Source organism: Argopecten irradians, chromosome 1 (assembly GCF_041381155.1).
Source record: "Argopecten irradians isolate NY chromosome 1, Ai_NY, whole genome shotgun sequence".
Lineage (NCBI taxonomy): Eukaryota > Metazoa > Mollusca > Bivalvia > Pectinida > Pectinidae > Argopecten > Argopecten irradians.
In genome coordinates, this window is record NC_091134.1 from 25,665,976 (window position 1) to 25,954,333 (window position 288,358).

The 288,358-nt window shown below is 34.3% G+C and overlaps 15 protein-coding genes across 18 annotated transcripts; 4 read left to right on the forward strand and 11 right to left on the reverse strand.

Moving 5' to 3' along the window:
- Positions 1-6,980: 6,980 nt before the first annotated feature.
- Positions 6,981-16,758, reverse strand: LOC138321951 (inactive C-alpha-formylglycine-generating enzyme 2-like). The gene is given in 9 exon segments (XM_069266001.1): positions 6,981-8,108; positions 8,852-9,014; positions 9,505-9,589; positions 10,295-10,318; positions 10,320-10,351; positions 12,709-12,859; positions 13,256-13,412; positions 13,761-13,926; positions 16,593-16,758. Coding segments are annotated over 9 exon segments (999 nt in total). The 5' UTR covers positions 16,696-16,758; the 3' UTR covers positions 6,981-7,990.
- Positions 16,759-22,173: 5,415 nt separating this feature from the next.
- Positions 22,174-33,617, forward strand: LOC138321960 (TAR DNA-binding protein 43-like). The gene is made up of 4 exons (XM_069266012.1): positions 22,174-22,559; positions 24,289-24,467; positions 25,656-25,796; positions 27,259-33,617. Exons 1-4 carry the CDS (start codon positions 22,322-22,324, stop codon positions 28,057-28,059), a joined length of 1,359 nt encoding a protein of 452 aa, XP_069122113.1. The 5' UTR covers positions 22,174-22,321; the 3' UTR covers positions 28,060-33,617.
- Positions 33,618-50,245: 16,628 nt separating this feature from the next.
- LOC138321967 (basic proline-rich protein-like) lies at positions 50,246-53,451 on the forward strand. Its single transcript, XM_069266024.1, is given in 5 exon segments — positions 50,246-50,447; positions 52,394-52,508; positions 52,510-52,628; positions 52,631-53,041; positions 53,262-53,451. Coding segments are annotated over 4 exon segments (714 nt in total). The 5' UTR covers positions 50,246-50,377; the 3' UTR covers position 53,041; positions 53,262-53,451.
- A 6,882-nt stretch (positions 53,452-60,333) lies between these two features.
- Positions 60,334-78,674, reverse strand: LOC138308204 (uncharacterized). Its single transcript, XM_069249171.1, has 14 exons — positions 78,403-78,674; positions 77,297-77,483; positions 76,683-77,121; positions 76,280-76,447; positions 75,653-75,840; positions 75,095-75,254; positions 74,268-74,379; positions 73,315-73,471; positions 73,014-73,143; positions 72,315-72,483; positions 69,837-70,030; positions 67,636-69,154; positions 61,320-61,544; positions 60,334-60,512 (listed from the first exon to the last, which is right to left on the reverse strand). The coding sequence occupies exons 1-12, from the start codon at positions 78,429-78,431 to the stop codon at positions 68,907-68,909; spliced, it is 2,181 nt and encodes a 726-aa protein (XP_069105272.1). The 5' UTR covers positions 78,432-78,674; the 3' UTR covers positions 60,334-60,512; positions 61,320-61,544; positions 67,636-68,906.
- Positions 78,675-82,284: 3,610 nt separating this feature from the next.
- On the reverse strand, positions 82,285-90,541 carry LOC138321974 (uncharacterized). 2 transcript variants are annotated; one of them, XM_069266033.1, is made up of 2 exons: positions 90,372-90,541; positions 82,285-86,272 (listed from the first exon to the last, which is right to left on the reverse strand). In XM_069266033.1, exon 2 carries the CDS (start codon positions 86,233-86,235, stop codon positions 84,586-84,588), a length of 1,650 nt encoding a protein of 549 aa, XP_069122134.1. In that variant the 5' UTR covers positions 86,236-86,272; positions 90,372-90,541; the 3' UTR covers positions 82,285-84,585. The 2 variants fall into 2 exon arrangements, with proteins under 2 accessions (XP_069122134.1, XP_069122142.1); XM_069266041.1 differs by lacking the exon at positions 90,372-90,541 and adding an exon at positions 87,820-88,079.
- Positions 90,542-95,774: 5,233 nt separating this feature from the next.
- LOC138321987 (14-3-3 protein beta/alpha-like) lies at positions 95,775-98,413 on the reverse strand. The gene has a single exon (XM_069266052.1). The coding sequence runs from the start codon at positions 97,959-97,961 to the stop codon at positions 97,104-97,106; it is 858 nt and encodes a 285-aa protein (XP_069122153.1). The 5' UTR covers positions 97,962-98,413; the 3' UTR covers positions 95,775-97,103.
- Positions 98,414-102,075: 3,662 nt separating this feature from the next.
- LOC138322013 (phosphatidylinositol N-acetylglucosaminyltransferase subunit A-like) lies at positions 102,076-120,154 on the forward strand. Of its 2 annotated transcripts, none has more exons than XM_069266074.1 (13): positions 102,076-102,454; positions 103,798-103,918; positions 104,673-104,829; positions 105,717-105,839; positions 106,885-107,060; positions 107,193-107,308; positions 107,744-107,851; positions 108,372-108,478; positions 110,340-110,422; positions 110,827-110,912; positions 111,030-111,213; positions 111,766-111,865; positions 115,537-120,154. In XM_069266074.1, the coding sequence occupies exons 2-13, from the start codon at positions 103,902-103,904 to the stop codon at positions 115,633-115,635; spliced, it is 1,356 nt and encodes a 451-aa protein (XP_069122175.1). In that variant the 5' UTR covers positions 102,076-102,454; positions 103,798-103,901; the 3' UTR covers positions 115,636-120,154. The 2 variants fall into 2 exon arrangements, with proteins under 2 accessions (XP_069122175.1, XP_069122181.1); XM_069266080.1 differs by lacking the exon at positions 102,076-102,454 and adding an exon at positions 102,471-102,648.
- A 126-nt stretch (positions 120,155-120,280) lies between these two features.
- LOC138321997 (protein dachsous-like) lies at positions 120,281-146,995 on the reverse strand. Of its 2 annotated transcripts, none has more exons than XM_069266060.1 (25): positions 146,821-146,995; positions 141,123-141,688; positions 140,257-140,385; positions 139,627-139,695; positions 137,067-138,367; positions 136,692-136,811; positions 136,029-136,163; positions 134,144-135,604; positions 133,805-133,991; positions 133,194-133,294; positions 131,877-132,038; positions 131,273-131,369; positions 130,374-130,673; positions 129,979-130,121; positions 129,284-129,410; positions 128,799-128,909; positions 128,223-128,440; positions 127,361-127,537; positions 126,715-126,826; positions 124,589-124,713; positions 124,157-124,290; positions 123,134-123,313; positions 122,332-122,440; positions 121,639-121,679; positions 120,281-121,210 (listed from the first exon to the last, which is right to left on the reverse strand). In XM_069266060.1, the coding sequence occupies exons 5-25, from the start codon at positions 138,333-138,335 to the stop codon at positions 121,111-121,113; spliced, it is 5,409 nt and encodes a 1,802-aa protein (XP_069122161.1). In that variant the 5' UTR covers positions 138,336-138,367; positions 139,627-139,695; positions 140,257-140,385; positions 141,123-141,688; positions 146,821-146,995; the 3' UTR covers positions 120,281-121,110. The 2 variants fall into 2 exon arrangements, with proteins under 2 accessions (XP_069122161.1, XP_069122166.1); XM_069266065.1 differs by having other exon boundaries at positions 141,123-141,693.
- Positions 146,996-156,311: 9,316 nt separating this feature from the next.
- LOC138322027 (protein RCC2 homolog) lies at positions 156,312-177,062 on the reverse strand. The gene is made up of 11 exons (XM_069266086.1): positions 176,781-177,062; positions 175,879-175,969; positions 175,281-175,421; positions 170,686-170,817; positions 167,043-167,131; positions 164,932-165,046; positions 163,330-163,496; positions 162,732-162,912; positions 162,302-162,407; positions 160,882-160,954; positions 156,312-160,540 (listed from the first exon to the last, which is right to left on the reverse strand). The coding sequence occupies exons 1-11, from the start codon at positions 176,937-176,939 to the stop codon at positions 160,367-160,369; spliced, it is 1,428 nt and encodes a 475-aa protein (XP_069122187.1). The 5' UTR covers positions 176,940-177,062; the 3' UTR covers positions 156,312-160,366.
- A 2,392-nt stretch (positions 177,063-179,454) lies between these two features.
- LOC138322044 (uncharacterized) lies at positions 179,455-182,243 on the forward strand. The gene is made up of 2 exons (XM_069266102.1): positions 179,455-179,923; positions 180,303-182,243. The coding sequence occupies exons 1-2, from the start codon at positions 179,516-179,518 to the stop codon at positions 180,387-180,389; spliced, it is 495 nt and encodes a 164-aa protein (XP_069122203.1). The 5' UTR covers positions 179,455-179,515; the 3' UTR covers positions 180,390-182,243.
- Positions 182,244-184,865: 2,622 nt separating this feature from the next.
- LOC138322037 (growth hormone-inducible transmembrane protein-like) lies at positions 184,866-192,530 on the reverse strand. Its single transcript, XM_069266096.1, has 8 exons — positions 192,374-192,530; positions 189,152-189,381; positions 188,535-188,646; positions 188,062-188,203; positions 187,441-187,639; positions 187,101-187,199; positions 186,530-186,701; positions 184,866-185,507 (listed from the first exon to the last, which is right to left on the reverse strand). The coding sequence occupies exons 2-8, from the start codon at positions 189,354-189,356 to the stop codon at positions 185,426-185,428; spliced, it is 1,011 nt and encodes a 336-aa protein (XP_069122197.1). The 5' UTR covers positions 189,357-189,381; positions 192,374-192,530; the 3' UTR covers positions 184,866-185,425.
- Positions 192,531-199,394: 6,864 nt separating this feature from the next.
- LOC138310177 (monocarboxylate transporter 12-like) lies at positions 199,395-205,870 on the reverse strand. The gene is made up of 6 exons (XM_069251301.1): positions 205,587-205,870; positions 205,059-205,202; positions 203,056-203,478; positions 201,135-201,404; positions 200,582-200,707; positions 199,395-199,651 (listed from the first exon to the last, which is right to left on the reverse strand). Exons 1-6 carry the CDS (start codon positions 205,810-205,812, stop codon positions 199,413-199,415), a joined length of 1,428 nt encoding a protein of 475 aa, XP_069107402.1. The 5' UTR covers positions 205,813-205,870; the 3' UTR covers positions 199,395-199,412.
- Positions 205,871-208,955: 3,085 nt separating this feature from the next.
- Positions 208,956-214,981, reverse strand: LOC138320006 (uncharacterized). The gene is made up of 6 exons (XM_069263135.1): positions 214,802-214,981; positions 214,121-214,267; positions 213,425-213,575; positions 212,935-213,117; positions 212,224-212,409; positions 208,956-211,888 (listed from the first exon to the last, which is right to left on the reverse strand). Exons 1-6 carry the CDS (start codon positions 214,979-214,981, stop codon positions 211,695-211,697), a joined length of 1,041 nt encoding a protein of 346 aa, XP_069119236.1. The 3' UTR covers positions 208,956-211,694.
- A 24,186-nt stretch (positions 214,982-239,167) lies between these two features.
- LOC138322053 (uncharacterized) lies at positions 239,168-252,363 on the reverse strand. Its single transcript, XM_069266110.1, has 12 exons — positions 252,243-252,363; positions 249,510-250,004; positions 249,134-249,267; positions 248,247-248,310; positions 246,839-247,083; positions 246,284-246,467; positions 244,837-244,999; positions 244,075-244,223; positions 243,844-243,938; positions 242,745-242,942; positions 241,997-242,063; positions 239,168-241,444 (listed from the first exon to the last, which is right to left on the reverse strand). Exons 2-12 carry the CDS (start codon positions 249,925-249,927, stop codon positions 239,340-239,342), a joined length of 3,822 nt encoding a protein of 1,273 aa, XP_069122211.1. The 5' UTR covers positions 249,928-250,004; positions 252,243-252,363; the 3' UTR covers positions 239,168-239,339.
- A 16,506-nt stretch (positions 252,364-268,869) lies between these two features.
- On the reverse strand, positions 268,870-271,340 carry LOC138320124 (uncharacterized). The gene is made up of 3 exons (XM_069263210.1): positions 270,736-271,340; positions 269,837-269,976; positions 268,870-268,883 (listed from the first exon to the last, which is right to left on the reverse strand). The coding sequence occupies exons 1-3, from the start codon at positions 271,338-271,340 to the stop codon at positions 268,870-268,872; spliced, it is 759 nt and encodes a 252-aa protein (XP_069119311.1).
- Between the last annotated feature and the right edge of the window lie 17,018 nt (positions 271,341-288,358).

Sequence of the window (288,358 nt, forward strand, 5' to 3'; positions counted from 1 at the left end):
TCACATGTGACAGCTCTGCCACATACATGAAAGGTTTTTAATCTGTCAGTTATTGGGTTTGTGCATTACCTTTTTTGTTTGTTTGTTTGTTTGATTAAATGAACGTCCTATTAATAGCTAGGTTCACGAAAGGACAGCCTCCCATGCATGCGGTGTAGCTACACATGTACATGTACGTGTATTAACGCAAACATGGCGATTGTGTACATTGTTCATGTAGAACTTAAAACACCTCGAAATTAAAGTATTCAAGTTAGGTATAGGTAACAACCAGTCAAATGAAAAAAGACCTCCGAAACGGCCCGTGTGCATAGAAGATTGAGCCCAGGATATAATTTTAACCCGGTCGCTGATTGGCTGGGTAATTATGAATTTCAAAATTTAAAATGTTTTCTGATTTCATTTTGAATCACATGACCGTGAAATTAGTCATTTTCTGTGTCTGAGATCATGCTCTTTAACATCCAATTCAAAACATTTCTTTTTGAAATTTCATAAATTACGGTAAAATTTACGTTAAAAAGTGAACGAAATGCCATATTCAGAGGGCTATATTTCCGCCATTTTCAAATTCATTACTTTGAAATTAAAACGCTGTACAGAGAATGTGCCAATGTCGATATTTACAAAAATTCAACACCTTACAATAAATGATAAAGGCGCTACGGGCTCAGAAATTACTTTAAAAAAATAGAAAATGGAACAAATTGACATAATTGGAGAGCTATATTTCCGCTATTTTTTTCTATATAGCCCCTTTAAAATCCATACCTTTTGAAGACAAATGTTCATACAACATGGGTATGAAAAATCAACACTGTACATACAGGTTTAAAGGCGCTGAAACACCTATCGCAAGGACAAATATAAACTAAAATTTCGGTTTTTGATGTCCTATATCTCCTCCATTTTGAATCATATGACCTTGAAACAAGTCATTTTATGTGTCTGAGAGCATGCTCTTTCACATTCAACTCAAAACATTTCTCTTTGAAATTTCATAAATTACGGTAAAATTTACGTTAAAAAATGCAATATTCGGAGAGCTATTTTTCCGCCATTTTCAAATTTAAGACTTTGAAATTACACGCCTGTACAGACAATATGCCAAAGTCTACATTTACGAAAAACCAACACCTTTCATTAAATGATTAAGGTCATACCAGATCACAAATTACGGAAAAAATTAAGGAAATGGAACAAATTGCCATATTTGGAGAGCTATATTTCCGCCATTTTTCTGTATAACCCCTTGAAATAAATAAGTTTTGAAAACATAAGTTTATACAACACAGGTACGAAAAATCAACACTGTACATACAGGTTTAAAGGCGCTGAAACGTCTCAGTCAAGGTCAAATAAAAACTAAAATTTTGATTTTTGATGTCCTATATCTCCGCCATTTTGAATCATACGACCTTGAAATTGGTCATTTTATGTGCCTGAGAGTATGCTGTCAAATGCGCCATTTAAAACTTTTCTATGACAAATTTTATTTTTGACATTTGCTTGACCCCGTCGAAACTCTTGACCTTGACATAATCTCTGATAACATGGCATGGGAAAAGCACGCGCAATGTCAGGATCTGTCTGAATAACTAAACGTGGACGATGTACAGTGTAAAGTGATGAAGTTATGCGCGTTAAAAGTTCGTTAAAAAAGCAGTTTTTTTACGTCTGTGACCTTTAACTTGAATGTTATCGTACAAAATCGAACGTACTTTTCAACCTCATATACGTACATAACGTGTCCAAATTTGGGTGTCGTACCTTCTTCCGTTCGTGAGAAAAAGTGTTAAGAAGGGTTGTGGAAATAATAAGAATAATAATAAGAAGAACAAGAAGAAGAAGAAGAAAGAAGAAGAAGAAGAAGAAGAAACAGAACAAAAACAAAAGGGATTTCTATCCTGAATGAAATTGCAAAAGAAGATATTGTTGTCGCGACTTTTAAATTTGTAAGTGAGCTTAGTTACTACGTTTATTCGGGTGCAATCTGCCTGTGACTTTAATCAAGTGTTTAGGAATTCTAGAGCAAATTTTTGTTATAACGAATCATTTCTCCTGGTTCCATGGGATTCGTTATAATAAACTTTTACTGTACAACTATATGTAAAATATGCTTTTTTACTGCTTGGTGTTAAGCATAAATACACATTTGGCTTTTGTAGATATGCCTTATATAATCAATTGTCAAAAATGGCTACATCGTGCATTTTTAGACAAGAGACCCCAATGGGCCTTAACGGTCATCTGACCATTAATTCAATATATAGTAGAAATGAAATCGTAGTAAGTTGTAGGTTTAATGATTTTATTAGCTTTTTTGACCCATGTAACCTTGAATGAAGGTGAAGATCACTTATTTGAAAAAACAAATGTTAGCCCTTCATCCCAACATGTTACAAGCCTTATATCAGTAACCTGGGCCTTATGGTTATTGAGAAGAAGTCGTTTGAATAAAAAGTTTTCGGTGGACAACGGCGGGCGATGCATGATGACTATAGGTCATCCTGACCTTTCGGGTCAAATTACCTAAAAAAAAAAACAAGCAAATTCGTGCAATTTTTATCGTCCGCTTTTTTTAAGCAAAGCCCCATAGTTTGCCGAGCGAACTCATCCGAGCCCTTGGTACATTTAACCATATGACCAAATTACCAAAAAATCGCTAAAGATTTGTGGCAATCTTTGTACGGAAACAAAGCGTTACAGACAGATAGACAGATGCGGTACTGGTGTTGTGTAGCTTGGCATATTGTCATATAGTCGCCAAGGTTTGTTTGTTTGTTTGCTTGCTTATTTTAACGTCCTATTAACAACCAGCCAATGTAAGGACGGCCTTCCATGCATTTTGTTTAATTTGTTGCGTTGATGAATTGCGTGGTACGTGTTTTGGGAGACTGTGGTATTTTCGTGTTGTGTCGTCTTGTATAATGAAGCTGTTGCCCTTATTATAGTGCTGTATCGCTGAAGCATGCCGCTGAAGCATGCCGCTGAAGACACTAAGCAACACATCTCACCCGGTCATATTATACTGACAACGGGCGAATCAGTCGCTTCACTCCCTGTTTGCTGAGTGCTAAGCAAGAGCAAAAATAACCACTATTATAAACTTTGGTGTGTCTAGGCCAGGGGACAGAAACCCAGAGCCTTCCTTACACTGGCGAACGCTCAACTCAAGGCCAAAAGTGAGGCGGTGCCTAGGGAGGCATTAGGAAACATAAAGTCAGTTAGGAAGAAGAGAAAAGACAAGATCCTTAATTTAGTCGCCTTTTACGATCATGCAATAGGGGCAGCAGGCACTATTTCAATGCCCTGCCTACAGGGTCAAGATAGACAGACAAATAGCCGTACGGACAGACGTTTCGGTGAAAGCAGGCATTACAAAATGTGTTATAGTGCAAATATTTACCTTATGTGACCACGAAATAACTTCATATAAAACAATAATTCGTTAAAACAATTTCGTTAACCATTTTTTAAAGAAGTCTAAATAATGAGGAGCCTGAATAGTGATGTGCTATATATATTTATGAATAGTACAGGTACATTTGGAATACTTCGTGAACTTCAGCTTGCAGTTTGACTGATAGCGATAGGAGAAAAACGTATTCTCCCTAATTTAGTCGCCTTTAACAAATCGGCCGACTTCTTTCTGCTGTGCGGTCATCAATATTATTCAGCTATTTTCTCTGCAATAATCAGATAATTAATATTGACATAGAATGACCTCGACCAAGACTGACACTGATAAAATGAAAGTTTAGAAGTTTTTTTCGTGTGCAGAACGGTTAATATTGTACCTCCATTAGCGTGATACTAATATAGACATTATATAGTAATATGCTGTTTTTTTTGTATATTGATGCCTAAAAGCGAATTTTCAATTATGCTACAAATTGAATTCGTAGCATATTTTGCAATTTAGGCGGTTAGACATTTATAATGTAAATATCAAATATTGATATGGGTAAACGTGTTCGGAAGGCATACAAACGATAACAAATGATCTGTTGATTATTTGTACTCGTTTCCTTTAATAAAGTCTCGTCATAAAAGAAGTGACAAATGTGATTTGGTTCGATTTCTATCAGTTATGTTTTAGAGGAAATATATGAAATGTAAAACAAGATTAAATTTTTTGCCTTCCGAACATGTTTGTAACTATTATAAGTTTTCTTCAAATATTGCAAAGGTGTAACTGCTTTTGGACTTTCGTACATAATTGCAAAAATGGCGGTTGGATAATGCCATAATATCAGGCAAGCAATGATCTGAAAGAAATGACATACACTGTATCCTTTTTTAAATAGAATGACTTTTATTAAGATACACAATTGAAAACAGGAACATTGAACATATATTTAAAAAAGTTCATTCAGCTAAAACAGAAAATATAGTATATGCCTATACTTTGCGATCTAAATTGGCCATGGGCTAGGAGGGTCCCACATGCCACCCCCCCCCCCCCCAAACCTCCGAACCAATATTTTTCTGTGAGCAAATTTTTCATATTTGGCTTGACGCCAGCAAAAATGTTTCCCAACAGCAAACTATTATTTCTAATAAGTTTTTTGACCACTTATCAATCAGTTTTAAGCAACCAAAAACAACAAAAAACCCAATGTTAACATCGTTATAAGTTCCGATTATGACGTCATCAAGATTGGCCACCATCTCGAATTTCACTGAATAAAATGGAAAAATAGTCATAAACATTGACATTTTTCGACTGAAGTAGACAAATGAGGTATCAAAATGACCCAGAATAGAACATCAAATACACGTTCAGGACCAAATAATCCAATATATGTAGTAATTTGAAACGCAGGAAATGGAAAATACGATTTTAAGCTCAAAAATGGTAAATTTTTCAGCATTTTTTTTTTTCATATTTGGCTTGACGCAGCAATATTGTTTCCAAACAACAAATTATTATTCGTAATCAATTATTTGACATCTTATCAATCAGTTAAAACAACAACAACAAAAAATATATAGGAAATGCAAAAGAGAATTGTTATACCATCATTTATTTGGTTTACAAAACCATCATTTATTTGGTTTACAAAACATCACCGGATGCGGCATATGAATTGTTGTTTTTTTCCAAACCACAGACCACTACAGTAGTTTCCTGGTCTGTCCTGGAGGAATTCCTGAATATTTATTTGGCTTTTCTCGATATTATTTCTTTATTCAAATGTATATTTCAAATTTGGCTGAATATCTATGTATGGTCTTCCTCTTATTAATACCATTGTCATGATTCGATAAATTTTTGAAGTCTAGAAGCCTCTCATAAATAAAATTACTACAGCAAATATGCAACTAATCAGCTATAGGGTCATCATAATTATTAATTCGTGTAAATTCCATGGGACACTTTTCAGATACGTGGTGTGGTCTTTTAGAATGAGCTACACATCCTTTGTTTATTTTCCTGATGTATAACGTTATGGAAAATATTAGATGGTTACTACGTTTGTCACAAATTTCTTTCAATAGTTCTTAAAGATACTCATTTTCATGTGTTGCGCTGCTTTCTCGCCTGAGTGTCGTCTTTCGAATTTCGATGTCCTGATGTGACATTACATTACACGGGTTACAATCGTGGTCTTCTTACTTGTCAACCGTCCATGATTTAATATCAGTTCAGGGGATGTTGCTCTCTCCTAGTTTAGAGACATATATATGATGTTTCATGAAATGTCAAAAAACAAGATGAAGCAATTTTTTGCCTCAGTCCGAAGGGTCATAGATGTTTGTTTCACTCTTTGCCATGTCTTTGAATGCACTGTGCAGAAGAACGTTTTACTGTGAGAGTCTTAATGTTCTCTTTTCCAATTTCAAATGGGTAAAATTGCAAATGGTCTCATTAATGAACTGTATGGTATCATCCTGTGCCACTTTATGGTTGCTTTTGAATAGACTTTGGAGCTATGCGTAAGGAGAACTTATTTCCACCATTGGAAAGAATTGCAAAACCGGAGAAGTCTGGAAACAGATTGGCGAGAAAGACAGTTGAACATGTTGTTCCCTTGATAATGCCATGGATGGATCATATGACAGGCTTGAACAACATCAGCTGCAAGCAATGATCTGAATTGGATAAAGATTTAAATGACATGCCGACACTGTAACTTTTTAAATAGAATGACTGCATTATTAAGATCAAAGACACAAAACAATTAACGGCACACACAAGAGCTTAACAGGATAGGCGTTGTGCTGTAATTATTATTGAACATATGATTTAACAATAAGCATTTCATTACTGATTGATAGGAGTTTAAATAACTAACGATTTACTAAAACATATTTGCTGAATCAATTTGAGTATATTTTTTTTTGCGTACTATACATATATTGATTATTTGCGATCTAAACCTACATTTGTCTACATCAGTTTAAAACTTATCACGTGTCTATGGTCTATTTTGGCATTTTTTTTGAAAAAATTCGAGGGTGGGAGGCCATCTTGATGACGTAACTATCGGAACCTTATACACATTGGGTTTTGGTTTAGTTTTTGTTTGCTTTTAAACTGATTGATAGGGGTCAAAAATCTTATTAGAAATAATAGTTTGCTGTTGGGAAACTTTTTTGCTGCGTCATGCCAAAAATGAAAAATTTGCTGAAAAATCACCATTTTTGAGCTTAATATCAATTATTTTCATTTCTTGCGTAGAAATCACTACATATATTGGATGTTTTGGTCCTGATATGTGTTTGTTGTTCTATTGTGGTCATTTTGATACCTCATTTGTATACTTCGGTTGAAAAATGTCAATGTTATGACTATTTTTCAATTTTTAGTCAAATTCGAGATGGCGGCCATCTTGATGACGTCATAACCGGAAGTTCATCCCAACTTATGCAATGTTAACTTTTTGATTTGTGATCAGTGGATCATAAGGGTTCAGAAAAATATTGGTTCGGAGGTTTGGGGGGGGGGGGGTGCATGTGGGACCCTCCTAATGGAAATAATTATATGATATGTCATATACACATGACAACAATAATAAATAATGGTTGAGATTCCAAAAGGAATTCAATATAACATAATAGAAATGAACCATAAAATAGAATAACTACACTTTGTCTATTCATAATATACATTGAAGTAATTTTTTTCTGTGTGATATTACCGTGAGAAATTCAGGATCATGTTGTCTTGATTTTAGTGGAAAACAATAACTAAAATTTATTGTATTTGAATTTTACAAATATGCCTGTGCATGTTTACTTACATGTATTAACGTCTGTCACTCACTGAACAGAAAAACAAACATGTGGACTGAATATTTTATAAACCTGCATATTATTCATAGAAGCATCTCTTTCATACTGTTCATTTTCACGTCAGCTTTACAAAAATCTCACATTTGAAAAGATACCAATTTTGTGCCCATACATTGTAGCATAATGACGATAAGGCAACATTTTCAAAAACATTTGTTTTAATGATGATAATAATGGTGAAAAATAATATCTTGAATTATTTTTAAAAAAAACCATAGAAAAGAAAGAAATAAAGAAAAGAAACGACGGTCATTCCGTAAAGAGAAATGAATTGACCATGCGAATTAACAATATTTTCTCCTGATCGATGTATACTTTTTTTATATTTAATCAGTTATCTATTGGTTTTCAGTTCCATGATTACCTTCGAAAATAAAAAGATTCATGTATAACTTTGTTTGTCTATGTTTACTTTTCAAAATTTCGGGGGGAAAAATCCCAGAAATTCTGAAAACACAAACACGACTGAAAGAGTATCTCAGTCATGTCTCCTACGTCAACTATTTTGTGACGCTATAATTAATTCTTCGTGCTTAAAAAATATATTAAATGTAGATTATGGTAATTTTACACATAGGAGATTTGACTATTTCACTTTTTCACAAAGCTGCATTGATAGATATTTTAAAAAGAGTGATATGAATAACACCTTCATATAATAATATTATACTAAAGTTAAATAAGAGCATCAGAGTTCATCTCTCCGTCGTCGCTTCTTCCGTCCTTTTTCAAATTTCTCGTGCGGTATTGGGAGCACACATCTGAACCCTACGTTATGAGCGGTGTAGTCTGGCGGTTGACCCATCCTGGAACATTCAAAAGTGAAATTATAATTTACAATTTAGTATTTACAATAAATACTGGGTATCAGTCCTGGTGTGTTTTAGTAGTAATGTATTACCGCATTATATTTTATTTATACAATAAGCATGCCTTATTTTTTTAGGGTAGATTATGAGGTTATGTTAAGATTATGAGGTTATGTTAAAAAAACCAACAACATTAATGTTTAAAAGCGCATTACGGTTTCAGGTCGGTATTCATTTATTTAAAAATGAATAACTTCACCTTAAGCCATGAATATACATGTTGTTGTCAAAGTTGTATGTTGATATTTTTATGATGAATAACATATTGAAAGCTCTTCTTGGTTCGTGCGTATGACAATTACGACACATATAACTTTTAATTTTTAATTTATGTTTCGGAAACGCAGTAACCCTTTCAATTTTTAACAGACCATTTTGGAAAAATGATCACTCTGGTTGATATTTGGAAAATAGGCTTCCTGTGTTTTGTAACGGAATATAATTCACAAGTATATTTGACTTCATGTTTTGCACTTGAATTATCATTCGGTGACTTTTGTATAGTTTATATCAGCTGTAAGTCTTTTAAAGTTACCTTTAATGACACAGTCAGTCTGGTGCTAGGATGGGTTTTTGGTTTTTAAGGATTCCTATGTAACTGAACAAATCGTCCACAGGATGGGTATATGGGCTGAAGTGAAGTTAGAGAAGTAACTCTGATGGATCAGTATGCGACATACCTTTGTGCCGTTCGGATGATATGATTAGCCTCACCGTCCACGGTGTCTAGATAAGAGCCACCTTTGAGGACATACATCTCCTCCTGTAGTCTGCGGTCCACTAGTCTCTCATAGTACCTCGTCGTTGTCCATTCCCATACGTTCCCCAACACATCGTACATACCTTACCACAAGTTTGATGCAATTTATTATTTTATATACATGGTATCCCTATAAATGTGCTACACTTATATCTTATACGTGCCACCCAAACGTAGTTTGGGAATTTACTGATATTACGGAATTATCTTAAACTTTCGCATTATGAAATAATAAAAAATACAAATGATTATATATATGTCTGGGCTGTGTTTCTTCACGAAAATATTTCATCATTCAACTGGTTAAAATAGATTCTTTTAAATCTTTCAAACTATAGGTTCTCCAATTTATTTGTAACTGAACGAAAATAGTAATTCGTCTGACCGTATAGAGAAATAAATACCATTAGTCAGCAGTGGAGCATCTTAATTAAGCCCTTCATAATGCAAAAATAAACTGTAAGATTTAATGTGCTTTAAAACAACGCAGATATCATTACTATGTAAATCAATATCAAACCAATTGCAATACATTAACAGAATGCAATATTTACATGGTAAATGGACACTCACTGTAATTATTCTGTGGTTCAAAGGCATCCACAGGAGATAGTCCTTTCCAGCCATCCCTGTGGCTGGTACTGTCAGGGAAAGGGCCCTGTAATTACAAATGGGTGTGTTCACATAAATGATCACAACATATCAAGCACTATAAATACGGCACCTACAACATTAACGTATAATTCTTCTATAATTAGGTGTCTTATTATAGTTCGTCATATTTAAGTACTGTGTTATTTTAAGTTTTCTTTCATACCTACCCGTGTAATACTGGCTGGTCTAGGGCAATACACTCATGTCGCCTGAGGCTGTATTGCATGGCTACCCATGCAATAAAGCCTCGTGACGTCACGGCGTCAACAAAATCTCTATTTCCTCGGTAAAATTTTAACATTTTTTTCACAAAATTGACTGGTTTTACTATAAAAGATGCAAGCAACGGAATTTGTGTTGAAAATATCACGTAATTTTTCATGTATGGAAATTGACTTCCAGTCGTGGATTTCTTTGAATTTATTTCAAAATGGCGGGATATTATAGTTGTAAATTTGCAGTAAAACGTCGTGGTATGAAAGAAAAAATACTCTTTCATAAGTGGATTTGAAGGATAGGGATATTCTACCCTCGGGATCACAAAATGTTGCAAAACCCTCGGCAAGCCTCGGGTTTTACTACATTTTGTGACCCTCGGGTAGAATAGCCCTATCCTTCATATCCACAAATGAAAGAGTCTTATAATCCATCACGTAAGATACAAGACAAACATTATAATTCTATCTGCCGAGTTACCAACATTACCTACCTGCCAAATGTTGGCACGATTTTTTCTTGTATGCCTCTCCCCAAGGATATGTAAGACCTTAAACAAAAACGAAATTAATCTTTACCCAATAATATATATCATAGACAAAGATTAACGCAAAGCCAAAGTATACTATAAACTTAAAAACTGAAATTTATGTTGGTTAGTTGGTTAGATTAACCTTTACGTGATATTTTGGGACAATGCAGTATGTGCATGATATGCCTCTTTGTTGTTTCTTTAATTATTTTTACGTCCTTTTAACAGCCAGGGTCATGTAAGGACGGCCTCCCATGTATGCAGTATGTAGCGTGTGTGAAATGTGTGTTTTAGGAGACTGAGGTATGTTTGTGTTGTGTCTTCTTCTTGTTTAGTGGAACCGTTGCCCGTTTTATAGTGCTACAATAATGTATATAACTGAAGCATGCCGCCGAAGACACAAACCAACACATCCCACCCGGTCACATTATACTGACAACGGGCGAACCAGTCGCCCCACTCCCTGTATGCTGAGCGCTAAGCAGGAACGGAAACTACCACTTTTATAGACTTAGGTGTGTCTCGGCCAGGGGACAGAACCCAGAGCCTTCCTCACAGGGGCGAACGCTCAACTCAAGGCCAAAAGGGAGGGTTCCCAAGGGAGAAGGGAGGTATTAGGAAACATAAAGTCAGGTAGGAAGAACAGAAAAGATAATATCCTAAATCTAGTCGCCTTTTACGATCATGCAATAGGGGCAGCAGGTACAATTCTAACGCCCTACCTACAGGGCCAAGATAGACAGACAGATGGCCGGACGGACAGACGTTTCGGTGAAAGCAGGCAATACCCTACCCTTCATAGCTAGTGTTATCCCACTGAAGTATGCCGTCATAGACCCGGAACAAGCATACACCACCCGGTCACATACAGGTATTATATACTGACAACGGGAAACCAGTCGTCCTACTCCCCTTTGTTGATCGCTAAGCAGAAGCAAAACTGATGTATAGACTATGGTAAGTCTCGGTAAGAGGACAGTACTCAGAGCCTATTTTACTGTGGCGAACGCTCAACTCATGATCAAATGTGAGACGGCGATCAAGGGAGACGTTCGAAGAAAGTCCATTAGAAAGAATAATTAAAAATCCCTTTAGTCGCCTTTTACGATCATGCAATTAGCTACAGCAAGTACAGCTTTAACGCTCTACCTGCAGTGCGAAGAGATTATGTAAATAGGAAATTTGATGTTTTTTTTATTTGTAACATTCAAAACATAAGTTACTCTTGTGGAATAAATTACATATCTAACAAAGGTGTATAAGCTCTATTTATAGATACAGGTAATGTATATAGATTTTCGTCGATGAAGAAAAGGACGCATGCCCCTGAGGTAAAAATGGTTGAAGTGGTGTTATTTTAAAATGTACTGTACCATCTGAACAAGGAAATAACAAATATTACATGAATAATATATAACTTAATTATTATTTATTATCAACATATTAATGAAAAGCATCTTGTAAAATCACAAGTGTAGCAGAAAATTATGTACAATGATTCCTTAGCAGGACACAGCAATATAATCGAGGACACCAATCTCACCGGACATACATGGCAATAATGATAATTGCAACGTTGTAAAATACCACCAAGTTAGCAGAACGTTCCATGCTTGCCTGTCAAAACCTTGACAAACCTGGACAAAATTGGCACAAAACGTGCAGCCATTACGCCTGCATCAACCGTGCTAAAACGTGGAAAAAAAACGCACACAGACCGGTCACAAAACTTGAAATCAACCGTGAGATTCCCAGGGAACTGAGCTTATAAACCGGGTCCCCCACGGACGCATCTCGGTAAGAGGACAGTACTCAGAGCCTATTTTACTGTGGCGAACGCTCAACTCATGATCAAATGTGAGACGGCGATCAAAGGAGACGTTCGAAGAAAGTCCATTAGAAAGAATAATTAAAAATCCCTTTAGTCGCCTTTTACGATCATGCAATTAGCTACAGCAAGTACAGCTTTAACGCTCTACCTGCAGTGCGAAGAGATTATGTAAATAGGAAATTTGATGTTTTTTTTTTATTTGTAACATTCAAAACATAAGTTACTCTTGTGGAATAAATTACATATCTAACAACGGTGTATAAGCTCTATTTATAGATACAGGTAATGTATATAGATTTTCGTCGATGAAGAAAAGGACGCATGCCCCTGAGGTAAAAATGGTTGAAGTGGTGTTATTTTAAAATGTACTGTACCATCTGAACAAGGAAATAACAAATATTACATGAATAATATATAACTTAATTATTATTTATTATCAACATATTAATGAAAAGCATCTTGTAAAATCACAAGTGTAGCAGAAAATTATGTACAATGATTTCTTAGCAGGACACAGCAATATAATCGAGGACACCAATCTCACCGTTAGCTCCGCCCCTAGCTGCATACTCCCATTCGCGTTCTGTAGGCAGACGTTTGCCCTCGTTCTGACAAAATGTTGCCGCGTCGTTCATGTTGACGTGGACTACCGGCCTATCAAGAGTGTGTTTTATGGTGGAATCGGGTCCTTCAGGCTGATGAAAGAATGAAACACCTACAATTAGTTCTGATGGAGACAACTTTGTTCAAAAGCTTTATTCACATTTCAAAATAATTTCATCATGTATTATTAATACAACTATTCACTGTCATATGAATCTGCATCAACAGAAAAAAAAACAATTCTCGTTATCATTCATTTACCATCGCTGTTGGAAATCACAGTGATACTGAAATAACTATGTATTGTATTAAAACAATGCAACGCATGAGATTGGTGAACAACTGCAGCCATAGATTCAGCAACATAGAAATTCTCAATTTTTATTCTCAGACATCAAAACTGTAAGTTTTATTACAAGTTCGCTCTTAATACGCATATTTGAGATTTTTTTTACATTTAAACATACTGTATAAAACTCAATATATACCTTCCGCCATGTTGCGCCATGCACAGCCACCCACCACGGGTCTCGTGAAGGAGTACTTTTGGCCAAGGTCTCGTTACTGATGAAATCCCGAAATACCCAACTCCATCCTCTAATCTCACTTCCGGTGAAATGACGCGTTCGCTTTTGTCGGAATTTCCTGGTACAAAAAACAATTAAATGTACAACATTTAAAACAATGGTACATATTTAAGGATAATAACTGGTTATTATCATGTTTTCCCAGTCAGTCCTTTTTACAACTGTGTGAGAACATATTTAGTTTTACACCAAGAAAGAAAGTTACTGTCAAATAAGTATTGAATTAAATTTATTGCATTATAAAACTTCTGGTATCGATGCAATTAATGTAGTACCGTATAATCACATGTAATTTCATAATTTTCAATTGTCCGTACCGTTAATCATAGACAAAGTTTAGGTAGCCATAATCTGTTCTGGTTTTGATACAAATGCACATAGACATTTGGCATTATGATATACTCACCAGAACCTTGCGTTAGTGACGGGGAAGCGGTCGATGATGAATGAGTTCACGTTGATCTTATGGGGAGGGTATTCACCACTGTCAGAGCGAGGATCGTTGATCCCCATCATAAATTTCCCACCATTAACTGTCTTTACCAGATTTAAATATTCATACTTGTCTACTTCTGTTGAAACAAAATGGATAATTCCGGAATGTAACATTGCATATTCACAAGTAATTTATTGCTTGAAACGAGGTTTGAAAAAATAAAGGGAAAAGAATATTTATATTCCTGTCTATTTGTGAAAATATTAATCTTGAAGCAGATGCTTTACTGGTGTTGTGTAGCTTGGCATATTGTCATATAGTCGCCAAGGTTTGTTTGTTTGTTTGATTCAATTAACGTCCTATTAACAGCCAGTGTCACGTAAGGACGGCCTCCCATGCATGCTGTTTAATTTGTTGCGTGGATGAATTGTGTGGTGCGAGTTTTGGGAGACTGTGGTATGTTCGTGTTGTGTCTTCTTGTATAGTGGAACTCTTGCCCTTTTTATAGCGCTATATCACAGAAGCATTCCGCCGAAGACACCAAGAATCACGCCCAACCCGGTCACATTATACTGACAACGGGCGAACCAGTCATCCTACTCCCTTAATGCTGAGCGCTAAGCTGGAGCAGAAACTACCATTTTTATAGACTTTGATGTGTCTCGGCCATGGGGACCGAACCCAGACTACCTCACAGGGGCGAGCGCTCAAGCGAGGCGCCTGAAATCAAGGGAGACGTTAGGCAGAACACAGTTAGCTCAGAAGAAGAGAAAAGGTAAGATCCTAAATTTAGTCGCCTTTTACGATCATGCAGCAGGTATATAATTCTAACGCCCGGATATGCATACGCGTAATGTTTCACTGGAAAATATTTAAAACCAGTTCTCCTTTTCTGCATTCAAAAACCAATTATTTGTAGATTTATTTCAATTGTTCAGTGTTATGTTAAAGCTGAACATATGTAATATATATATCTATATCTTTCACTTGTTTTGATATTGGTATAAGTACACTGTGCCGAACTGGTCTCTACGGGATAAGATTTAGAGTATGGCATAGCTAACAAAACGAACAGTTCAGTTGTAACGGTGTGTTCAATACATGTCACAACACAAGACAAACCACGTATCACGTATATAATGTCCAGAAAATATCTCCTAATTGTCTCGTGTCTCTATATCAGTGCTTTGATGGAGTTAAACGGTAGTGATGTTATCACTTGTTAATGCAGCATGGTTGTTGAGACATAACCTAATTAGCTGCTTGAGAGTAATAGCAAATATATGGTGGAAGTGTAGCTCTATTACATGTAATATCTCAATGAACAGTTCTCTATATAAACTTCTTTTTGTCAATAAAACAAATCACACCAACAAAATTTTGTTGGTGTTGAAAATGTGATCGAAATTGTTTCATTTTTCCTTAGGAGCGTGCATTTTGCATTTTTGCTATTTTTTTTTAATTTACAAGCAGCTCAACAAAGTATGCATCGGCTGTAAGACCTAAATGGTTAGCCATGATTCATACGAACATTTGGTTTGCTTGTTTGCTTGATTAATTAACGTCCTATTAACAGCTATGGTCATGTAAGGACGGCCTCCCATGTATGCGGTGTGTTGCGTGTATGTATAGTGCGAGGTGCGTGTTTCGGGAGACTGTGGTATATTCATGTTGTGTCTTCTTGTATAGTGGAACTGTTGCCCATTTTATAGTGCTATATCACTGAAGCATGCCGCCGAAGACACCAAGCAACACACCCCACCCGGTCACATTATACGAACATTTAGTAAAATATTGCAATATTGATGATAAAAGACATTGCACAAGAGAAGTTGTTCATAGCCATTCATATTATTCTAGAAGTGGACCATATAATCACTGATAAAAAAGAGTGTCAATGTCTGAAGCTTTTCATCCCACACTGCTGATACCGCGGGTATTGACATGAGAGTTCACAAGTCTCGATCAGCTGTTACAGCGAGGATGTCAAGCAAATCCCAACGGGACAATCTTTTCTATTACTTCGTATAGATTGTTCTCAATTATTGACTTTACTAGTCTGCTTAGTTACCATAACAACCGAGTTAAGCTTTGGGGAAAAGAATGAAAACCTATATCGTGAGACTATGATAAATTAATTTCAGCATAAATATAACGCGCGCTATGTTCGTGGTATGAATTTGGATATAATCTTGTGAAGTTTAGAACGACAACACATGACTTGAGGGATGTTATAGCAATAATAGTACCCAGATCATTAATCTTCGGACATATAAGACAGAACATATCCGTTCTGATCACAGCTAATTAATAGTGTTGGGCAGTCAAAAGTCACAGAGTAAATCATCGAGGGTTAATGAGTACATTGTATGATTTATACTAGAGGATAGGTGGCTGGAAGTAGTTGTTATCACAGGGGGCCAAAATAATGAAAATGGATATTGTCATACATTTTTTTGTATTCTTTATTACTTTGAACCATACGATTCATCAGAAAAGGTGCATGATTATATATACAGTGCAACAAAACTAATTTACAATAACATAGATATATCAAACAGTATTTATTCTTTGTTTCATTGTCATAACGATACATTTTCAGAAATAAGTTAATTCTTTATTAATTATGATACTATGTTTTGATAAGGCAGTTTGTAATATCTGAATAATTGTTGTATTTAATTACAGACGTAACGTATAGTTATATAACGTGTATTGTATTTGAAGGATATCTTATACTTGGTACTTGTACATATACAAACTGAGATCACTCCAAACTATAATGTAAACGGGAATACATACGTTCATCTATACCGGTAATTAATTCCAATCCAGCTGTAAGATGCGGTAAATAAAGATAAATTAAAAACTTTAAGCATATACTCCTCCATTGCCGCCGGTCCATTTTCACTATGTAGTAATTCAGATTGGAAGGTGACGAAAGCAGTTTCTATAGGGCATGCGCAGATATCTGCACAGCTGTTGCATTTGTCGAGTTGGAGATGAGCACGTGTTTTAATCGATTTGATTTGTCGTGGTATTCTGTGACAAAAATAGAGGTTTAAATCTTAATAGTGATCTTTGATAATCAATATGTAGACGTTGACTGTCTAACATCTGTGTACGCCCCGCCTTTCATCATTTAACAGCACACTGAAGTGCAAACTATTCCATTTCCGTGAGTAGTTATTCTTTCGTTGGTATACATGCAAGACAATAAACGTCGGCTTCCGCTCAGTAATACTTTTTTAAAGAGTCAATATCATCTGATACATTTTAAGTAGTTAACAAGTCATCTGACTGCACATACATGTAGTCTGAAAGGGATTGGGTTGTGTGGAAGTTGGGACGGGGGTCACTTGCTCGCGGCCTCACTTTTATGAGTAGATGGAATGCAAACGCAGTCTCCTCGCGTTTCCTCGTCTAATAATTAACATATATGTAATTATAATTAACACATACTTCTGACATTTATTGAAAATGTATATGCATTCTTTCTTATCTTCTGCATTGTTTAAAAGATTTATATACACGATTTATAACTTTATTACGCCTTTTACAATACGGAAACACTGTTTAAAATGAAGTAGAAAGAGAATTTAGAAAATATTAAGCAGACGAAAGTAATAATATACGGCCATAACTCTAATTTAAAAGATAGGATAAGCGTAAATGATACTCTTTCATTTTAATGTCGCAAGGAGAATATCTTATTATTTGAAAAAATAATCAGGCATAATTTGGTGGTTTGACTTTTACGTACCCAGTCTAAGTATTAGGCCCTGGGCAAGGAGGGTCCCACATGCACTCCCCCCCCCCCCCCAAACCTCCGAACCAATATTTTTCTTAACCCTTATGACCCACTGATCACAAATCAAAATGTTAACATTGCATAAGTTGGGATGAACTTCCGGTTATGACGTCATCAAGATGGCCGCCATCTCGAATTTCACTAAAAATGAAAAATAGTCATAACATTGACATTTTTCAACCGAAGTAGACAAATGAGGTATCACAATGACCACAATAGAACAATAAAAACATATCAGGACCACATAATCCAATATATGTAGTGATTTTTTGGCAAGAAGTGAAAAAATAGGATTTTAAGCTCAAAAATGGTAATTTTTTCATATTTTGCTTGACGCAGCAAAAATGTTTTCCAACAGCAAACTATTATTTCTAATTAGTTTTTTGTCCACTTATAAATCAGTTTAAACAAAAACAACAAAAAAAACCAATGTTAACATTGCATAAGTTCCGGTAATGACGTCATTAAGATGGCCGCCATCACGAATTTCACTAAAAAAATGAAAAATATTTATATTGGTTAAATATATTGGTTCGGAGGTTTGGGGGGGTGCATGTGGGACCCTCCTGGCCCATGGCCTATATGTTTTTCGGTCGGGTACTAGTGGACAACTGCCACAGTGAGTCACTCGCACAAAATATATGTGCATTTAAGAGGTTTCCAATTATTTCGTGTCTATAAATGCATATTGATATCATTTTTACATATAAAAATAACCAATGATACCGATTTTACCGCTCACAGGAAGTCAATTTCATAATCTGTAGCCTAGCTGCTGTACATTTTCCTTTGAAAAGACCGCCATATGAAACGCTAATAATAAGTGACTGAGTTTTAAATCTTATGTTGCCTAGTAGGTAATTATAAAGCTGACCCAACAACATGCATACCAATGTGTAGATAACTTTTAGGTCATCTGACCCGAAGGGTCAGGTTAACCTATTGTTATCATGCACCGTCCGTCGTCGTGCGCTGTCCACCGTTCGCCGTCCGCCGTGCGTAAACTTTTCATTCAAACAATTTCTTTAAAAAAACAACGAAAGGCCCATGGTACTTATATTTGGCATGTAGCATGCTGGGATGAAGGGCTACCAAGTTTGTTTAAATGAATGACCTTCATTTAAGGTCACAGGGATCAAATAGGCTAAAGTCCTTTAAACAACTTCTTGTGATTAACTAAGAGGCCTACAGACTTGATATTGGGCCCCTGACATGCTGGAATGAAGTCCTACAAAGTTTGTTCAAATGTATTACCTTCATTCAAGGTCACAGGGGTCAAATAGGCCAAAATCTTCAAATGACTTCTTCTCAAGAGCCAAAAGGCCCAGGATATTCATATTTAGCCTGCAGCATGCTTTGATGAAGGGATATCAAGTGTATTCAAATTAACGACCTTGGCTGTCATTCAAGGTTACAGGGGTCAAATAGTTTAAATCTATAAAAGACTTCTTGAGAATAACTAGGAGGCCTTAAGACCTGATATTGGGCCCGTGACATGATGGGATGAAGGACTACCAAGTTTGTTCAAATGAATGACCTAATATTTCATTCAAGGTCACTGGGGTCAAAAAGGCTAAAATCTTTGAACAGCTTCTTCTCAAGAACCAGAAGGCCCAGTGTACTGATATTGGGCCTGCAGCATGCTGGGATGAAGGGCAACCAAGTTTGCTCAAATGAATTACCTTGACCTTCATTTAAAGTCACATGGGTCAGATAGGCTTAAATCCTTTAAACCAATTCTTATGAATAACTAAGAGGCATAGAGATCTGATATTGGGCCCCTGATGCTGGGATGAAGGGCTATCAAGTTTTTTTCAAATGAATGACCTTGATTTTCGTTCAAGGTCACAGGGGTCAAATAGGCTAAAATCTTTAAACGACTTCATCTCAAGAATCAGGAGGCCCAGGGTACTGATATTGGGCCTGTAGCATGCTGGGATGAAGGGCTCCCAAGATTGTTCAAATAAATGGCCTTGACTTCATTTCAAGGTCACATGGGTCAAATAGGCTAAAATCTTTAAACGACTTCTTCTCAAGAACCAGAAGGCCCAGGGCTCTCATATTGGGCCAGCAACATACTGGGAGGAAAGGCTACCAAGTTTGTTCAAATGAATGACTTTGACCTTCATTCAAGGTTACAGGGGTCAAATAGTTTAAATCTTTAAAAGACTTCTTGAGAATAACTAGGAGGCCTAAAGACCTGATATTGGGCCCGTGACATGATGGGATGAAGGACTACCAAGTTTGTTCAAATGAATGACCTAGAATTTCATTCAAGGTCACAGGGGTCAAAAAGGCTAAAATCTTTAAACGACTTCTTCTCAAGAACCAGAAGGCCCAGGGTACTGATATTGGGCCTGCACAGCATGCTGGGATGAAGGGCAACCAAGTTTGCTCAAATGAATTACCTTGACCTTCATTTAAAGTCACATGGGTCAGATAGGCTTAAATCCTTTAAAACAATTCTTATGAATAACTAAGAGGCATAGAGACCTGATATTGGGCCCCTGATGCTGGGATGAAGGGCTATCAATTTTTTTTTCAAATGAATGACCTTGATTTTCGTTCAAGGTCACAGGGGTCAAATAGGCTAAAATCTTTAAACGACTTCATCTCAAGAATCAGGAGGCCCAGGGTACTGATATTGGGCCTGTAGCATGCTGGGATGAAGGGCTCCCAAGATTGTTCAAATAAATGGCCTTGACTTCATTTCAAGGTCACATGGGTCAAATAGGCTAAAATCTTTAAACGACTTCTTCTCAAGAACCAGAAGGCCCAGGGCTCTCATATTGGGCCAGCAACATACTGGGAGGAAAGGCTACCAAGTTTGTTCAAATGAATGACTTTGACCTTCATTCAAGGTCACAGGGGTCAAATAGGCTTAAATCTTTTAATGACTTCTTCTCATGAACTGAAAGGCCCAGGATATTCATATTGGACCTGCAGCATGCTTTGATGAAGGGCTACCAAGTTTGTTCAAATTAATGACATTTGCTGTCATTCAAGGTCACAGGGGTCATATAGGTTAAAATCTTTAAACGACGTTTTGAGAATAACTAGGAGGCCTAGAGACCTGATATTGGGCCAGTGACATGCTGGGATGAAGAGCTACTAAGTTTGTTCAAATGAATTACCTTGGCTGTCATCCAAGGGCACAGGGGTCAAATAAGCTAAAATCTTGAAACAACTTTATGTGGATAACTAAGAGGCCTAGAGACCTGATATTTGGCTTGTGACATGCTGGGATGAAGGGCTACCATATTTGTTTGAAAAAATGACCTTGATCTTCATTCAGATCACAGGGGTCAGAATGACTAAAATCTTTAAACGACTATGTTGTATTGTGCCAATAGTCAGATGACCTTTAAGACCCATTCAACAATTTTACTTTTCTTCATTAGTTGTAATATGCACCAATTGTAGCTCTAAGGACGACATCATTATCAATCTTTTGATCTATGGTACTGCAGCTAAACTTTCATATACAATAAACCATTTGCTCACATGCATAACATACACTGTACATAATGTATACATGCATATCCATATAGACCGATCCGATCATAAACTTGCCCGTGGAAGAAAATTAAAGCTTCCGTAATCATTTTGACTGATGCAATGGACAGTGGTTTCCTCCTTTCAGTTTCAAACAATTTGATCGACGAATTGACTTTTGGTATTCTAATTTCCCCATTCATTTAATCAGAAACGTAAATTAGATATGTATAATATGTTACTGATTGAATTGTCATGTTATAACCCCAAATTTTGAAGAATCTTGCTATGTAAATAATTTATCAAACATCTATTTTGTATTTATTATGGCCGCGAAAAAATATTTGCTTACAATAGATTCCCTTTGCACTTCAAGATACATATTATAATTGGTATTGACGCAAAATAAAAATTACACAAAACCCAAGAAAATGCAAAAAATAAACTATGTGTGAGAAAATATCAAGAGCGCAAAGATAATTATGCGGGGATAACGTTGTTGTTTGTGTGTGTGTTTTGTTGATTTTCGTAAAAAATATTTGTTTTTATTCAGTTCCATTTTTTGTTTCAATTAACGGATGTGAACACAACAAAAATGTTTTATTCCCAATTTCTGTGGCAAGCAAATTAAAACAGAAAAAATAATTTAATACTATAATTAATGGATATTGATACATAAATATAGTGTTTTTCAACTTTGGTTTGCCACATTGTTGATTTCTTTTCAGTTATAAATATAAAATTACAAGCTCAATTATTGCAAACAGGAGGAAATTGATGTAAAGGTTGCTATTATGGTATTTTTCAGTGGAGAGTGCGTTTGTAATGTTACATTTTGTAGTTAGACATTACTTTTGCCCAATCTGTTTGCTATTTGCGGCAAAAATATGTGCTTAAACTAAACATAATAAATACTTAAATGATAATAATTAATATTTTTTGTTTTGAAAGTTTATGTCATAATAATTATCCTTTTGAATTAATCCTTGAATTAAAATGAGAAATAGCTGGTGTTGAAACCTACTGGTCCAGGGGAGGTAACTGCAGTCACTAAAACGTTTAAAATAGGTCAGCCGCAAGATGGCGTATCCATCGCAGAAATTGTCAACAGAAGCAGCCATCTTGGAACGCCGCGCACTTCATTTTGGGACTACGGCGGGATTCTCAAATTTGAGGACAGTTTTGAACGATTTCATCTAGAATGTGTATGTAGTCCACAAGCAGAATGAGCCAGTATATCCAGGTAACCGAAGATGAAGGCGACGATCCCATGGAGGTTCCAAGCGAAGACGATGGAACTCTTCTGCTGTCAACACTGGCTGCTCAGTTCCCAGGGGCTTGTGGATTGAAATACAGAAATCCAGATTCTGGTGCTTTCAGAGGAATAAGATTATCTGATGGGCGTCTCTATCCACCCGACGGAAAATGGGGAAACAGGATGTTTATTGCAGTGTTCCCTAAAAGTAAGTTTACTCTGTTTACAAGGGTGAGATCCGAGTGTTCTTGATGACGCTTTGGTTTTTTGCTGGAGCAGACGCCTTGGAATTTCTCTCCGTTTTCAGTATTTCTCTTTTGTAAACATCAACATTACCATTGCATTATGATTCTTGAAGATATTAAGAATATGTTTGCATAGACTTAATCATTTCAAAAGGTTTAATTGGCCTGAATAACACATCTTTGTTTAGCTAAAGTGAAACTGACAGTGAAATAAGTTTGACAGCTAGGGGCGATAACTCTAATCTTTAGGATGAAAAAGTTCACTTGCAATCGACATAAGGAAGAATTATAATCGAATCGTGTATTTGGGAAACCTATAAATGATATTTCGTCCTCGAATTTTTAGATTCATTAAGGATATTAATTCCAATGTAATTTACTTTGTTAATTAAAACTCGTTCATACTTCATAGTATATTCACCATGCCAATGTAAACTTGTGTGTATATTTATTTGTTTACTGAATTCATTTAGCAATATTGCGCAAATGTTTATCTTCACATTTGTACAATATTGTAAGATGACAAGACGAATGTATGTTAAGAAGCCCTTTTCTTCTTTTCAAATAATGTCTGTCTAACAGTAAAGGTTATTTAGTGTTGTTTTTTTTTTAATTTATTTTATCAGTAATTGTTGTGAATATGAATTAAATATATGTTATTGTCTATTTGTACGTTTTCTCTAGTTAACTCAGATAAGATAAGCAAATTCATCTGTAATTGCTTAAACTTTAGAAAGTATTTTGCTGGAATAATATTTTGAAACTAGTTGATTTTTGCCGGTTATATATATATATATAAATTGAAACCTAGCTACATTGTACATGAATAAAAATCTTTGGTGTTCTTACATAATCAAAGAGTCTTCACGGCTTCATGAATATGGACCACATGTATACTTGATCTTTACTGTTTACTTTAAATCATATCCAAAGTATATGTGTATCTATATATATATCCTCAAAGACCTCAACTATAAACAAAAAGTAATTAATTTGATTTGGTTCCTCAAATTTTAAAAGTCATTTATTTAATACATAATTTAAAAGCTGTTGATCATGATGGATATGGTATCCCAAGGACATATAAATCTCACTTATATATCCTTAAGTATCCTTGTTAAGAAACAAGTTCATGTTTGGTCATCTTCTGCCAAAAATTATTTTAATTATTATTTAATCACATGGATTCTATTAGATAGAACAGAATAGTTAAACTTGATAGCTAGCCTATTTACATTTAAAATAATTATAATTATTATATGTATATTATATTCAGGGCTTAATTCAAGGTCACAATTACACTGCAGGTTAAGAAATAGCCCAGGTCCGATGGGCCAAGAACATTAAACTATGCTCTTGGACAAATGAAAATTGGTATAAACTTGCCCGGTTTTAATGTTAATTTTGGGTAAAACAGGCTTGAAATCTTAAATTCAGGCAAGTGGTTTTCAAAATAAGTTTCTTGCCCTGCAATGAGGTCTGTACATATATGACAAATTTGGTGGTTTGGCCATAAGATGACTGTGTTAGCTATAGTATCATGATCAACACCTGGATGAAGTGTGATCAATTAGAAGTCATAAATATTACAGCCATACATTCATGCAGTGACTTTTATGATTTGTTGAAATAATCTAAGGAATTACCATTTATTATAATTTATTCGTCATCTCTTGACATTTTTTTTTATAGCTGGAAATGAAAGTAAGAAAGTGCGAGAAGAAAATCCGGTTATTGATAACACCATGATCAGACGGAAACATGAAAAATCAAAATGCAGCGACCTCATAGTGCTTGGTTTACCGTGGAAGAGTACGGAAGAAGACCTTAGAAAATATTTCTCAACTATTGGTGATCTACTAATGGTTCAGGTACAGAAATTTAAAGCATATGTGATATCTTCCTTATGAGCACTACATATAAATTCCGCCACACATTTACGTCACACATGTATATATATGTGGCACACTTTACAGTCATCACTGCTTATATTGTAGCGCTCTGCCGAACATCATGGCTACATTTTGGTAGATCCGGCCTTCGGCAGCTGCCACTTGCCAAAGCCACTTGTCGAAGGTTTAATTGCGCTCCATTTGGCTGCTAAATAATTGTCATTGTCCCATTACTGTTCATATCATATTATGTAATCATGTTTGTTTTGGGTGTCTTGACAAAGGGGCAGATCGCCTCGAAAATTCGACAATTTTTTTGTCCACACGTACAGTTGAAATTACCTCTTTGTCCCATATATTTGTATATTCTATCCCATCTTTGCATATTACGTACAGTGTTGCATCCTTTGCGGATAGGTATTAAATGTGATGTCATTATATACATTGTGAGGAAAACTTGCTTCATTTTCTCAGAATAGTGCATATATATGCTTTGAAAATTGACGTCACAATATAATATACTACTGGCTAGCTACTGGTAACTATTGATGGTAACTCAGTAATATGCAAATACAGAATATAAGATAGGTGTTTTGCCATGTGAATTCAAATGAGTTTTGTGTTTTTAAAATATGGTATAGAATATATACTGTATAAAATTAATACCTGACCCAGTCTGTGATTTTAACTTTTTTCACTGGTAGTCATATGGACTAGTAAACCCCAAAATTTTACTACTGTGACTATTTAAGCACTAGTCCAAATGAAATATACAGCCGTTTTGCTTAAGCACTTCAGTCATGATAAGTTTACGATTTTTAACAAATATTACAGCCTGAATGTGTTCATGAACACAAACTTTCACATAATGATACATCCATACTAATTTGATATAATTACCAGAATTTTATAATGTAATTTATTACATGTAAGTATCTTGATTTTTTAGGTATCAAAAGTTCAAATTCTGTATTATTTCAAAATTAAGGACAGGTTTTCTCTGGCCCTTGATCTTGACACATACCAATGTTTTATATCTGCGTACATAATTTGATCATTTAGTTATTTCTATTCATTTTCTTTGTGCCATAGTTTTAGAGGAAAAGTATGAAATTAAAACAATGAACATTTATCTAATTGTATAACTTAAGAATGACTTTTTTGCAGGTAAAAAAGGATACTAAAACTGGCCAGTCAAAAGGATTTGGGTTTATACGGTTTGCAGATTATGAATCACAGCTGAAATGTATGTCATCACGGCACTTGATCGAGGGAAGGTGGTGTGATGTCAGGATACCGAACTCAAAGGTAAAAATGTGTGCAGACATTGTTAATAGAAAAATCTTCTGTCAAGATAATCGTTGTAACAAGCAAATTATTGGTTTGTTTGCCTTCTGATGTATACACCACCAAGATTTCAAAAATGAGGAAATGGTATGTAGAGTTACCTCCCTTTGCATTGGTTGACTTTATATTGGTTTTCTTAAGTATGTTTTGTATATGAAAAGAAAACTAATTAATTATGAAAGAGTAAAACTAAATAACTACACTTTAAGATTTCTTATCATTGAGTTTTGATTTGTGCTAGTGTAAAATAAGTTAATTTCTGTCAAATCTTATCCATAAAAATCATGCAAATATTTTCTATAAAACTCAATTTAATAGTTATTACATGGCTGTAATACTTTAGATCGAATTAATGATGAAAAGTCTCTGTATGCACATAACTGTATACAGGTACATTCAATTGTTTATAAAGTTATTGCAGTCTAGATTTCTGTTCTATTTGGTTCATTTTAAAAATAGAATTTAAAGTGAAAGTGAAAGTACACTTTGTACTTTTTCTTCTAGGAACTGTATATCTCTTTCAAAAAACAGGTCTAATATATAAGTAGTCTAAAAATACTCTACGTCTAGGTAATGTATATATGTCTTTCAAAAAATAGAAGTGGTCTAAAAATATTTTGGTTACTAATTATGAACCTATTCCCAAACTGATTTTGAAGATTTTTTACCAATTATAATGGTTGATTTACAAAATGTAGCAACTTTAATTTGATTGTATATAATAGTTAATTATAACTTGAAGATAGACAGTACAAATTTTCTTATTTGTATTAAACATGGATTTTGCTGTATTGGAAATCTTACACCGGAGTTTATTTCTTAACCAACTCTTTATAAGTACTTTGAACCTTAGAGTGTATGGTTCTATTTATCACACAAATTTATGACCCATCCATGGCCAGAGTCCCACTTTCTTCTACAGAAAACATGGTTTGTGATATTCAATGTTCTCATTAAAAGCCGGTTGCCAGCAAAAACAGCTGCCTATTTCCTTGTTTATAACCAGCTATTTTTGTCAGAAATAAATATTTGCCACCACAAGGGCCTATAGCCCCCAACCACGGGCACCTATTATTAATTTTCAACCATCTATTAAAACACTTGGCGAGAACCCTGGTGATCATGACTACTATAGCATTATTATTTTGTCTTGCTATTTTTTATGACATGATATAGTACAGCTGGTCAGTTGTACTGTGTCAAGAAAACTACTTTTATTTTTCCAAGAGACAATCAAGTGTTAAAATCATTAACATGCACGTAAATAGTTTAGGAGTGAAATGTATGCAGGAACTTGTAAAATCAAAATTTTGTTTTTATACAAATTATTTATTGAATTTACTTGACATTCGTTCTTATAAAAACATTTGATTTTGTGTCAGTATTTCAATTTGGTTTAAAGGTAATAACTTTAAAATTCCAGGAAGGAGCACAAAATGTTATGAACAGAAAGGTGTTTGTGGGAAGATGCACTGATGATATGACAGCTGAAGACTTGCGACAGTATTTTGGAAAGTATGGAGAAGTGGTTGATGTGTTTATCCCAAAACCATTTAGAGCGTTTGCGTTTGTAACTTTTGCCGACTCGGATGTCTCCCAGGGTTTGTGTGGCGAGGACCACATAATCAAGGGAGCCAGTGTACACATCAGTAGTGCTGCCCCAAAGAACTACGACCGACAGAACGACAAAAAGGCGATGGCCCCAGGACACCCTGGGTATGGACAGGGATATGCACATCACAGCTCCTGGAGTCAGGGAGGAAGGAGTAACACTCAGGCCATGGCTAACCAGGGCAGCGCCATGGGGCATGGGAATATGCCTAACAACCTCAGTCTGGGCCCGATTCAGATCAGCCCTGCTATGCTGGCGGCAGCCCAGGCCATGCTGAGTGGGCAGGGTGGATGGGGCCCCATAGGTTTGGTAAGCCAGGGCAATAATACTGGCACTGGTATAGGAACCGGTGTTGGAGTCAACGTTGGTGGTGCCTCTACCCCAAACGCCCAGCCTACAGTGGAAACCTCAAGCCAAGCTAGTGCTCAGAGCTTTGGAAGCATCGGGAGCAACAGCCAGGCGACAGCGGTTGCAGCTCCAGTCCCCACAGGAAGCAATAGTTTCCTGGGGTGGGGCAGCTCCCACTCCCAGGGCAGTGAACCAGGCAGCAGTCCCGGGGTGGGGGGATGGGGTACGCCTCAGAGTGGTAAGACAGGGGCTACATGGAACTAACTGGACAATTGGAGACAAAAATGAAATGCATGTGGCAGAGGCATCTGGAGTTAATTGCTGTGAGCAAGTCTTGTTTGTGTGAAAGTCTAAACAAAAACATTGTACATGATGTGTATTGTATTATTGTGTAAAGAATGTTGATATAGAATAAGGAAATCAAGATGTGACTGTCTTTGTATGAATTATTTAAGCCACAAGGATTACCAAATAACCCAACTTCTCTCCAACTTCTGGTTTCTGATGAAGATTACTTGTTGATAGTTTGTTTTTGATTCTTTCAATAAGATTTTTCTTGAAAGTGATTAAAGTAGTTTCATATGTAGTACTTTTGTCAATTAAAACAAACATGTTTTAGAATTAGAAGAATTTGGTTGAAGCACTTCCACAGAGAAACGAGTACCTTGAATATAATTTGTTTATGTTTGAATTATGCCTAATAATTTCAAGCACAAGGAGAAACAATGAATCTAATTCTTTGCTCTGTCCAAAAGAAAAGATAATTGTGTTAGGTATTGATGATTCTAAGTGTGGATTTGTTCTATTACGGCATGCTTTATTACTGGTACCTCCTTATGTATTGGTTACTCACATTCTTCCTGTGTATACTGCTGTTCCAAGATATCTCAGATTATTACTCTTGAAATCACCATTTGTTTGTTTTTATTTTTGTTAATATTTGTAATCAAATACCTGTATTAGATATAACAGGTGAAATCTGTTATGTAGAGAGAGATTTGTTAAATGTACTATTTGTGTTAAGAACGTTTTATTCTGCTCATTAATGCATGCTTAAAAGGATATTCAAGATCGTTATCCCTTCATGCTTTTTGGAATGAATTTATGAATAAAAATAAAGTTTATAAATACGTGTAATATCTTATAAATACAAATTAGTGGATAATTGATTTTTATTTATGTTAATTTATTTTACTTTTTTTAGGAAAACATTGATTTTAAGAACAGTTTTTAAAACTGGATTATATAAATGAAAACTATATCAAGGGACTTTTTAGGAGTAACAGTGAAATTTTCTTTTTAATCAAGATGTAGGAAAAACAACACATTTTAACATTCAAACACCTGAAACAGAAAGTAACTTTAATCAATTTTTATTTAAATTGGTTATAAATCGTTGTCAGAAATGAATTTTCAAAATCTTACAAATCTGTAATAGTTCAATTTAATGTATGAAGTATACAGTTTTTACGGGGAAACGTTTTTTTAGTTTGACAAATTGAAATTTTCAATTAGCTTGAATCCCCTCAACTAACATTTAGATGAAATATCGAAATTTGAGAAAATTTTCTGTGTTGTGAATTACAACATAGATTAATGATATATATACATATTGATATCACAGGCTAGGGTTGTTCATCCAGAGTGCTGTGGTGGTACTTACATCTTGTACATCCCTTCACATGAGTAACATTTTAATGTGTAACATTCATCAACATTTTAACTTTTAGTGTGGCATATAAATTAGCTTGATTTCAATGAACATTTTGATTTTAACAATGGTTTGCATCTTGTTTACACAATTTTTCAGATTTCAAAAAAGAATAGAGGAAATAATATTCATCAGTAGAAAAACTATTTGGGATGTTTTATCATTTAAGAATCAATGTGCTTTTTGTATTCAGAAATGACTACTTGATGCATAATATCATAAAGTATAGCAATGGGGATATGGAGTTTTTTTAATATGTTACAAAGGAAAAGTTGACGATTCTGCTTGTGATAGTTTTTTAATTTTTTTTTGTGATTAGAAGACCATGTCATCTTATATTACAGAAGAAAAAGAGAAAAGAAAAATGTTGAATGGGCAAAAGATTGATATACATCCTTGTGGATACCTGTGAAAGGGAAATACATGTTTTGTAAAAATGTAGATAGTTTAGAAGTTAACTGATTGATTGACTGTCAAGCCTGAAGATCAAGCGATATTTGCAGGAATGTGTAAAATTACTGATTGGTCGTTACAAATCAACTTTTACTGCCAGTATGGAATCGTCATGGAAATTGTGTATTTAAGTTGTTTACTTGTGAGGAAAATATGAAAATGAGCAGATGACAAAACTAAAACATTTTGATGTTTGAATTTTATATACAGAATATAATATAGCATGTAAAAATCACCTTTTTATCAGTATTTTTTAAATGTCTGACAATGAATTTTGATACGATAGCTTGTGTTTGGTCATGAAAAAAAAATTAAAAATATTTTATTTTTTTAACATCATTTTGGGACATCTAATTAAATGGTCAAATGTTTGGTTTTAAAGGGTTTTTTAATTGCTTTCAAGTGAAAATTGTTTGTCAGTGCTTCAGCACTTTGTATATGAATTCAATGAAAATTATGAATGCAGAATATCTTACTTCAATTTTGAAATGATAAAGAATTATTCCCAATTTAACTTCAATTTGAGACATGAATATAACTTTGCAATTTTTAATTAGCTGTTAAGACAGCAATAGAAGTACCTTGGTATTGATTTTTTAAATCTCTTTTGGGAAATATATTTCTTAGAATAATATATATAATATTGTCACAAGCTCTGTTTGCAAAAACAAGAACAATTGACCGTTACTGGATGCAGTACCGCAGAGTCCCATAATGGTTGCTGCTGAAGTTACCTGTGTGACCCAGGTGTGACTCATTGTGAGGTCACATTAATGACCATGGTTTGTGTGTGACCTCATTCATTTGCATACATGTAAATATACAATCTGATGGAACCATTTCATATTCAGTCTTCTTCAACCAAGATTCTTGTACAAATGTTGGAAAGTCAACCAGAAGTTTGTCAAGGCATGGAATTGATTAAACGAGTGCAAGTTTTATTTAATTTGTTTTGGATCAGATGTTGGAAATGTAATTGATGGGTATCTGATTTTTTAAACAATCCTGAAATTATGGAAGTATTTAATATTGTTGTTTTACTTGAAAATCATATTGAAATTGTAAATTGAATGACCCTTATAATTATGAACCACGATATAAACACAATGTGGAGTGAAAGACACGGCTTTAGAAATGGAAGTTGACTTGAGATGTAAAATTGATACAAGACCATTTCTTGTTGAGAAAGACTATTTCACAACCTGCTTTTATATTAAGTGTGAATTTGTGGTAGATGTAGTTTGCATAAAGGATATTTGACTGGTGTGTAGAAAGGTTAATTGGAGACTTAATTGTCTCCCCTGTACATGTTTTGTGACTATACTAAAAGTGGAGGTATAAGTTGTGTCTGGAATCTATATATATAGACTTTGTATATATGTACAACCTAGCTATACTAATTAGGTGTGTAATTGTATACCCATCACTCCATATACACAGCTAGATGTGTGTTTGATCTGTGCTCTCAGAGTGTATGTGCGTATGTGTCAAACCAAACTCTCAATAACTGGTTATTTTTGCAAGTAGATGTACAAAAGTTTAAATAATTTAAATGTAAAAAACACGGAATATTTATAAGTGAAAATTAGTATTATGAGACAGAAGATATGTAACAGTAATTTTTGGCAAAATGTTAATGAAAATAACCAGTTATAAGGTTTATATATCTATCTATATATATTATATATTATATTTTAAATGTTGACTTGGTCTTCTCTACTCCTTATTCCTATTCAAAATTTGTGACTTGACACATTTTTCCCTACTTGTTTGTTGCAATTAAAGGAATGCATAATCTATAACTAAATGGAATCAATACTATCAATAGTAATATAGAAAATAACACCCCAAGCAATGTTAAATAATATAAAGGTCACTTGAAAATGCTGATTAATGACCGTAGTACTATCAGAGGTTATTGTCAGTTTCACCAGTTGTAGTCTACACAAGCAAATTTGAACATTTTGATTGAAAAAGGATTATGATAAGGCACAGAAAAAGAGTATGAAAAGTTATTTTTTTAATTCATTTATTCCTTATTTCTTTCTTTGAAATGTCAGCATTACCTTGAAAAGCAATGCTGTGAAAGTTACGTTAGATTTGTCTTATAATAGAGTTTTCACATTGTTTTAGAAGTTGATGATTTGTTTTGAATGTAAGTGCACGATTGTTTATAACTATCAATAAGATCTTGTATTTTGTACAAAGGTTACAAGGCATTGATTGTGCTTTATGAATCTGTGGTTTGCTTTCTAGCTTGTTTCACTTCCTAAAATTCTTACTTTCTTCATTTCTTCCTTCTTTTCTCCTATTAGAATGAATACTTAGGACTTTTTCACCTCAGGAGCTAATTCAACACAAGTTAACAAAACAAATGGCAAGATATAATTTAATATCATATTTATTAGTGAGAGATTAGCAAGGCAGCTGTGACTGAGTATGGAAGACACTGGAACATTTCTAAGGAATTATGTCTATAATGAGAAGAGTAAAGCTTGTTTAAGTAAATGCCAATAATTTTCACCTTTAAATGATGTATAGATGTTATATTATACCATTTTGATGAATGCTGAATGTAAAAGGCTATTGAAAGATGACGTTATACAGTAATAATAAGAAATCTAAATTACCAAGTCAGCAAAATTGTTAATTATAACAAGAGATATAGTAACATGTAGATAAGATTCCTATTACTCTCGATGTATTATTACATTATTGATAAACAAACAAAAAAATAACAAACACCTTCACCTTGACATAAAACTTTTAAGGTATCGAATTATAATAAATATTATATGTCTTCTTTCAAACTCTATAAGTAGATCATGGCCCATATTTACAAGTTGCTAACTATAGGTTGTAGATCGTTTGTCACTCTCTGGTATTAAGGCTTTTTGACACCACTAAACTTGACAACACCTATCGCAAGGAGACAAACAACAAAGAGGGATAACTTCATAATAAAGAATCTAAATCAGAATCATCTGAACACTGCATTCGAATATATTGAGTTACTTCCCTTGATGAACTCATGATGTCCTAGCAACCTATTGGGCTGATAATGTGTTGTTCTTGCAAATTCTGTTTTTCTGTATCTTTCAGTTTCACATCTTTCTTTTCATCTGTTTTTGTGTTATAGTATTTTGGTAAAATAGGAAAACATATTTATTAAATAGAAATTAACATTTGCAGTAATTTGCAGTGTGCAATCAGCACAGTTAGTTATACTTATTTGTTAGTCCTATATAGATCGTCAGTTTTAATATGCATGTTTTTTATCACTGATGCAACAACCAATTGTTTTGAATTCCTACTAACATATGATACCATGGTTTTAACCTATAGCCAGCTAACTGATCTGTATATAGGTGATTAAATCTGGCTTCTGATAAAACATACTGGGTGAACTGTTTTTAAATCTTTTATAATTTCACGGAGTAAATGATATGACACTTAAAGACTTAAAGCAAATTTTTAAATTTTTGAAGAATTTTTACTAAGCCAATAAATTATTTATTGTGTATTACTAGGAAACTGATGGAAGACGTAGCTAATTTATTTACCAAAGTATGCATGTGGAATGAATTTGATGATGCATAAAAGTTTTCATCTATTATACCAAGCTTCAGAATTGATGAATAAAATTAGATAAAACAAAGCTACAAGGTTTGTCTTTATTTGATCCATGTTATTTTGAATAAACGAAAATGGAGAAAAAAACGAAAATGAGTACAGGTGTAAAGTGAATTAATGGAATTAAACTGTTCCAGACAGATAATTGCATTGTTTACATCCTTATGGGGCGGGGATTTAAAAATTGCACAAGTGACATTTTGGCTATTCAGATAACAGAAACGGTCAAAAATCATCAACCATAATGTACCATGGCAATCCCTGGGTCGAACATTGAATTCATGCTCCAATATCATAAATTCATGGATCTTTTAATGATCTAAATTTACATAATAATCAAATAATTACTAGCAGTAAATAGATTTACCAGAATAGGTAAAGAGCACGAACACAAATTAAAACTGACAGACAACCAAAAGCAAGACCTATCACCACATAAAAATTATGATGCTCTGATGTATTGAACAGGAGTGGTCTCCCTTAATTCTAGTAATGATGGTTACCCCTGGAATATCGTATCATAATCTGATTATAAAAGCGCACTTGTACCTTTGATCATCAGTTGTAATATATATAGCCACGCCCCGTGTCTACAAACGCACGTGTACCTTTGTCGGAGCAAACATTGCAGCATACACAGTACAAAATGCAAAATGGTTGACAACTGGCGATCCGCCAATAAGGAATTACATTTTTCCTAAAATCTAATTTTAGGTGTAGCGTAAACTTAATTATATGCTTTCCTTTTCATATGCAATGCTTAAAAGACATCAAACGATCTCAGTAATTGAAATATTTTCTTCTTTTAAAACATGCAAAAAGAGTTTCAAAATTTTCCTCAAAATTTAGTATTTTCCTTGGGTAAAGGATGATTCTAATTACCCTCTCCCCTTCTTTTTATTTTTTTTCTGTTCTGTTGTATTTGACTGTAATATTGCATTAAAAGCTTTATGATAATGAACTTTGTAATGTCCACAATTATAATATTAAATATACATAATAAAAATAACAATTACCAACTGTGCTGTAGTTCAGCAACTCGCACATCAGCTCAATACTGTGACCAGGATTCGAATCTGTTGTTGCCGCCACAACAACGCAAGACACTTAGGAATCAATGACGCGCCATGTTTAGGAACGAGGGACGGGAAAAAAGAGTATGCAAGAAAAAGTATCGACCTACTGTCTATATATCAGATCTATCAGGTTTTGACTGCAACATAGAGTAAGAGCTATTAGTAGAAACAACATTCTTACTTCTCCATGATAACTTTGTATGACTCCAATGTTAGAATCACTATACAGCTATATCGTCCGTCTATGACCGTGAAATTATGTAAGGAGTTCCATACATTTATTTCGAGCCGTTTATTTCTATGTATTTATTTGTTTGGCCCATAAGGGCTCATCAGTAATGTTTCGGTTACCGTTCATGTACTACTAATACTTTTCAGCATCTGTAGCAATGGTATAGGGACACCTAGACCAAATCATCTGTCTCAAAACTTCAAAAATGGTTATTTTTAAGAGACATTTGATCAGTTCTGGAAGGAACACCACGTAACTGTTATGTCATATTACAACCTTACAATCATGGCCACAAGCATTTTGTTTAAAGATGATATGAAGGAGGTCTTGGCGATTCCTGGATACACAGTATAGTAACACAGCTGTCGTATATCATTTCTGTATAGCAAATGCGAGTGCTTACAACGGTGTAGTCGTTCTAGAAAAGGCAATATTTCAAAACAAATTTTGTTTAAAAATAGCATAGATGGAGTAAAATTAACGTTAATGTTCCATGCAATATGTTTAACTAATTTTTCATAGAAGGCAACACTTTAAAAAGTGTCAAGCGTTATTTACTGTCACGATGTTTTTCCATCTATGCACATTATTTCGTTTGGTCTATTCAGTTTAAAATATATGGAATTCTTTGCACTGTCATACTCCCATTAATCCAGTTGTTACATTGGACAACAGCATTGACCGTTTACACTCATTCATCTTGTTACTTTTTAAAAATTATCTCAAAAACATCTGTGTTGTAGATTTCCAAATATTTTCAAATGACGCAGGTAAAGAAATTAAAATTTTGCTTGAAGGTGATACGGGTTACATGATTTAATGTTTGCGTCATAGGTGGCCACTAGGATTGCAACGAGAGGGATTAATCCATCCTCAAATACTCTTGTATGTACAATTATTGTCGTTATATTGACCTCAAAATTATGTCAAAGTTAACCTAAGAATATTTCAGAGAGAGAAAAAACGGACTACCCATGGATGTTGTAAAATCTTACATAAAGCGCTTTCTTTTGGTGTTCATAAAAATAATAAATAACGCGATCTCTTATTACACACAAGTTGCTTCGGATTTTTTTATCAATAATCCAGGGTTTGATATAACAATATGGTAACCAAGGATTTGTCGAGGATTGGATAAAGTTGTGGAGTAGATTGATGTTATACATCCTATCAGAGATGGTAACAACATTTACTACACTGCTGTTCTTTCCCCTCCCGTTTCTTTCATTCAACACATTATACCTTCATATTTAGCTGGTTGAAAACAATAAGTACTACATGCACAGGTTATCTCTGCTCTGTTTTGGTCGGTATAACTGACAGATAACTCAACAACGTTATATTTATTTGTTGATAAGAGCATTTATTAACTAAATGTCAATACTAGATAAGAATTGTGTTTCATAGTATTCCTAAACTTAACATGTTGGAACTCTCTTCCTCTAAAGTAAAGGAAATCGGTCATTACAAAAACTTAAAACTAACTTGCATAATCCTTTTAAAAAATCTCTGTATCTTATCTTTCTAAAAGCAAGTATGGCCAGATCATACATGTCATGTTCAAAATGGAATGGGATTCATTTGATAACTTTCTTTACTCGAAAGGCAATGTTAAAATTTCTCTTTGCTAATGTGGATGATTATCGAATGACATTACACCTACCACAATGTTATTATACGGTAAGGTTTACGCTGATGATTTTAACTCTAAGAATTTCCTTTTTTATGCCATCCAAACCATTAATACACAAAGCTTGTTACAATTACAGCTCTATATAGAGATTATGATGTTTGATACTCAATATGCCACATTAGATATCAATTCGTGTATCTTGTTTGTTGTATGCTTCAGATAGATTGTAAAGTTACACATGGTCCGTGGAATGGAGGTTTAGGATTGGATGTACATTTCGTTTTGGTACAATGTTGATTTCAAGGACGCTAGACCAGGACTTATATCCACGATGTACATTTTGGGTCAGTACATACAGACGGCATGCCAATTGACGGATCGCCAGCTGTTAATCAAACCACGTGTGATTCTGTATTTTGTATTTTGTATGCTATATATATATATATAGCTACGATGTGTGCTCCGACATTGAATAGAAACACGTGCGTTAGTGAGCACGAGGCGTGGCTATATTACACCTGACGATCGGTCAATCAACATAGGGTCCTTAATGATGCACTCTAAAAAGAATAACGACACTGAAATATTCTCACGCTTTAGGATTTTGTTATAGTTATTTGCATTATTATAAAAGGATATATACAAAATATATTTTCCATACATCATATATGTCAATTAGAAAATACTAGTATAGTGCTGGCCTTCTTCTATCAATTAATGTTTATTTGACAATAAAATATTCTGAAATGAAATACTGTACTAAGTATATGAATCGAATAATGTTTAAGAAAATCGGTATACTTATGTGTTGCTACTTATTATCGACGCAACTAGTATATCATTAAAACAAATGAATTCAATCAGAAAAGTAGGACTTACAATTTAAGTTTAAGGTCTCATATCACATGTGATTAAAACAAAATAGGAACGGGGAGGGAAGGGACCTTCAACTAAAATTCTCTCAAGTGTAACTATTGTGGTATTGAGTCAATAAAGCAGTGAATATCTCTGATAATTCTGCAATTTCTCCTGATAATTTCCATGACCTAAATTTTGAATGTAGATCAAGATTAATCAAATTTATATTCTCTATTAATAATTATCTATCATGCTTTTGTATCTATTACGTTACTTCATTATATACCGGCCAATAAGTGACTGTCCACATATTCATCTGAGGTTCAATGCAAGCTCGTAAGTTTGTATCCACTTGCATTCATACCACCTTTAACGCAATCAAAACACTGTTCAATCCTTTCAATACATTTCTTGTATACAATACCGTCGTCCAAATCCGACCATACAGTCGTGGTCACGTTGGATGAATGATCTATTAACACAACTTGAGCTTTTATTGACAATAAGATGTACCTTTGGTAGTTTTATTAGCAATATCTAGTTCTCATTCACATAAGAATCATTAATATTGATGTTCATATAGTCCATAAGCATGTGTACACATGTATTTTATTATTCCCCAATGACTTTCTATATAAATATACATGCAGGTAATAGTACTTTGAATGACAACAAAACCTAATGTAAATTGTAGCTCCATACTTATCTAGGTTAGCTATGATTCGTTATATCTAGGTTAGCTATGATTCGTTATATCTAGGTTAGCTATGATTCGTTATATCTAGGTTAGCTATGATTCGTTATATCTAGGTTAGCTATGATTCGTTATATCTAGGTTAGCTATGATTCGTTATATCTAGGTTAGCTATGATTCGTTATATCTAGGTTAGCTATGATTCGTTATATCTAGGTTAGCTATGATTCGTTATATCTAGGTTAGCTATGATTCGTTATATCTAGGTTAGCTATGATTCGTTATATCAAGGTTAGCTATGATTCGTTATTCGGCTGTATGGTTTAGTCTGTTTCCCCCATTATACCAATAATTACAATTTCTTATTATAGTCTAATATTCCTTACCTCATACCATTATGAACTAGTCCTTAACTCGTTGAACCAAACAACATTTGTGGATATCGGTACAAAATACCAACATTTCTTTTGCGATATGCTTGATTATAATTTGTTTTAGGGGATTATCTACAATTCCCGTAATATTTACCAATGACTTGTTACCTTAACGTATTATGGTAAATAATGCATTAATGCGGTTGTTAACGTATGATTGATATAGTTATTTATTAGAACTATTGATTGAAAAACATATATACCGGTTTAAATTCCAGTATAACACCCATTACGTGATCGACTCGTTTATGAAGCTGAATCCTAAATATACAATTGAGTATTCTTTCGTGTCATGCCTGAATATGGTATGCTATTTCAACACTGATGCTGATGAGCTTATACATAATGTACCACAAAGTTCTTATTAGAAAAACGCGTAAATATTCGTAAATCAAAATGACAGATACAATAAGTCAGGCCGATTTTTGGCCGGAGTTGTGCATAAAAAATGTCAAAAAGGTGTTCATGGTATTACTCACTGACAATGGCCGCACACCTAGACAGCTAAAACTTATGGCAAATGTTCAACTAGCTTTTGTTTTCGGATGTACATTGTCTTCCTGACTACAGCGTAGTTTTTATTATTTATTGTAAGTACCGTTTTACATCCTTATTTTAGGTAATTTATTTTTACCAGACACAAAATAGCTCTCAGCAAAACCACCAAACAAGGTCCCTACTGATGACTTTTTTGTATGCTTCTCTTTTTTTCCTAGATATTTTTATAAAGAGATACCCACGAATCTAATTATGTGACACTCCGTAGCCAGTAGGCTTACACGATAGTGAGAAGGCGTCCGACATTGTTATATTACACAGGCGTCGTTCTTTATAATAGTTACTGTTAAACTTTAGCAGATTTATTTGTGCATTACTTTTATTATTACGGAAGCCAAATAGAAAAAAAATATTTTAAAAAAAATTGAGTAGAACAAAAAACGACTATGCACAATAGTTCATTATTTCGATTTTAAAATGTGTTAGTGATTTGTTTTTATTGCACGATTGTAGGTTGATCATTTTGCCTTATTCAGCTTCCGTTTTTAATATGAACGTTTCGGCACCACTACAGACAACAAGAAAAGCAACAAATCATTTTTGTTGATTCTTATGTTAGTCTCTGTGACAGTTGTCTCGTCCTGTCAAAAATTAATATTATGTCGCATGATTTTGGTTCACAATTATTTATTTTGTAAAATATTTAGGAAAAATAATGTGATATGATTTTGGATTTAAAAAGTCGATGGTTGTCCAGAAACGAACAAGAACAGTAACTTAGTGTCATAACAAAATAGAATAAAGACAGTAATATTTCAAATTTAATCCCATATTCCGGCCGTTATTCACAACAAAATAGCTCTCATTTAAGTGTCAATGTCATTATTTGTTTTATTTTCATTTTGTTTGCAAATTGTATGAATCTGCGTAAACTACCTTATACTAGTGAATGAATTACGTCTAAACACATGATTACATTAATTTACCAGATATCATTTTTCCAAAATTAATACTTAACGTCATTGTCAATACTTCGACGTCAAGACAACATAGATTTTTCACGTCAAAAACTATTTTTATCATAGATCTAGAGGTATCGAAAAAAGAAAAATCAGAAATCGAAAAGCCATAATTAGTCTGGAAAAAAAACAGAGAAAAAAAACTTCGCCAATTTGTGTTTTGCAGTATTACTCGAGTTTGTTACGATATTGCCGCCCAAAGCAACATCAAGTAATAGACTAACTAGGAATCAATGATACTTCAACTATTAAGGTATGTATTAAGGTATGAAAGATTAAAAATATTATTACCTTCCCAACGGTATCTCCAAAATGACTACGTATATCAGCAAAATCAAATAAGAAAACATCGATATATCATCATCAAACGTTTGTCTAAAAAGGTGAAAGCATGAATTAACAAATGAAATATTGTGAATCATTTTAATGTCTGATAATATGTCAGTTGAAGGTCAAACATAAACAAGCTGTCATGCTATTTACATGCATATCAACTGATAAACCATTATAGTCAAGCTTTCATCGAAATGGTTATATATGTCCCGGACATGTACCAAGACTATAAATAAATGCGGAACAGTAAATAAATACTAGATTCATGACTTTTATTACATATTCAGAGCCTATAGCGAGATATCTTGTTATTTTGCCACATGCTATTCACTAGAGCGTGTCAATAAATGTATGTGATACTTGTTTATCCATGATATCATACACATATCTCTTGAGACTGTATATGGTTATACACGCAATACAAACGTGATATATGATTATCACACCATAAGAAAACTATTCACGTCTCGTCAACAAAATATCTTTCCTTCAAATTTGAATAAAACACGAATTTCATAAAATGTTTGCTTTATAGTTTTGCTCTTTCGTCGGATGTCATTACCACACATGTATACTGGATTTGAAGCTTTTATAACAATTTATAACAAAACAGTAATGACGATTTGTTGTTGTTTTTTTTTGTTTTTTTTTGTGTTTTTTTCTCCTTTTTTAACAATCGAAGTGTTATATTGTGGGATATAGAAATATGACCTAGAAATGCAAAGGAAGGAAACTTTCTACCGCTAAATCACAAAATAGGGGAAACTATCGGCGACACTTTTGGGGGTTTCCCAATTAGTTGATCATGTCATGGTCATTTTTATAGGGAAAATGCTGGAAAAAATCGTTAATGTACATTATATTTTCGGCGAAATTCAATAGAGGCAGACGTCACAATTTCGATCTTTGTGGTATACCCATAGAGAAAAACAAATGTGCAAAAAAGCAGGATTCGATTCAATTTTCAATACAAACATTACTGCAGTTTTCACATGACCACTATAATGCTAAGTACCAGATGTGTTAATGAATAGAAATGAGACATTTTAAAATAAAAATAATTGAAGATGAAATGCTATAAGTTATAGTTAATGATCTAATAACAATATAACTTCTCTAAGTCGTTTGATAATCTAATAACAATATAACTTCTCTAAGTCGTTTGATAATGAGAAAACAAATTGGCATGAATCGACAAGAATCATATTTAGGTTTCATTGATTTGTGCGATATTATATAATAATGAGTTAATGATATACAATTAAACATATTTCATGAAAGTAGATATATCTGGTATTTTTTGTGGGAATTAGAGCTTAGAGATTACAAACTTGCAGTTAAGAAATATTCTCATATTTGCAGCAATTATGGCTATTGTGTATACTTGTTGTGTTAGCGTTGCAGATTAATGTGGTTTTTATAGATGATTAAGGGATAATTAAGAATACGAGTTAAACCTGCCAGACGAATTAATTGTTTAGACACGCCAATGATTTGTCCAGCTCTAGGGGTAAACAGTACCCCTCCCACTCAATTACTTGTTTGACCAATGGAAAGAGTTTTATACTGTATCCATTAGAATGTTTTAGAAAATTGTGTCAGATTTCGGATCACAGTAGTGACCGTCTCATGTAAAATACTGTAGTAATTTGGACAACGTATCGTTACCATACTGGATGATTAATTTTACCTATACTGTACTAGAGGAATTTTGTGTGTAATGTATATTCTTGAACTTATGTGTCGTGAATAATTCCTTGATAATAGGAAAGACTGTGCTAAATTACATGAAAGACAAAAATCAGCAACAGAATTTCGCTGTTCTTTCCTCAGTGTCATTCGCCCTGTGACACTTACTTCCTTAACCAGGTATCTATAATATGATACCAGCTCAGAATTAAACAATAATTATAGTTCAAAACATTCTTTATAAATTAACTTGATCAACCATTGACCACCAATTACAGAATGAAACAAAATTAATTCGAAGTTTAAAATGTTGCTTTACAAGTTTTATATCTTTCCTTGCCATGGTATTTCTATAGATCATTATCTACAAACCACATTGCGATGTGTTATCACGTTCTTTGATTGACAGAGTCCAGCCAGACATATATGTAGATATATTTAATGACCTGATTGCGGACCTTCGCCTCACACACTGTGTACTCTCTAACCTATCGTTAATTGGTAATTAGTGTCACACATACTATATGAACAACTCTCGGTCAAGGCAAGGTTAGTCTTGTATCGGAACAGGCCAAACAACATGTTTTTGTTGTGGTGATACATATTTTGTATATCCATGTTAAGGTAACCGAACTCGCTGCATTTAATCGTATCTAAGCGCGTTCAAAACTATGTAATCTTATCTATTGCAATAGTACCCTAGGCGAAAAAATCTTCTGTTTGTCTTCCCAATAAGAGCATTGCATCAATACCAGTGTGTAAGGTACAGAGGTATTGCCTACATTGAAGTTCTTGATTCCGTGCCTTATAGTCACAGAATAGACCGCCTACGCGTCCTGGTACTTTATTGCGTGGCGTCACGGTGATTGGAGAACGGGTATTTTTTGGCTGAGTAATTAATTGATCGCATTTTTACTGGTATTATATCGAACTTTGATAGAAGAATTTACTATAACTATATTAGAGACTGTATGAATAGGAAATCGCATCCTTGGAACGTTTGTAGTTTGTATTTCTTTTTTAAAGTCATGCAATAATTAAATTCAAACTAGACTTTTAAAACTAGTGTGAGTAATTTAAATATTTCCAAGTATTATTTTGTGCATTATCAATATACGCTTTATATCATGACTACAATCAGGGCCAACAACGCTTCCTTTATTGAAGTTTGAAAGAAAAGACAACATATCATTTATTTACCTGAGGGTTGATAGGCTGTTTGAAAGAACACATATCTACAGGAATATATAATATGACATAAAATGAAATGTTTACAACAATTTATGTAAAACTCCTGGTTGTATTAGCATGCAAACTTATTGAACATACACATCACTAAAGTCCATTAAATTATGAAATTCGTACCAAATATTGTATTATAGGGAAAGTTGTTCATCAATGTAGTAAGACTACGGTATCAACTATAGTTTTAATATGAAAAAACACATGTTTTAATACTCCACTTACTAAGTGAGGCAAATATAAATGTCTACTTTTATAAAGTCTACCCTATATTTTGTTAATTGGATATAGTTAATTATTTCATTGTGCATTTACATTTTTAAACGAGTGTAGTCTCTATACAATCATAGCTGGCGAAATGAAGTTAGAAACACAAAGAAGTAAATTTGCACTTAGATATGAAGTTTGTGGCAGTACGTTAACCTTAGGTACTGAGTTTGATTGATTTATAGTTACTGTTCCCCTACTAAGATTCATTCAACCTATATCGAAATTGCATTTAATGGTACTTCAAATGTTCCATACATTTAATTCAATGCTACATTTATTATTTAGTGAAGCAACGTAAAGACTGTCTATCAATCAAAATGATAATTTATCTGTATATACAATAACAGTTAAATGGCATAGCTGTTGATAAAAACAAAAATGTGAAATAATAATATGAAGAAGTACATGTATCAATTATATTGTAAGCTGTGGCTATAACGGGCGGTTATTTACCTACAAAAATAAATGACAAATTATTTTTAGAAAAACACGATACTCGGTCACCATTTATGGATTATTTTTTCATATAAAACATCTTTATATTGTGTAAACGTAGGTATGTATAGCGTTCTTATATAGCATAATAAATTCTTAAGCATACGACAATACCTGTTAACATAATTCATTGTCCCGGATGGCCGCCAGACATTCTACGTAGGTCTGTTATAAGCTTATTTTTGGAAGATTGACAATAAAAATAGAATAGGGGCATAACAATGAGACATAAGGCGCAATGTTTCCACAATAAAGATAATTAGTAAACATTCATTAAATAACCTCGGACAGTAGGCAAGACTAAAATGCTCATACAATGTACTATGCTTATTGCATGTCGTAAAAGGCGACTGATGTGCTACTTTTCTCTTATACAGTTATTTTTATTTTATTTTTAAGATATTTGTATAGGCATTCTTTATACCTGCCCCACTCTTAAGATGTTGAAAAAATGGCCGACCATTGCGAAATAAAGCATTTCTTTGGTTTGGTTTACATTTGTGTAACGGCGTATTGACAGAAGGAGTCTTTTAGGAGCATATGCCATTCTATCGCTGAAGGTCGATCGAGATTCTAAGGTTTACAGATTGACAATTTCTTATTTGCTAAATGAGTTCGGTTTACTTTAATGCATATAGGGTGATCGACCAACTGTCTGTACCTGAAATGTAAATTGCGAGCTCGCGGTCAAGGTTATATTGTTATTCTCTATTTGCACGTTACAGAGTTATCTGCCCTTGCGGGCAGGTATTGCTTGTGATGTAATCAGTTTTCGAACTAACGTTATAATTTTAATATGAGTTTCGCTCAAGAATAATGGCTTCATTTTAGATACCTACCTACGAGGCGCCAAATGGGACACTTGTGATTTTGTACTCGAAATCAAATGTAGTGTAGACAAAAATGAATTTCGTTCAACAAAAATGAGTTCATATTAACAAAATTTATAACATATCACAAAAATAAGCTTTGTTATACCAACAATCAGTGGTTGAAAGTCATGACGAAATTCAATTTTTAAACAAAATTCAATTTTGTGATTCTGTCGTAACAAAATTACTTTCGTCTTACAAAAAATTTTTTTATTATAATAACTCTTTTCCGTAATGACAAAAATAAATTTTGTTAAAAAAATATCTTTCAGTAGACAAAAATCTTTTTTTTTCTTACAAATTTCATTTTTGTGGACAGAATTCAATTTCGTCTCGATAGAATTCATTTTCATCAGTTAAGTATGCAAATGAGTCCATGTTTGACCTTTACTTGTAAGCTGCTAACCGATTGGTTGAAACGCTTACAGTTCGCTCATTCTTTGGCGAAGGGTAACCAGACTTTACACAAAATTGATTTTGATTACAAAAAGATCCCAAAAGTCCCAATCGGCGCCCCGTACTACCCATAAGGGAAGAAAGTCTATAATATGCAAAGATCGCGGCACCACAATGTGATATTGTATTATTTAAATTGAATATCAGGTATGATACATTAAACCCATAAATAGTTTAAAGTCGCGAATATCTCATTTAAATTTAACTTCATATTGAAAATGTTTAAATGAAAATTTAAAGTAATGTTTTTGAATAAATTGCGCGGTCTCCTGTACTTAATTTCTACCCTGTCTTTAAACTTAGTAATTTTTAATTGGTTGTCAAAACCTTCATATTGATAAAAAACTTCAAAGAACATGAAAACAAATAGAGCGTATTGTATAAATGACTTCCTGTGTATGTGCTGTTTTAAGTCAGATATATTTATAACCAGTGTCGAGAATACACAGTATACATTCAATCACTGTTGCAGTTTCCCGGTTGCTTTTCATTTGTACATCAGACTATAGACTGGAGCGGTTGTTAAAAACATCCTGCTAATTATTTCTTCAGGATGACTGATGTTAAATTCCCTTTCTGTTAATGATGTAATATATCACTTACGGTATGTTTTAGTGTACAATTTCAGAGTAATTAAAAATGTAATTATGTTTCTGTCATGGTGCCTTGTTGTTGAACATAAATTGTTTACGCATGAATATAATTACACAATTAGTAAAACTTCCAATTACATCACAACCACGAACGTTTTATATTCTAGATTCTGTATACTGTTAGTTTCTCTCGGCTTACTTTATAATAAAATCTCTGCTTAGATATCAGTTTTGTTATTGAGGGCTGTTTAAGGAATAAAAATATATGAAAAAGTATCATTTAATTAAGTATTCATAATATAAGACATTTTCTTTAAAATTTACTGCTTGAAATTTTACCCAAGACATAAATTTGATACATCATCCTCGAAAAATATTTCAAGCGAAGAAAAAAATCATGGTGGAGAGTTTCCTCCACTCTTAGTCCTTACATGGTTCTAGAAGAAATAAGTTTACAGTTTTAAGGTAAAACTTAACCTTACTATGTGAAAATCCCAAAGTGATCAAATTATATACCGATTTCGTTATTCTGAGGCTGTTTCTGTTTTGAGTGACCGATCTAGTCTGAAATACCTCTCCATCCGCATTAATTGATACTATAGCTTTCTTGATCAATAAGCAAAGCCACTTAAGAGAATATTGTAAAACAGCTCAAAAGCGAGGCTATAAATGTGAAGACTAGAACACTACGTGATCCGTGTAGAAAAAAAGTAATTGCGGATTGACATCATAAAACATCTACTTTGTCCGTACTGCACTACTCTGGTGCCAATCAGTGGGGCGGTTACCATGTTGTTAGGGTCCAGAAATCAGTTACGTTAGACAGGTACGTAGAGTTTGATTTTCCTGTGTATCACGATCCTACTGTATTTCACGTCCTGAGTGTCACGTCGAACACCTCGGCTGATACATTATAGTTTATTATGTGTTTAAATGTGTAAGGACGTGCAACTAAAACTTGATTCTGGTCGGCGACGAAACAAACTTGTAGCACAATGTAGTGTGTAGTGTGAATTCATTGATTTCATTATGAAGACATGAACGGCAAAGCCTATGTTGAGAAACGAGATTTAAGTGATATATTTTGGACTTACATATTATAAGTTAATGCACCGATTGTGCCGAGCTCTTTAAACAAGAATAATACAAGAAGATATATTTTAAACAATTGGGATGCGTTTAGAATGTCTTAATCCGTTGCGTTCATCGCCTCTTTATTGTACAATATAATAGTGAGACTTATTTATCATCTTCCGCAAGGAAAGTAACTATTATATCACATTAGAACATTCCGTAATTGTTCCATCAAAATGTTATAATGACGTCATGTAGTTGTGATATGACATTTGTTTTTTTATTGTATTCTATCACGTCCGTAGAGTATGTGTAATCAGTATTCTGTCACTTCCGTAGAATATGTGTAATCAGTATTCTGTCACTTCCGTAGAATATGTGTAATCAGTATTCTGTCACTTCCGTAGAATATGTGTAATCAGTATTCTGTCACTTCCGTTGCTAATGGGTGGTCAGTATTCTGTCACTTCCGTAGAATATGTATAATCAGTATTCTGTCACTTCCGTAGAATATGTGTAATCAGTATTCTGTCACTTCCATAGAATATGTGTAATCAGTATTCTGTCACTTCCGTTGCTAATATGGGTGGTCAGTATTCTGTCCATTTCGTTACTAATGGATATAAGTATTCTGTCACTCTCGTAGCTACTTGTGCAGCCAATATGTATTCAGTATTATATTACTTGTGTAGCCAATGTGTATTCAGTATTCTATAACTTGTGTAGCCAATGTATCTACCACTTGTGTGCCGATGTGTTTTCAGTTTTCTATCACTTGTGTGCCGATGTGTTTTCAGTATTCTATCACTTGTGTGCCGATGTTTTTTTTAAATTTTTTTTTCTATCACTTGTGTGCCGATGTGTTTTCAGTATTCTATCACTTGTGTGCCGATGTGTTTTCAGTTTTCTGATTACTTTCGTTGCTAATTGGTAGTCAGTGTTCTGTAACTTCTATAGAATAGCCAGTATTCTGTCGCTTCTGTAGAATAGTCTGTATTCTGTCACTTCTGTAGAATAATCAGTATTTTGTCACTTCTGTAGAATATTCTGCATTCTGTCACCTATGTAGAATAGTCAGTATTTTGTCCCTTCTGTCGAATAGTCAGTATTTTATCACTTCTGTAGAATAGTCGGTATTTTATCACTTCTGTAGAATAGTCAGTATTTTGTCACTTCTGTAGAATAGTCAGTATTTTGTCACTTCTGTCGAATAGTCAGTATTTTGTCACTTCTGTCGAATAGTCAGTATTCTGTCACTTCTATAGAGTAGTCAGTATGCTGTGAAGTATTTATCAACATTCGAATCAGAAAGTTTATATATTAGCCGTTAATTGAAGCTTTTGAAGAAATGAATGAGTCAGAGATATAATGAAATTAATTTTCTTCTTTCCTTGAACGACTATATATTATCAGATGCATCAATCTTATCGTTCGTTTCTTGGTTGAGTAGAAAATAAAAATCTCAAATGTTCATATAAAACTTTGATGCTGTATTCGCAAAACTAAAACAAACCTGGTTTTGTTTTTAATTTTATTTCAGTTTGAGTTTATTTGGATTAAGACATTATACTTGGAGTATGTCCAACATCACGATTTATGATAATGTCAAACTTAATGAAACCCCTAAACAAAATGCCTATACGAAGAACATCTTGAAATACAGTAGTAATTTTCCTTTTGCATGCAAGGCAGATGCACACAATCATATCTTTTTCACTAACGTTATGCTGTGGAATTTGAAAATGATTCATGATGCTGAAGAAGCAGACTAATTTGTTGTGTATTGTGATTACTGTCAGGAGAGACCTTCTATTACTGCACATCAGTGTCAGGAGAAACGGTTCGCCTTAGGTGAGAATGTCATGTAACAGCGGAAATGTGACATCAAGATATTCTCACCTCACCTAAAGACCCCAGTGGGACGCTGTGCCAGATGCATTCTGTCAACATGCTCCTTAAAATAAGACTTCCTCCTGGGGAGAAAAGTACAGATAGCATAGTAGATTATTTTAAAGACGCATTTAAAAAATAATAACGATGAAATAACAATGAACGTACTTAACATTTTATTTGTGCATGTATGTGGTATGTCCAAAGTTTATTCATTTGTGTTCATTTCAGTGATTAAACGCAAACTTTTTTCTGTCATGTTACTTGAATGATCACACGAGAACGAGACAAGGGCGCTTTAAAATTCACTACTACAATACAGGTTTGTTGCATTCTTCGAAAGAGGTTAAGTATTCAAATAATGTCAAATGATAACCGAGAGACAGTACTGATGGCACTAAGTCATATAAAGCTGATACCGCAATATATCGACACACTCTTGCAAAACTCATAATGCTAGTTAAATTAACGTTGATGATAACAAAACACAGAAATCTCTCTGACGACACATTTAAACACGACAAGAATAGGTAAAAACAGTTTAATTTTCTTAATGTTTTTTATTGTTTAACATATAACAACCTGTTCGCATACACAATTTAAACCGTATTTGTTTTAATATCAGTTTGACATACATATCGTTAATGATATGTACTAATTAATGAACATTTATAAAGTGGTCATTTCACTGATAGTAATAGAATTCAGTTTTTTCTATATAGTTATTAAAAAAGTTTTTTTTATTCATTTACAAATTTGAAACCAATTGATAGAGAAAGAGATAAATACATGAGGCAATAGAATATCATTTTGTATGAATTGATGCTGAGACTTTATTTTTGCAATCCAAACAAAAATGCAAATACCCGATATCGGTTTTAAGATGTGAGTAATATTTTATGATGTTTTTAAAATATATCCCTATTAATGAGTTGATAAGATAAATAGAAAACCTATAGAATTTTGGTTTGATTTTTTTATTGGAGTACAGAGGTGGTAGAGTATCGGGAAAATCTATCAACTAAATATTGTTATTTCTCATATTAATCAATTAATATCTCACAGAAAAATATGACTCTGAATGCCAAGATAGCTTGGATTCTACTATATATTAAGCTGTCTCGGTATCAAACAATAAATTGGCTATAGCGTAAATACGAAGGCGTAACTAAATATAAGATGAGTATATAAATATACATGCTGACCATGTGACGAAGCAATGGGGATATAAATGACAGCGTTAAATAGCCCAGGTTTATCACTGGCGAGCAAAGATTGATATCCTTAAGGTGACATTTATAGCGAGGGTTCTATATAAAACCAATACGCAGGTATTTCTCCTCACATTTTGGAGCTTTCGGGTGGACTGAAAGGCCATTTGTAGAGAAGTAGTTTTTTTTCGGCTTGAACACAGAGAACGCCACAACATGCTGGGGAAGTCTGTCCTACTGTTAGGATTACTGCTGGGAGTATGCACTGCACAGTTCAGATTTAGAGGTATGTTTCATTATTGCTTGCCATTTTGATTTCGGGAAAAAACAGAATTTAAAAAAAGTGAAACTTAAATATCATGTTGGTGCCACTTTGTTACAACGGATAACAGTTTTCAGTTGTTTTTTGTTTTTATTTATTTTTTGTTTTTATTATTTTTTTTTTTTTTTGTTTGTTGTTATTTTGTTTTTTTTTTTTTTTTTTTTTGCTTTTTTTATGTTAATTTTGAAAGATTCTAGATAACCTTTTTGTATTAGTTTCTTTACATTTTTTCTTTTTTTTTTCTTATTTTTTCTCTTTACATATTGTACATATTTGTCCAGATTTGAGTAAAGACATAATTTCTGGATTTGCTAAAAAGACATTTCAATATAAAAAAGGTATTGCTACGACAAAAGAACATAGTGAACATTTATCTATTGACAGCGGAACGTTATGTTATGTAATCACAGTCTTTCATTGCAATCATATATTCATAAGTGTCTATCAGAAATGACGATATTACATGTACATGTACCTCATGTTTTTCATTATTTTTTTCGTCACAAATGTTGTTTCTTGCTACGATATGAGGAAAATTGATTTCTGAATATGTTATTGTGCATAAATTAGTTTCAATGAGGATAGGCCAACATTCTCTAAAACTCTCTCCCTAAGAATAATTCGTTAAAGGATAGTCTAATACATGTAGAATATATATACGCCTGGAGGTAATTCAAAACCTTATCCAATATAAGAGGGTGTATAAACGAAAACAATGAAAACTTGATGACATACAACTGAATCACTTTAAATATTGTTTTTAATGTTTTTATTTGTTTTATTAGCTTTTCTTCCGCTTTGTTTTTGCATTGATATAGATAACTATGTGCCAAATTATCAGTGTCAGCTCTTTGCTACTCGTTAAATCTTGGTAAGTAGAATTATGCATGCTAAGTACTGACAGTAAACAGGAGTATATTAATCAAATGTTATACAATCAGTATTACTTCATTATTTTTACTTCTACAAGAGTAAGGTTTTTTTTCTATCTCATTATTATTTTCATCATTTTTTCTAGACGATCGGAATTTATAAGAATATAACACAAACGAAAATTGTATCTGAGCGGTAAAGTTGAAATTAAAACTATTCAAGGCAAATTACTTACTTCTTAACTAAAATATTTTTTTTCAAAAATGATCAAAACAATAAGAAGTTACTACAAAATTATACCGTTTCAAAACTTGAATGACGTGCGTGAATGAATCTGCTTTTATTTACATTGTGACACAACTAATCATTTATCTATAATTTCATTGTTACAACAAACTGAAATTGAACATATTTAGTAAATATGTAATTAACCTATAGCAAGCAAAATGTTCAAATATGTTATGTCAAATCACATTTCGAACGACTAGGATCAAATCTTATCTTTAAAACCCCAAAGCTTGTTGAGATCCAACAGTTTCCGAAGAGCAGTCAAGTATGAAAATAAAACTTGGGAAATGAGGCATGGCCTTGGTCACGGCGTCAATGTTGATGACGGATGTTCGCTAAGGTTGTCAAACAGCATATTGCTGTGTGAACTGAACGTAGATAGAGTAAAAATAGCCAGGTCATCGACTAGATGAATGACTGAATGGTCACTACTGTCAGAAAGAGGTCAAAAAATCATCGCACTTGTCATCTAATGCGTGTCCACTGGCTCGTCAATGTCTTGGATGTCCTCTAGCTAACATATTGATGTTTACCCCTTGATACTTAACCTACCATTCCTATCATAAAGTATAGTCTCTGCTCATATTTATATGGTTTCCTAGTTTATCATCTCCAAATATCATGGAAAATTCCACGATTTTTTTTGTATCAAAACAATAATGATTACAAAAGAAGTATATATACACATATATTTTTTTATTTTCAGTTCTGATATATGATAACTGATGTAACGAAATTATCTTTAACAGGTGCACCAAAACCGCCACCTCCGGGTGCGCCACCTGCTGGTGGGCCACCACCACCAGGTGCTCCACCTGCTGCAAGAGGTCCACCACCACCAGCTGCGCCACCTGCCGGAGGACCACCACCACCACCAGCTGCGCCACCAGCCGGAGGACCACCGCCACCACCAGCTGCCCCACCCGCCGGAGGACCACCACCACCAGCTGCCCCACCCGCCAGAGGACCACCACCACCAGCTGCCCCACCGGCCGGAGGACCACCACCACCAGCTGCACCAGCTGCCGCAAGACCACCACCACCACCAGCTGCACCAGCTGCCGCAGGACCACCACCACCTGCTGCTCCACCAGCTGCCCCAGTTCCCGCCGCTCTGGCACCATACACCATCCCTTCTGCTCCTCAACCTGTTGCCCCAGCTGCTCCCGCTCCAGCTGCCCCAGCTCCTGCACCTGTCGATCCATTCGCTCAGTACTGGTACGCACCTACTCCATACAACCCATACTACCAGCCGTTCTATCAACCACCACCACCACCACCAAGCCAATACTACTCATCATGCTCATGTGATTATGTAGATGATTGTCCCAAGGGAACCGTGGATCAAGGACAATGTGCTGACGGATCAAATTACTGCTGCGAATTGGAGAGTTAAGGTATTTCTCTTTTGCTGCATTATAAGTTGAAACTGAATGAAGAAATATCAATTAGATAATTTTAAATGTAAATGTTAAGGGTCTCACGACTATGTAATTGATGGCAATCTATTTTATAAACCCCTTTTCAACATCGAACAATGAGAACATTAATGTATATCAAATGGCACAAGATAATATTTTGTTTTTATTCTTTCACATGCATGTTTGTTTCCCTTAGGTGCTGATGCCTGATGCCTGTACACATAACGTTTGTTTTTTTTCGTTTTGTTGACGCCTTGTATTCGATGACGTCATGCCAGTCTTACGTTCCATTGTTAACGTAAGAATACTACAAGTTTAAAATCTTCATCAGCCTGGTTTAAAAGGTCTGTTGCGGAGATGTTTGTTAATAAAATCATTTTCAACAGTGTGCTTTTCATATCCATTTTTTTTATTTTATTCTTGTTTAGGGATATATGTGTGTTTTATGTTTTCACGAATGTGATAAAAGTAACAGCTTGTTATACCGTGCGGTATGAAGAGATACTGTATATAACACCTCACGATTCGTTAATTATTATTTTACAAAATTGAGAACATTTATACATTCATTATTGTAGAGTTGATAGGTTAGTTATGTAATACGTCCTATCAGCGTCATTTAAAGGGATACGAACCTAAATAAACCATGAAAATTTGATTAAAATACCTATTTATAACGTTTAGGATACCTCATTTAATGAAATATATCCGTTTATTTGGAAATAACTCAAATAAAAATAATTATAATAGAAATTCCAATTTTCTTTATTTTGAACCGGCCCCGTTGAGTTTTGTTGACCGAATGCGATAAAAAATAGTAGAATTGAATTTTAACCACCTCCCACAATGGAGAAGTAGGCAAATATAAATGGATCGCTGCAAGACAGCAGCAACTTCCCTCTTTAAACTTGCGTTATGTACATGTGGAATTAAGTCAAGAACCTCTCTTCGTGGTGCCCCGACGAATGAAACTCTCATTTGACTTTTGATCTATATCACTTATACGGTAAACATATTTTTATACCGATTATTAATAAATATGCCTTATACTTCATATGTCAACGATCGTAAATTAGAAAAGCTTCTACGAATGTTGATAAGAATGTTACTTGAAGTGTCAGCAACTTTGTCGTTCATTATAGCCTCGCTTTCGACCAGCTTTTCGTTTTGTATTCCAAAATAAAAGAATATGACGGTACATTCTTAAATACTTTGGGTTGGTATTCACCACGTTTTCCAGTCGGTTTAGATAACCAATCATTGTAATAAAATCTTGAAAAACATCTGAAAATAATATCTAAGCATACAGAACAACTTAATTTGGGTTATTGTCCATTTAAGGGTAGCTTCGAAGTGAGTGTTTTTGGAGCTGCTGTGTATTGGTGATTACACTCCTAGTGATAATGAAACATTATAGTGCTATCTCGCTGAAGTATGCTGATAGAGAATGATGATAAATCACTTAAGTAGTTTTTCTATTTGATAATAAAATACATAATTACATCTCCTGTAACGAGATGTAATTATGATCCTGATCTGAAACAAACTGAACTTCAAATGAAAAGGGTTTCAATGGTCAATGACGCAGGCAGGAATCGTCAGCAAAGAACTTCATTTTATAATCTATCAAAACAGGTCCAATGGCAGCAATATTAAACGCATTTTTTCAGACTGTAATTGTGGTTGGTATTCTATGATAACATAAACACTTTCCTGAAACTGAAATAAGGGTAAAGAAGGACAACTCGTCTTTGGAACATCTAGAGTAATGTCTCTCGGGCAAACACTGAATGTTTCCAGCAAAGAGTACTTTGTTTAATTATTACTTAGAGAAAAACAAAAATGTATACACAATCAAAAATTGATAAAATAAGTCTTTAAATCATAACAACGACAATTTGTGTTTTTTATTCCAGAGACTAACAATGAGAGCTAATTAATCGTTAAATGACTTCTTGTACATCTGTTCTGAACTAACTGAAGACCGAAACATTACTTATCCTTCACAAAACAATAGCAGATAGGGTCAATCGCTGTGTAGCAAATAGTTACTTTGTTAAAAACCATATCAATTGCAGAAAAAAATAGATTTGTCATAGAAAATCGAACAAAACACATTTAAATGATGTTATGTCAAAATGACAACAAACACCATTTTTTGAAAATAAATTAACTGCTTACTTTTTTGTCGTGTATAATTGTCTAGTAACATCGGTATCACTTTAAATGGACATCTCTTGGGAAAAGGTTATTCTATATTTCATGAGCATATAGTTAAACATAGTTTTACCCAAAATAAACATTTCAACACAAGAAACAAGAGCAGGATACCTTCTTTCCAATTACACGGTACAATGTGTATGATAAACCACGTGTCGGTGTAGAATAGGCCAGAGAAAACACAGCTATTGAGGACCGAACAGCCGATTGCCCGAGATAGGGCGTTTATTCTGACCTATTCTACATCAAAAAGTGGTTATCAAACTTAAAAAAATTCCCACCCCCTTTTGAACCCCAGCTAGTATTGCAACAATTCAACTATCCAACTGTTGGATAGTTGAATAGAACTTCATTGGTTACACATGTAAATCATGTTTATTCTATGGTCTAATAAATACATACAGGTAAGGTTCATATATAGGTACACATATAGGTACACATATAGGTACACGTACATTCCATTTGCCATATCATAGTTTCATGGGCATCGAATCAGAATAGATTTAACATGCAGTTATACTATTATAGTGATAATCAATCATTAGTTACACACAATGATTCCAAAAAGTTTCTGTGAAATTTATTTTTTTCTTGTGGATATCAAATGAAGATTTTAACATCGAAATACCTTGTTTTCAGTGATATTTATAATGAGGGAATCAAAGGAGTTAAAGTGTTCTTAGAATACAAATCATGATTGGGAACGAAACACACATTTAAAGAAGAGTTGCAAAAGATAACTGTAAAATTGGATATAATTCGACACCTTTATTATTCACTTATGGAGAGGACAGACCCCGATTTCTCGAAACAAACTTAAGTCAAAAACTGACTTAAGTCATAAATTTTCATATAAATTACATAAGGAGAAAATCTTAAGTTTTGACTTTAGTCTGCACTTTTGTTTCGAGAAATCGGGGCCAGGTGTCATGCAAACATAAAGGAAACTGTTCAGGATACTAAGACCTGGATTATTCAAAATGGAAATCGAACGTGACTTCATATAGAAATCATTGATACTAAAAAAAACATTTTGGATAAGTACTAAGTGTTCTTTGTGCTTAAACAATCATTTAGAACACATGCATGGTACGAAGAGATAGTTATAAACAAAAATTTCTTTTCCTTTTTTATTTATTTTTTTTTATTTGCAAAAGTTATTTTTGGGGTTCATAACACACTTTTCTAACACACTATCTATACGTACATGTATTGTATATTTTACTTATATGATATGGCTACCTCAGTAAAATGGACCTTTGTTTCATGGTCTTTTGCTGTTGTCAATGCTTAAAAATCATGTATATTTATCACTAGATTGGAACTGTTGGATATTTGACTATCCAACGGTAATACTGTTGGTTAGTAACCTATCCAACTGACCATCATTGGATTGTGAAACTGTACATCTGTTGTACACTGTGGATGACGTCACAGAAATTTTTTAAATTGAGAATAACATATAATTGTAGGTGATGTGAAGCGATAGAAGATGAATGAAATCACTGGCAGGAACAATAAATTGCTAGTAAACATCAAGAAATAGTTATCTTTCTTGATGACATATATCTCTTCAGGGTTCTTCGCTAGAGATAGAAGAAGAATGTATCATCAAATCGCTAGGGATAGAAGAAGAATATATCATCAATTCGGTCTGGTTGAATGGAGTGTGATCATAGCCGAACCAGTTCGTGATGTCATCAGTCAAGCGTTTGTTTTCCTCTGGGAAGTTGTTGCATCCACCATGGCGGAACTAGGTATAACTTCGGTAATAAAAGACGTATATCAAATCAAACCAAACTGAATCTAATGATATATGTATAATTCAATGGGGTATTTATTATTGTTATGTGTATTTTCAGTTGAGTCCCTTCTGCTTGCATTGGTAGGAAAAGTCTTTGTTACGTGATAGCACGTTTATAAATTATGCTGTGCAAAAAATACTGAATTGTTGACCCACACGAAGACATCCACTAATCAAAACCTAATATTAATGGAATAACATATGTAATCAGCGTGCAAAACATATCCAATTATTTGAAATAATCTTTTCTAAAAACAAAAATAATAACACTATAAAAACATAATTATCACAGTGTGCTAATTATTTACAGTGTGCATAAACTCTTTTTTCTTTTTACTCCGATGAAATCCAATAAAAGCCAGAGAGTCTGTTCTTCATATATATTATTAGCTTTCTGAAATAAGACACATCTTACAATGTTCACTAAATACCGTGACGAATGACTTGATACTATGTATCCTACAATGTATGTCTACTGCTAAATATTTAACGCCGTTAGTTACTGAATCGGATTCATTTCAGAGTCGAAATATCGTTCATGATTTGATCTGTATTTTCTAATATAATAATTTTATTTATTGTAGTTAATATCATACAGATATTTCTCCTCGAATCTTACTTTAATATCCATCGTTTTTAGTGGCAATTATTGGCAGATATTCTGCCCCACTGCATATTTGTAGGCGACTAAATTTGGGAACTTATCTTTTCTGTTCTTTCTTATGTCTCTCTTGACATCAGCTGACTTTTGACCTAAAAATTAAGTGCTCATCCCTGATGTGAGGAAGGCTCTGGGTTCTGTTCAATAAAGATGCGGTTTGTGCTAATATGGGCAACTGGTTTAATCGTTGTGACCAAGTGTGGTATGCTGTTAACGTTTTTAGGCGACGTTCGCCCATGCTACACAAACGAATTTCTTACATGAACTGTTCATAGGACGTTAAGCCCATACAAACAGCAAGCTAACCAATTGCTCTTGCTCATTTACCTCTTAAGATTTATGATACGTGCCATGGTGAATGCATCTTCAGAACTATTCCTAGAAGTCATTGTTGCGGTATAAATAATGTGATGGGATTTTTCAGTTATATCAAATATCAAAATTATATGTTAAAGGTTTAGTTACTATAGGCAAATAACAAGTACTTTATTTCTATCTTATTTTTAGGATTCGGAATAAATGGTGTTGCTATATATGTTGATAACACATGCAGTAGTTTGTAAATACCTTCACGAGCATGCTAAAATATTAAGTTTGCAAAAACAATAAAGCCTTAAAGATGGCCTATGTTGTCTATGAATTTTAAGTTGTGTTCAGTTTGAAATGTATGACTGTTTCATAATATTTTCTGGTACCATACATTAATCAATGTTCGACTCAAAATATCTATCTTTCTTGAAACTTTTATGCTGAAACTTAAAGTGAACAGTCGGGCAAGGATGGCTAAAGTCGGTAAAAATGGTGTGAATGTATCCAGTATAATTTCTTATGAAATGGAAAAATAAAATCTCTCGTCAAAATCTGTCTGCGTACGAAGAAATTAATTTAAAGTATGGGAAAAACGTCCTCCCGGCTCACTATGTCCGTGGTTACATTTCCACACAGCCTCGCTTTCAATGCTTTCAACTTTTCTTTACTTTAATGGTCAGAACTGGGAAACTAAGCAGAACTTGACCGTCGTATTAATATGTGAGAACTTTTGGAAGGCCAATGAACGCATTTAGACTGGTTTTCTTTGCCCGACTATTCACTTTAAGATATGTGGGTTTTTTTTAATTGTATAACTTGACTATACACGTTAGATTGATTTACGCCTTGTACAAAATAGAAACTAGAAGTGCACAAAAACTGCTGAAACGAATACGGGTAATTTACTGCAATGTTTTAGCTGTCACGATGAATAATGAAATTATGCAGATTCATATTCGTTATTCAGAGGAGAAGTAGAAAGTGGTCATGAGGTAAAGTTTTGTGTATGTAGAAGTTGTTTTATATAGTTTTTACCATAGATCATTTTGCGTCTTTGAATCCAGCCAAGGTTTTGTGGGAATAATAACCACATTTACCATACATAAGGCACAAGAATATTGATAACATGCCTCAATTCATCTTTTAACTTCTTCTTTTTAAATTACTGAGTTCTGAGATAAGCTCATATTGTTAATGTGGATTGTTGGTGTGATTATTTTTTGAAGTTAAAATATTCTCGCTTGGGGCCGGTTGCTGTAGTTTTTGTACGTCTCAATCGTTCATCTCCGGCAGTATAGAACTTGATTTCAGGATATTCAAATATTTCCATTTCTTGTTTTCTTCAACGGAAGAAAAAACGGTATGAATTAATACAAAATATGATGCTGGTAATTGAATTAATCAAAATATGTATCCATGGTGGTCATTGAATCGCAGTCCAAGTTTACATTTCGGTTAGTTGAAGCTCTGACTATAAATGCCGTTGACTTCCCTGTCACTGACAATGTCCGTTTATAGCCTCACCATTGACACAGATTGTAAATGATTGCTAATTAACAGTTGTTGATGAGGTAATTAGCAAAGGACTATGCGACTACATTTTAGCGGAATTGATGATTCAGGAAACAGGTCTTTGTCATAGCAATAATCATTTGAATACGTCTGAAATCTGCTACTCATGTCAAATTATAAAAAAAAACCAATTTTAACCATGACGCCAAAACGTTAAATATAAATCCACATGCCTTATGCATATGTTATATAAACGTATGGCGATATTGGTGTAATAATGATTTATTGGTAACCACACACAGAACCATTATGGAAAGGATCTATACATAGACATGCACATTTACTTGCAATCAGATCTCTCAGAATAACGCCCCTTTGTTTCACTCGTGGCTGACGTATGACACTAAGGGAAGCAACTCTGATAGATCAGAATGTTACACTTGCCACCTAATATTTCACGGGACCAAGGTATACACCCGTAGACATGGTATATGTTTAGTATGTTGTAAACATTTCATGGTAAAATTTATCATCATTGGTCCAAATGGTGAAACGTGTTTCTAAAAGCTTACAGCTTGTAACAATTATGAAACCAGGTTCCCATGAGAAACGATGTTGCCTCAATGAACTGGATCTATCATCGGCGAAATTCAAAGTACAAAAAAAACCCGATGAACTCGAAAACATAAGGCATAACACTATAAAAACATTTAGGTGGTCCCATCCAGGACATGTGATGTGCAATATCATTACAACATAAAATTGCTTTCATTATACCTTTATTCAATATAAATATTATGAATTGTGTAACGCAAGAAAGCTTGCCCTATGTATACAGAGATCAGTATAGTCGTCTCTCGATACATTCCTCTACCTCCAAATGACAGTCAGTGCCGCCTCTTATTCATTCCTTCATATTTTGCCACCAGAAAGGTTTGTATCTGTCAAAATAAAAATAAATGAAAGATTAATACAAAGTAAAGCAATATAATTATTTTCACTGTATTAAATTAATCAATCAACCATTTTCATTTTTATTTAAACACATAAGATAAAACTTAAATAAAACCTATGACTTCATTGAAATAAAAAAAAAGACGATGGCGAAACAAAGGTGAAATTATTGTGTCACACATGAGAGAAGTAAATAAATAGATATAATACATATACATGGGACATTTAATTCTTTTTTTTATTTAAGTGTAACCAAATGCCCAAGCTAAGTCGCTTCTTTTCAACATATCCATAACCTTCACTGATTTGCTACGGATCTCGTAAACTTGACCTTAGAAATAAATCATGGTACAGTTGAATTTGCCAATACAATACAGAATACCTTACCTCTTCCATTTTAAACTTAACATGACTCAAATTGGCTCAACCTCTTTTTATCAAAATTAATGAGACTTCTGGGCGAAAGCATTTACAGATATTTCGTACGTGAAGATGTGTAATATAATTGGATATGTTTTTCTCTCAATTCAATACTGCCTTGTGACACATGCATAGATAACTGACATGCAATCGCGGTTTTTTTCCCGAACCTATTTCATAAAAGTGGAAAGCATAGCAATGCAACTGCAATAAAACGTGGCAGTATGAGATGGGAGAAAGTACTCTTTTATATATGGTTATGAAGAATAAGGATATTCAATCCTTGGGATCACATATAACATTTTTTGGCCCGCGGGTAGGATATCCTTATCCTTCATATCCACATATGAAAGAGTCTTATAATATATACGCACCATAGCTACATCACTATCCCCACTTGTATTCAAGACTGTTTGGTTCTTCTGTGGTTGGGTACATAGAAGTAGGGAACAACTGAGGGAAGGGGAAGAAGAAAATCCTGATCGGTGGGCAACATCTTTTCTCGTCCGCATCACAATTGCCCTGGTTGTCTGATATATTCCAGGTAGATGGACATTTTTCGTCCTGGTTAAAACAATCACATCCTTGATAAGGGGCGCCTGGAAAAAGAAAAATGATTTACTTAAATCCTCAATAAATAAGTAACAATATGACAAAATATAATATAATAAATTTGAAGTGAGTCATAATTACAAATAAAGTTACTCCAACCTTACGGACAAATATATAAGTGTTAATTTAACAAACATATATGTTGGGTTTTTTTTTCTAAAGCTATTAACAATTTTGAAAACAAAACAATACAAAAATACGAAAACAATATAAAACAAACCCTAAACTAACCTAAAAATGGGATGAGATATTTCGTATTGTGTATATTAACATCGAACTTTTGCCGCTATGCTATGGTTTTGTGACTACCATTTTCAATGCTATACAGTATTGTTTTCATATTTACAAAACAAAAAATAATCAAAACATTTTTATTTGGACAGATGGTCCCACGGACTGCAATTTTAATGTTTCAATCATATCTGTAAAACATTTATTTCTTGTTGCCTGTAGTGTATACTCATTGGTTATTCTGAAAATTCATAATGTTCAACAATCGAAAATAGTCCTCTCTACGATGTATCATTGTTAAAGAATAGGTGTACCATATTTGTTTTATTTAGATTAAGAAGCCATTATTTTTAATAACTTCTATGCTTATTTAATGCGGTATAAACAGATTCTGTCATACATAATCATGCATTACATTTGAATGATAATGAGACATTCATTGTACGTACTAATTGACTAGATGACTACAAAGAATACCATTAAAATCAATTTATATATCATAATTATGACATTCAACATTCTCTTGTAACAGTATTATGTGCACATATGTAAGATAGAAAACAACGTTTCTTTATTTGTTTAATTAATTAACGTCCTATTAACAGCTAAGGTCATGTGACAACGGCTTCCGATGTATGCGGCGTGTAGTGTGTATGTTTTGGGAGACTGCGGTATTTTTGTGTTGTGTCGTCTTGTATAGTGCTATATCACTGAAGCATGCTGCCGAAGACACCAAGCAACACATCCCGTCCGGTCACATTGTACTGACAACGGGCGAACCAGTCGTCCTACTCCCTGTATGCTGAGCACTAAGCAGGAGCAGAAACTACCACTTTTATAGACTTTGTCGAGTCTCGGCCACACGACTGAAGCCAGAGCCTACTTACAGGAGTGGGCGCTCAACAGAAGGCTAAAAGTGAGGTGGTTTCAAGTGAGACGCTAGAAAAAATCAAATAAGTTAGGAAGAAGCAAAACGATTAGATCCTAAATTTAATCGACTTTTACGACCATGCAATAGGGGCAGCATGTACAATTCTTACGCCCTACGCCCTACGCCCTTCCTGCAGGGCAGTTAGAAAACAACGTACGTACGCAATACATAATATACCTGTATTTGATGTGATGTACAGCAACGTAGAAAAGGTACAAACACATTTTGTATTTTGAAATTCATTAACATTTTATATATTGATATTCATTTGTTATAATATACAAAACTATTACATTTTTCTATATCACAATAACCTGATTTTGGTAATGGATTGCTTCATTATTTTCATTTTTATGAATAAATTATACAAAAACCATGGCCTCAAAATATCAGAAAAGATTAACTGGTTACGGAGTCGGTGGGTCCCACAAAAAATGAGACAAGAATAATTTGAGAGATGGCTCATTTCTGCAGTTTGCCTACGTAAGGCTTGGAACCCCACATAAATGTTTATCATGAAATTGATTAGTTTCTGTCTTGCCCTTGCCTCTTATGTAATTTCTTACTCGTTGTTAATATGAAAATTCATAATGCAAGTCGCTGCTTCATGGAAAATTTTCTTTGGAATTATTCGTAATGATATTGTCGACAATGTAGTATAAGTATTACAGAATTAAATAGTTTTTTTACCTCAAAACAAAAAGCAAGACATTTTCTTCATCAAAAAGGAAACTGCATATGTGTTCAATAGATTTGACATACATTTGTAAAAATTATAATTTTGCTATTAAAACTTGAAAGTTAATTTCACATGCATAACGCCTATCCATCAATAACAAAACTCGGTCAGTTCGTGTGTTTTCATTTATTTTATGTGAGGTAAAAATAACGTCTTATTAACAGCCATGGTTATTTAAGGACAGTCCCCTGTCTGTATATGCAGTGTGTTGCGTGTGTGAAGTGTATGCGTGTTTAAGGAGACTTTGGTATATATGTTCCTCTCCTGACTCTTTGTAATAGTGAGCCCCCTTTTTAAGTGCTGCCTCACTGACGCATGGCGCCAAAGGCACAGAACAAGCACACCTCAATATGCCCCGCTTATCCAAGGAAAGGAATGAGATCTACTCAAATGAGAATTAATGAATATGAAAAATTATAAAAGACGGCTGTGATTTTGTAAAAATATTAATCTCTAATTTACCTTATTTTGTAACACTACATAAGTACATTTGATTCAAACTAGTCTCATTGCTCTGTGATGTGACTGTTGTTGTCGATGTTACATCTTGTTCTATCTCTATAGTTAATTTGATTAGTCTTCCTACTTTTCTAATCATGTGCTGTCAATTCTTGTCCTGTCTAGTCTTGTCCTGTCTAGTCTTGTCCTGTCTGTCCTTGTTCTGTCTGTCCTTGTTCTGTCTAATCTTGTCCTGTCTATGCTTGTCCTGTCTAATCTTGTCCTGTCTGTCCTCTGTTCTGTCTGTCTTGCTGTCTATTCTTGTCTATTCTTTTCTATCTATTCTTTTCTTGTCTATTCTTGTCCTGTCTATTTTTGTCCTGTGTATTCTTGTCCTGTCTGATCTAGTCCTGTCTGATCTAGTCCTGTCTAATCTTGTCCTCTCTATTCTTGTCCTGTTTATCCTTGAATACAATGTTGGAAATACAGTGTACAATGTTTAGATAAGTTGACATTCATACATTTAATGCACTTACACATACATGTATCTAAAAGTCAATCTTATTTTTATCTTTGATTTTAATTTTTTTCTGATTTTAATATATATAAATAATGTATATTTTTGTTTTGAGACAAAAATATTCACCAGATCCTATACATATTCATCCTGGATATATATATCATAAACATTAGGTTTTTTATTTACTTATACACATTTTACACAGAATTATATCTGATGACGAAGATTCCTTGAGACATTGTTGAAATGCTAATTCTCGATGTAAACATCAGTTCAGACGTGTGTCACTCATTATGTGACATTACAAGACACGTGGACAAGAGACGTAATCTGTCACCTGGAGTAACACAAGGAAATTAAGTAGGACATTAACAGTCCCAACATCGCCTCACTGTTTTACTTACACATCTAGCCAATCGTAATGCATTAACTTTACATTTTCGCTAATTTAATATGGCTTAATTATTCACTGCATTTGCTTATATTCGGTAAATGTCATTGTACGTTATAAAAAACACGTCTGTTAAATTAAACATTAAACAAGGCCTTTGATAACCAAAGTTGCGTCATTTTGGATTGAAACCTTATTTTTTCATAATTTAACTTCGTGAACTATTGAATGCGCCATTCTTCTTTTAAGCTGCAATGACTTGTAAGATTTATTGTCAATCAACGCGATCGTTTCCATTTTATGATATAATTTCCCGTTAAAACTAGTGATATTTTGCATGCGTATATTAGTCTTCTGTACACTTCAGAATAATTAAGTACATAAAAAGTAGGTATGTATCTTGGCTAACTGGCATTACTGTAGACTCATAATTTGTCGTGTAACATGTAAATCCTGGAAAATATGCGAACAACTGTTCGTTTCAGGATAAACGACCAGAAGGTTTGTTTACCTGACTAAGCAAATGGCAGTTGTAAATTATATCACGTAAATAAGCATATATGGGGGGGGGGGGGGGGGTTCAAATTGATTTAAAGCACTTGTTATGAATGTTGTAACGAAATCTGAGAAGGGAGAAGATTGCTGATAAAACAAATATAAAATTTATGATTTTGAGTTTTTTTTTTCACAAATTCGCATGTTCTGCATTAAATATACTGGGTCAAAACTAATAAAAAATGTTATTTTTGCCTCATGTTCAGTGTTCCTTAAAGAGACATTTGCCCTACTATTATTGTTGTGTGATATATTCTGCAACTGCCATTTACACGCAAAGGTCCTACATGACCATAGCTGTTAATAGGACGTTAAAGGTGCTCCACCGCCGACAGATCATAAATGATATTCATCATTTGAACAATAATTGGTGTTTAATCGTGTATATATATATGTCAAATTAACTCAAGAAATAATGTTAAAAAAAAATCATTTTGCCTTTGGTACATGCGCAATCAGTACTTCATTCCATATAGGATATAATGCCACGGATTTTTTTCGGGATGCAATTAATTATTTTTCATACTTTTGATTTGAAGTAAAATTGGAAGCTCAGACTTTTCAATGGTGGTAACGGTGTAAAGTAGGTATTTTTTGTAATCTTGGAAAATACTAAATCGTCTGCTCCTGTTTTAGATAGTGAAAAAATATCATTTGTCAGCGGTGGAGCATCTTTAATTAATCAAACAAACCAAGGTAAAACAAATGCTCATTGTGTATGTTCAAATCATATCAATACACGCCGTTATTACTTGCTTCAGACAGTAGAATGACATGATTATTTATTTACGGAATATGTTCCGAACCTGCTGGATGTATTCGCATATTCTGTCAAGATTTACAAACTTACACAAAAAATACGAGTCATGAAAAATTAAAAAATTACTTTAATAGGTAAGTTATCAAATATACAAATGTTTTTGTCAAGTGAATCTATGAAGTGATAAATAGGTATGCACAATATAACTAGAATAAACGGAATATGCTACTTCAATTAATTCACGCTTACAATACGGTTACAATATGAATCTATATCAAAAACTGTTATTTTAAAAATCACTTAAAAGCTGATTTGAACATATTTTAGCGACTAAAGTGTTCATTAAAATTCTAAGAACATTCCAGTATCAAATTTAGTTTTTTAAAAATATTTTCAATAGATGCATATATATTCAAAAGTATGGGATATACTTTTGATGTTTAAAATGGATCTAATTTTCTTAATTTAAACAATTTACTTTTCAAATGCAATGGCATCTTAGATGTCATACTGTCTTGATATATCGCCTTTACGATCATATATCAGAGTAGAACGAATATACGTACCCGGCCTACTGTACCTTTCGGCCGGGTACGGATTGGTTCCTATGTGTCGTAGTGGAGCACTGCCTCCGAAAATCACTCGGGCATAGTTTTTCATACTTTTTTGTAGGTTTCCGATTATTTTATGCGTATACATGCATTTACTTATTATTTTTGTCCAAAACAAACATAACTTCCATTATTAATATCTACCGTACAGCTTACAAGACGTCAAATTCACAATTTGTCGACTCGCCGTATAAATTCCCTTCAGAAAGATCTTCATAATATTATGTAATATGTAAAAAAAATGATGCCTCGATGAGAATTTGATATTTTATGTGGTTCAGTTTTATTGCCTAGTAGGTAAGCGATATCAAACAAGTACGATAAAATGCAAACAAACGTTTTATAATGGTTTGCATAATCATTAATTTGCTCCATTAGCGGTAATAGGCACCAATTGTAGCTCTAAAGACAACACCATTTTCTGTCTATAAGTCTTTTGAGCTACAATATTGTAGCTAATATCAGAGGAAATTGTTTTTTTTCTTCTATATTTTGATTGTATAAACATTGTACACGAATTGTAACATAATGGAAATAAGCTGTTTGAATTCATGTCGTATTCGTGTCGTATTCAGATATCTAATAACATACTGCATATTGATGTAGTTTGATACAGAATTAAGTGACAAACACAATTAGACAAATATTTATATATTTACAAATGTCCGTACAGGTATATATTTTAGCTATGAACAAAATTATAAACTAAAGAAAAAAGCAATACATGTTTAATTTATAATAAATGTTATTAAAGTTAATATTATATCATGAAATAAGTGAAAGACACAATTTACTATATATTCCATGTAATAAGTAAAAGACAAAATTATGTAAAAATATGATATATTATTTTTTAAGTAAATTAACAGATCATATTTACATGTCATATAGTATAACACTACCTTCTATGGTATAGATGAGCACCACCAGCAGCAGAGCGGACACAAAGACCGACAGGACTGACGCCATTCTGCGAGCGTGGTCACCACGACAGATTGTTTAACAATGGCGCCTAGGACACGAGCAGGCACTTTATATCCATATAATGATTAATTATAATGGGTATAATTAATAAGTAACATAAGTGACACGCTACAAACCTCAGTGATGTTAATTAAAATTAATTACAAACGAAACACTTATAACTGTAGCTTTTGTTAAATACTACATGCTTCTTCTTGTCAATAATAGCATTGTCATCGGCGTCAAATTATGTCCGGACGCACAAGTATGATTTACGTATTTTTCTTACAACAAATCCAGGTGATTTGTTGTTACTTAATAAGATCTAGACACATAATAATATGTATGTGGTGGGTGAAACCATACAATTCGCTTGACCTCGACTTATGTCTAATCACAAAGTTACAACACGTGCTCGATGTAATGGACTTTGGTCTTTATATATCTATCATGTTTTAAGGTGTAAATAAACTTGTCTCTGCAAAAAAGTAAACAATGCGGAAGTTTGATGATGTTTGTAGAAAATGGATTTTTAAGTGGGAGATTAACTTGCAATACAAGTCATACAATTTGCTAATTACTTCCTGATTTTGCTTCTATTTCTGTACAAACATGTATTTTTTCAGATTTATAATAACTAATGGATTGTTAAAAAACAAAATTGCAATTCAGATTCATACAACGTGCATTTAATATAACTTCAAACATCCTGACATAGTAAACATATTTAGCTGCTTAACTTCGTTTATAAAACGTTGATAATATGGGTAGCTCTTGCCTCTAACATTGACAATTAACACTTCACCATCGCCATTTTTTCTTGTTTTCATGTCATATAAAGAAATCGTCATTGCACTCAATCTACTGTAATATCATTATAGTTTCATATGTGTAGATATTTATTTTCATTGATATAAATCGGACATGCAATGATAATGAATCACAAATATATAAAAGTAATTATTCAAGAATGTATATTAATGATTTTAACCATAGTAATGGATTTTGAGAAACTTTTGGTGAATTGCATATTTTCTATTGTGCTTTGTAGGGAGGTAATGTAAAACTGTCGAATTATAACTAACACCACGTAAAATAAAAGATAATTGAAACTTTATATAACTGATAAAACGAGTTTGATGGCAGTCACAATCCAAATCCAGAACAGAATCTAGTACAATGTATAATCATTACTAAGTAATCCCCTTCGTTATTTCATTAAAACGAGCACACACAAACTGGAAATCAACAAAATGAGACATGAAGATTTTCTGATGGCGGATGAATCCACGAAATCGCCAGTAACGAGTTGTTTTGATGTGGTAGTAGGGGCAGTAGTTGTTTTTGTGGCTGTTGCTGTTGTTGTTGTTGTTGTAGGTGTGGTACTAGTCGTAGTTGTCTCCCCTGTCGTCTGTCCTGTCGGTTGTGGATTAGCCAGAATATGAAAATAGTACAGGCCTGCAAACACCAAATGATTCGCAAATAACTACAAAATAGTACTTACAGTGTGGAAGGACGTTTCTAAACGAGTATTGTTCGCATTACGTGTATTATGAAAATCGTAACCTTATATTTATTATATCCTTTATGACAGTGTTATTTCAATCGATGTCCATAATTATTAATTATATCTCCGTCTTGCCGTTGTTTAAATGTTACGTATTTTTCCCTGTATTATACAACATGGTTTAAGACTATCAATTATATATTTGATTTTTATATGTTTATTCCTTGAAAGACATTCGTCCACTTAACGAATATGATTACAAAAGTCTTCAAATATGCCTGAATGATGAAACAATGAAGTTGCTTTTCAAAAAAAAAAAAAAAAAAAACATTCGCATTGAGGCTATCAAAGTCCATATCATCTAATACAAACCTTTTGAACTTGTCTCATTAAGGAAATTTAAGTCTAATCATCATCATAATATAAGTGTAAAGACATAAAAATCTTACTGTGGTATTGTTTGTAAGACGCAGTTCAATGAATATCATCAGAATCATATCAAAGTCATCAATATTGTTTCAAATAATAAACGTATCCTTCTATCAAGACATCGGAAATCTAACTATTATGATACAAATGACATTTATAAGTTATATGTAAAGGTTCATTGAATATGCTTATTATACAATATACCTGCCACGGCTGACTGGAAGCCAGCGTTGTAGTCACACGTGACTTCGTTCTTGACATAGTCGGTTCGCCTGTCCTCGTATTCGTCGTTGTTCCCCGGACCCCCCACAAGTGCACCCAGTAGTATGTGATGATTAGGTTGGCTTAGATCATTGTAGAAATCCCAGCCACATGGCTGTGACGATAGTGGACAGGAACTGTGTATGACAAAACCGTATACACCTTTGATTTTCGGGAGGAATTATTTTTTGCTCACTCAAGAAATGAGAAAATTTTACGAAAATTGTAGATTGCGAACACTTTCTGTATTAGATAGAGAAGGTCATTGGCATGGACAGCTGTTATTGAATAGGATTTTATTTGGGCATGATGCTACATTAGATCGCGAGACATTGTTATGAATGAATAGCATCCATGACCAGACGAAAATTTTGAGATGTAATTTTTTCTTTATTAATCTACTGAAAACCATAAGGTTTGAGGACTTAAGCTGTGAAAACCAATCAAATGGACAGACAAGCATGTATGATGCGTTATAAATGCTAGTTATAACATATAATTTATGCACAGTAAAGTTCTTGTTTTTAGTGTGTTATGTACACATGTTTGGATGGAAACATAAATCACTTGACAATTACTTATAATAATGTGAAATGAAATTGTAGACAACAATTCGGCTTCATGTCATGTGTACTGCACTGTAGTTATAATTATAACGATTTTGGTAGCATTCCTATTTGTTCTTTTAAATTTAAAACCTATGCATTGTAAGTATTGTAATTCTGGAAATGTTGGTATCTTTTGATATAATAACATATTAAATACAACACATACAACTTAAAGTTGTTACAAGAATATGTGAAAACTAACAGCATGGTAAAACTATTTATTTCATTATTAATATTCAAGCACTTATTTTTTTCCTTTCAACTGGGTAATCACTAATCGCATAAACATCATAAAAGGCTTCTTAGTGGTGTATTGTTTTAGAGAAACGTCTGGAACGCGACATTAAGGAATCAGTAGAAAATATTAATGAGTAGGTACTTGTTTATGATGTTATACATTACCTTTATAAAGAACCTTTACCGTGCGAGACAGTGAACCGCATGCATCAAAACCTCAATTACATATCTAATGTAATAATTCGAAATAGTTTCTTAGCTTGTTTTGAAGATATTAAACTTAATGTTGCATTCAAGTCGTTTAACGTCTATGATTTTCTTGAATATACATATCTTACTTAGTAATACTACGACATATCAATTAAAGCCAATAAAGTTATTGAATCATTTGAAGATGACTCGAACGCTAGAAAACGTTATCATTTTACCTCGTTGGTTATTAATTTTTATATTTTACTATCTATCACAGTTGGTTTTTTTGGCCGAATCTACAGCCGAACTTCGGCTGTTTCCCCTAGCCAAAAAATGCCTTATTTTCCCAATTTTGAAGTCAAATTTCCCAATAAAAACTGATCAAATTCAATGACATTTGTGTTGATGATTTGAACCAGATTTTCATTCCTAAAATGTGTAAATATAGACTAGTCTACATTACTTTAAACAAAACATTTGGGATCAGAAACAATTTTTATTTCACAAAATGAAAACAAAATCGAAATGAGCATAACTACATGTAGGTCGCTAGGTGCACCTTCAGTTCAGAGACGTTTTACAGACATCCAAGCTAAAAAAACAATAGTTAACTGCTTTTAAGTAATACAACAATGTTTCCAGAGTTAATATACATTATTAGTCGTCTAATTATTATTTTTTCGACATAAGCAAGGAGTTTTTCTTGTGTAAAAACGATCTCTGTTCAAGGTAGGAAGTAGCACTTGGAATCTAATAATGGAGCCGGAATCCGGTTTCCGGAATTCAGGAATTTAAAAAAAAAATGATAGAGAAACAAAAAAAAAGTTTTAAAAATACAAATAGTGTTTCAAATTAATTGTTTTATTTTTCTTCTAATAATAGAAGGAAAACATCTTGTGAAATAGAATTAGAAATGTTTATTAGATAATTCTAAAGTTTTTGATTTTCAATTTTCTAATAAGTACAGTACTGCGGTAAGAAAAAATGGTATTTTTTGGGGGGCAAGTGGAATTTAATTTTGGGTAATTGCAAGTGAATTATTGGGCTCTACTTGCCCGGGGCAAGTGATTTTGAATTTTTTTTACACTTTTTCCCAATTTCTTCCAAATTCCGAGTTATTTTCCCAATGGAAAAGGCATGGGCTGTTGAAAATTGTAAGTGAAAAAAACACTGTATCAGTGCACAATGTATTTTATTTGAACATATCTATGACGTACTACCAATGGATAATTCGGTAATCTCTTGTAACAGTATATAATATTGTGAGCCCCGAATTGATCATCGTGTCTTGCACTAGTGTAACAGGTTTATTCATACCCCAGTAACAATTTCGTAACTAATTTTTCCTCACACTACCAGTGTTTGTAATTTGTGAATCCTTTACCTGCTCGCGTGATGTGGATTACGCGGGAAGTCGTTACCGAATCCAATGACGTAGCTGAACTCGTCATTATTGCCACCAATCATGTAGTGGATTTGTGACTCCGCCCACGTCCGGTATTTGTCGTCAAGTCCGTGGTGTACCGCCAACAGTGCAACAAGGGCTGTGTTAGCTAAAATATAGGACCAAATTATATTAGTTAATTAAAGGAATCAATTATTTTAAAACACAAACGAATCTGAAACAGCTGTTTTCAATTTGTCTTCAAATAACAGACTTCTAGAAGCTGATTAATGGAATTTCATACGAGCTGATATGAAATATTAAATTGGTACAAATAATTAATATGTCCTCATATCCAAATCTCGCTTAGAAGCTTAGAAATTCATATTTCAACAATTATTTTTTCCTTTTTTATACTAAATCTACCTTTCTGGTTGCTTGATTCTTTTTCCATGTCAAATCAGAGAAGATCTGATATCACTGTTTCATTTTATTTCATCGTGTTAAGAAAATAATTTGTTTACAAATTATTTGAGAACTCGTGGTTTTTTGTCATATCTCTATCCATGAAAATAAAAATAACGTTCTTGTTTCAGTATGTGACATACCTGTGTGTGTACCTTAGAGACCTCTAATGGTCCCTCCAAGCCAGGGCCTTAGGTGTGTATTGAAGCCTTTGACATACCTGTGTACCTTAGGATCCCCATTGATCCCTCCAAGCCAGGCCCTGAGATGTGTATTGAAGTCCGTTCCCAGGCTGCCAGGATTCCAGAAAATTAACAAGATCTGATCGGTATACTTGTTGGTTTGTGAGTTCGTAAAGCAGGAGCTAAAAGAGATATCGGATGTCGGATGTATGATATGTTTCAATGACATTGCATCAAAATAAAATCAGTATCATTTGTATTTTTGTATCTTTGTTATTCAAAAACAATGTTACAAAATACTGTTTGGCGTGAAACGACGATGATCAAATTGAGGTTTGAGACGACTTCCATACCTGGACCGCTGGGGTCTTGGAGTCCCAGGATAGTGCCCACGGTGTGCCTGATAAAGAATTATAGTACAGTTGGGCGTCCAGGAGGTACGTTGACATCTGTGTTGCCTTGTACAACCAGGCAGCCGCCAAAGCTAGTTCATCATTGTATCCACTGGACCTGGTATTTAAACATTACGGAGTTGTCTCCCTTATTAATTTAGCTTTCGTATCAATTTATATATGCCTTTTACAATTTACACAAAATGCCCTTCATTACACTTGGGTTTCGTTAGTGATGCAGGGCCTATAAGATTTTACTGAATCACTGAGTCTAATTAAGATTCACTAATGACGTATATTGTTCGAAATACATTGTGTGAGGCGATTATAATCAAACCAAAGACTATGTTGTTGAGGACATAATTTAAGATATAGTATTTTACAATGATCTGATCGCATTGCTTAATTGGCGATGACGTTTTAAATGAGAGAGGTGCTAAAGGGAATGCTTCATCCTTTCATACATGATCATTACCTTACACCCAATCTTGAATCTCAGTAAATCATTAACGACGGTATCATCGACACCATTCTACACTGTGTCAGTCTGCATTGTACAACTAAGGAGTGGAACAAAGCTACAACTGCTATTCAGTTATCAACTAATGATCCTCTTACACATATATCTGTCAAAGCAAACTTTTACGACTGCAATCGCAGCTACTACGGACAAAATTAAATAAAGATTATTAAAACGTATTCTCTTGAAAGGAAAGGCTTAATTTATGAAAACTCTTTATGAAACATCCATCAATGAACTAGAAATCTTCAGGATCACCATCACTATTTCTACTTGCAGAGTACAAAAGCATGGAGCTCCATTTTCAGAAATTTGTCAAATTATGGTAAATGAAGTAATAATAGAGAGGGATTCAATCTGAACTGATGTCTGCATTGTTTAGATAATGCCTTACCCGTAAAATTCATTTATCTCTGGAAACGAGTCGGAGTATTTTCCGGTGTGCAGTTTGGCAAATGTATATAAACTCCTGGCTTTGTTTAATAACATATCAGAATACGTTGGATCTGTGAAAGAATATTTGAAATTGTTTATTAAGAAGTGTTAACGTTTCAATTCAGCTTTAAAGGGACAATTCACTCAGGCTAATTCTTTTACATAAACAAGAAGCAAAATATAGCATAAATGTATTGTTCTACATTTCTTATGAAACATATAACGTAAAAAATTGATAAATTCCACGACATTGTTAAGTATTTTAATTAATATCGTTGAAATATCAAATCGTTGATCAATACGATTAAGCAGGTACAATATGGACGTATACCCATACCCGAGTCAAAGTAACGCGCGTTAAACAAATAAACTACATAACCACTGAGAAGGTGATAAAATAATTTTTAGGCAAGACAATTCACCTAATAAGGTAAACACACTACTGTCAGAGCGTTTTGAGCAGTTCTAGACAAAAGTTGCCTTACTCTACGCGCAAGGGACAGGGTTCGGCATACAAGAAGTTCGACCACAATGTGTAATGGCGGACAGCGAGCGAGTTTGAACACCTACACACATGTCACAACCACGGACTTTTCATGCATATCACAGTAAAACCGACTGATCTAATTTTCATTAGAACTGGGTTTTTTTTCGATATATGTACAAACTTTAATGTTCTCTTAGACTGAATTGTCCCTTTAATACAACAACAAAACAATGTTGAAAAAGCAAATTAGATACGAAAAGATCGAAGTAGGATCGTATTTTGATATAACATAGCTGTACCTCTGGTTTTAAATGCAATGGAACCGGCGGCCATCGCTGCGGCAGTCTCCCCAGCTACGTCACTTCCGGGTCTGCTTGTGGTCAACTTAAGTGCAGGTCTAGCCATAGTCATATTTTCCGGTTGTCCCCAATACGCATGATCGGCAGCTCCATTACCGACCTATATTTGATTAATCAGAAAGAAGACAGTAAACATTTATTTAATTCTGAAGGCACCTATTTTGGATAAAAGCATGCATGTAATTTACGTTAAAACCATTATAATATTGGTTTTTTATACAACAACAAAACTCATGATCTCGATTAGCACACAATATTACCTCGACAACCAATTACTAGATATTTGATTAAAGATCCTAATAACATTGAAGTTGAACAAATGTTATAAACGACTGGAAAAGTTACAATATTGATGATACATTTCCCTATTTGGTTGTTTGTGTAATTAATTACCAAAGCATTCGAATAAAACTGTAGAAGATTTCAAATAGGTTCTGCCATTCTGAGAAGACCGAGCAATTGCTTCTCTCCTGCTTTTGATATATGGACCATAAGTACCTGTGTGTAATAAGCATTGTTAGTATCATCCCAACATTTAACGAAGTAATCCAGCGGCCATTTGATACAATCATACATTTCGTCAAGCTGACCAGCCGATGAATATGCGTCGGGCCATGTGATCAGTCCCCATGTTAGCAATGTAACAGACCCAGCCATGGGAAAGTTAAACTTGACGTAATCTCCAGCTGAATACAATAGAACGAATATTTAGAAAATAAGGTTTAGTATACAACCACTTTAAGATACCTGCTTATATTACTAGAATGTTTAAAGAATTATAATGAATATAACTAATAAAATAATACTACACCTTAATGTTTTCCATCTCTTGTTCTGATTGTGTTACTTTGTCGTGAGGGTACCACAATACAGACAATAAAATTGTTCAAACTGGCGCTTCTTGAAATAGAGATATACACACGCACATTTCAACTTATTTCTAAAGCTAGTTGATCTGTCAATAAACAAAGCTAGGATTCTTTTACTGTCTTGTGTCTTGTGATGACCTTGATTCAAAACAAATATTGACATTGAAACAAAATTCATGACATTTTCATTCAAAGCTATACTACCATTATTTCAACACATTGCTTATGTATTTCCTGAAATGCAAATGACACTCACCGTCGTAAAAGCCGCCTGTGAGGTCCCTCCCGTTATCGCCCAGATCAGTTAGGGCGGAGTCTTTCCTGTATGGTATTGGGTTGTCTTCGGGCAGATCACCGGAACGCTGGGCGGCGTAGAAAAGGATGGACAGGCGTAACAGTTCGCCGTAGTCATAAGGTGGAGCCACTGAAAATGGCAAAAATAATTGTGTATGGGATAGATATATTTTCTTCCCTTACTTTATGACAAAAATAGTTGCTTCAAAGGTTCAATGACTACAAAACTAAAATTAATTAAACATTTCTAATCCACTTCAGTTTTACGTTTCAGAGAATTACTTTCTTTTTCTTTTTATTTCAACATAGACCTCGACAAATGATTACACATCACATTCAGGTTCACAATTGTAATTTTGACTTACCACCTGGTGCAGTCTGGGTTGTAGGTATTGATTTGGTGGTAGGTGATGTAGTTGTAATTGCTGACTTGGTTGTAGGTGACGGGGTTGACGAGGTAGCCTTGGTTGTTGGCGCCGGTGTTGTGGACGTGACTTTTGTTGTAGGTGCTACTGTTACAGATGGCGTCGTTGTAGCTCTGTTGGATGCGGTTGTCGTTGTTGTTGATGACGTAGTTATTATCGTGGATGGTTGTTGTGGCGCCGGAGTTGTACCTCCCGCTTGGTTTACATCAATCTTATTTCCATTGACGTCCGAACAGGCCCCGCTTGGCTTTTCATTGGTCGGAATATCAAATTGAAATACCATATCCAGTGGCGACTGGTGTGTGTCATACGGGTATTTCGTTTTGACATAGTACCATAATCCACTAGGCTCCTTATTTACCTCATCAGCTATCCACAACTTGGAATGAAAGTATGATTATATAAATACAATTATTTTTCCACAATGACTAAAACTTGTTTGTACTTTTTTGAATACGCCCGAATTGAATAAAAATATCCTTATGCATGGTTTCATTTATCATACGGTCATGGTGGACAAAAAAATCGAAATGTAAAAAAGCACTAGTACGTACCACAAAATTACTGGTCGGTCGGTCAATAGAGATATAAACATAGAAGGATGTCAGGTACTCTGTTATTGTCAGTGCACATTTCGCTTCAACTCTGAAGTGGTCACCCACGGGCCATGGGTTGTTGACGACCATTTCTACCGCCCGACTTCCGCTCAGTAACGTTAGGATACAACAACAAAAGATGCATCTATTAATAAAAGAAAACAAAGAATGAACAATCAATGTTTTATTAAGGATGAGAAAATAAATTAACTATATTTAACTTTAATATTTCTAACGTTCTGCCGACAGATAAGATATTTTGAGAACGGTTTCCCATTTTTGCATATAATTAGATTATATTTCGAAGTTATTCCAGATGCCCTCTTGTTACAGCGCTGACTGTATAGTACTTACTCAATGTATACACTGATGAAGACACCGCAGCGATATTTAAAGGACGTCATTTGTCTTTATTTAGCACCTTGGTATGCTTAGTGTGTGTCTCCTAGTAATGGTGGAGACTCTAACCCATTTTATAGTACTATTTTACTGAATCATTAAGAGGTAGGATATTACAGGACTACCGCTTTCTGTAGAAATAATATTTCCCTAGTTTCTTAATTCAAAGTTGATAACAAACATGAACTTATTCGTTAAAATCATCTGAGTTAAAACAGCTGAAATAAAAACAATTTACACGGAAAAGGAAAAGGGCCCACTCGAATTTCCGTTTAGGTACATAGTGTATTTTGCTTTATTTTTATATCGCTGTCTATAGTACTGGTAGATACTGTGGATAATTCTAACGTTCTAATATACATAGATAATTATGCATATACACGCACACTATGAAAAAATAATTTACAAGAACTGCAAAAAGAATAAAATAGCATTATAAGCTATCACACTAGCATCTTATATGTAACAGAAAATATTCGGTCTAAAATTACTAAAGCTTCAGGGTCACACCAAAACTCAGTCATAGATTTTGCTGAGTCAATCAAAAATGACGTAAATTTATATAACGTCATCTATGAATTGTTAATTCTAAACCTGAGAATGTTGATATTTTTATTTTGAAGCCTGGGTTAGCTAATATGTTTGTAAATTGATATTTTACTTACCGTACCGTGTTAGTGGAGTGCAGTCTCATCCTCTACGTTCTCGTCTCTATCTGACCTGACAGTATCCTGCAAAGTGTTTCATAAACTGTGTATATTGTCATATATCTATAACGCCTAGTGAAGGGTGGGTGAACATAGGTACAAATGTAAAGGTCTGTTAGCTTTACGGTACGAATTGAAGTGGGATTAATATTATAGAAGTTCGTATATGATTTAAACACAAACTTAATCGTCAAGCTGTCTGATACTGATCATGCATTGACTGTGAATAATAAATATTTATCATGAAGTTCTTTTACAAATGAACTAGTTGAAATTAGTTACGAAATATTACCATGAAGTTGATCATGCTGCGAAAATGCCAAGGTCGACGAACTGCTTACATCACTTAAAAAATATAATCGCGAAATTGATAATTGGCGTCATCTGTGAATTAAACCGTGAACTATTGTCGCACAAAAGTGACACGTTATTTACTTAGAGAAATAGAGCAAGTATACTATATATAGAATATAAAGCCATGTCTTAAACATATAATCTTTTTTTCAAACTTCGTCTATGGACAGAGGTCAGAGAACATTGAACATTGGATATCCGATCTGATCTGATACCAACGTAAGTCAGATCACAGGTGTAAATTCTTTTCACAGTATGTAATCCCTGTCATCGTTAGTACGAGGCCCTAGTAGCTGCATGGTCGATCCATGTTATACATAGAAATAATGTTTATCGTACTGAGTAGGCCATTACGAGTGGTCAGACATGGTAAGCTATCTGTGTCAAAGCCATAATCCTGATATATACTATCGCATGTATGGTAAAAGTGGGCTCGCGAAATTATGTCCCTATATCGAAATAACCAATACAGTTTAAAAATCAAAATCGGTATACTGGCCGAGGTGGAGCGTCCATCTGATATGTTTCAATGCAAAAGTACTGGGTAATACAAATGGATATCACATTGAGACAAAGAGCATCTTCCGTGTTGTTTTCTGTTGTCATGCTGCAATCTTCTCTATCTTTGTATCATGGCCTGATGATTTCAATTTCTACACGGTTTTGTCAGTTGGCGTTAGCGTGACAACTGTTGATAAATGCTTCACACAAAATGTTCATTTAACTTTCATTTGCGAAAGATTTTAATTGCCTACATGTTACTTTCTTATACAACATTAAGTAAGAAAGGTTACTTTATTCGTCATTCTAAATAACGAATAACTGCGAACCATTATTTGTTAGTACATAAATTAATTTATGTATAATTGCTCTCTTGTTTCGTGGTAGTACGAAAAGACGTTGGAGTTAAATTTGCAGTTGAAGTAATACATTTGGTTTGAACTACATTGTAAAACGATAATTGACAACAGTTGCTGTAGCCAGCTGATAACCTGTGAATAACGTTATATTGTAAATCCAAATTCTTTCACTGATAAGGTAGGTACTGGTATGTTAAACCGCCCAACGGTCCGACCTATGAGGAAAGTTGAACTGAGGTTAGCGTATGTCCATGCTGAAACGTTTCAGTCCAGAGTGAGTGGGACGAGTGGTTTGCTCGTTTTCAGTATAATGAGTCTTAAAAGTTTACTTTCGGAGGCTGCAGTATCCTCAGATTGTATCGCTCTGCAATAGTAGACTATATAGAGGATATCCCTTGGTTTTTTATGAATATTCGTTATGTCATCTCGTGAGGTGGAAACTTTGATATTTATCAAAAGTGCGAGAAGACCATCACTTTCCTCAATACAATTTTAACATTTTTTTAAAGAATTTAAGCTGGATTTATTTTTAAAAATACAAACAACGGGATTTGCGTTGAAGATATCACGCAAGTTTCATGTATTTTTTATATATATATATATATTTTTAATTCATTTATAAATGGTAATGAAATTGCAATAAAACGTCGCGATATGAGAGAAAAATGCTCTTTCATATGTGGATATGAAGGATAGGGACAAATTACCCTCGGGATCACAAAATAACCATCGGCAAGCCTCGGGTTTTACTACATTTTGTGACCAACCCTCAGGTAGTATATCCCTATCCTTCATGTCCACATATGAAAGAGTCTTATAATATTTCACTGCATAAATGTAATAATTGTCCATGTGAATTGGTGATTGTGATTACTGATAGTGATCATCATAGCGAGGCATAAGACCACAACAGTCTTTAATATGTTGAAGTAGGTATTGTTTGTGATCTCACAAGGTGGTAAAACATCTGGTATTCATAAGGATTACCATATTCCATGGCCCTTTTTGTAGAACATCCATATCGTTTATACCTGTATTTAAAAGCGTGAAAGATAAATGTCAGGTTTGTGTTTAATGTGTTCAACATTGTCTCCAAAAGCATACGATAACCACAATAGCAGTGCACGTGAGGCTGGAACTAAATGACACAATGCTCACATATATTCATGTATATAGAAACCAAATTTATTTGCTATTGCTTTTACTAAAGAATGTGCTGTAAGAATGATCTCGATAGTACAGTATGTGGTTGAAAAGTCTATAAATAGTAAAGCCTTATGAAAATAGAAAGGTTTTTAAGTTGGTTTCTCAGGTTGATTAAGTCTTTTAATGATCTATAAAATGTAATGACGTAGTAAACTGGACCATTTAACACGACCATTAACGGTGGTAGACTTTGAGAGACAAAACGAGCAGAGACTTTATCATTGGTTGACGTATACAATTCGCAATTTCACTCCCACCTTAGATTATTTTAAGTGTTCATTTTTGGTCAGTGTATCTGGTAAATTGCCTACAAGTCGCACTTCCATGCAATGTGTTTGTATTTATGATATGATAAGAATTCGTGTAATTGTGTGCACAAAATATACTAAAATTATGACGTACACTGCATGCGGTCTTCAACATTCAAATTACGATAGTTTTAAACTATATTTTTTGTATATTTTTATCTATTATTAGAAAATGCTTGACACATATGGTTTATTGCGTGGTTAAACTGAAGTTTTTACAACCGCTATCTCCAGGTCGAAACACTGAAGACTATCATGGCATTTAAAAATAGTCGATGCTTGTTTTCATCCACCTACACAACGAGACAGTAAGTTAATAACCTTATCTGTTTAAATGACGTTACAGCCAACAAACGTATTGTGCTCTCGTGCATCCACAGGTGCCCTTGATGGCATCTGAATAGATGGAACATTGTCTCAATTATACCTATTCACATATGGAAAGTTATTCTTAGCTATGAAACGTGATAAAAGAATTTCAAATTTATCCAATAGAAGGATGTAAATTTCAGAGAGTTTCCTTCAACCCTTTTTTCTGAAACAGATTTTTGAAAGCGGAAGTTTTTTCTATTGCAGAGAAATTAAAAGATCATCCACGTCTTCTTTTTGGGCTATTGTTATCAAAGGTTTTTTTTAACAAACCATGTAATTTTATAGGAATTTTATCCATATGGCGACCCTATAAACAACTAATCCGAGAAATATTTCCTGGCAATGTTCTCTGATATGCATGAATGTTTGCAGAACTTTTTTATAGGGAGATTAAAACAGTCTTTTATATTTGCTTAAAATAGCAATGCATATGTTATCTCTATCGTTTAATTTTGAAAATGAAATCGGTATTTTTGTCTTTTGCCAGACTTAACGTTACGTGTTCAAAAGTACTTTCTGAAACAGTTTGCTTATAAAGAAAGAAATTAAGCTTAATATAATGCAAATGTAAAAATATGGAGTCAGTGTGCTTGCTTGTCCCATTTGGATATTTGTTTGTTTATAGTTTCTTACAATTTTTCAGTTAAAAATTCCGAGTGCTCATATAACAATTCAGTGTTAAAATAGAATAACAAAAAGTTTCCAATTTAAAACTAGATATTTTAATCACAGTGAAGATACAATACAAAATCACGTCATAATGTATAGAGAATACTGTAAAAACAACCCTGTTTCAATGGTGACTAGTTTATCGTTTTCATTTCAGCCCCTTTTTCACAGTGATTTAATTAAGCATTGATGTTATTATTTTTTAACTTCATAGGAGTATGAAAGTTACACGGATTCTCACAAAAGTTTGCAAACAAAATTAATTATTTAATCATGTACTTCATAAGTAAACCAATAGTGAAATCACTTCATCAAAAGCAGAAAAAAACACGTTTTCAAAATGCTCGCCAAATGGAAAATTTCTGATTTTAACAGTAATATTTGGCGCATCCTATATAGCAAAGAGCAACAATTATTGACAAATCTTGAAATCTCAAGAACTCTTTAATTTTGGGAAAAAATTCCTAAGCAATGGAGTGTATGATGAGTACTTGTTTAGTCTACAGGAGTGACGTCCCTTTGATTGTTCACATGCATCTTACTTTATACGTTGATATATTTAACGACAAATTTGCGAGTGTTTTCATGCCTAGTTTTAACAAAATCTAAATATTGAAAGAAGGGAACTCCATGGCGATTTATTTCACTATTATGTTGCTAATTAATTCGGTTGTTTTCATACATGTAGTCATTTAAAATAACTACGAATAATAACCACTTATTTTATTTTATAGATTATAGTTGATCTCTTTAAAGATTAATTATCATTTATTTTGTAATCTAATCTTTATTTGCGGAAGATATCGAACCGCATATTATCTAAATACCGACACAATATCAACAACGTTGTTCAATCTCGAAAACTGAAAATCTACAACTTAAACATTCAATTTGGCAAATATAAAACAGAATACAGATTATAAAACGATACGTCGTATTAATAATTTAAAGATGTTTTGAAAGACAAGCGTAAAAAAACAAGCGTTCCAGCATTATTGACAACATCTACTGTACAAATTCATTTATCCTTGTGATACTGAAAACCATAATGGAATTATAATTAGATCAATAAATTATAGATACTTGCCGGTGAAAAGGTTTAGGTAAATGTTTATCCCGTAAAGGTCAGAGGGTGAAATCTGTCTAGGTAGGGGTCGAGAAATTTCGTAAGCTTTATTGGTGACAACACAGTGAAAATCGAACTTAAAGATGCTCCACCGCTGACAAATGGTATTTTTCACTATCAAAAACAGGAGGAGACGATTTAGTATTGTTCTTCAGTTGCAAAAGTGACTTACTTTACACCATTACCACCGTTAAAAATGTTGAGCTTTTTATTTTGATTCAAGTTAAAAATATGAAAAATAATATATTGCATCCCGAAAAAATTCCGTGGAACTATATCCTATATGGAATGAAGTACTGATTGCGCATGCACCAAAGTCGAAATAAGTTATTTTATATTATTTTTTTGTTTTAATTATATATAATTTGTATATATACAAGATTAAATACCAATTATTGTTCAAATGAAGACTATCATTTATGCTCTGTCGGCGGTGGAGCATCTTTAAAACTAATGCACAGCAACAATGTCGATCAAGAACGAAACAAAACCTGCATAATGTATAATACTTGGAACGTAGTCATTATCAAGCACAATTTCAAATCATGCCATTCTTTATATAATCTATGAAATTTAACTTGCCCTAACAGCCTAATGCTGAATACCACATACACACTGCAGCAAAGTGTTATAACTACATGTATATCATCATTGCTTGATGACGTAATCATTCAATAAGGCACCTTCAGTTATTTGACTGACATAGCGGTGCTTGCATTGTTGCATCAAAAGCTTTAAATATTAAGAACACTGTTTCTCTTGTAATTATAACATTTCCCTATAAACCCACCGATTATTTGAAATCTCTAGTGCCGTAGTTTTTTTACGTTTTAGACAATTATCTGCAAACATCATTTGGCACAATATCAATACGAATATGCTCGTTTTATGGAAAATATCAAACAAAATCGTTAAAGTCATCAGCTTTCCAGGGGGTTGGTATAAATGTATGACTCAACGTGGTCTATATATACTCAGAATGATATCCTTCGATTTTAGGCTTATTGAATGTTATTATTTTATTCTCTAGCGGGTCAAACTTTTGCCATTAATGAGCGGATATTCCAATTTCTGAAAATGATTTTGTCGCATTCTAGCTTCAGACGGATACATTCAGCCAGGTCTTATTATTTCAGTGGTAAATGTTTTATGACTGAACCGCTAAGAATGGCCTCTAACAAAAAAGACTTAGCAACTCAATATGACAAACACAACTTAAAAATACATTTTGTTAAGTACATAAATGTTAGTGACTATAATATTTAATGAGTTTGAGTCCCCACTTTCCTGATCCGAACAACACATATAACCATAATACATCATCTTTCTGAATGCCTATTGGCCCTTGTCCGCCTTTGTTTGTGTGAAGTGTTTTAATATACGTTCCTTTTCCATTTATTAGTTCTATCGTATTTCTGTTAATGTCAGCGATAACAATGTTCCCCTTACTATCGTAGATTAATGTGTAAGGGTCAAATGTTAATGGTGTATCCCTGACTTGTTTCCCCTTCCCCTGGGCAAGTATCCCCTCCCCTCGGTAAAGAACTAGGGGCTGAAGTATTGGACTAAATATGATGATGTGACGTCGGTAGTCTTCCGGATGACTGCCGTCTCCACTGATAAGCTTGCTACTTACTACAGCAATGTTACCTGTCACACCACATTGTGTGATGGACTGGGTTACTCCCGTACCTGATCTCTCTACCATTGCTGTGTATAACACATGACCGTCTGTTGTGTACACCACCACCTTGTATCCCTCTGTACCCCACGTACCCACCACCACGTGACCATCACGTGTCATACAAATACTGGCCGGACCATCTTCAGTAACGAAACTTTTGATTGGTGTAGATAATGAGGGCACGTGATAGACAGCCTTTTCCTCCATACAACAGAACCATAACATACCTGTCGTTGGGTCTACGCTGATATCTGTTAAGTCATTTTTGTGATTTATCTCCTCCACAAGTTCAAATTTATTGGTGAAAATTGACTTCTTGGGCCGTATAAGTTTTGCAGTATTTGTATGAATATTACAAACCCATGCATGTTGGGCAGATTTTGGGCAGATTGACGTGATGCCATATTTGTAAGTGAATTGCGAGACGGAGATCGGGTTATCAAGAATTTTGAACGGCACAGACATTGGATATTGTGATCCAGAATTACGGTCTATGTTTGGCTGAATCTCTATCCCCTCTAATGCCCTGATAAATTCAGCAGAGAACTTCATGTTGCCCATGGCCGCTTTAAGATGAGTTTGTCTGTCTTTTTCCGGAGTAAACTCTGTTATGTCGACATGTGGAGAGAGTGGAGAATTAAAGTCCATTTCCCGGATCTCCATCACTGAGTCATACATCATCACGACAGATCCTTTCTGGAGAGTATGTTTATACTCGGATGAAAGTTCCTTCAACTTATTCAACCTCTCCTCTAGATTTCTTGTATGCGTCTGAAGGAGGTGTGATGTCGCCATTTCCATCTGCTTGCATGTTGCCTTGTAACTCTCTGCTACTCTCTCCAATTCCATCTGACACTGAACTCTCTGTTTTTCAATATTTTCATAAATATTCGTGTATATAGGAAGACTAGTGGAAAGTTTTTGTTGGGTTGATAAGATTTCTTGATTAAGCTTGGGAATTCGCTCGTTTTCCGTTTGGTTAACAAACTGTTGAAGTGTGGCTTTCTGGTCCTGTTTTATGTGCGTTAGTTCCCGGAAGCTGTCAATGTGTGCCTTGTGCTCTGTGATAGAACATGTTATACAGATGAGTATTCCACAATCTTGACACAGAAGAACGACGTCGTTATCTTTGTGGCTAGGGCATCTCGAATTTCCCTTGGTTCTGATTGGGTACTGCTGATGGCGGAATGACCTCCCGACGTTGGTTCCCATGATACCATGGAGTTAGTTTGATCAACTGGTGAAGATGCTATATAAAACACAAAAATTAGAAACAGGAAATAATTTCCATTATTATATATATATATTATAAAATAAAAAAAAAACATGAAAAGAGACTAATTGAATTGTCAAGTTCTTATGTTATAACTATCAAAATATAGAACACATTCTATCGTCAATAATTTGAGTTACCTCAGTCAACTGCATCCTCGGTACTCCAGTGGTTACTTTCATTGTCGTTATATTGACCCCTGGACTATTTCATAGCAAATTGATGGCAGTTCAGGAAAGAAAAACTGACCAGTCACATACTTACAGAGACTGTCTGTGAAGATTACAGAGAGAGCGACGCCCAACTTCAAAGTCACACAAACAATCACTTTGCACCGTTATTCGGTTCTTTTAATGTACTTCGAATGACCAAACTACCTGCTCATCAATTTCAACACAAGCCTTCATGTTTTTATGACATAGTCCATGGGTGGCTATAGGAACAGTGATAGTAACCTCTGGAGTATCGAGGATGACACTGCCATTATATGAATGAATATTCCACTCATAGATTTGTATGTGGTTGTGTCTATGAATTTTGTCGGGTTTTATTCACCAATAACATTTCATATGATATGGCCAAAGCTAACAAGAAGTTAAAATAAACGATACAGTTGAAGTGATGGCAAGCTGATTTAGCAACTGGTATTTTAAGCAATGTATGATACAAGTTAGAATTCGTAGTCCATTTCTTTATTCATTTATTTTTATCAAACCTCTGTTGTCAAATATATGACTTTTAGATAATCTTTTCTGCAATTGTTCCATTAAATGCATGTATGATAAAAGTAAGAATTCGTAGTCCATTTATGATTATTATCATATCATCAAAGTTCCTTTTTCCAATATATGCGCACAATTCCGTCCATAACATGATTTATTTTACTTAGTATAAGAAATGTGGGTTTTTTCAGAAAATACGAGATTTGAAAAATTATTTTAAAAATCGGGATATTTACTATAAAACAGATAGAAAATATCCCGATTTTTTAATAATTTTTGCAAATCTCGTATTTTCTGAAAAAAAAATCACACAACTGTCAAATATATTCATCAGTCCATCCACCAAATACAAAAATGTATGACAACATTCATTTACATTGAGTTGGCCCCCTGTGAAAATTAATGCATCCCTACTCAACTAGTACCACATTGATACCACATTGGCTGAGCAGCAATTTCCCCTCGGTCCTGGAATATCAACTATTCTCATCATCACAGAGGATGAACTAGAGCAGAACTAAAAGCCTTTGAGTAGACACAAGGAAGAAACAAGATAAGTTACATCCCTAATTAAGTTATATTTTCCTACCATACAATGATCCACAATTCTTGAGCTCTACTTGCTGTGTCAGTAAGCATGCTGTATGTAGGTTACGTGTTCGCACACTTCTAAATAAGTCTTCTTCAACATGATAAAAGCATTGCTTATTCATTTTTAATATTGCGTTTGAAATGTGAGATGCTTTTTATGATCGGATAGAATGTTTACAATATACATTCCAGTGGTGTTTTAATACATACCATGGTACACATATCCTGCTATTGCACATTCGTACGTAAACAAGGAAGTAAACCTATATATTCCGTCAATCTAGTATTTAGAATTTTGTTTTGCGCTATACATGTTATGGCACTTACATGATAATGTCAAAAAGGATTCAATATGTAAGTCGAATCTGGTCAAACAAACACCCCTTGTACCCGCTATAGACACTAGTAAACATACTGACATTGTTGTTTGGTGACAGAAATAATATCTGAACCCTGTGTTATTTTTTTTTCTGAAGTGTACATTTTTCGCATTTTGTTAAAGTTTACATGCTACCCAACAATTTATGAGTCAACAGCAATACCTAACGTAAGCCCCGATGCATACACACTTTTTATCATCATGGTTATATGTACTTATGCCTAAGAAGTGTCATATAGTCATACAAAATATCACCTGATAACCAAGTGTCTTTGAATATTGAATGTACAGGTATCTCCGATTTCCCCTTATATTTTATACCCTACACATCCTCAAACGACCTTTGCTCTAACTGACTATATTCTTCTTATCGTTTTCCTTGACATCGCCTCACTTTTGGCCTAGAGTTGGTCATGAACGTTCGCCTTCGTCCCTTTGAGGAAGGCTTTAGGTTCTATTTCCTGGCCAGGACACGTCATAATCTATATAAACGGTGGTTTCTGATCCTAATTTACGTTCAGCATGAAAGGAGTGTATCCGTCGTCAATGTAGTGTGACCGGGTGGGGTGTGATTGTACCGTGTCTCTGTTGGTATGCTTTAGTAGGATAATACTAAACATCGGGCAGGAGTTTCACAATCGTAAAGAGACGCAACGCAAAACATACCACAGCCTCCCAAATCAGACGTTTACGAGCAAAACATTGTATAACATGAAGTTTATCCTTAGTGACCTTTGTTGCTAATGGGAAGTTTAAACATTTTAACCAACCAGCCATCCAGAAAATGTTATCTAGATTTGATATGGTTTAATGTTAACGTGGAACAGCAAATTTCATTGATACTTCATCTAGTTACCATGGTACCGACTGTGGCTTGGAAGACATCTATGGCCAAGTAGATATTTTTTCTCTCATTGGAACTTTCTCACGATGACAAAAAGTGTATGCAAAATATTATACCACGATCCAAATGATGCCACAAAGTACTACTATAACATGAAGAGATGGTTTAAGGATGTATTCTTCTGGGGTTCCAGTCCCGTTGAAGTCTCGTTTCGACAAAGATCAAAGAAGTTATGAGATTTTCAAATACAATTTATCAATATCTGTTGCAAGTTGCCAGTTGCAAATTTTGTCAAAAAAATTACAGTTCTAACTTAAGCAGATTTTTTTTATACGGGGATTTTAAGAAATGGCCCATTTGGCGGCCATTTTGAAATTGTGTCTTTTTTCGCTTTGAGTAGAGCCAAAGTTTTACCATTTTTTACTGAAATTGCTTTTACTTAAATCATCACTGCACCAGCATTTTTAGCTGTATCGAGCTAATTTTTACTGTAAATCTTTACTTGGTTCATGTGAATTAAAATATTCAGCATTAATGTGTGAAATGATTCACTTTTTTCACTTTATTTTTACATTTAATGGTAATTTGAATACTTTTTATTTTTTTTACTCTAAAATACTGAAAAATAACATATATTCGAGTGGGGCAAAAAAGTAAGCACACGGACGCCCCATTTTTCTGCCTGATTTTGAAAGAACAACCCTTTCCCTATTGATATGCTAAATATAAACAAAACTATTATACCAGAACTTTTTCTATAAAGGGTTAGATTTGGCAAAAATGGCTGAAAATGGTGCATGCTGTAGCTCAAAACTAAGGAGTAGGGGTACATATGTTGTTATTCTGAGAAAAATATTAGTCTTATTAATCAAAACTGGTATATTTTAAAAGAAGACTACTGGAAAGTAAATTCTACAAACATTTATACATATCAAATAGCTCATTAGGAAATTAAGGCTTTAATCTCTTATGTATTTGGTCAAAACGGGGAAATTCCAATAAAATCCAATATTTTGTCACCTAGGTATCTTTGAGTGACAGTAGCTCAAAAACGAATGTTTTTTCTTTCATTTTCTTTCATGGTATGAACTCCTCTTTCCAAAAATCTATATGAGAAAAAATGTTTAATACAAGAAAATTTTGACTTCTCAGAGGAGTGCATCCTTAAACCAACATGTTTTAAGCGAATTTTCATCGACCTTGTGATTGACTCAGCACATTTTCTGTCCTTTATTTGTAGAACAAGTTTGTGCGCTACGTACAACTGTGACGAGACTTTGCCAGTTACCTCACCAGCAAGCCATAATAGGCATTACTGGTTACGATATTTACTAGCACTCGTTCCACATCATCCGAATTCGGACTAAGATATATAATTAAGCTAGTGGCAATCCCGTTTAATCCTGCTAAATCCAGATGCATACGCTGTTGTTTGAACCTCATTGAAATTACTGATGATATTCAGTAAAATGCATTAAAATATTTTTGCTGTCAGTAATTTACAGGCTATTTTATCCAAATAGTTGAAATTATACTAACCTCGTTCTTCTGTTTAGATGGTCCTGGCAAGTTTGCAAACAGACGTGCATCTTGGAGACAAGGAAGTAGCAATGCGACGCCCGGGAGTGGGGAGGGGGGAACTGAGGTGTAGAGGTCTGACAAACGTAATTGTGTCTATGTACCTGAAATATAGCGTGATCATCGACTGGAACTGTTTTAACCGGTAACGAGTGTACATGGAAAGACCTATCAACTTGAAAGCCGATATTGTCTATGTCGATCACGTCTCAGTGAGGAGTACATGCAACTTAGCTAGTGGACAATTTGTGAAAAAATATATGCCGTGTTATTCAAAGGATGTTAAACTAAGCCTAGTCCTATATTATGGTAACACTTCATTTGTTACAAAACCAAGCTTCGTGTATATTTTAGTGTCGTTTTTAAAAGGCATACAGAATTGGAAAAAATTGTGAGATAATTTGAATGATATATCATCATCGAAATCCCTAACGAAGATTTATTTTACTTCTGAGCTCTGGAGAATCTGTTTGTAAATAGTGTCTTGTAACAGGACATATATGTCTTGATGTTGATATTAGTCTTTATGTGATTGTATTTTATGTTGTTCTATGTACATATCAACATATGCCACTTCAATAGACGTTATATCACTTAGTGATTACTCGATCTGTTTTCAAATCATTTTTTTTCAGACTTAAACCAAAAAGGTTCTGTAATAACATAATCACCTTCCCGAAATGACGTCACAATATCAAGTATTATTGAAATATACTTATGCATTTTTTTAATTGAGACCAGACATCTATGCAATATACGTTTATTAAAAAAACACCATTTTGGTCTAGACTTTTAAAACGACTTCTAATGAATATAAAAGAGTACTAATCTTTCAACAAATTTTATTTCAAACAAGAGGCCAAAGGGTCTAACATGTAGGAAATTAATTAGATATAGTGTCATGGTAGCCAACTTCGATTTGGGATCAACCAGAGATGTAACAACACTTTGTCGGGACCATGAAGGATCATTTCATGCAAGTTTCAGCCTAATCGCACCGGTAGAACTTGAGAAGAAGTTCAAAATGTGTTTTCAAGATGGCGGCTTTGGCGGCCATCTTGGATTTCGGATCGACCCGAAAAGTAACAACACTTTGTCGGGACCATGTCAGGATCATTTCATGCAAGTTTCAGCCTAATCGCACCGGTGGAACTTGAGAAGAAGTTCAAAATGTGTTTTCAAGATGGCGGCTTTGGCGGCCATCTTGGATTTCGGATCGACCCGAAAAATAACAACACTTTCTCGGGACCATATCAGGATCATTTCATGCCAGTTTCAGCCAAACCGCACCGGTAGAACTTGAGAAGAAGTTCAAAATGTGTTTTCAAGATGGCGGCTGTGGCGGCCATCTTGGATTTCGGATCGACCCGAAAAATAACAACACTTTGTCGGGACCATGTCAGGATCATTTCATGCAAGTTTCAGCCTAATCGCACTGGTAGAACTTGAGAAGAAGTTCAAAATGTGTTTTCAAGATGGCGGCTTTGGCGGCCATCTTGGATTTCGGATCGACCCGAGAAATAACAACACTTTGTCGGGACCATGTCAGGATCATTTCATGCAAGTTTCAGCCAAATCGCACTTGTAGAACTTGAGAAGAAGTTCAAAATGTGTTTTCAAGATGGCGGCTGTGGCGGTCATCTTGGATTTCGGATCGACCCGAAAAGTAACAACACTTTGTCGGGACCATGTCAGGATCATTTCATGCAAGTTTCAGCCTTATTGCACCTGTAGAACTTGAGAAGAAGTTCAAAATGTATTTTCAAGATGGCGGCTGTGGCGGCCATCTTGGATTTCGGATCGACTCGAAAAATAACAACACTTTGTCGGGACCATGTCAGGATCATTTCATGCAAGTTTCAGCCAAATCGCACCGGTAGAACTTGAGAAGAAGTTCAAAATGTGTTTTCAAGATGGCGGCTTTGGCGGCCATCTTGGATTTCGGATCGACCCGAAAAATAACAACACTTTGTCGGGACCATGTCAGGATCATTTCATGCTAGTTTCAGCCTAATTGCACCTGTAGAACTTGAGAAGAAGTTCAAAATGTATTTTCAAGATGGCGGCTGTGGCGGCCATCTTGGATTTCGGATCGACCCGAAAAATAACAACACTTTGTCGGGACCATGTCAAGATCATTTCATGCAAGTTTCAGCCAAATCGCACCGGTAGAACCTGAGAAGAAGTTCAAAATGTTTTTTCAAGATGGCGGCTGTGGCGGCCATCTTGGATTTCGGATCGACTCGAAAAATAACAACACTTTGTCGGGACCATGTCAGGATCATTTCATGCAAGTTTCAGCCTAATCGCACTGGTAGAACTTGAGAAGAAGTTCAAAATGTGTTTTCAAGATGGCGGCTTTGGCGGCCATCTTGGATTTCGGATCGACCCGAAAATTAACAACACTTTGTCGGGACCATGTCAGGATCATTTCATGCCAGTTTCAGCCAAATCGCACTTGTAGAACTTGAGAAGAAGTTCAAAATGTGTTTTCAAGATGGCGGCTGTGGCGGCCATCTTGGATTTCGGATCGACCCGAAAAGTAACAACACTTTGTCGGGACCATGTCAGGATCATTTCATGCTAGTTTCAGCCTAATTGCACCTGTAGAACTTGAGAAGAAGTTCAAAATGTATTTTCAAGATGGCGGCTGTGGCGGCCATCTTGGATTTCGGATCGACCCGAAAAATAACAACACTTTGTCGGGACCATGTCAGGATCATTTCATGCAAGTTTCAGCCTTATCGCACCGGTAGAACTTGAGAAGAAGTTCAAAATGTGTTTTCAAGATGGCGGCTTTGGCGGCCATCTTGGATTTCGGATCGACCCGAAAAATAACAACACTTTGTCGGGACCATGTCAGGATCATTTCATGCAAGTTTCAGCCAAATCGCACTGGTAGAACTTGAGAAGAAGTTCAAAATGTGAAAAGTTAACGCACGGCGCACGGCGCACGGCGGACGGCGGACGGCGCACGGCGCACGGCGCACGGCGGACGACGACGGACGAAACATGACGACTATAGGTCATCCTGACCCTTCGGGTCAGATGACCTAATAAAAGAGTACTAATCCTCATCATTGGTTTATATTGGTGTGGTTAGAACTAATACCCGGCCTAATACACTTTTTCTTTAAAACGATTTCCTTATCTGTTCCTACAAGTCTTTAGTCCATTATATTGGGATCAGCATTTAGAGAAAAGAAAAGCTTGCTCTGCACTATATCCTCGATATTCCAGGGGTTTCCGATCACTTACGATCTCTTCACCCCTGGACAGAACAGAACAGGTAATTTAGTCATTTGATGTACGTCAAAAGAGCCGTTTAACGGTACACTGTGGTTGACTGTGTGGCTTTGATGTTGGGCGTCGCTCTCTCTGTAGTCTTCAAAGGAAATCTTTGCTAGCCTGTGATTGGTCAAATGTTTTCCGCTGAGCTGTCTTCAATTTCACTATGAGATAGTCCATGGGTGTAGAGATTGTAAGTGATCCGAACCCCTGGAGTATCGAGGATGTCTACTCTAGGAACTTCGACATTGTGAAAAGAGACATAATTTGTTACCTTTTAACAATAAAATTATAATGGTCAACATTTAGAGAGTAGGAAATACTTTCTTCGAATGAATTATCATTAATATTTTTTCAGACATGGAAGTAATCATGCACTGAAAATTTCACGTGAACTTCGTAAATACTGCAAAATCAGTTTTTGATTAAGTTTAAATAATATTCATTATTCAACAACATAATACATACAAAAAAATGAGAAATGCTGTGTAGAATAACGGAAAATACTATTTTTAATGTGATTTAAAGCTGGTGATGAAACGTTGATTTCCATTCTAGGTTAAATCTGTGTTCTCTGCCACGCAATTTGTTTCCATACTATGTCTTTTTTCTGTTTCATTTTTCTATTATGGCCTATTGTTTTATAGCACACGTATGTATATGTGATTTGAGTAAACAAAGATGGGGAATTGTATATCCTTCGCCTCTCGTATCACCCATATATACAGACGGAGTAATCAGCGAAACATCGTCAAATTGTAATTTTTTTCCAAAAATGCAGAATGTTTGTGTCCAAAACACTATTATCCATTAAATCCTGGTGTTATGATTTGCATCACTTACGATCCCTACATGTACGTCGTAAGTGATCGTAGCCCCTGGATATCGAGGATGATCATATGACCGAACCAATTAGATACAGTTAATATACAAATGGACCAACACGTGTGCCCTGACCATTTCTAAAACGTCTAAAATGGCCTTAAGGCACTTTGGTTGGTCCATAATTATTCAAAATGTAACATAACTCGGATCCCTGAGATCAAAATTCTACATCAATTTATCGACCTAAGGGAGGTAACCAGTACAGCCCTAGTTCAATAAATAGGTTTTGAATATTGATCAGAACATGATGCAACCCTATCGCCAGACAGTGGCAAAATGCAAATAAATTGAGTCACAAGGCCATGGAATCCTGAGGGAAGTTAATTACTGATAGTATTATAAGACATTAATTAAACTACAAATGTATAATGTATATCTAATAACATCTTAATTATAATACTGAAGCTTACACTGTACATATTTGTAGAAATATTATATCAATGTTTCTAATATTTGTTAATCATTTGAGGTCTGTTTCTCCTGATGTTATGTATGATGTGTTTGGAACACCACAAGTCTGTGGTAAAGGAGAATTAATTTTCTGATTAATTTAGTGATCTGATGTTTGATATACATTTGTTTATATTCTTAGAATCTATGAGCAATGATACCTTGATCCATAATAGAAGAAACCTTTCGTTTTATATACAAACACCTAGATACCAAGGGAAGTAACTCCCAACTCATTTACTCATTGGTACATTATATTTATGTGTTCCTGGTTTGCATGTTATTATTAAAGTCAACTCTAGACTTTGGAATATTTTGTTAATTATCAATATATATATGTGTGTGCGTATGTCGTTTTGGCAAACAAACATATATATATATAGTTATTGAGTTATCTCAAACAGTTAATACATTATGATGAGAGTTGTCTGCTCTTGCATTAACTAATTTCTTATGTTCAACACAAAATGATACTGATTTTGTCTTTGTTATTCTTGAAAAGCAATGATGCTCAAAATGCAATTAAAACCACTTTCAATACCAACTGGACAGGACCCCATTTCTCTAAATCAAACTAAAGTCAAACATAGATTTAAATAAAACAATTTCATATAAATTACATGAGAAGAAAACCTTAAGTTTTGACAAAAGTCTGCACTTTTGTTTGGAGAAATTGGGGCCACGGAAGATATATCTTCACCGTGGCATTTTATGTAAAAAATAAAAACAAACTATCAAGAATTCAACAGATTTCTCAAATTTAATGACAAAATGATACATTAATAATGATAAATGTATAATATACTTGAAGTACATAATCTCTAGTGTGGCAATACCACAACAGTTAAAAAAGTGTTGCTAACAGTTTGTTTTTCACTGGTACTTTTACATGCATATTGCTGAAACATTTATCCCTAGTAAGTATTTAAATATGATGTTATTTTCTAAATCTTGTTCTAAAAATTGTCATTACAAATATTTTCCATTTCTAATTGGTCCATGATGAAAAAAAGAAAGTTACAAAAAAAATACTTAAAAGGCTAATAAAATAGTTATCCAAGTACGGCATTCACATAAACAACAAAGAAAAAAATCACCAAAACATACTAGTCACATGTATATGATTATCACAATTTTATGCATTCGAACTTTGACCTAAATAAATCAGGTACAATACATGACCGACAGTCATGCTGGTTTTTCAAGCAAATGAATTTCAATGTGCATTCATCCAAATTATAACTTAATGTTTTCAAAATAGCTTTGGCTCCCTTTTATTGGGCCTGAAGGCGACATTAGGTAGTTTGCATGACCATAACCAGCGAATAAAAGCTAAATGAATAATTTTTCTACTGTTAGTATTTTTCACATGGTAAATTGAATCGATATTACCATTTATCAATTAGCACAAATATTTCAATTTTGTCTCTTATAACTTTTTTTGTGTTTAAATGAGCACAGTTTCCTCTTCAAGAAGAAATCTCTTAATATAGTCATTATCTAATAATATGCATTCATTGATTTTCACATAGCAAAAACTAAACAAGTCACAAATGTTGGGGGTCCATATAAATGTATGCTCTTCTGTTGATTCCCAATTTTTGAATCTCCAAATGTCATTTTGACATAATGATATATATAGAAACACACTAGAATTCTCTGTGTGCTTATGGTCCAAGCACTTTTAACAATTAATCTGCATTATGAAAACTTGTGCACACATTTATGTCAATAATGGTATAGAACTGATGGAAACATTCATCAACATAGCCTGAAATTCCGGTTTTGTGCTCTATAGAAGAAAAGCTAGGTTTTCAAGGCTTTTCATATATATTTCAGCCAAACGTCTGCAACAACCATTTCAAAACACATTTGCTTTGCATAAATATATAAATTCAAACTTCAGTTTGAACTAGCTTTATTAAAAATCTCGGTTCTATTATAATAATGTTCACTAAAGTCTGAATGAAACGTATGCGTTTTCTGTAGAAGGTCTTGAAGTCTTTTTTCTTGATGACAGATTTATTAAATAGCAATTGTCAAGTAAATTAAGCAGCATCCCGCACTTGATCAGTTTTCGTCATCAATCTGCTGGTCATCATTTTCTCCTGACTCGCTGGTCCATAGAGATAAGTTGTCTCTGAGCAGTTGCATGATGAGGGTACTATCCTTGAAGGTGTTGGATTGCTCTTTATCATCTCCCATATCCTCGATACCCCTGTCAAATGCTTCTTTAGCCAATTTCTGTGCCCTTTTGGGCTCATTTCTAATTTCATAGTAAAATACTGAGAAGTTCAAAGCCAGACCTAACCGAATAGGATGTGTAGCCTTCAGTTTTAACGCGGTCTCCCAAGCGTTTTGATAAGCTTCCTCCGACTTTTTAGAAAGCTCTTCACGGTTCTCCGCAGAGGCTACCTCAACTTTGTAGCGAAAGTAGTCTCCCTTCATTTTCAGGTAGAAGACCTTGGATTCGTCGCCCCCAGCGTCCGCGTTTTTAAGGAGATAGTTATCTAACAACTCGGTGACTTCATCACAGATCGCATTCAGTTCTTCCTCAACTACCTTTTTGTATTCCTTACAAATCTTAATTTTGTCTGCTGGCGTGAGATCATTATCATTTTTAGCGGTTGTCTGTCCGTTATCAAGCTTACACTGTTGGCTATTCTCGGACGATTCGATGACCCGCCAAGCGTTACGACGTGAACCGACGATGTTTTTGTAAGCCACAGATAGTAGATTACGCTCGTCATCCAAAAGGATTTCCTTTGGTACACCACTCTCCCTAGCAGCTCTGTAATCTTCAGTATCTGGGAAATCCAGAGGCAATTTCATGGCGAGAGTTTTCATGTATTCTGCCATATCCTTATACCGCTCAGCCTGTTCCGTGACTTTTGCCATGCATACTAAACGATGTCGTTCGTCAGCCATTGTTTCTGTATGTTCTGAACCCAATACGGTGTCAACTTGTGTAAATGTACACTTGTTTACCGACAGTGACAGTTAGTAAGGATTTATAACCGTGGACTGAACTCACCGTGTTTCCAAAATGGCCGCCGCCTGAATACGACCCTGGTATGCGTGCGTTTCCCGAATCTGTCGTTCACAATACACACGCACTCCCTGATTATGAATTACACTCCAGTGCTACTTCACAACATATAGCTTGTTTCTGAAATGTCCTGGTAGTCCGTGATTACACTGTTTAAAAAGTTAAGTTTTCATCAAATATTGTCCGTACCCGATGCTGAACGGAGGCCAGGTTGTAATATTAATTTTGACGTGACTCACCACGTCAGTCAGCAGGGCGGGGCTAAGTTGCTGTTGTGCAAGTACCGTCGGAAGGAGTTTTGCCGCCTAGGCCGCGGACCGTTCAGCCATATCGTTATGTGTACACACATACACTCGAGACAGCGCTAGGTCATAAAGCAGTAGTAGTAGACGGTAGCGAGATATACCTACGCGTAGTAATCTATTGTGCAACGAATAGTAATCGTTACTATATTTGGGTACACGTCATGTATGTGTCACCTGTATACTGTGGTTACGAATGCCTGCAGTATTGGTGGTTCCACTGCCATATGAAATTGATTGATTCAAGGACGTATCTCACTTATAAATCCTTGATTGATTCGACGAATTAAAATTTCGTACTAGCGGATTTCAGGTGAATGGCTTCGATGGAATGTCTTTATGCTACTATGCATACGATGTACATGTGTTACTTTAATCTTTACTTGCAATTTTATGTTAACGCTTTTGACTGGACAACTTTATTGAGAATGAGCATATGCAATTGAAACAAAATTATAGTTGAAATTGAACAAAGTTGCAAATTGAACAAAATTATGAATGAAATTGAACAAAGTTGCAAATTGAACAAAATTATGAATGAAATTGAACAAAGTCGCAAATTGATCAAATAACAAAAGAATTTAAGTCGCAATCGAAACAAAGTTGAAACTGTAGCAAAGTTGCATTTGAAACATAGTTGGTAATTGAAATTTTAGACAAACTTATTATACAGTTAAAACGGTTATTATCATCATAATTATTCTAATTACATAATTCTCAATTGTTTCTCTGTACGAATATACTGTTTAATTCTAACTTCAAACTTCGAGCTTTATTCAATCTCTTTACAAAGTACAGTATATACAGAAACATAAAGTAGAGGGAGGACAAGTTATATAACTTTTTAAAACAGGACTTTGATAAATTTACATTTCTTGATATTTGTAGAGTTCAATAGTCGTGAAAATTTAATAATATTTGGAGTCAGGACTTTATTCAAACGACGAAGTTATGGCGCAATTTTGATGGATGAAGCATTTACATGGCGCAATGTTTTGAGAAAATTGCATTTATAAATTTATGTTTATATCATTTCGGAATCACCGATTTAACACGCGCATTTTTCCATGTGATGTGTTTTACTGTAGATTTTATATTTAGACTTTATGTTTTTTAACGCTGTGTTCTATTAATTTTCCGTTTCCTTTGTAATTGTAATGTGTTACACCAAATCTTGTTGGTGCTCTTCCTTGGACAAGTGGTAAGATCGGTTAAAATACATGTATGTGCTGTCATAAGATCATAGATTTTGATGGAAGGAAAGAATTATAAACATTTGCATGTTAATACTTGTATTGATATATAGCTATCAGAACATAATATATGTTTGATAATTGTGTATACTTGTGTATATTTCATAGTGAAAAATAGTGTTTTTTTAACTGTGATTTATTTCATTTGTCTAAATAGTTTAATCCAAGCTTGTAATATCAATTATTCGAACCTTAATTTAAGACATTGAGTTGTCAGCGTGCGCCGGACCTTGTTTTCTAACCAAACCCTTTGATGGTAAATTGACACTGGTACGGGCCTTTATTTGTAATCATGTCAAGTTGAAGATCCTTAATTTTTTTTGTCGTAAGCGCGTTATAAAATGCCGAGGCTCTGACCACTCGTGTTCGCGTGTTTGTGATGAGAAACATATAAAGAAACTGCTCTATCGATTATGTTTTGCACAAACTTTTATATTGTGTATGTTGTATATTGTATATTTGAGTTTGACAACGGGCGAACCAGTCGTCCCACCCCCAGTATGCTGAGCGCTAAGCAGGAGCAGAAACTACCATTTTTATACACGTTGGTGTGTCTCCGCGAGGGAACAGAACCCAGAGACGTCGATAATTATTAAGTTGTAATAAATATATTTCCTGATAAATTGTACATTTATTTAAGACAATAAATATGTCAAAATCAAATGAAAAGTGCGATAAACTGAAAGTGATAATTTGAGGGAGAAAAAAAAGTATTCGGTCTTTATTCGACCACAGGTTTACGACGCGCGCGCGCAAAAAAAATATATATATATATATATATTTAGCTTTTTTTTTGTGCTTGCGCGTCGTAAACCTGTGATTCGGCGGAGGCCAGAAAACCTCGTGCTACTCAAGAAGTTACATGAAAGCAAGACGGATTAACGTGTATACACGTTTACGTTTATCGCCAGGTAGCACATCGGGTAAACATGTACATATACACAATGGGATGTGCACTACTAGTGACATGAGGTGTAGCATTATCACATGACAAAATAGTACACACAAAAAATCGTCTTTACGCACCCTTCTAGTTATTTACTAGTCCGCTAAACCTGCCTATATTATTAGGCTTTTTAATTTTTTTTTGCCTAATATATAGTCTATATATTAGGCAAAAAAAATTATTAAAAAGCCTAATAATATAGGCAGGTTTAGCGGACTAGTTATTTACATGTAAAGCACAATGGGGCTGGTTTTTTTTTTTTGTGCAGATGCTGTTTATCATCGGGCAATGGGTATTCACCGGAAAATAAGAATTGTATGCAGACTTAAATGTACTTAAAGCGAGATAAATCAGTCGGATTCCCGTCATAATTTTTTCTTAGAAAATTTTCAACTTGCCAGAAATTCCGGAAACTGGAATGCAATTTATATAATTTTTAATTAAATGTCCCACTGCCGTTTGAAAGTAAGGTTCTGACATATATAATATTATAGAGAATACTATAATTATCATTTGATTGATAATTAATTAAAGTGGACAGGCGCCATGTTCTAAGTCCAATGTAATGTTTTAAAACCGGTAACCTTATTCCATAATAATATTGAAATCACCTTACTTATATTTGTACATGAGTGCATGCATCTGCAAATAAATAATATTTACATTCAAAACATGTATATTTTATTGTTATATAAGATGTATTCATGTATGGTTCTGTCGTGAACAGGTACATTGTGTAAAATGTGGCTAGCTACCAGGCTAAACTTGAGGAGATAAACGCCGGAAATCTCCTGTGATGATCGTAATATTTAATTATCATATCTATCCCATTGACGTTGGCTCGAATGTAAAACAGACACAAAGTTTTATCATAACTCGAATACTTGTACGGAACTACCAACGACTTTACACACGAAGCCAAACTACCATCTGCAATGCAACGTAGCAGACGAAATCAGGCGAACCGTCTGCACGCATTACATTCATGAATGAATATAGCCACGCCTTCTTCGGGTCACATGGGAATAGTCGCTATCGAAATTCACACAATTTACATATTTAGGCGCGCCCTAATAAGATTATTCTACAATTTTCAAATTTTATATGTGAATGTATTCAACAAAATCATAATTTGACACAAGGACATATGCACTTATAAATCCTTGTTTGACACTAGAAACATATACCAATCATTTGATCGATCAGTCAGTTATATAATCAAACAACTACTGGATAAGTTTTCATCAACCAATGTACGTAAGTTGATACAATGTTCCATGCATTTTTTTCAATATGATTTTGGTACAGAGCTGTTGGACTATTAAGTCATTTCTGGAAATAAAACACTATTAAAAAGTCTGAACAGCCATAGCTTGAACAACTAATATTGAACTAAGGGAAGTAACTCATATAGATCAGAAGTGACCCGTCTCTCTTGTATCCTTGAAAACCGAGAAAAACTTGATTAGTGCAGTTCATATACATAAACACGTGTTTAGAGACACGACTTGATAATAATATAAAATGAATGAGTTTTTTTTTTTTACAGTTCAGGAACATGTACAGTTTACTATGTATTAGGAAATAATGAAAAACGACGACCTTTAAAGCGCAATATCTGATGCAATATGATTTGGAAAATGTTCTATGAAAATTCCATGTAGCACGATTTTTTTTTAGTGGGATCAATTTTTTTTCTCGTTCGTAAAGAGTGTTCTTGCTTTCACTATGCTTTTTTCATGTTAGGCATAACGTTAAGCTAACAAATCTTTTATTACGATGATCGGAACTCTCCTGAATTGAAGTTAAAAACCAACGAATGTTATTTCCGGGTAAACTTCTGCATTACACGCGAGTCCGAAGGCGAACTGGTGTGTATTTTTCGTTACATGAGGTTGTTAAGCTTAAAAACATGAATTATTACTAAGGTTTAAGCCTATATTTGACCTAAATAACTTAATATGAATTTTTGGCTCGCTCACTGCTATAAGCTTAAGTGAGGTTGCATTGCGTACCGGTTTGTCTGCTGCATCGATCACTCAGATGTGCAGGTAGAGGTACTGCGGTAAGGACAGCTGGTTAGTTTTCAACGATAGTCAACACAAAGTGTGACCAACATGACAGAATCCATCTACATGATATGAATTAAAACCACTAAAGGGATGTCAATGTTAAAAGGGACTCTAGAATTAGTGAGGAAAATATACATTTAATGTAGGTACCGGTAACTTCGGTAAGGTATTCATGTACATTTCTCATCAGCCCAACATCATTGGAAAGCTAAAAATGCCTATAGTGATAAATAGTAGTATTTACATTAATGATACACGATTTAAAAACTGGTGATTGCTTAAAATCCTTAATAGTAAGTCCTAGGTTTATATATGATAAAACTTTAAGTCCTAGGTTGATGGTAGAAATTTTGTTGCATGTTACCTATGTACCTATATGTTGTGACACCAGCCTGATCATGATCTCAGGTAAGGTGTCACCTTTAAAAATGTGGTAGTAGGGTAGGAATTAATAAGGGAGAAAAGTAGGATGTTGGCCATGACCACAGACCACAGGTTTACGACGCGCTAAAAAAAATACAAAAAATATTGAATTTTTAGTTTTTTTTTTTTGCGCATCGTAAACCTGTGCACACAGACATAGGCCTGTGTGTCTAGAGTTATACACATACATGTATATGCAGTCAGTGTATCCCCATGTTTTCAGTATGTATGTGTCTGCTGTGCCAATTACATATTCAGCACAATTACACAAATGAAATGCAAATTTACTGGTTGAAAATACAAAAAAAAAGATTAATCTAGATGATAACAGTATTTAAATATAAAACTTAACAACCTTCCTCTAGTACTTTCCCATTTCTAGTTGGCTCTTCAGGAATATGATAAGACATTATATCATATATGCATATGTAAAACACTAAAACAGATTGATAACAGTCATAAGTATTCCCTAAGGCTAGATCTAATTTATGCACACTTTGTGTCAACTTATAAAATTATGTTCATGGATCAAGAGTACCTGCTAGGAAGTGATCAATATATAGGGCATGTAAAATATCACTTGTTTGAACAGGGATTACAATACCATAAGAATCAAGACACTTGAAAAGGAGATGATATTAAGTATGTAAAGCATCCAAATTATATATCAGAGTCCTAGCTGGTTCTTAAAACTAAACTAAATGTTCATTTGTCTTCAGATTTGTAAGTGTAAGTATCCAAGATGCCCTGACAAACACTGCTTTATCCATTGATCCTGGTCATGGAGTTGTGAGGAACTGTAGGATATCACCAAACGGAAATAATGAAGCATAATATTTGGTTTGTTTTATATTCTTTAATATCTTGTTGAGTTAATCTAAAGCCTAGTAGAGAAACAATATTGAGTCTCGATCTACAAAAGTGTAAATCTGATACCTTGGTCATTTTTGGACAAAACATTCTGAAGGTTTCTGATGTTGAATCAAACTTTTATAAAATCCGATATGGAAAGCTATTTATCACTTAAGATATTACAGTGCGGTATCATTTTATTATGAAATCTGATATGGAATGCCATTTATCACTTAAGATATTACAGTGCAGTATCATTCTATTATAAAATCTTATATGGAATGCCATTTATCACTTAAGATATTATATTGCGGTATCATTCTCTTATGAAATCTGATATGGAATGCCATTTATCACTTAAGATATTACAGTGCGGTATCATTCTATTATAAAATCTGGTATGGAATACCATTTATCACTTAAGATATTACAGTGCGGTATCATTCTATTATAAAATCTGGTATGGAATGCCATTTATCACTTAAGATATTACAGTGGTGGTATCATGCTGTTATCAAATCTGATATGGAATGCCATTTATCACTTAAGATATTTCAGTGCGGTATCATTCTATTATAAAATCTGATATGGCCCACTTATTTAAGATTTAATTGTTGTTTAATTCTATTATCAGTTCTGATATGTGCTGGCCCATATCAGATTTTTAATAGCTGGTGCTGATTTAACATAAGAAACCTTTGAATCAGGGAAGATCTATTACCAAAACTTTTGTTATTTACAGTATGGTGTCTGATTTTTTCTTCCCAAATATGGGAGGAGTGGAAAGCCACATTTACCAGCTGTCACAATGTCTTCTGGAACGTGGACACAAGGTCATTGTAGTGACTCATTTCTACGGGGATAGGAGAGGAGTCCGATACCTTACAAATGGCCTCAAGGTGATAAATGAAATAAGTTTAAACTTTACTCTGTTAGCTTTAATTGTAGTTCCATTCCAGTAATTTTTCTTCATTTTCATACTATAAATTAAGTAATCTAAGTTGCAAAAAATTTTCATGTTCATGCATGTTTTCTTCGAACTGTAAAATTTGAACTTCATGAAACAAATTTTGTGATCTGACTTAAACAAGTGGATATACATGTACTTACATTGTACATAGTATATATTGTGTACATTCTTTTGTAAATAGGTACATATATATTTTACACAATGCCAATTGGCATACTTTGCTAACATTATCAGACTGAGAAATACATTTTATTGCAAATTTATGTGGGTTTACAAAGGGTGCTTGTGTTGTGTCTTTGGCTGCAATGCTTCAGTGAGATATAGCACTACACAAAAGGGCAAGAGTCACACTATTGCAGATAGGCACATCATAAATATACCACTGTCTCCTAGAATACACATTCACTTCATGCACACACCACATACAAAGAGGTAATCCTTAAATAACACTGGCTGTTTTATATAGGACATTATTAATATAATCAACCAACCAAATTTACCTATTTACCAGTGGGGATATTTTATTATCTCGATTTATATTGATATGCTATATAATTATATACAAAATTGTATCTCTGATTAAGTTAGATATTCTTCTGATTGGGTAGTATGCAATAGAAAAAATATTACAAAGTATAAATTAAAATTTTGATGACATACTGTAATTGTTGCTCAACTACTAGACACTGATTTGAGTTAGATAAATGATAATATAAAGTACTTTGTATTTTTATATATTTTTACAGGTTAATTACTTAATGTTCTGATTAGATATGAATTTTATGAAATTTTTTGTATTTCTGTATAATTTTACAGGTTTATTATTTGCCATTTCCACCTTTCTACAACCAAGCTATCTTGCCGACCATCTTCACCACATTTCCACTGTTGAGGAACATCTTCATACGAGAAAACATCACAATTGTCCATGGCCACTCAGTAAGTGACGGGTGTACTTTACCATCATGATCAATACAAACAAAATTTCGGATGATTTTATAACTTGTGTTGTAACCTGACCTTTATTCAGTTATACATGTAAAGTTATTGCCTTTGATGATTATTTATCTTAAAGATTGGACCTTTCGGTTATGGTTTTCAGCAACAGTTTAAACATATACATGTATATAATGCATTTCCAATCTAGATTCTATCTTAAATGTTTTCACAAAATAAATCTTTAAAGAAAAACTAGGGAAAACATATTCCTATCAAACTGGAATCTAAACTGGACAACCAACAGCTCTATTGACTGAGCTAATGAGACATGCTCTATCATCTGAATGACAGAAACCATATATAAATATTTGATATCATAAGCCACAACAACCACTATCAATTCATAAATTGTTAAATATTTTATTTAAATCATTATTCTTTGTATTTTAAAGGGACAAATCAGTGGAGTACTTCATAACCACAAAGCAAAATGTTACATAAAACTATTCATGTTCTGCATTCATTTACAATAAAAGAAAAAAATATTGACAAAATTCATGCCATAGGAAACAATTTTTAATTTTAAACTATACAAACAAGAGGTACTATGTGTTTGCTATACTCATACCCAAGTCAGATTACCTTCAGGTATAAATAGCAGCAAATACTGACCCCGGAGCCTCATTAATTAGAGAAAGTTACTTTTCAGACAAGATCATGCATCTAAAAAGGTAAATTCACTACTGGTAAAGCAATTTTAGTAGTTGTAGAGTGTGGGTTTGATTTGGCTTACAAGACGTTGCTTATTCACTAATTTGTAACGGCAGCGATTGAGCTATTCATCACATTGCATAACCACAGTAGACATTTGTGGGCAGGTCAAAGTGATAACAACTACTCCAGTTTTCTTTAGCTCATTAATGATATTTAAACATAACTTTCAATACTTTCTTAGACTCTGTTGCCCCTTTAATTGTCTTATACTTAGAAATTCTATGTTATAAGAAATTGATATTGCACAGCTCTGTCATCATGTGGTTTCCAGGCATTCTCAACTCTCGCTCACGAGGCCATGTTCCATGCCAGGACTCTAGGGCTAAAGGCTGTCTTCACTGATCATTCACTGTTTGGATTCGCAGATGCCAGCTCCATTCTCACCAACAAAATCCTCCAATTCTCATTGGCTGATTGTAATCATGTGATATGTGTTTCCCATACAAGGTTTGTATGTATATGTTTAAATAGTTGTACATTTTGTTATTGGTTATTCTCTGTTCAAGTGTTTCTTTTGGCATACTGTTATTCCAGTTTAAATAAGACAATATAAATGTGTTTTTACTTAATCCTGCACAGTAAAGAGAACACAGTATTAAGAGCTAGTCTACAGCCAGATATTGTGTCTGTGATACCTAACGCTGTCGATGCCACCATGTTTGTTCCTGACCCTACAAAACGTCACCTCAGCAAAAGTAAGAACACAGTTTGTTTTAAAGGTCACAATGGCCTTCTACATGGATATCTAGATCTCTTGGTTTGATTTTACTCTTGAGTAATTATTTTAATTCTATGCACAGTTATGGCACCTATGTTCTCTATAGGTATATAGCTCAACTCAAATATCTCATTATGCATTTCAATTCCAAATGCTTCATGAATATGTTAGAATTTGATAGCATCAGAAATAACCATAATGTTATAGAGAAATGTTATATTAAGATGCTCCTTACTCTGTGTCTACAATTACTTTACCTACCAGCTTCATAAATGTTCATTTTAGATTGTTGACCACCTGTAAACTTTTCACATTCGGTACTTCTCAAATCCCACCAGTGGTATCAATAAAAACTTCCTTTAAACGATTCTGGCCAACCTTTATCGTATTCCTAATGTGACTTTGGTTTCAGTTACCATTGTAGTGGTGAGTCGTCTGGTATACCGGAAAGGAATGGATCTACTGGCTGGTATTATACCCATCATCTGTAAGAGACATCCCGATATCCAGTTTATTATAGGTAATCATATTGTACAATGATCAGGTCCCTTCCAGTAATGTGTTACAATGATGAATTACTCTTTGTCATATAAATGCATTTTGTGCCTCATACTCAACAAAGATATTGGTATTTGATAAAACATTGTAATGCACCCTTATGAGGCTTGGTGAAGGTATGCATAAGTATCATAAGCTTATGAATTCTTCATAATTTTAAAGCTATATTATTGTGTAAATGGAGTTTAACAGACTTCTATATAATCTGATGTAAACCAATAAACATCTGAAAGCAAAACTTAGCAATTTCAACTTCTGTAACAGTTAAATCTATATATATAAAGAAATGAAGCAAAACAACTACAGTTTTCTTAAAATAGCTACTTTTCAGTAAAGACGCATGAACATTAAAAACTCTTAGAGAATGTTTCCAGCATTTTATTTTCTGCTGGCTAACAGCAGATATTTCATAATAAACAGACTTTTTTTTTCTTCATTTTTGTTGCATTAGATAAAGGTAGTCGTGTATGTGTATTTATCAGGTGGAGATGGTCCTAAGCGGATTTTATTAGAAGAAGTGAGAGAACAATATCAGCTACTTGACAGGGTCACTTTATTAGGGACCCTAGAGCACACAAAAGTCAGAGAGGTAAGCTTAATACTACTGTTCAACGGTTGTTAGGTTGATTTCAAGGATGAGCTCTGTGGTTTCACTAGGGAGATCTCACTGTTAATGGGGAGACCCAATTGTTATTGGGGAGATTCCATTGTTACTAGGGAGATCTCATTGTCACTAGGGAGATCTCACTTTTACTAGGGAGACCCCACTGTTATTGGGGAGATTCTACTGTTAACATGAAGACCCCACTGTTATTGGGAAGATCCCACTGTTACTAGTGATATCTCACTGTTACGAGCTAGGCAGATCCCACTGTTATTAGGGAGATCTCACTATTACTAGGGAGATCCCACTGTTACTAGGGAGATCTCACTGTTACGAGCTAGGCAGATCAAACTGTTATTGAGGAGATCTCACTATTACTAGGGAGATCCCGCTGTTACAAGGGAGATCTGACTGTTATTAGGGAGATCTCACTGTTACGAGCTAGGCAGATCCCACTGTTATTGAGGAGATCTCAATATTACTAGAAAGATCTCACTATTACTAAGGAGATCCAACTGTTACTAGGGAAATCTCACTTTTACTAGGGAGATCCCACTGTTACTAGGGAGATTCCACTGTTACAAAGGAGATCTCACTGTTATTGGGGAGATCTCGCTGTTATTGGGGAGATCCGACTAGTACTAGGGAGATCCTACTGTTACTAGGGAGATTCCACTGTTATTGGGGAGACCCCACTGTTACTAGGAAGATCTCACTGATACTAGTTAAATCCCACTGTTGTTTGGAAATCACACTGTTACTAAAGAGATCCCACTGTTGTTTGGAAATCCCACTGTTACTAAAGAGATCTCACTGTTGTTTGGAAATCCCACTGTTACTTGGGGGATCTCACTGTTACTAGGGAAATCCCACTGTTATTGGGGGGATCCAACTGTTACTAGGGAGATCCTTATGGTACTAGGGAGATCCTACTAATATTGGGGAGTTCCCAATTTTACTAGGGAGATCCCACTGTTACTAGGGTGATACCACTAATACAAGGGTGACCCACTGTTATTGGGGAGATCCAACTGTTACCAGTGAGATCTCGATGTTACTAGGGATATCCCACAGTTATTCTGGAGATTCCACTGTTATTGGGGAGATTCCACTGTTACTAGGGAGATCTCAGTGTTACTTGGGCGATCTCACTGTTACTAGGGAGATCTCACTGCTACTAGGGAGATTCCACTGTAATTGGGGGTATTCCACTGTTACTAGGGAGATCTCACTGTTACAAGGGTGATCCCACTAATACAAGGGTGATCCCAGTGTTGTTGGGGAGATTCCACTGTTTCTATGGATATCTCACTGTTACTAGGTAGATACCACTGTTACTAGGGAGATCCCACTGTGTTTTGATTGTTTCTGACACATGTAACCTAAAAAGACATGTCTCATATGAAATATTGTCATTTTTTGACACATATTTCCTGCAATATGTGCTTTAAAAAAAACTAAAAAAATCAAACGTCATACAGAGTGTGTAATTGTGCTATGTAACTATTTTTGTAGTTGATGTCTGATAATGTTTTAATTATAGAAGGGAGATAACTCTTTATTATCAATCTTGATTATTTTTCATACCTATTAACTGTGAAAGGGGAAATCTTTTTAGAAAAAGTAATGATTTGAAAAAACTTAGTTAAACCGTATCGTTCTTATTAACAATAACTATTGCAAGTGATATGAATACAGATACCATATGATATCAGAATACATGCAATCTAACTAAAAGTTAAGATTACATTATAGCATTGCCAAGAAAGTTTATAAAGAAGAAGTTGAGTTATCCTGGTACATTTTAAGTATTATATTCATGTACTTCATTCTTGTGTTTCTAAAGGTTCTAGTTCAGGGCGATATTCTGGTGAACACTTCCCTGACTGAGGCCTTCTGTATAGCTATTGTAGAGGCTGCATGTTGTGGGTAAGTTAATATTTACATCATACATTGTGGACTTTAAGCAACATCATACAAGACATGATATATAAGATACCTCCTGTTTTAGTGTTAAGAAAATCCTATATTGTAAATAGTACTACTAAGTCTTTTATTATTCAGAGCTTTACTATTATAATCCTGTGAGATTTTAGTTTCAAAATTTGATGTTGTATACATCATTTTGTAATTATATTGTTATTCGCATATCCCCAAAGAGTCTTAGGTCAGTTACAGATTTCACAAGTATCGTTTCATGGAAACCCACAGGCTCTGGTGTGTAAAAGTATCGTTGAATGCCGACCGTAATGACATTGTTGTGAAGTTGTTACACATCCTGTCCTATTGAAAATCAGATTTCCTCTTTACAACTTCTATTTCTTATATGCCAGATTACAAGTTGTCACCACCAGAGTTGGCGGTGTACCAGAAGTGCTGCCACCCGATCTTATCTACATGGCTGAACCCACCATGTCAAGTAAGTATATATATTATATTATTGTTTGATTAACAGTGATATAGTAATGATAAAACTTCTATGATCTTAGCTAGATATATTGCCGACCTGACTTCCTTTTCATTCATGATTTTGAAGGTTTACTTGCATCAGTTGAGCTAGCCATTGAAGATCGTCGTAAAGGGAGGGAAGTACCACCGTTTGAGGCCCACCGAAGAATTATGTCCCTTTATACGTGGAGAAATGTAGCCATGAGAACAGAGAGAGTGTATGATATGGTTTGTTGTGAAGAACCCAGAGAGACATCAACCAGACTAAAAAGGCAAGTCTATTGAGATTACAACAAGTGTGTTGGGGTGTGTGAAAGAACTGTGTGGTTAAGGCTTACATTGATTTGTTTTTTCATGTTAGTCATGAGTATTGCAAAAGAATTAGTTTTAGGCAAATCAAGATGAAGACAAATCGTAATTTAGATTTCAAGAATTCTTTCCATATCTTCAGAGAATCCTTTTCTTAAGAATATTGGAAAGTTTTCATGAAATTATTATCTCTGACACCAGATGGTATGGCAAAAAACATTGAAGTCAACTCACAACATAAATCAACACATTTTGTTTTACAAATTAATGTGTATTAATTGTATATGTCAGTGTTTTCAAAAGTATTTGTTAAGAATATATTTAAGAATATATTTTAGCCTCCTGGCATTTGAGATAAATTTGTAACAACAAAAATCCCAAATTCATGTTCTTCTACTACCTGTATTTAATGCTGTATAATTATGATTCCATTTCATTTTGCCATATGTTGTTTTTCAGTTACTTACATGTCATGGTAGACAATTCATTTAATTATTTTATGAATTATTTTCCAGTTACTACCAATGTGGCTCTCTAGCAGGAAAGCTGTTTGTCATTGCAGCAGTGATCAATATCTTTCTGTTATTTGTTTTGGGGGTAATACAACCCGCAAAGGTAAGTCAATTTTGGTTTGAAACATTGGCACTATTAGTTACAGAGTTTGTAAATGACCCCCAAGTTTATTTTGAACCATATTTTTACATATTAGGTCACTAAAAAACTGTGTAATGAATTTATCTTGTTAAAGCTCCTTTCAATTAAAGAACTGCAAAATGCATTATGTACCCAATATTGAAAGCAAAATGACTCCAAATGTTAGCAAATGTTCTCCTCGTTGAATAACTCAAACCCATTGTCATGGTCCATTTCTGTTAAATATTCATATCAATAAATAAGATACTAAACAAATATGATATAGATTTTGAATTATCAATCACACATTTTGTTACCATATCTCTTGAATGCTGTCATCACAAAGCATTGCCTGAGCACCATCTTGTTAATGATGTTAGGGGCAAAGAATAACAATTCCATCGTCCAAACCCGATACAATATCTACTAACCTAATACATTTATGCTTATATCTTGGATATCACATAACATCATTTTAACCAATAAGAATACAAGATCTTTGTCTAAGGCTGGATAATAGCAGTATGATGGCCGTACTGTTAGGTACATGATTAACTAAAAAAAAAACCTTAGGTTATTTTTCATGCTTTTTGTAGGATCATATAGTGTAAACCATGTCCATCTAGGCCAATCCTTTTCACTTTGTCCTGTCTCTCACATTCTGTTCCATTACAATTGTCCAGTTCTGATCTTTCTAAGTTCTGTATTTATAACATATCGGAGTCTGTTCCATTACAATTGTCCAGTTCTGATCTTTCTAAGTTTTGTATTTATAACATATCGGAGTCTGTTCCATTACAATTGTCCAGTTCTGATCTTTCTAAGTTTTGTATTTATAACATATCAGAGTCTGTTCCATTACAATTGTCCAGTTCTGATCTTTCTTAGTTCTGTATTTATAACATATCGGAGTCTGTTCCATTACAATTGTCCAGTTCTGATTTTTCTTAGTTCTGTTTTTATAACATATCAGAAACTGTTCCATCACAATTGTCCAGTTCTGATCTTTCTTAGTTCTGTATTTATAATATATCAGAGTATTTATAACACCTGTAATGTGTATAGCTCAATTATAATGTAAAATTATCAGTTGAACAGCAGAGAATCTATTGAATAAGTATTGGGTGTTTTAGATACAATTTTAAATATCAAATATATTATCATTATGTGAAACTATATACTTCACTAAAATTGATTTCTTTATCCCTAGTTTGTAGCTTTGGTGTTTTGGTGACTGATTATCCATTTGAAATGATATAAAACACAGCTCCAGCACCCCTCTAGTGTCCCTGACTTTTTAACCACTCTGGGTACTGGTTTGGTCTGATATGGAAAATAAACAAGCTCTCAACATGCTGTTTTATCAGGATAGTGTCACAAATATAACCTCTCGTTCCAAACCTCAAGAAGTTGTTACCTTGTTCTGATCAACTCTCTACCAGGAAGTACTTAGAACTTTGGTTATCATACGTGACTACCTCATGAGTCATCATGCTATATAATACCTGCCAGGTGTGAGAAGAAAATATCAATATATTCTGTTATCTGCCATACGATTGAGGTATCTAGTACACATGTATGTGCTACTCTAGTTCAGTGACACATAAATAAAATCTTTGTGAGCTTAAGCTTAGAAATCTTAGTATATGACCAACAGAAGTACACTGAAATAAAATAAGATCTCTTTGATCTGAAACTAAAAAAAGTATTGCAGCTTGAGTTTTAAGATTGCTTAATCTTAGACTTTGTCAGGTAGTGGGCTATTCAGATCGCTTTTCGTCCGTGGTCCGTCCTTCCGTCCTTCCGACCTTCCGTACGTCCGTCCTTCCATCCGTCCGTCCTTCCGTACGTTAACAATTCTTTTTACCGCTATTTCTCAGAAAGTCCTTAAAGGAATCTCTCTCAAATTTTTATATGTAGGTTCCCTATGGCCTTTGTTGTGCATATTGCATTTTAGGACCAATCAGTCAACAAAATGGCCGCCAGGCAGCCATCTTGGATTTTGATAGGTAAAAATTGTTCCCGCTATTTCTCAGAAAGTACTGAAAGGATCTCTCTCAAATTTCACATGTCGGTTTCCCTAGGGGTCTAGTTGTGCATATTGCATTTTAGGACCAATCGACGAAAAAGATGGCCGACAGGCCGCCATCTTGGATTTTGACAATTGAAGTTTGTTACTGCTAGTTCTCAGAAAGTACCAAAGGGATTCTTCTCAAATTTCATGAACAGGTTCCCCTAGGACCCTAGTTGTGCTTATTGCGTTTTGTGAACAAGATGGCCGAGAGGCCGCCATCTTCGATATTGATAGTTGTAGCTTGTTAGCACTATTTCTCAGAAAGGTATGATGGAATCTGTCTCAAATTTCATGTGCAGGTTTCCCTGGGTCCCTTGTTAGGCATATTGCATTTTGGGATCGATTGGTGAACAAGATGGCCAACAGGTAGCCATTTTGGATTTTGATAATTGAAGTTTGTTACTGTTATATATCTCAGAAAGTACTCAAAGGATCTTTCTCAAACTTCATGTGTAAAAATATGTAGTAAAAGTTTGAAAAAGCAGAGAAAAGATCCCTTTTTCGTTTGTCAGACATAGATCATTCTTTGTTGGGCGCCAAGATCCCTCTGGGATCTCTTGTTAATTCATGAAACTTACATGAAAGAATCATGCTAATAAAATAATTCCTGTTGTTCTTCACAACACCGACTCCTTTCCTCCTCCTACAGCCCCCAAAAATAGAGTTGTACCATAATAATACAATATCTATACATGTACTCCAAAAATACATGTGGCCTGAATGTAGTAAGGTACATATTTATACTGTGGGGTGACAAAAAGGAAAAACAGAAATAGTATTGTTAAAAAACTGTGGTTATGGGATTTGAAACCTTTATCAAAAAATTGAAAAAAAACAAACAAATTAAGGTATTAAGTACAGTGTACATATGTACTTTTTTTTACTTCTTCTCATGTTCTACCTGTGCGATTTGGCTGAAACTTAAATGAAATGATCCTGATATGGTTCCGACAAAGTTTGTTATTTTTTTCGGGTTGATTCAAAATCAAAGATAGCCGCCACAGCCTCCATCTTGAAAACACATATTGAACTTCTTCACATGTTTTACAAGTGCAGTTTCTCTTGCAGAAACTTGCCTGCAATGATACTGACATGGTCTTGAGTGTTTTTAGTTTTTGGGTTGTTCTCAAGTCCAAGAGAGCCACTATGACACCATGTATATATAAGATTGTTGCTTAGGTTGTCAGACAACGGTTACAGCCCTTCAATAGGGGCTCTTATAAGTATAAATATCTGGTGTGTCATACTTTAATGTAGTCTACAGATTTAACTCATGATACTCTGTTGTATATGTATGTATTTCAATATGTGACCTACTGTATTTCCATGAATTTTTCTTGTATGTGATACTGTAATTACTTGTAGTATTTTTTGGCTGTTTTCACTAGACTGAGAGGCAAGTGTTTTCTGAGCAACCCGACATTTTACCTTCTGAGTGTTATGAGATTACTAGAACCAATATCTTATAGGCTTTATGAGACCCTCTCACTTATCATAAATCATAACAAATGAATTTTCCTTTCTTACCATGAATCTATTTCAGACTATAATTAGAAAGACATTCCTTTCTGTGTTGCAGAATATTGAAACTGCTGCAGATTTTCCAAGGCCATCATCAAAGCATAGGACTTTAACAAATGACCATATAGTGAAGCACAAAAAAGTTAAATATTCATGATAATTGCATAATTTAGTGTCTTTCATATTTAATTAATATGCAGTTGTTGTGTCTTTGATAGTCTTTTTACGACCTGTACAAAACCTATGTCTAATTGTTGAGAAGTTGATCAGTAATTTGTTTTTATTTTTTTTGACATACTTGCCGTAGACATTGCATATAAATTGCATGTATTGCCAGTATGAACATAAGAAACCATATAATTAGCATTATAACATATGGGCATACTTTTTACCAAGAGCAAGTAAAATATTATTAATTACCTTTTTTATCAGACATAAATTGGAGTTAATTGCTAATAGTAAATTGATATTTTTATTGCCGGATTATGATATCTTCACAGTCATATCTCAAATGTTAATTTTTTTATGTGTTGTTATATTCTTGAGCTGATGTCAACATTCAGTTGGTGATGTGAGCACACATTTTTTTATATAAATAATGAGCATATGATGACATTTAAAACATACTACTGGTAACTTTTTACATGTAAGTTACATTTGTTTTTACGTTTCGCACAAATTGTTGAAAAGATGAGAGACTATTTGTATGTGAGTGTCTTTAGAAAACAAATTTTGTTTCTTTATATTCTCGTAATTGATTTTTATTCTCAGAAAAAAATGTAGTCAACATATGTTTTGTAAGGCTGCAGTTATCAGCTGAAATATTTACCTGTGTGAATAAACACAGATTTCACAACATTTAGGCAATGGACAATACAAAAACTGTCATTGATTAAAACGGGTTTTACAGAATTAGATAATCGACAATGATGAAAATAGATGTACTGCCATTGACTATGCCAGTTATTTTCTTTCTGTGTGTGAAATTTCACAATAATTATGTTAACTCTAGATCTAGACTCATTTTAATAACAATTAAAAAGCATGACATTAATGGTGAAGAAATCCACTAACGAATATGTACATTTTGTATCTCCATATTGAACAATGACTGAACAATGGATCTATCACCTTCTGAGGCCAAATAATCATTGAGTGCCAAATCGTTGCTACGAAACCATGTACATTTGTATAATGTTGTATCTATACTCTTTTACTTTGGGTATAATTTACATATTTATTGTAATTGCCACTATAAACTGTGTATATGCTGTGTGCTGAACTTTCCAAAACGTTCAGCTGGGTATTAGTTTTGATAGGCAAATAACTTCTGAAGATACACAGCCAAGTGTCAATTGTTTGGTGTTGTCTCCCAAAATGAATGTAATATGTATCTACCCACTCTAATCTTTTATTTTTACTTGTGATTTTTTATCTCGTATGTGAAAAACAAATAGTATCTTGCCTATGGTTTGCAAACATCAAATGTTTGCATAATTATTGTATTGGTCTGTATTCAAGCTGAAATATTTTTTGCGATTTATGTATATTTTCGGCTATTTGGATAAAGAATGATTTAAAAAATGATTATGTTTTTGATGTCAAGTCCAGCATTAAATTTATTAAATTTCAATATTTGAATATTGAAGGGAATAATCATTATATGAAGGTTGAACAGAGATTTATTTCATGATATACCAAGATATTCATGAACAGATTGTTTTGCAATTGTTCAGAATTCCTTTTTCCTCACAAAAGCTTGAAAAGGTTTCAAATGGACAAATATTAATGTCTCAATAACAAAAGCAATAACTTATATTAATTAGTGTAGATGAAATCATTAATGTAAAACGTTTTCATCAAAATAACACAATTGTATTCTACCCAATAAGTGCCCCATTCGTATACTCGTACCTCCTTCTTTTGAGGAATCAAGTTACTTTCCTTGAATTCAAATCATTACACTATCAAATTCAAACTGAAAATACGAATACCATATATATTCTTTCTGTGGCTTACTTTTTCAATGCTTTTGTGAAATGTCTAAAGTTGGTGTTGATAGGCGAATCTTCAGTTTTCATATTTTAACACCTTGGGCGATTATTACACGTGCACGGTTCATATAATGTTTTCAGAATATTGTTTTGATAGATCTGATGAAATTCAGTCGTTTTTGTAAGATAAAAATGTTTGATATTGTTTATCTAGTTCATTCCCACACATTCAGTATGTAGATGTATATCTAAAGTAAAGCTGAGTTTTAGAGGTGTTGGACAATCGTAAAATACATTTATTGGCATAGAGATACATCCATTGAGATAAATATTTTATTAAAATTGATTTTGAAATATGTATCAATAAGATATCAATATTAACATTTTGTAGCGATGGAATCTCAAAATCTTTACATTGTAATAATTTGTGAATATTTCTCTTTCATAATTGACCAATATAAATGTTACTAACTTTTTCAGCCTAGTAATTTTACGAGGTAAATGATTTCATGTTTTCTTTGATGGTATAAATGTTTTATTCCTCCAGTTTGAACACAAAGCTCTCATACCTTACAAAATTTATTTCCTATTGAGAAATATCTGAGATTTAAAAGTGATGAAAAGAAAGCATCATTGTTAAAAATTATGGGACGACTTTATGCTGAAATCATATTGATAATGGAATTTAATGACATTGGGGCCGCGACAGATTTGTTGTTAGAAAAGTCATAATATATCATTTTTTTCTAATCATTAGAAAAACGTGCTTATTCAGTTATTGATTCAGGCGCTGTTGTCAAACTATACTATGCTATATTTTGTAAGTCGTAATAATTTAAATTTCTGTATTATCGTGTTTGTATCTAAGTTGAATTAACCTTATTTATCTGAAACATCGATAAAGAGTTTAAAGATGCTCCACCGCTGACAAATTGTATTTTTTCACTATCAAAAACAACAGCAGAGGATTTAGTATTTTTCTTCAGTTACAAAAGTTACTTACTTTACACCATTACCGCCGTTGAAAAGTTTGAGCTTCTAATTTTACTTCAAGTTAAAAATATAAAAAATAATTAATTGCATCCCGAAAAAAATCCGTGGTACTATATCCTATATGGAATGAAGTACTGATTGCGCATGACCCAAAGGCAAAACAAATTATTTTATATTGTTTTTTGTGTTAATTAGACTTATGTATACACGATTAAACACTAATTATTGTTTAAATGATGAATATCATTTATGCTCTGTCGGCGGTGGAGCATCTTTAAATGCAAGACGCGTGAATTAAATAAACGTCCGTCCACGTATAAAACAAGTTCCCCACAGCCAAGTTACAAATTGCATGGTGACATAAAAATCTTTGCTTTAACAAAGGATATTCACACTGTTGTGAAACTATTTTCCGAATTTGAAATTTATTGAAAAAAAATAAAATAATCAAATATAATATTGTTAAGAGGCATGAAAAGAATTTCTACACAAAGTGTAATACGTACCAAATGTATATTTCTTCTATTCTGCTACGTCGATGACACGGTTACGGAATTAAATTGTAGTCACCGTTTTAAGCAAAATAAAATTTAATTTCTTATTTTGAATTAGAACATCATGATACTAATTAGAACAGATCACTAATTGGCTTATCTTATGACACAATACCTTCATTTTAGAATATTATTGTTTCAAGATATTTGTTCAATCGCTACAAACATCATCCGCATCTTGATATTATGTTCGAATTGAAATTATCATTAACAAATATGATCCATTCACTGTTCGATTTCATGTTACAATTCATGTAAGAGTAGTTCAGATTTTGCCTATTTCATGTCTTATTGTCAAATTGTTTAGTGATTTTGTTGTTTCCAATCATAGCTTTTAGATATATAATCAGTATATTTAATACTATTTGCACTATTTATGTATTTGGTAATTGGGCGAAAATCAAAATACCTCATGTTTTCTCCGCCGTGAACCCATTGTTCCCGCCATATTTTGATCGGAGGAATACACAATCAAGTTTATTTGTGTTCCCTGAATACTATTTTATCATGTATTTTTAGTATTTTGATAGATCTATAACAATTGTTTATTCCGATGATAATTCATGTTGAAATATTAATTTAAGTTCATTGTATTACATCCGAATTGTAATACTATATAATAAATAAATGATTTACCTATTGAATGTAATATAATGTATTATGTTTTGATTGAACAAATGTACATATATTATAGCAAAATCCGCATTATATCCAGCTCAGTGACTTCGGTGCGCAACACACTTTGTCGAAATGTAGGTTGCTGTAGGTAAAAAAGTATCTCAAATATTTTTGTATTTTCAAATGTGCTCACAAATGCTCTCACAAATGAACATTTCTTATTCCATATTTGCATATAACAGAGTAATCTGCCGTTACGGGTAGATATTGATTATGACGTCATGGGTTTTTTTTGCGAGCGTAACGTCATACTTTTCGGAAAAAAAACGACATGAATTGCGCTCAGATAATAATGACGTAACAAACGATAACTACCCGCAAAGGAGCTAACTCTGTAATATGCAAAGACGGAAAATACTCGTTGTAGTATTTCAGTAACGATACATGGATTTATAAGTGTAATGCGTCGTTAGAACGAATAGAAGCTAAGAAAGTACCTCGATGTTATATAGAAACCTATTCACCGATATGCATATGTTTCCGTACTTAACCGACAGAATTGGATGCGTTATTGTCAGGTAATCAAACAAAAATATCGTTAAATCGTTCCTTGTATACATTCATAGATGATAAGATAAGGGGATAAATAATGATTTATTTTTATTTCAAAATAATTAAATTTACAATTGTATATATGAGAATAATGAACCATGGGTGGCAATGGGCGAAAAAGCCGTTAAACGTTATCTAATGGAAAATTGTACACTGTAAGTTGATTTCACATGGAATGGTTTACAAAAAAAAATGAAAACATGTTCAACACTAAGATACCGATCTATTAGGGAAATATCATGAAAAGTCATACTTATCAATGAAATTTGCAAAAATATCTATTTGGAAGCTTCTGAATGTTTTTGAAATGTACAGATTTTTCTATACATATTGCATTTATATCGGCATTCGCATTTGTGTTCAATGACACAACCATTAACAGTAGAGACCAGTTCGTTTCTCACCATAACAGTAGGTATGAAAAGATGTATCTAAATGCTGTTATACACATTAAGTAAAAGAAAATTACTCCTATCAAGCTACGAATAGAGAGCAAAGCAGATGATTTAGATGAAACATCGGGATTTTCTGTATACACGTGAACCTTTATATATGTATATATATTATCGTATCATATATATCATCTTGTATTCATATATAAACTAGTTCATATCTAAACCATCTTCGTGATACCAAAACAACATTTACTTTCAGACTGCGAGACGTCAAATAAAACGAAATAAACACATACATATATGTACAATTATAATAACTACTGTGTACTATTGCAGAGTTTCCAAGAAATGTAACGTAATATATATTATATAAGGTAGCATTTCACTGTATATTAACAATCAATGAATATCAACGTCATCTTCCTGATTGTGTTATATACGTTTAATTGTGTTATTAATGCTATTACTATATTCCAGTCGTGTCATAATCAGGCTCCGGGTCGTAAGCACGGTCATACTCGTCTAACTGGTCATAGTCCTCCTTTTGGTATCTGTATTTATCTTCTCTGAAAGCAGGAATGAAAATTATAGGAGATAAAGTGAAGATAATAAAACTGAACATAGAAAAATGGATATGAGCTAGGGAAGAAAACATAAAATATATCAGTAATATTTTGATATCTGATTTTTCATTTACTGTAATATTCCTAGAAATTAAACCAAGGCTGTCTAAATATTAAAGAAATGTGATCCTATTTTTCGAAGTCAAATTCTCAACTAATACAACTGATATATATATATATATATATATAGCTCAATTATGACTAGCCGGTATTTCAAGGGTTTATCCGTAATGTACCAATTGATCGAATAAATAACGTTGAACAAAATTTGTCACATTGATGAGGTTTGAATGTTACATTGGTTTTTTAGAAATAACAGGGATTATTTAAGAAAGAATGAATAAAAATGTATTTAAAACAATAAAACTTACAATTTATAATCAAATGCTCTGTTGTACTCTCCGCTAGATCTCTGTAAAGAAGTGAGCAAATTGTAAAAGATAACCGAGAAACACAACACAATGAACATTTTGTTCTCATTAAGCCTCGCCCATCTTCAACATCTGGTCATCGAATCTTTACTTGTGTTTATGCAATTTATTCTACGTTTCCTAAATTAATTTCAAGTTGAGGTTTTTTAATTGGGATGTCCTGTTGGTTTAAAAAAAAATAAAAAAAAAATGTTTGGAGATTAAAAAAATCGTTTTAATGTGCTATATTTATGTTAGGAACGCTTAAGTCGGTAAAAATGGTGTTAATATATCATGCGATATCATTTGATTTATATATCAAATAAAATTTGCATGCGAAAAAGAGAATTCATATCCTAAAATGTCCTCTCGGCTACCCGTTTGAAATTTCCTAGCAGCCTTGCTTTCAAACAGTTAGGCAAAAACTATTTTTCGAAATGTGCTAAATTTACACGGGGCTTTTTCATAAATTCAATGGTCTAAACTGGACAACGTAAGCAGAACTTGATCGTCGTTTTGTTATGTAAGCACTTTTGGAAGAGCAATGAACGCATTAAGAATGCTTTTCTTTAATTTAATTCTTTTTTCATTTAACGAGGATTACAGAGATGCTTTTCTTTGACTATTCACTTTAACGATTCATGCTAGACTTACGTTCTTACTGAGCCGTTGATATTTGTCCTCCTTCTCTCCATACGGAATATTCTCTAGTGTTGACAATCGGTTCTTAGACATTATATATTTACTTTTGATATTCCGATTTCTGCGGAATACATAAAAATTAAGACTGATTAAAATAAATCATATGATAAACATTTTATAATAAATCAGAATCATTTTCTTATAATTCCATAATTTAAGCATGTTACACCACTGTGTCATCATTAACCCTTTAAACTCTTGACTCTTTAAACCACACGATATCAAATCGTTTGTATGAATTGTCCAATCATATTTTTGCGTTTATCCTATTTGCGCTTATCGTGCTTTGCGCACAACGCACACTAAAGCTATTTGATATTTAATCTTATTGACATTATCAGCTTACAAAATGATATTCGCTACCAACAAAATGGATCTTTTTGTTTGCCATTGGTGAAGGTACACCATGTTCAATGTCAGGTTGATGACGCTGTTTTCAAAGACGACTATTTTTACTCTGACCTAATAACTACTAATCAGTATCGCCCTATCAACATCAATCTGATTGACAGTCAAACTTCAATTCAATTCTTTATTACAGTGCATTTTCGTCTCATCGGTTTGTAACAGTCATATACATGATATACATAATGTATCTAACATAACAGCCCGCACTCGCACATACCGTGTTTCAAACAGAACTTTACAGACGAATCGAGTTTTCTTTACATTCCTCATTAAATATATCTATCAAGAATGCAAGGTGGAAGAAAAATTTGAATACAACAAAACATTAGTATCTATAGTATATTACCTGGAGAACATAACTAGAAATCCAATGACGAGAAGCAGTAACAGACAGGAAGCGACCGCTATCACTGCATACATAGGAGTTTTATACAGTGATTCTTCATTACTGCCTGTATTCCTATCAGGTCTATTGGAACACTCTACGTTTCCATCACCCGTCAAGTCAAAGTGGATAATGCACGAACTGTCAAACAAAACGATAGAAACATATTCTAACTATAAAGATAACCATGAAAGATGCTATTTTTATATCAAAGTAGAAATATGTATCGAAAGTCAATAAAGTAAAGAAATAGTAATTTAGATTGCTTACCATTTATCTATTTTGGGACGAGTGGTATATGAAATTTAACCATAAAATATCTCATCTTTTGTTGGTTACGATTTAATACATTCATTTTCTCCAGGAAAAATGAGCTAGTGTTCCTAAAAGGAGTTAGTCGGCACACAATTCATTACGTAACCGTTGCAAAATATATATATATATAATCAAAGTCAAATGATATTATTTAATGTATCTAGCGATATTAGATCACGAACTTATCGTCATAATATAACTACATTTTCAAGTCAAATGTCAATCGCGCCATTTTAAAGAACACCCACACTGTACATGTACTGATTTTAACGCCTTTCGCACAAATGCTAATTCAAGTACAGCGCCAACATTTGTTCAAGCTGTCATTTGCATATTGCTAACGATATAAATACACATAGTACGACGTCAAAATAATATTTGATAATTGGATTTCGGTCTGTTGCAATATTTTAATGACTATAATATTAGTGGTTTGACATTTAACATTGAAAAACAACAACTGTACAAATTTTACCGGATTGATTAACAACAACAGGGCCAAACTACCTGTTTCATGACTATACCATAGCGCGACTAATAAGTCGATACCCAAGACCGCTTAACTTTAGACGTAAACACAGTATCGTATCTGACGGTAAATCCACATCACTATCTCATTTAACTTATGACGTAGCATTACGATTTGAATGTAGGGCTATCTTCACCTACCCTGATTTTGGCGGATTCCCTCCATCTGTAGCCACTATTGTGAGATTCACAGCTTTTATATAAAAGGGTATAGCGTTGATAACGTCATTCAAAAGGGATACGCTGCCGCTATTTTCATCAACTATAAACGTGTCCTACAAAAAGATCAATGTTCCATTACATATGTCTATCCATATAAAGTACAATTTACCAACATTCGAGCATTATATTTTGTACCTTTGCAATCATTGTGTAGACAACCATATTTTGTCGCTGCATAGTGTCGAACTATGATTGCACCAATTACCAATGTTAAGAAAAATAATATATTTATGGGTAAACCCAACGTTTTTTATTAACATGCTAAATACTTTCGATCATGAAAATCCTCGTATAGCTTTTATAATACCTCATTTGGAGATTAATCAAGGTAATATCAATTGAATGACATACCCAGAAGTTGTTCTCTAAGTGGTATGTTACATCACCATATATCCCAGTGTCGTTGTCCACAGCTATGTATGTCCCGATATGTCGGCCTTTTTTGGCACTATAAGGAAACGTGCCTTTAAAGATACCTGCAATAAAGCAAAGTAATTGTTGAATATATTCTAAAAACCATATCTATGTAAAGTAAGGAATTTTATAGACGAACTTTTTTATCAAGTATGGTGTAGAGTAGGAAAAAAATCAGGAACATATCTAATATGGTTGGATATCAAACCAGTTCTATAAAAGTTCTGTATTTGATTCATTTGAATTAATCGGCCCTTAAAAGTGTGCATACAAAAAATACAATAGAGGACTACGCCCTCGGTCAATGTTTAATTCTAGCAAGGCGGTATTGCACCATATGGACCTTATTACAAAGTTTTGTTGCATGAATTAAAGATGTTTTGTTAAGTTTTGCTAGAAAGCATCGACATCATGACATCAACATTTAAAGATATTTGCACATAAAGAATATGTTATTGAGAAACTGTAAAATAGTCCATGCTGAATGCAATTCAGCGAGCGTACTCATAAAATATATAAAAAATAAATAAATATTTAAAACATACAGTTTGGTTGCTTGGTTTGTTGATCATATTAAATTCAATGTCCTGTTAACAGCTAGGACAATTAAATGACGGCCTTTCACGTGTGCAATATTTTGTGTGTGTTGAGAGAATGCGTTGTATTAGTGTAGGGTCTCTATAGAAACTTTTGTCCTTTATAGTGCTAAACTGAAGCCAACTTTGCTAGCCAAGGGTATTCATTACGATAAAATCCCTGGAAGTCTTGGCCATCTCACGGCCAAATTAAAGTGCCGGCACTTCACCACCTGCTAGATTACCGCAGTTGAGCCTCTTCCACAAGCTGCATCACAAGCAACCAATGAAAAAGCTCGTAATAACATGTGTTATTTGTTCATTTATACTTCAGTGTCCAAGTTTGTTTAATTTTTAATTGTACTTCGTTTAGCTGGTCTAAAACATTTAATACATGGAATATTCTAAATCGTGTGTCTCGGACAGGGGACAGGCCTGTGAGTGAGGCGGTTTCAATGGATTCGTACGGAAGAGGGAAGTTAATATCCTTGATCTTAAATAATCATGCATTAGGACCGGTCAGCACATGTACAATTGCATACGGTTTGTTCATGATCGTGTTTGAACAACTGATGAACCGTATTATAAAAATTCTTCGATTATAGCTTCTAACATCTTATTACCAAGTGTTTGTGTCACACATGTTTGAAACAAATTAAAATCCAACTATTCTGCGTCGTAATGTTTTGATTATTAAATCGTTAACTTCGATTGGTAAATTTTTCCACATCAACCTATGACGGAAACAATTAAATGAGGAGGAATCGAATGATAAATTATTCATAATACCGGAGTAAATATGACCCATAATCAAAGACATCAATGATGGGAGTATCACCAACGCCAGACAATTTTTGAAAAGTTATTCTTCAGTGTATTACAATGTGTTTTCAATTTCAGTTGCATGATATCTTCCTTGCATCGTCACCTCTTAGTTCCATAAGTCATAGTACGCGGAATTTGACCAATTATTTAAGTTAGTAATTGTAAAATTAGTCGTCGGGTTTCGATGTAACTAAGAATAACACTATTCCTTAAGTAGAAGATTGTCCGTGACAAGAAATGGTCAAATTACTTACCAAGGATGTGTATCCTGACAGTTATTATAAAATGATTCCTATAGCTATAATGTATATACATAATCCTGTATCTGTTCTGTTAAATAACCGTCTGGTCACTGCAACCTGATGTCTAAGGCTACATGTATAACTACTGTGTATTTATGGGTATCCATTTTCTAAATTTGTACATAAAGCCAATATTCTAAATTTTAACATTTCCATATTATGGTACATTCGTGTCTATGTTATAAATTATAACAATTTAGTTATAAATTAGTATAATATATTATAAAATTTTCTACATTTTAACATTTCAATAATATGGTACATTATATTGTTATTATAGATTGACGACTTGTACCTCAAAAGCATTTATATTCAAATACCGTTAATCGTATTTTCATACCTACAATGTTTTTGTACTTACTTCGATTAAATTCCGGCGCCTGTTTATTAGGATCGTCGAAGTAGACAGTGAATTTTACAAAAGTGAAATTTCGGAAGTTTGTTGTCGTTACTCCTACAGCTGACAATGCAATCTATGGTAATAAAACAAAATTTATCTGCGCTGTGTGTAAAATACAATTATTATTGAGTTAGTTCTCAATAATAAGGCTCCACTTCCATACTAAAAAACCCTGTCTCAAAATCATCAATCTAAATCAGTCTTTTAAGTTGTCTTAATTACAGACTGTAATTACAAATGACACAATAACAGTAACGGCATTATTAGTTTGTTAAAAAAAACTTATAAACGTTGATGTGTTATGACCCCGAAGCGACATTCTACGTACAGGTTTTCATTTCAGAACGTGGGACATAATAGCCGTTATAAAATTAAAGGCAATGTGTCAGTGTATCATCGATATATACCTGAGTATACTAACCGGGGCTCGTTATGTCACCCCTTATATCATTAACTAGTATGGCCATTTTAACAACTATCAATTTTCTGTTGGCTATGAGCATTGTTATATTAGATAAAGCCTAGACGTCAGGATACATTTAGGTTTTGTGATCTTATGACAGAAAACCTTAATTGTTATACATGTAATGTTCAGGTATCTACTTACATCAAACGACTCGCCGGTGAGGTTTGTTAGAGGTTCCGAGACTTGGAAATATCCAGATGTTTCATTATAGGTAAATGAACTGTCATCTTGCATCACACTGTAGGTCGCACTACCATTTACTCCGAAATCTGGATCTATAGCTCTGACATACCCCACATCATCTCCGATAGCGCGATTCTGTGGTATAGCATACATACATTGTACATTAGTATAATGATTGATAGAAGAAGTAACAAGTCAAAATACGTAATTCGTAGATAATCAACCTTTGAACATATATTTTACGTATTTATTGGTGTTTTTTTTTCATTTGACCGTAGGCATTTTTTGTTTAAATATGTTTGTATTTCTTTTAATTATTCCTAAACTGATCATTGAAATTTCAAGAAATGCAAATAAGTTATTATTTATTAGCAACCGTGTATTAGTTGTTATTGTTCAAACGATTGAACTAAATGCTAAAGATATTTCGTCGTGAAAATAATCATAAATGTTCATTAAAAGCATAATGTAAATAGTCTTAACGACGGGCTCCTACTTATTTGCGCTCGTATTTTGTTTTTCTATAAACATTCATTTCTTAACTAGTATGAGTTTTGTGAGTAAACCGGTTTTGTACAGTTACTTTCAGCAGGGAATTGGTTTGAAATAATTCTGAGAAAGACATTTAACATGTACTTTAAATAGATTGATATTCGAGATACTTGTCATGAGTAGATTTATTTCAACGCAATGTTCATACATAAATACATTTTTAATGAATAAATATGGAAAAATGATATTTAATATTGCGCGGAGGATGATATAAAAACAGTGTCTACTAATCAGATGAGATACATTCACATAATTGAAAATGTCTTACATTTGATACTCGGAATGCAAATAGGGTTTGATTAAACGAAGGCCAGTTATCGTCCAGGTCCTTAACCGTTATATTTAGAAGTGCCGTATTCCGGGATTGTCGCGCGGGTTCGCCGTGGTCTGTGGCGGTTATTTCCAGCTCAAAGTAAGGATTCTTCTCTCTATCAACTGGTCTTATCTGTTGAATCATACCAGTATTCACGTCGATTTCAAAATAATCTGAAAACAAAATTATATAAGCTACATAAAATTATTTTATTCTTAGAGAAATGTCATTTCAAAAATCTTTTGATAGTTTTAACTTGATAAGTTACAGCTTAAATGTATTGAAACGTTGTATTATCGACAATTATATAAACAAAGAATATGAAGCAAAAAGTGTCGCTTTGTCACCACGTTTTTTCGTAAGTGTTCTTTAACTTTCATTTGTATCCCTGAGAGGCCAAAATTGGCACTCCTCCTTTACTCTGTTGTCCTTCGATGCCGTTAAGTCGAATCAATTGTTTTATTAACAAACTATCGGTATGACTTAAAGGTCTTCCATTTGATTTAATCAGTCATTTTACCAAGTACTTACGCCCGGTATTACCCCCGACGATCTCATATGAGCAGTTACATGTCACAAAGTCCCCGTCTTCTTTATCACATGCTGTGATAGCTAGCAGCTCATTATCTATAGTTCTCTCATCTGGAAAAGTACATCCTTATCGTTCATATGGTTAATATAAGCAATCGTACATATAAACGTATTCATCTTTCTCAACGAGCAAATTTGAAGTATGTAAATACACATGCATATGAATATATCAATGCATTCTCAAAAAGATTGCCTCTTAATCTTTCATTCATTAAACGAAAACAGAAAACAATATAAATCTGATAACTAATTCTTTAAGACAAAGAAATTTCAACAGGGTTCATTCTTCTGATCTTCAGAAGTAAGTTCAAAACTATCGTTAAAATTCATACAAGTATAATGTATGTTGATATAAATACATTATGATCCATACTAGTATAATGTACAATGAATTATATATTTGTATTACAGTTCGTCATACTTACCATTGATCTCCCCGAAGACCTCTACTATATCATGCTGATATTTCGGGTATGGGACTTGTGTACCGCTACACTCACCGTCCCCTTGGAACCATGGCTGTGTGTTATTGCTGATAATATTGATGGTTACCTGAGAAGTATAAATATAGTGATACATATGGGATAAAGAACGTTCCTATCATTAACGAAGATCATTTACGGACGAACTGTTTTGTATGACCCTGGCTGTTGATAAGACGTTAAACTAATAAAACTCTTGAAAGCCATGTATGTGTCGTAAAGCACCCCTTAAGTTCCCTAACTGTATCAAAACATACTTATGCCTCCATACTGATTCCAGACTTGATACATTGACATTCTTACACAATCAATGCAAGTCAAAGTTTAAAAACTAGACGAATATATTCCTTTTTCCAACAATCAAGTGTTCATTTCAAAAGTGGAATAACCATTTTGTAATTACAGTGTATGTTATTATTTGAAAGGCAATATCAATTTCATAATCTTCAGTTGTAATTGTATCCTCTTTTTACAGATACATATCTGTTATATAGAGTTTGGAGCTTGTTACTACGTGATATAAGGTGATTCTGGTCACGTCATATTTTACTATAGCGAGATTGCGACAGTGTCCCGAAGAAAACAATGAAATTCCTACGTCTGAATCATCAAAGATATCGTTACTTATGTTTGCATACCGAGGTGATATTTGTCAATGGAGGTAAACCGCTGTCGGATACGTTCACTTCAAGAACTGCCTGGGCTAACGTAAATTGGAACAGGTCCTTGGTAATGGTTAATTCTCCGGTATCTTCACGTATTCCAAAAAAAGTTGTCGACTCTGAAATTATTCCAAACAAAACATCCAGTTACAGTAATTCAGAAAGGAAAAGCAGATTTCCATTATCGTGCTGTACTTTTATTATTTTATGATTGTATTATGGAATTTGTAATATCTTTTTAATCATTGTAGATGAATGGCCTATCAAATAAATGAATGAGTTATTTTCATAACAATTAAAACATACATTAATGCATAGACATACATACATAAACACATAGATACCTAACATATCTATATATATTTTAGTACCTGTCTTATTAGCAAATCCGTACGAAAGCCGTGCATTTTCATCAGTGTCCGCATCTGTCGCGTTTATCTGGAGCACGATATCGCCGACCTTCCCATTGGTGACGTTGACAACGTAGGGGCCGTGAGTTTGTGGGTGGTTGTCGTTTACATCCTTGACAAATAGGTGTACTGAACAGTTGCTAGAATATTTGGGCTCTTTATTCGCCACCGTCATCAGACAGTCATATTCTTGCTGCGACTCGTAATCGAGAAGTTCTTTACTCAAAACACTCATGGTGGGATATCCATAAGTATCGGATGCTAGAAACAAAACAATATACGTATTTCATAACAAATAATCTCGTTAAAACGGTTTTATATACACTACAGTTTGATAATTTATATAGGAATTGAACGGCGTTTTGATTGCGTTTAAAGTGATATAAAAGCTATTGGATACAGGCATATTCCATGTAGCGCGTTAGAATGTATATATTGCACTTCGTTCGATTCATATTGCACTTCGTTCGATTTACTCCCGGTGTTCTTGTTGAGCTGATGACACATGACCAATAAAAAAGGTCGAAAGAACTTGATATTTCAAGAGAGAAAAAAATTGTGCATAAAGTTTTTCATTCAATGTTATTAATGATATGATGCTATAAAATTAGATGTTGCTTCATTTGTATTAATCTACCTTTCAATTCTGAACACTATTACAAATATACTGCGACGAAGAATTGATGTTAAAAACAACGTATGTAGACAAATTTACCTTAGTATGAAACTTAAAATCAATATTCTCTTATTTTTCTATTGTAACGAAATCAGAGCTAGATCATTTAGGCATTCTAATACCGTAAAGTTTTTACTTTTTTTCTTGTTTCAAATATTGGATATGATTTACGTGTTAACTATACCTGGCTTCAGTGGACAAGCATCTGTGTTGAGTATACCCAGACGACTCACTCTGAAGTTCGTTTTCCCATCCTTATCTTCTATTTCAAAGTCAAATACCTAGATCAAAAGGATGTGGAACTAAAGTAGAAACAAAGGAATCGCACGACGAACAAAATAATTAATCAATAGCAAGTTAAACAGGCAAACACGTCCCACTACTATCTTATCTATGCTATGATTACAAGATGTGAAAAATCTTATGTCTAGATCTCTTCTAATACTATGCATAATACAGAAAATTCCGATCAATCTTGACGATGAGATTATGAAAAATCCAATTTCTAGACAAAGTGATTGCAATCTGGCCTTCAAGCACTAAATGGTTAAGCTTTTCGACATTTTATAACTAGCCTTTATACTTGCTATCTGCCTCTAGGTCAAAAGAGCAAGGTCCATTTTAACCAGACAATTGTAACCTGGTAAGCTTTTGGGTTCAAATCTGTTACAACTGCTACTTTTGACCATCATATTAGTAAACAGTAACGGAATCAAACAACCTTTCGACTCTTGTAAAGAAGATCAAGTAGAATGGTATCTAATTACATAACATTTTTTCATACGTACAACACTATCTACAGTAACATTCTCAAACACATCGACGTTATATAAACAGGCCTCATCACCACCGCTTGCGTTAACGAATGTAGGGGGGTTGTCATTGACATCGTTAACTAAAACTTCAAATGTTCGTGTTGTTCTCAGTGGTGGACGTCCTTTATCCCGCACCTTTAAAGTAAAAAATATTTTTTTTATAATCGATTCAGCAAAAGGAAAACACCTGTCAATGAACAGAAACAAACCGCTCTATCAACTGAGCAAAATAAGCAACCATCCTTCAGCTGAGTGACAGACATTCCAAACCACACTAACCCCATTTTGGCCCTGCAGGTAGGGCGTAAGAATTGTACCTGCTGCCCCTATTGCATGATCGTAAAAGGCGAATAAATTTAGGATCTTATCTTTTCTTTCTCCCTAAATTACTTTGTTCTTCCTAGAGTCTCCTTTGACATCACCTCACTTTTGGCCTTTGGTTGAGCGCTCGCCCCTGTGAGGAAGGCTCTGGGTTCTGGCCGAAACACACCAAAGTCTATAAAAGTGGTAGTTTTTGCTCCTGCCTAGCGCTCAGCATAACGGGAGTGGGACGACTGGTTTGCCAGTATAAATATATATAAATTTGTCAGTATAATGTGACCGGGTTTGGTGTGTTGCTTGGTGTCTTCTTCGGCATGCTTCAGTGATATATCACTATAAAAAGGGCAACAGTTCCACTATACAAGAAGACACAAAACGAATATACCTCAGTCTCCCGAAACACGCACCTCGCACAACATACACGCAACACACCGCATACATGGGAGGCCGTCCTCACATGACCATAGCTGGTAATAGGACGTTAATTAATCAAACAAACAAGCAAACGAACTAACCCCATTCATTTAGCAAACCAAAATTATAACGACATATGTATATGCAGTAATATTGAATATCACGGACAAAAATAAAATATTTAAAAAACAATATACACCATATTGATAAGCAAATATCAGTAATATTTTCTTACATAAGTGAGGTAAAAAAAGGACAAAAAACATATTAATAAATATTTTCTTATATGATTGAGAAAAAAGAAAGACAAAAAATATATGAAGAAATCACATGTCAAAAGAAATATAAAATGTTCAATGTAAGCTTATACACAAAAGAAGAATATCATCATAATAGATTCATGAAGAGAAAGTGTTTTCTATTTATCTTCAACCGTCGAGCACTTAAAGATATAGTAATCAAATAGTTATAGTCATCGAAAATAACACAGATAACAGACAAGTCAGGTGTTCCACGCAACCATCGGAACCGAGCAAGTTTATCCCATTGTTTTACCTCCATTGTGATGTTGTATTGTTTCGCGGTCTCGTAGTCTAGAGCGCGCACCACTGATATATAACCGTTGGTTACGTTCACCTCAAAATTTAACTCGTCACCTACAACATGAATGTCATACAAAATACAATCTAAATTAAATGAGGTTAACGCGGTAATATAAATACGTATGATATGTATTGACATAAATGATGAATTGGTTTGTCAGTTTAAACATGAATCAGCCGTATTCTTTATTTAGCAACATTAAAATTAATGTTACTATCTTGAAAATCTTTATTTTTGTCTATAATACCTCGATGTTCCGACCTGTAACATTCAATTATGCTTTAAGTGCGACTTCACCCATAAAAACAATATCACCGCATTAACAAAATACTGACATCCTGTGCCATCCCACGAACAAAATATTTTGGAATGTCTATTATTAAGGTTAATGGAAATCATAATTGAGCGTTAATCTTTGAATATTGATGTGTGTCAAAGGCTTTTCAAGGATACCTCGAAACATATGATACAAAATAACTATCGATAATATTATTGCGAGTATATCTTATAATCTACACAAAACAATTATTCATTTGTTGGTAAATGACGTTTAATGTCCTTACCTTGTTTCGGTTCCTGGTTCGTTATAGTGAACACCAATGTGCCATTATCGCCGAGGTCATCATCCTCCGCCATTTTCGATCCTGTTCTTGAAATCATGTGGTTTAGTACGTCTTCGTTAACGTCGAACTGTTTCAGTCTGGTCACGAATTTTGGGGGCTCGTTCACATCTTCAACGTGGATAGTAACCTGCATTGTCGGTAAGGAATAGATACTTTAGTGGAAGGATATTCAATTTAATTATTAAGAAATGAATTATGTATCTAATCATAACAATAAAACCTAAATAGGGTATTCCGTGCATGTCATTCATGAATCGATAAACATTGTATTTTACATACCAGTGTTAAATCCTCATCGTTGTTTTCTTGAACGGACGCTAGAAATGTGTATAAATCCTTGGCCTCTCTGTCAAGGATCCCACTCTTCATGACTTCTCCGCTTCGACGATCAAGATGAAATGATGCATTTGAAGTCATTAGAGTATTGTCAGCAATTTGCCCATCAACTGAGCTGATTAATGTAAAACTTAAATTTGATGTCTTATTATTCTTAATCCAAAGTTTGCCGATCGTTGTACTATCATCATGCACTTCCGGAACTGTTAAGATGAAGTTACTGCTGTTAAATGTCACTCCTGTGTCACCTCCTGTGGTGTCGAGGTAGAACTGGATAAACGCATGTGACGACATAGGTGGGTTTCCTTTATCTGTGGCTTTCACTTCACATACATCATGAAGATGTTCTGGTGTTTGTTGAGTTGTTGAGACCGCGCCAGCATCAGTGATCGTGAAGTACCTCTTGTATTCCTGACATAAGAAGAGATTGAATTGCCCGTTATCCCCAGTATCCTTATCTGTCACTTCTAACAATGCAACGAGTTTTGGAGAATTAAAATCGTTTGCAGTAACGTTCACCATCGTAACATTACTTTTAAATCGAGGTGGATTGTCGTTTACATCTTCTACTTCAATCACAACATGAGTTGTAGAGCTTCTGCTGGGATTGCCATTATCTGTAGCTGTAACAGTAAACTCTATTTTCGGGGTTTCCTCGTGGTCTAGACTATTATTGGAGAATATTTCTCCATTTTTGTTTACATTAAACGCTGGAAATTTAGGGAAAATACTAAATATGATTGCGCTGTTATTCCCGGTATCCTGGTCGGATGCACTGACTGAGCCAATGGAAACGTTGGAGAAGTTGTTTTCCGGTACTTTGAATCTGTACTCGTTTTGTGTAAAAACTGGATTATTGTCATTAACATCTAGAATCAGTATCGATACTGTCGCGGTTGCCGTATGGCGTGGGTAACCATTGTCTCTGGCTAATAAAGTAATATTAAAGCTGGCGATGGATTCTCGATCAAGATGTCCTCGTGTTGTTATCATCCCAGTGATCTCGTCAATGCTAAAATAACTGCTGTATACCGAATAGCGAATCTCCGCGTTTTGACCAATGTCCAAGTCTGTAGCTTTGACCTTCCCAACCTCTGTTCCGTGGTGTGTGTCCTCCTTTATGCTGTATTCGTAAAAATCTTTTGTGAACACCGGAGGATTATCATTTGTGTCCTGGACTATGATTGACAGAGTAGCAGTGGCGTTTTGGTCACCAGTATCTCGCACATGGAGACTTATTCTATATTCATTTGTTTGCTCTCGGTCAAGGACTTTTTCAGCGGAAATCGTCACAACATCGTTAACAATCTTTAGATTAAAGATACCTCTGGGTTCTAGTGTCACTGTCAGATGACCATGATCTATCTCGTCTTTGTCGGACACTTTTATTACTCCAGCATCAGACTGTGAAAACGAAAGTTGGTTATGACTTAAAATAACAATGTACCATACAGACTCGTACATGACGTTAGGGATACCATATCATTGTATCGTCCCTTTAAAATTCACCCGTGATGTCAAATCCATTAATAATGTAAAACAACCTTAACCAAAACCTAGAATAGGTCCAACAAAGTCCAAACATTCTTAATGGAAAGTAACAAAACTGTCGTGATTTAAAATTTAAGATATTGGTAAATAGGACTATTTTCAATAATTTCTCTCATAATCATTTAGTGATTTTGTATTGGATATAACTAGTTAGATGAGATACATCGAAAGAGTGCTGCTGAATAAAAAAAAATCCACATTATTGAGAAATGAAATTAAACATCCCAATAATTTGATAATGGGAGTTGAGGATCCGTTGAGGAGAACTTTGACTTACGAATGTGACTTGCTGAGGTACGGTCATGTTTTCCATCACACTACCTTTGAAAGTGCTTATACAAGATTCAGCGTGATCAAAGCATGGCGGGTTATCATTTATATCTGTGACTGTGATGGTAAGATCGCCCATTATCTACAACAATAGTTTTCATCGTCACAACAATGACCATATGATTTACTAAGGCATTGACGTTCACTGAAGTGTATCCAATATCTAATAATAAAATTAAAGTAAGTAGAGTTACTCTTACTCAATGATATATAGAAACATTGAATAGCATAATGTAGTTATGTAATGTATTTAGGGTTTACGTTGAAAATTTTCCTAAAATTAAGATGAAAACATGGATATACCTGTAACTTTACGTACTAATTATAGAACATTACATTTTGTAATGAATTTTAGTCGGTGTCAATGTGATATGAAGAGACAACAAAGCGATTTTATATTCAATATGAATAGATTTCAGTTTAAGGTGCATATTGAAGCCAAATACAAAACAACAAAGTTATTTTGAACTATTTACACGTAACATGTATCATAATTCATCTATAATCAGTCTAGAAATTTAATGTCTCTTGTGTGATGATAAGCGATATAGATCTTGCTGTCCTTTATAAAACGCACGAAAGAGTAATTCCACGTAAATAACTAACATACCGTGATTGTGCACGAATCCTCATCGTCTAAATTGGCTTGGATTCCGAAGGTTACTTTGTTATCACGGAAAACGCTAGGAAGATTCTCTCTATCGAGTTTTTGTTTAGACGTCACTAATCCCTGTAATACATGTAAAACAATTCAATATTATCATACTCTTTTCCTTTCATAGATTCGATGAAATCGCTGAACAGATTTATAACGTACACAATTTTCCTTACAGAGAACTCTCATGCATTTGCAGTTTATATGAGACTTATACGGATTTCACAAACCTCTTTTTTCTATGTTTAAAATATAAAATAATAAAATACCTATGAAATTACATTGCGTTTGATGCATTGTGATACACTGTATGTATTAAGGTGTACTTACAGATGTTGGATTCAATCTAAAGTATTCGTTATCCCTCGTTGTCATGAATTTAAAGTTAGTATAGTTCTGGACGGAGACGTTGGCAACAACATTAGGTGGATTAAGCTCTTCTTCCAATGTCCCGTTGAAGATAAGATTGAGGTTAGCGTTTTCATTGCTCAGCTTCAGAATATCAACCACTATATGGCACACTACTGTTGCAACCCCGTCACTGGCGTCTACGGTGAAGGTGACGCTGTCTCCAAGATGTGATGTAGTGATAGCCTGTATGGCAGTGATGACGCCATTGTCCTCGGATATCTCAAACACTTTGGCGTACTCAGCATCCTTTATATGATAGCTAACTGTACCTACAGTATCCTCGTCTGTAGCTTCTACAGAACCTATGTATGTCCCGGATGGTGACCCTGATATCACCGTAAAAACGGGATTCTTATCGACGAATACAGGTTTTTTGTTGTTGGCATCTACCACCGTTATTTGACCTGGTATCCTTATAAAGGTTGTTGCTGGTTTCCAACTTATACGGATTTCAAATATAAACTCTCTGTTGTTGGTATTTGAAAAGTCAAGAATACCCGAAGATCTTTTTAAGTCACCTGATTGGGTATCGAACTGAAAGTATCTAAACAAGTCAGATTGTGTAGAAGTATCAATGAGCTCTAAAACAAACGGATTGACTGAAGCATCCTGACGGAAATTCCCCACATTTGTGTTTTCTGGACTGATTTCTGAAACTTCTCGACTGAAATCATCTCGCACAACCAGAATCAATAGCTTTGCAACATGTCTTGTGTCACCAGCCGTGATAGTCATACTAACATCTAATTCTGTGAAGAAGGCATATATAACACCTGTCTTCCCCATGTCTACAAATGAAATGGTTTTTGTACAGAAAATGTCCCCATTGGCGTCCACACTGAAGTAGTCACTGTATTCGCCTATAAGTCTATAGACCAGTCCACTAGGACTAGTGTATTTATTGAGTCCTGGGACCTCAGTCAAGAAACTTCCGCGCCTTGTTCCTTCGGCTAGCGTGATTTCTTTGGTTTCCACAGACGTAATGTTAGGAAGTATATTCACTTCAGAATGATCTGTTATTGTCGAACCGTCAGATAAAATGGAGGAAACGATCAAAGTCAGACGTACAGGATTGATGTAAACTATGTTGTCGGTTTTCATTACTGTTACTACAGACAATGGATTTGACACAGTGGCAAGAAAGTCACCGGTATCTGGTACCAGAGATACAGTGCTTCGTATATCCATTCCGGCTACGTTGATCAGCGGAATTTGTCCGACTGGAATACAAACAAATACTATATTTTAAAAGTTATGTGTGTCGTAATTTCCATACTCACGGATCAAGAATACTAATGTTCAAAAGACATCATACATGTTTGTCTTCTTTGCCTTTGGATGTTTTTCACGGCTAAATTCGTAAAATCTTATGGTTTTCTACAGATTACAGAAGAACACAATGACATGTCAAAGTTTTCGCCCAGTTATGGCATATATCACTTTAAAGACTTAAAAAGCTTAAGATAACATTCAGAACGTCAGGCGTATACTATACATATCTGGAAGATTTTTCGTGGTGAAATTGATATAAAAAATCATATACATTTTAAGTAAAAATGTACATGAACATTTCCCCCCCGGTTGTACCGCCCCGATGTATCGTCAACCCCGCATACTGTAAACAAATGTTTAAGTTATATCATCCAAAGACATCTTCTATTCAAATCTTAAATGATATTCAATGTGCTTGATATATGAACCCATATAATAAATAGATACATTTATCACATTTTTCGCAATGAAGGTTATATAGTGAAAATGCAAGTTATTTTTTCACTGGAGAGAAAATATCACTTTCGATATTTTCACTCGCTTTTGACCATTCGGAATGCAGCATTGACAGTGAAAATATCATTTTGATTATTACGTCATTAGTTGGTGCACAAAACTGACGTCATATTCTTGTGTAGAAATATGACGTTATGCTAAAAATATCGCGTTATAATCACAAAGGCAAATTCATCTGTAAAATACATTAGCGGAATAACCTTTGGCGGAACTAGTAGTGATGGTCTTATGTAAATGGAAGCGCGAAACCAAATGAAATAAATAAAACATCCTTTGTTTCTTGATGAATACCAGTATGTGCTTTGCTTTGAAAATATCATTTTGATTATTACGTCATTAGTTGGTGCACAAAACTGACGTCATATTCTTGTGTAGAAATATGACGTTATGCTAAAAATATCGCGTTATAATCACAAAGGCAAATTCATCTGTTAAATACATTAGCGGAATAACCTTTGGCGGAACTAGTAGTGATGGTCTTATGTAAATGGAAGCGCGAAACCAAATGAAATAAATAAAACATCCTTTGTTTCTTGATGAATACCAGTATGTGCTTTGCACTCATGAGAAAATATCAAAGTTTCAACCTCAATCGATGAAATAAAAATGGTATTCATCATTATTAGTTGCTTTAAAGTCAAAAGACGTATACATAATGACCTGTGTGTATACTGTTGTTTAAATACTGTACCTTTTGTATTACTTGGAGCATCTGATTGAATAACAAAGGCGTATTCCGTTTCGAGTATGTTTGGAGGAACTGAAAAAACAAAACTTTTCTCAAAATCAAATGTTACATATTGTACCAACGACCAAAACGTTTAGATTTTATTTATTTTTACTTCATATGAAAACAAAAACGGGTACAGAATATTACAATGGCTTTAATGACGTAAAAGAGGCAAATATAAGACTATATGAATCTATATCATTGATGAATTTACTGATTAGATTCAGGTCATCACAATATATTTTTTTTGGCATATTAAATACTTTATCAATATTTAATATATATGAGTACTTAATTATTACATTAATCTCGAATATGTTCGCAATATTCGCAAATACTGTAAATCACTTTTATCTCGCAAGTACTTTATTTTGTGAATATATAATAGCGCAATTCATGATTTCATAATGACTTTTATTTCGCCAGTAATACAGATATTTACCTTAAATTTTCAACAAGATTAAAAAGAATGAAAAAAACACACCGTTAAACAAATGTGCAACCGAATGTCATACTAATATCCTTACTAGAAATCCCTTCGACAATTTATGCGATTAAGAAATATATATATAAAATGCATCAGCCACTTACTAGAAACACATGTTGAGCCGTTCTGTACGTATTTCCGGACACATTCACATCTCCACACTGTACCCGTATTGACACAGGAGGTATGCGTCACAGAACAAATGGCTGTACTGGAGTGCTCGCCGCAGTCATCTAAATAGATTAGTCGATTGATACCACGAATTAAGTTTTAAATATAGTAACTACATTGTATTGCCATATGCTTATATTTGTCATAGTGAAATTACTTTTTTTAAAGCAAAAACAAATTACTGATGCTAAACAATAGGTAATTGGAGCCGATAAATTCCATAACATTTTGTGGGTAATTTTGAAGAAATTAGCTTCATTTGAATAGTTGCAGTAAATTTGGATAATAGTCAACACATACCTTATGGATTAATCAAAAGAGTATCTGTCGATTACCCGAATACAAAGTTCAAGTCCCACGACATTATCATTCTATTGTTTTGACTGGGATTCAGATTTACATCTATGGATATACTAACATCAGTTTATCATAGGCGCAGTTCATTCTAGTCTATATATTGCTTTAACTTGTCGGATTTGTTCCTGTGTTTTACATATTACACGTGTTTTATTAATCAAACATTTGATGTTGAAACTATGTATAATAACATCGAACCCGAATAAATGTCTATTGATAAATTTGCTGTAAGTTTTATAACATTCCGTTGCTTATATTTATTTTATTTACTAAAATAGTTAAACACGTAGATTTCTACATTTGTGAGCAGGTATTGATTTACTTATGATATAATTGCTTCATTTGGAAAGTGACCCTGTTCAGTGAAGAATTAACGACGTTCCTCTCACAAATAAATGACGTCACAATACATGTTTACAAGAGGCGATAAGTACAAACATACCATGAAGTCCAACAGAAGGGCGATCTCCAATCCCAGGGCGCGTCGGTCCATATGTCGGGTTGGATGTCGATGGTATTTCTGTTGTTGCATCAGCAGTAGTTGTAATAGCTAAACACAGAGAAATCAGTATAAGATTGGCGTTCTTTTATGTGATGTTATTCACAACGTTGACCTATTCCTACATTCTGCACACACACCTATGTATAGGGAGGGGTTAGGGGTGGGGATTGGGTCTTACCTTCTTGATTAGCTCCTGGAATCCTGACTTGCTTAGTAAGAAAGTAATACTTACCGACATCCAGCGTTACAATACTCACATGCGCATGTATCACTATATCCATGCGTGCTGCGATTCTCCATTCGTGCTGTAATCACTGTTTAAAATAATAAGTAAACATTTCATACAAATCGTTATAGACTTTAGATTGGCTGCACGAAAACTACTTATCTTATTAAATCCCGTGATGTAGTTAGCATTTTTCTTTATTTTGTCCTTTCTTCCCGCCTTTCCGTCCACTAGTCTGGTCACGTTCCACCCCCGGAGTCTGTTCACTTTCATTCGGAATCTGTGCTTAGGAAACGAACACTAAATGTTTAAAATGATATTTTGGTATTACACGTATGGGTTTTGTTTCATGAAAAACACCAGGCCATATTCCATATACAGTATTTACTATTTCCAATAAATGCTGAATCAATTCTCAAATGTTTTCAAACTTGTAGCTGAGCCATCACAACTTTCAAACAAATATGAAAATCTAGTGTAGTCTGGGGGTTCGTAATACAGTGTATTGTTTAATCGTCAGTGGGGGTTTTCAGTACTCTCAGGATTTCCTTCACCATGGAAACCATAACTGTAATCAGACCTTATTTCAACTTTATTTCATGTTGAACTTAACAGCTCTTCTTACACATGATTAAGATAGATATAAAATATCCAATATATGCAATATAATTTATGTTGGACCCCATCGATCCTACATTAACTCGGCATTTTGTTTTCCAAGTAATATCATTCCAATGCTTTGATATTGTATCCGGTTTCTCTGACAATTCAAAGGATATCTGATAGCTGGTTATTGTTGCGATCAAAATTATCGCGATTTGGTCAAACGGGAAAATGATATTTTAGCGGTGTTAAATGTTCGCGATCTGACTGGGTATATATGATTCAAACGTTAATTGATATTTCGCGGTTTACATTTTCGTGATCAAAGCAATGTCCCGCGAAATCGAGACAATTATCCCTGCGAAAATAACCGGCTATAAGGCTATAGAAAAAGGTAGTATTCCATTGTCAAACAATGAACCTATAATATAACAACACATAATTCCATTATGCTGATTAATAACAGGAAACATATATATCGTCGGCGTTTTATGTTTTTAATGATTCAATAATGTTTTGTTCGTCTTCACCCGATATTACCATTATATGAATGGTGGCAGTTAGACAAACAATTAACATTTCTTGAATACCAGGGTCCAGAACCATGAATCAATATTAAAGTGTTTGCTTAGTAGCCAATCCAAATTAGCGTAACCTTATATAACGTTCTTTGTGGTTGGAAATACATACATGGTATATTTAGATTTGTTATTGTGATATGTTATCTTCTACCGTCAAAGCAATAGTAAGCCTAAAATTGACTTTTAAAACTTGTAATGTGTATCACAAATTTGTTCCGAAACATTGTTCAATAAATTTATTTTCTTAAAGAATAATAATTCAAACACGAACCATTCACAAAACAAATAAAATCCATCGTTGCTACACTGCAAAGGACTTGTCGTTATGAGTATCTGGAGATATCAGCGCACGATAAAGTACAAAATATTTATGATAGTTCCTTGTTGCTTATAAGAGATTTACAATTTTACAAAACAGTACAAGGCGTTCGAACTTTAAACTATGATTCACATAAAGGTGTCTGTAATGGAAAAGGGGCTAGAGGATCAACAAGGCATCTAAAGTATTTTGTTATTACAAGTTGCACGTAATACATTTCAACTTGATTTTAAATCAATAATTGACATCTATTTAAAATGAAGGTTGAAACTGTTTAGTTAACTTGTTTAGTTAGGTCAGTAGGACGATAGTGATCGAATTATTCCAATATTAGCCATCCACGCCGAAATCGTTTTAAATCCCATTCGGGTATCGGAGCTGCTAGCTGGTATTGAATTGTTTCTCCGTGTGCCAGAAGTTAGCTTTGCACACAAATTATATATTTAAGGGTTCTTAATTACGTGCAAATGTTTTTACCAAAATACCTCTTGCAATATTTCTCTAATCCATGATACCGAGACATTATAATTATGAATATTTTCGTTAGGTATGGACATTACATAGTTTAACAAATTGTTTTCTGAATCAAACATTACATAGTTTAACAAATTGTTTTCTGAATCAAACCTCAAACGATCTTGTCATGTATTCTGTAGATACAATGTACTACAACTCACTTGTACAAGGTTCCGTTCGTGATGTAACTGTATGTGCGTCTAGAATACCATGGGGTTTTGTTTTTGGATTAAACTTGTTTAAGGACTGCTGGTACAATGTAATTGGTTTTATTGATGGGCCATAGCAAGGTCTTCAAGAGGAAAATCCCTGACGAACGGTAAGTATCTAAAACTATCCCCAAAATATCTGCCTCTTTACTGTGACTAAAAGTTGTAGCGTTAATGTGATAACAAATATGTATCGTTTGATGATCAGGATTCCTTATGATAAATCAAATATCTGCATCATCTGCATCCAATATAACGTGAGAAACATGATACTATGTTAAGTGGTTCAATACAGGTGTCAGTACAGGTATGTCATAATCTTCTCTCTAGGAGTTCTGTCGTGCCACTACCACTGGTGGATCAAGTGTCATTACGTATGGTAATATATCGGTAGAGGTTATAAACAGGCATATTTATAATGCTATTTAGAACAACAATGACATAACTGTTTTATCATAAGTCAATAGCAATAAAAAAATTGATCCTGTAAAGAAAGCCTGAGATAAATCCTGTCGCTCATATCTCTGTGAAGGTAGGTTATTGATTTAAACCGAAGATTTGATAAGATTACACGTAGAAAGGTCTTGGAGGACGGAGGAGGGTTTGTATAAGATATCCTGTATTGATACCAAGATAGAGTAGTGCTGTAGTTGCGTCATACTTTGGTTTGGTTTGGTTCATAGGATTTATGTCCTAGTAACAACAGGGTCATTTAAGGACGGCGTCCTAGGTGTGCAATGTGTTAAGGTATGTGGTTGTCTTCATATATGGAAGGCTCTGGTATATAAGTGCTGTCTCCTTGTAATTATGTACCTCTTGCCCTTTTAAAGTGCTAGCTCACTGAATCATTCCACCGAAGACACCAACCGAGCACATCTTAGGCTGTCACATTATACTGACAACAGGCAGGGTATTGATGTAATACTTCAATATGAGTTTATATATAATAAATATCAAATATAATAAAGGTGCTGGTTATCTATGTAACAACTACTATTTAATATGTTAAATATTGAACCCAGAGATCTATATTGTCTGTTATTGTATAATTTATCCAAAGTATCACGTATCATCTGAATAGGGTGGTTTATTAAGAACACCAACAATAATCATAAAAGACGTATAGTAGTAAATTATTTCAATTTCGTTATTACTACACCATAAAATCATCTCGATTATAAATTTGTTATAAAACATTTACTGCATACTTTGGCCTTGTTCCAAATAATCCAACACAATCGGAATTTCAATGTGTGAGTAAGTTCCTGATAAGCATGCACGGATTAGAGTAACCAATAAATCAACTAATGGGACGTTATCATCTAAAACATCTAAAAATACCAATGAAATGCCAATAAAATCAATAGATAAATACATGCATATAGCTGTCTTAATTATACACTGTTACGAGCTTTGTATCACATACGGTAAATATAATGTACCATGTCAATATGATTAAGAAAAAGCGCAACGACATGCAGGCTCTAAAAGTTACAAAAATTAAATAAAAGCAAGCGTCACTAAAATTAATGACGCTTCATTGTCGGGATCGTATTGTCAGTCATATTAAGAAAAATAGTTCTTTATGCAACAGCTGCAAAACATGTTGTATCACTTGAATTTATCACATTTTTTTGTATTTCCTTGCAATTGATTCAATTTCAATTGTGTTCACATTGGAAAAGGGCAATGACATACTAAGTACAGACGCACTGATGAAAGGCCAGAGAATCGTAATGCGTGCCATGTGCTCATGTGGTGCTATGGCCACTTATGGAGCTATGGCCACTTCTGGAGTTGCATTGTGATATGTTCCTATTGCCGTGGCAAGGAACTTGTTCTATTTTACATTTTCGAATTTAAACCACTCTGTGGTTTCATTTTTACAGCTATTCTTGTCATTTTTCTATGCATGTCAATTCATAAATGCATGTGTTTAAATTTCATGCTTTTTCCTTTTTTCTTGTGTTATTTTCTTCACAAGAAATCAATGAAAAAACCTATTGACATTATTGAATGTTTGAGTTTTTTGCTTTGATTTTTTCTACAACGGAGGCATAGACAGTATACTATTAAATTGATAGACCTGTCGTTGGCTGGTAATATTCCTTCTGAAAACCAATGCGTTTATTTAATTCCAAAATCTGAAACGTGCTTGGATAAATCTGTAAATTACAAAACTTATTACAAAACGCAGGTGCTTTAGCAAATCAATAAATAGGAATACTTCATTAATAAAAAATAAACGGAAATCTATAACAGGTCCGTCATGTACGAGTATCTGATCAAACAGAAGAGATCATATAAGCCTATCTTATCAAAAAAGATATCGGAATTGAAGTGACATGACACCGAGCATAAAATAATACTACAAAGTTCTACATCTCGAACACAAGACCTGTTACAGAGCCTAGCCTTCTCAGCGAAATGACTGAAGTTTTAATTCTTGATACGCCAAGGGGGAAACTAAAACAAGAAACTTCATAAAAAAAGGAAACGTGTACATTTAAAGGAAAACTGATCATAAAAGAATTCATAAACGCACTAGGATATCATAATCAGATAATTATGAAGCTGAAAATTTTCGCTTTTTATATTATCATGATAAACAACAACAAATATCTATGTCAAATCCGGGCCACGTCTCACTTAGATTTTGATAACAACCATATCTATAAAGCATATTACAAAACACTAAGTTATCAGATGTCACTTCCCATAGTGTTGTATAGTGTTATAATATCTGTCGATAAAATTACATGACCGTGAGTTCTACGGTTCCTACGTGTTGACTTCATGGACTGCTTTAACTATTTTCTCCATAAAATCAATCGGTCCTTCATTAATGTGCATGGGTCATGTGATATGATAGTGATATATTATTATATATATTGTAGGAATATACTAGATCTGTTAACATTATTATGCTAAACGATTTGTCGCATTATTTGCCAGACGTCTTGTATTAATTTCAATCCGTGGTTTACAGTCAGAAAAATTATTCGCAGTTTTGTTTATTTATCTTTTTTTATTTATTTATTTTTATTTACTTATTTTTTGTTTGGTCGATCGCATAAATAAATACTATACCATGAATTAAATTGCAATATGCATGCATATGACTATACATCTTTACAACGTTGAAATAAAGAAGGTCGTGAAAAAGTGTCATTCTTATACTCACAGTCCATCGCTAGTTCTGGAATAACTCTTTGTGTGTCTTTAGTGTGATGTCTACTTTGGAGCTCTCTAGATAGGACGCGTTCTTGGTTACGTCTTGTTACGTGTGGTCCGAAGGGCAGTTGTGAACCTCGAGATTGAACATGTAACTATAACCTACCTTTTTAGCCACAACCCGGAAGAATAAACACATGACAAATGATTGATAGGTTGTACAATGATAACACAAATCTCAATGATTCCCCTGTGAATTCCACGTTATCGACCCCATACATAGATTGTTATCAGCTGGCTATATCAAGTAGGCAGTAAAAAGTTATTGCAGGTTATCACGTAGCCAATAATGAATAACTTTAGTATAGAAACACTTCATCGGTGGGTAGAAATAGTGACTAGAACATGATTACATCAAAAGATCACGGAATTTTGCAATAGCTCCTTATAGAGCTATAAAAGACTTCATAAAAGTTTATTTAAAAACATCACATTGCGTTCAAGGCGCTTTCCACATTAATATTTGTATTCACGATGACTATCTCAATAATGACTCCTCATGATGTCAAGCATCGGCATGGTATATTTTACATCAGGCGTTTTGCGATCAAAGTTGGTTTTAAGTGATAATGTTGTGCAAACAAGGCGCTCCTAACATTGACAGTAACACACTTTATACTAGGAAAATATGGAATGTATAATATTTCACATACCAATCACGAACACTCAATAGCTTTGTATGCTACTCATTATAGCTGGGATGTGAGAGCTGCCTCGGTCCCACCAGATAACCATGCGGTTTATGCAACAAAGTTTGTAGGTGGGACAAGAAATCAGCAGCAGCTTATATCCACTAAATATGATAGAGATACCAAATAAATGGCGCAGTCCTTAACCATGTTATGTGAAAAAATGGAGTTCCCTAACTGCTTTAAAACTAGGTCGATTAGTCCCGTTCCGGACTTTACTAGACGTCTCAGGACAGCAGCACCATCCCAGATAATTGACGAGATGCGAGAAGGTCAGGACACGCTGAACATCATACTATAGGCCGTAACATGTATCACAAACATCGATTTCATGTAAGAAACCACTGGATGGACCACATTGACAACAATTCAATTCCGTCTGACTCGCAGCATGGATTCCTATCCAGACTATCCTGCGAGACTCAACTTCCACTTTGAGCAATGCATGTCTGCACTTCCACTTTGGGCAATGAATGGCGGTACTTCTACTTTAAGCAAAGTTTGACGGCACTTCAATTTCTAATGCATGGCGGTGTGGCATTTTCATTTGTGACCCGTTTTCAAGTGTGACCAGGGGCACTATGTAATACATGGACTGGGCTAAGACTTTTATCGATCTGTAAAGCAATACCATGTAACACTTAATGGATATATGACAGAAATACGTTTCAAATGTATAGGTTTTTTTTTTGGGGGGGGGAGAAATGGTGATTTAGTATCTCTTAATCAACAAGCAGCTAAGAAGCTTCATAAAATGTGGTAAAGAGAAAAATAAAACAACCGGAGGTCGAATGCAATAAATGATTAAGTGTACACACTAACATCATCGGTAATATGTACGGCGAGTACTTGTTTAAGTTTCTTAAATTAGAGAATACATGTAATTAGAATCTACTTGATAATATTAAGAAAATCAGCATGAGATCAAGAGATAATTCATCATAATATTTTGTCTCGTGTCGTAACTTATAAGAATATAAAAAAAACACATTCAGGAAACAAACACATTGCCGTTGAAAAGGTTTGCTTTAACAATAAACCTATGCAATACACAAACAATATACAGACCCATCATTTAAGTCTGACCCCACAACATATAATACTCCTTCCGTTTTCAAGTGAGACCACCACAATGTAAAAACTCCACCCGTTTTCAAATGTGACCCTAACATTATACAGACTCCATTCATTTTCGTCTCTGACCTCCACAATATACAGACTCCTTCCGTTTTCAAGTTTGACGTCCATAGTGTGCATATTCTTGCTGTTTTCAAGAATATTTAATACTTTCGTGAAGTTAATTCCTAGTTCCTTATTCCATGAATTATTCTATTCCCTGATTACTTATTCGATTTCCAATTAATTATTGCATAATAATTGGTTCAAACTCTGCTATCAACTATTTGATGAACTATTTGATATTTAAATACCCTACGAAGTGGATAAGATGGGGTTCGGTTCTAAGGAATATCACAAGATGAAGAGGATGTTGCGTCTCTCCATCCAGATTCTGTCGTATGTAACCTGCTGACGGTTTGTCTCTATAGAGACTGCAGATCAGATAACTTCCAAATACGACAATATTGTTAATATTGTTTGGCAATGTCTAGTGTTAATGGAGTCTTCAAGTAGGGTCAGCCATCACTAATTTTGAAGAAGGTCATCTCACATACTTGCTTAAATTTTTAAAGATCTACCCATTTAGCAGGCTCTGAAATATTGATTTGATTCTGCTGTCTCTATAGAGTATCTGATGTGCTTGAGGGTAGGATATCCGAGACACAACAGACCGACTTTCAGGACATTTTCGTCTCTTCCTAAATAGAGTATTGAGAGGTTTGGCTTCGTTACATATGTCATTGCTCGTTAATTTCTTGTTGGCAAGGTGTAATTCTGTTTTCATAAAAATCTCTGGACGAGTTAACTGCCCCTTCTCTGGCTCCACTCCTTTTGGAGGAACTCTTCCTTCTATTCATTATGATTTGAAGGATCACTCTGTCGCTTTTGTCCTTATTCTGACAAGAATGCAGACCGTGAAGGTCAGTACTTCGCATGGATCAGCGCCACTCAATAAGAAGTCTAGTCTGCTGTACGGCTGAAGCCTTACGTCAAGGGCAACACCGCTCCTCCAATCTCAGATTATGGTCCTTCTACAGCAAGATAAGACTTCGGGTTAGGAAACGATTCTCCCATCTAGAAAGGTCTCGACCTTCCTCGCCCCGGTCTTCCTATAGGAGGTCGACTGTTTTCAAGAGAATAGTCAAGTAGTCAAGGAGGGATAAAGTATTCCAACCATACAGGATCCACCCTTGGTAACAAAGCCTATCTTCATACTTCCCCCAGGGGATCCGGAAAAGACACTTACCATCCAGGAGGAACAGACGACCATGCTTCTAAAGGGCGCTGTCGAGAAGGTACCTGTGATAGACTGCATACCCGGCTGCTATTTCAGAATGTTTTTGGTCCGCAAGAAGTCCGGAGCTTGGCTTCCTATCATAGATCCTAGTGCCTTCAACAGGCACGTAGATGTTCCTCCTTTCACGATAGAGACTGCACTGGCTATCATAGCTTCGGTGAGAGAGGAGGTGTAGGCCACTTCAGGGGATCTGAAGGATGCCTATTTCCAGATTCCCATCAAGAAGTATTCCTTCGTTTTCCTTGCAATGGGAAGAGTTTCCAGTTCCGGGCCATGTCTTTCGGGCTCACGACTGTTCAGTTGGTTTTCATCGAGCTACTGCAGGCTTTAGTAGGGTTTTTGCATCGCAAGGAATAGATGATTCTCTCATGCTCCACTTAGTTCGGGAATCTTTAGAGTAGAAGACCAGCGTTTTACTCAAAGTCGGCTTCATTCCTTACAGACATAAGTCCAAGGTGAGGTTGCCCCATGATCAGGACTTTGTCTTCCCGGGAAACCATGTCAACACGGTTCAGGGTATTACTCTTCAACCGCTGGAGACGTTAGAGATGGCCAGGGATCTTGCTCTGACGTTCATCGCCTGATTCCACACCCAAGTTCGTAGGTTTCTCAGTTTTCTACGTTACCTCAACGCTGTGGCAGATGTGGCCCCCTTCGAAGACATTAGATCTTTTTAGATGTTCCTCCATGCAAACTGGGTTCCTCCTAGCAGGGAATGGGATTCTTGGCTTGAGTTTGGTCGTTGGTACACTCTTTAAGACAACGTTCTCCGGAGGTTTCCTTGTCCAGATCCCAGTATGACCTTGTTCACGGATGCGTCAATGACCAGGTAGGAGGATCATCTCGATGGCAATTGCCAGGCGGTGGAGTGGTCTTGGGAATAGCATTCCGAGCATAACATGCTGGAGATGAGGGTTGTTCTGCTGGCTCTGCAGTCTTGTTGGATGATTCTTTATAGTTTGTGTGGCTACGGAAAACTCTACAATTGTGTTGTGTATCTGGAGAGCCATGGGGATCAAGGTCTCGCGGTTTTGTGCCCTCGCTATCCGTATTCTTCTCGTCTGGGAAATACAGTTTATTATTAAGTCAAGTATTTTCCAGGAAGGTTTAATGTTTTGGCGGACACACTCTCCAGTCACCACCACCCGGTTCTGACAATATGCCAGCTATATATCCTTCGTTTTTCGAGGACGTTTGTATGTTTGTATGTTCCTCTGGTTCTCCCACCAAAAACCAATATCCTGCGCCAGCCTTAATGCTGTTGTCGATGCTTTCACGTCCCAAGAACCTCCACCTACATACGTGGAAGCTCTCTCAGGAGGCCCCGCTCAGATAGGCTTTTCCGCTTACGTGTCAGTTTGCGTCGCCTGATCAATTAAATTAGGTCTTCCTCTTCTGGAGTCGACAAGTCACGCTGGAAAATCTATGGTTGGTGCATCGACATGAATGATCTATACGGTCAAGGCCTCTGTCCAGCTGATTTCGGATTCCCTTCTCATTTTATGAGGGAACGCGATCTTACCTCTGGTACCATTGCATGCTATTGCAGTTGTACTATTACCATTGTACTGTCTTTTCATGAAGATCGGAGGTAGGTTTTTCCACCTCTTTGTTAGCCATGATTAGGGGTTCAGAAAGACCAATAAGAAATCTGGAAGTTAAATAAGTAATCAGGGAATCGAATAAGTAAAACGCCCTTAATAAGGAATCGAATGGTTAAATATATTATTGCGATGTATGATAATGCATTTGGAAACGTTTGTAATGTTATTCAGCAACTACATATGTATCGGAAATATGGAATCGAATGGGTACCATTTCAAAATGGCATATTATGGAGGTCACACATGAAAACAGGAGGAAACTTTATATTGCTAGGGTCACACTTGAAAACGGGAGGAGTCTGTACATTACAAGGGTCACACTTGAAAACAGGAAGAGTCTGTGTATTTTGGTAGTCACACTTGAAAACGAGAGGAATATTTACATTGCTAGGGTCACACTTGAAAACGGGAGGAGTCTGTACATTACAAGGGTCACACTTGAAAACGGGAGGAGTCTGTATATTATTGAGGTCACATTTGAAAATGGGTGGAGTCTGTATATTGTGAGGGTCACATTTGAAAACGGGTAGAGTATATATATATATTGTGGAGGTCTCATTTGTAAACGGGTGGAGTCTGTATATTCTGAGGGTCACATTTGAAAACGGGTAGAGTCTGTATATTGTAAGGGTCACATTTGAAAATGGGTGGAGTCTGTATATTCTAAGGGTCACCTTTGAAAACGGGAGGAGTCTGTATATTCTGGAGGTCACATTTGAAAACGAGAGGAGTCTATATATTGTGGAGGTCACATTTGAAAACGGGTGGAGTCTGTATATTGTGGAGGTCACATTTGAAAATGGAAGGAGTCTGTATATTGTGAGGGTCACATTTGAAAACGGGTAGAGTCTATATATTGTGGAGGTCACATTTGAAAACGGGTAGAGTCTGTATATTGTGGAGGTCACATTTGAAAATGGAAGGAGTCTGTATATTGTGAGGTCACATTTGAAAACGGGTGGAGTCTGTATATTGTGGAGGTCACATTTGAAAACGGGAGGAGTCTGTATATTGTGGAGGTCACATTTGAAAACGAGAGGAGTCTGTATATTGTGAGGGTCACATTTGAAACCGGGTGGAGTCTGTACATTGTGGAAGTCACAATTGAAAACGGGATGAGTCTGTATGTTTCTGAGGTCACATTTGAAAACAGGTAGAGCCTGTATGTTTAAGAGGTCACACTTAAAAACGGGAGGAGTCTGGATATTGTAAGGGTCACATTTGAAAACGGGAGGAGTATGTATATTGTTAGGTCACATTTGAAAACGGGTGGAGTCTGTAAATTGTGGAGGTCACTCTTGAAAACGGGAATAGTCTGTATAATGTAGGGGTCACATTTAAAAACGGGTCGAATCTATATGTAATTAGGGTCACATTTGACAACGGGAGGAGTCTGTATGTTGTGGAGGTCACATTTGAAAACGGAAGGAGTCTGTATATTGTTAGGGTCACATTTGAAAACGGGTGAAGTCTGTATATTGTGGAGGTCACATTTGAAAACGAGAGGAGTCTAGATATTGTTGAGGTCACATTTGAAAATGGGTGGAGTCTGTATGTTGTGGGGGTCATACCTGAAAACGGGAGGAGTCTGCATATTGTTAGGGTCACATTTGAAAACGGGAGGAGTCTGTATATTGTTTGGGTCACATTTGAAAATGGGTGGAGTCTGTATTCAAGTGATAATCCCCAAATTTGTATCATAAACGGCTTTCTGATATGGTGTTTTAATATCATTATCACATTCTATTATACTACATGAGTGTAGGCCTATAGTATTAAAGTTTTATATGCTATCAGTTACATTTTTTAGGAAAATATAAGTCTTGCATTTTGTAAACACCATGTATTATTACATGTATTGACTAGAATGTCCACATTTCCCATATTGACGTTGTAGTACATAATTGTAATACACAATTTCGTCTGCTAGAGCATTGCTAATCCGTGTATTAAATTATGCCATTATATTTGCTTCGCGCATGCGCAATGCGCCACAGGTTACACTTGAAAACGGTCACAAATGAAAATGCCACAGCGGCACTTCCACTTCTGGCATTGCATGGCGATACTTCTACTTTTTGGCAATACATGACAGCACTTCCGATTTGGGCAATGAATGGCGCCACTTCTACTTTGGACAATGCATTGCGACACTGCCATTTGGGCAGTGCATGGCAGCACTTTGCGCAATGCATGACGGGACTTCTAATTTGGGCAATGTAATGCAGGACTTCCACTTTAGGCGATGCATGACAGCACTTCCGATTTGGGCAATGAATGGCGCCACTTCTACTTTGGACAATGCATTGCGACACTTCCATTTGGGCCGTGCATGGAAGCATTTTGAGCTATGCATTGACAAATCCTTAATACCCAGCCCATGTGACCTTAGGATGTAATCATCTTTAGTAGATCATATTGAGATCCATATGTAGTGCTTAACATTAATCTCAAGCTAGCAAATGTTTGAAAAGTATTTTGATCTAGGTTGTCATGAGATTAAGATTAACAAACTACTTGCAGTACCCATGTTGCTTGATTCTCTCATAAAACTACATGAAGTGCTAAACATCAATCACAAGCTAAAATAGAACAAATGCTGAATTAGGTCGTTGACCTGAAATCCAAACCCATGAATAAAGGTAAAGCTGTAGTATCATTTTTACTCTTAATATTAAATTAATTAAGACCTAAGCAATGAAAACTACCACAAGCCTAGAAAAAATCTGATGTTCTAAATAGCATACAATATGCAGCTGACCCTAAGGTACCTTCAAGCAAAATATTTTCCTTATCACCAAGTGACCCTAAAATGGAGCAAAATTTTACACTTCATTTAATTTTGCATGGTTAAATAGTTTTAAATGAAAACAGCACATCTTTTCTTATCTGTAGAGACAGATTTTTATTAATATACTGAATTTGAATTCTAATTCAAAATTCAAGACAAAACATTTAATTGTAAATAAAATGGTCAAATTTCAAAGACATATTATATGAGGTACAGTATAAATGAATTTGTACAATGTTGATTGTGAGGAGTTGCCATGGAAATACACAACCTTCCCACCCTCTTATCTCACAATGGCCTATACCCGACACAGCCTATTGTTGCTATCAAGGGATGAGTATTATATATGCAGTGTAAATTTGTTCTTATATCATAGCTTTAACAGAATAAACATTAATGGACAATTTGCTTTTCATATTTCACATCAGTGCACCATTTCTGCCACATTACTTTCAAACTTGCAAAGATCTGTTAATGTGAATATTTTTTACATTTTCTATTTTTTTCCAATATAGTTAAATCAAAAGCCAAATTTTAAAGTTCAAGCTCAAAGCACAAGCAGGTGCATGCTTCACCTGTTATTATACGTCTGGACAGATGAAGCATGTCCATGTGTTCAATGCATACATAATATCATCCAATATTCTACATACATGTTTTTGGTATATAAACATTTCAAGTTTTGTAACGATGAAAAATATTGCATTTGTTTGTGGTTGGATGAAAAAACTATCAAACAATAAACTATTGTGCTTAACCCATAATTCTATAAGAATTCTAAGTCAGTCTCTTTGCTCCATTTATGCATAGTAACAAAGTGCAGAATAGCTAATTTCAATCAAACTGAATAAATCTGACAACAAAAATAAATTCTAAATAATAAGGTCCATTATCAAATGTTATTTACTTCTGTGGAAAACAATATCTCTAATATCCTCAGTGGCACATTAAAAAACCTCTACTGTATATTGGTCACAACATTTCCTTTGATTCCTGAATTATGTCGTTTCTTTTTTTAAATATTGTATTCCAATAGGAGTAAAAATATAGGTATTATTTCCTCCTGAAAAACTCTTTTCATTGCTTATTGTATATTTTTATGTCAACCACTTAGAAGCCCAGTCTCAGATTCAAAGTGTTATCACTAAAAATAAAGTCTATTATTATCATTATTATTGCTTTAATAATTCAGACTGGGTTTTAGCTTGGCCACTCAAAAATAGCATCACCTTTAAAATGCCATTCATAATTGGCTATGTCAAAATTAGAACCAAATTTTGAATTAAGATGGATTCATTCCTTTAGAAGAGACTGATATTTACTCTGTAAGTGCCATGTTCAAAAGACTCTCTTTATTGTACATTAAGTATACAATAATTAGCAATATCATAATATCACTTTCATAAAAGGTGATAAAGTAGAAATACAAAAACTTTGTTCTTGGTCTTCCACATGCAAATCATCTAGCTTTCTGATAAAGGAGCAGATCTAATTTTATGTTTGAAATTATACTATTTATTTCAGCCATAATTAAAAAGTTGGAATTGTGTTTAACATCTTGTTTAATAACAAAAAATTCCAGATCTAATTTTAAGTTTCCTCTGTCAGGTTTTAAACATTTTTTTCCTTGTAGTCTGAATACAAACCAATGTAAACTTGTTCTCAAGTAAATAAAGAGATTTACTGTATTTACCCCTATAATCGCCCCTCCCCCTTTTATTAGGCCAGAATTTCATTTACCTTGAATTAAATCAGGCTGAATATATGAAAACTGTGGATTCCTTTATTGATTTGGTTTGGAAAATGATTTATCGCTAACTTTGTGCAATAACGAAAATTTTGTTCTATTGGGTGTTCCCCTTATTTATTTCATTCTTTCAAGGGCCCTGGGTGCTTATTGGTTCAAATATGGTATCCTTAATTTTAAGAAACATCTACACGAAAACATTAAAATTTGTATATATATCGGAAAACCCCCAGTTCTAATGGAAATTAGATCAGTCGGTTTTACTGTGATATGTCAGAAAATCCCATGGTGGTGAAATGCGTGTGAAATGTTCAAACTCACTCGCTGTCCGCCATTACACATTGTGGTTGAATATCTTGTATGCCGAACCCAGTCCCTTGCTCGTAGAGTAATGCTACTTTTGTCTAGAACTGCTCAAATCGCTCTGACAGAAGTGTGTTTACCTTATTAGGTGAATTGTTTTGCCTAAAAAAATCATTATATCACCTCCACAGTGGTTATGTAGTTCATTTGTTTAACGTGCGTGACTTTGGCTCAGGTATGGGTACAGCGTACATATTGTACCTGCTTAATCGTATTGATCAACGATTTGTAATTACAACGGTATCAATTAAAATACTAAATAATGACGTGGAATTTGTCAATATCTTATGTTATATGTTTCATAAGAAATGTAGAACAATACATTTATGCCATATTTTGCTTCTTGGTTATGTAAAAGAATTAGCCTGAGTGAATTGTCCCTTTAATTTTAAGAAACATCTACACACAAAAAAATCATCTGATGTCATGTCATAAATATTAAATTCTGCCTTTGCTCTTCTCCAAAGTTTTCTGTGAGGTATGTTGACATGGATTAATAATAATAGTTGGATTTCTAATAGAGTTAGAAAAACTCCAATCAAATATTAAACGACCAATTCTTAAACCGGTCAAATGAAAAGTTAAGCATGATTATTATCTTGCTGGTCCATCAGACACACACACATATATATAGATATATAACTTTGAGTCCCCATGTATGTACATTGTCAGATCATGCTAAGTTCATTTTCAAACTTTTGAAATGATCTCATTTTGCATCAATTTTTTTGAAGTAATGTATTAAAATTTGGTTATGATATTTGGTACACTTAAAAAAATATCTACGTTGTGACTACAGGCTCACAATAAAGTCTTAGCTTTACATACAACCATGCCAAAATAACATCAATAGTACATATAAAATTGGTACAGTGAACCCTCGATAATCCTAAGGTTTGTATCCTTAGTCCAATCTGTACAAACTGCCAATCTTCCTGATTACCAGATTCAGTTTAAAAATCCGTTCCCAGGTATTTTGTCCGCAATGTCAGTTTTGAGGACCATCAGCGTCCGGATTATTGCGGGTTCACTGTATTTGGAAATGTCTAGCAAATAAAACAAAACTTATAAATGGCAAAATATCATTATCAAACTGCTACACAACAAACATGTCATGATACATAGATATGTAAGTAAGAAGACAAAAATGGATGGAATAAACACTATTCTTGTTATACCTAATATTTATAAAATGTTTTTACCAAGATTGAATTATGAGGTAAAATTTGGTCAGTCTTTTCATGCAGAGTTATCTGCTCTTGAAAGAGAGAAATGGCTCTTTAAGTCATTATTGTAAGTCATGCAGTGACTAAAATATTTATTACTTTCAAAAAAGTTGCAAATTCAAAGCATGATAACTCTGCATAGAGCAGACAGAATATAAAAACAATGAGGATGTAAAAAGTCTTTACAATCATTTATAAAAACATCCGCAAATACATCCCCTGGTGGAATTTAGGAATTCCCAGAAACTTCACATTGAAGAAAAATTTCCCGCTTGTCAATCTTAGATTATGCTTAGAAGTGCAAATTCACTACAAATTTCTATACAATCATAAGTGTGTACAAATAAGAAAGATAAAATGGTAGAAATCAGAAATGACAGGACTCCTTACAATATTACACATCTAAATGAACATTGGTCTTGATGACAGCTGTGAAAATTTTTAACTCAACTCATTCTCCACTCAAGACACAAATAGGCTCCTCTAAATCAAAGACTAGTCCAGTCTATTAATATGGAATTTCATGGGTGAGTGAGTTATTTAATAATACGATGAATAAATAAGTACACCAGAAGAAAAGATTATTTGCTGTGATGAAATTACATTGTCGACATCAACATAGACTAATACTACTATGAGGAATACTTACCACAGTAAAATACTACCAAAAACATTGTTATATATTATGATCAGATCTAGGCTTCAAGTATATAAACTTTGATACGATTTTTACTGGAGACAAATTTATAACAGTATGCATTTTACCATGAAATGTCCTTTTGATATGGATTGTATTTTAATGAAAACTATTGATCCATTTACTCGGATTTTCCACCTTGATTTAAATCCTGGAAGAGCTGAACCTCAAAATTGCTTGGACAATGGAAACATTAAGAGTTATCCTGGTATTAAAAGGAAAAGTTTTGGGTTTATCGTAAACAGGTTCAATTCTTCTACTTTCAGTAGATCTAGTTCAGCTTTTATCAGAGTACTTAAATAGAAATACATGTAAGCATCATGATAATCATATTCAACAGGTCAAATATTAATAGCAATTGAGAATCTAGTATTATGATTTTAGTTCATAAAGTGGTAAAAAAATATTGCTGCAAAAATGTGTATCTATACAGTATACCATCTTCATAAAGTCTTGTTTGAAATATACACACACCATGTATTGGATACAATTTTACCTTTGATTCAAAGGTATTTATAATTATTTGGTACAGGTTTCTGACATATTCATCAAGTGATCTGGGGAGTGACCTGCATGCAAATGTGAAAATATATTTAGATTGACTTGAATATTAAAACAGAGACCAAAAAACAAACAGGAACCAATTTATTCTTACTGAGTCATAACTTCGCATTTTAACACACAACAAACTTTCCATTGTGGTTAATTTTTACAATGAAAAGCTCTATTGTACTTAAAAGTTGAAATTTTTTGCCACAAATTAAATTCCGTAATTTATTATCGCTGGCAAAATTTGATCACATACAAAAATAAGTATCAGTACCTTGACTAGTGATCTTCCTTGATACAAAGTGATTCCCATCATTTTTATTTACTATACAACTGTTGAAGGCCAAATCAGCTTCACATTCACTTTGATTAGTTTAGTTTTACATCCTATTAACAGCAAGGGTCATGTAAGGACAGGTTTTATGATGGAGGAAAACCAGAGTACCCGGAGGAAAACCACCGACCAGTTTGATATTCCCATCTGCTAATGTACGAAAATGTCTAGTATGGGTTCTCTTATATGATTGGTGTTCTTAAAGAGATATTCCCTTCTGGATGATGCATTAAAATGACAAGCACGAACAAGACATCCTATATATACATATATAACACCCTCATTATGATGCATGGACTGTGAAATATCAGAATGAAACAGAATATATTAACATCACACATAACAAGTATCAAATGACAAAATAATTACATATAGATATAGTATATTGCCACTTTGAGATGAGGTTTCAATTAAATATGAAATTTAACAATGTGGAGATTGATTGCAAAATGGTGAATGGTTAATTTGAGAGGGACTTACAAATGGTGGAACTTTAAGGTATTCAACTTTAGTCTTACACAACAAACATCTATCGGTGGAAAATCAAATACTCGGTTGAACTTGATAATCTTTACCTGAATTTGTTGTGAAGTTTGTTTTTTACAAGTGCAATAACCTACGAATTTCACAATAAATTTCCTTTTCAAATACAACCAATGCAACACCAAAGCTGCAAGTTCCTCTGCTATGTATCGTGTAATATTCATTAAAACAATTACAGTTACAAAACATTTATTAATATTTCACGATGTTCAAATCATCTCACCGTGTGATTGATACAATATCATACCAATATGGTAAAAATTGTATTCTTCAAGTCTGATGTCAACAGATTACCCAAAACATCAACAAAGTTTCAGCACTTCTGTACAGGTATACACATTTGTTATGATTTCACTATGTAAACAAATACAGTGTATATGCCCCCCCCCCTCCTCAAACAGCCTCTATCGGATACCTACATGTGTTTGATGAACATATTTCAAACATGAACATATTTACCTGAAAAGACTACAATATATCCCTCTAAGACACTAACAAATACACAATTAGCTTGCTGGACAAGACAAAGTCACAAACTTAAGGTTTAAAGATGGGTAGTTTGGCTATCCTTTCCTTTTCACTATCTTCATCCTGCCGAGCGATCATGAGCGTGTGTCCGTAACCACATGACACTGCATGTATATACACACTGTCTAGAGTTTTCACTTCCTGTGGCGTTGTCGAGGAGCGTGGTTTGTTGTCTCCATAACCCTGAAATTTATATCACCTTGTTATAGTATACATTCTCAAATTTATGACAATGTTATCAAATCACTTCAGGTAAGCAAATTGGTGTGTCAATTTCAACAAGAACTCGAAGTCAATGGCTAATTAATACCCAACATTCAAGATCATGGCAACCAAATGACATGTTATTTTTTTCAAATAGGAACCAACTATGCTCAACAAATAATCCAAGAAGTGTTTAAGATGCAACAATGGATACTAAAGGTCAATACAATGATAATCAAATTATCAATTGTTTTAGCTACCAAATACTATCTAGAATGGGTTGATAAGGGGAAAGAGATTATTAAAATGGCTTTACTTACCAATTCGCCATAGGTTGGACTTGGTCCCCATGACACAACACTGTCATCTGCTGCTACTACTATACTTTTGTTACTGAAATATCAAATATATATTGATCGAAACAGTTATAAAAACATTACGTCATGAATCAATTAGAACTGTAAGCCAATGACCACCTCTAAGTTGAAACCATGGCATCAAAATGTGACTTGATTTTCCCTTTGTTACAAAAATTGATTTAAAAAGTTTTTCCCTTTGTTACAAAAATTGATTTTAAAAGTTTAAACAAAATCGACCCCAAAACTATATTATAAATGAGTTATTGGTTGGGAGAAGGGTGTTAGAAGTTATTTGCATAAAATATCTCTACATCGTAATGCCAAATTGAACCATTTCATTCAATTGAAGTTGTCATTGATATAAATTTTAAGTATCAATATATCAAAAGGAAAACATGATGTATCAATATCTATTGAAACAATGGTCAGATTGTGTTGTTGAGAAAAGGATGTAATCCAGAACTCTCATTTGGTTACATAATTGGTTTATGAACAAAAACAATGCATGTCACTCAGGAACTGAGTATTTCATATATAATTTAGTGGTAACTGGTAAGTGTGAAAAATTCAATGAGTTAAAATGATTAGAATCCTTACAAAATATATACAGTTGATATACTGTTAAAAATAATGCACATAAATAATTTTTGGCATTTGAAATTTCAAATTTACTAGGTCATAGGCAGATCATCATGAACAATTTTGGTCATTGCATCGATTTTGGAAAAAAAGAATCAATATTGTATTGGAAGATGAGAATCATCAATGCATTGATATTGATTGTAATGATGACAGCTCTACATTCAATTATTCAGTTTCTATAAAATATTATGCTGTTTTCAAATATGTTCTATAAGTGGTAACCAGCGCTATCATTTAACAGATTACTATGACTGTGAGTACACATTATTAAATGCCCACTACCTTTCCCAAACGGTTTTTAATTTTTAAAATGGGAATGTAAAACGAGACTGATAATTTTTTAGAGTTGCAAAAGTTATTAACTTAACGTTAATACAACACTTATTATCACCTCCTAAACAATTTAATTAAAATAAATAAAATGTTAATTTTCATAACGCGGGTCGTCTTATGTTTCCCCCCGTCGTCCTAAATACCGCGCGGTAGTTGGCTATCAATGCGGCAGCGGTAAAACAGCGAAATGACTCTCCATTGTTATCATATATTACGCAGGAAATCTTGCATATGTTTGGTGTTGTAACCTCATCTTAGGCCATCGGTATATATTTTCTGAGGTTAATAATGTTTTTAAGAAATCTATATATTTTGCTCCGGAAAGGTAGTGGGCCTTTAATGTAAATAATGTTAATCCTTTTCTGTTTTATTTGCTCTCCACAAAATGTACACTAGTTATCCATACCAGCAGCCAATACTCCTTATCCTCCATCCACTCAGGTCTTGTACTAGTTTGGGATACATGGCCGCCTCCCCCGTTGGCTTGGTCTGGCCCCACAGGTACAGGACGCCTGTCAAAAATATATGACATCTCTTAATACTTAGTAGATGTTGGAAACAGTTTAAACTAAGCCTATGCTAATGCTTAATATCAGTTAATTTTTATTCAATTCTTGTCAAGATTATGGTCAAAGACTTTCAAATGTATTTTTTTCTTTTCTTTTCAGAATGCCATATTACATGTAATTATATATTTTACTGGCAGTGTCACGAAAACCTGGCCATAACAATGATTTGCCGTGGTCTTTCATTGCTACATAAAATTCTGCAATGTTATTATTCAACGAGCAAAAATCATTTTCACATCTGTAGACATGTAGGTATAGGAATTTTACCGAGTTCGTTGAGACCAAAACTGAAGGTAGACCCTGAATAAACTTGAACACAACCCCTGTTTGGTCCATCAAAAAATTTCAGCAAACGTGGCACCATTTCATCTTTTGGTTCAGCATGGCCAAGTCGACCATAGCCGCCGAATCCCCAGGAAAATACTCTTTTCCTGGAATCACTGATAACCTGTGTGAAAATAGAAAACAAGCCGCAATGTAAATATAAAACATAGGTAGTGGAAAATGTTTTTTGTATTATTAAATAATTAAAATGGCTCCCTTAAAAAATACTGTATTAAATCCGAATTGTTAAAGAAATTAAAGTATCCTGCTATATGAATATTAAAAACTTATTTTAGTTTGTTATTAGATTTTATATTAAAATTGGTTTATTGTTCAAAAGGTACACATGAATAAAAAATATGATGAAAATTCTTCATGGAGTTTTCATTGATCAGACAAATGTATATATTACCATTATCATTACTATATACATATATATTTATATAACTTCAAGTATCCCACCTTTGATCATATAAACAAATAACTGTTCCATCACCAAAAGAATCTCCATCACAAAACTTAGAAACAGACCAGAACTCACGGTATGATTTGTGCCACAGCTCATTTCTCGAACATCCACGTCCGTAACTGGTACAACATGTCCTTCTCTTGTTTTCTCAATAAACACATTTACTTTTCTCGGTACCGTTTCACATTTAAAGGACAATTTTGTGCTTGTGACAAAGTATTTCCCATCAGTATTGTGCCCTGAAATTACAAAAAAAAAAAAAAAAAAAATTGTTTAAAGGTGATGCATAATTCAATATCATCTTGCATAGATAAGCAGCAAAACCATACAAGAGGTCTAATAGGCCTGGGCCTACTTGTTCTGAGGGTGATTAGCTCAATCATGTAGTGAAATTTTGAACATTTCTATTTTGCTGCAAAATCTCTGATAATTTCTTACTAAAATCAGCAAGAAGGTTAAGAATAGAACTGTTAAAAGAACCTTATAAAACTTTGTAAAGTTAGTATTACAAGAATTTATTTTATTTTGAAAATTGTAGTTACTTTATATTTCATATTATTATTAACATTAACTATAAAAACTTTTCTAAACAAGGACATAGTCATTCAGATCCCCCGCCAATGGAGATATCAAAGCTGAAGTAAGTTTGATTGTGGAGACTTATGTGTATGAAAAAAACCAGGAAAAAGTGCAAAAAATGAAAACCTAAAAATAGCAAAAGGTACTACTAGACCATAAAATGAATGTGTCTATGAAGGGGAAATATCTCTGCTGGTTTTAGAGTTATGCTCCGGAAATGAACCTGCTACAAAAAATATGATATTTTCAGCAATGTTTCTATGGTTACAGAAAAAAGCACAAAAGTGAAAACCTAAAAATAGCAAAAGGCACTACTAGACCATAAGAACAATGTGTCTTTGAAGTTTCATGGAAATATCTCTGCTGGTTTTATGAGTTGTGCTCCGGAAACGATTTCTTACAAAAATCTGCCATTTTCAGCAATGTTTCAATGGTTACAGAAAAAAGTACAAAACGTGAAAACCTTAAAATAGCAAAAGGCACTACTAGACCATAAGACTTATGTGCCTATGGAGTTCCGTGCATATATCACAACTGGTTTTCCAGTTATGCTGCAGAAACGAACTTGGTACAAAAATATGATATTTTCAGCAATGTTTCCATGGTTACGGAAAAAGTGCAAAAATGAAAACCTAAAAATAGCAAAAGGCACTACTAGACCATAAGAACCATGTGTCTATGAAGTTTCATGGAAATATCTCTGCTGGTTTTAGAGTTGTGCTCCGGAAACGATTCTTACACAAAAATCTGCCGTTTTAAGCAATGTTTCCATGGTTACAGAAAAAAGTACAAAAAGCGAAAACCTTAAAATAGCAAAAGGCACTACTAGACCATAAGACTAATGTGTCTATGAAGTTTCGTGGAAATATCTCTTCTGGTTTTAGAGTTATGCTCCGGAAACCATTCGTACAGACGGACGGACGGACGGACAGACGGACGGAACCCATTTGTATATCCCCCGCCAACTTCGTTGGGCGGGGGATAAAAAAGGTCACAAGAGTGATGAGACAAAAATTAAAGATATTTTAAAAGTAAGAACTTCCTGTGTGTGGGACATACCTATATGATCCCTACAAGGATACATATTAAAATTACCTAGCTGGCCAAACTCTGGACAGCCAAAAGAATAGAGATTTCCTCTGATGTCACACATCATGCTGAACTCCGCTCCACAAGACACCTTCCTAACTGGAGGTCCTTTGTATGCTATCTGCAATGGTATTTTCAGAAAGAAAACAAGTTATAATTGTGGGCTTGTTTTTGAGAAGAAAAAAAAAGATTCTTTAATGCTGTTGAGTTTACAGAAAATATTATATATTTCTCTAATATTATCCTGGTTTAGATATATTTTTATATACAATGTACATGTATTGGAATTTTTTATGATTTACAGTTACAATTTGGCAAATAGTAACCATTAATAATATGTGAAATTATAAAGCAACAGTGATGTTTTAGGTACATTTGGGGAGGAATAAAGGGCCCTTCCCCTAGAGAAATTTTGCTGTATTTTTCCAATTGTATGTAATTTTTTTCCTAAATAAAGAAAAGCTATCAAAAATATACATATTTTAAGAAAAATACTATGTAAATTTTTCCCAATTGAAGAGGTATAGTCCCCTAAAATTATTGAGAAAGAAAATCAATGAGTAAAGCCTAGTTTCTCAAGTGTCCTAATTGGGTAAATAATACAACTTCATTCAAAGTATTCTGTATCTCCACATTACAGTTATCTACTTTTGTAACGTCACACTTTTCGGGGAAAATGATGTGAATTCTATGAACAAAATAATGACCTCACAATCGATACCTACCCGCAAGTCACAACTATTACCTACAGAAATGGACTTGGACGACACTAGCAAAGCTTACATAATCCACATTTTATGGTTTACTTTTGTCTCATCCTTTGTTACTTTACCTGGCTTTTGTGATTGATCCCTAACAATACCGTATATCCTTTATAATGATCTCTCTAACATCAATCATGTCTATGAATGGATAGTACAAAAATCATAACCATTTTCTAGTTATTTCATACGAAACATATCTCAACAAGAGGCCCATGGGCCTTAACGGTCACTTGAGTACAGAATAGAATGAAACAAAGACACGCTATATACTGGCCCTTGATGTCGGTCAGGGATTTTACAAATTTGACTTTAGAGCATTTGCTTCCATCAAACCTGTGAACTCAGAAATCTTTTGAAATGTTAGTCATTTCGACCCTGTTTTGTCCCGCCCCTCTGGTCCCCCAGGGGGTCAGCGAGGACTGATATGGATATTAAATTTCTATATCTAAGGCTAATAATTAACTCTAATCAAGTTTGACTCATTTCCTATGAAAATTGAGCAAAAAATGTTCATAAATGTGTTCTTCCAATATAAATTAAACAAAACTTGACCCCTTCCCCTGGATTAACGTGAGACCCAGGGTGATATAATTCACGATTTTATATAACACCTTAACACCTTTCCATCTACAAAGAGTATTTGATTATACCAATTCCAGAATTTTAGAAGAAGATTTTGAAAGATTTAGCCTATCTAACCCCTTTTGGCCCCGCTCCTCTGCCCCCAGGAGGTCAGCCAGGACCAATATGCATATGATGTTAAAATGCTATCCTGGGCTAATAATTCTAACCCAGTTTGACTCACTTACTCTGAAAATTGAGCAAAAAATGCCCATAAATGTGCTTTCCCTATACAACCTATAGTAATCTTGACCCCCTCCCCAGGGAGAAATGTGAGACCCCAAGGTCACATAATTCACAATTATTGTAAAAACCTTTCAATCTATGAAGAGTATTTGATTCTATCATTTACAGAAGTTCAGAAGATTTTTGAAGTTTTAGCCTATTTGAACCCTTTTGACCCCGCCCCTAAGGCCCCTGAGGGTCAGTCATGCAAAAATTTGTTAATAGGATTCAATGGCCATCTCGTGCTGATAATTCTGACAAAATTTGACTCATTTCCTATTACAAATGACCCAGTAATGCTTCGTCTCAGGTGACCTAAAAAAACAAAATCTCTTTATCTACCAAAAGTTTTTAATCTCAGAATGTACCAAACCATAAAAAAGTATTGTTGTTATCTTATGTTTATATTGTTCCCACCTGAGAGCATGCAATTTTGAAAAAATCAGGGGTGGAGTGTTTTCTCGCCTCTTCGGCTCCCCCCCGACAGCAAACATTCCTATAACATACCCGTGTTGGATTGGTTATATTGCCACTCTGGTGACCCAGACCAAGTTGTCCCATCTTGTTGTCTCCACAGGCATACACAACACCCTTATCTGTAATCACATTAACATATTGTTGAACAAACTCATTTTACTTTAAAGATATCATTTACACATCCATCAAACCCTGTGCTCGGCATGACAGTGCATGTTAGCCAGTGGTATTTACATTTTGCCACTGCGACTCCCTTTACTCTTATGATAATCTTGATCTGCATTATAAGCCAATAAATGCAGCCTAGACTTGGTGTAGTAATATCTACATATATGGATGCGAGTCTTAGCTTGTTTACTGACACCATGTTAGTCCGCACCGGAAAATTGACCATGTAGTTGAATGAACCAGTATGGTTATGAAACTTATAAGAAAATATTTCAATTGTCTGAATAATTGAAAGTAAACTAAAAAGCTATTGAAAAACATTATCTTTTTTATGTTATCTTTTCAATTTTTTTATAGGGAATATTTTTATCACATTGAACTTGGCTGTTTAGGTTAAATGGTTGAACTGGGAAATTCAAATGTTCACTCGCATCTAAGTTATGTTTTACTTTGAACTAGAAAGTAAAATGTAAATATAACAAAGGATTGTTAGATTGCATTTATTGGAGATATAATACCAATACTGTAGACTAGTCAGCTTCTTGATCTTGATTTCACATTAAAATAAACTTGTCTTTCTTGAACAAACTACTTCATTATTTCTATAGTTAAAAGTTTATGCTCTTTAAATAGCAGAACTGTTGCTTATCCTCATTCTTCCCTATTTCAAAAGGATTACCGTAACTGACGGAATTAGCACCCAGGATGCTTAAATAATTGTAACAAGGGCCCAAATGGGCCCGAATCGCTCACCTGCTATCTGGTAATCATGCATGGGTCATGCTTAACAAATAGGAGAGTGTATGGCAAGCCGTTTGGATTTTTACCCATTGATTAAAGATATCTCTATTTAAAATGAAGATATCTTTATTTAATTAAAGATATCTGTAATTTAAATAAAGATATCTCTATTTGAATAAAGATATGTCAAATTTAAATACAGATATCTCTATTTCTACTGAAAATAGAAATATCTTCTTTTAAATTGCAGATATCTTTATTTCAAATTCAGATATCTCTATTTGAATTACAGATATCTTTAATGGTAATTGAGATATCTTTATTTTAAATAGAGATATCTTTAATTATTGTTCAATTAAAGATATCTTTATTTTAGATAGAGATATCTCTATTTGAATTAAAGATATCCATATTTTAAATAAAAATATCTTTAATTTTGTTTATATAGAGATGTCTTCATTTTAAATACAGATATCTCTAATTCAAATACAGATATCTCTATTTAAAATAGAGATATCTTTAATTGAATTAGAGATATCTGCAATTACTTTGAAATACAGATTGGAATACAGATATTTGAACTAAAGATATCTGTATTTACACGTATTTGCTCATAGATCAGTATGAAGATTAATTTTGAAACACAAAGAGAATGATGACTACTCCCTAATCCTGATCAATGTTAATGAAATGCTTGTAATTAAATTGGATTTTAAGAATCCATATGCATGTATGATAACTGTAGGTCTACTAAACCCTACTAAACCGATAAACTTGCTATTTGGAGGGGATTTCTTAAGAACAGGACATGGCAACTGCTCTCCGGAAAACAGAGCGAGCTGTTGCAGCTATAATTGAATAATATTGAAAGCAGATACGTTGTAACACCGTCTGCATTCAACGCCATTTTGCGTCACTACTTCTTTACTTCCGTCATGCGCAAAAAGAGAAAGTCAAGGGAGCAGTCGTTTTTCCTATTAGATAGTTAAATACAGATATCTCTATTTCATGTCAAATAAAGATATCTTTAATTCAAATATAGATATATGTATTTAAAATAAAGATATCTGTATTTCTACAACAATTCCTGATATCTTTAATTGAATTATAGATATCTGTATTTAAATTAGAGATATCTGTGTTTGAATTAAAGATATCTTTATTCTAAAAGCAGATATTCTTATTTACAATGAAATGCAGATATCTCTAATTGAAATAAAGATATCTTTAATTGAATTAGAGATATCTGTAATTCAAATACAGATATCTCTAATACAATTAAAGATATCTATAATTCAATTAAAGATATCTATAATTCAAATACAGATATCTCTAATTGTTGCAGAAAAACAGATATCTGTATTTTGAATAAAGATATCTTCATTTCAATAGGTAAAAACCCAAACAGCTTGCCATAAGAGTGAATAATAACCTATATCATGCCTAAGCACATTAGAGGTCCCTAGGCCTCTTTGTTATTAAAAAGAAGTCATTTAAATATGTTAGTCTATTTGACCCCTGTGACTTTGAATGAAGGTCAAGGTCATTCATTTAAACAAACTTGATAACCCTTGATCCCAGCATGCCACAGGCCCAATATCAGGTCCCTATGCCTTTTGATTATTAAGATGTAATTTAAAATTTTAAGCCTATTTGACCCATATGACCTTGAATTAAAGTCAAGGTCATTCATTTGAACAAACTTGATAGCCCTTCATCTCAGCATGCCACAGGCCCAATATCAGGTTTCTATGCCTTTCGGTTATTAAGAAGAAGTCGTTTAAAGATTTAAGCTTATTTGACCGCTGTGACCTTGAATCAAGGTCAAGGTAATTCATTTGAACAAACTTGGTAGCCCTTTATCCCAACATGTTACATGTCAAATATCAGTCTCTAGGCCTCTTGGTTATGAAGCAGAAGTCTTAACAAGATATTTCAGCCTATTTGATCCCTGTGACCTTGAACGAAGGTCAAGGTCATTCATTTGAACAACCTGGTAGTCCTTCATCCCAGCATGTCACAGGCTACTTAGAAGAAGTCTGTAATAAATTTTCACATATTTGACCCCTGTGACCTTGAATGAAGGTCAATGTCATTCATTTGAACAAACTAGGTAGCCCAGCATGCTAAAAGTCTAATTTCAGGACTGAAGGTTTTGGAGAAGAAGTTGTTTAAATTGAAAAGTTGACGCTGGACGACGGACGCTGCACCACAGCATAAGCTCACTTGCCCTTTGGGCTGGTGAGTTAAAAAAGGGGCAGCTGCAGCACTTACTAATGAACCAAAATGTAAGTTGCGGACGAAAAAAGCCAATCATAATCTAAATCCTTCTATACTCTTGTCACATTAATCTGTTGCAGTAAACATGCATATGCCTTTTATCCTTTTAGACACATTGTCATGGCATGATTCACATGTAAAAGACTTGATAGTTCATGTAATATGGGATACAATGCTGATATTAGAGGCATCAGATGTTGTAAAATATCTTTAAATCAATGGAATAGGGGCATTTATACAACTCCAACTCATCCCAAGAAAAAGTGAGGGGCGCTAATTAAGGCGAATACAGTATAATCAAATTTATTTTACACTTCATCTCAAGACTCTATAGTGTCCAAACTCAATATTGACTTTCTTTCTTTGCAATAAATCTTGTATTATGTACAAATTTTCAATGCAGTGATAGATGAAAAAAAATTCAATTTCAACCCAAGCTTTCTAGGTGCTGAATAAACATCAATTTCATTATTATTTATCCTACCTGAGAGTAATAAGGTGTGGTTCTTGCCACATGCTGCATCTACAATGTTGACACCATCTAGACAGGGTACCAGGGTCGGTACATCCTTACGTAAACAGTCGCCTTGTCCTAATTGTCCCATGTCGTTCCTCCCTACAAACAGACCAAAATGTGATCAACTTGTAATTTGTATTACTATAAATAATTCCTTCTAGTTCAAAAGTATATTGATATCGATTTAGTCAACTTTTATAAGATATGTGTGTACTTCTATAAAATTCATCTGCATTTTCTAATCACTAATAAAAAACTTAAACAGGTAAAAATCTTATGAACAGGTAAAAATCTTATGAACTCTTATTTGGTATAGCTATGATTATTTTACTTTACATCAATGCTAAACCACTAATAAGGATATGCTTTTACAATTAGCTCTTATAAGCTTGTTAACAAATCATTCACAAACAGTAAATAATTGTATTATACACTTATTTTCAATAAAATACTGTTTAATCTAGTAAATGTCATACAATATAATTTATTAGAATTCTGAGAACTGCAGATCAATGAACTTCTCAAATATAAAACATTTATACTGGTGACTCTGGATCTTTATGAGGGGTTGATAACCATGCATCAACAACACATGATACAATATGTAGAATAAGCAAATTCGTGGAATTTATATCCCCCGCTTTCGTTAATGAAAGACCCATAACTCTGCCAAATAGGGTCCAATCAAGTCCTGATCAAACTTGGCCAAAGCCCCAAGACATTTAACCATGTTACTAAGTTTTGAGAAAATCCGGTAATATTTGAGAGATATTGAACTGAAACAACCGAAAACAGATGAAAATGGCGTTTTTGTTATTCAAAGGGCCATAACTCTGCCAAATAAGGTCCTATGAAAGCGCCAATCGAACTTGTCATTTAGCCATGCTACCAAAATTCGAGAAAATCCAGTTATAAATATCTGTGATTAAGCGGAAACGGTCATAAATCCTATTTTTCGTTAATCAAAGTGCCATAACTCTGCAAATAGGTGTGATGAAATTGCGATCAAACACATCCGAGCCCTTGGCACAATTAACCAATAACCATGTGACCAAGTTACAAAAAAAAATTGATTAAGATTTGTGACAGCTATTGCACAGAAACCAAGCGTTACAGATACTCCAACAATGTTAGGGGTTTAGCACGACGAGACACTTTTGGAACACACTAACTTCCGATAGGCCATTTACCCGATGCTAAGGGTAACATTTTCAAAGTTTGGATTGTGACAATATAAAACGTTTAAATCATATTTAGATCGTCATCAATGCCAAATACCTACTTCTTTTTCATAAATCAACAAGAATTTTTATAAAAAACAGCCGTAAAATCCATCTAAAACAAATATTTACATCTCCTAAAGTAAACTTTCATGAGCCAGACAAAACAAATTGCTACGTCTCCATAACGCTTGATCTGTCTTTACTTTTACTTGCATTCTGTCCGCTTGAATTCACTTTTCGTTTTTTGTAGTAACCAGTCGCCATATTTAAAACTAGGGCAAAATGTTACGGAAAGGATTCATCATATCTAATCCACTAAAATACTATTTTATGAGGCCTCAAGTTATGGTTTTCCTAGATGAATGCCCCAGATAATTAACCCTTAGGCTGCTGCAATGGTTTGTATAGTAATGGCTCTCAGTGCTGCATTAATTTTGTAAAATCCAGGGAAATGATAACTTAATTATAAATGATTATATCTTGAAAACTATTTGCATTATGTGAATAAAAGTTATATGAAAATTGTTTGTTATTGCCTGTAGTTTATATTGATGTTGTTTATTCCACAAATATACTTCTCGTTAAGCATACAGGTAACAATACAGGTGACTAAAGGTAAAAATATTAGGTTGTATCAAATAATAACAAGAAAACTCAATTAAAATTATGAAATAAAACCAATTTAATAGAGTAACCTTAGTATTAAGAAGCATATGACTTCATTTGGTTATTAAGTCTTTGAAAAAATCCAGGTAAAAACTTCTAAAACTAATTAATATTCACAAACAAAATCTTGATAATTGTTCATGAAAGAAAGAAGCTAGTTTCCTGTTTAATTTCTGGTCTATCATCACATAGTGTATGCATTTGCATTATGCACCACATATTATCTCTATCTTAGACCAAGTTACCCTTAAAAGTATTGTTATAGCTCAGGTGAGTCCAGGTAAGTCATTTTCAGTCAGGTGAAAGTTAATTAGACAATATAACTAGAAAACGATCCTAAACAATATCTGAAAAATTGTTTTTCAAATGCATCATGACTTGACCAACAGTGGTGTAAATCACTTAATCTGGATAAAACCCATAGCCGTTATCAACGTAAAAGAAACACCTGCATCTCATAAAACGTAATCCCAGTGTCATTTTTCGTTCATGTTTTCTTTCAACATGCCGGTCATTGACGGTAATATAAACTTCGTGTAGATAATATAAACAAATTTGCGTGAACAACTATATTTTCTATATTGTAATCATCCAAAAATGCTTTTAAAAGCAACAGTTTACATTTATTCATGTTGTGCATTAATTTCAAGTTCAACTCGCCTGTGAAAGTCAATCTTGTCTTCTGTCAACACGGCAGCCGGCCGCGTGGGGGGCTGTCTCATGTTCTGTGTTGGCATCGGGCACACACTTATTTATAGGTGAAATTAAAATAATTTTGCCTTCTATTGGATCCCAATCTAAAGTATCTGACCCTTCAAATTTACTTTCAACTTCTGACACATCGCTAGCAAAGAACTGTTGTACACGTTCTTCATCACTTCGATCTATCGGAGCGGCCATTTTGACGAGTCAGTATACCATTCGAATTCCTCCACACCTGTGGTTATTTTTAGGGTATAATCCCGAGAATATCGAATGTAATTACACTAGAACCAATCGGAAGCATTCTACTTTCATTTTCAGTCATAATTTTAGCAACAGGAGGGAGATTTGACGATCGGACCGCCGGTTGAAAACTCGGAGTCAAAAAACGTCTTTATACGCGTGTAGCACTGAGGACCATTTAAACCAACGCGTATATAGTCGCGTGTAGCAGTCTAAGGGTTAATACATAAACTGTAAGTATGCATTAATGACTATGTTATCACTAATAGAGCAAGAAATATTGATGTTACAGAGGATTCCGCTTATTTGCATAGGTCATTTTCCAGAAAAAAATATGCAAATAACCGGAGTATTCGAATAGGCGGAGATGACATTTTGCACCTCCGTTTGACCCCACACATATGTATGTGAATAGGCAAATAGATATCGTTTCGTTTACTTGATAAATACGTAAATTATTTACACTTAAAACGAACCACAAGTAATTATTTGTTGTAAATCGATTTCAATTGTTTAATAACAAAAAAATATTCCAATATCAGATTCTTGTTTACGTTAGATCGACACGTGAATATTTGAGAAACAGCAAAACGATCGATGTCAAATACAATTAGATTCTACTAAACAGGATTGGATTTGTGTCTACAATTCTGAACCTAAATAATAAACAAATTTACGTACATTTGCCTGGCAAAATGAACTTACGATCGTGATTAAACTTCAAAGTGCCGATCAACTAGTAGTGTTGCTTTTACACATGTGCATATGAATTCGAAAATGGCGGCAGGTGATGAAGCCATGCGTTCACTCGACCTAAATGTCTTTTGAGAATTCTCCCTGTATTGTTGATCTATACGGCGAATAGCTTGATAACATTTCAGAAATTAATGCATATTCAAGTAGCAATGAAACAATTAACGTAGCAAGTATCTTTTGTATCCTAAGCTTACATACTGTACGAAACTTGCGGTAGTCATTGTACGCCGACTTTGCATGCTTTTATGTCTCGTTCAACGAGACGCTTGATACGCACATGTCTGTCGTAGTCAACAAGACTCTGGTTGAACGAGACTACTCATGAATGGCGATTGTTGTAAGGGATTGTTGTAAGGAAGCATGGTTTCTCCAACCGATCGCGAACTAAGGTACGTTACGTTAATAAATAAACATATTTGAAAGTGCAAATGCTTTAATTAGATGTTTGAGTCAGTGAATATATTAAAGTTATGATCAACCGCTGCTGATGTAAATCGTAACAGCGTCAATACTTTTGCAGATTCATGCATAAAATAACAAGCCATACTATAACGTTAATCTGTTACCAGGATGATTTCTAGTAAAAGCGAAGTATCTTGAAACATAAATCGGCGAATTTCGCTAAAAATATATTGCAAAATTGAAAAATATTCGATTTTATTTTTAGAATTTCCCAAATATTTTATTCAAATAACCGGAGGTCATGTAAAAGTCTATGCAAATACACGGAGTTGAAAAACAAAGATAAAGAAGGAAAAAATACTAATAGAGCAAGAAATATTGATATTATTGCACTTTTCCTTCCGCCTTCATCGTCGGAAGCTGCATCAAAGAAATGACCCTTCAGAAATGAGAGTCGACAGTCAGCAAAATAGTGTTACAGACAAACAGACGGACGGACAGACCAAAATTAATATTCTGTTTCGATAAAAAAGGATAATACTCCATATTCAAAGAAAAAATATAACTTACCAAATGTCAGTGCCTTGCCCTCTGTAGTTATGACAACACTGTGGCATGCTGTGGAGCCAGACACAACCGTCCTTACTCTAGTACCAATCATATTGTCCATCCTATGTGGACCCCAAAGATTAGGTCCACCACCATTTTTAGCTGCAACAGATCAACATGACTTTAAGAAATTTTGACCTCTTACATATTGTCATTGCTTTTTCTGTTAATACGAAACAGTCTTTTTTTACCATGTTTCAGTAGGAAAAAGGATGAATTGGGATGCAATATAGAATGATATTGAGGAATAAACTGCTATTTTTGTGAGATTTTGTTGAAATTTGAAAATACTTCCATTGAGAATCACAATGACATAGATCTGTACATGTATATAAAAGGAAAAAGTCATACAATCTAGTTGTCCTTTGTTTATATAATTTTTGAATTTTACTTAAAATGTTGCTTTAATGTGTAACAGGATAAGAGAAAATGTAGCGGCCAGACAGGGATTCGAACACGGGACCCTCTGAACACTAGTCGAGTGCTCTACCAACTGAGCTACCTGGTCACCGATGATCAACCCAGTCCAATCCCGCTACAAATGCATTGGATCACAAACCATTCTTGGGCAGCTGTTTGCGGCCAATCAGATCCCAGTTAGTCCCACCACATATCAGGAGTTCTCCGCTTAACATGGATCCTTCCAATGTCTGAACGGTCAAATATCAGTAAAACATTTAATTGGAGTCACATAGTCATCAGTACTTTCTTTTCTTTAAAGAGTCAAATAGTGTAATACATTTTCTAACTTATTTGTGGTTTAATTTATAGAAATTAAATGGTTTGATAATTTATCTATATAACATATTTTGATAATTTCATTTCTATAACACCATAAATATTCACTATAAAAAACAAACAGAATGAAATGACATCAATCGATCTTCAAATGTAGTAAACAGCATACTATATTTTATAATAGTAACTTGTTTATGACTGCTGCAAAGCGGTTGTTATTGTTAAATATTTGCATCTAGACCTCAGTACAAAATTTTAAAGTCGAAAGAAAAATGTTTAGAAAACTTTTCTAAAAGTCTAACTTCTGGGACAGAAGTCAACCAAATTAATGCAACAATCACTGTACAGTGTACATTGTGCCTTTTAGTAATTTTGTCACGCGTGACAAATTGCATCTTAGGCTACATATGATTCATCATTTAGGCCTACATTTTGTGATGATGTAATCCAAAACAACACATTATCACAATTAATAATATTCACTCTCTAGGCGGAGCGGAATAACATTTGTGTCAATACTGAGAGGTCTATCGAATGGTACCGAAACGTCCAAGTCTTTGTTGTGAATATTCAATTCCGTCAATGAAAACATTGCCCTATTTTTAATATATTCACGGTCGATCAGCTGATCACGACATACAGCACCGGCACTCTGTGTTGTGATATCACTGATATATTATGACTTTTTTTATTTCGATAACTTAGAAATGACGACAAACTCACGACATCTGGATATTCTCCGACCACTTCAGTAGAACCATTGTTCTCTGCATCTTCTCCTGCATCGTCGTCAAAATCATCGTCTGAATCGTCGTTCTTCTTCTTCTTACGTTTGACCGCGGGATTGACATCGCTATCTGGATTTCGCTTCTTTGGAGGCATACTTTTACTTCTTTTGTCAAGTCTTTTTTCACTGAATTTTCTTTGTAATTTCCGCTATTTTTAGAGTTTCTCTTAGCTCAGTTTCAATTATATTTTCAATTCCCGCGATTTCGCGTGCCTCACGCGAGACCTTTGGCGCGAAGAAGTTGTAACGCCGATCCTGATTGGTTGGCTGCAGATTCCAGACGGTCAAAGGTCATTTGTAGAAATCATCGATTTCCATGTACAGGGCTATTGTACATTACTCAACAGTAGAATATAAAGAAAAAATATCGATCGTCTTTTATAGAACTTAAAGCACCAATAGAAATTCGACGTATATGCAATACTGTACAAATCTCCGTGCACCAAATCGATTTTACACTCTCGGTTTTGTAGATCTATCTAACACGTAAAATTTACTGTATGAGCCTCTCACCATGGACTGTACATGTACACAGCCTGAGCCTAAGAATAGATCTTATGTACACCGTGCTTTTTAAATATATGGCCATCTAAAATCATATCGTAAAAATGTATGCCTATAATCGAAATTTGAAATTAGTAATTTATGCATAATACACTTTTTAGAACATGTAAATTGAATACACTCACCGCGGCAAATGTATAGGGAACTGAACCTGTATACGTACATTTATATCTACTAGGCCTTATAGCTATGTAAATATATAAACATGTTGTACATGAAAGGCTACTGCCTAAATATCTTATTATAATATGCACTCATCACATATGCAATCGTTAAAGAGACAATTCACTCAGGCAAATTCTTTTACATAACCAATAAGCAAACTATAGCATAAATGTATTGTTCTACATTTCTTATGAAACATATAACGTAAAACATTGACAAATTTTACAACATTGTTAAGTATTTTAATTAATATCGTTGAAATATCAAATCGTTGATCAATACGATTAAGCAGGTACAATATTAACTCTGTACCCATACCCGAGCCAAAGTCACGCACGTTAAACAAATGAACTTCATAACCACTGAGAAGGTGATAAAATGATTTTTAGGCAAGACAATTCACCTAATAAGGTAAACACACTACTGTCAGAGCGATTTGAGCAGTTCAAGCCAAAAGTTGCATTACTTTACGAGCAAGGGACAGGGTTCGGCATACAAGAAGTTCGACCACAGTGTGTAATGGCGGACAGCGAGCAAGTTTGAATATTTCACACACGTGTCACCACCATAGGCGTTTCAGGCATATCACAGTAAAACTGACTGATGTAATTTCCATTAGAAGTTGTTTTATCTGATATATATACAAATTTTAATGTTCTCTTAGAATGAATTGTCCCTTTAATCATTATCACCGTGACTCATGAATATGAACAAATCGCGTAATTATGTACTAGATATGCCTCCCTAAGCTAGCTGTAATAGCTAGTAGATGCAAGATAATATATCCTGGTTAAACCAGATAAAGTGAATGAGTTTTTCATGATTATTTAAAAATAAAGTTGCACGATTTTTATTAGTCTAACCACGTCTGCATGTATACATGTACTTTTCTAATCTTAATCTAGATCTTCATATTGAGATCTTCCTTTTAAACCACGTATAATGCACATGTATATCAGAAATCAATCAATGATATTTTTAAAAAGTATCATATACATGTATGATGAATATGTCACGCGTTACTTCTACACCACAGCAGCTGAGATCTGTATACCACGATAATGTATTGCTTAAAAGAATTTAATTCAAGAGTCAACGGGCTTGAAAAATGTTGCGATTCATTTTACAAAACAATATAGAAATTCGTTGTTCAAAGAAAAGAAAACCCGTACATTTCCAGATTGTTTTCCGTCAGTGCCGAATACAGCAAAAATATGTGGTAGGTGTATTTTGACAATACAAATGCTGGTTGCATGATAAATACATACATATCTGACAGTACGGATTTTGGAATATCATTTAAACATATAACACAAACAAAACTGGCACTACTACTGAAACTTGCATAATGCCTGATGTTACCTCCGCCCATAAATTGTACTTTTTAACATTGCTGTTTTGCCGTCAGAACGTGTGTACAGTATACAACGTATGTGTAATACAAGTTTTGAATTTCTAATTTTAGAAGAATAAGTTTACTCTCATGGAGAATTGATTTTGTGTTATTTCTGGATTTTTTTTTCTGAATCGCGGAAAAGGCTACTTTTCAAAGTTTCTTATTATTCATTCATTATTTAGAACCAGGTTTATTTTACATGTGCAAGTCCAAAAGCTGCACTGTACATTAAGCCCTATTATACCTCTGTCCTAACATTTTTCTGAGTCACCAGCATCTTTATTACAAGCCTCGCTCCAAGTCGCTCGTTTTATTATTTTGACGAATCCCAACATCTCGGGCTAGCCTCGTTCCAATCAAATCGAGGAGGCCCACTAAAAACGTAAAAGTGACTTTGACGTTCGGGTAGCAAATTGATCAGTAAAGCGTTTTATTTGTAATACCAGTATAAGATTGTTATAATGCTTCTTGATGAGCAAGATTACTCAAACTTGGGTGCCGCGGAGGCTTTGAAATTCTAAATATTGTAAATGCAACGGGGTAAACATGGGTTGTTTACCGTCAAAAGACATCTCGATCGTCGACGAATCTCCACAAGCCGGTTATTTTGCAGTCTCCTACACATTCAAAGAAAAGAAAGAAGCAGAAGAGATGCAAGAAGAAGTGGAACAACTGGAAGACAAAGAAGCCAAATTGGAGCCTATCGCGACGTCAAGTACAAAGACCAAGCTACCTTCTGCAAAAGAAAGGTTAGGTAGGCCTTTATTTGGTGGAGGTCTATCCTCGGGGTTCGGACGATTTGAGACTTTGTTTTCCAAAAAAGTGAATGGGGAAAAAGTGAAAGAAAAACCAAAGCACCGTGCTTCGAGGGGAGTGGACATGACACTTGTATATCAGGTTCCAAGGAGTAAACTTAACATTAACCCACATGCTGACAACACTAAAGGATACTTTGTAAGTAGAACTTAGCTTCATTATACATGTATTAACCAGAAGATAACATTAAAAATAGATTTTGACAAGTTATTGACTTATTGTACAGGACAAAATAAATGACTCTAACACTAGCTGCGATGACGTAGCTCTGAACGACGGACGGAAGATTTCTGACAGATGGTCGTCGCCTGCCGGGAACCGGAGTGGAGGCAGGGTATGATTATTCGTTCTACTCTAACACTAGTATGGTCAAGAAATATATGCTACATGTACATGGTCACCGTCTTTCTCTTATCTACTTTTAAAATGCAGATCAAACCGTAAAAGAAGCATTTCAATTACACAAACCATAAAAGTTAATGAAAAATAACATTTGAAAGAATTTAATATATTGCAGACACGTGACTGTCGAGTATCTGGACTAAAAGACACAGATGAAAGTACACAACAATTGATGGACTTTTATAGTATCTCACCACCATGACCCAATATATTGATAGAGGCTAATCCTCTAAGATTCAGACAGCTTGAAAACTGCAGATAGTAGTGATATTGGTGCATGCTCCAATGGGCTTCCAAAGAGAAAATTCTTCTGTGGATTTAATTCCAAAGTTTGTGATTTCTGAACTCGATTTCTACTATCACTAGGTGCTGAAGATTTCATTATGAATTTAATTGATTAAATATCAATTCAGGATTAAAAACAGCACCCACAATGCAATCCTTTTTTACCAGATGAACTTGATGAGCATATGGATGTTTGAGATACCAACCAGACTAGGGCAGAGTCACAGTGTGTGTAATAGTGCGATGGTTACACATCATTCAAAAGAGCAATTGATATCATCATTAAGATTATTATATGTACATATTTTATAACCTAAATAGTCTAAGTCAATATGGATATCAAGAATGTACTCTACCAGAGCATACACTTTTGTACTTTACTTGGAGAATCTGCAGTGAGTAAATACAAATATTTTGGTAGTTGGTATATTTCCTTTGGAGGAAAATAATTCTGGATTATCAAAATGAATACTTGAATTTAATCATCAAATCATGTGTATTTGAAAATACATTTATATATATAAAGTTTTTTTTCTTCTTTACTTAGGCTCTGTGTAATATCTCAAGATTATTTTTGCTATTCATGTAAAGTAATCAGCCAGAGAAAATGTGTAGAATTTATTGTCTTGTTATTTGGTTTATCCAAAAGAAAACAATTAGTATTAAGGAAGACTGTTTTTCAAACATGAAATTGAATTATGCTGTGCTGTATTTTTACTTGGGTGAATGAATATGTAAATAGTAAATGATGTACTACATATGTATACAATGCAAAATTTCAGTTAAAGCAAGTTGCATTTCATTTAAAGTACATATTTAATTAAGGAATGTTTATATTTATATATGTTTATAAAAAAAGGAATACTTCATTTGATTGTGACATTTTTTATGTTAATGCCACTGTTTTAATTTCTTTATTGGAATGAGTTTGTTTGTTCTGCAATACTAATCATGTTTAAGGACGTACCTCATTCTAAATGGAAAACATGTTGTCAAAACAAAATGGCATAACAAAATTAACTAACTTGTTGGGAATACTGCAAAATAAAGATTTACAAATAAGCAAGGTTTCAAATTGTCCTGGTTGAAATCGGTTGAAAGGGTTTAGAAGTGATTTTGATAGTTCTAACTTAAATATATTCTTTATAATTGAAATACAGTGTTATAAAACACTCAGGCTTTGTACAATCTCTAGTAATGTTTTATATTTGTTGGATTTAAATCTCCCTTCGTAATGAATTGGAGATTTTCCATGTGCATTTTATATTCTTTTTTAAAACTAGATGATATTACATGACTTAGAATGTAGAAGAATGAAACTGATTACTTAACAATGTACGATTACATACCAGTATATGAAATCTTAAGCAATGATGAATGGGAAAACATTATGTACATCCATTAATTAATTAATTTATAGAAAACATCTACTACTTTATTAAAAATGTAAATACAGTGGATCCTCTTAATATTAATTATGTATCATTTGTCAGACAAATAGTTATTAAGGATGTATTCTTCTGAGGTTTCAGACCCGTTGAAGTCTCGTTTCGACATAGATAAAAAATCTGATGATATTTTCAAGTACAATTTCTCAATGTCGGTAGCAATTTGCTAGTTGCAAATTTTGTAAAAAAAAAAAAAATACATTCCTATTCTTAGTAGATTTATTCATACAGGGAATTGAAGAAATGGCTCCCTTTAGGCGATTTTGAAGTTGTGTCTTTTTGCACTTTGAGCCATTTTTACTTAAATTGTTTTTACTTAAAGATGCTCCACCGCCGACAAATGGTATTTTTTCACTATCAAAAACAGGAGCAGCTATTTAGTATTTTTCTTCAGTTACAAAAGTTACTTACTTTACACTATTACCACCATTGAAAAGTTTGAGCTTCTAATTTTACTGAAAGTTAAATATACGAAAAATAATTAATTGCATCCCGAAAAAATTCCGTGGCACTATATCTTATATGGAATGAAGTAATGATTGTGCATGCACCAAAGGCGAAATAAATTATTTTATGTTATTTTTTGTGTTAATTAGGCATATATATACACGATTAAACACCAATTATTGTTCAAATAATGAATATCATTTCTGCTCTGTCGGCGGTGGAGCATCTTTAAATCATCACTGCGCCAGCATTTTTAGCTGTATCGAGCTAATTTTTGCTGTAAATATAAACTAGGTTTGTGGTCATTAAAATATTATTGAGCATTAATGTGTGAAATGATGCACTTTTATCACTTTAGTTTTACATTTAATGGTAATTTGAGTACTTTTTTTTTTACTCTCAAATATTGAAAAATAACAAATATTTAAATGGGGCAAAAAAGTAAGCACACAGACTCCTCTTTTTCTGCCTCATTTAGAAAGAACAACCTTTTCCCTACTAATATGCAAAATATTAACAAAAGTTTACTACCAGAACTTTTTCTGTAAAGGGTTGAATTTGGAAAAAATGGCTGAAAATGGTACATTTTATAGTTCGAAATTAAGGGGTTTGGGTAGCATTTGTTGTTATTCTAAAAAAAAATATGAGTCGTATTAATCATAACTGGTATATTTTTAAAGAAGACTACTGGAAAATAAATTCTACAAACATTTATGCATATCAAACACCTCATTAGGAAATTATGGCTTTAATCTCTCGTGTATGTGGTCAAAACGGCAAAGTTCCCATAAAATCCAAGATTTTGTCAATTAGGTAGGTTTGAGTGACAAAATCTCAAAAAACGAGCACACGGACATATGTTTTTTCTTCGATTTTCTTTTATGGTATGTACTCCTATTTCCAAAATGAGAAAAAAATTTAATACAAGAAAATTTTGTCTTCTCAGAGGAGTACATCCTTAAGACTAGAGGAATGTCATTAATAGTTGAAAGCATTTTTATGCTTTTTCAAGGCAAAAGTAAGGTAACAATGCAAAATATATATAGAAAATATTGGTGCATTTAAGAAAATGTGATTATAAGCAGGACATGACATTATTAACATGAAGTGACTTACAAGTTGCATTTCCCCTGTAAGTCAGTATTACTATATACCAGAACTACAAAGTAACTTTCATTTATGTTGCATGTGTACATCTACTAGTACTTGTTGTAACATTGATATAGAAATCATTTATAGACAGACTTTTTATCTTACAACTTGTCTTTGTTGATTTTTTTATCCTGTTTGCTTTGGTTATAGTGCAGCACCAGCTGTGTAAGTAATCTTGCAGCATCGATTGGACCGTAATCAAATTTTTATCCATTTTCACCAAAACTGGACATTGACTTGAATTTATTGGTCTGTCGGTTTTAATAATGTCATATAAACAGCCACAGCCTTTAAGCAAGTGGCCATTTATGATTCTTTAAAGATGCTCCACCACTGACAGAGTATAAACGATACTCATCATTTGAACAATAATTGGTGTTTAATTGTGTATATACAATTTTTTGTATAATTCTATTTAACACTAAAAAGTAATAATTTTGCTTTTGTTACATGCACAATCAATACTTCATTCCATATAGGCCACAGTCCAACAGAATGTTTTCAGGACACACTTAATTATTTTTTTATATTTCTATCTTGGAAGTAAAATGAGAAGCCCAAACTTTTCAATGGAGGTAATGGTGTAAAGTAAAGAATTTTTTTAAAGGCCCACTACCTTTAGGAAACAGCTTTTAATTTTCAAAATGGGAATGTAAAAACGAGATAGATAATTTTGCAGAGTCACAAAAGTTATTAACTTACCGTTAATACAACACTCATCATTATATATTGAAAAAATGAAAATTATGAAATGTTTATCTCCACAGTTATCATATATTATGCAGGAAATCTTGCATAAATTTGGTGTAATTACCTCATCTAAGGCCATCCATATGTATTTTCTTCTGCTATATTGTTTTTAAGAAATCTTTAAATTTCGCTTTGGAAAGGTAGTGGGCCTTCAAGTGAAGAAAAATACTAATTTCTTAGCTCCTAGTTTTAGTAAGAGAAAAATTACCATTTGTCAGTGGTGGAGCTATCTTTACTATCTAAAAGTTAAATCTAACAATAACAATATGTAAACAATATTATCTTTCCAGAAGTGAGAAGCAGAAGATTGGTAAATAAATATAACTAAATAGCCATTCCCATATGACTCTCTATCTTTTAAATGAACCAAGGCAGCTAGCCTGTTACTTCAGAAAGCAAATGGTTCAATATCATGATCATTGATTTCTAGTTTTTTAGGGATTTTTTTTTAGAGCATGCTGTCTCTTAAGTACTGCATCAGTGGTACAAAAAAAAAAAAAAAAAAAAACAACGAACAAACAACTTAAATATCTCAGTAAAACAGAATAACAAATAGAATATCACAGTAAAACAGAATAATAACTAAAATGTCACAGTAAAACAGAATAACAACTTTATTACACAAGCATTCAAACACAAAATATAGCTGTATCGATAAGTATTCATGGTTGAAGAATTATTTGATAATTTTCACATGTTAGAGTTCTCCTTCAAATATCCAAGTGATAGCATGAGATATTTATTAACAGTATGTGACGTGTTAATACTATCACTGAAACTTTTAGCTCTGAAAATACCTTATCAATACATATATAAATAACCAGTATACATTATGTGTATATATAGCACAGTAGACGTCTGATGCATGTGTAGGTATGTATAGACAATATATCGGTATACAGAACTGGAATTATATCACAATAAGCTAAAGTCTATTTCTGACGAGTTTATGATTTTTACTTCACAAGTTTAGAAGTCACTCCTGCACTATTCCTCCAGCACTGCTGTATAAATCCTTAATGAGCAAGTCTATCCTTGATTGGCAAGTTCAATTTTATTGGAACTATCTTGTTGTGTTATGGTTAGGATATTGATGGAATTTCAAAACACCAAGTTCACCAATACATGAGTCTGATCACAAGATCTCCGGAACATTTTACTTCCTCCTGCCGCCTCCATTAAGAATCATGGCCAATCGAATGAAGATGTTGACAGTGTCCATGTAAATTCCAATGGATCTGTAATATATAGTTTGTTTATCAAGCAAAATCAAATATCTAGATAATACCTGTAATTTCATTATTATCATAATGTTTCTGGTTTTATAAATAGGACTGAGGTGTTTCTTAGCTTGGGGAACAAGAAATATGTTAGAAAGCTATTCCATTATTCATTTTCATTCTTAAATTCTAACAACATGGAGAATTCTAATCAAATGAAAAGAAAAAAAGCGAATGCATACATGTATGTATTCTTTGCATAAATGCAAACACTAGATTAACTAAATTTCATATCTATTTAAATATTTCATTAGATAAATCATTCCATTGCTGACACCAATAATTAAAGGGAAATAACTCTCTTCTGAGTACATGTATAAGTATAACTACATTGCATTAATATGACACATACAATCAAGAACATTTTTTATTTACATAATTGGCAATCTGATTAAAATACAGATCCTTATTATCACTACGTTGGAGTGGTTATAAGAATCTGTGTTTTAATCAGATTGCATTATTGGGAGATACGAAACTGATGTAAAATGGAATCTACTAAATTTTCATATGTGTATTTCCCTCAACACCAACCCCAAGCCTTAAACATCCACACATTAACAAACACAGATGGGAAAAGTTTGTTACCCTAATGCATACACACTGGATTTATTTGCTTATTATAATAAAACTTTAGCCATTACTTATATGTATTTATAATTATATCCAATTCATTATTTATGTGGGAGAATTCCAAGTTTCAATATGTTACTTTTTCAAATTCCATGTCAAACATGAGATCTAAAAGCTTTGTTTGAATAGTGACTATTCAAAGGCCAAACAAATTCTAAAACTACTGTAAATAAGATGTTTCAATGTATAATAGCAAGTAAGTAAATCAGAATTTTAGAGCTGGTAAGACCTATAGCTAAATACCTATAGGATTATAGCTACATACCAATAAGGTTATGTCTATGATTTTGGGCTCAGTGAGCTTAAAATATTTTATTGGTATATAAAACTTGGGTGATAATACTTACTGGTTGACTGGATCGAAAGGGACAGGTGAGTACGATGGATGGTGTTCAGCATTTTTGATGATTTTTTGTGTATCATAGAGAAGAAACATTCCAAAGAGGACCACACCTCCATATACACTCAAGGAGTACAGGCCTGCTCCCATTGCTGTAGTCGGTGGGAAAAACATGGTACCTACATCACACAGAGAAGTAAAATGGGATAAACATAGTATGGAGAAAATTTGAACAGAAACATGTACATGTATACATAGAGATTGGAAACCCTGTCATTGTCTTTGTTGCAAGCAGAGGGACATCTATCTTATAGGCATTTTCTTGGCTAACATCTTTTAAGTATACACATTAGTTTTAAAAACATAATTTTTGCATGTCTAAATTTAAGGTTTATACATAATGTTATGGCCTGATACATTCAAAACAGAAAGATATTTTCTTTTTCTTGTACATATAATAATCAAAACATTATTTTTCTTTTAAAAGTTGTGCCTTCACTTTCTCAAAAATTCTTAACTTTTATTACACATTTAAGTTATTCTCCTTAATTTGATTGCGTATTTGAAGATATACATACCAAGAGAAGAAACAACCACCAAACCAAGGCCAATGGAGAGTGGGGCTCCCATGTTAAGGAACTTCTCACTAGGGGCACACATGGCAAGTGTAGAAAGACCTTCAAAGAAAATATAATAAATATTAAAAGTTATAGTTATATTGATATATATATTATCAGGAGGAAATAATCAGACCTGAGTCTGCAAAATGAATAAAGAATGGTCAGCCCTGAAATAGATTTTGGCTTGTCTGACATTAAAATTATAAAACTCATATTTTTTTATATAATTTTGACATGGTATTCCATGATATGGTAGAACATGCCATCTATATGTGATAGATAAACTTCTACTAGTTACCTCCCACCACGCCAGCTGTGTACCAAGCAGCCTTCATCATGATAGGACCTCCCATCAATGTGATCGGAGCAATCACCATTCCAATTACACCACTGTGCAGCATCCATGCCAGCTGCTTGGCTCCGAAACCTTCCTGGTAGGGGATGGATCGGCAGACCATTCCACTGCCTATCATGGCAGCAAACGAGGCACCAATAGCCTGAAAATAAAATGGTTTATTTTCCTGTAAACAACTACATAATTGAAACAATACTAAGTTTAGTTATACATCAATGTTAAAAATACAGCTTAAAGGCCATTAATAGGATTACCTCTCCAGTATGCTTTCTGCATGCATGTGGTAAGTCCTTTATGACTTATGTACATATATCTGTGTGGTGTCTTATGATAATAGGAATTATCTATTTTCTCTATTATGCTTTCTCAGTGAGCACATTGCTGAAGAACAAGAATTCAACATGACAACTCCCTGTTTGCTAAACAGATACTCTGGAAGTCTGGTATATGAAGTGTAGGATGGTGAAATGAAGCATAGCGAAATAAAATTATGTGTATACATTATAATTTGTAAATAAACAAATAATTTTATTCACTCTTATTCAATGTGTATATTTCACTTACCAGCCAGGAGTTTTTCATAGCCATGTTCATGAGGACTGGGGTCCGTACAACAGCCATGGCTGATAGTGCTGTTAACGCTACACTGCCACCGAAATACATATAGGTTGATCTGATACGCTGTCTCACCTCCTCAGACCACAGCCTACAAAAAGTTCAATAATCAAATTTGTATAATAAGTTTCAGTTACCGTATTCAACCTAATAAGCGCCCATGTCCCTATAAGTGCCCCTCCCCATTTTTGAGGCCTTTATTTCAATTACCCAGGCATTAAAGTTCAAAGCTACACAAAACTGTATAGATACGCAATCATATTGTTTAAGCAGCACTTTTGCAATTTGGTAAATGCCATGGGCACTTATTTGGTCAAATACGGTATGTTAGTAATGCTTGGTTTTGTTTTAGAATGATGACCACTGAAGTGATCAATTTTGTATTTTGTATTATATATTCCTATGATACTAACGACACTTACATTGCTCTATCAATAGCTCCTGCTTCTTTTGACAATCCCAGTCCATAGAAACATAGTGCCCCAATCCCTGTTGCTGCTGCACCAGCTGCTATTCCATTACCAATCGCAAATGCTGAAAAAAGAAAACATTCATCTCTTACAATCATATCTCAAGCTAGACTTCTTAGTTATTGAAAACAAGTCATTTAAATATTTTAGCCTACCGTAAAAATGGTACATGTATTTTTAAAATCCCAGTGACATTGAATGAACTATCTGTATAGGTCATGGTCATTCACTGGAACAAACCTGGTAGCCCTTCATTTAAGCATGCCATAGACCCAGTATATTGGCTGTAGACCTCTTATAGAAAGTTCTTGACAAACATCTTTCAAATATTTAGTTCTATTTGATCTCTCTGACCTTGCATAAAGTTCAAAAACTTATTACAGGTGCAAAATCATGCCTCTTGGCTTCATGATTTTTAAGAAGTATTTTAAATCAAAAAGTTGATGGCCCTAGCTAGTCACTCAGGGTGCAGGTGAGCTAACAATGTCCTGGCCTTATCATGGCCAAATTGCAACTGATCAACATCAAATGATCAGTGAGTAGAAATTGCTTTTTTTCCATAGATTTACCTTTATTTCCTGCAGGTGCCATTGTGGCTTCCTTCAGTGATGCTCGTTTTTGAGCTCTCCTCGAAAATGCTGAGCGTGTACTTTGAGAACATTGTTGTATTCTCACGAATGTGCAGGGCTTTTGCACTACACCAAATATTTGCTGTTTTCCTATTGACCTGACTATAGCTGTGATAGGCACTTGACACACCTTAGTGGACCACATGGTTCCTTACTGCCTCCCAATGAACCTGCAAAAGAGTACTTGGTCATTAGGGTAAGTACAATAACATACATGTTCTTTAGTCACATTGTTTTGGATATATCCCATAAAACATGGATGTACCGGTACATCTATTGTAAAATGTTTTGTTGGTTTGTTTTTTATTAATTCTGAAGTTAATTATTTCTCATGTTTTAATTATAATCTGATAGCATTCGATAAATTTGATACGCATACATTCCCCTAATAGATGCAGACGAAATGTAAGGATTGCACTGACTAGCTACGGTCACTATGTCACTCATTTTGTATCTAGAGTATTCTAGACACAAACCGGACACAAACCATAAAGAGGTCTAATTTCCGGGCCGGAAACATGCCTGTTGAAGTAAAGTAGTCTTCTACAAAGAAAGTATTTCGACAGGATGTTATTTTAGACGTCTGTATGTAGGATTTGAATAAAATAACACAGCCATGTATCAGCAAGGATTGATGAAATATTTATTCTGCATTATATTAGTGCATGTTACGAGGTTATAAGTTTTAACTGTCAGTGAAAATCTAAGTGGCCTGATCGGGCAAATAGAAGTCAGAGTTTAATTGCCTGGACCAGTTTTCTACTTGCCCCGGGCTATCGGGCGACTCTTAATGTTGAACCTTGCTGTCAGCAGTTGCCAGCGACTGTAACACACACCGGGTTTGGTTCGATTGTGCTGATAGTCTCTCGGAATCTACTGTATGTTAACTTGGAAACGAAAATCTTGCATATATAACTGTAATAAAACCTCAATCTCAATTGACCAAATAATGAAAATATGTACAAGCGAGTGATATTCATGAATAAATGACAAATTATATACAAAGCCGTACTATTTGCTACGGACCTAAAAAATTCACATAACGCCTAACTATTAACCAGTATGATTATCCTATCAGTATCAAGCACTATTTAAATGCCCAGGCATTTGAATTGCTAAACTATCATCATCACAGTAGTGACTAATAGAATCTTACATGGGCCTGTCAGGTCGACAGGCGGCCATCATAGGCGTCAAAATGACGCCGCAATCATTATTCATCACATGCATTGATGATATCAGGTCATTGACTAGCGCATGTGAGATGTCTTTTCCCTAGCCGGGTAAAAGAATTATCGTCTGGAAATAATTTTAGGAAACAGTTATTAGGTATTTTTGACTAAGTTTCCATGGCAAGTTGGCAACAGAGAAAGATCCTAAAATGGAAGGTCTGCAATAGCAAAAGGCACAACTAGGACATTTGCCTGATGTATACAGAAAGTTTCAAGGAGCTGGCCATGGGTTGATCATGAACAGTTTTAGCCCGGAAACAAAAAGAAACAGCAATTTGGTATTTTTGACTTAGTTTCCATGGGAACAGAAAAAACACCTAACAAGGAAGGTCTGCAATATCAAAAGGCAAAATTAGAGCACTTGTCTGATATGTTCAGAAAATTTTCTACAGTTGCATGGAATGGTTTTGGAGTTATAGTCTGGAAACAAAAGGAAACAGTAATTTGGTATATTATTGACTAATTATTTCCATGATTATGAAAAAAATTCCCAAAATGGAAGGTCCGCAATAGCAAAAGGCACAACTAGGGCACTTGCAAATTGTCTGATGTACAGACATCGCGAAATTTGCTGGTCTGACTGATATGTCCAGCAAAATTTGACTCGACCACCTGTTTTAAAATCCGGTTAGGACCGACCATCCAGCATTTATTGAGTACCGAAAGTCGGTAAAAGTAGCATCTCTGAAGTATTACGCAGGTACCGAACCTGGCAAAAACGTAAACTGCGTAAGATAATCATGAAAACAGCTGCCTGGATACTAATAGCAGGAATAAAAGTTATCTTTACTTAAAATTCACACTAATGTTTGATCCGGCAAAATCTTCTTCGATCCGAGTTACTCACAGTCCTTGCTGGTCTGAATGTTTGACCATTTTTTTCAACTTTCGCAATGTCTGGATGTATACAGAAAGTTTCAAGGAGTTGTGTTGAATGGTTTTTGAGTAATAGCTCGGAAAAGGATCTCAGACGGACGTATGGATGGAACCCAAAACAATATACCCCCGCAAATGTGTTTCACGTAGGATAATAAGTTTAAAATGTTTCTTATAGCTTGAAAAAATATGTAAAATAAAGAAATCTCAATGATACATTCTTTGAATGCTTTTGTCGCATCAGGACAGCTCTTCAGAATGTCTTTCTAATGGTCTGACAGTTTGATGTTCAGTTCATGATCAGGTTGTTCAAAACAACAACTAAAACCAAATCAAGACAAAATAATTCCTTGTAAAACTTATATAAGTTGGCAAAACTTCATAAGATTCTTTATCTGTACTTGCCAGGGGCAGATTCAGAAGAAGTTTAAATGGGGCCCTTATCATATGCATGGTGGCCTTAGGCTAATCCCTATTGAGATTCCTCCTCTAGACTCTTTTATATTCGGACGTCTGATAGATGTCTCTGAATCTCAATAGGGATTAGCCTTAGGCAAGCGCTTTGAGGCTGAAGAACAAGAGGACAGCAGCCGCCTTCTTGTATGGGGCGGGGGGAGGTATAGGGAAGGGGGGGGGGGGGTAGGCCTATTATTTCGATAAGTGAGTATTTCATGATAAATTATGTTAGTTGTTTATTGACAAATCGCCGAAATCATCTGATCATGACTCATAGTTTTACAATCCAATAATATGATCAGTTTGAAATTGAGAAATCCTAATTTGCAGTTAGAAACGATCAAATGGGTATCGTCGTGCTATACCTCTACAGTAGGCCTAAGATTGTTGAGTAGACTAGCCTAGACTCTGATCTGATGCAACTGATTTTGCGTCCGATCGTTGTATAACGGGTTCTGGTAAAATATTTAGTCGAGTCCTTGCACCATCATCAATGATCGTTGTTACAAATGAACAATATCTGCCCATCTAAATATCTGTTCCATGAAATATGCTACGAATGAGTTGTGAATGCATAAGCTGAAAATAATATTCTTACCCTCTAGTCTGAATCTCGTCCGAACCTTTTTTGCGTTTCTCGTTAAAGATCACTTCTGTTTACGCGGTCTGAACGATACAAATACACTTACATTATACAATTATTTTTAGATAAACACTCCAGCATGAAGTCATTAAGCAATAGCTCCTTACATTTTATAATATATTACTGCAAATGCTTGCTTAAAATATTAAAATAAATGTTTTGATAACTCTTTATATGTCATAAGGCCTATAAGATTGTCCCTGATAAATGAAAGCAATCAATAGGAAGTACAATTATAATTGTAAGTATAGAAACAAAGACGTATGGTACTTTCCGGAAACACGTATATTTATTAAAGTTTTTCAAAGAAGAAGACAAAAAACAACAACAAAAATCACATACATCTGCATACCGTTTATATAAACGTATAATAAAATACATAATATCCTCATCATCGCACATACAGTCATGCTGTAAACACGAATAATGTCATATAGTATCAAATCAACTGTATGTTTTGGGCATTCAATATGCAATGTATCTTTGTATGTAAAAAAAATAAAAGTATGTGATTTAAAATAGACCAATTTACAATGTTCTTGTTTAGATAAACAGATGTTTGATAAAGATACACTTCTTTTTAATGTTCTCTTGTTTTTTTATGAGAATATATATATTCCCATGTTCTCTATTTTACTATAATGGTCAATATATTTTTTGCCATCAGGAATAGTGGTTTTTTTTTTTAATTTGCAATGGTATATGTAAAATCTCATAAGCAATAAAAATATTTCATAATGATGTTCTTTATCTGTCACACCAAATATAAAGAATCTTGGGTCTCTTTCCAAAATCGCATATTTGTTTTCTAAATTTTCTATAAGCAAAGACCAAAATGTTCTAACCACATTACAATCACAAAGCAGATATAAGATAGTTTCTCTTCCATCTGCATATCTACATATTTACAGTTTAGATAGTATTATAACCAATCATAAAAACGCAGGAAAATCGACGTTCGCGTGTTTCGTTGATCTGTACATGTACAAGGCTTTTGACACGATGGATCGTACGTGTCCAAAGGGACCTGGCACGAAAATTTTCAACCAACAGTATACATATATATATATATTATAGTATCATGTATACTATTGGTTAGAATTTTTCGTGCCAGGTCCCTGTGTACGTGTCTGTGGTATAAACTTCAAGCATGTGGTGAAAGAGGGAAGATGTTTCAGGCCTTTGTATCGCTTTACCAGGATATGAAGTGTTATGTGAGAGTTAATGATATTCTTACTTCTGGTATCAACGTAAGAAGTGGTTTGAAACAAGGCTGCTTGACGTCACCGACAATATTCTCAATATATATATCAACGATTTGATCACCGAACTCCGGGAGTCCAATCTTGGTATAGACACTGATACGTTCATTTTGAGTTCTTTGTGCTATGCAGACAACATTGTGATGATGGCGCCTAGTGGAGGCTATCGGTAAATACATCTAAGACACAGGATGTGCGTTTCCGCCACATTTCTGACGCTATTGACATAACGCACAATGTTCGGTCACTTTTATGTCACGCCGGAATTTCATTTGAAAAAGCATTGAACAGTAAAATAATATAAGCGCAATACTATTTTTTTTTAATTGAAAAACAGAAAAGATATATTTATTCAATTACGGGAGGACTTTTATCAAAATTTCTGCACTATTTTTTTTCTATTGATGCGTTTTGCGGTAAAATTTGACACAGAGATTCCCCGAAAACGCAATATCATGACGTCATTTAGTTATAATGAATTGTGACGTCATACTTCGAAAATGGTGGACTTTGTTTGTAGACTTGCCGATCGATACATTATCCAAGATTTACTGTAGTGGTAGTGAGCTTGAAACCAAACCTTCATATAGGTATTAAGGCCTTTGGCTTGACGAACATGTAAATTTAAAATTGGCGTCGCGTGAACTTGTGAACTCTGCTGGGGAAGCCCTAGCTAGGAGTTTTAACATCTAAATTCATCAGTGAAGGAGGGCTACTATAAACTGTTTTCTCTAAATTGTACGAATCGCTCGTTGAGCCCATTTTAATGTACTGTTACACAACATCTATTCCACGACGAAAAAAAAATAAATAAAAAAAATCCGAGAAACCAACGTTATCGTGACGTCACAATAGAAACATTAACGTTGCGTATTGATTTGGAAAAATAATCCCTTGGAAAAAAATCAATGGAATCGTACGTGTAAACGTATTTCATTTTATAAAGAATCCTGGAAAATTAATTATAAGCATTGAAGTCACTATTTTTTAATTTAATCGGGTTATGAAATAAATTTTGTGTGCAGACTCTTGTGAGAAAATTTAAAAATATTGACTTCAATGCATAAATGCGGAAGATGAACAGGATGGGTTTACAGCAATGTGGAACGACAAGGGTCAGGCTAATGGAAACAAGTTAAGGACTTACCGTATGTTTAAAAAAGACCTTAAAACCAGAATACTATGTAACCAGTAATTTACTGAGATACTACCGAAGCCCATTAACGAAGCTAAGATGCGGAAGCTTACCGCTACAAATTGAAACTGTACAGTTACTTTATTAAAAATAGAACTTGTAAATATTGTAGCTCAAACTGTTTTGAATCTGAAACACATTTTTTATGTGAATGTGAATTTTATATAGACATTCGAAAGGTTGTTTTTGAAAAGGCATGTGATATTGAACCAAATTTTTACAAATTAACCACTATAAAAATTCAGATTTTGAATGAATGAATACCTTAGTATGTATGGAAAAAGACACGGGAATGTTTGAAGTGCTGTCGTCTTTAAGACGTTTATATGAGGAAAAGGGAGATTTTTGAATCAGATATCATTTCGATTAGTGAAGTTTGTTTTTCAACAGCTGATAGTTTAATGGCATTGATCATGATGTCTAGATCCGGATCGCCGTGCGGTTTTTGTATTTGAGATAAACGCATTCAGACAGTTTCCATTTTCATCTGCCAAAATATGTAAAAGTTTGCCTAAACATTGTTAACGAAAAAGTGTTTAAAATGTTTATGATATTTGTTTCTACTTTCCATGTAACTCGTAACTTCCAGTCATGCAATTTATAATGTAAATGTTCCATACATATATTTATTTTGAATTTTACATTGATGATTGATATATTCTTTCGCACACATGTATCATCAGTGCAAGCCTTTAGCATCCTTCTTGAGTGTTGTATACACATACAAAAATGTACTTGTATTGACAGCTATACTTTCGTCTCAATCGAGACGTTGCTGAATTCTCTGCTCTTGCGGGTGGGTGTTGATTGCTGTCGCTGGTTAAGTGCAGAACTTATCTCTTATTTTCTGAAAATGATGATGTCACAGACGAACGGGTATCTGTCTTTGGGGGCAAATTGATCTTTGATGTTCAAACAATGCATAACTCTAGTATCTTATACCTTACGCTGTTACATGTATCTGTGCAAACGAAACTCTTTTATTAAATTAAATATTTACAAATTTGTATTTCTATGTATCAATTTAGAGCAAATTGAATATGACTCGAAATAAGAGAGATAAACACATGATCTCAACCCTGGTGTTCCTCTAATTTGCTGAATGGACAATAGAATCAATTTCAAACATTTAAATGTATAAAGGATGTACACCTCTGAGAAGTCAAAATTTTCTTGTATTAAACTTTTTTTCTCATATAGATTTTTGGAAAAAGGAGTTCATACCATAAAAGAAAATGGAAGAATAAACATATGTCCGTGTGCTCGTTTTTGAGCTTTTGTCACTCAAAGATATCTAGTTGACAAAATATTGGATTTTATGGGAATTTTGCCGTTTTGACCATATAAGATAGAATAAAGGCCATAATTTCCTAATGAGGTGTTTGATATGTATGAATGCTTGTAGAATTCATTTTCTAGTAGTCTTCTTCAAAAATATACCAGTTTTGATCAATTAGACTAATATTTTTTCTCAGAATAACAATATATGCTACCCCTACTCCTAAATTTTGTGCTTCAAAATGCACCATTTTCAGCCATTTTTGCCAAATTTAACCCTTTATAGAAAAAGTTTTGGTATTAAACTTTTGTTAATATTTTGCATATCAATAGGGAAACGGTTGTTCTTTCTAAATCAGGAAGAAAAATTGGGGGTCCGTGTGCTTCCTTTTGGCCCATTTGAATTTTTGTTATTTTTCAGTATTTTAGAGTAAAAACTGAAAGTGCCCAAATTACCATTAAATGTAAAAATAAAGTCACAAAAGTGTATCGTTTCACATATTAATGCTCAATATTTCAATTACTACGAACCTAGTAACGATTTGCAGCAAAAATGAGCTAAATACAGCTAAAAATGCTGGCGCAGTAATGATTTAAGTAAAAACAATTTCAGTAAAAAATGGTAAAACTGTGGTTCTACTTGAAGCGAAAAAAGCCACAATTTCAAAATGGCCGCCAAATGGGCCATTTCTTAAAATCCCCGTTTTAAAAAATCTACTAAAAATAGAAATGTAATTTTTTGACAAAATTTGCATCTGGCATGCAACTTGCTACAGATATTGATAAATTATATTTGAAAATCTCATAACTTCTTTGATCTATGTTGAAACGAGACTTCAACGGGACTGAAACCTCAGAAGAATACAACCTTAAGATGTATAAGTCATTTGCATTTTTATTTAAGATTTGTGATCATTTATATTTGTAGAAAGATAGACATAAATGTTGTTTGCTGAAATGCTGATATGGTTCATCTGTGATGCAGCATTGTTTCCTGGATAGGCTTCTCCTAATTGAAAATAATCTCTTGTTAGCTTTAACATATTTTATTTGAAAATATTTAAATGAAAATTATAAATCTTAGTTATGTACAGTGGTAAACGGCAACCTTATTTAATGAATTGTTTACATATAAATATAAACATAAACAACCATCCTCGATATTCCAGTGGTTGCTATTACTGTCGTTAAATCAACCCATTGACTATTTCAAAGCCAAACTGAAGGCAGTTCGTGATCAAACAAAACAGACCGATCACAGAGACAACAGCGCCCCAATTTCAAAGCCACACAGTTAATTACTGTGTACCGTTATTAGAATAATTTGATACACATCACTAGACGGTGATTAAGGTATTTTCGCATATCTCAGCCAATCAGAGCTTAGCATTGGATCCGACATAATTTTATAGAAAAGCGATCATCACGAGGGAAAGTGATATTTGTCATGAAGATAGCATCATCATACACGGATATCCGATTTGAACCAATGCGTTAGGTGGATATGGTGTTCCGTTTTTCCTTCTTATTTCCATAATAAAACGTGACAGCCAGAAATATAAGACTGCTATATCTGTCACGCCAAAATTCACAGGAAGCGGATATCGTTCATTATATGTTTCAGGTAACGTTTCCGGCGAGAAACGTTCCATATAGAAACACACCACTTGTTATTTGATCGTGTTTTTTCAGAATCTTTTCCTTGTGTTTTTAGCGACATCGTCGAATGTCAGTGCGGGTCCAAATCGGTCAGAATTCCGCACTCCTTGACCAACAGGATTATACATGACGCTAAAGACTGCGTTGCAATCGATGTTTCTAACTGTGTCAAACTGCAAGTATCATCTTCAGTGTTCTAAACATCGTCGAAATTATCAATTAAAATGTCTTCTAGGGGAATTTCAACTGTGTTCCCCTGTTAAATGAGGTCCGTAACCAGCTGAAAATCGAATGAGTAAAGTATACCGACATAGGGCAGTTTAGAAATTTAGGATCTATTATCCAATCAGAACTGGTAACTTAACTGGTATTACCGGTCAATTTCTAAAGTATAGAATGTATGAGCCCATCAGAACGCGCACTTTAATTGGTTATAAATTGACTCCACCCAGTGTCATCACTTCTCTCACTGAATCTGACAGCTACCCGACATCGTTGAAAATTAATTAAGTGCCAATTTCAAATATGAGGGGTGCCATTTGGGAGTCCAAGGGGGTATGGAGGGATAATGACAAACTTTTCTGTTTTTTGTGGGCGTAACCGTCTTAATCACATAGAAAGTATTAAGACAAATCGTCATGATTTTAAACGGGGATTCTCTTCGCCTTAATACTATCTAACCTTTACAAGAACCAAAGTACCTGTTTCATCTGGTGTCGGCCATAGAGCCTTTAGTTTTGCAATGTGATATTCCAGAGGTGGATATAACGACAGTAATAGTATCTCTTAGAACACTAATATTACTGTATCCTGGTAAATATGATCTACAGTATACCACAATACCACAAACAGTAGCAATATAGTATAATTACTACACTTTAGGTATTTCTCTGACAAGTATGTATCATGATTACCGACTAAATTACGTACATTATACAAGTACTGTAGATCATCCATATCTAGGTTATCAGGTTTTATCGATCGGTAAAACGCTACAAGTTATTGATAATGTCGAGGAAAAGTTAGTCTACGATTTAAAATGATGCCTTTGATAAAACAACATTCATAATTCAATACGGGGTGTTCCTTGAACGCCAACATATCTATCAACAATAGGTAGGGGTTGTTTTTAGAAAACATTAGGAAAGCAATTATATGCTGTTTCATAAATCACCTGTAGTGCTCCACAAAATATGAAGTAAGTGAATGAGGGACTATACTTGTACTCGTTAATGAAAGGACAACACATTTATACATATATAGCTCTACATTACAGCACCAAATAAATATTTGAAGATCAAAATTTACAAAGTTTAAAAAATGAAGCATGTTAACACTAACCACATACATGCAACACTAATTGTACACTCCTGCTCTTATCAATGAAAGGACAACGCATGGAATATATATTAATTTAAAGGTAAAAGACCTGAAACTGAAAAATCACATAGAGTAGGTTAAAATATCCGAAACTAATAAATTACACAAAGAAAGTTTAAACATCTGAAGCTGAAAAAATAATTCAATAAAGAAATCAACAGATTACAACATGTTAATTTATTTTGTGAGTTACTGGATAGAAGGAAACTTGTACACACTGTTATAGCGTTATATCCTTAAATTTGGATTGAGATTCTCCACTATGGGGATCGCCTTTGTTGATATAAGAAATTTGAACGACATCAACTTCTTTCGTTGGCCCGTTGATATTAATATTTCTTCTACTTTCCCAATTTGTGACCCTTCTAATGAACAGTCCAATGATCCCAGATATTGTCATAGTGGCTCCGGAGGCGTAGAACACGATATCGTAACTTCCTTTCATGTCGGACAAAACGCCTAAAAAACATAAAATGGGATGAAAAAATAAGCGGAAAGAATTTTATCATTAAAACTGAATTTTATAAAAGCAAATTAATAATGATAACACAATCAATTTCAATACTAGTACAAAACAATTATCAAGGGGGATGAAATAGGATTGATACCAAAGTTCATAATCGGATTTTAAGTGGTCCCACATCATAAAATATCAGTAAAATTCGCTCTAGGTATCCTCTGAATGTAAACATATATTAGATGAATATACTCTATCGTACCCACTTGCCCGTTCAACCATGTTATCTGGCCAAGTATCGGTAGTACACTTGTAACAACGCCATTATGATGTCATAATATGTGACGCTGAATTAATCCAAAAGAAAACTCCATACATGAATTTGCTCGTTTGACACAGAAATACTACTTATAGGACAACTATTTTGAGCTATGTGAATCTCATTTACATTGCTAAGTATTATAATATAAAATGCGGTAAACTCGACAACTGATTTGACATGACTTTTGCTAAACGGCTCGATTAATAAAGGACAACATGCATTATTTCCGGTTTCTGCTCATGATCAGTGATATAGTATAATTATTTTTCTGGGCTTTTTTTTATCTAGAAGACTGAGGTGACCTTTCTGGAAGATTTGTCAATGTTACTCACAATATATCATTGACATTATTAAGAAAATTAAGCCAGATATCAGAAAGCAATATGTCACGTAAACTTGGCAAAATATATGAAAAAATGCGTATCACGAATACTTAGTTACATGTAACCGATGCTTAGCAACAGAATAGTGAACATCTCAACCATACAGTTTTATTAACACCATTACTCGATATTATCTATGATAATAATGTATTATGAGGATGTGTTGCCAGGAAATGTTATATTGTGCGTTTCTTGACTATAGATAGTAGATAGTAGTGTCGGCTTACCTGCAATGGGAGAACCAGCGATTGATGCTAACCCCATACTGAAGGTCATAATGCCGTACGACCTCGACAGATTCTCTATCCCAAGTAACTCGACCATGACGATTGTCCTCAGGGTCATAAACACTGCTGTGTAAATTAAAACAGCAGTCTATACTCACTAAAGTTAGGTATTAATGATAATTAATAACTGATAACAATAGCTTTAATCATTTAATAGAATACAATGTAATAACATTTTTAGTAATAAACATTCAGTTCTTAATTGGATTATGAACAAAAAGTACCATTACAACATTTGATAGATAACATGAAATAAATATGACAGCAAATCACTTTTGAACCATTTTGTTGTTGCATCTGAAGCATTTGATTGCATCTGAATTTTCAGTAATATTGACGGACTTTTACAATCCCGAATTTCTAAAATTTGGGTATCCATTATGTTTATTTTCATATGTTAGGGGTCTTCCTTTTCCCAAAACATTGTATAACTGGCATTTCAAACCTGAGCAGACTTGGGGTCGCTCTGTGAAGTAAAAAAATCTATGTTTACCTATCATAATTCCGAACAACACAGCATAGAAAGCCAAGGCACCAAACACTCCGTAGAATGGCACAAATATCGTAGCCGCTCCTCCCATAATGAGTACCACATTATTAATCAAGATACTGTTCGCCCAGGGTTTGTCGGATATATAGCCAACACAGACTCGCGACACTGTGTCTGCTATAGCTATGATAGATATTAGAAGCGAACTTTGGAAGGTGGACAGGTGCAAATCTGTAGCAAGCACAGGTAAAAAGTTATATGGCACGAAGGAACCTGAAATATAAATATATAATAAAAATATCATATTTCATTCATTTGAAGTTTTCCTTTCACATGCAAATGCCCTTGAAATCGCATAATTCAAACTGATTATAAGAGAAAAGTTTTGTCAAAAGATAGTTTATAAGCTAATGGCGATCTCGACTTAACTCATCATTCAACCCGAAAACACATATATGCCTTCTAAATCAAAGACTAGATCAGTCCATTATAAAATCTTGGGGATAAATGAGTTAATAAAACAAACGAAACCACCACTTATTTCCATTGCTTACAGGTAGGTTACATAGTAATATGTGACACTTCTTAAAAATGTTTCAAGACGTTTGATGTTTGTGTCTAACCCAGTTATTGTAAATAGAGGTTCCCAATAAGTGACTATTCTTTATAGTGGCTATCAAAAGAAATTCTAAAGGAATTAATATAAACTAACGAGAGTTTATACAAAATGATAATCGCTCGTTGGGGGATTTGTTTTCCCATAGCTGTAGCTATTTACTACCATGGTGTTCAGTTGTTTCTCATCTACATTCAAGGAAACTAACCATTATATAATGTCTGTCATAATATATATTAGTACATCACGTGATACAATACTGGATTCTGATTGGCTACACACATGGGTACTATTTGAATCCTGTTTTTATAGAATCCCATATTTCTGCGACAATATATATGTTTTACTTTTGATGTAACAACGTGGTGTGGAAAGATAGCGTTGCGAGGTATCGCTTGACGTACTTTTACTACGATGACATGAAAAACGGTTTCATGTCAGGGTGATGTACTAAACCCATTATGGCCTGGTAGAAAGGGCACTATTGCCTCATAGTATTGTCTCGTGATGGGATAGTGACCTCGCCTTCGGCTCGGGCACTATTCCATCCCTCGACAATACTATGAGGCAATAGTGCCCTCTCAACCAGGCCATAATAGATAAATAGTGCCCGCTTGCCATCGAAGTAGCGCGAAATTGCACGTGAATGTATTTTGACGTCACCATTACATGACGTCATTTTAACGTTGCGCTTCGACCAAGACGTCAAGATGGCGGACAGGCTGTTGTGTGCGGGGATGGAAGCAAAAGTTGCTTTTCTACAGAAGACAGTTCACTCATATTCTATATTGATCTACCTTTAATCTTCATGAAGCTGAATCCCGTTTTTATAGAATCCCAGATTTCTGCGACAATTCAGTTATTGTATTTTAATGTAATAACGTGGTGTGGAAATGAAGATAGCGTTGCGAGGTATCGCTTGACGTGCTTGGTTGAGAGGGCACTATTACCTGATATTATTGTCTCGTGATGGGATAGTGCCCTCGCCTTCGGCTCGGGCACTATTTCATCCCTCGACAATACTATGAGGCAATAGTGCCCTCTCAACCAGGCCATAATTGATAAGTAAATAAGTAGAAAGCTAATATTCTATTGTTTATGCTTTCAATATGCAACTAGGATATACTGCATTTATACTACTCATTATAAATGGAAAACTTCTCAATCGAAAGTCACATGCACCAATCGGAATGAAGATAGGTATAAGAGGCCTTGTAGTTAACACATTGCGGTATGTAAACAAATGCCATGATTTTTACCACCATATTTTTCCATTGTGAAATATGCATATGGGCCAAAGGATCTTACCTAGCATGAAGAGAAAACTTGCTACCACAGACACCACCATTACCGGACGCTGTAACAGTGACATATCAAACAGATTTCGAAAAACGTCACGTAAATGTGTGCAACACTTGATCACAGAGTTACGGACCATGTGTATAGTCTTGTCGCACGTGCCGGGTTCGTTTTGTTCAGAACTTTGAGGCGATTTACACAGTGGTCTGAATTGTGAAGCAAAGACAGCTCCATTCAGCGTAATAGCGGACATAATCCACAGTGTGCCGCGCCACCCGTACTCCCGCAGCAACATCTCATATACTGGAGCGAACACAAAGTTGCCTATTCCTGTTCCGCACATTGCAATCCCGGTAGCAAGAGCCCGACGTTTCTCAAAGTAACCTCCAACCATTACCAGTGATGGTATGTACATCAGCCCAAATCCAACACCTTCATCGGTCAAAATAAAAGGCAAAATAAAGAATAAATAGTAAAAGGCTGTTATTTAAATTGGTTTGTATAGTTAAAGATAAAACAACTTGTTAATTAAGATTTCGTTCATAATGACGTGATAACCTCTACTTTTCCTGATTGTGTTTTTCCTTTTAGATCGATATTTTGTCTGAACGTGGTGGATACGTCTATTTGCAAAGGATTGATAGTCAATTGCTTGTATTAACTTGAGAAGGGAAACAGAAACTCATATAAATCAAATATTACAACGCATTTTGAAAAATGGAAAAAAATATATCAAAATGTGTTGACCTGCATCACATATAACACACTTTAAGATAGTTTTTAAATTGGGATAAGAAGGCACGTGTTTTCATTTTTGTACCCACACATTAAGAATGGTACAAAAAGTATATCTATTTCATTTACAAGGTACGCTATCCATATATTTACGTGTCAATTTAAAATTCCCACACGGGGGAGCGGTGCATGTTATCTAAATTAACAGATCTAGATTCGTGTCACAAATAAGTGATTTAAAAGATAAATAATCTACTTCATATCATGCGGTACAAATATAACAGTTACTAAATGATCTCTAGGCCACTACCATTCGAAAATTATATATCAATTTGATTTTGAGATGCACATTTCAGTCCTGAATGTTCCTCTCTTTAGATTCTGCATCAATAATGAGTTCGTCAAAGTTGGAAAAGCCATTTGAACAGCCATCTTCCGTAATCGCTGGCACTAAAATATTGTGACGTCAAGATGATTACGACGTCAGAATACAAAAACAAGCGGATGAAAGTTCATCGACTGTTGAATGTCAATTGCGCTTGGTAAAGTTACATAGTGGGACTGTAAATTAAATGTAAATATGTAAGGCTGAATATAACTGCTGGTAAAATGTTCTATTCGTACTCGTATGTTACTAGATAGTAGTCTTTAAAGTGAGAGAAGGGCGAGTACACCACAATTATCTTTGATTAATTCTATTAACGCCCTATTACGGATACTTACAATAAGCGGAATACGTATAAGCATACGGATACGAAGACGTATTTGACTGGGCATGATACGTACAATGTAATGTTTACCATCAATTCTATAAAATCCTTACTTTATATATTCGAAATCTAATCAACTTCAAGATAGTGACTCGGGTCAAAAACGTCACATTTGTACATGCATGAATAAAAGTACACGCGTGAAGAAAAGTATCCAATGTTTTAACAAGTGATTTTCGATCGCTCAACAGGCCTTTGACTGTAGAGTTATACGGACATCTTTTGTAACAATGAGTCAAAAATCAACCTCAAAAGATGTAGGAAGTAAAGGATTTTATAGAATTAATGGTGAAAATTACGCATTATGATCTATCCCTGTCAAAGATACGTCTTCGTATCCATATGCGTATAAGTATACCGTTTATTGTAAGTATCCCTATTAGAAGCCAGGGTCATTCAGAGAGGCCTTACATGTAGCAAGCACTATGTTGCGGTGTGTGGAAATCTGTATGTTTTGAGAGGTTGTGTAATATTTGTATTTATCTAGAGACTAAGCTGTTTACCTACCGCCTACTACACCATACAGCAGGATCATGACGTCAAGGTTCGGCGAGAAAGCGGATAAGAATAGGCCAAGGCTGAACAGTACTGAACCAGATATAGTGACACTTTTGGTACCAAATCTGTCCACCATGACACCTGCCACTGGACCTAGGATGTAAATCAAAAAGCCTTGAATGAGGAAGTAAACATTCATAATGGATGATTAGTTCGTGTGAATGATTTGAGATTTCCTTTCTCCAGATTACAGATAGATCACAATGGCTTGCTATATAAAATTCATATCGTTGAAATGTGAAAGGAAAATAATATGCATTTTGGACGTTCCGACGTGCACATGTGTAAAAGACTAATAGAAATATACATGTACATGAATCGATAAATTGTCGCTGAAGCCAATTTAGTTGAATACCAGGATAATTGTATGCTGAACGTATCACTTAAAAAGGTTTTATTCATTTTACGCAACAAACCAATCTATAATTAAATGTATATAAAGCAACACAAATGCAAACGATATGTTAAACCATTTACCTGTGCACAGCATGGTTCCAACAGATACAGAATGTATCATTTGAGTCTTTCCTTTGCTTCCTCCGAAATAGTCGAGATATTCAGAGAAAAATACACCAAAGGTTAAATTTACACCATCGACCAGAACGCTAATCATAAATGCTGAAAATGTGACCACCCATCCCCACCCCCCGTCTGGAGGCGGTATTGTCTCTGTTTGATCCATTGTGGTAGTAGCTAGGTTCATAACCTCCCTGTCTGAATTCGTCCCCTGCTCGTTTGTTGACGTCGTCTCGTCCTTGTTAATTCAGGGATAATGCTAATAAAATTCCTGAAAAATCAACAGTATTATTGTGCAATGCTGTGTACCATGAACAGCATCGTATGAAGTTATTAGTGTGAATTGTGTGTTATTTGATAGTAAACGTTAATATATAATAAATTCGTAAAAAATAAACAGTTTACACCACAATACTACAGACCTAGACCAATCCATTTTCGTGTGTACGTGAATGCATAGTTATCTGCGATCAAAGTTTATACAGTATATTTACCTTTGGTAATTGCGTTATATACAACTTTTGGTGAACATTTGGTTATTACTTTCTTTACAACTGTTGATGAAACATATGGTAATGACTTTCTATACAGCTATTGGTGAAACATTTGGTAATGACTTTCTATACAGGTATTGGTGAAACATTTGGTAATTACGTTCTATACAGCTATTGGTGAAACATTTGGTAATTACATTCTATACAGCTATTGGTGAAACATTTGGTAATTACATTCTATACAGCTATTGGTGAAACATTTGGTAATTACATTCTATATAGCTATTGGTGAACGATTTGGTAATTACGTTCTATATAGCTATTGGTGAAACATTTAGTAACTATGTTCTATACAGCTATTGATGAAGCATTTGGTTATTATGTTCTTTACAACTGTTGATGAAACATTTGGTTATTACGTTCTTTACAACTATAAGTGAAACATTTGGTAATGACTTTCTATACAGCAATTGGTGAACGATTTGGTATTGACGTTCTATACAGCTATAAGTGAAAAATTTGGTAATTACGTTCTATACAGCTTTTGGTGATCGATTTGGTAATGTCTTTCTATACAGCTATTGGTGAAACATTTGGTAATTACGTTCTATACAGCTATCGGTGAAACATTTGGTTATTACGTTCTTAACAACTATTAGTGAAACATTTGGTAATGACTTTCTATACAGCTATTGGTGAACGATTTGGTATTGACGTTCTATACAGCTATTGGTGAAATATTTGGTAATTACATTCTATACAGCTATTGGTGAAACATTTGGTAATTACATTCTATATAGCTATTGGTGAAACATTTAGTAATTATGTTCTATACAGCTATTGGTGAAACATTTAGTAATGACGTTCTATACAGCTATTGGTGAACGGTTTGGTAATGACGTTCTATACAACTATTGGTGAAACATTTGGTAATTATGTTCTATACAACTATTGGTGAAACATTCGGTAATGACGTTCTATATAGCTATTGGTGAAACATTCGGTAATGACGTTCTATATAGCTATTGGTGAATCTTATGAATTCACATTAGAGCTCTCTGGCGATAAAATATTTGTAGCACGCGACAATAAAATGATTTAGAGTATATCTCTGTTAAAATATTAGCCTTGCTGCTTCAAAGTCATCTGATGTAAGGTATATGTAACTATTCGATACGTTAAAATGTCAAGATTACGCTTTGTTCATTGCCGTTCTTGGTTTTATGGTTTCGGCAGCGATTAAGTCAATAATGTATGCAATTTCCAAAATTAACTAAAAAAGTTTCACACTGAATTATATTACCGGTATTTGTAAGTAAATTAAAATAGTAGCTGTAATGAATTAAAAACTTATCTAAACTATAGCAACTCAAATAGTTAGTTACGCGAATTATGTTTGCTAAATAACAATTCAGAAGATTCCTATACAGATGTTAACTGGCAAACGATAAAACATCTATGATAAAGGAAAGACAGCTGATATACGATATAATTTTTGACCCTTATTACTTGATTCTACTAGAACATAGTAAAGCTTTTTGATAAACAGAAAAACCGAACTAAAGTATACATGTGAAGCAATTGTATACAAACCAGCGAGATACTGTCCCCCTTCCAGGTTCGGGATACTCGTTAATACTGGCTGAATTACTCCTAGATGATGTGTATAAAAATTTGCAATTACATTGCTGATTGCAGCGACAGTGCAATTATATAAGAACGCGGATTAATATTAATTGTTACACAACCAGTGAAAATTCATGCGTTACGTTCTGAGGACAAGTACAAGCTGTACCCTATCGCCTTCATCAGATAAACGTCTGATGTAGGTGACAAGTTACACAACAATAGCATTACACTAACCTTTTACCTTCAGTTCCAGTTGGGTCCCACGTGAGGTAGCGCAAGACAATTATTTTTCGATGGAGATCCTTCTCATAGTACGAAGTATTATCTTTGTGATAAAAACATGGTAGGTCTTCAAATGACTGGTATAGCTTAATGCACCATGTAATCAACCTACCCTTGGATGCGGTCTGATAAATGCAGCGTAGTAGGATGAGGACGATGGGGCGTAACACATACGAAATTAATCAGTATGTGAACCCATTACAATGTTTGACGGGTATTATTCTTTTTGTGCATAGATAGGAATAAAGATAACGAGATAGTGTATAAAAAAAGGCCCAAACATGAGGATAATCCAAGTATTGCGTGATAGTCACAACATCTCACATTTCTTAAAAAAAACCATATAGATGTATACACAATTTCCATATAAAGATACAAGTCGATAGATGGTTTGGTTTGGTTTGCTAACTTTTCTATCTATTTTGACCACTTAACTCTTAAGAGTTGTGATATAGAATGTCTTTATTAATGGACAATTTATGTTAAAGAGTATATTTAGTAGTGTAGATTACCGTTTTTATTTTGCATCAGTCATACATAAAATTCCTGATTTGCATATTACAGAGTTATCTGCACTTGCGGGTAGGTATTGATTGTGACGTCATGTTTTTGCGAGCGTAACGTCGTACTTGAAGAAAATGACGTGAATTGCGCTCACAAAATAATGACGTAACAGTCGATACCTACCCGCAAGGGAGAATACTCTGTAATATACAAAGACGGAATAGGAACAAGTAGAAAACCGCGTAAAAAACAAAGTTACGTCGCGTCGAAATGTTTTGTGGAGATAAATAAATAAATGATTAAAGTAAAACTTGCAGAAACGTATTCAATATTGATTGGGTACATTTGTAAAAGCCCATATACGGTCACGCAAACAATATGGAAGAGCTCTAAAAAAATTTTTAATTTCATTACATCAAATTACAAACATTTCCACATACATGTACTCATTTCACAAAGATTAGATAAAATAATATAGTAATGATATTAATATAGTAATGATATTCCATTTAGCTGGAAATGACCAAGATAGCGAAATATTCAAAGAATGTTTGAGGGATAATTTATCAAACTGAACACATAAGACAGTACGCCAAGGGAAGAATATGGGGTAAACAAATCGCACTTGATCTGGTTATAAAGAACAGGAAAGATATGATAAGGTTAATATTTCACAAAAGCCATATTGGGTACAGCGACCACTTCGCATTGAAATATATATATGATCTTAATTGAGTATTTTTTTCATATGGGATTTAAGGAAACGAGTCTAAGCAGTTTTAATTTTTTGCGTGTTTTGGCGATTATAATTCTTATGAAATGAATAGATATACGATTATCACATAACCTACAACAACCTACATTTCGAAGAATCTTACGTCAAAGAGTGTTGAAAAACTCCAGTCGATACATACATTTTGTGCCGCCGCTCTCGAAATCCTGGCGTCCAGTCATTTTTTTACTGACGTCGCTTTACTGTTACTGAAATGACGTCACAATGGATTTCCTGTCAAACACACGGGGATTTAATGTATTTTTCTAATTTTCATAGCGGCTATGAAAAGCAGAAGCTATCTACATATCACGTGGGGCGCGTTAGCGCTCCTCGGAAGATATTATATTATTATATCATATTTAAAATTATGACACCCATATACGACAAGAAACGAGATTAATGGAACAGCTGGATGGTTAAGTCGTTCACAACGTCGCGTTTGCAAGCTTCCGCCTTCCGGCCGACCTACTTTTGCAAATGACAAACGATAAACAAGAAATATAGTTAAAATAAGTTTTGATTGACTTATTTTAGTAAACCTTAGTTGATTCCATATGAAGAAACAACACTTTAGAGATTATATATTAAACTATTGTGGGGACTATTTTTATCGATATGAAACTGGCGTATTGTTTGAAATGTACATTGTTTGAAATTGTACATGGTAGAACATCAGCGAATTGACAATGATCAAGGTCTATGTAAGGGAAGTATTGTAACCTACGTGCGGATCTGGACACATCGTGGAGGAAGCATTAAAGGGAAATGCGGACGAAACGTTTTGGAAATATTATTTGTATGAGCAAAAGTAAAAACAGACGTTATGCGAAGCACAATGATACTTTCCGATAATGTACATACATACACATGCTAATATAGTAAAAAATAAGAATTGACATAATTATATGCTAACATAGCATAATCTAAAATTGTTTAACTACAAAACATATTCATGTAATAAGCATTGGAGAATATTTGATTAAACTAAATTGAAAACACATAGACAAAACTACATGTAAATCTCTATGTGAAAGTCGATATGATACGAGTAAAACTTAAGTAAATAAAAGTTGAATTGTAGCTGAAGCTTAAAATCACTAAGACGATAAAACTGGCTAGAGTCACATGTACTCCCTATAAGATGTCGACAAAAAGATCGTCAAAAGTACTGATGTAAACAGACACCCTAAGCTAATTTTGTCAATCATTTCAAATCTGACTTCCTGAAACTAAAAATAACTATGTGCATAGAATTTGGTACGATGTGTAGGAATTTGTAAAGTCTTATTTTGATTAGATCTGGTACATATGGTATGAACATGGGACTGCAGATGGAAAGCATTACATAGGTATATAGGAACCAGATAATTGACATAATTGTTCACCATTGTACCTTACCTGAATTTATAGAGCTATCACTTTAACACATTAAACATAGCAACAAAATGATTGTCAAATGGCACATCTAAGATTAACATTGATGCCTGTTTTTGAGATTTAAAACGTTTCTGAGGGAGGTTTGAAGAACAAATACTCCAAACTGTTGAGCAATATAAAAATGAGGAAAAACGTATGCATTAAAATATTTCATTCTTGCAGTAGTGGGAAAATATTTCTTAATTCATCTTAACAAACCTAAGCCTTTATTGATTTAAGCTAAACCATTCTTCAAATGATCTTCCAAGCTTAAACATTTGTCCAGCAACTAATTTAGCAAACTACTGGCTAAGCACACAGTTGTTCCGATGTAAATCAAGTATAAAATTATTTGCTACTGTGATTTTGCTTCGTAGTTACATGTATAACCATACAATTTGTTTTGTCTGCAGTGATTAAAATTCGATTTACGCTACACCAGTAAGCTACTACATTGAATTCGACTTGTAGAATTTCCTCTAATACTAATTATGAATATAGGTGAGGGGTTCTAGCTATATGAGTATGGGATAGTTTTAACAATTTTATATTCATTCCAATAATACCTACATATTTATGAACATCTAAAGATTTGTGAAAATTTACAACAAATTCTTCGTCAACCAAAGGTATAGAAATGAACTTTCATTTAGAATCCGGGAGTTCACAACAGCAGAAAATATATCAATTTTTTCGACACTTTATCAAGGGATTCAGCCAGCTTACTTGCAACTGTCGAAAAGTACGTATAGAATGTTTCAACTATTACACATACGTCAAAATATTCATTGTTGTCAGTATATGTGTCATGTTTGGTGTTGATATATTCTTTTTTCTACCTGGTTTTAATTTTTATTTTATTTTTTGGGGGGCGGATGGGGCAATATATTTATGAATTTCCAAAGTTAACTGAGATTTGCTGTACTGTATTTACTTGAAAAATGATCCTGATGTTGTTTTTTTAATATTTCAGTTTCCACAAATAAAAAACAGCAACGTGTTGCAATCGACACTTGAAAGGCCGCTTTGGGTCAACATGACGCAATGACCTTTTCTTGGGTCAGGGTTCGAAGGTGACCACAGGTTGCTTTCGATGACGTCACCATCACTGTACTGCCATTGTGTTGTGTAATGACCAGAAACATAGAACCGAACGTCTTGTTCTACAATGATAATTGTACAGTAAACATTAATTTTAATTTTACTTTCGTTACATCGAAATTGTATGTGTGTGTTGGAATCTAATTTATTGTCATGATGATAACGTTATACGTTTACATGTATTTCATGGTTATCCTTTTACAAAATACCTATTTTGTCCTCGTTAACGCAACTTAGACGTAAACTAGTACATATAATAGTTACGTAGATAACTCGAGCAAAACTTTGTAATGTACTCGAGAACATTGCTTAATTTGTACACTCAGACCATTCGAAGTTCTGTTAATGTCCCGTTATCTTCGAATTAACAAAGTTCTAATTTATTACAACTGCTTACTTAGCAAATTGTTCTCCTGAATTGCAACTTGTACGATGGCTAGGCGGTTTTGTGTGTCAATCTTCATCAGCAAAGAACCATGAGACAAACACAGAGCGGAGGCACTGTCTTTGTTTTGTCTCATCTCTATAAACTTGTAGGAGAATTCTCCAGTTTCGGCCTGCTTATATCCCGGGATACGTTGCACTGCAAGACGACAAAAAACTAGTATAAATTCTAGTCGGCTGGATAAAATCGAACAATAATTTACAACGACTTTTATCATAACAGCTGATGGTCCGATACATGAAAAGGGATATTGAAACTTGTCCGTTATAGAAGTAACTACACTATATTTACATTCACTGCAATCCCACTATGTATCTTACCACACGCAGGTGACGTCATTAGCATAGTGACGTTACCGTTAATGTCGTGGCAGAGATTAAGGAAGATGGCTGGCTGTTCAAATGACTGTTTCGTCCTTGAAGATATGAATCGTTTATTTATAACAGATGCAATATAAATTGAGATATAAAATTCCAATCAAATATATAAGCAATGAAGTGCATTCAATTGGCAATTATTGGATTATGAATGCCAACTGGACAACGGCAAATTCAACACAAAGCGCTAGCGCGTTTTACTAAATTTGCCGTTATACAGTTGGCATTCAGATTCCCAAATAATTGCCAGCTGAATGGAGTTAATTGATTAAATGAAAATATCCACCTGAATTGTAGAAGTTGTATCCGAGACAGATTGCTCCATCAAAAGTGAAAGCGACACATCCACTGGATCTGTGGCAGGCGAAACCACAGTGATGGAGGTATGTACGGGAGGGCTGAAGGAGGATGGACTGGCCCAGTAACGTCACAGATGACACCGAGGCTTGTTTGTATTGGCTGCCTTTATCTACATTGCAAACACAGTGATATTTTAATAACAGCAATACCAATGTTGCAATTTCTCTATACGTCTCCTGCATAACGCAGCCTTCTTTTAATTGATTAACAAACAAGTACATAAATTGTGAGTAGGTCGTGTACATGAGAAATCTCAAATATCCCATTTCATGCATAATTATTCAAACAAAAAAATTCAATTGAAGAAAATATCTCAATGCTGAAAACATCTTGTATATTACGACTTTACATAAGGATTGTCCGAAATAGAACAAGTGCATGGTCCGATGGTATTCGATCACCACAGTCCTACGTACGTTCTGCTTGATTGATGCATCCACCAAGGTCGAATCTGAGACATGGTCGGTTATACCATGACCTAGCGTTAATCCGGAAGAACTTGCCCTTGATTGGGGGGCTGATCGCATTTTTCACAACGGTGTTACTATCACTATTTCCTGTAAATATCTGTAAATTCGACGAGATCGTTTATAAAACAAACATAGCAACTTAGCTATTAGTAAAATCTTTAAGCACTCTTTTAAAACTGTAATTTAAAATAATTGAGAATTATTAAATTATAATTCAAAACATAACTAAGATAATTGAAAATTATCAAAATGTAAGGTATCAATTTTGCCTTCAATTTAAAGTGTAAAGTATTTTTGACCTGACAGTTTTCTGATTTTATAACGCCATTGTTGTGATAAAGTGTCAGCAATCACAATGTAGTTATGACATGAAAAACGCTGCCATGAAAAATACTGAAAAAAAGATGTTCACCGAAGACGAAGAGAACGTGAATTGTAAGAACATTAGTCAATACACATAACAGGTACCAGAAAATCATATGGTTTCAATGTAATATGGGTTTGAATGGTTAAATATTCCGTACTCTTTAAATTAAGAAAAGGTAGAACGGCGGTCTTCATAAATTTGAAATGAAATATCATTGTTATATAAACAAACATCACACAGGAAGAATATTTCTAGGGTAAACAAATAAACATAACCTTATCATTGTTGTCGGGAGCCTTTGCATATGTCCATACAACTCCATCCAAGCTGTACAGAATGTAAAAAGTCGTTACCCATTGTACGTAATCACCACGGCCTTGTATGTGTACAGAATTAACGACCGCTTCCCTTTCCAGTTCAGCCTGTGTTAAGTAATATCAGAATAGCCGTTTGGTAGTTACCATACCATGACATTGAAAATAACCAAATAACCTTCTCCAAACTTTATTCAATGACGTCGACAAAATAGATATTATACAGACATTTCGCGAAAATTTATGGGAAGAATCACTATTTCAAAATAGGTATGATTTCTCTGCCGCCAACAATTTCATTTTCTTTCGAAATACTTTATTCAATCGAAAAGATTCAATTTTTGATCGGGCAGCAGGCAAAGCCTATTTATACTCTCTCCACATGATTCCATGCATGTACTATATATAGAAGCATATTTTTAAAGAACATATCTTTAAAAGCATATTTGCACAGGACTGGATCTATAAAATAACATATAATCATTTTTAGAATTAACACAAATCGTTCATATTACACAACACTTCTGCTTACATCAACGTTTTTTCTCTTTGTAATTATAATATACAATGCAAGAAAACATTTCACTATATAAGCTAATACCTTGATACTTCACTTTCATTTTGCTTGGAATGGACACTTACTTGTACATATGATGCCGAGTTGATATGTTCCGCACACCATCCTGAAGCACTGTTAAATCTCTCGAAATAAAGCCTAGCGTTACTAGGGCTAAAGTCTAAATGGCTTGGAAACGAACTGGATGCTGTAAATGCTTCATTTGGAACACCAGAAAAACCGGACAAAAGGTATTCGGAACACATCTGTGTCGTACCTAAACGAAAAGCGAAAAGGTGTCTTCATTTAATGATAAGTGACCCTATTTAGACTACATCGGGACAGATTTTCGGCCAACTAATATCCACGTAGCTTATTCATATAAAACATTACAGGTGTTTCTGGAAAGTTAAAGGGACATTTTTTTCAGGAAATGCACTGAAATTTTTAATTGTCAAGAAACATATTCTAGTTTAAGTTGGAGTAGTTTGTATCATTGTGAAGTGTCCACTACCGTAATACATGTTTACGATGCGAAAAATAGTTCGGTCTCAGCCATTACACATTGATCACTGAATACACACTGGTGACGGTGGCGGTCATCAAAATGGATGCCGAAAATAATCGCTTCGTTTCACCTTTGGCTGATTTTGCTATTTTATGATAAATACGAACGGATTCCATTGGTACTAAGAGAATCACTTGTGCCTACTGTATCTAAACAACATTTCGGATATTTGTTTAAGCAACTAATTTTAACATATGAAGTACAAGAAAAATATCGCCGTAATGACCGTAATTTCTTTCATACTTACGTATGTAATATGCCGCCAGAGGCTGTATTACATGGCTACCCATGCAATATTTAAAGCATCATGACGGCACGCCGTCGACATAATTTCTATTTCCACGGTAAAAGTTTAACATTTTTTTCACAAACTTGACTGGTTTTACTATAAAAGATGCAGACAACGGAATTTTTGTTGAAAATATCACGTAATTTTTTATGTTTGAAAAATTGACTTTCAGTCGTGAAATTCTTCGAATTTATTTCAAAATGGCCGGATACTATAGTTGTAAAATTGCAATAAAACGTCGATGTATGAAAGAAAAATACTCTTTCAAAAGTGGATATAAAGGATAGGGATATTCTACCCCAGGGATCAGAAAATGTTGCAAAACCCTCGGCAAGCCTCGGGTTTACTACATTTTGTGACCCTCGGGTAGAATATCCCTATCCTTCATATCCACATATGAAAGAGTCTTATAATATATCGTGTTTTCAAAATCAGCTGACCGTAATTCGTTTTATGGATGACCGTAATATAAGACGAAAGTTTTTGCTGAAATATGAAAACTTATCGAAGGTCACCTAAAAAGTAGCATAGGGTTTAATAACATTAAGTTAGTTATCCTCGTATAACCTATAATATTTAAAAGTAAATAATCATCTGATCTTTAAAAGTCATAATGCGTTTTCGTAATATTTCTAATCGTAAAAAATACCAAAGGTAGAGTTGCAAAATCCGCCTAAGCTCCGATTTTTTTTCTAATTTTGCATTGTTAAATGTCTAGCTACATAACTACTTTATATGTGTTTTTTATCCATTTTATATTTTTTTAAAGGCATAAAGGGCCTCAAATAATGTTTTCTGACAATACTTTGGGTATTTTTGTTACTTATTTTTGTTCATAAAAGATACCATTCTTTATTCTTCACCCATGTATAATGATATTTACCTATTATTATTATTTTTATTACAAATTGAGCAAAAATAAAATATTTTGGCAGGATAAAAATTGAGGATATTAGTTTGTTCGAAAAATTTGGCAAGTTAAATATTTTGTCCACACTTTTAAAGCATTTTAAAAACATGCTACAGGAATATTCTTATAACAGATATTTTAACCAAAAAAAAAAAAAAAGAAATCCGGGAAAATACCATTTTAAAGGCTGAAAGGTAGAAAGGATTATTTTCTAAAAAAAAATCAGTATTTGCCCTAGATGACTGTAGATTCAGAATTGATCATAGACACGATAATTAAACAACAGTTTTGTGATTGAATTTTGTAAATAACATGTATATTTAAATTAACTGCATTTTTATTCTTGCATTTTCAATAACAGTACAGAAAAGATTAAACAACTAGATATGCTTTAAGGTGAAACAAATAGTTTCCTTTTTGTTATCAGAAATCATATAATTATTTTTGTCAGCAACTCAAAATCAAAAGATCCAAATTAAATTTATTTATCCCTCTTTTGTAGACAAAAACTTTAAATTGAATTATAAATGATTGAAGAGGGTAACATAGTTATTTGATTTTCAAATAAAATGTGTTTAATCTAAAATAATAAGAGCACAACAAAGGCTAAAATCTTAATTTGGACCAATCAGGGGTCTTTATTTCTTTAAAATGACAACAATTTATTTAAAACTGGTACTGATCTCATTCGGCATACCCCATAAACTATATGTACCAATTTTCGCTTATATCTAATGATATCTAAATTTAAACCAATCACAAATCTCCATTTTGTTTCAATGGCAACCAATGTTTTTTGAAAGTGATACCATGTTATTCAGAATACTTTTAAACCCCAACCAATCAGAGACCTCCACTTTGTTTCCATGGCAACCAATCTTTTAAAAAAGGATTCCATGTTATTCAGAATATTTTATAACCCATATGTACCAATTTTCACTTAAATCTGACAATATCTAAATTTCAACCAATCAGAGGCCTCCATTTTGTTTCCATGGCAACTAATCTTTTTGAAAGTGTTACCATGTTATTCAGCATACCTCGTAACCTCTAACTTTTACTGAATTCTGACATCATTTAAATTTTAGCCAAACAGAGGCCTCCGTTTTGTTACCATGGCAACCAATATTTGGAAAAAGGTGTTACCATGATATTTAGCAAAAAATGTCATGGGAGTATTTTCAAATGGGGGTAAAATTGTGGACAAAACCAGTAACAGGGTGAAATGAGATGACAAAAAGCAATGTTTTGTTTTCAATTTTTCCAAAAAGTGTTACTTTTTCGTATAAAATATTTTTTCAAACAAAATTTTCCGTTAAAAAATCTAAAAGAAATGAGTTAAATATAAGTTAAAATACAATCTACTCAAATAATGTATGAATAAAAAATGTAGAATAATTAACAAAGGCTAACCTTTTTTGGCATGTTTGTGCAGGTAGTTTTAAATGAAAATGACTACAAAGAATTCAGGCCCTTTGGGCTTTTTTAAAATCACAAAAGGAAAAAGAATTTTCATTTTAAAGGGACAAGTAGTAGTACTTTCAATATGCAAAGTTTCAAGAAAATTTGGCTGTGGGCAGTTTCTATGTGATTTTTAACATTAGCTTGAACACCACCTTTCCCCGTGATGTTGCTTATATTTACTTGGTGATAATCCGGGTATGTAGAGGCACATAGGCTTTTTTCAGACAAACATATTTACGTGTTCTATATATATATATATATTCAACTTGCAATGTTGTCGAAACTATACACATTTGAACAAAATTAAAGATATATAAATTCATTAACGATCAACGATGCATAATGGGACTTTAAATTAACATCAAGATATGACCATGTATAATAACGGCATTCTATATTCTCATAAACTTAAAGTATGAAGAATTCACAGTATTTAGTTAAGCATTATTTTCAGACATATGGTATTGTATGAAAATAAAGAGTACATGCAAATATTATTACCTAGCAAGCCTCCCGCCAACAGAACACAATTAACGATTCGGTAAATATATATACAATGAATTTTCATTAATTAAAACATGAAACAAACCAAAACGTATACATGTATGGTCAAAGATTATACGTGTACATGTTCAAAATATATCAGAAAAATATTATTAAATACTCGATTTCAGCATGCACATGTACATACATGTGCATGTAATTAGCTTGGTGCATATGTTTTATGCGATAGCCTTTATTTCACAAACACACTTTACACTAGCAGACACATGTAAATGATATACATTTTCACACTGATCACATATCGATAACCAAGTTTAAACTAGTGATATTTTGCACACCTATATATCACCTCTTTTGGTGTATTTGAACAAAATGATCTTGATAAAACTGTATATATATCGGGGCTTACATTACGTTTACTGTTGACTAGTAAATTGGTATTTTTATATTGCTTTTATTTTTTCCAATCTATCATACATGTATAATACATTACATTAAATCACTCATACTTCCACAAACAAACAGAAAAAATAAACACGGACGCAAAGACACACATACTCCTCACACATATTGACATATAAACAAAACACTGCACAAAAGTCAACACTAATTACATTTTTTTTAAAACCATAACAATATTTTTAAGAAGAGCTTTTGGATTAAATTGTATAATTTTGATCAAAGGACTATTGTGGTAAATTGGTAATAGTGTGACGTCTTGTATGCCGAACCCGAGGCTGTGCCTGTGTAAACGAATTTTTGTCTGGAACTCCTACAATTGATCTTTTACGTGACACTGGTTTGGATATAGTTAAAGCGAACATATTGTACCTGATTATACGGTAGTACTTTTCTTTGTATATATGATTTGAAATATCAATAACAATATAATGAAATTTGTAAAATAGTGGTTGTTTTAAGTTTGATTACTTTGATTGGATTTGGAACCATAAACCCAGATTGATATTCTAATGGGCAAAAGACAAGTGGACGACTCCTGGTGCAATTACCCTTCTCCGTTGTCTCTGTCGTACTGAATGATGGCAAATACATGAACATCGGTATGGGCCACTGTGGTGTATTACGGCCATTCTATTTGTCATCAAATTTTGATATTACTGTTTTGTGTGTTAAAATAGTTTGCTTTCACATATATCCGAAACTATGTAGAGATGAAGCAGGTAAAAATGATTATCTGTGTACCAATGGAAACCCTTTATAGTTATAAAATATCAAAATCATCAAAAACTGAAGCGAAGCGAATTTCGCCAGCATCCATTTTTGATGTCACCAGTGTGTGCACGGTGATTGATGGGGCTACATTGTAGGCCGAATCAGCGCTAGTGAAGCAAAGTAACATTTATCTAAAACTACTCCAGTCACTCTTACAGTAGTATATTTTACCCTGTTAGATGTATGATTTTGTGTGAAAAGTATTTTCCTTTAGTAGAGAGACAACTTAGCAAATCACGGGATGTTTTTTTGCTGTATTTGTAAACTTATGGGTGTCCGGATCGCGTATAGGTATGGCGTACACACTCGACCTATTTAATAGTACAATATACAATATAATGGAATTCATTGGTATCAATTAAGATTCTAAGCTATAAAATGGAATTCGTCAATAGCTTGTGCTTAACTTTCCATAAGGAAAGTAAATCTTTAGTTTTGTGTAATAATCTGCTTCATGGTTATGTGTTAAAGTTAGCTTCATTAAATTGTCCCTTTAAAACAAATATTAGTACTTTAGACAGACAAATATTAATGAACTATTTATTTCAATTATTAAATGCGGGATCATTTTTGACATATTTGCAACGTTAATTGTTCCCCCAGTTGAAGTCCCATTGGAGGATCCCCTCACATAAACTAGGAAAATGTATCAGAACGCTTCCTTAGAAATTCAATGGGAAATCATCCCTTTTGAAAACATACTGAAAAGAAATGAGAGAGAAATTAAGAACTCTTGCCATATCATGTAATTTCAAATTATAATGATAAGATGTTGAATTAAAAGGATCGAATAACAGGCAAATTCTACATAAATTCTTTCCTAAGAAATGTGAAAACGACCCTTTCTACATGAACAAAGGTCCATCGCTATCCTTTAACGTGTCGTTCTATATTGACAAAATAAACATGACAAAACTAATTTGAATTTGAAAAATATACATGCGATGATCTGCTACATACTTATTGATTTCTAGGTGCAACAGAAAGCAAACAACAATGCCGCACACTTGAATGACAAAAGTTGAAGTTTATTATGTATGACAAAGGTGACAAACCTAACATTTTCAGCTGCTAGAATTATATAACGAAGAAGATCATTATTTTGTGTATCCAGTACACATGCACCCATACTATTACTACATTAAACTTGATGTTTAAGTATTACAATTGTTTCCACCTCAACTGAATAATCACAATAACACAAAGACAAAACCGCTTTCTTTTGGACTGATATGATAATCACTCCCTAGTAATAAAGTGGACAATGATATCATCATAAATAAGCAATGCATTTACAGAATGAGATCAATTAACACAATTGAAGATCATTATATGATTTAAAAATATATTTCTAATAACAAAGATGGAAAATAAAACTTTGAATATGAATGCAAAAAGTGAAAAAAGTGATTAATTTATAATGCACTTGGCCACATCTATTTTATTAAGCCTTGTATCCGTCTATAGTTTCTTTGACATTCCTACACAAAGCCGAAGTTGATTTTTTTAATTACTATATTTTTTATTTATAATATTTATTATCTAAGCCTTGAACGTCTTTCAGTTGGTATTCATCGCCAATATGAATGCCAATTGGACAGACGCAAATTCCATGAAGCGCTAATTTACGTTTGATTACAATTTTATGTTGACATGCCAAGGAATTTTGCAGATTGTCAACTACTGTTGTCCGAAATGACAACTTTAATTGAAAATGTCGGAGTAGAAACCAGTAACTTAAATAAAGCGGTTGAAAAATTTAATGAAGCTCTGTGTAAAGCAGCGGATCCAATTATGTCAAAAGTCAGTCGAGATAGGTCGCACGGTGAGGTCATAAGTACATGTAATAGCAGGAAGTATAGTATTCCCTGGTATAGTAAAAAGTGTGAGGAAATCAGGTCAGTATTTTTTGAAAAATTAAATTTATACAGGAGAGAGAGTACGGATGAGAATCGAGTTAACATGGTGAAAGCAAGAAATGAGTTTAAAAAGAAAGCAAGGAAATGTTGCTTAAGTTACGACGCTGATAAAAATTTTAGAACTAGCAATCTCAAAAAAATATTGGTCGTTGTTAAAAGAGTCATCGTCTGCAAACAATAATATCAACATTGATGCCGACGAGTTTGCCATTTTTTTCAGTTCAATTAATAATCCGGACGACCCTTTTTTTACACCCGACGAAGATAATAGATAGTAAATTATGTTGATAGGTACGAAAATAGTGAATTGCAAGTAATGTTTAATGAACTAAATCAATACATAGACGAAAAGGAAATCACAGATGCTTTAAGTCGGCTTAAAAACGGGAAAAGTGCAGGGCCTGATTTGGTAATAAACGAGTTTTTGAGTAGAGGGCGCAACATACTTACCCCATACCTCGAAACATTATTCAATTCTATTTTTAGAAAGGGGAAATTCCCCACTATTTGGTCAGAAAGTTATGTGATACTCATTCATAAAAAGGGAAGCAAATCAGATATTCATAAATATAGAGGTGTTACTTTATTAAGTGTGGTAGGTAACCTTTTTACGAAAATTTTAAATAATAGGTTAACTACCTGGGCCGAAAAATACAGTGTTTATGTAGATGCCCAGGCCGGTTTTAGAGCTGGTCATAGTACGATTAATAATATTTTTATTTTGCATGGCCTTATATCATGTTTTATTTATAATAAAAAAAACTTTGTATTGTACTTTTATTGATTTTTCGAAGGCCTTTGATTATGTTGTGAGGGAAAACGTATGGTTAAAGTTATTGGAATTGGGAAATCGAGGCAAGATGCTTGATATCGTCAAGTCAATGTATCAATCAGTTAAAGCTAGGGTCTAGGGTGAAAGTTAATAATGAACTTTCTGATGAGCACGAATGTGTAACCGGGGTAAAACAAGGGGAAAGCTTGTCCCCATTTCTTTTTGCAATGTACATTGTATGTAAATGATCTTGAAGAAGAGCTGATTTTAAAAGGCTTTGAAGGGGTGTCAATAAATTTTTTGAAATTATTTATATTACTTTATGCAGATGACATCCCTTTGATGGCCTGCACTAGTACTGGATTACAAAAGGGTCTGGATATTCTGCACGGTTATTATGATAGATGGAAATTAAAAGTAAATGTTGAGAAAACCAAGGTCATGATTTTCAGAAACGGTGGTCGATTACCAGAAGACATAAAATTCTATTTGGGTGAGGAGGAGGTGCAGATAGTAAAAAAGTGTTTTTTTTGGGCTTAGTACTCTCATCCAGTGGGTCATTTTCCGATGCCTAATTAACTCTAGCGGGACAAGGAAATAAATCACTTTTTCAGCTGGAAAAACAACTGCAAAAATCTATTAACCTTTCACCTAAATATGCATATAATTTATTTGCAAAATTAGCATGTCCCGTAATGAGTTATGGGTGTGAAGTGTGGGGCTTTCACTCTTGGTTGGCAGTAAAAAAGGTTCATTTAAGGTTTTGTAAAAGATTACTTGGAGTGAAAACTTCGACACAGCACAACTTTATTTACGGAGAATTAGGATGTTTGCCACTAAAACTCAAGAGATATTTTAAGATAATTAAGTATTGGCTACATATTGTCCATCATAAGAAAAATGTATTGGTGAAGTCAGTCTATGATGAACTTTATCAACAAGCTGACTCATATAGAATAATTAACTGAGCAAAATTAGTAAAACAATTATTATGTACGTATGGTTTTGGTTACGTTTGGTTAGAACAACAAGTTGGAAACGAAAAGGTATTTTTAGAATTATTCCAAACTAGAGTTAAAGATATTTTTATACAAAACCGGCATGGTAGGCTGGTAGATTCGCCAAGGGCAAGATGTTATTTATTGTTTACAAATGAATTTGGATATAAGAGTTATCTCGATACTGTAAATATTGAAAAATATAGAAAAGCTCTAACGAAGATTAGAACATCATCACATAGATTGTACATAGAAACAGGTCGGTGGCATAAGCCCAATCCAATTCCAGTCGATTTGAGATATTGTTTTAATTGTGCAAAGATTGAAGATGAATATCATTTTATCTTGGAATGCCCTATTTATGTAGATATTAGATCAAAATTGTTAAAAAAGAAATTTTGGTTTAGGCCTAATATGACTAAATTTATAGATCTCTTGACTTCAGAAAATAGTAGCATTGTTAAAAATTTAGCTATCTTTGTTCACAGAGCTAATGAAGTTAGAAATTCAATATTATTTGATAATTGATATATTTGTTGTGTGCATCCTTTCGCTGATTTCTTTTTTGTGATTTATATATATATAGTGTACATCCTATTTTTTCAGAAAAGTCTGTTTACCATTGTCATGTGTGTATTTGGTTTGCACAAAGGCTTTTTAGCCTATTTGCTAAATGAAATAAAGATATATTATACATCTATAATGAATTAATCATTCGTTATCGTCAAGGATGAAACAATCATTTGATCAAACGTTTTCCGTGATCGCTGGCACGACGATTGTGACGTCATAATAACATTATAATAAGCGATTGAAGGCCATAGTCTGTATGACTGCCAACTGCGCTTGGTAAGGTTACAAAGTGAGACTTCAGTGAAAATGTAAATATATCATAATGTTCCTTGTTTCTTTTCAAGCTCTTTTCTTTTCTGTTCAAATCCCTTTGTTTTATTTATATTCAATGCAATATAATTTACTATATTTCAATATATTGTTTTCCTTTGCCAAACATTCTATTTCCATCTAGATTGCTTTACTTATGTTTTTTTATTATTTAAAATATAGCTTAATATTCAGTAAAAGCTGAATATTGTGTATAGTATTTATATGCTGGATGTCAAAAATCATACTACTGTGTAGCTAGTAAATGCTTTTCCTTTCAATTACTATTGTATGTGTTGGGGTGTGTATATTAGCAATATGATACGTAATTGGTGAGTATACTTTACTGCAGGTAGGGCGTTAGAATTGTACCTGCTGCCCCTATTGCATGATCGTAAAAGGCGACTAAATTTAGGATCTTATCTTTTCTTTACTTCCTAACTGACTTTATCTTTCCTAATGCCTCCCTTGGCACCGCCTCACTTTTGGCCTTGAGTTGAGCGTTCGCCCCTGTGAGGAAGGCTCTGGGTTCTGTCCCCTGGCCGAGACACACCAAAGTCTATAAAAGTGGTAGTTTCTGCTCCTGCTTAGCGCTCAGCACACAGGGAGTGGGACGACTGGTTCGCCCGTTGTCAGTATAATGTGACCGGGTGGAGTGTGTTGCTTGGTGTCTTCGGCGGCATGCTTCAGTGATATAGCACTATAAAAAGGGCAACAGTTCCACTATACAAGAAGACACAACATAAATATACCGCAGTCTCCCAAAACACGCACCTCGCACAACATACACGCAACACACCGCATGCATGGGAGGCCGTCCTTACATGACCATAGCTGTTAATAGGACGTTAATTAATCAAACAAACAAACAAACAATATAAGTGTATAGCAGTATATGTATATGGAAAGTATTCATATATAATATATAGGAATGAGTGTATGTATAATGTCTAGTTTGTAAACAGTAATTTTAGATAAAGGAGGTTAGTTTTTGTATGTGTGTGTGTTTGAGAGTCGAATGAGGAGTTTATTCCATTGAGTGAAAATTCAAAATAAAAAGAATATTATAACAAGAAAACTTACCATAACGATACCACTAATAATTACATACTGTAATGAACCGTTTACATGTAGTAGAGTACAACATTCTATGTATACTAATCTAAACTAACACCTCTTATCCAGAATGTTTATTTCAATCAATATCCAATACATACCCAAAGCAGGATAGATAAAATCTATAAAATAAGGAAAAATCTGTTCATCATCGTCATCCGTTGATATGCTTCAGATATCCTACATTATACTGTATTACCCTATAAAAGAAATAAATATTAGATATGGTTACTACGAAACATGGTACAGAAGAAGTAAATCAGATAAAGCCATCTGCATGGATGACGTCAATACTTATATTAAGCCTTACCTCAACACATGTTAGACGCCTTGTTTGCGTTTCAGATCAAATTATGGCATGTATTTGAAACAAGCATCGCATAAAACATTTCAAACCTTCACTGATTTCTAAGGGGACACTCGATAACGAATGTTTGGTTTTCAAACTCATTAATATATTGGTTATCTCAACCATCATTATAGATGTTAAATAAGATAAATATTCACGATTGACTATGTACTTACGATTAAACCTTCATCAGAATTGCAAATATTACCACATTTACTACTGATTCGATATTGATAGTTACAAATTATTTATCATTAAAGATGGTTTCCCGCGTTTTACATTCAATTGCCATTCTCCGAAAGTAAAAACGGATTTATTTTGCATGAACGTATAAGATCGGACATTTGAGTTTATATACTGTTGTTAATTACATTTAAATTCGCTTGTCACAACAACTATATAAACTACCCTTACCAAAGTTAAGTCTGTGGGTATAACTGACAACCAAATAAAAGTTGCTTCTGTTATTGTTAGTAAAGATACTGATGTTGAACTTGCATGAATCTGAAGATTATTACATACTTACATATAATTTTATTAGTCAACTATAAAACCTTTTTTCTTCTCGTTACTAAAATTCAATAAAGGTGGAGAGCATCCATTTTGAAACTGGTTAGTCCAAAAAAGTACACACCAGATTTAGATGGCATGAGGAACCATTCTACTAAAGGACCTCTTTCACGAACAATGGAGATTTGCCCACGAACCAATTTTATTGAAATTAAATGTAATATGTAGCAATATAAATGCAAACCCTTGAAATACGTTTAAAAAATTCAAAAGGTCCCAGGGGCCTGTGCTATGGCCAAATTAATGTTGCCCAGTAGAGGTGTATGACAGGGTTCCCTTTTTGATCCAAAATGGTATAGAAATAATGTTTTATGTCATAAAACTGTATTATTTTCTGAAGAGTATAAAAGGTTACATATTATGATCACAAATATGAAGGCGAAATGTGACAAATAAAATTTTGGCTTCATTTTAAAGACAGAAAATATCGAAATTTTGGGTGTTATTTTCGGCCATGTCAATAATTAACAATGGTGATTCACCCACTTTCAGTTTGAGTGCACCAAAAATATTTTCTAAAAAGTTGGCTCATTACCTGAAGTAAATATTATGAAAATTTCAGAAAAATTGTGGACCGGTAAATTTGTCGTTTAAAGGTTTTAATATAGCATGGTCTATTTTTAGTAACGTTACATAATGTTAAGAATATGCTTATTTTGGATCATTTATCACGAATCTAACGGTGCAAAACATTAATGTATAATCCAATACTCATCTGTAACGCTTGATATGATTTCAAATTGATTTATTTAGTAATACTTTGTAGAAAAATTAAGTTTTACATAATCAAAATTACAAAACATTTGGGTGTTTTATGACCACAATAAGCTGTTTTGCATTTGAAGTAGCTTCACTAATATGTCCTGTTCTAATGATTTATTTTGTAATTATAGAGCATATTTACAGTGAAGAGAGTGATTAAAACGGGATTCTGTAACTGTATGGTTTGAGAGGGAAGAGTTACCAGGTTACACGGGTCATGTTACAAACCTACAGTAGTTCAATTATTTGCAGGGCTAACACTTCTGATAAACATTTATGTTGATTCATGCTAAAAAATGTAAATCTCATCACTTTAACATATTATATCGTTTTAGATTTTAAGTTTATTTTTTTTCGGGAAACTCAGTGATGTATCATTTCAGATTTAGATACATTAATGGCAAATACTTCTTTAAATTTGCAAAATAACTAACTGAATGTAGCAGTTTTAATAATGAAAATAGACGTTACCTGTAAGTAGATCATCAAAACTTGATTTATCTTTATTGTCAATAATCATATTTGAATTCCATGTTAGTATTATTATATAATTAGAAAATTAAACAGCTTTACTGAGTAATAGACACAAAAGAAAGGCTTCGATCACAGTACATGAACATGGTGTATATCCCCGTGGTAAAGAGTGTGTGGCGATGAAACCGTTTTATTCAATACTATATAAACTGACTTTGAGTTTAGAATTATATGAGTTTTATAGGTAAATGTAAAGTAATCCGTATGGACAAAAACATCTCTAAAAATCTTAATTGGCGGATATGGTATTAATCGTACAGAGATAATGGAGAAACAGTCAAACAGGAAATGAGAGTGTCTGATCAAATTGGAAATCATTTAGATGCAGTGTATTGCATATACTTTATGTTACTTAGCTTTGTGTCACGTATAAATTTATTTATTTGGATCCCCCTGACATGTATAATTCATGTTGTGATAACCAAATTTCTTATAAAATCATTTTTTTACCTGAAATGATAAACCTTATGCCATTTTGATTGATAGTATGATGTGTTTACGATACACAAAGCTAATTATAAAAAATAAAACTGTGGACCTCAAAAACTTTTGACTGCTTCATTAACCATAAAAGATGCTGTTATTTTTTTAACTGAAAAAAAAAATTCTTAGTTAACTTTTATGGAATTCATGAAAATTCTAAAGAAAATTAAAAAAAAAACTCGAAATCAAACTTCAGTTGATTGATCACAAAATGTTCTGAACAATCTAAATATTAAACTGCTAAGAAATACTTATATAGTAAAATTAATACATTTTTGAACGAAAAAAAAATCATATATCAATTTGTCTATGTTTTTTTAAACAAAAACTTGTAATGGTGTGATTTGATGCCATTGCCAACTCTTTGAAAGCGCAATATTTTGAAAAACAACAACATTATACATATATGTACTAATATACGGGATGTGTGAAAATTGGTAAAAACTTGATTCTCTTACATAATAATCTACTCCCACCCATTTCTTCTAGATTTTGTTATTATTTTACTTTATATGCCTTTCAGCTGTAAATAAAAATAATATTTCTGAGAATGCAGTTGCAATCATCATCTAGCTTGAAAAGTGAATGATAATGCCCTAAAAATTCCGAAATACTTTGTTATTGTGATTCAATATTTTGATTATTCTACAATATATAGGTTATAAAATCATATATTACTTTAAATTTAATGTAACTAATGAGTATTAAATAAGATTAAGAAATTAGTTTCTTTGTTTTCTCAATTTTATGATTGAAAAGGGCCGTGGTGCAACCACGGTGTAATACTGCTAAAAATAGACCTTGCCTCATTAAGACCTTTAAACGACAAATTTACCGGTCCACAATTTTTCTGAAATTTTCACAATATTTACTTCAGGAAATGAGCCAACTTTTTAGAAAATGTTTTTGGTGCACTCAAACTGGAAGTGGGTGAATCACCATTGTTAATAATTGACATGGCCGAAAATAATACCCAAAATTTCGATATTTTCTGTCTTTAAAATTTAGCCAAAATTTTATTTGTCCCATTTTGCCTACATATTTGTGATCATAATATGTAATTATTTATACTCTTCAGAAAATAATACAGTTTTATGACATAAAACATTATTTTAATAACTTTTTGGATCAAAAAGGGAACCCTGTCATACACCTCTACTGGACAACATTAATTTGGCCACAGCACAGGCCCCTGGGACCTTTTGATTTTTTAAACGTATTTCAAGGGTTTGCATTAATGTTGCTACATGTAACATTTAGTTTTAATAAAATTGGTTAGTGGGCAAATTTCCATTGTTCGTGAAAGAGGTCCTTTGAGAGAATGATTAGTTTCTTCCATCATCATTGTAAAAAGAAAAGAAAAAAAGGACAGACCGAGACAGTCTGATTACTATCGATATTGATGCGTGGCCCTAAATATTCTTCATGAAAGAAATGTAATACCAATACAATCAATAAAGTTTCTGTTTATAGTTTATAACGACAGGTAAGGCATTAACCTTAAAAAATCCCACCACCATGCCTTACAAATATCAAAAGAAACATGACAATAAAATGTAAGGATGTGCACCATGATTACGGTAGAATGATTATGAGTTGAATGAGTTCAGGGTATGTGGTATGCATAATAAATACAAGATTTCATACTAACACTCACCACTAAAATCAATAAAGCAATAAATGTTTGAATATTTCCAGAATAAACGGACGGAATGTATATTATAAGCGACAAAACATGTTTAATGGTGTATGAGAACACTAATTTCACGGTTTCCTATGATCAATTATTCATTTCGATATTACAAATCTCTCCATCAAGCAAAGTTCATGTTCACCTTCCCATGTCAGTTCAAAGGATTCGTCTGATGATATATTAGCGTACGGACATTATCGTGTGGTCAACCTTCAAACTGTTCCCGGTGTGTTCCTCCGCGTACGGACATTGTCGTGTGGTCAACCTTCCAACTGTTCCCGATGTGTTCGTTCTCGTACGGACATTGTCGTGTGGTCAACCATCCGACTGTTCCCGGTGTGTTCCTCCGCGTACGGACGTTGTCGTGCGGTCAACTTTCAAACTGTTCCCGTTGTGTTCGTTCGCGTACGGATATTATGGTGTGGTCAACCTTCCAACTGTTCCCTGTGAGTTCCTCCGCATACGGACATTGTCGTAAGGTTAACCTTCCAACTGTTCCCGGTGTGTTTCTCCGCGTACGGACATTGTCGTGTGGTCAACCTTCCAACTGTCCCCGGTGTGTTCTTCCGCGTACGGACATTGTCGTGTGGTCAACCTTCCAACTGTTCCCGATGTGTTCGTTCGCGTAAGAACATTGCCGTGTGGTCAACCTTCCAACTGTTCCCGGTGTGTTCATTTCCGTGCTCTACGTTTGTGTACAATAATTGTTTTTAATAATTACCAAAAAAAACACATGTTCTACATCGTTGTTAGGGTTGTAACAAAAAAACGAATTTATACCTCAGAATACAAAACTGAAACCAGAAGATTTACCTTGATGTTTTGGGTTGGAGAGACATACTAATTCAATGTTATGTTTACTGTCAATATGTTCTGTTGACCTATTGTACCATATTGGATTTGTTTGGAGATGAATAAAATAGGCTTCCTAAAATATTTGTTAAAATTGATATTGAAAGACTTTTAGTAGTTTGTTATCTGTATTATTTCTGTGACATTGTTCCCTGTTTCTCTGTGTATCACTACAGTATTTCTTAAGTCTAATCTTATCGCTGATATTTTCATTTCCATTTGTATCGTTTTTATAACTCGTCATCGCTATTCGTCAAGACATTCTTCAGGTTTGATTCAAAGGTATTTCAAACCAATTAATCAGAAGTAAGCCATGATTAATAGTAATTATATACTTTGAATCTTATTTAATTCCCAAGATCAAGTGCGTTTAGGGAGTTGAACTAGCTCCTCTTTCTGAAAAATATTTATCAAATACTTTGTACATTCGAGCTCAAAAGCACATTTTTGTCAATTTTATTATAGCATGTGTATATTACTAGTCTTGAACTGATATACGCATCATTTACCTGTGGTAAATTTATAACTCTATACCTAAGTAGTCCGATCTTTTGACTCATAAAGTTGTAACTCTCGTTATTCGACTTCTGATGCAGTGAAGTAAGTGTCCGCCTGGCCTTGTTTCCAGATCAGACAATATTTAGGTACACGTACGTGTACAATTTTAGGTTGTAATTTCATAGATACCAACCACTATTGTATCACTTTTTAAAACCAATGTTGTCATGTTTACTAGTATAAAGTTTTGGATTGGTCAAAATCTAAATATTGCTCAATTATACAGAAAATGTCGGTTTAATGATTTTAACAGACTGAGGACTCAGTAATGATCCCCTTCTTATAAAGTTCACGTGATTATAGTAATGGCTGCAAAGCTTCTAACTAGTTTATCTAAAATTGATATACAAGTATTCTATTTCTTTGAAAAATTTGCATATAGTAATTTCACGAGATGATGAGTACAATAGCATCATTTTCGAAAACATCACAGGCCACAGCTCTGAAGTAGAAGGTTCTAAATAATCGAAATTGACATACATTAATTTTGACGAATGTTAGTACAATGAGAGATCCAAATGTAGACTAAAGACCATCTAGGGATGTCCCAATAACAATATAATTTATTGTTATAAATTATTTCGTGGGTTTTCTCTCTTGTCTCTGTAAACCCGTTCGAACTATTACTAAAATTGCCGAATAGCCCAAAACGTGCCCCCCCCTTTTTTTGTATTTTTATGTCGAGGTTTTCACTTATATTTTGTGTGTATATTATGTCTACTATCAAGTTCTCGGTATCGACTTATTTCCACTGTTTTCGTTTATTGTATGAAATTATTAAAGTAATGTTCGACTCTAAGACACCAGAAATACGATTTTTGTGTTACAGATAAATAAGTAATTAAAGTTATATGTGCTGTAATCTTCATACTCACGAATCAAGAAGATTTTTAAACAGTTTATTCAACACAAAAATACCAAAATGTGGGGAATTTCAATACTTAGTATGCATTGGTTCTAATTTGTTAAGTACATGTACAAATAAGAGCAGAAAAAGATTTTTTGTAGTACTTCCAAAAATCAATGTACATGTACTTGACAATGCAGTGAAATGAGTACCTACGGGCAGGGCAGACAATAAAGCCAACTTGTGGTCTACAACTTCATTTCATATTTTTACAGCGTTATTAGTAATTGTTAAGTGATTTCTGCAGGTATGTTTCCATCTTAACATACATAAGGCATGAAAAATTGTACCGTGTATTAATTTTATTTTGTAATTATTGTTTAAAAGGCATTATACACGTTTGTCAGTCAATTTGGATACTTTTTACAGCTAGAATTGTCAAACCTGATGGTTTTAAATAGATAACTGAAGAAAAAAAATAACAGGTCGAAATTTGTGTCTAATTATGGCACATACATCTTTAATGGCGAAAATCAATTTAAGTTGCTGCTAAGAACAAAGAGGTTTCAACACATCAAAACATAATGCACTGTTAATCATTAGATTGGCTACGTTAAAAATAATATATAATATAATACTAGTAGAGGAGTTGTAAAGGGGAATCATTGACTTTCAAAAACAGATATTAGCAGCATGCAGAGACGGAATTATTCGAAATGGGTATGCCCATATCATGCGAGGAGGAAATAGATCAACACATTGATGTATCGTGAAAGTAATAGGGAGAATGTAAATGATAAGAGGAGGAAAGTGTGCGGAGTATATGTAATTAAAGAGTAATAAAGAAGCTTTAACCCTTACTTACCTTGCCAAATGTTCCTCTTATACCTTTGTCACCAGCACTGTTTCTCAGAAGAACGGCACTCTGTACTGTAGCGTTACCTGGCCTAGAGTATATCACACTTCCTGCTCCTTACTTATTCGAGACGCCGATGATAATCAATGTAGCCATTACTTCACTAGAGCATGACAATATTCACGCATGATTTGCGCTCAAATTCTCTGACCGTAAAAGGAATATGAAAAATATATTTCCCCCAATATCTAAAGCTATTAATTATCAGTAAATAAAAATTTACCACGTAATTAGAAGTATACGTCTTCCATGACATTGCATTTATTCTCAAGTATCCTTGTAAGAATTGGAAGGATCAAACATACATAATCTTCATATAAGTTATATTTAAGGTATCCTATATGATCCAAGAAAGAAACATGGCGCATGTTTCCGTCATTCTATATCGGTTCAGGAACACAATAATTGTCTATTTGTTATCGTCCTCCTAATCCAGTTCTCTCTGGAAAGTGGAAAGACTTTTAATTACCTTCTTCTTTTCTGTGTATCTTATATCTGAAAAAAGATGAACACGACAATATATTTGGTGAATATAAAGTTTCCTTCTTTCAGTCTGTTGTGATACGTGAAGAAAAAACAGCAAACTATCAAAACAGAGGGATCTTGTCGCCGACCAAAGAATGATCTAAGTCTGACTATGGAAAGAAGGATCCTTCCTCTGCTTTTCAAACTTTTACTACATATTACTACATATATATTACAATATAATTTGATATATATAGCATAAACCGATCGGTCCCAAGATGCGATAAGCACAACAAGACCTCTAGGGGAAAATGCATATGAAATTTGAGACAGATCCCTTACGTACTTTCTGAGAAATAGCGATAACAAACTTCAATTGTCAAAATCCAAGATGGCGGCCTGTCGGCAATCTTGTCAACCGATCAGTCCCAAAATGCAATATGCACAACTTGGGCCCTAGGGTAACCTATAGATAAAATTCGAGAAAGATCCCCTCAGTCCTTTCTGAGAAATAGTGGTAACAAAAAACGTTAAAGGACGCACGGACGGACGGACTGACGACGGACAAAAAGCGATTTGAATAGCCCACCTTCTGATGATTGTTGGCTAGAAATGTTCTTTTTTTTCTATTGTTCTCTCCGCTTAAAGATGCTCTACCGCAGACAAAGCATCAGTTGAACAGTAATTAGTGTTTGATGATGTATATTTATGTTTAATTAACACAAAAAATAATATAAAATAATTTATTTCGCCTTTGGTGCGTGCGCAATCAGTACTTCCTTCCATATAGGATATAGTGACACCGAATTTTTTCGGGATGCAATTAATTATTTTTCATATTTTTAATTTTAAGTAAAATCAGATGCTCAAATGGTGGTAATGGTGTAAAGTAAGTAACTTTTGTAACTGAAGCAAAATACTAAATCGTCTGCTCCTGTTTTTGATAGTGAAAATATACCATTTGTCAGCGGTGGAGCATCTTTAAAGCAATCTCACCTATCTATTATGTGAAAACCGGAAAGCATGATGTTTTCCCTTCTTTGTGAAGCGGGAAGAAAACGTAGATGTTTCTTTTTCTTTCCATCGATGTGTTTGTTTACAAAAATGTGTGATGCATTTATAATGTTCTACTATCCAGACTGCTTTGACAATATATTGAACTTCATTTTTATGGAAATGACAGCGTAAAGGATTTCCATCACATTCCCTTTTTATTTGAATGCAGCAACAACTTTTATGTAATATAAGGCGGTTGATAATTAACTAGAGCAAAGCATACATATAGGTATATAAAGGATCTTACATGAGTGTTCATTTCATATGAGATTTTATGAAACGATTCTAAGAAGTTTTTCTTTTTGCGAGCCTTGACGAGCAAAAATTAAAACTTCTAGACGAGTTCCATAAAATCTCATATGAAATGAACTCCAATTTAAGATACGTTTTATCACATAACTCTAAATACCTACATAACAAAGAATTTCACGTCAAAATACATTCCGAAAATCCAGCAAAAGCCGCCATTTTGTTCCGTCGTCCTCAAAACTCTGATGTCACGTCTATTTTCCTGACGTCGTTTTATTGTTTCTGTCTGACGTCACAATGAATATCCAGCCATTGAAAATCGCTCATATTACACTAGTGACATATGAAAAAATATTACTCGAGCGAAGTCAGTGGATATCAGGCGGATTATGTGATAAATATATAACTGATCTAGATACATGGTCATTGACAATATATTTAAAAACTTAAATCTACCACAATATGATGAAGGAAATTGTAGAATGTTTTGATGGCAATGCCAATGCATGCATGCTCCAGGCCCGATAGCAGATTTTCTGCAGTTGATGCTTTTGAAAATAGATATTGTTGTCTAATGTAGCTGCATTATAATATTGAAACAAAGTCACATCAGCGTCAACATGGAATGGTTCTCCAGTATAGTTAGCAGTTATTAACATGTTTGCGAGTGGATGTGTTTGTGAAGATTTTAAGAATGCGGAAACGATTTGCACAAATTCTTTTTCTCATTTTGTTGGTTTCAGCCTAATATTCTCCGATGTTCAGTGGCTCCGCATCAATTCACCACAGCCTCCAGTCGATGACATAGCTGACATCCATTCAACATTGATCTCTTGCATGCGCCCTCCTAAGCCATGTTGTGTATGTAAGAACAATATGCAGCAAGACTTAAAAAAAACCTTCTGAACTATTTAAAGACAAACTAATATTAAACAGAACTAATTTACGGTGTTACGATTTAAACCCAGATGAGAACTTGAGTACTCAAAACGATAATTGCCAAGTTTTTGATTACCAAACTCGTATACCAAGTTTGATATATATCATTTCTCTTAAAGCGAAAGGCATTTTATCCATCCGCTTCCTCTTTACACGTATGATCAACGTGATCATGGGACAATTAATTTAAAGCTGCTAAAGAGTTTCTAATGATAAATTGTATCTAATAACGGAAAGAATTGCATTGATTTCTTAAATTGAATGAGTCATAGGAATGTTCGGTTTTTTCCACCTCATCCTTAATTTTGAGAAAAAGTGGTAAAAAGAATTGTTAACGAACGAACGGTCGACGGATCAAGGACGAAAGGCGATTGGAATAGCGCACCATCATGACGATGGTGGGATAAAATCAGTTGAAAGCATTACAGTAATTAAGAAGCTTCCAATTCAGCACAATCTTTGCAACCAAATGTCAAGGTACATTGTATCGCTTTAACTTCCGTTTCAGTCTACTGGTAATGGTAACCTTCTGTTCGACATCTTGTTATTTTTTTTTAAATTTTGCTATCAACTAATGTTATTTCGGGTGAATATAACAGACTTATTACGTGTAACCTACATTACTGGTTATGTAGAACACATTTATACACGTATACTCCTCTGAAGGATAAAGTTTTTATATTTCTGTCTTGTTTTTGTACTCGATTTTGTAACGTTAAATAGATATGATGTATGTACCATAGTCAAGAAAATACATCTTATGAATTTATAACAACTATGATCATTAATGTTATATGTGTCGTACTTTTCATCCTCATAATATACCAAGTACGAATAAGATCTGAAAACGATTTTTTGCAGTACTGCCAAAATTAATTGGACTCGTATTTACAGTGCAGTGAAATGAGTACATACGGTCAGACCATGAAGCCAAGTTGCAGTTTCACTTCACATTTTTACAGTTATTAGTAAGTGTAAAGTTATTTCTGCAGTTATGTTAAAACAAGAATTGTACTGTGTATTAATTTTTGTAATAACTATTGTTCATAAGGCATCATACATGTTTGTCAGTCAATTTGAATACTTTTTATAGCTTAATTTCAATAGATTACTGGAGAAATAATAACATGTCAAAATTTTCGTTCAGTTATGACAAGTCAAGTTTTGTTGCATTAATTCAAGATTTCATCAATGGAATTCAATTTCCTCTTAAGCAAATCCCAAAATGATCGGAGCCCCAAGACAGTGTAAGTATCAAATGAATTCACTGTATCAATTTCTATTATGGAATTAACGTTTCCTCCTCCGCAAAACCAAAAATGCTCATATATCTATAGCTGAGCGTGAATAAATGCATTATCTAATTCCGTATTGATGTTTTCAATAAATTGATCTGAAAGTGAATAAAAAATACATGTATACGTCGTGAACCAAAAAAACGGTGATTCTTCCTTTTGGACAAATCGCATGTGGAGTTAATTGTCATGGTGGAACCACTGGTCGTCAAGGAAACATTGCTATTCTGCATATGGACGTAAGATCTCCCACTCTTTGTATTAATGAATTACATATACATCGTCGTTTATCTTCGATAGTGATTCTAAATAAACTGACTCAACTACTGCAATGTACATGTATTAAGTACATCTCTAAAACTGCACACTGTAGCCCTTTAAAGCGTCATTCACCAACAGAGTGTGCTACACGTTCTGTATGTAAAACGTATGTCTTTGTGGGGAAAAAACTCGAGATATAAAATTTCGTGACTTTGGCAACTATATAAAACCTACACAAACCAATTTTGAATCTTTTGATTATTCGTGTATGTCATATTGTTTCATGTGGTGCAAAATGTCTTCAATAGGCTTTTCATGTGCAAAGTTAGTTTGGATTGATACTATACATGTAGTATAAAAATTACGGATTTATCAAATGCTATACAGGTATGGCTCTTTTAAATCGATTAAAGACGCTTAAGACAATATCAATGACTTCAGAAACTGAACTTTAATTCATTGGAAAGGAAATGGGCGGCATTTATCACTTATCAATATGTATTGAAAAGGAAATGGGCGGTATTTATCACTTATCAATATGTATTGAAAAGGAAATGGGCGGCATTTATCACTTATCAATATGTATTGAAAAGGAAATGGGCGGTATTTATCACTTATCAATATGTATTGAAAAGGAAATGGGCGGTATTTATCACTTATCAATATGTATTGAAAAGGAAATGGGCGGCATTTATCACTTATCAATATGTATTGAAAAGGAAATGGGCGGTATTTATCACTTATCAATATGTATTGAAAAGGAAATGGGCGGCATTTATCACTTATCAATATGTATTGAAAAGGAAATGGGCGGTATTTATCACTTATCAATATGTATTGAAAAGGAAATGGGCGGCATTTATCACTTATCAATATGTATTGAAAAGGAAATGGGCGGCATTTATCACTTATCAATATGTATTGAAAAGGAAATGGGCGGCATTTATCACTTATCAATATGTATTGAAAAGGAAATGGGCGGTATTTATCACTTATCAATATGTATTGAAAAGGAAATGGGCGGTATTTATCACTTATCAATATGTATTGAAAAGGAAATGGGCGGCATTTATCACTTATCAATATGTATTGAAAAGGAAATGGGCGGTATTTATCACTTATCAATATGTATTGAAAAGGAAATGGGCGGTATTTATCACTTATCAATATGTATTGAAAAGGAAATGGGCGGTATTTATCACTTATCAATATGTATTGAAAAGGAAATGGGCGGCATTTATCACTTATCAATATGTATTGAAAAGGAAATGGGCGGCATTTATCACTTATCAATATGTATTGAAAAGGAAATGGGCGGCATTTATCACTTATCAATATGTATTGAAAAGGAAATGGGCGGTATTTATCACTTATCAATATGTATTGAAAAGGAAATGGGCGGCATTTATCACTTATCAATATGTATTGAAAAGGAAATGGGCGGCATTTATCACTTATCAATATGTATTGAAAAGGAAATGGGCGGCATTTATCACTTATCAATATGTATTGAAAAGGAAATGGGCGGCATTTATCACTTATCAATATGTATTGAAAAGGAAATGGGCGGCATTTATCACTTATCAATATGTATTGAAAAGGAAATGGGCGGCATTTATCACTTATCAATATGTATTGAAAAGGAAATGGGCGGTATTTATCACTTATCAATATGTATTGAAAAGGAAATGGGCGGCATTTATCACTTATCAATATGTATTGAAAAGGAAATGGGCGGCATTTATCACTTATCAATATGTATTGAAAAGGAAATGGGCGGTATTTATCACTTATCAATATGTATTGAAAAGGAAATGGGCGGCATTTATCACTTATCAATATGTAAAGACTTAGACAATAAGTTGAAGATGGAGCAATTTTAGTACAAATTAATTTATAAATTAAATATATCCCATCCTAATCAAGACATTGTAATCACACTTTTTAATAGCACAGGAAATGACAATATATCTTATATATGTCGTTTTAATATTATCGAATTCACTTTCATGACTTTTTCTTAAATAATACGAGCCAAACCGATGCTTTGTCCTGAGAAATTAAATATACGATCAAGTCACAGAGTATTTTGAACATTCACAAACCTAACGGTATATGTTTATGGTTACAGTTTTAACGTTTAAACTGCTGGTTCATCTTTGGTAGCGACATGAACCAGTGTTGAGGCATCAATCTCGCCAATAAACATGGATTCCTGATGGACATCTTCTACCACAGGATGTGAGACGGATACATCTGTTGATGTCGTTATCACAGTGCCATTCATTAGGTGTTGAGGCTGAAGTAACAATCCGTTCTTGATGGACCCGTCTGTGTGTCCCATTAATACATGTGTCTCTACCTCCTGGAAAGATTCAAACACTGCATTGCATTCACTACATATGTAGAGCGCTGGTTCTTCCTCTCCCTCCTGAACAACACTGTCCAAGACCTGCGTTGGTTCTAGTTGCACTACTTCAGGCGTGACTAACTGTGTAGCCTCCATATTGGAAGACTGAGCATCCAACGACATCATAGCATTTGATAACGATACCTGTTCCGATTGATTCAAGCCCTGATCAGACAGGACAAGAATCACGTTTGACTGCGATTTCTGTCTCATTGCAACTCCCTTGCATTTTGGATGATGATTCTTTAGCGTGTTCTTACAAGAAAATGACCTTCCACATTCTTCACAAACAAAATTGCTCTGGCCTGTGTGAGTCACGAGATGTTGATTCAGGAGACGTTGCATCTTGAATGCTTTCCTACAAATTGGACACGGGAAGGGCTTGTTAGTGGTGTGTTTGAAAAGTTTGTGTTTATTCAAAACGCTCTTGAAGGTGAAGCTTTTGTCGCACATATCACAGGAGTATGGTTTTTCTCCTGTGTGCTTGTTGATATGGTCAGAATACGAGTTCTTATTAAGGAAACGCTTTCCACAGTAATCACAAACATATCTGTAGGTTCTTTCATCCGGATTCTTGTGAATCTCCATATGCCCTTTCAGTGTAGTACGTTCAGTAAACTTCTTGCCGCATATGTTACATGCATAGTCCTTGATGTCAGAGTGGCGCTTCATGTGGGCCTTCATATAACGTACATGGTCGAAGTTCTTCCCACAGATGTGACAGACGGCTGACTTTGACTTAGTATGAACAGCCTGAATGTGTGTTTGTAAGTGCATGAACCGGCCAAATTTCTTCCCACAGTGCTCACATACAGGGATATCATTGTGTATGAATTCTCTGTGTGCATATAAGCAATTAAGGCGAAAAGTTTTATAGTCACACTTCAGACAGTAATACTCCTTCTTGTCTTGATTCCTCTTGATCTGGGATTTTAGAGCAACTTTTGGATTTAACAATGATTTCATTGGTTGTTTAAATGGCTGATCCACTTCAACATCTGCCTCTCCCTCTAGCGGTGACGCCTTCGAAATCATTTGCAATTTACCTTCCTGATCTTTTTTGTTGAGTGACTTGCGCCCAAGTTTGATGGTATCCTCAAAAACTATAGCCGGGATATGCGCTACATTGTCGCCTCTTCGCATCACCAGAGGTGAAGCTTTCTTCTTTGGAATCATTTGATCATCTATTTCCTCTTCAAAAAGACCATAGATATCTTCCATATCATCATTATTTCCAACGTCATCAGGAACTCCCTCGGCTGGATTTCCGATTGCATCTTTTAGCATGGATGAATTCAATGTCTTGTCTTTTAATGATATAGATGAGTCTTCATTAAATGCAGTTACATCTGTGATGATATCATAGTCTGTTTGGGAGGTTTGCTCCTTGCTTATGATATCTAGACTCCCATTCACCACAACTGTCACTTCTGATCTGACATGACTGTTCTCCGTTGTCTTTTTAGCCCCTACCATGGCGGAGAAATCAACCTTCTTACCTCTGGTGGAGTAACGCTTTGGACTTGGTTCATTTGTATCTTCTTTTGTGTCATGTGAGCTTGTTTTTCTCTTCTTTATGACAGACCTCTTTTCTGTAACTGTTTCAGGTGGCTTGAAGATTTTATCAGCATTATTTATAACATCACTATTCTCAATAGATGAAGTAACTCCACTTTTTGTTAGGTCTAATTTTGGAACTTTCTTTGGACGCCCACGTTTTCGTTTGACAGGAGGAATGTCTGAATTGGTGTTGTTTATTACAGTATCCGCTATTTCATGTCCTTGTGGTGCTGCTGTCTCTTTTAAATCACTGTCATTTGTATCGCAAGTAGAATCTGAAGGGAGAATGAAGATATGTATGCAAGACATTTCCTGCGTATAATTCAATGTTCAACTAAATTTTATTTTTGTTATATTGAATTCTATTCACTCAATATCTTATTTAATTAATCTTATTTGGTTTAAGTATTTTGATGGCCATGAACAATTTCAATACTTAGCATCATCCTCACTTTAGATGGAATATTAAAAGAATGCAACTTTTTTACCGACTTGAAGATACAATGTAAGGTTCAACAGAAATGCATAAACACATATTTCTCCACCAAACACTGATCATTTTGCTGGCTTGACACTAAAACCACCAAACACTGATCATTTTGCCAGCCTCAGATTAAAATTTTTTAAATCCCTTCTTTGAAATTATATCTTACAAGTCATCAAGTGCATGATTGGATAACAATTGTTACTAGAAAAGTACTTCTAGATGTACTTATTCAAAGCCACCTTTGTGGCAAAGGTATGGTAACAAGTTATAATTGATGTTTAAAAGCTATAGTTTGGGAGGAAGAAAACATTTATATTTATATTAGTGCCAAACTACCCACCTAGTGCTTTACATTTTCTACATAATCCTAGAGGGCCAATCCCTGGAGACTCCATTTTCAGTGCATGCTGAAATTAAACATACAAGGTGTAAAAAGGCAATGCAAAACTAAAAATATTGCTTTCCCTTGATCTTGCAATGTGTCTTATATAACAGGACAAAGATAGACTTGGCCACATTTAATATGTTAATTTCCACATTTTGAGGACAAAAACAATTACATTTAATGAATCAAACAAAAGACAGCTGCGACTTTAAGCACATATGGCCGGACTAGTACCAATTGTAATGAATTAGTCCGATTGGACAAGTGGCTCCCCACTTGATTAAAATCGGTAAATACTATATTTACAAGAGCGGTGGTCGATTGCATTTTTCAACACATTTTGAGTGCATTCTGTATGCAATTATTTCTGTCAGGATGCATCATTTTGTGAGAAATTCACGAAAGCATCTAAACCATTTTCGTGCATTTAATTTGGACTACTGATTAAATAGTCGGACTAGTGAAATCACAGGGTTTACTAGTCCAAATGACTTGCAGCGTAAAAATTTAACATCACAGACTGAAATGACAAATATTTCCTTCTTGGAGTATCTAGATGTGTTCATGGCTAATGAAAGTCTTATAAATACATGATATTAGATAAATATTTTTCTCTACCATGTAAAAAATTAAATTGTATCTTTTTATTGATGTAAAACTTAGAAAAAATCCAATACTGTAGGATTGTTTATAACCCACATACCTTGTAGAGCAGTTCCTTGGTCAATATGATGTCTTCTAGCCGACCAGTGATTGTGTACTGAGGGGAGGAAATTCCTGGTGCCCAGTCTAAAATTACATCTGTCTCTGTGGTCACCTTACTCAGGACACTGTCTAATGTTGACTGGTCAATAGCCATTATCAGTTTCCTGGACAAGGTTGCTGTGACCTTTTCATAAACCTAAAACGACAGATCATTATTACGTTAAAATAACTAAAGTAACAAAAAGTCCCTATGACCTTCTCATTCTCAAAAGAAGCATGCTGAAGCATGCTCCATCAGCTGAATGACAGACACTGTATTTAACACTAAATACATACCACATCAACTTGCTCTCTTAACACTATGCATACTCTCCCTGTTCTTCTTGAGATTTCCTAAATCTAAACCTGAGTCTCTTTAATCATCTCCCATAGGTTATATGATTTAGTTGGGCACAAATGTAGAGGAACAAGGAAAATACACATTCCTGCTGAGTGTCCCGACCAGGAATCGAACCCGGGTCTACAGTGTGAAAAATAACAGCTCTACCAATTGAGCCAAAGAAGCATTCTTCGAGTGACAGGAACCATATTTACAATATAAAAATTTCAAACGTCTTTAACAATGAATAGGGAAGATGTCATCTTTACAAACTTCTAATTTGTAGCGACTGCACTATATGCCATATGTATTAGTTACAAGAATAATCTAATTGTCTTAAGTACCTATTGGAAATAACAATATAACCTTCGCCTATTGGCTCTTTAGCTACTATCTATGGACGAGTATCATAGTTTTTTTGGTATTCCTTCAATTGTCAAAAGAAATTAATTTAACTTAATTAATTTATAGAAAGTTCTAATTAGAATAATTCTACATAGTGATTTGGTTGGCTTTATGCTTCCAGACAAGATCATAGATGAATTTGCATTTAAGGCTTTAATTATCCCAGTCGCACATTGTACATACTTCTTATAAAATTACAAATTCTAAGTGCAATTGTTATGTTGCTAAGTTTGAATGTTTTTCATGTGGTAATGTATCGTATTTTTAATAAATATATTGACTACAACGTGAACAAACAAAGATTTACACTCACATCTATAGAAGATGCAACTTCTATTTCATCATTTTCTGGTTGGTCCGAGCACTGATCTGCCAGAGTTTCTGTTAAGCTGTCTTTATTGCCAATATCTACAGAGAAAACAAAGTTTAAAATTATTCAAGACTCTTTTTAATATACATTTGTAATCTGAGGAACGAGACCTCTTGTCTCTAACACAGATGTTAAATGATGTTTGTCTTCATATTCAAAGTATGTGACATTTACCACAATGCTTTTGGGCAATGGTCATTTGCTCTAGCGTAGGATCTTCTGCAGCAGCCACATCCATATTAGTCAGAGTTTCCACGGCCTTCTCAGCTTCAGTGAAAGTTTCAGGGATTTCATTGCTGTCTTTATTTTTATACATGGAAAACCTGAAAATATTGAATGTCAGGAGAAAATCATATGCCCTGATTTTAAACAAGATAATAGATCAAGCAGAAAAGGATTAATTTCCAAGTTGAACGTTAAGTAATGTTCTTAAAAATCACATAATCCGCCAAACCATCAGTTTTTTCTCCTGTGTAGTATTTTTGCAAAATTACATACCTATGTCACTAGTGTAATATGACCTAGAGCAATTGTCATTGGCTGGAAATTCATTGTGAAGTCAAGATAGAAATAATAAAATAACATCACGAAAAATGACGTTACCTCAAGATTTCGAGGATGGCAGGAAAAAATGCTGGATTTTCGCAATTCATTTTGACCCAAGATTCTTTGAAATGTAGGTTTTGTAGTTATGTAATAAAAAGTACATGTATCTTAAATTTCTGTTCCATTCATATGAGATTTTATGAAACTTGTCTCGAAGTTTTGATTTTTTTTCCACCAAGGTTTAACAAAGTCTCATATGAAAAAAACACTCACTTAAGATCCTATATTTACACCAGAACAGTTTATTGGGAATAAGGGTATAAGTTTAACACTAAGACTGAACAATGTTTTACCTCAAAATCATTAACTAATGAGACAGCATGATCTTACTTGTGTGTGGATTCTCGGTTTCCCTGACAGATACGGAGATGATGTAAGAAACAGTTCCTCCTCCTCCGGGTCTCCCCACATACCGGACAGTGGTAGTGGTAGCTGATGGCTAGCTTATCATCAGAACTCTGACAGGGCAGGTAGCATATCAGGATATAGTAATCTGGAATCAGGATTGTTTACCTCTTAAAACCCCATAATGTAACAATTTCTTGCTACCAGAGGTTAGTGTGCATATGGATATAATGTTTTTGACGTTATTTTCTCTTTAAGGAAGTGGCTGTCTCCATAATGACATATCATATGCAGTGATGCACACTCTGGAGTAGAAAATCCTACTTAAGATGGCTGGTCGCTACATATGTACCTGTCCTCAGTGAAGTAAACGCATGGGAGATAACTGAGGCGGGAACCAATCTACATTTTTCAAGGTTTCATGGCCATTCCAAAAACATATCAAATCATACCTTTGTATTCCATAAATCAAACCCTTAGTATTCCATAAATGATACCTTTGTACGGAATTAATCATACCATACAATCATACCTTTGTATGAAATTAATCATACATACAATCATACCTTTGTATGGAATTAATAAATCATACCTTTGTATGGAATCAATCATACCTTTGTTTGTATGGAATTAATCATACCTTTGTATGGTATTAATCATACTTTTTATGGAATAAATCAAACCTTTGTATTGAATTAATCATACATTTGCATGGAATTAATTATACTTTTATATGGAATTAATCAAACGTTTGTCTGGAATAAATCATACCTTTGTATAAAATTAATCATTCATTTGTATGGAATTAATCAGTGCTTTTGTATGGAATAAATCAAACATTTGTATGGAATTCATCATACCTTTGTATGGAATTCATCATACCTTTTTATGGAATTAATCATACTTTAATTCGTATGGAATAAATTTACCTTTGTATGGAATTCATCATACCTTTGAATGGAATTAATCATACCTTTGTATGGAATAAATCTACCTTTGTATGGAATTCATCATACCTTTGAATGGAATTCATCATACCTTTGTATGGAACAAATCTACCTTTGTATGGAATTCATCATACCTTTGAATGGAATTAATCATACCTTTGTATGGAATAAATTTACCTTTGTATGGAATTCATCATACCTTTGAATGGAATTCATCATACCTTTGTATGGAATTAATCATACCTTTGAATGGAATTCATCATACCTTTGTATGGAATTCATCAAACCTTTGTATGGAATTCATCATACCTTTGTATGGAATTCATCATACCTTTGTATGGAATTCATCAAACCTTTGTATGGAATTCATCATACCTTTGTATGGAATTCATCAAACCTTTGTATGGAATTCATCATACCTTTGTATGGAATTCATCATACCTTTGTATGGAATTCATCAAACCTTTGAATGGAATTCATCATACCTTTGTATGGAATGCGTTTTCTCCAATGGAGGTTATAATGATTGTGGAGTTGTTGTTCAGCGTTGGGTTTGAATTTGGTGGAAGGACAGAGAGCACAGTGGTAGTAACCCCCACACATACAGGACGGATCTTCACACTTCTCTACAGGCATGTCCTCGATACTCCGTACAACAGACACGTGCCACTGTCAAATCAACGAGAAAACTGACTAAGGGTTGTAAAATACTTCCATTGAGCTCAAAGAGAATCAAGTACTTGAATGTAAAATATGTGATAAGTGATTAAGATCAATCCCTAATTGAACTATTTGATCATTGTACCATGTATTCACAATTACCAATTTTCACCCAACAAGCTCTAAATCAAAATGAAAACTGAAAATGACCCTTACTTTTTGATATGAAGGGCTGTCCCAGAAGATTCATATTAAATTTTGTGCAATTGCCACAATATCATCAAAAGTGACTGTGTCTTAATTTTAGTCTTTCTTACAAATTAAAATACATGTTATATGAAAGTGGACAGTATCTGCAGGGTTATAATTTATATTGTTACCTTGATATTTGGAGCATCTTTTGGATGAGGACAAGTCACAGTAGATACAGACTTATCTACTCTTTGTTGGTCCATTTCCTCTCCTAGTCTCATGTTGGGAAAATGATTTCCCTTGCCCGTCTGGCATCTCCACATGTGTGTTATCAGCATACTTCTGTCCACAAAAATCTCCTCACAAAACAGGCAGTGGAAATGTTCCTCTAAGTTTGGACTACAGTTCTCAAGACACAGCTGAAGAGTTTCATCTGTATGACACCAAACACATATATAATTTAATTTTCTTTATAAAATAATAGTGTTTGGTCCTTTCTATAATTTGGTTTGTTTAGTTCTATGTCCTATTAACAGCCAGGGTTATGAAAGGATGTACCTGATTTGATTGTGGAGGAACATCAGAGTACCTGGAGAAAAACCACCGACCAGCGGTCAGTACCTGGCAACTGCCCCACCCGGAATTTGAACTTGTCACCCACAGGGGAAGGACTTGTATATGTTGGGACATCTAACAAGTAACCATTCAGCTACCGCGGCTTTCTATAAACATGCCGATCAAATACCAAAATAATAATAAGTATCCCTTATCTGAAATGAAAGTTTTCACCACAGGAAAGAGTGTCTGATCTAACTCTGTTTAGTCTTACTCAGTCTGACTTTCAGTCTTACTATATGATCACATCATAGGAGATTCACTGTGTGATATAGCCAAAAATATTTCCAATAACTACCAATTATAATATTAGAAATATAATACAGTGTACCACCACCGACAGTTTTACTATGAGATAGTCCAGGGGTGTAGTGATCGTAAGTGATCGGAACCCCTGGAGTGTCGAGGATGGCAATAAAGTGGCTGAGAAAGAACATGAAAAAAAAAAAATTGCATGCAAATGCAATACTTTTACATGTGAATGCAATACTATTTCATGTGAACGCAAATCTACTGCATGCGATTGCAATTGCGAGTGAACGCAATAATTATTGTGTGCGAAAGAAATAATACTTTTGTACGCAAGATTATATCACTTAGTAACTGACAGTTAATTGTCTGGTTTACTATTGCGTTCACACGCAACAATCATTGCAGTTGCACGCAATTCTATTGAATTCGCAAGCAATACTTTTGTGTTTGTATGCAATACTTTTGCGTTCCCACACAATAGTATATTGCTTTTGAATGCAATAACTTTTTATTTTTTTGTCCTTTCCCAGTCACCTATTGTAGTAAAACCAAGATTAACAAAACAATATGTAATCTGTATTATTCATTATTAATGTTCAATACATTATTTGAATCTCTGTTTCATCGACCAACCACGTATAATTTTTCTAACTACAAAATGCTCAGAAACCTCTTAACAACCAAAGTAAATACCCGTTGGTATTTGATATTATACATTATCAAAATTACCTTGGAAAATGATCTGTGATGGGAGTTTGTCATCGGGAGCTGTCACCAGACTGATGGACTTTTTCTGTGGTTGAGAAAATATGTTATTCGTGATACTTATTCAAATGCTAACTAATTCTTCAATTTGATATGCAAATTATACATTTAATTTAGTAAAGAAAAAGCTATCGTTCTTATATTTCTATTGACACAACACAGTTATTTAACATACCATAGATATATAGATATATATATAGATAATTTCCAGTACAGGAACTATTGTTCCTCTGCACCGGACTCGAAAATGTCATGTTTTAACATATACTGTTCATTTTCCGGTTATGGTAGCCCTGTAGTTGAAAATTATGTCTTCGTTTTTCCAATTAGTATCAAGTCTATTTTTGAAGCAGTTAATGTTTGGTGCTGAAACAACATCTTCTGGTAAACTGTTCCACATCTTACACTGTTCTGATGGTGAAGCTGTTACTCCGTACCATGTACATGTATATAGCTAAAAGATGCTTCACCGGTGACAGAGCATAAATGATACTCATCATTTTAACAATAATTGGTGTCTAATCATGTATATATGTCTAATTAACACAAAAAATAACATAAAATAATAAATTTTGATTTTGGTTCATGCACTATCAGTACTTCATTCCATATAGGACATATTGCCAGGGAATTTTTTCGGGATGCAATTAGTTATTTTCAATATTTTCATTTTTTTGTAACATTAGAAGCTCAAGCTTTTTACTGGTGGTAGTGGTGTAAAGTATTAAGTAACTTTTGTAACTGAAGAAAAATACTAAATCGTCTACTCCTGTTTTTGATAGAGAAAAAATACAATTTGTCAGCGGTGGAGCATCTTTAATGATAATTAAATTGTACCTTACTGTTCTTACCACGGTTTTAATGTGTTTCACAAGATGCGAATAGAAAGCATTTCTCTTCAAAATCTGTTTTTCGCAGCTGGGACAATGGTAGTGGCCTCTAGGTTTATCACCACAGTCTCGGAAACACTTCACAATTATCATATCTGGAAAACAAATCACAAAAACAAATCACAGCCTTGTACATGTTTATTCATTTGCCTGTTGTTTGAAATAATAAAGCATGCATTTTTACATGTCGAAAATTCACAACTAGTTGATGAAGATCTACAAGAACATGTGGATCAAATTAATACATTAAAATAGTGGATGTCTATAATTATAAGTAAGATTAACTTCTTAAAATACAAGTTTTTAGACTAGATGTGATGCATATATTTATACCTACCCTCATACTTGACTGAATGTGCAAAGTGTTTCAGCTCCAGATGATCTCTAACGCGTGAAGGCTTTGCTGGTTTGAAGTGTGACTTGTCACAGAAAGGACAATGTACTAACTTACAACCACACCCTGAATCTTTACAATAACCTAACTTGATGGAATCTGAAAGTGGGATGATGCTAATGTCTGTGGACTTCAGAGGGTAGTCATGGTCGGCCCCGCCAGTGTCAGTCCCTTTTGTGTTTAGATTACTTTGGTTTTCGTCATCTTCAGTTGCATTGGTCATTTCATCTTCTATTCCACCATTAGAAACATCATTACAGGCATCGTCTGCTGTGATGTTATCTAATCTGCTGTATGTTGTCATATTTAAATGATCAGCAGCTATAGACACTTCACTAAAATCTTTAGTAGCTACATCCATATTGAGATCTTGACTATCATCTGATAACTTCAAGGTGAACGTGTCTTGACTTCCATCATCTAGCAATTTGCAACAAACTGAAAAATAAATTCAACAAATAATCATGAAATCCCTTTTTCAAAAAGTTCAATTCATGTATGTGACATAGTCTGTCAGAATGTTGAAAAGCTACCGGTAAATGTCTTGTGTCATGACTTGGTAGTAGGACTATATTTACATGTATTGGTACTTAATTACTGTCTACATGAATGTTGTAAAATTTGCCTTATCAACCATCTCTGTATAACGCGCGTTGTAAACCTGTGCTTCAATTGACCAAAATCAGCACATTCAACTTGGGTATGAAGACCACCTGGCTAAGAAGACATTTTCTCTGTGTCCCATATGTCTGGTCTTTATAGACAGGTTTGACTGTACATACATTAGTAAGTTCTATAGGTAATTATTATGTATGTCTCCTATATAGGTAAAATATTCCAAAATGACATCTAAACTGACATCAGTCATTGTCAAACAAGCTGCACATTAATTGTGAATATAGACTATATAGCTAGGTCCTTCTAATTCTTGTGGGTTTTACTACCCTATATGATGCTTTCAATACAGATGATTATGTGGATTTGGTAATTGCACTATAGTCAGACATGAAAGGGGCTTATACAGTATGTTATCTTTCTTGATGAATCTAGCTCTCCACCTTCAATTGCAACTGCAAGCATGCAAACATATAGTCAACAGTATACCATTATTCAATGGGTTTAATTCAGATACATGTACCATGTGATATCTGATTGTGTAGGACTTGTAATGTTGATAGTCTTGTTCTTATTATTGTAGGTTCTGTATGTTGTGTCGTGGTGTAAAAATGTGTGAGTCAAACGCAGATTGGTAGCTTCAATGCATTTATTACATGTAATACAGATTTATGTATTAACCCCTAGAGTATCCAGGATGGTACAGTACATGTACAAGTACAATTGTACTGCTGTTACTGGTAAAAGGTCCCACTGTGTGTGGGTATCTCAATTATCTTAAAATTATCATTGATTGTGTCTACTTATTACTGTACTATGTTATCATTGTCGTGTGTGGGAGTCTGTGCAACTTTCTGTTTGGATTAAAATTGATATGTACTGTAGGCCTACATGTAGCCTGCTGCCTACATGTATGCTTTTGTAGGTTCATACAGTTGTAATTCTATATAAATATATACAAGGACGTATATGAGAAGGATAAGTCACACTGGGTTTTGTGCAGGTACGACGCAGGAGCTTTTATGTTTGTGCACTGACCATGACGCTGGGCGACAACCATTGATTTTCCTTTGATATCTGCCAGCCCAGCATTTGATGTAGCTTGTGGGTGAGAGGGTTACCGTCTTACTTTATGAAGCGTGCGGTCATTTCATGACCTGTCGTAACTTTCTAACAAAAATTTAAGACATTTCTTCTAAATCTTCCAGTACTTAACGTGAAATTTGATTAATTTTACATTGGTCTATGGTGTTTTGTTTGTCTCGATAATACAAGTATTTATTGAGAAAAATGTTTTTTATCCCGTTCATAGTTTTTTTTTATTCCCGGTTCATAGGCGTCTCGCGTGCTGTTTAGTAACTTGTTAAGAGACAGTGACAAATCATTCTCACCTATAAATCCTTGATATATATGATTTCTTAGGCCCAATCACCAACTGATACTGGCAGGCGACCAGTTCTCATTGAGTTATAGCCTACCAATTCTCGCTATCACACCTATAAAGCCTGTAGCTGACCGATAACCTCTCAAATAATGTCATCTTCTGATTTAAAAGACACTTTCATTATGAGTTCAACAAAAATTGACAGAAAATTCTTGTTTGATCATAGTTCATACAAGTACATGTAAGCTTTCATGCGATGTCCAGAATTGGTAGTATATAGATACTGTACTCGACAAGAACTGGTCGCCTGCCAGTACAGTTTGTATTTCAATTTATATGTTTATAAGTAAGCATTTCGACATAAATGACACCGACTGTTAACATGAAATAACAAAAACTAAAAAGGTTTTGTTTTGGAAACCTTATATCTTATTAGTGTAAGGGGTTACGGCCTACAGGCCTTACAGATAATCAGTAGCTCCTGAAGGTGATATCTTTTCCGCTACAACAGTAGCTAAACAGTTACAGTAGGGGACTAAAAGTTAACAGCAAATCAGACAGATTAGTGTAGCCACGCTACGTTCTCATTCATAATATCCAGGCAGTGTCTATATGTTTACGTTACAATTCCTGCTAATACACAATATTCATTTCGCTTAAGTTTTCCCGAGACAAACCTTATGTTATTAAATCTTCATACTGTTTTCGTATTGTTGCATTTGTACAAATAGAAAGTAGCCTCGTCTGCTATCAATCGCACTTCCCTCAAGTTGATACTGCATGAAAATGGCGTATCAACTGAATCCTAGCGCAGCGACGTCGTGCGGCAATCAGACATCACACAATCAAAGAAAGGTAACTCTTGTTACCATGAAGCAAAAATTCAATGTGTCGTAGATTAAAAGTTTCTTAAAATAAATAGCATTAAAAAAACTATAGCGATGGCCTAAGATGAGACTAGAACAAATAACAAGTATTTCTTTCCCCAAAAGCTAAGAAGGCTTTCATATAGCATTAGGGTATACGTAGGATGGTCAAACTTTTACAACATGGTACAACTTCGCGGTAAATTATAATTATCCGTCTAGCTTATATATAGACGAACTTAGCTAGCTAATTATCAGTGAATTACACGATTGTCTATAGTTAATCTGAATTAAAACTCAAAAGTAACTGCATGGTAGGTATATGGGAGACCGGGGCTAGGCCCCTTTTTTAAAAAGTTATTTTATTTATTTTGTAAATGATTTCTGAAAATATATCTTAAGTAAGGCATACTTTGGTTGTACGCAGTGTTCTCCCAAAGCAAGAGATTTAGATGGTGTTTTATTTAAATTATCTGTTTCTGCCAAAGCTGACAGTGCAAGTCAAAAAGTTGTTGTTGGTTTTTTTTTTTTCATTTTTTTTTTCTTCAAAATTCGTTTCTGAGACAGCCCCTTGCGTTTCTAAGGGCAGAGAGTCGCCATATTGTTTTAACTTTTGATACAACACAATGCATCCTCGATACTCCAGGGGTTCCGATCACTTACGATCTCTACACCCTTGGACTATAGTGAAATTGAAGGCAGCTCAGCTGAAAATATTTGACCAATCACAGACCAGCAAAGATTTCCTTCGAAGACTACAGAGAGAGCGACGCCCAACTTTAAAGCCACACAGTCAACCACAGTGTACCGTTATACGGTTCTTTTGATGTACATCAAAGGACTAAATTACCTGTTCTGTTCTGTTGCCTCCAGTTTTACGATGAGATAGTCCAGGGGTGTAGAGATCGTAAGTGATCGGAATCCCTGGAGTATCGAGGATGAACACAAGGTATCGACCCCTATATAAAGCGCGTGAACAACATACAGGTGCACCGGAACAAGGACGTTATAGGGACTAAATCGTTAAAAAAAATCATGTAATAAAAGATAAAAAGAATTGTAGAACTGAAAATAATTGTAAAAGTTTATACTTTGTGTTATAACAAAATTTAAAAGTTTGTATAACCATTTAATTTGTTCAAAATGGAGAAAAACTGAAAATAAATAGAAACGGCCTAGTCACTAATTCATGTTATTATCTTTCGGCGAGTGTAAACAATACCTATGTGCATGCGCGATGCGGGAACATTCAAAACATCCGATCGAAGGAAATCTCATCTGTCTATAATGGCACCGTGGAGAAGGTTAACGGAATCGGGGTGCGCAGGAGGTGCGTACCTCTGATTTAGGAGGTGCTGGGGCGGCATTGGGGGGGAGCTGGAATCAAAAACTCACTTGTAATTCAAAATTCAATATATATCTAAACTAGATAGCTTGACCTAAATTGATATGAGAAATATATAATACAAATGATTAGATTGTAATAAAATAAACAAGATAATTGGTACTTCGTAAATGGACAATTATACATATACATGTATAGCAAGCATCTTTTTGTTCGGCGTATAATTCACTACTATCGTTTACAATTATCTTTAAGTTCATTTTTTCCCTCTACTATACATCTTTGGAATGTTTTAGACTATAACATTAGAAATTCTCCTTCCATAAATTCTTTTAAACTCAATATTATGAAATCACTGAAAACAAACACAAATTTCCTTTTGCAACATATGGACCAAGAAAACTTAAAATCCTCCATTGTTGTCTAAGAAACCGAGCAAGTTCCCTAAATTACCACCTTTTTAGAGCAAATCTTACCGATTCTGCATATTGTCAGTGTGGACATCCCTGTGAGGATAGCTATCACTTCTTTATTGTTTGCCCTTTGTATGCCAATCATCGAGCAATTCTCAACACTGAGTTATCGTGGTACGAAGGCGCCATTAACGTTGATATTCTATGCGAAGGTGATCTTAACATTTCAATCATCAATAACATGAAAATTGCAAAAGCTGTACAGCAATTCCTGGTAAGAACGGGTAGATTCGATTGATCGACTCTTTCTCCCTCTCTTTATCTCTCTCTCTCTCTCTCTCTCTCTCTCTCTCTCTCTCTCTCTCTCTCTCTCTCTCTCTCCCACTCTCTCTCTCCCTTCTCTCTCTTTCGCTCTCTTACTTATTTCCTATATCATTTTGTAAGTTGTCAAGATTTTTTTTTCCCATTTTTCATTGCTTGTTTTATGTATAATAATGGCATCACACGAATACTAAGAGTACAAATTAATCTATTTCTTAAACCAATGAATGGGATTAATCTCTATCTTTCTCCCCCTCTCTTACTAGTTTAATGTTCTTGGTGTTTTATGTGAATTCATACTATTTTGTTCCATGTAATCACGTGACTATTCATTTATGTATGTTTATATTTTCTATATTTCAGGAGAAGTCACATATAAGTTGGAAAAACTTAATGACTTATCCTTTTGTCATTTTATGTCAATAAAATATGTTTAAACTAAACTAATTCATTATGCAGTTACACATTGTAAAATGCCTGTAGTAATTTCATAATTGGATGATTTACATCAATATACAAGGGTTGTAAGGTATAAATTATTACAAGGACGTATCCTTGATTATTATAACTATCTGGATTCCTATCTATTCCACAGATCTCTCTGATCACGAAAGTGTATAACGGATGGACATAGGTGTTAAATACGGTGTTTGTCACTCAGTTGACGGATAATGCTTCTTTGGCTGAGTCAGTCGGTAAAGCCGTAGTTTTTCCCACCGGAGACCCGGGTTCGATTCCTGGTCACTCAGCAGGAATGTGTATTTTCCCTGTTCCTCTAAATTGGCGTCCAACTAAATCCATGGAAGGTGGCTGAGAGTCTTAGGTTGAGATTAAGGAAATCTTCAGAAAAACGATAGAAGTGTATATTATTTTGCTCCAAAAGAAGTAAGGGAAAACAACTGTTTGAGTATAAACCAGCTCAACAGAGAAATGGCATACTTTTGGGTTTAATCATTTACAATTTCAAACATCAACATCAGTGTTTGAATTTATCGTCGGTAAGCTACGGAATCTATAAACATTTGTTCAGTGATAATACACAAATATCTACCTGTTTCGACGTGTTTTTTCCGATATATCTCTATGCAGTTTTGAAGTGTTTTCGTGTGCAAAAAAAAAGAGGCATTATATCTTGCTTTATTCGAATTGGAAGTGTAACACTTAAGTGTTTCAAACTACGGAAATTATGGCAAAATAAGTATCTTGACAGACAAAGATATACATGTATATTTAATTTTTAATTTGATAAAGCATTGCGATTAACTTATTGTTTTGTTTCAGTAAATGCAAATGGATATGCTTAAGATAATACATTAAAGTGCTAACGTTACTAAGCCCGGCAGATCGTTCCCTTTCCTTATACAATTTATAAACTGTTTACCGTTTCCGTTACGTCTACGAATATTGATATTACATCTTATGTTAATGAGTTTTACACTACAATGTCTAAGCAGACATAAAAGTGTGTTCTTAACAAAGAGGAACACCGATAGTGCTCAACACAAGCTTCCAAAACAGATCGTTTATAATGATGAGTTTGGCTGTGGTCCCTTCCCATTGTCCCTGAGATACTTTATTCGTTAGGGACTGTCATTATGATATTACGTTGACACCACCGTAAATAACCAACCATTATAAACACAGTACAACATATATGTCTGGGAAAAGCTATAATAGGTGCGGCGTCTTACTATGTTTGACACGCTACATTCCGTTATATCTAGTTCCATTGCGAACTAAAGCACATACCAACTTGGGAGTCGTGTATCATTAATGTTAACAGTTATCAAGGATTCTGATGATGACGCAATTTCAATACTCACGTGAGAGTAGTTCAGTGCTTAAAAGACAATATCAGCACGGGTTTTGGATTAATGATCTTTGGCTCGCCATAGTCAGTTTGTAATGGACTTCCTCTCAGAATGTCTTATGGGATACCGAGTAACGTTACAAGGAAAAAAAAACAAAGGAGAGATTTGACTACCGTAAGTTGTGACATTGCAGATGGGTCCGAATAGCTTTCTGGGATACCACGATGTCCTGCCCAATGGTTGATATCAGACACCATCATATAAACAGTTATAACATACTGTGCAATACATCTATGTAAAATACAATGCATTTTAAATGCAATAGGGAGAACAGGTATGATTCTAACGCACTATCTGTAAAGCCAGATAGGCCATCTTATGGCGAAAAACCAACATTACTATTGTTAAATGTTTAAGGGAATGAATTGTAAAGGAACTAATCAATCAACTCCACAAAAAAAAAAAAAAACAAACATTTCTATTGAATGGATTATCAGTCTTTCATTTCGACTCATACACTATCCCTTTTATACTTTAAATTTTGAAATACTGAAAAGGAAATACATGAACTTATATACATACATGTATATCGAAATAAATGCGATTACGTAGACACACGCATTAGCACTTTCATCGTAAATAGCTTCATGATATGTTTAGTATTTGGATACAGTTAATGTATACTGTTACTAGGTAATAAGTAATATATTACGTCATATAAGAGTGATTTAATATGTTACGTCATCATTGTACGGGAAGAAAAAACATATGGTAATTTGTATTAAATAATACTATTATAAAGTGCATACCCTTTTCTCTGAAAAAGTATGGAATGCTTGCGTTTTGCAAATGTGCAAATGCTCACGTAATTTTATTTTCTGTACTATGGAGTTTGGATGTGCTACTTGTGTACTCTTACCTTAGCTCTTAGTGTAGTTGCATCCTGGGCGTATTAGCTTTCGTGATTCCGTATCTAGGTAGGGTCTGGTAATAAATTGAGAAATTCTGAATTTGGTTCCGAGTATAGTGTGTCTTAGCGAATAAACTATGGAAACGATACGGCATGAACCGAACAAGTAAATTTTATCAGACTGTTAAATCATTTTACTGAAATGTTTGTTGTTAAGTGATTCTGATGAACAATTTGATATAATTTTCATTTTCATCCTGATATATTCAGTCGAATGTGTGTGCGTTTAACTGTTTCACAGCTTTGTTATTATGTCCAGTCTCTCTGTTCAAACATAACTTTGATTGTCGTCGCTATTTGTCATTGCTTGCTTAATCTCCACATTTGGTAACAACATATTGAATATTTTCTTTAGTCTTTGACATTCAAAGGGATTCATTCAATTTTTTTGGTTGTCATTTGCTGTTGATAAATACAAGTTTTTATTCTACAGGTTCTTCAATGCATTTTTTGCGGTTACCAATATTAAGGATGTACACCTCTGAGAAGTCAAAATTTTCTTGTATCAAACTTTTTTCTCATATAGATTTTTGGAAAAAGCAGTTCATGCCATACAAGAAAATGGAAGAAAAAACATATGTCGGTGTGCTTGTTTTTGAGCTATTGTCATTCAAAGATACCAATTTGACAAAATCTTGGATTTTTTGGGATTTTTGCCGTTTTGACCATATACACAAGAGTTTAAAGCCATAATTTCCTAATGAGATGTTTGATATGTATGGAAGTTTGAAGAACTTATTTTCCTGTAGTCTTCTTTAAAAATATACAGTTTTGATTAATAAGACTCATATTTTTTCTCATAATAACAACATATGCTACCCCTACCCAACCTGAACGACATCGGGCATTACACGTGATTTATCTCCCCTCGGTAGCTCCGGTTGCCCCTACCCCTTAATTTTGAGCTACAAAGTACACCATTTTCAGCCATTTTTGCCAAATTTAACCCTTTATAGAAACAGTTGTGGTATTAAACTTTTGTTGATATTTTGCATATCAATAGGAAATGGTTGTTCTTTCTAAATTAGGCAGAAAAGGGGGGGGGGGGGGGGGGGGGGGGGAGGGTCAGTGTGCTTACTTTTTTGCCCCATTTGAATATGTGTTATTTTTCAGTATTTAAGAGTAAAAAATAAAAGTGCTCAAATTACCATTAAATGTAAAAATAAAGTGACAAAAGCTTATCACTTCACGCAATAATGCTCAATATTTTAATAACCACGAACCTAGTAAAGATTAACAGCATACAGCTAAAAATATTTGTGCAGTGATGATTTAAGTAAAAACAATTTCAGTAAAAAATGGTTAAACTATGGCTCTACTCAACGAGGAAAAAGACACAATTTTAAAATGGCTGCCAAATGGGTCATTTCTTAAAATCCCTGTATAAAAAAATCTACTGAAAATAGAAATGTAATTTTTTGACAAAATTTGCATCTGGCAACTTACTACAGATATTGATAAAATATATTTGAAAATCTCATAACTTCTTTGATCTTTGTCGAAACGAGACTTCAACGGGACTGAAACCTCAGAAGAATACATCCTTAAATAATTATTAACTTTCCTTAATTACCTGACTTACATTATATATAATAAGGGCGCAGCCCTTCGTGCCCGAAGGGCGCAAAGTGCGAAGCACTTCTAAGGTAACACGCGTACGTACACGAAAATATAACAAAAACAATCTTTTAAAATTCAATCCAACACACTGACAGCTTCAGTTTGCGGCCGCCATTGTTTTACCCACTGTAAAAAAATCCCATCAGCGTGATCCGGTACTTTGAAGTCATCTCATTATATTATCAAGCTGTTCAAACGCTTTAATGATCCGACGAACATACTAATCTTCATCCGGCAGAAGTTTATGATCAGTGCTATTTGCTCTTTATTTGCAAGCGTTCAAGTGATAGACCACTTTCAATATAATCAGCTAACCAAAAACAGAATATCTGTTACGGAAATAAAATGTGGATTTCCTTCTCAAATGGGGGTTTGTGGACAAGGACAGAGTGTGAATATATGAATAAAAATAAACAGAAAATTCGGTCGGCTCCGTTATTTCCATAAATTGAATTTTTTAATATAGTATAATTAATGGTTTACTGAAACATCTGGCTGCGCCCTTTAAGGCCTTGCCTTCAGTCATATTAATAATAATAAAAATTCTGTAAGAGGTTTCTTCATAATTACAATTGTTCTGAAATCAGAACGATTTTTTAAGTGTTCTAGAAAAATTAATGTAGTGTAACTTTTTTTCACTGCTGCCATACTTGATAGGTCTTTATCACTACTGTGTTTATTCCCGTTGAAAACAAGCGTTCTGACGCCCTTCGTGGGTTAAGTTTATTTTCCGAATTTAAAGTCAACAAAAGAAGCGAAACAGTATCAAGAAACAATGCATTTTCAGCTCTAATATCGACATTAGTCGGGCACAAATACCGGATAATAAGAATTTCCTGTAATAGTTGCAATAGGAAAATATTTCGATGTCAGTAAATAACTGTTTAATTTCTTTCGTTTGATTCAATTCCTAAATTTGATGACTTGATCCCGAACATTTCAGTGACGTCACTTTTAGGAGTGAATGAAACGGCAGGCAGTCCCACCAAACAGAGACATCACAATCACCGGAATGACGTCGCTTACATATTTCCCAAGGTAGTAAAAAGGAGTACACACTCATTCGGTTTAGTGAATGCATCTTTTCTTGATCATCAAAGAACCGTTTCGCTTTGAGCGAAATTGTGTAAATAATAGGCAATTTGGTTTCGTTTTGAATACCATCTTCTGTATGTATAATGAAAACGTTGCAGGATAAACAGAATACACGGTCACTATCTTACAATACAAGTTTTATTCGGTGCCGACATGGAAAACCGAGATGACTCGGCAAGACCTCCTAATCTCATCTCATCGCACAAACGATAGCGGCATCGATATTAATTAAAGCAAAATACATGTAAAAATGTCCAACGACGGAAATATTGCAAGTATATTCATTTTTTACATACACTAGTAATTAGAAAAATCATTTATTTCATCTTGACTAAATGATTTGCAAATCCCATACACTGCCTGCAAGGAGACGTCCTTGGCCTATCGCTACCCACGATGCTCTCGATCGTGGTCTTATATTATGTAACTTTTCATGGTATATTCAATCTAGATATATCTGTTTTCGACAGTTAAATTTCTATGAACATGTGTCAAACAAGCAGTCTCAACTGCTATTCCGAGACCGTAAAATGCAATCTTGGTCACCTCAGCCAAAACACAGGGACACGCAAATTATGACAGAAACGTTTACTAGTAATTTGATACGTATGTCATTCAAAAGTATTGGAGACCTTTTGATATGCACGTGTAAATTATGGCGTTTCAAGTGGCTGCCCGTATTATTTTTTTGTGAAAAATGAATTATACATATATGTTATAAAAAATTCGGTTAGTTTTTTTTATTGTCATTATTGTTATATACACTGTACACAGGGACCTGGCACGAAAAAAATTAACCAATTTAATACATATATATATTATAGTATCAAGGGTATGAACTCGGCGGTCGAGAAAAACGGACCTATTTTTTAAAACCGTGATTATTGAATGAATAAAATTGACCAAGTATTGACGAAGTTATGGCTTGATGAATCGGGAAATTTACGAAAAATATGCTAGGTAGATATTTCCCTGTCCGGTCGAAATGTCGTCTCGGCTCTAATGGGTACCTCAAAAACCAAGCCAAAATCATAAAATCTACGCTTGTGGTGGTAAACAGTATCCATAACTGTGTTCATCCACAATCTCCTTTGGAGGCGTCATGACCCGTACTTTGTAGGAACTCCATTTAAACATCGTGTAGCTATATATATAGCTCACTTACTTTAACCGTCAGCGCCATGTTCATTTTTCTCTCGGAATGCTTCTCGACTTTACATATCGTGACTTCATTATGCAAATTATGTAATGTTGTGCTTATGGGTAAACTCGAGAAGCGTTCCGAAGAACAAATGAACATGGCGGTGACGGTTAAAGTAAGTGAGCTACACGATGTTTAAATGGAGTTTCTACAAAGTACGGGTCATGACACTTCCAAAAGAGATTGTGGATGAACACAGTTATGGGTACTGTTTACCACCACAAGCGTAGATTTTGTGATTTTGGCTTGGTTTTTGAGGTGCCCATTAGAGCCGAGACGACATTTCGACCGGACAGGGAAATGTCTACCTGGCATATTTTTCGTAAATTTCCCGATTCATCAAGCCATAACTTCTTCAATACTTGGCCAATTTTGTTCATCAAGCATTCAATGGAAAGATAAATTATTTCTCTTTAAGGTAAGATATCCGTCAATGTTGTATAGAACCCATTTATTAAAATAATCACGGTTTAAAAAAAAATAGGTCCGTTTTTCTCGATCGCCGAGTTCATACCCTTGATCACAGGCGTTTGTAATATATAATGAATATTAATGATAATCAAAAATCGGATCGAATCATATAGAAATCAATACAAGGCAAGACACTTTGGGCAGGACGATTTTTACCACAATTTTTCAAAGTTATTTTTTTAGTACTTACTGTGGTCAGATTTTCACAACACATACGCCGATATTTCCATTATGAATCGTAGTTTAAGTATCCATATAGTTAAAATGATTAATCCGTTACAGCTTGAGGTTATTAAACACGTTTGTCACCAGCTTTGAATTTTTCCGCCATCAGGACGGTTCGTCGGACCGGAAGTAGGTTCGGAATACCTTGGACTTCATCATGCGGCAATGAAGGTGAGTTCCGGAAAAACCAGCTCCGCACCAAATAATTTTGGCGCACATTTATAAAAATGGGGAGCGATATTGTTTCGTGGTAAGAAAAAGTCATTGTTCGCATTTATTTGATTATCATAAAATATAATTTTTGCTGTATAATTCTGATCAGTTCGTTTGTTAAACGAAATGCACACTGTCACAATGAAGGATGAGTCGTAATATTTTTTTTTTTAATTTTGAAGGCAAGTGGTGTCATTCAAACTAGAAGTTGAATGTTGTCCGTATCTTGATTTCTGCACATGTATGGAATACGGATAAAATTATTGATCACAATATTAACTTAAAAGTTGTAATATGAGAATATTGTAATTGTCAAAAAACATTTATACAGATTAATGTTTCCAATAGCTAAAGGCATTAAAGAAAAATTAAAAAAAAAAAAAAAAAAAAAAAAAAAAAAACACACACACACAATAACACTGTAAAAAAAAAATAAAAAAAATAAAAAAAAAAAAAACCAGAAAAATAATTCAATAAAAACAAATACTAAGCTGACATATAATATATTATTCTGAAGTAAATGGATTTGTATTGACTTCTGACAAGTGTTCTGATTAGACAATGGCTCTAAAAGTAATTATAATCCATGTGATTATTTTTAAAAAAATTATTACTTTAAAATAAAGGTAGGCTGTGTTAAATATTGTTAATATAACATGCTTCAAATAAATATAATTAACTTTAAAAAATCACAATCCTTATATAAACACAACTTAATTTGTCTTTTTTTTCATGTTGAAAAAAGTTAAATGATGTGGATAAAAAAGAGAAATGTTCATTCAGATATATAGTTCCTTCCTTCCAAACATGTCATAATTTATTTGCTTTCCTTCTACTTTGATATACAATTTGTATTCGAATTACAAAATAAAACCTGCCCCTGTCTCCCAAACCACCATCACCCTACCCCTGTCGCCCATGTAAACATGTATAAATATATATTTGAGCCTAAGGCTGGCACTTGCATTACCTGTTGCCGAGGTCTTTTTATCGACGTTTATCATTAGCATATCATTTAGCCTTTCCCGTCTCAATTGTGATACAGGGACTGCCACTGATCTAGGGGTGTTGCGCGATATTCGAGTGTACGGCTAAGTCTGTCCATTGTGTTACATGGTGGCGTTATGATAAATTGATCACTTTTCTGTACATTCTTGGCAAAACCATTCATCTGGAAGCTCATCTAAACTGTCTATTTTTAAACACAGTCTATGAAACCAAGTTTCACATCTGTCACAACCAACTGAATCAAAGCTTGCATCCTTTTCACATATACCACAAGGCCACAAAATTTTCTTCCGTTTCGCCAATCCCTTTCCTTTTCCAGAACATTTCCTTTTCCCTTTTACTGGCACCTTTGAGGATTGTTTTTCTGTTATAGAATCAGAACTTGTACTGGTACCAGCAACCTCAGAACTCCCAGAAGCTTTCTGAAACATACTACTGTCAGAACTTGTACTGGTACCAGCAACCTCATAACTCCCAGAAGATTCCTGAAACACACTAGTGTTTTGAAATTCTATGGAATCTGTGATTGTCCCTTTTAAACTGTCCTGCATTTTCTTCTTTGTATTACCAGCTTTTAATCCATACGCTTTACACAAAAGGGTGAGTTCACTTTTATTAAATTTATCCACAAGAAAATCTTCACTGCCTAACACTTCTGCTTGCAGTCTTTTATGAGAGGCTAGTTTGTCCCTTGTTTTGTCTTCCAATAAAGTTTGAAAATTGAATTTTTCTTTGCTTTTGCTTCGACATGTTATTTGTTTTCTTGTTGCTGCCTTCTTTTTCACCCTGTTGATGTCCATATATTCTTTCCTAAATTGTGATAGCGACATACGCACATATTTGAATACGACTTCATCAAAAAGTAACTTGACAATTTCTGAAGGCTCCATAAATAATTTTCCCCATGTACTTCTTAAGACAGCATCATGTTGAAGAGATGATTTTAAAAAATGTCCGAAATTCTGCCTGTGTAAGTTTAAATTTGAAGAGTTTTGTAAGGTCCTGATTTTCGTATCAAGCAAAAAGAAAAATGCAAGTGCAGCATCATTAACAATGAAAAGACTGCGACCAACATTCTGCTTCCGAAAAATTTCTTTGAGTGAATGTTGGTCCTCGCACTCCGTTGAATCTGCACGTAAGCTTTCCAGGAACTGTCGCTGTGAAATAAAATTTTCTGTTTCTTTTACCCTGTTCTTGTTGTAAAGAGAGCCTGAAATGCTTTTCTTTGATTTTTTGAGTAGCGAAGATATGCACCATCCAGCAATGTATCTTATTTTGCTTCGTCCTTCTTCTGATTCTGTAAACTCCTTGCCTGTCTGTTCAGTAATTTCAGCCTGCAGTTTACTCCTGCACGGTTCAGCTTTAGCGTGTATCAAATAGTTCCTTAATTTTGTTGCAATTTTCCCAATGATATTGTCATGTGCTGGTGAAAGGTTGTGCCCAAATAAATATTGAACTTGAATACGGTGTTCAGGTGAACAGACAAGCGAGTTGTATTCTCTGTAAAATAAATGGATTTCTTTGTTTGTTAGAGATTTTGATGGTAAATTGTCTAATAAGGCCGAAATAGAGTTAAATAAATATGTAATAAACTGGTGAGTGCTATCCTGGTTTTCAAGTAGAGTTTTCACCACAGCATTCTCCTTCTTCTGTTGCTCTGTTCTTTCCTGACAATTTTTCACTTCCCCTAAAATTGCTGTAACATTGATATCTTCTGGAAGTTTCTTTGTGTTTTGATCAGGTTTTGACATTTTCTCAATCTCATCCAAAATTTTCTCAATTTCATCAGCATCATCACCATCGTCTGTGTCATAGTCCTCCGGTTCATTATCACCACCATCACCATCATCATTATCACCACCATCACCACCACCACCATCATCATCATCATCATCGCCAGTTTTTCCTTTCTTATTCTCTTTGTGTCTACAACACTCCAGCGTTATTTTCAGTGGAAGAGGAGCTCTTTCATAAAATTTCACAACCTCTTGAGGAGGTTTCCGCACTCCTGAAGGGTTGAAATTTTTAACTTGCAGATCTTTCTTACAGGTTGTCCTGCTAAGAGCAACTGTAAGTTGCCCATATTGACGCATATTCCTGCATTCCATGGTGACACGTCTCATGGTTAATCCCTGTGATTTGTGTACGGTCAGAGCAAACCCAAGGTCAAGAGGAATTTGTACCCGTCGTCCAATGTCCCTTTTTAGTAAAACACAGTATTTTGTGTAATTGTATGGTGTGATTTTCTGTGTCTTGTTTATACTCGGAAAGTGCACAAATACTTGGCCCGTTTCTAATCTCTCGACAAATCCACAAAGTCCATTAACTAATTCATCCGAAAGGTTGACATTGAGAATCACAGGGCAATTTTCTTTCAGATGTAGTTCACTTTTGGCCCTAACACCTGATGTGTCACCTTCATCTGTACACTTGTACACAACTTCTTCACCTGCCAAAAAATGGATTGAGATTAAACCAATATATCATTCTGTTCAACTGTCTGCTAAATTAATTTTAATTGTGTATACTGCTGATTTATAAAACACTTTGTGTATATCTTTAAAACAAAGAAAAAATTATGAGTCATGATAAGTTATAGTTTAGAAAATGTGAAAAGCAAAAAAGATTGATTGAAACATAATGTAATGTAAAATATAATTTATCACAGGGCCGTGGTGGCAGAGTGCTAAAGTCATCTCATAATCAGCCCATGATCTCTAGCCCCTCCACCTCAGGGTTGCTAGTTCAAATCCCATGTGGGACATTTGCCAGGTCAGTAGTCAGTGGTTTTCTCCAGGTACTCTGGCTTCCGATGTGAAACTTCCTTAAAAATTACCCTGGATGTTTATAGGATGTTTAACTAAACTAGAAAACTGACTGTCCATCAGAAAGGCCCTGCTTAATACAAAATGCATCAACTAATCATCAATTACTTTAGAATATTTGATATAAAACAATTGTTTCTACATGTATTTCAAGAACTGTGACATACCCGGGGAAGCTGTAATAAATCTCGACACCCCCCCCCTGATCACAGACAGATGGACAGGGCACCTACATTTCATGCAGGGCTCTAATTAAACAAAACTCCCATTCATTAATAATATTTAATTGGTATTAGTACATAACCATGTAATAATACCCTTCACTGTAACCAAATACAAAGGTATATGTTCAAATATTTTCAAATGAATGACCTTGAGACAATTACCAATGCCATATGGTGAAATGTACTAAATTTGTACTATAATTTTGTAAATTGATGTGTTATTCTTCTTTAATTCATTGAAAAATAAGTTAAGATTTAAAATATCTACAAATACCCAAAAATAATTGAACTTTTTTTTATTTACAGGCTTTGCCTTCACCTAGAAGAAGACTCAAATGGAAAAATAGAGAAGAATGAACTGCTACAGAGATTTAATGATCACCAGTTTATAGAAACTCCTTCATATACAGCCATGTCAATGGACATCTTTTCGAAATATGTTCAAACTGTTTTTCCTTGTGTTAAAATGTCAAAATTGAGAGATGGTGGAAATGGAAAAAGAAAACTTGTGTATAGTGGCGTTAGATACTTTATAGAGGAGCAATGTGAAGATCAAACATATAACTGTGTTACTGCTGAAAACTTTGATGTGTCAAAAGTTACCTTCCCTTACTTCTGCTCACAAAAAGAAGACGAAAACCATGTTTTTTATATCAAGGCCAATATATCTATTAATGGAAATCAAGTACTGAAGAAAGTGTCAATAGATTTTCAAAACAAATGTTGGAAAATGGAAGTCAGCGGAAATATTGTAGATTTATTACGACTTTCAATATCAGATGTGTTTGACAAATTAACATACAGGACCATACATAACATTCTCTACATTGGAAACCTGATTCAATTATGCACTGGTGTAAAAGATATAGACAACAGTTTAATCCCTGTGAATGTGTTTGCAGAGAATATTGTTTTGGGACAAGAAGAAAGCATCAGAAAGTTGAGGTGTTCAAACTGTTATTGTGTAGTAACAATATTATCTAAAGGTCATGCATGTCGTAATTGTATAAAGAACATATCAGATTTCAAACAAAGAAATTCAAAGTCAGCAAAAATTGTTTCTGAGGAAGATACAGAGGATATTTCAAATATCCTGTTAAGTGTTTTTCCAAGTGCATCCACAGAAATGCAGGCATTTCTCCAAGATCAACACAAAAACCTTATCAGATCAAAGCATGGTGTTAGGTGGGACAAGGACACTATCAGGACCTGCCTGGAACTATGGTGCAGAAGTCCAAGGTCTTATGAAAATTTTAAAGGTGCCAATCTGTTTAATTTACCTTCGGGAAGAACACTCCAGCGTTACAAAAATACCTTATCACAAACATCTGGAATTAACCAAGAAATCCTAGAGTGGATGTTCAACACAGCTCAGAAAGTTAACCTACCACCATCTGGCTATTATGGTGGAATTATCCATGACGAAACAAAAATCCAAGAAGCCTTAGTTCTTAACACAAAAGGTAAGGAAGACCAGTTGGTTGGTTTTGTGGAAACTGGTGTAGAAGGGGACTCCTTAAATGCTATAAAAAGTGGTAAGTCAGAACCGGTCCTGGCAACCGAGGTTCTGCAAGTAACATTTTTAGGATACACCGGATTTCGGTTTCCATTAGCTCATTACCCAACTAACACTGTCACTGCTCCAGAACTATATAATATCCTGTGGGACATAATTTCTGCTTTACAATCATGGGGATTCTTCACAGATTACATTCTTCAGGATGGTGGGGATCAAAATAGACAGTTTATGCGGATGCATTTCAAAGATGATGCCGATGCAGAGGAAAACTCATACATGAGTCTAAATATCCACAATCTCTCTCGCAAGGTTGCACATTCGCAGGACTTTTCTCACAATGTTAAGAAGTTACGAAATGCCTTACTTTCAAGTGGACTTGAGAAACACCACACTCGACACCTTCAAAAGAATGGACAATACATACTCTGGCAGATGTGGGTAGATGCAGTTAGATGGGATGAAACTACTAACTCTCGACGTGTCAACAGGAAAATAACCTCTTTACACTTATACCCTGATAGTGCTGAGAAAATGAGAAACCATCTAGCTGAGGAAATGCTAGATAAAGACTTCTTGAACTTGATGCTGGCATTTCAAAATTCACTGAAAAATGGATCGGCTCTTGATGCAGCGGTTGACTTCCTTTATCAAACAAGTGCATTGATATCCATTTTCAGAGACAAGAGACCAATTTCTTCTCTGCAGGACAGTCGGCTAGCAGAACTCAATAAAATCAAAACATGGTTATTTGAATGGCGAGAAGAAGTAAATGCACTTGATGAGATGCCGTTAAAGGACAAAGAGAAATGTCTTCCTAGCAGGAAATGCTTCAACGATCAAATTAGTTTGATCTCAACATTTGTGGAAGTCTGTAAAATCCATTTGAAGGATTTTCCCAAATCCTCCATTTTCCCTGGAAGGTATAATTCAGACATTATAGAAAATAACTTTTGCCAGGTACGGGGAATCCACAATGGGAACAACACTCACCCAACTTATCAAGCTTACCGAAGTACGATGAATGCTGTGATTCTCGGACAGTCTTCAAAATCCCGCGGTAGGAAATCCAATGTAGGGCAAATAAGTGCAGACCCATACTCATATGGGGCAACAGTTTCTGCTGTTCCCAAGAAAAGAAAAGTGCTTGGAGACATCTCAAATACACATTAATAACTCATCAGGCCAATGGATCTGCTCAATAATAGTCAATATACATTAATACAACATTTTGAACAGCAAAACCATTATAACTAGAAGCCCAAGGGCCTTAACAGTCATTTAAATTCCAAGAGGAAGTGTGCCTTTGAAATAGGTTTTTTAAAAACAGTAATTGTGCTATCATGTCACAAAATGGCTGTCATAACTGTCAAAGTAATTATTTTTCAAAGCCAAAAAGGAACAAAATTTATGGAGTGTGTTCTTTCCTTACATCCCTGCCAAATTTCATCTCAATTCTACCATTGGAACTTAAGAAGAAGTTCAAAATGTGCTTTTCAAGATGGCTGCTCTGGGGGCCATCTTTGATTTCTTACTGGCCAAAAATACATCAACACTTGGTCAGGACCTTCATTCCAGGCATGTTTCAACTCAATCACCCCGGTGGAATTTAAAAACAGCACATACACTTTTAAAAAGACATTATCTAAGAATTGATTGTTATTTTTCATCAAGGAGGTAGATGAACAGTTCGTTTAGTATTATTTTTGTTTGCTTTAATTTCAAGTCCTATCAACAGTCAGGGTCATTTAAGTTTATGGTGTAGAGGAAGCCAGAGTACCCGGAGAAAACCCATGACATGCGGTCAGTACCTGGCAACGTTAACTGCACCAAATGTGATTTCCACTCACAAATAATAGTATTAGGGTATTCATTAGTACTGAAGCCCTGAAGTGCCACGGGGGTGTTAGTTTTATCTGGCAGCCGCCACTTATTTATCTGGCAGTCACCACTTAATTTATCGGGCGGCCACCACTTATTTATCTGGCGGCCGCCAATTATTTATTTCTATAACACAAGCAGCCAATTAAGTGGCGGCCCCCAAATAAAACTAACACCCCCGTGGCATTTCTGGGCTTCCGTACATAACAAACCCTTGTGCTTGAATAAACTTCATTGTATGCATGAAATATGATACAATTGTGTACCTTCCAAATCCATTAGACACCGAGCATTGTGAATATCAACATCAAGGTTATTGCCATATAAGTGGATAGGTGGATCACCAGGAGGAAGAGGTCGCGCAAGTCGACGGAGAAGGAAAGTGCTGTCTTCCTTTAGCTGACCTCTGAAATTGAACATAAATTAATACAAAAGATTTATAAGGAAAGTGTATACCATGTAAACTACCACCTTACAACAAGCGTAACAACATGTATTTTATTTTGTTTGTTTGTTTAAGTTTTACTTCCTAAAAACAGCCAAGGTCATTTAAGGACGTTTTGGAGGAAGCCAGAGTACCCGTAGAAAACCATCGACCAGCGGTCGGTACCTGGCAACTGCCCCACATGGGATTTGAACTTTGAACCAAGAGATGGAGGGCTAGTGATTATTGGCGGTGACGCTTAACCACTTGGCCACCATGACCCCATGCATTTCGAAATGAGCAAACAAATGTACATTATATATCATTTATACAATGTAAATTATTTCATAACAAATTTACTTGATTTTGGTATCATAAATATTGTATACATGTACATGTATGTATACATTTGTATGTTAAAACAGACTAATAATTTTGAAAAGGTTATTGCCCAGGGGCTATGTGTAGTCACAAGATGGGGCATACTAGGGCATATATTGGTCTTCACTAAGGAGAAATATTGAGCGACACATTTTCACCAGGTTTTATTCAATGTGATTTATTTATGATCTCCAAATTTCATTATGTAGAAGTAAATTAGTATTAAATCCATTGTAATCCATGACAATACATCTAATCTTTTTAGTTAATTAATTGATAACCATAATTTGTACATAAACTTGAACTATAAACATTGATTTCAACATTTATCTATAATGTAACTGCTACTGCAAACTTTACCTTGCAACCTCACTTATTGCACGAGATAAGTCCTCGTCTCTTTGGCGATGCACCGTAGTCAGGTCTACATGGTGAAAACAATCTATGAGGTCAGATGAAAAAACATAACTGCCATCATCACCATAATGTGGGGAAGGTACGGGCGGAAGCTGATAAAAGTCTCCACATAACACAACCTGCATACCACCGAATGGTCTATCATTGTTTTTCACTGCCCTAGATACATGTTCAACCTGCTCAAATGTTTTTTTACTGATCATGCTTACTTCGTCGATGATTAATACATTTGTTTCCAGCAGTTCTCTTTTCCTTTTTTCATACCTTTCATCATTGAACATCAGCTCAACCATCTCATCATCACTAAACCGTCCATCTAAAATTCCAAAGAATTTGTGAATTGTTACACAAGTCTTGTGAACATTCAGCTTTTCCAGTGCCTCCGTCAAAACTACTGCAGCTTTACCCGTACTTGCAGTGGCAACTACTTTCTTACCCTTGTACAGACATAAATCTATAAACTTGGCTACAGTATATGATTTCCCCGTCCCAGGATACCCGGTAAGGATGACATTATGGTCATTTAACTCATTTAGTCGTTTATCCATGTTTTGCTTACAGTTTTCCCGAACTTTTTCTACTCGGAACACGGTATAATCGGTGTCAATGTGAGTTCCGAACAATCATTCACTGCGGAACACTGACCTACTTCCGGTCCGACGAACCGTCCTGATGGCGGAAAAATTCAAAGCTGGTGACAAACGTGTTTAATAACCTCAAGCTGTAACGGATTAATCATTTTAACTATATGGATACTTAAACTACGATTCATAATGGAAATATCGGCGTATGTGTTGTGAAAATCTGACCACAGTAAGTACTAAAAAAATAACTTTGAAAAATTGTGGTAAAAATCGTCCTGCCCAAAGTGTCTTGCCTTGTATTGATTTCTATATGATTCGATCCGATTTTTGATTATCATTAATATTCATTATATATTACAAACGCCTGTGCCTTGATACTATATTATATATATATATATGTATACTGTTAGTTTAAAAAAAATCGTGCCAGGTCCCTGTGACACTGTATGTGATATTTAAACGAAATCACATATTTTACCTATGAAGCCAATGATATATATATAATGTAAGTATCGGTTAGCTTGTAATAATAATGATAATACTAGACGCAGGCATAATGCCTATATATCCAGATCGCTAATCATACTATACATCCCGATTATTAATCAATTCAGTATTATCTATCTCATGATTAAAGTAGCATTCGGGCTGCCCCAATGTTTATCCAAGCGAGACTCAAATGTTTTTAATGATGGTGACATAACCACGGCTTCAGGAAGAGAGTTGCAGTGATTGATGATCCGCTCCTTGAATGAATACTTTCTCAAATTCAGACGACTTCGTCGTTTTATTAATGTCAAAGAGTGGCCCCTAGTTCTTTTGTTATTATTTTGAATTAAAAATCCCTCTGCCACGACTCGATCATATCCTCCATGTATCAATTTATATACTTGGATCATGTCTCCTCTAAGCCTTCTGTGTTTTGGTGTAGGTAACTTCAGGATCCTCAGTCTATTTTCATAGCTTAGATCTTCCATTCCCGGTATTTGTTGTGTTGCTCTTCTTTGTACATTTTCTATCTCGTTTATTTATGTTTGTAAGTTCGGGTTCCATATGCAGGCGCCATATTCCAAATATGGTCTGACAAGTGCTTTAAATAATAGACAGAATGTTTGATTATCTAAATAACTCTAGGATCTTCGGATAGTTCCCATTATTCTATTTGATTTATTGACGGCATCATAAATATGTTCATTGAAGCTAAGGCTGTTGTCAGTTGATATCCCAAAATCTTTTTCTATCGAGACCTCCTCTAATGTTACCTCTTTTCTTTCTTCCAAAGTGTCTTTATATAAATGTAGGGTCATTTTATTTGGGTTCTTCCCTAGATATAGAACCTTACATCTATAAGGATGACATTTTAAAAGCCATCGATCAGACCCTTTTTGGAATTGATTCAGATCCTCCTGTAGATTTGTGTTTTCGTTATAGTTAAAAAGTGTAGTATCATATGCAAACAAGTAAGTGGCTGATTTAATAGATTTTGGAAGGTCATTAATATAGATTACAAACAGAATCGGTCCTAAAACACTTCCCTGTGGGATACCACTTGTCACCTCCATCCATTTTGGCAGTTCTCCGTTTACCGATACTTGCTGTTTCCGGTTAGATAAAGTTGTAATGTCGTTTTAACATTTGATATTTGAATATGGACATGTAACTTGATGATTTAGCTCCCCAAAACCATATGGCAGTCTATAAAAGAGCCGAAATCTAGGGATCATATATTCCTGGTTTTGAATAAAACGCCTTCAATCTCCACCATATTCAGTACCTTCGGGTTTTGTCGGAATTCCGAATCGTATCACGTGACTATATTTATTAAAGGTGCTCAACCGCCAACAGAGCGAAAAGATACCCATCATTTGAGCAAGAATATGTGTTTAATCGTGTATATATACATTGTATGTCTAATTAACACAAAAAGTAATTCAAAATAATTAATTTTGCCTTCGATGCATGCGCAATCAGTACTGCATTCCATATAGGACATAGTGCCACGGATTTTTTTCGGGATGCAATTAATATTTTTTTTTGGATATTTTTATCTTGAAGTATAATTAGATGCTCAAACTTTTCAATGGTGGTAATGCTGTAAAGTGAGTAACATTTATAACTGAAGAAAAATACTAAATCGTCTGCTCCTGTTTTTGATAGAGAAAAAAGTTAATCTGTCAGCGGTGGAGCATCTTTAAAAGATTTTTTTGATAATAGGTTTAAGATGCAAGAAAATTAGTTGATGTGGAAATCCTTTAGTTTAGCTATTCGCCTGCTATTCTGTGTGTATAATAACATATTTTTGTACAAATTCAGTAATAGTTTCGGCAGATAGCCTACTTAAACCGTATTGCCCGCAGTCAATATGCAGGGAATTACTGTTCTCTTTAGAGACCAATCTTGGTCTGTCTGTTGTACAACTATTAGGTCGTCCTGGACGTCCAGGGGTCAGTCCAATGCGGTTATTGTTGTTGATAGAACGTTCAACGAAATAAAAAAAAATGTGTACCGTTCGATGGTGTACGAAACAGTACTTCTCAGACAGGCCAAATTTCCCTTTGTGCGAACTTCTTATAGTTATGTAATCCCCGCGGGGAAGTTGTTATGTAATCCCCGCGGGTATCCTCCATCAGACAGAGTTGATGTCCTTAGGTGCAATTGGTATGGATATGATGTTTACATTAGCAGTAAAGGTCAGTTAGCAGAGCGACGCGATGAAAGAGCAGCTCAAATATCGAAATGTCCAGACCACGTGAAAATAAAATGTTTACGTACAAAAGACATCTTTCCGTCGAGTTTATTTTTATGGAATTGATCCTTACATACTAGTAGGGCGGTGGTACATTTATATCCAATGTCTACACGATCTGGCGCTATACCGTCACATATATTATGGAAACGACTTGCATAAGCCTAGTCTATTGTCCAATGTAGTATTTTGAATAATTGTAATACTTTTGATGTTGGCAATAAAAAAGTTTGAAAAGAAATATATTGTCATTGTATGTTGATTTCTCCCATTAGATAAATTGTAAACGTATTAACGAGACGAAAGTACATTTCGGTAAAGTGTTTAGAGTCCCTAATTGAATGCCAGTTGTTGTTTGATATTCATTTGCCACAGATGTTAAATTGATTGTTTTAGACAGTATATAGTATAAAGCTCTGTTTTAGTAATAGTCTGAATTAAGACTTGATTTTTTTAACACCCAGACTCTCTTACCTTTTAAAAAAACATGTATCCTATTGTGTCCATTCAACCTCCTGCAACACAGGAAGTAATGGGAATACAGTGATGCCCCTCATTTATAAACTCGTATTGTTTAATCTTGTATCAATTATAAAAAAGACAAAATAACGCGTAAGTGGCGTTCTGGAGCTCATTTTTTCAGTGACAAATCTGACACATTCTAATAAAGCATCATTAGTCCCTTAAAAGCTGTCGGTGTTGGCCTTGGATTGACGAAGGACGATCCTAAAGCCTTTTAAGGACACCCCTTAGGCTTGAATTTGTGTCTCTCTAGCCTATGATTTGGTCCACTCCCATCGATACCCTACCCCCGGTTAATGATGAAGATCATGCTCATTTAATCTTCCTGTGTCTGCGGACAAGTTAATCTCTTGCTGTAATGGCTATGTACGCGTCAGTTCGGTCGTCAACACCGTCACTTAATGTGTTATTATGAAAGCAGCACATTTGTTCTAGTGACCCCCAGAGCGATGTACCACGGAAGGACTAATGTATGTTCTTGAATGACATTGCCGTTGATATGACGTTGAATCAAACTAAACTCAAGTACATATGTATATGCTTGGAAATATTGTTTTCGGAATAGGTACGTTGCCATCTCCTTATACTACGAGGGTGAATCATAAAGTTATATCACGAATGATCGGATGGTGTAGTGGTTAAGGAACTCGCCGGCCTCTCCGGTTTCCTTCCAATATGATATATGACCCTTCACGCTTATATCCTTTAATCGAGAGTGATTTACACAGTCTGTTTCTTAATCGCCGTAAAATGAATAAAATAACTATTTTATACAGTTTGATATTCCCACCTTATCAGATAGTACTGGAATGTCCTAGGCTAAACGTGAGCCACTGGGACAATTTCTAAGGTCATTTTCTAAAGCGATAGACATGAGCACGCTTTAGTGCTATAGCATCATAAAAAGGGCAACAGTTGCACTATACAAGACACAACGCGAATATACCACAGTCGCTCACAACACACATCCGCACTTTATACACGCAAAACACTGCATACAATATGTGAGGCCGTCCTCACTTGACTCCGACTGTTAATAAGACGTTAATTTAATCAATCAATCAAACAAACAAACAAACAAACAAACAAACAAACAAACAAACACGCTCCCATGTTTGTGCAGGTAGTTTTAATGTTTTAAGTGCCCGTTTATATGATATTAATAGTTTAATTCCTACTTTTTTGCAAATATATAACCCTAATAATAACGTAATTCCTTTGTTTATGTATGAGGATAGATAGGTCTCTTCTGACATGTGAATCATCATTTGCAGACAATCAACTAACACTAATTCTTACTGGCGGCGAATGATAGAGCTATTAAAAAAGTGACTCAGGGGCGAATGCTAGGGACAATAAGTACGAGGTACGCACCGTGAGGAAGGTTTTGTATGTCATATTCTTTGATAACAAGGGTCCAATCATTCAAATCCCTGTTCCAAAAGGCAAAACTGTCACAGCGAAGTATTATAGAGACGTTGTACTTCGAAAACTTAAGAAAGTCTACAAACGCCGCCGCCCACAGACAGGTTTGAAGTACCTCAGGCTCTTACATGATAATGCGCCAGCACACAATGCGCGCATTGTAATGGAGTTTTTGAAGGCAGAAAAGGTCACTGTCCTCCCCCACCCTGCATATTCACCAGACTTGGCCCCCTGTGACTTTTTCTTGTTCCCCAAACTAAAATTTCACCTGTCTGGAACAAAATATAAATCATGAAATGCCCTTGGCTCTGTCATTTACCAGTATCTTATGAGTATACCAATTCAAGAGTACGAAAACTGTTTCCAAAAGTGGATCGATCGGTTGAAACGATGCATAAATGCAGAGGGGGAGTACTTCTATCAAAAAGAAATCACCAAAGTAACAATAATTTTGGAACACCCCTCGGATGTTCCGAAATTAATGTTACTTGCGCAATATCTCGTGGAAATCGTGCTAAATGGGCTTAAAACTACCTCGTGGCGATAGCGTACGTGATATCTGAAGCGTGATATTGGTAAATATCCCTCTCACAATTACACTGACCTTGGTGCTGTGTACATTGTTTTGTAGCGCACTCGTTACACTTTATACAAATATGGTTGAAAACGTAATTGAAATTAGGGCCTATATCAAAGGTAGGTCTCTACTTGGCTTAAAGCCGGTGGATATTCATCGTGAGGTGTGTGATATATATGGGAAGGGTTAATGTCATATATGACTAATTGGAGGTGGGTTGCTCGATTTAAGTTGGGACACCAGCAGCTTAAAGATGCTGCCCACACAGGTCGCCCTGCAACAACAACAACAAAGCATAACATTGAACTAATTCGGCAAATCCTTAAAAACATGCAAGGTACACTGTCCGACAGTTAGCTAAAATGACAGACTTGTCTTTAGCACGTATTCAATGCATTTTAAAGAAACCTCTTAAGCTGGGCAAGATCAATGCCAGGTGGATACCCCATTTACTAACTGACAACCAAAAGAGGTCCCTGGTTGACAAGGCCAAATCCTTATTGAAGAAATACCAAAAATACAGCATAAAAGGCTTTTGATAATTTGGTCACAGGTGATGAAACATGGGTGTATTTTTTCGAACCCAAAAGAAAATGCTCTAATCGAATCTGGGCAAACAAAAACGTCAGGCGCCCTAGCATTGCTAAAAGAAAGTGTCTCAGAATTTGTTATTTTCTATATTGAAGTTAGGATGAGTACTTCTATATATAAAAAATTGTGATGGGGTCCTGATAATGGGATTAAGCGACAGGCGCCATTGTTATGGCTATTTAATACCATTACATTAGGGAGATAATCTGCCGATAGGATATTGAAAACATGAAAGAGATAATGTTAAGCTACCCGAAAGCGATGTTTTCCCGACATTACATATTTTCCCCTTGAAATCATTTGATTTTGTTTCAATTTAGTGATCTATTAATGCGCTATCATCACAGTTGTGTCTTCTGGCTATATCATAAAAGTTGTAAAAGGCACCAATTACCTCTCTTATCTGTTCCGGAAGGCCATTTAAAGGAAAACCAACACGTAAACAAGCTTTGTTATTGATGGTAAAACATACCATTTATACATCGTACGATTTGCTGCTACATGTAGTTATACCACTTTCTACCCAGTGCAATGTTTAATTTTATCATATTGGATTCCGTTTTTCTGCCCATCTACCAGAACACCTAATGGTAGTCGGAGAAATCTTCAGGAATCTACGCAAGTGTATATTTATATATATCTATTCATAAGGTTTTAAAATGACCTTTCCGCCTATAACTTTGCCTCTTATTTAGGAGTATATTGAATTCCTATAAGGATTGATTTGAATACATATTTATGATCTGTAGTAATAAAGGGCTTCCTCTCATCCTCAATCGTTTATTAAGAGAATAATCTGATCTCTTTTATAAAATACAGAGTATACAAATATGTTAAAGGTTATCCTAACCAAGCACAATCTTGATGCCAATGAAGCAATGACAATCTTTGCATATTCTGAACAATTGATGCCGAAAGTAATGTGTGTTTGTTGATGATACTTAAACGTCTTAAAAATAGCTCTAGTCATTTAAAGACGACTTCTACGATGATTTGCGGCTATATGTGTGTCAGAGATACAAACGTATTAAGAATGTATACAAACAGTTATTGTTTGTGATTTTCCGAAAATTCATCTTATACATAAAATGTACATACGACTTTAATTGGCTGTGAAATGAATATGTAAAGTTCGGCGCTAACACAGGGCATGAAAAGAGCGTTGTTTAAATCCTACACGCAATTGACATTCGGAATCTCGCATGCACAGGGCATCGTTATCAAGCTTGTGGATGAAACTACGGCGAAATGCACGAAGTCCTATGTTTTGGTTTTAGTTAATACCCCTATTGTGGGTCCTCTCGTCTCCAGGTCATTTATACACCAGCACTAACTAAGTTAACGCTCAGTCACCTATCAGGAGAGCGGCCGGTAATGGCTTGTTACACGTCCCTGTAAACAGTCTAATATGATTTAAACACAGCAATAATGAATGATCCAAACCACGCATTGACCTACTTTGTGTGGATGTGAATAAGGATTCATAGAATGGTAATTGTAACATCAAAGAAAGGGATATTCTGAATAGTGTTAATTTTTCAAAGAAATATTCGTTATTATACAGTTAAAAGTATAGGGTAGAGGAATATAGCAAGTTTGTGGTTTCCTGAGACTCGTCTATTTTCGTATGGTTATTTCATCAGCAATTAATGGCCACATCAATAGTGTAAAGATTTAGGTGTTTGTTTCTTTGATTTATTAACGTCCTTTTAACAGACAGGGTCATGTAAGGACGGTCTCCTGTATATGCAATGGAAAGCGTGTGTGATATGTGTGCGTGTTTTGGAAGACTGCGGTATGTTGTGTCTTCTTGTATAGTGGAACTATTGTTCTTTATATAGTACTATATCATTGGAGCATGGTGCATTGTACCGCAGTCACAATGCTGCAAACGGGCGAACTAGTCGTCCTATTTGGGATCATTTTAAACACGAGTACTCATCTTTTATTTTCAGCAGAAAAACTGAAAGAATTGATCAATTTCAAAATTATCTTAAATACGATATGTACATGGTTTGTTTCTTTTTCATGTACGTGTACCCGTGCATCACTGACGAGGTCAATTCGATCGTGTGTGTCTGAAGGATGTAGGGGAGCTTTTAACGTCGCATAAGGAGAAAATGACCTAATAACGTCCTATTACGGCAGAGACAGAGGATTAAACAGGGTCATATCAGGGGAGGTAAAGGTGACATAACAGCACCACATTGGGGAGAAATAGAGAAATAGAGAGAAAAAAACTGTTTTAATAAAAAGATTTAAAAAACAATACGTCTCCTTGACAACATATATAGCAGACATTTGTCCAAGTTAGTATCGATGAGAACGCATATATACGTATTTAGAAACGTAGTTGGTTAATTAACAATCAATTAAAATTACGAAACTTAATCATGTCAAGAATAATAACATAACATCTTCTGATTTATTAATGTGTCATTACGATTGCTGGATGCCGTTAAGTTTTCTATTTTAGGGATGTAACGATGACTTTATTTAAAAAAATCGCGGTCCGTTTCCAGAGCTAAAGCTAGTTTAATGTTTTGGTCATAAGGTTTATTGAAACCTCCACAGAATACTTGGTGCTGGTTCAAGGTCATTCACGATCTCATCTGTTTCCTATTAGGTTGCTTCGTAGCTAATTTGCACAAATGTTGTGGACTAAGGACATGTACAATTTTCTTTGATTTGACTTGAACGATCAAACGTCCAGTGCCAAGAATACAATATACAGGTGATCAAAAACGTTCTCCTGCAAAGCAAAATGTACCCCAAAGGACCCACGTAATAGTTTAATCGAAATATAGTCTGCGGACATAACATTAATTCGACGGTAATAACATCTCCTTGATGTCTATAGAATATACCATCGATACCACAGTCACATCTTTGACATCGTACAGAAACCAAATTATCACATAGTTAAATATCAACATTATGTAATCATTGAGTAAATAATATCAACATTATGCAATCCTGGAGTAAACAATCTAGATTATGTTATCATGTACTTAACAATTTATAATATGTTATCATGTACTTAACATTCGAGATTATGTAATCCTGTAGTAACCAATTAACATCATGTAATCAGGATGTGATAAGTAATATTATTTCCGTTGGTCCTTTACATTCGTGCTCAATACGCCTTTTCAGTGAGTGATTATATTATTTTTTAGGTTTTGTTTTGCCGTCGAATGTAATCGTATTTTTGGATTCCATTCATTTTCCACCGTGTTTATTTTAAAATGTTCAACACCTATCGGACATTATTATCAACATGACCATTCTATGCCATAGAAAAGACCTCCGATGATTGCACATAACGATTTTATTGATCGTCAAGGATTTTACATTACTTAATATCGTTTGTTCTTCCAATCATCATTACGTGAAGTGACTAAAGACAAAATAATGTTTTTTCTTCTTTATGTTGGTTTCGTTTTGGTGTAATTCACTGGAACGTTAACATGAACACTAGATTTGGTAAGAACTTCATTAGTATGTCAAATATGTGCATAGTCGGTTATTTGTGAGACGTTATGCTTCATTTTGAACATAATGAAAACCAAAATGCAAGATACTCATCGCTGGTACACATTTACAATTGGTAAACCTGTGCCTAAAGACAAAGTTTCGGTTTTGAGTGTGTAAGCTATAAAACGTAAAATGCTATTACAATATTAATATCTCGTATTTATGTTCATGTCTTAGAGCTCATTCAGATTCATTTTTATTCCACTCCTCATTTGTGACGCCGGTGTTTATTGGCCGCTGTTCTAGTACTCTTTTATATGCGATAACCAATTGTCCAAGCAAGGTGGATCCTAACAGCATTGGATGATACAGTATCCTGGACCAGGATGAAATTTAAGCCAGTCAAATCCAGATGCCTGATCCTGAAGAAAGGCCGAGTGACTAGACAATTTCGCCTTTTTATTTAGGGAGAGGAATTTCCATCTATAGTGGGAAATTCCATCATATGTCTTGGGAAATGGTACGACGACAGTTTGAAAGACTCAAACAACAACAGCAAGGTAGAGCAGCAAGTATGTGAAGGACTGAGGAATACCGACAAGACAGACCTACCAGGAAATTTCAAGGCATGGATATTCCAACAAGGACTACTAATACCACGATTATCCTGGCCATTGATGGTCAACCGTCGAAGAGTAGGGACTGATCACCCCTACTGACCCACCATCCGGAGAGAGTTCCAGGATAAGCGTTGAAACCCTCGAAGATGGATGGACCTGGCTGATGACGACGACGGTTGAGCAGCAACACAAACAGCTTTATTTAGGTTATGAATAAAACTATCGTCAGACCATCAAAATAAATAATCTGAGATAAAGTTATTTCATCGGACAAGTGCGATATCCCGGTTTAAAGGTAGTTTTTCACTTTTACGATCATGCAATAGGGGCAGCAGGTACAATTATCAGGCCTTAACTACATGGACTGACCGATTTCTCGAAACAAACCGAAGGCAAAAACTGACTTAAGTCAAAATATTTCACATTACCTAAGAAGACAACTTCAGATTTTACTTTTCAAAAAATTGGACCCTGATCTGGCTAGAAGTGGTCAGTCTACACATAACCCTGGCTGTAAATAGGACGTTGATTAATCAAACAAACAAAGAAACGTAGACCTAACATCCATATGATAAGATTCATTTCACAAAAAAGGACGTAATCTACTTGTAATTGTAATGGTAGACAAGGAATTTTCCGTAATTTACGACTGAAAATCATTTTGCAACACAAAATGTAATCGGCTGATTTGCAATGGTATTCGATTTATATTCCAATTCGCTCTACGGTACATTCACACAAATTAAGTTGTAATAAAACATGCTGTTGGAACTACATATTTGACATGGATAAATATAGGTGTACAAAATGCAACGCGTTCTTCAATCTATAAATTGTCCGACTAAATGGAAATTGTTTCTGTAGCAATATGTGTTTAAGGATCTGCTTTGGTGAAAAGTAAAAACTTGTTTTCTAATTTAGATTTATGGAAACAGGAATTCATATCAAGATTAAAAATAACAATAAGTTGGTGACGGGTTTGATTCTGAGCTATTTTGAGTCAAAGATAGCTTTTTGGCGTAAACAGTGATTTTATCGGACTTTCACTGTTTTGAGCATACACACGACGAAATCTATTAATATTTTGCAAATTGGTTGTCCGATAAGTATGAATATTAGCAAAATTGACAAAACCAATGTTTTCTTTAAGGATATAATAATATCACTCAATCAACTGATAATTTCTGTTTAGAACAGCTGTATATGTCCCCCCCCACTAACCCACTAAATTTTGAAGATGAAAATACCTCGCTTTTTACTACTTTTGGCAGATTCAAGGCTTCGCAAAAAGTTCTGTTGACTATGTTTTCTAACATTTCACAGTTTAAAAGAACACGGGTTGCTGTTTCTAAAACTATCCTGAATATTAAGGATCAATGTGCTTGATTTTGGTCCCATTACAAAATTTGTTATTTTTCAGCATTTCTTGCTAAAACTTAAAATCACTCTATCTTCATTGAAATGTAAAATATTAAAACCAATAGGTTATGGTTCCACACTTAAATGCTTATCATTTTCAATTTGATAATTTCGAAGATCTCACAAAAGTTGTTAATACTATACTTACTGACAATTTAATTGTTAAATTTCATAATACGAGTTGTCGTAGGGTTCCCTCCGTCGTTCTAATTACCGCACGTTAGTTGACTGTCACTGCGCCTGACGGCAAAATAGATATTACACAGGGAAGCTAACAATTGTTTGGTGTTTTATCTTCAGCCATCTTAGGCCATCGATATTAATGTTCTTGTATCATTATTTTTAAAGAAATTCATCTTCTTTGTTTTGGAAAGGTAGTGGTTAGTTAACATATTCTTGTTTTGTATTTATCATTAAAAAGGACCGTTACGACACTATACATCTAACACGCATTGTTTCTCAGGATGGAGACTAGAGTCACCTTTTGCAGATTACGATTTTAAAAAATAAAACAAAACAATATTCTGCTTTTAATTATAGAACCAACCCCATTGATAGGGGTCTAATAGGCTGTAATAATAAAACATTATCTTGCCAACAACAAATGGTATAATACCTATAAGAGGTCTGACAATTATATAGTAGTATGCTGGGAGGAAAGGCAACCATATTTGTTAAATTTATTTAAGCATTGATGTTACTTTTTTTGTAACTTCGTAGTAGTATGAAAGAAATTTTCTATGCAAATCTGTGAATCTGCGTAGCGGATTCTCACGTAAGTTTGCAAACAAAATTTATTTTATAACCCGATAAAGTTTAAACATAGTTAAATCAATGCTTATAATTAATTTTTCAGACTACTTGATAACATAAAATACGTTTAAACGTCCGATTCCATTAGTTTTCCAATGGGTTATTGCTAGGTCATCATTGAGACATTTACCTCGGGAATTATTAATATGTTTGTTAGGCTTATTACTATCAAAGTGCATTTGACAACGTTCTACACTTCGATGTATATACAGCAATGAGACTGCATTATACTAACAATGGACAAATCGCTTGTCCCTTCAAAATCAGTATCAAGCAGATACAGAACTTTAATTGAAATTTTCACTTCGAATAAAGAAAATAATAAACTAGCCGTTGCAATTCACAATTGAACACAGAAGTTCTCCAATAGAAAGTTATGCAGCTTTAGATATCATGCAGGATGTGTATACATCAAAAGGTGAGGTATATAGTAATAAGAAAGCAATAGGTTCACACAGATATAATGAGAGCTGTGATATAACCTAAATCAGGAAGCAAATCGTGCATTAAGTAGCATGATCGTAGAAAACCAACATCGATTGACAGCTCAATGTACAACCTTACCGAGTCATAGTAAAATTACCTACGTCAGGTAGTAATTGTCCATTAGCCTACATGTGAGCAATAGTTATGACATAACAAGTCAAGCGAAAAGAGTGAAATCGAAATAAATGATATCTTTAAGATTAGGACGTGCACCGAGACAGTGGTAAATCCGTAAAGGCGCTATATTTAAACTCTGCCTATATGAAATAGAGTTAGAATGACTTGTTTGTTTGTCTGTTTGATTATTTTAACATCCTATTAACAGCCAGGGTCATGTATGGATGGCCTACATTGCATGCAGTATGTAGCCTGTATGAAGTGCGAGGTGCGTGTTTGGGGTGACTGTGGTATGTTCGTGTTGTGTCTTCTTGTATAGTGGAACTGTTGCCTTTTTTAAAGTACTATATCACCGAAGCATGCCGCCGAAGACACCAAGCAACACACTTCACCCGGTCACATTCTACTGACAACGGACGAACCAGTCGTCCCACTCCCTGTATGCTGAGCGCTAATTAGGAACACCGAGTTTCAACCAATCCTTTATGAAATGACTACTCATTTAAGATATTTTTTATCACTTTACTACAAAAAAAAATATATTTCAAAGAATTTCACGAAAAAATGTCAATTACATGTTTTGTCCCGCCGGACTCCAAATCCTGACGTCACATCATGTAATTGTTTTTGTCTTAACGTCACAATGCATTTCGAGTCAATGAAAATCGCTCAGATCATGTTACACAAGTGACATATGCTAAAATATTACATGGGTGACATCACTGGACATCAGACAGATTATGTGATGAATGAGTTTATTTTATGGCGGGAAAAATTACCTACCTGATAATTTTTATAAATTTTAAGTTATAAATGCTCATATAAAATAGCCACGAGCTACGTTTGTGAGAAGTGGCCTAATGTAGTGAGGAAAATATCCAATGAAGAAACACAGACAGATTGATGTGCCATACCAAATCGGAACCATATATGTGAGTATATTCAAATATATTATGTCAGTTAACATGAGGATGCACCTGCTTGGTTTGAAAAATCAATAAGAATCTTCTGAAAACAATATGGAACACAAGCACAGGAAAATACAAAAAAACATTTTTGAAAGTTACTTCATGGGAACAATTTGAAGCGTAGTTTGTATTTATTGAATGATGGCGATGCGATTGGTGTCTGTTAGTGTTTGTCTGCCCTGCAGGTAGAGTGATATAATTGTACCTGGTGCCCCTATTGTATGTATCATTGTAAAAGGCAACTAAGTTACACTTCTTCCTAGCGTCTCCCTTGACACCGCCTCACTTTTGGCCTTCTGTTGAGCGCTCGCCCCTGTGAGGTATTTAAGCCTGGTAAAATTCCATGCCTTGATCGAGACACACGATAGTCTATGAAGGTGATCGTTTTTCAGCATACATGGTGTGGGACGAGTGGTTTTTCCGTTGTCAAAATAATGTTAATTTATAATGTGACCGGGTGGGGCGTGTTGCTTGGTGTCTGCGGCGGCATGCTTCAGTGATATAGCACTATATATTTACATTTACTTGTCACTTCTACTATATAAACTAACCAAGGCAAAATGAAGTATATGACGGTATAGCAGACACTTAAAACGTGATCATAATGACGTCACGAATGTTGACGTGGTGACGTCAACTGATCACCGTCAAAATGGCTGTTCCATTTCGTGGATTAAATCGTCGTTGATAAACAGTTTTCCTGGTCTAGCTTAAACAACGTTAATACAGAGATCCTAAAATGAGTTGATAATGTAAATATAAGCATTAAACTATCTTCCTATGAGATGTATGGTCTATATAAATGCCAGAGCTTTGCAGACAATCATCTCGTAAAGCGCGCATTATGAAGATTGTCTGCAAAGCTCTAGCATCTATATAGACCATATATGCCATAGGAAGATAGTTTAATGCTTAAAGAGTTCCATTATACAAGACATAACATGAACATACCGCAGTTTCCGAAACACGCACACTTTATACTACACACCGTGCGTTGCCAGTATAATAATACCGGGTGGAGTGTGTTTCTTGGTGTATTTGGTGACATGCTTCAGTAATATATCACTGTTAAAAAGGGGGAAATGCCACTAAACATGGAGACACAACACTTAGATACACTGAACATAACCGCATACACGGGAGGCCATCCTTACATGACTGTTAATAGGACGTTCATTGAATCAAACAAACAAACATAGCCAGTGACTAGGCTTGTACAGTAATGGTAGCGTTCCAGGTGTCGTTCTGGTGATCCGAATATTCACTAACATCTTTTTGTCGAACACATATATTAAGAATATCGGTAAATGTCTACCTAGCTCGACTGGAGAAATGTTTTGAATGTTTCTATATTCATTCTCAGTTTTTTCTTAGTCATCGTAGTAGTACAGGGAAATTTGATTGTATTTTGGGGATGAAGAGAAGGGCTGTTTACATAATGAGATACCCTGTATCAAAATCAAGAAAGTTCAATTCGCCGTTTCGTCCTAGTTCGTAGTTAGCAGCAGGCACAATCGTCCCGTCGTTGAATAAGTGTACTTTATACATTACATAAGTTCTTAGAGGCTTGCATACAATGTATATCGGTAATCCTGCCCCGTTAACCATTTCTACCAACAGCAACACTTTCGCACATCTTAAATCGAAGATTATTTTCAGATGTCGTCATATAGTGCTTGGTAAATGTGACATCACAGTCTGTCATGCGGTCAAATGGTCAAGTTAAACAAAGATCGTTCCATGTCGGTGACGTCACGAAGTTTCACTGTAAGACAGAGCTATATTTTCTTTAACAACCGCGGGATATTACTGTGAAGTATGGGAGAACTAGTTGTCTCTTGGTTGTCCATGCATTGAGATAACATGTATATGACCATCTAACTTCATGAAAGACCTTCATGACAGGCTGGAGTAGATAAAATATATCCACAAGGATCTCTTATTGGAACGAAGCACCGGGGTATAAGCATCCTGGCTGGTTGTTTATTCGATTGTCTTCGGCGGCATGCTTCAGAGATATAGCGCTATAAAAAGTACAACACTAATACCACAGTCTCCCGTAAGCTGCACAACATACACACTACACACAGTATACCTGGGAGGCCGTCCCTACATAACCCTAGCTGTTAATAGGACGCTAATTAATCAAACAAACAAATGTAATGGGGTTAGAGGACAATACCTTTTATATGTACAAGTACATACAGTTGTAATGTAGACTACCAGTAAGTGGTTACTGTTTCATAATTTCAACAATACATGTATGTTAGAAAATGTTGAAATATTGAGAAATCATAGCGGAATCAAAGTTTTAATCCGCGGTTTGAATAGAAAACAGTTTGATTGTTTGTTTGTTTGACAAACAATGGACATCAGACGACCCGTAGTATGAAATTTAACACTTGATTTATATTAGTTAAAGTTATATTGCATGCTTATTTCACTGTAACGATATGTAAATTAAACATTTGATATTTTAATATTGACATTTATGATAATTGAGCTCCCCAAAAGCATATGTTGGCCTATAAGAGAGCCGAAATCTAGGGGTCACATATTCCTGGTTTTGAATAAAGCGCCTTCAATCAACGCCATGTTAAGTGACGTTCGACACGACCTGCACGCGGTGAGCCATGTAACTAGCGTAAGCGCCATGTGTTTGTTTACGCTTTCCTTCTGGCTAATATGAGTAAATAACGCTAGTATATGTCCGCAGGATGAGTATTTGAAACATCCAATTCACACATTGACGTAACATATTATGTGTATCAAATATTGTAATTCGGAGCCTTATTTTCTTTGTAGATCATGTCTGTTGAGGCCGACCACAACATGTTCATGTAAAAAAAATGTTGACATTTTCTCTTGGTTTTACAACTCTAGTGTTACTTCGAGATTGTCGCGACGATGTCCGGAAGAGTTTGGAATGATTCGGTATCTTTCGAGGAAGTGCTGCAACATTATAAAAACTGGTAAAATTAGAAAATTTAAAACTCAGACAGACGGAGAAAAATATGTATAACACTTAAACAATTTTCACTTTGACAAAAAGAGCCAAAGTTATATAGACCTTATAACTTTAAATTGTTCAGAAGTTTATGATGAGATATTATTATCAACAGTCAGCTAAAACTTTTGCGACTCTACAATATACTCAATCTCACTTTCTATTCCCACTTTAAAAGCCATTTCGAAAAGGTAGTGTGCCTTTATTTATATAT

Excerpts from the sequence above, each read along its gene's own strand:
- LOC138321960 (XM_069266012.1), top strand. The coding sequence starts at position 22,322 with ATGAGCCAGTATATCCAGGTAACCGAAGATGAAGGCGACGATCCCATG. Across the intron at positions 24,468-25,655 it reads GTGATCTACTAATGGTTCAG|GTAAAAAAGGATACTAAAAC; the intron begins GTACAGAAATTT and ends ACTTTTTTGCAG. Across the intron at positions 25,797-27,258 it reads TCAGGATACCGAACTCAAAG|GAAGGAGCACAAAATGTTAT; the intron begins GTAAAAATGTGT and ends TTAAAATTCCAG.
- LOC138308204 (XM_069249171.1), bottom strand. The coding sequence starts at position 78,431 with ATGAGACTGCACTCCACTAACACGGTACG. Across the intron at positions 76,448-76,682 it reads AACCCAGACTGCACCAGGTG|TGGCTCCACCTTATGACTAC; the intron begins GTAAGTCAAAAT and ends TGCCATTTTCAG. Across the intron at positions 73,144-73,314 it reads CCAAGACCCCAGCGGTCCAG|CTCCTGCTTTACGAACTCAC; the intron begins GTATGGAAGTCG and ends TATCTCTTTTAG.
- LOC138321974 (XM_069266033.1), bottom strand. The coding sequence starts at position 86,235 with ATGGGAACCAACGTCGGGAGGTCATTCCGCCATCAGCAGTACCCAATC.
- LOC138321987 (XM_069266052.1), bottom strand. The coding sequence starts at position 97,961 with ATGGCTGACGAACGACATCGTTTAGTATGCATGGCAAAAGTCACGGAA.
- LOC138322013 (XM_069266074.1), top strand. Across the intron at positions 108,479-110,339 it reads AGCACACAAAAGTCAGAGAG|GTTCTAGTTCAGGGCGATAT; the intron begins GTAAGCTTAATA and ends GTGTTTCTAAAG. Across the intron at positions 111,214-111,765 it reads ACATCAACCAGACTAAAAAG|TTACTACCAATGTGGCTCTC; the intron begins GCAAGTCTATTG and ends ATTATTTTCCAG.
- LOC138321997 (XM_069266060.1), bottom strand. The coding sequence starts at position 138,335 with ATGGATATACGAAGCACTGTATCTCTGGTACCAGATACCGGTGACTTT. Across the intron at positions 130,674-131,272 it reads TGCTTGTCCACTGAAGCCAG|CATCCGATACTTATGGATAT; the intron begins GTATAGTTAACA and ends TTTTGTTTCTAG. Across the intron at positions 124,291-124,588 it reads ACTTAGAGAACAACTTCTGG|GACACGTTTATAGTTGATGA; the intron begins GTATGTCATTCA and ends ATCTTTTTGTAG.
- LOC138322027 (XM_069266086.1), bottom strand. The coding sequence starts at position 176,939 with ATGCCTCCAAAGAAGCGAAATCCAGATAGCGATGTCAATCCCGCGGTC. Across the intron at positions 175,970-176,780 it reads TCGGAGAATATCCAGATGTC|ACATTGGAAGGATCCATGTT; the intron begins GTGAGTTTGTCG and ends TTGACCGTTCAG. Across the intron at positions 167,132-170,685 it reads CCACACCTTATTACTCTCAG|ATAAGGGTGTTGTGTATGCC; the intron begins GTAGGATAAATA and ends ATGTGATTACAG.
- LOC138322044 (XM_069266102.1), top strand. The coding sequence starts at position 179,516 with ATGGGTTGTTTACCGTCAAAAGACATCTCGATCGTCGACGAATCTCCA. Across the intron at positions 179,924-180,302 it reads ACAACACTAAAGGATACTTT|ACACGTGACTGTCGAGTATC; the intron begins GTAAGTAGAACT and ends AATATATTGCAG.
- LOC138322037 (XM_069266096.1), bottom strand. The coding sequence starts at position 189,356 with ATGTGGTCCACTAAGGTGTGTCAAGTGCCTATCACAGCTATAGTCAGG. Across the intron at positions 187,200-187,440 it reads CACAGCTGGCGTGGTGGGAG|GTCTTTCTACACTTGCCATG; the intron begins GTAACTAGTAGA and ends TTTTCTTTGAAG. Across the intron at positions 186,702-187,100 it reads GGTGGTTGTTTCTTCTCTTG|GTACCATGTTTTTCCCACCG; the intron begins GTATGTATATCT and ends TGTGTGATGTAG.
- LOC138310177 (XM_069251301.1), bottom strand. The coding sequence starts at position 205,812 with ATGAACCTAGCTACTACCACAATGGATCAAACAGAGACAATACCGCCT. Across the intron at positions 203,479-205,058 it reads GCTGTATGGTGTAGTAGGCG|GTGTTGGATTTGGGCTGATG; the intron begins GTAGGTAAACAG and ends TGACCGATGAAG. Across the intron at positions 201,405-203,055 it reads AAGTTTTCTCTTCATGCTAG|GTTCCTTCGTGCCATATAAC; the intron begins GTAAGATCCTTT and ends TTTATATTTCAG.
- LOC138320006 (XM_069263135.1), bottom strand. The coding sequence starts at position 214,981 with ATGTGTTCCGAATACCTTTTGTCCGGTTTTTCTGGTGTTCCAAATGAA. Across the intron at positions 212,410-212,934 it reads ATACAACTTCTACAATTCAG|TGCAACGTATCCCGGGATAT; the intron begins GTGGATATTTTC and ends GTCGTCTTGCAG. Across the intron at positions 211,889-212,223 it reads TCAGGAGAACAATTTGCTAA|AACAAGACGTTCGGTTCTAT; the intron begins GTAAGCAGTTGT and ends TTATCATTGTAG.
- LOC138322053 (XM_069266110.1), bottom strand. The coding sequence starts at position 249,927 with ATGGATGTAGCTACTAAAGATTTTAGTGAAGTGTCTATAGCTGCTGAT. Across the intron at positions 246,468-246,838 it reads AAGATGCTCCAAATATCAAG|TGGCACGTGTCTGTTGTACG; the intron begins GTAACAATATAA and ends TTGATTTGACAG. Across the intron at positions 245,000-246,283 it reads AAAACGCATTCCATACAAAG|ATTACTATATCCTGATATGC; the intron begins GTATGATGAATT and ends TCCTGATTCCAG.
- LOC138320124 (XM_069263210.1), bottom strand. The coding sequence starts at position 271,340 with ATGGATAAACGACTAAATGAGTTAAATGACCATAATGTCATCCTTACC. Across the intron at positions 269,977-270,735 it reads GCAATAAGTGAGGTTGCAAG|AGGTCAGCTAAAGGAAGACA; the intron begins GTAAAGTTTGCA and ends GTTCAATTTCAG.